The following is a 288,358-nucleotide window of genomic DNA, read 5'->3' on the forward strand; positions in this document are numbered from 1 at the left end:
GCAAAAGCCCTCAAGCATCACAATGGATGACTGGCATCATCATCGGGAAATGCTCCTCGCCAGGCTGGCACTGCAACGCCTGACGGGCTCCCCGAAAGGGGGTCTCTAAGCCGTACTGTTCTGATAGTGACTGGTGGGTTCAAACTATACAAACAGAGGATACCTGCATTCAGGCACCAGCACACATAGGAGAGAACAGAAAAATATACTTAAAATTGGTTATTCATCTCGCAATACACATCCTAATTTTAATCATTACAAAAGGATGAAGACCAAAATTAAAAACAGGAAGGAAAGTAACAAAATGAGTTATAATGCTCAATTACTCTCAAAGAGCAGCAAACCACAGAGGACTATAATTGTTATAGAGCCTCTAAACCAGGGTCACATTAACACATTATTGTCTACTGTGCAGTCGCCATTTTTCCTCACTTGGCTCAGCAAATAGTCCCTGTCCCTGTAATGCAGCAGACATGCTATAACCAGCCTTGGAGGGACCCTGGGGGTGGAGGGCGTGCCGGAACCCTATGCGCCCTCTCAAGTGCAAAGAAGGGTGAAATCCCGTCCCCGGCCACCTCCTCTTTAAGCCAGCGCACCAGGAACTCCACCATGTTATTCTTTTCTATGTTCTCAGGTAATCCAATCACGCAAATATTGTTTCTTCTTGATTGAGTTTCTGCATCCTCTGCTCGATATTCCAGGTCGCGAATTTGCCTCACCAGCTAGCTAATGGTCTTGGATGCATTGCTAACCATTGGTAGAATCTCTTTATTTGCTTCTCCGCCTTAGATTCTTTTTCCCCCCCAAGCGGCGGTGGTCATCCCTGAGTATGGTTAAGTCTGTTGCCAAAGTTTAGTTTAGTTTTATGCATTTATAGAGCGCGTAGCTGCCCTAGGGCATCCCAGCGATGAGGGTACAGGAAAGATTATAAGGAAGGCAAGAGGACAGGTTAACGACTGAAGAGAATGGTTTTCAGCTTCTTCCTAAAAAGAGATTCCAAAGATTCATGGCGGAGCTCAAGAGGTAGGGCATTCCAAAGACGAGCAGCCTTAATACGGAAAGAGTTTCCTCCCCATGATCTATTGACGCGAGGTATATGAATCTGTCGGGTGGAAGAAGATCTCAAGTGTCGCGAAGGGGCGTAGATAGAAATACATTTTCTGAGGAAATATGGACCTTTGTTGTGTAGGGCTCTATGGGTGATACACATGGATTTAAAATGTATACGCTGTTTAATCGGCAGCCAATGGAGTGCTGCAAGAGCCGGCTTGGCAGATAGATGTCTAGGACAGTTCATAAGGAGCCTAGCTGCCATATTCTGTACAATCTGCAGTTTCCTTTATAGATATTCCGGGGAACTAAGATAAAGAGAATTCCCACAATCCAGTCTGGAAAGAACCAATGCCTGGACAAGGATTCTTCTAGATGAGATGGGAAGAAGATTGAGAATCTTCCTGAGAGATCTAATGAAGCCAAAACAGACAGAGGAATTTTTCTTAGCTTGTGGTTCCATTGTAAGGCGGGAATCCAGTACAAAACCTAGGCTTTTTACCTGACCTTTAGGAGGAGGCAGACTGGTAAAGGCCTCTGAGTAACATGTTAAAGGGGAAGCAGGAGAGCCATTACCTAAAATGAGTAGCTCAGATTTGCCATCGTTAAATTTAAGTTTGGATTGAATCATCCAGTCGCCGATGTCCCTCATACAGCCAGCTAGGTTGACGGAGGGAGAATTCCCAGAGCTAGAAAGGGAAACCACTAGTTGAGTATCATCGGCGTAGGTGACCAATGAAAGGTTGTGGGGAGTGACTACTTTGGCCAAGGAGGATAAATAGACATTAAAAAGAGTAGGACTTAAAGAGGAACCCTGAGGGACTCCACAAGTTAGAGGGACGATATCCGAAAGGAAGGAACGATCCGGAACTTGGAAAGTTCTTCCTGTGAGAAAGGATGAAAGCCAGGAAAGCGCTATGCCTCCTACGCCTGCCTTGGAAAGTCTGTAGGAGAGAAGAAACTGGTCCACCGTATCAAAGGCTGCGCTAAGATCAAGGAGAATGATAGCGGCATGTCCACCCTGGTCTAATTATTGATGGGCAGACTCAGTCACTGTTCGGAGCGCAGCCTCAGTGCTGTGTTGTGCTCTAAAGCCCATTTGAGTGGGGTGGAGAAGCGTATTACTCTCGAGATAGCTCATCAGTTGCAGATTTACATGTTTCTCCAATATCTTAGCTAAGATGGGGAGAAGAGCAATGGGTCTGTAGTTGTCCAGGACATAGGGGTCGAGCTTGGGCTTTTTAAGAAGGGGCTTTACTATGGCGCGTTTAAGAGATTGAGGAAGCGAGCCCGAGATAAGGGAGTTATTAAGTATTCTAGTCAAAGGAGAAATAGTGATGTCTGCAGCTTTTGCCAGAATAGCCAGAGGGGCAGGATCCAAAGGGGAACCGGATTTAATAGAAGTAAGTAATTTAAGAGTCTGCACATCTGTGAGCGGTAAAAAGATAGTTAGTGAGGGCCCAGCCGGTGGGGGGTTCACTACTGGCTTATCAGATGGCTTCTGGGGGGGGAGAGGGGGCAACGAAAAGCCAGTAAAAATCTTTGTAACCTTGTCCTGGAAGTGAGCTGCTAGAGAGTTACTATGTATAACAGAAGCTTCTATAGGAGAAGCCGGCATAGGAATAATAGTGAGCTCTTTGAAAATCTGAAATATTTCCTTCTGGGAATTGGAGGGGTTCTCTATTTTCCTGCTATAATAGGTAGTTTGAGCTGCCTTGATATTCTGATGATAGGTTCTAATGGCTTGCTTGTAATTTTCTTTGGCTAACGAGCTGTAGTCTTTTCTCCAAGTCCTTTCTAGTTTTTTACAGTTAGTTCTAATAAAGAGGACGAGTACCAAGGCTTGGATTTGTGGTAGGGTTTTTTTGTTCTTAGTTTGGTGGGCAATACTAGATCCAAAGAGGTAGAGATCCAGCTATCGAACCGTTCCGGAGTGTTCAAGGAGGGATCGTCGTATAACACAGTAGAAGCGCAAAGTGCAGTGTGCCAAAGACTAGGTAACAGCTTTGACCATGCATACATTTTCCCTTTTAGAACTTCACGGGAAGCTGCTATAGCTTGTAAAATGTCTTGGAGGGTGGGGTCCCCCGCTTTTTCCATTGGGTGGGTGCTTTTGATTCCTTGTGATCTGGCTGAGGCGCTTACATTACTTTCGTGTTTTGCCTCTGCGTCTTTCTTGCGTACTGTTTTTCCCATATCTGGGTCTCCTCTGGCCTGTGCTGCTCTTTCCAATGATGACTTCTAGATCTGTCCAACCTCAGGGACAGAAGATTTGTTTCCTTTTGTCAATTCTCCAGGCTTCCGAAGTCTGTGAATTCTCCTCTATTGACAAGTCTGTTTGATCTCTTCTCTTAGGACTTCCTAGTACTTTAAGCAGTGGCTCCCAGACTATTGCCTCTGGTCTGTTCGTTTTGAAGGCCCCTTGCTTGCTGACTTTTCATCTCACTATGGTGTTCTCCCCAGACAGGGCACCCGGATCCTGGTCATGCTCACTCCTCACCTGGTCAAGGTGTTCCTTGGCTACCGCTGACCGCCTCTCCTCTTGCCCTGGAACACTATGATGTCCTCCTTTCAAGGCAAAGTGTGGGGCCCGCCTTGCCCCTCTGGGTCCGCATCGGGCGCCTGCTTGTCTGTGCAATACTCTCTTCCCCCCGGATTTAGTGCAGAAGTGGTCTCAGGGCTCAGCAGCTCACACCCTCTCTGCTGTTTTGGGGTTCCCGCTGTTGTTGGGCATCCAAAATGCAGTAATCTGCCTTACCTCACTTGGGAAGACGTGGCGCTGCTCACTAGCTTGGGCAAGGAAGGGGGTCCACCTCGCCTCCCTGCTCTCTGCGCTGCCCCTCTGCTTTGTTTGGTTCCCTTCCTTTGCGGGCAGTTGAATCACCCAAGGATCATCTTTAGTGGGCTCACCTCTGTTGGGGTGGTGCTGAATTCTCTGGTAGTAGCCAGGTGCAGGGCTCTCCCCAGCTCCTCGCACTCCACACCGACTGCTGGAGACAGCGCCTCTGAGAGCCGCTCTGCTCTCACCTCCTCGCTCGGTACGCCCTCAACGGTTCTTCTTTGTAGGCTTGTAGCCTCAGGCTGCAGCGTTCACAGCGAGGACAGGTGCCTTCGTTCCAACGGTCCCAGTCGCCATCTTGGGTTCCTTGCGGCCTCTTCGCTGGTGATTTCTGGCAAAACTGTTATTGTTGCGCTCCCGTCTTGGCTCCCGGCTGCCTCAGGATCCCTTCCCGCATTCTCGGCTCTATTCTTAGGGGGGAGAGACCTCTCTGGGTAACAGAATTTTGTGGGGTGGGGGATTACTGCCGGGAGCCTCACAGAGAGACTTCTTCTGCAATCGGTGTTCGGCTATGCCCCCCAGCGTTCTTGTTGAGCCTCCTCCCTGGAAGGGGCCATCAGTCTGCAGGTGGAGGCTCTGTGCCATCACTTGGGTCCGTGTAGTGAGCTTCTGTGGGAGCTTTCTATTGATTCAGGTGGGTGGTGAAGGTCAATCCAGTTCCAGACTTCTTTGGAAGTCTGGAAGAATTGAGTTCCTTCCATCGTCACCACTTGAAGCACGGCCGGGAACATCTTGCCATATTGGAGACCCATCTGTTTGAGTTTTGCCTTAGCCTCCCGAAATGTAGATCTCTGCTTCTGTACTTGGTGCGAGAAGTCTGTAAAGAGGCAGACAGTGCAATTTTCAATAGTGATGTTCCCTTTCTTCTTTGCTTGGCTGAGGATGCAATCTCTGTAATGTAACAACCTTGCTATCACTGGCTGTGGGGGAGCCCCTGGAGGAGAAGCATGGGCTAGCACGCTGTGCACCTGCTCTACAGCAAAGAATGGGGAGAGATCCTCAGCCACCACCTCCTCCCAAATCCATTGTTCCAAGTATCCCACAATGTCTCCACCTTATATGCGTTCCGGAAGGCAGTTATACAGACATTAGTTAATCTCAACCTATTCTCCCCGTCCTCTGCTTTCTCCTCTAAATCATGAACTTTCGTTTCTAGGACGCGCAGCTTGTCTGTTACTGCGGTCAATGATGGTGAGACTTCCTTCAGTTTTATTCTCCGTTGGTGTGACCCATTCTGCCAGGTGTTGATGGTCGTCAAGGAGTAATCCCATGTCTGTAGCTAAGGAGTCAATTTTACCCTCCAGGAAATCCCAGGAGGCAGCTATGGCCTGTACAATGTCTTGCAAGTTGGGGGCCTTCACGCGGTCTTGTCCATCATCCTTTGGTGGTAGTGCAGGGAATTCCTTCATGTGGCCCCTGTCTTGATCTGTCTTGCAGCCAATTTTCTCCATGATTATGCGGGTGAGTCCAAAATATCTATTCTGTTCCAAATTAGCCTTGTGCTGTTGGCTTGGATATTGTCACAAGGCGCCTCAAGTAGCAAGCAGTACAGGGGGATGGGTCGGCTAATCTCTGGTCCAGTGTATGGCAGCTGCCTCCCTTCTGGCCAATCCCTCACTTGTCAAAGGTCTCACTTAGCGCCGTGTGGTCATGCTCATTTGTTTACCGTGACCGGGATAGGGCATCAGCCTTGTCATAGGCGAGGCCAGCTAAAGGAGAGGCTAGTGCCCTTTGATCCTTACTTGTGTCTGAAGGGCAAGAAGAAAGTTTAAGGAGTCAATGGTGCCTTTTCTTCTTTCTTTAACAGGACTCTCAGTCAATTTAATAGTAGGCACTTTAGGATTGGGCATTAGTCATTGTGACAATCTGGCCTGTGGTCCAAGCATTCATGGGTCAATCGCATTTACCACCAAATCTCTGCTCCCCAGACTCAATCTCTGTATGCTTATGCTTTTTGAGGAGGCCTCCACTCGCTGTTGGGCCCTGCTCCAGACTACCTCATAACAGTTTTATTGTGGGGGGCCTTTCTAAACCGCTGTCTGAAGGCCCTGCAGACGCCCACGTTCGCAGGGGACTGTGTGGCCTTCTCAGCGCTCAGACAGATCTAGTGTCCGGCGACGTGTGGTCCGTGGCTGCAGGTTAAGCCCGGTTCCCGCTGAGCCGCTTCAGTCACTTCTGGGGGGTTGGAACACATCTGCTGACGTGGTTAGCTGGTCCCGGTCTCTGTCTCAGTTCTCTATGCTTCTGCCTCCGGCACAGCCTTCTCCCGTCACCCGGAGGGAGAGTTCACTCTGTTCACTGCAACACGGTCACCATCTTGAGACTGGCTTTCAACGGCCTCACAGTGTCAGAATAACAGTGCCTCTTTGTCGGCGATCCGGTTTTAGGACGCTTATTATGACTTGGGGTGTTAGGGATCCCTCAGCGATATTGTGGGGGTCCTGGTGGCCGTTAGTGGGGCAGGGTGGTACCGGGTGAGGGCCGCGGGCAGGAGCTCTGGGAATAAGCCACCTACTCCATTGGCTGTAGGCCACGCCCTGACCAGTGTTGTCCTTCAAGTACATGCCTGTATGAGTTCCACTGGATTCTTCAGGGGTGTACAAGCTTACCTAGTGGATAGGTCCATTGAAGGGTCTCGCTTCTTGGGAGAGAAGGTGGGCTTCAGTTTGGAGTTCCATAAAGACAGTCAGGCTACAGCCCATTCCTTGAAGCTGTTGACCCCTGCCAGTTCTGTAAATTTAAGGTCTATGCCCTAGGGCTAGCATACAGGTAGAGATAGCCCAGTCCTTCTGGGGCTGTGGATAGAGAACCAGCAGACAGCGAGCAAGCCAGCCTGCCATCAGTCTTCCAACTACTCTTCTGCTTCAACAGGCAACCAACTGCTCTTGTTTGCCAGCTGCAGTGAATGCCCAACAAGTTGGAGGTAGGATCCAGCATTTCCTCCAGGGTTGGTGAGCCATCACATCTGACAGCTGGGTTTTGCAAATTGTTCAAAAAGGCTATGCGCTACCTTCTTTATCCTCCCAACCCACCACCTTCCTCTGCCACACCAGAATGAATTTCAGAAGAGCCTCGGTCTACTCTTCTTCATTAAATAATTTTATTACTCTACAAAAATGACATAGAGAGAATAGCACACTCTGAGAAGGGTGTGGTTGTTATGGTGCGTTACAGCAAATGATGGGGGGCGGGGAGGGGGCTAAGGTCTGTCTTGAATCGCTGGCCCCTGAATGCCTATTTTCAGAAGGACAAATTTGAAATGCTCATATTGGCTCAGATTTTATTTCTGCTCTGGACCCAGGAGATTGGATGGTATCCTTGAACTTGCAGGACATGTATATTCATGTACCCATCATGCAGACCCACAGGCATTAAACTCTGAATCAGGGTGCGACAGGTTCAGTTTCAGTTTGCTGTGTTTTCCAGCCTCAGCAGCACCCTTCTGGTGTCCTTGAACCTGATGGTAGTTGCTGCCCTTCAAGGGTCCGATTTTCCTAAATTCCCACACCTTGACAACTGGCAGGTGAAGGTAGGCTCACCGTAGTTAGTCATGGAGCACCTCTGGACAAGAGCGGAACTCATAACATTGTTGCGCTTTACAATAAATAAGCCGAAGTACCACCTCATTTCATCATTGAGGCTTCTATTCATAGGGAAGATTCTGGAAATGGTGGAGTTTAAGGCTTTTCCAATGCTGCAATGAGTCTGGGACTTTTGTGCTATGATCCTGATGTTTCAGGCTCACTCCTGGAATCAGGTGATGGTGATTGTGTCTCTTCTTGGCCTCTTAAGCCTTTTGCATGCTCCTTATCAACCACGCCGAGTGGCACGTGCAAGCCCTGCAGTGGAACCTAAAGTCCTAGTGAGCTCACCATCAAGGCTGCCTTTAAGACACTATTCAGGTCTTGGAGGAGTCGGAGCAGCGACCTGTGATTTGCAGTCAGAGGTGATCGGACACAATTTGTCTTGTCCTCCCTTCCCCACCCAGAGCTGACAAAGGTGATTGACACACAACTGCTGGGTTGGAGGGGGGTATGGGGTTATTCAAAGAAAGTGGAGATTAGAGGCCTCTACCTTCCAAAAGCTGACGGTGGTGACTGACATATCTCTGCTACGTTGGGGCGGGTCATAAAGGGGAGGTGGAGATCAGAGCATTCTGGTCTCCAGTGGAGGGTCAGTTCAACATCAACCATCTTGACCTACGGGCCATTCGTCTGGCCCTGAATGCCTTACTGCCATCCGTCAAGGAGAGGCTGGTGTACGTTCTCATGGTCCACACTGCTGCTATGTGCTACTCAACTAGTACGGTGCTGTGGGATCCTCTGCCTGGGGGCTTTGGGTCTCTGGAAATGGCTGGAGCACTGCAACATCTTCCTGGTCGCTACCAGAGCAGACAAATTGAGCAGATGTTTGGTAATCATGAGTAACAACTGCATCCTGAGATGGCGCAGGGCATCTACCATCAGTGGGAAGAGCTCTGGCAAACAAGCTACTTATATTAGGTAACAGTCTTTCTGGTGGACATTCTAACTGCAGATTTGTCACTGAACTCTTCCAAGCTCCAGGCTGGATGTGAAAAACTCAAAAGTAGTGCAACTGCGCGCTGGTAGGAGACACTCTGCGAGGTGACTCCACATCAATGTTGCTCTAGTCCGGAAGTGACAAATGGAGCCGCATATATGCATCACCTCTGCTCTCTGACTTTTTATTTCATGAACTCGTACACATCCTCAGGTGCAGAGCCTATTGGCAATTTGTTCCCAAATTGGGATCTTTCTAGATGGAAGGTACCATACCACAGAATGTGGAGGCAGGAGGGCAGTGAGGAATTTTACAGTTATCCAGGGCGTGCCAATGCAGTGGTAGCAGCCATGGCCCTGATAGAGTGAGCCCTTAGACCTTGTTCACCAATACATAGCAGATTTTAATGCAGAGGACTATTCATCCTTGCCCTTCTTCACTCCAAAGATCCCCACAAAGAGCTGCTTGTCCACTTTGTTCCATGGTGTGATCAGTGTAGAGGCCCTTTTGAGGTCCCAACAATTGAGTCTTTCTTCCTCTTTTGAAGGATGAGGCAGAGCAATAAAGGTGAGAAAGGTGATGACTTGTCCAACATGAAAAGCCGTCACCACCATCGTAAAGAATGCACTAAAATTCTTAGCACCAGTTTATGCATAAAAAAGTCGGTATAGAGGCTGGACCGAAATATCCTGAAGTTCAGTCACACAGCATGCGTATGTTATCGCAACCAGGAAGACCACTTTTAAAGTGAGTAGATGGGGGCCTGTCTAACTTGGCACCTGTATAAAACATATTTTTATGGAGCCCCGCCACTCTGATTGTCGGTAGTGGAAGTAACGGCTCCTTTCCGAGCCCCTTGCATCATCAAAACAATCAAAGGAACACCCCTGTGATAGCTGCAACCATAGGGGGCAACTTTTGCGATGGGAAACTCCAACTACCACCAAGTTTCGAAGATGGAAGGGTGAGCCCTGCAGCGTAACATGGCGGCTGCATTACTTACTTGAATATATCGGCAGACACGGCCCACAAGGCTTCACTGCCCTGCGCGGTTCCTGTTCCCCCTACCTCAGGGTGCAGAAACTCATTCCAATGTAGGGCTGACAGGAAGAGGAGAGCCTGTAAGCCTCTGACGACTGCACAGCTGCATCGGGGGTGAGCAGAGGAGGCGCTGGAGTTGGCTGTGGAAGACAAGAAATGCCGCTAGGCCCGGTGGCCTACGGGACCAAAGGCATTCATCAGGGCAACCGCTGTCCACCTGCAGGGCCCGTGAGCCCTAATATCAGAGTGCAGTGAACCAAGCCTGCTGCCCTCTTCATACTGCTCTCCCTGGGCGGCCCTCTTCCTGGCCCCCTCCCTGGCAGATGCAGGACCCACCTATGTGAGGAGAGAGGACCTTGGATACGGCCATATCAGGTTACACGCCTTCCATCAATGTCGCCTTCACCTCAGGTCAGTAGTGCATGAGCGTCCCGTTGCCTATTGTGGATGCAGGGGGTTGCCGTGGTGGCCAGAGACTGGACAACTGGAGGGCGATAAAGGGTCTGTGGACGCCCATGGGAGGAGTAAGTGCGACACGCTGCAGATCAGCAGGCACTGCTGACGGCGAGCATCCCCTCTTCCTGGAGCATCTGGGGCCTCTCTGGATGTGCCTGAAGAGCCACGGGCCCTAACACATTGTCAGTGACTTCCCAGAGCCACTACACAAAGGTAAGATTCCCTGTGGACGTTTAGCTGCCTGGAGGCTTGTTTCCTGTGTGGAGGGGCACTGAATGCGGAGGTGAAGCGCCAGTACCATTGTATGCTACCTAGTGGCCGTTGACCTGCTACGGAGGCAGCGCTGACTGGTCCTGACCACGCCCTGTGTTCCTGCACTGCCGCCCCCGACACTCGAGGCTGCGTGGTGGCCCATTGCCCTGGACGCTGGCTTTTGCAGTTGTGGCAGCCCCTCATGTAACAGCCACTGAAGATATTGGCCTTTACTCTGGCCCCCCTAAAAGAGACTACTTCCCAGCTCAGGGCCTGAGGCACCTTGACCTGTGGGACTGTAACACACTGAGGTGCCCTTTTTTAGACTAATTGTCTCTGGTGCTTGTCTCTCTTCCTAGCGTGCTCCCTTTGCCGTAGTGGGGGTTGCAGTGGGGACAAACATTTGTCACAGGAAACCCGCCCCCCCCCCCACTACTAACTTGTGATATTGCCCTGTGTTGACCCTCACTTTGTTCTCACCCGGTTCTAGCACCGTTGCTGAGTCGTCATGTAAACGGCCCACCAAATTAAGAAGAATTCCTCGATTAACGACTTGCTCACGAGGTCCTCCGCAAAGACAAGTGACCAAACTGGAGAAAGATCAAAGCCGGCATCCGCCTCTGTTGCCACAGCTTCAGAGAGCTCCAGTGATGACGATGCACCAGTCACATGGCCATTTTTGCCCTTAGGGATGACATAGCCACACTTAAACAGTAAATAGCAACGAATGTCAAGGTAATCAGGAGGAGTGTGGGTGAACTGGAACAGAGCGTCAAATCCCTCGGGCAGTCCCATGATTCTCGTGAAGAGGAATTATAGGAACATCATAGGAACATTGTCGGGAGATCCCTACTCTCCGGGGAAAAAACTGTTGATCTCAACTACCAGCGGGAGGATCTCTTCACCTTTTTTCGTTGGGTGGCTCCAGCCCTGGCCGACCACGAGACTGTCCTAGACTGCACACACATAGCTGGTCGCCCAGCCCGCTCCCCTGAGCAACCACAGGACATACTCACCTGTTTCCATTATTATTGTCAGAAAGAGCCCATCATGCCTGTAGTGCGCAACAGGAATGCTATTGACTTTGAAGGCGCAAAGGTGTGGTTACATCAGGACTTATCTCATATTACATTGCACCATATTACATTGCAGCGCCCTTCGACCCCTTACCAGTTTTCTTTACAACAAAGGGATCAGATACAAGTGGGGACATCCATTCTGCATGAAGGGAATAATTAAACCAACAGTCTGCGCACTCTGGAGGAAGCCTGATCGTTGTTGGACATGGTTGACCTGCAGAATGACGATACCCCCAGTATCAAGACAGATGCATGGCGTTCCCTTCAACTGCGTCACTCTGCTCCCCCCGCTCAAAGAGCAAACTCTTTTGCAAACCTCCTGTTCAGGAGGGCTGCCAGGAGAGAACTGCACTGCTACATCAACCTCAAAGGAAAGACCGCATGCCAGAATCAGACAATGACTAGAGGAGGCCCGTTCCCCTTGCTGACTCCTGCTGCCTTCAGAGGAGTGACTTACGGTGACATGGTGCAGTGACCAGTAGTGAGAGGGTGCATGCACCTTTTTACGCAGGCTGCAATGGCAAGCCTCCAGACACAGGCCCTCATTCTAACCCTTGAGGTGACCACCAGGGCCGCCGTGGTGGCTAACCGCCGCAGGACTGGTGGTGAAGACCCCGCCATATTACGCCTGCAGCGGTATGGTCACTGCCAAACCGACGCTTCTCCACCCAACCTGCCACTTTACTGCGGCCTTCCGGGCTGGGGGTTTCCACTTCCAGCCCAGAGGGAATAGAATAACCGCAAGGTTATTTCGACTCTGGACACTGCCAGCATTTTCGTGACGGTCTCACTGCCACGAAAATGCTGGTGGAAAGGTATCCTAATGACAGGAACTTGCGTTCCTGTCTCCAGGATACCCCCCGAACACCTCTGCACACACACACGCATGCACCCACCCACACACAATCACACACACACATCCCCCACTCACTCACACACGCACTCACATTCACCCCATAGAAACGCATACATACCCATACACATCACACATGCATGCATACACTCACCATCCCCCACCCTCTTCCTTCAACTACATACATTAACAATCCCCACCCCCTCACTCATCTTCACACAGCCACACCCGACCCCCCAATCGTACCACACTGCACGCACACACACACACACACACACACACACACATACACACACCTGCATGCACAAACACTCCCTCTCCTGCCCCCCCACATTCATGACGCCCATACATACACACACACATACACACACATCCATTCACACCCCCCGCCCCCTTGCGGGCGAGGTGCTACTCCCTGAGGGGACGAGACCCGGCGCTCCCACTGCCCGCCGTGCCCCACCACCAGAAGACTGCCACACAGAATTACGGGTCGTAATTCTGTGGGCGATCTTTTTCTTGCATGGCGGTGCCGGCGGTGGTCATAATACGTCAGTCTGAAGACCGCTAGCACTGGTGGTCTTCCGACGGCCACAGTGGTCTTCGGAAAAGACCGCTGCAGTCGTAATAGGGCCACAGTTTGCATGGGCTCCAGGGTGTACCGTGCCCTGGGTACCCAAGTACCATATACCAGGGACTTACAACCCCAGTAGGCCAATTGTGGGGTGTAGAAGGTACCAAAGAAACCAAAGTTAGAGGAGACAATCACTGGGGTCCTGGTACTGCAAAGCATTTGTTGTACTCACAGTATCAATAAATGAAGACACCCTCAAAGAATAATTCAAGACCAATTTACAAAAATACTTCAGATTTGTATATACATTTTAAGACCAAGACCATCAAAATCAAGTAAGTAGTTTTCAAGTTATGAATTTTTGACATTTTAACAAAGTTAGTCTTTTTGTGTGTAATTGTCCAAGGGCGGATCACTTCATATATTGTTGAAGGAAGTACGAGAATGCTGTTACGTCAAAAAGGTCTGAGACTAAGAGGCAAATTTATGGCATAGTGCTCATTTTAAATATTTATATGGAATTGAAGAATTAGTGAAATATATGAAGTGATCCGCCCTTGGACAATAGAGAAGTAGTAGTAGTACAAACTTTATTCGACTTTCAAAAAGTCATAAAAGTATCAAATATAATACGATACAGTATGCAATAAATAAGGTAAAAATTTAGATAAAATAGATTAAGAAAATAAAAAGATACATACAGTCAGAGAAATTAAGATATCTTTTTAAAAATGTTTCATAGTTGCAGTCCATTAATAAACTAGGTATAAAATTACATCACTACCCCCATACGCTTTCTTGTATTTAATACGGAGCATAGAAAATTAGCCAAGGTTCCACACATCTCAATAGAGGATAGCACCTGAAGCCTGGCATACGCGGTACGACACTGGGGCAAGTTGATTGTCCTTAAGAGAGGGACTACTAGGCGTTTTCTCTGGTTGGCATAGAATTTACAAAATAGGACCACGTGAATTGTAGTTTGTGGTGACTTTGTATCACATGGACAGGGCTTCAGCGTGGTACTCCAATCGTTCATAGTGGGGAAGGTTACTAGACGATGATATATATCTAACCTCAATCTGGTTAGAACAAAACGGTGACGGGGGTTTACCAGATTCGACAAATAAGGCTGTATGCCCTCCGTTGACAAAATTATTTGATTGTGAATAACAGTGGGCTTTTTTGATTCAGCCTCCCATCGTAAATCTTCTAGATGTTTTAATACCAGAACACTCAGGTCCTTCCTAGAGATTTTCCCCAGAGAAACTGGGTTTGTGTAAAAAACTTTGTTTCCCATATTTTCGAAGAAGGTCATAATATATCTTAACCAAGGCACCCTTGCTGCGTATGTGGATTTCATGCAGTCAGTCAAGATGGCCTTTATTTAGTGCAGTATGTTCCGAGGACCAAACTTTATGCCATAGAAATAATGGTTGAATCTTTATCAAGTCTGTAATGAAGGGGAGCCCCAGTTCAGAGTGGACAATGTATGATGATGTACCGTTTGGTACCATCAATAACTGTCTTAAAAAATCATTTTCCACCGTCTGCACCAGGATACAATTAGTATATCCCCAAATTCCAGACCCGTACATAACAGCCGGGGTGCACTTGGCTTTGTAAATTTTTATCATGTCCGACGGGGTAACCCCCCCATCCTTTTAGAAAAAAGCCTTAAGGCCGCCGTTGTTTTAATAAGCTGGGCTTTTTTCATTTTCCTACAGTTTGCCCAGGAGCCCTGTTTATCAAACATTATGCCCAGATATGAGAAGGTTCACGCGGTTTCTACCCTCCCATCCGCGGTAGTAATATTATAAGTCTTACCGCGTTTCCCGCCACAGTTCATGATAAACGTTTTGGAGCGATTGATAGTGAGTCCCAGTTGTGACATAAATGTGGTACAAGTAGATACAAATTTTTGAAGAGCTAGTGGGGTTCTGGCCATTAAAACTGCGTCATCTGCGTAGAGTAGTACCGGGACAGGGCGATTGCCTATTTGGGGGAGATCTTTGCAGTTACTAACCAATACATTTTCCAAATTATTTATGTACATTGAGAACAAGAACGGGGCAAGAACACAACCTTGGCGCACGCCTCTATGTAGGCCAAAAGGGCGAGTACATTCCCCTTTTAGCCCATACCTCACTCTTGCTCTACACCCTGTGTACATTTCACGTATAAACTGAATTATAGCTGGTTCTACCCCCATGCTGTTTAAAATATCCCATAACTTATCATGTAGTACACAGTCAAATGCCGATGATAGGTCAATAAAAGCCAGATGCAGGTTGCCTTCTCTAATCCTTGTATACTTTCCAATAATAATACTTAAGTTCAGGCTTTGCTCCACTGTCCCAATTCCTTTCCGGAACCCGTACTGGACAGGAGATAAAGCACTCTTTTCTTCCGCCCATATTTGCAACCTGTTCAAGATAATTCTCCCTGCTAGTTTAGCCATTGTATCCAACAAGGAGATTGGCCTGTAACAGGCTGGGTTAAGGCGATCACCTTTTTTATATATTGGAATGATATTGGAGTCTCGCCAGGATGGTAAGGGACCTCGTATGCAGATAGCCCTCAATGTCTGCGTCAGTACGGGCCCCCATAGCTGAATATTTGCCTTGTATAAATCAATTGGAACGCCATCGGGACCCGGGGCTTTCCCTGGTTTGCTTAGGGTTATGGCTTCCTCTACCTCCTCAAGGCTAAATTGCGGGATTATGGTCTGACGTGTACCTTCCTGGGGACCTTGATCGTGTACGGGAACTGTAGGCCTCAAATCGCTACCCTGCGAATATATTTTAGTAAAATATGCAATCCAATCCTCTTCGGATATCGCTATTTCCATCCTGGGGGAATCTCTGTCCCCAAGCACGGGAGAATTGATTGTTTTCCAGAAGAGGATGTTATCTTTTGTACGGCTAGCTGTGTGTAGGGTCTCCCACAGAGATCTTTTTAGGGTCAGTTTCCTTTCCTTGATTGTAATTTTGTATTCTTGTCTGCACCGGTGTATGTCTGTTGTAGGTTTGTTTGGGGCTATTAAAGCATTTTTCAGTTTCCTATGTGCTTGGGAGCACCTATAGTCGAACCAACCAGAAGCCCCTTTTTTTCCCGGCTTACCACCTCTGATAGTAAGGGCTTCTTTTATGGTTTGCATGATCAGTGCAAAGGCACTTAAGCATCGCCCTGGATCTAGATTCTCACTTAAACAGTCTGCAAAAGCAGGCTTGCAGTCACATAATAACTGTTTCAACAGAAACTTGGGGTCTATCTTAGACCATTTCAGGGTAAATCCATTGCGCAGTGCTAGTTCGATGTCATCTACCAGAATGGCCCTGTCATTCCTGTCTGCTTTAAGGGGAGTTAATAAAAGGTTCAGACTCTGGGGCTATTGGTCGCTAATTGCGATGTCGTGCAAAGTATAATTCATGAGGTAGTATGCAAAGTGGGTTGACATTAAAACATAATCAATCACAGTATTCGCACCCCTTCCATTGTAAGTTGGTTTGAACTGTGTTTCACCTGAATATAATTCGTTTACAAAAGATAGGTTATGGGTTTGAGCCAATGTATTCATTGCATCTCCTTGGGTGTTATGAGCAAAGTGAAGTCTTAAACCCACACCTTCAGGATCCCAGCCACATACCTTATCTGAGATTTCTTTACAAGGGTGGACGTTAAAGTCGCCACCCCAGATCATGAAGGTCTCCCGATTATTATTTGCACTTATTTGTTTTAAATTATCTCTCATCTCCATTAGAATATTGGAGAACTCTCCAGGGGCTGCGTTATTATAAAAGTTAATAATGACTAGATGGGTCTTATGATCCAAGTTACCCTATAATATTTGATAGAACGAGCTCGTAAATTTCATCTCTAGGTTCTGTAATCGTAACTTGTTAGAAATATATATGCATAAACCCCCTTTTGGTCTACCGTATCTGGACTGAGCAGCTGGCAAGTGAAATGTTTTATAGCCATTAATATGAAGAGGGCTTAATAGCCACGTCTCTTGGAGACAGATGCATGAATATTCTTCTATAAAATTCACCCAGGTCTCATTTCCTATCTTGTTGGTTAGACCTGCAATGTTCCAAAACAGCAAAGCTAACTCCGCTTTCTGTTTAGGAATACCGTACTGGTTCTTTGATAAACAGGGAGATAGAACACCGTCGGTGGATGGATTATATTTCTTGGGGGGCTGCTCTGATTTAAGTAGGATTGAATCCTATTTCTTATAGGGTCCTTTGTGTGGGATGTGTGTTCTTTGTTTAAAATCTGCCCTGATTTATATGCTACCTGGGCTAACTCATCTGAGGAAACTGACTGGTTCTTGTCAAGTCAATCTATGTCTTCGTAAGAGGATGGAATCTGTTACGCCCTGTAAGGGGGTCTGGTGTATTTGGAAGTGCTCTTACTAGTTGTGGATTTATAGGGTTATACCCCCCTGGTCTTTGATAAAAGAAACCTAGGGGTAGTAGCGAAATTCCTTGGGGAGTGACTTGTCTGGCTCCTAGTTAATAAATAATTCTGTCCACTAAATTTGGTGTACTGAATGAGAGGACCACACAATCTCCTTCCAGCACTTTCTTACTGCTTCCTATCCACTTAATTCTTCTAACCATTTTTATGTCTTCAAAAAGGGACCTGACCATTCCTGCACCCAGGCGAACTCCTATCCAGTTTAGAGCCTTATTTCTCAGGGCCATCCATGATTCTTGCTGGTGATCGTTTAGGGGTGGGACATTAGCTAAGACCACTACGTAAGGTGTAGCCTCTGGGGGGAGATGTAATAGATCACTTGGCAGATGTATTAAATTCAAGGATTCGGTCTTACTGGAGATGTTCCTCCCAGAGTTTACGTGGGGCTGAGTGGTCGTTGCCCTAGATGGGCTGATGCCTACTCTCTTGAATGGTCCAGGGTTTGAGGCTGTTTGTTCGGGGAGAGAATTATGAGCTGTAGCAATAGATGGTGGAGGCCGGGAAGTTTGATTCAAGTTGGATACTGGTTGTTGTATTAATGTCTTTCTCAAGGGATTTACATCCGAGTATTTACCGATTCTCCTGTTTTGCGGGGGAAGTAGGATGTTATTCTCTAGCTCTGGGATCAGTGAGGATGTATTAGGATTCTTTACTATTGGGTGTGAATCTTCCCGATGTAGAGCCTTTATTAATCCTAGGCCTGCCTCAAGGTTACTCTCCACCCCCTTTAGACGCTCCAGCATAGAGTCAAGGGTGGCTCCAGTGGATGATTTCAGGGTGTTTACTAACTCGTGGAGATTTATAAGGAGTGATCTGGTCGTGTCTCCTACACTGTTTGACGATTTCTTCTGGAGTGTTTTTTTTGGATGTTTTGTAGTCGGGGAAGTTGTTATATCTATCACTGAGGGTTTCTTTGAATTCCTATCTTCCAGGCCCACCTCCGGTTTCCTTGGTCGTTTAGCAACAGGAGAGATTTCATCCAGGGAGTAAATTGTATTAGAGGTGTCTCTAATACATCCGTTAGTATGTTTTGCTTCTGTATACTCGTCCCCATGTTCACTAAGTGGGGGATTATTAAGTAGTTCTGCGCTTTCTGGTGGTACATGGGATTGATCTTTAGACCATGATAATTTCTCTTCGACAGTGGCAATTTGTTTATCTATCATGCCCATCGCCCCTGAGATATATTTTAATATAGAAGTACTATCTTTTAGTTTAGTCGAATTACTTGATTTAAAGTGATTCCTTTTACCCATATTATATCTGGTGTCAGGATTCCTGTCTAAGTAATAAAAAGAAGGGGGAAGTCAGATGTATTAACCAGCCTTAAATCACTGCGCTGCGCTGCCCTAATTCAGCAGGTATTCACAGGAGTCACAGCTTACTCAAAAGGTCTATTTGTCGTATATAATGGTAGTACCTCCCTTACTCAAATCGCTTAGAATAACCCAGGGCCTCGCGCACCCTGTCAAAATGGGCAGGGTAGGCAGGGGGGGAGGAGTGCTAAGCAGTCTTGAAAAAGTGAGACTTCTTTCAGTCCTTTTGCCCTTTGGCCTTAGCCCGCAGGGTTAAGAAGTATTAGTCCCTGGAAAGCAAATACCAAAGATTAAAGAGGGGTGGCCCAGTCCTGGCGAAGACGGGCGAAGGACGGCCCGCCCTTGGCCCGAGCTTTGCCCGGGTGCTGCGGGCGCGCAACGTAGTTCAATAGAGAAGTAAGAAACACTCAGAATGAGGATACGACTTAATGAATGAGTGAGCTTTAATATTTATATAATTCATTATGGATGCAGACATGAAATTAATGTGTTGGGAGAATATACAATCGTCCTGAGGAAGGTGTTGAATGGACTGTGAAAGACCACCGAAACGCGTCAAAGCTAACTGGATTGCTGGACCCATTGGAACTGGCCAATAATAGATGAAAAATTGGTGCACAAATTAATTGGCCATTGTATACCAAAACTGAGACAGCAGGAGATAACAGGCCAGGGCGTGTCTTGAGTTTTGTCTCCGTATTGATCTTTTTTAGACTAGAGACTGTATAGTGGTCCCTTGTGGGGCCCACTAAATCTTTTCAACTGTTTTATATTTTCATTGAATATGGGATTATTTATTAAATAATAATTTTAGATCTTCCTTTAGTAAGTTTGATCATTGTAGTGAATGAGTATATGAGAACTGAGTTAAGTGACGAACAGTATTATTTTTCCCCCTGGAAATCACTGTGATATGGTGCCCTGTGCCCTTGGGTTTAATAGGTTACGTGGGGCCCTCTCTCTCCTATTTTGGACTACCCAATCTAGACACATTTGTCACAACTGTCCACTCTGAGTGGAGTAAGGAGAGAGGTCTGCCGCTGGTCCATTTGCAGTCAAACAGTCACCACTGCAAATCCTTTACAGTCTCCACAGCAGCCTGCTGCTGCGAAAGAAGATCCTCTCAGAGGGGCACCTGATCAGAGGATTAATTGCCATGCTCAGTAGCTTGGGATACCAGACACTCTGTGCCAAGTCCAGTGCCACAAGGATGACTTGCGCCTGGTCATTCTTTATCTTCTTGACAACTCTGGGCAGGAGTGGTATGGTCGGAAAGGCGTACAGGAGGCCTGTGATCCACTCTAAACAAAAAGTGTCACTGAGCAAGAGCCGCCTTGGAAACTCCAGCATACAAAACTGCTGACATTGCGTGTTCTCGGCAGAGGCAAACAGATCTAACCAAAGCTCCCCACCGATGAAAGAGACCTTGTACCACCTCCGGATGGAGACACCATTCGTGATTGTTGCAGCTGATTTAGTCTGCCCTGGCATTCAGAGAACCTGCCAGGTGTTGAACTACCAGGGAAATGCCTTGATGTTTCAGCCACGTCCAGAGATGCAGGGGCTCTTGACATAGGGTCCACGACCCCACCCTGTTTGTTGCAGTACCACATGGTGATGGTGTTGTCTGTGAACACCTGTACCAGCCTCACCTTGATGGAAGGTAGGAAGGCCTTCAGTGCTAGTTGGATCGCCTGTAACTCCAGCAAATTGATGTGGAGTCCAGATTCGTACAGAGACCATAGCCTTCTGATCTCCACCTCTCCCAGATGGCTGCCCCATCCCAGGAGGGACAATTGTCACTACTGTGAGATCTGGTTGGGGAAGGGAGAGGGATCTGCTGCTTACCTAATAGCGGTTTGTGAACCACTACTGCAGATCTTTTGCAGTTCCCTCAGAGATCTGGAATGTGTCGGAGAGATTTCCCTGATGCTGAGCCCATTGGAACTTTAAGGTCCCACTGCAGAGTCCAGATATGCCAGTGGCCATGTGTCACAAGCAGGATGCATGATGCCATGAGTCTCAACAACCTCAAAGTCAGTCTTACCGAAATCCTGGATAGAGGCTAAAACATCGGTATCATAGCCTGGTATCCTGGATTTTCAGCTCAGGAGGATACGTCTCAAACTGCACCATAAACAGAACAGCTCTGATGAAAAGGGGCGCGTGTGAGAGAGTCAGGTGTGACTTTGGCACGTTTATAGTAAATCCCAGCAAGTGCTGCAGGTTCGCCGTAGCCTGAAGGTCGTAGATGACAGCCTGGGAGGAGCCCAGCTTCAGCAGCCAGTCATCGAGATAGGGGGAAGACTGACACCCCTGATACCTGTATATGAGCTGCAACCACCGCCTTTAACTTAGTGAACATCTGAGTAGCTCTGGTCAGGCCACAAGGGAGCACGGCAAACTGAAAATGCTAGTGGTTGACCGTGAAGCACAGGTAATGTCTGTGGGGAGGCATGACCGGAATCTGAAAATATCCGTCCTCCGAATCTAGCACTACCATCCAGTCTCCTGGGTCCTGTGCAGACAGAACCTGAGCCAAGGTGACTATCTTGAATTTCTCCTTCTTGAGGAAGTGGTTGAGGGGCCTATGGTCTAGGGTAGGATGAAGGTCTTTCTTCAGCACCAGAAAGTAGACAGAATAGCAACCACGACCTACTTCTCGCATCAGGCCCCTCTCTATGGCTCCCTTGGCCAAGACTGCCACAACATCCTTGCGGAGAAAAGAAAAATAATCCTCCGTCAGCCTGTCTTGCAGTCGTGGCATGGGGGTAGAAGTAGTCAGAGAGTAGCTTTTTCGGACCAATTGCAAAACCCACCTGTCTGATGTTATGGACTGCCAGTGGGGCAGGTGATGACGGATCCTGCCATCATCTGGGTGACCGTGATGGTAAAAGGGCAAAATAGGAAGGTTTGGAGCCTGCAGCTGCGGGAGGGGTGTTGCACTGTGCCTACCTCTGGCTGCTTGATCCACGTGGGTTGGATATCACACCCTCGGCCACGCAGGGTCCTGGGAAGAATGCGCTGCATACTGGCTAGGCAGGAACTGGTGCAGTTGGTAGCTCTTTCTGTAACCATGAAAGAGAAATGAACCGATTAGGGGTGGCACGGGGCAGAAGATAACCCCAAGGACCCGACCTTATCCCCAACTGTCCTTAAACTTCTTACGCGCCGAGTCCGCTTTGTCTCTGAAGAGACAGGATCCATCAAAGGGCATGTCCATCAAACAAGACGTGACATCCCCTGAAAACCCAGTAGTGCGTAGCCTGCTGTGCGGACTAAGGGCTACTGTTGATGAAACCACTCTGCCTACTGCATCAGAAGTGTCGAGTCTGCATCTCTCCCATATGCTACTGCTGGAGAGAGCACAGCCCTGGCTTCTTCCGGGACCGAAGGCAGTCCTTGTGCAACCGTATCCCACAGAGCGTGGGAATAGCAGGCCAAGGGGCATGCGGTGTTTACAGCCATCAGTGCTAGGCTGGTGGAAGAAAACATCTTCTTCCCAAGTGTCTCCAGTCTCTTTCATTCCCTATCCAGTGGAGCAGTAGGTAATGCACCAGGGTTGACATGAGGGGTAGAGGAAGAGGTAGAGGGAGAGGTTGGGTGAGGAAACTTGAATCCCCTGGGGCTGGGCCGTGGCAACAGGCGATTGTCCTGTTCACATGAAGCATGTGTTGGGTTTAGACCGAGTAGCCAAAAGGGCCTAATTAAATGAGAGGAGCGGGTCAGATGGGGAGACTCCCGGCTGAAGCACTTCTGTTAAGACATTAGTCTTGACAGCCACAGAGGGCAACTGAAGGTCGAACAGCCTTCCGCACCACCTTTGCAAAGGATGCTCCCTCCTCCATAGCCACAGCAGGTGAAGAAAGTATGTAAGCATCTGGGTAAAGTATCCAGGGCACTGGGTGAACCCAGTTCCTCACATCAGTCCATATCCCGATCATAGGGCTGGATTTCAGGGTCCAGTGACTCCTCCCAGAGACCAAGCCCATCAGAATAGTGCTCAGGATCTGATCAGGGCGTCAAGGCTCCCGTCGGCGCCAGCTATGATGTCGAGCGACGCCCCTCTGGCTATGTATCAGAGTTGGAGATTAAAATGGGCATGGCACCAGGATCATCTGCATTGGGACCAGCACCGGGTAAGGTCGAAGTGTCGAAGTAAGCCTCAGCAAGGGCTACTAGTGCAAGGGGTTCGCCCTTCTCTGCACAACGTCCTCAGACCATATAGGAAGAAGTTGGCACAGAAACTGAAATAAAAGACAAAGTTTATTAAACCTCATGAGGAGGTACTACAGTTCAAACAACACCCTTCGGTAATTTTTGAAGTAGCACACTGAACTAAGAGAGCATGGCCCTTTTATACCCACGCAGGGGCTAAAAGAAGGTGGTACAATTATAGAAGCAAGACTTACATACATATAAGGTCATATGGAAATGCACAGTCGACAGGTAGGAGGGGCTAACAGTTTTCAAGGACTAGTTGACACATTACTGTCTGTTACTGATTACTAACAGCTGCAGATCTTACTGGGCATGTGCGAAAGTGGGAGATGCTAAATATAACTTGTCACTAGACAGATTTTCAAGAGTAGTTAACAGGAAGGTAGGACAGAGCACATGGTGAGCACATGGCAGCATGTGGCAGAGAAAATGGCTGCCATGAATACAAAATGGATTCCGTGAAATGTTCACAATAGTTGCTAAATACAAGATGTCTTCTGCTAATGCTTAATCTAATCGCTACTAAATTACAACAGGACGGGCATGACCTGCATCAGTCCGGATCCAAAAGTGGATCCTTGGGACCCCACTGGCACCAGGGACAGAGGCATTGCCATGGAATCAGAAGGGGACCCCATGGTGTCTGAAGGTGTGTGTGCCTAAATATGGCACACATGTCGTCATAAAATTATTTTAATTAGGTTGGGGTCACTTCGGCTCTAGGAAAGTGCAGAGTTGGCGGCGGTACAGGCTCAACTGCTCAGCGAGGACAAGAATGTGGACGCTTCTGCATCTCAGACCAACGTCTGTGGAGAAGTCGAAGCATGCTCCGATGGGTTATGGTTCCTCTTCCGGCATCAGTGCCAGCATAGATGTTCGAGGGTCCAATGCTGATTTCAGTGATATTCCCAACTCTGGTACAGAACCTAAGCACGTTTCATGAGCCTAGATGATGCAGAGGGCAAACTTGCCAGCGGTGCCAGACTGGGGGTCCCTGCAGATCGTTGGGGCCGAAGGTGCACTACTGAGAGATGGAAGTGTTCCAAAGATGTGCAGAATAGTCTCTCAAAAGACTGCAACTTCCAGGGACCGCTGATGGACATGGAAACTCCGAGTGCAACGAGACAAAGAATGGAATCGGCTCCTCAGTGGAACAAGATCGAGACGTACAGGCACAGTGAAACACTCACAAATTATCTAGAGAATGACAGTGGCAGGAAGGGGCCATGTACCGTGTGGACTTTGTATGTTTTTTTCTTCGACTTACCTGAAGATTTCAACCATAAGGAAGATCGGACTCTGGAATGATTTCCAGAGCGAGTCCACCCTCATGACAGTGACTTGGGGCATGACTGCCGGTGAGCCTTTCAGTGTTTCACCATGTAGAGCCTTGCTTGGGGTCCTCGGCTGGCCTTTGGATTAATTTGGGCACCATCACCAAAGGCCTTGTAGTTGTTCATCGTAACCAAAGCACCAGAGACGCACCTCGTGGGGATCTATCACAGACATCTGCTTGTGACAGTCCCTAAAATGTTTAAGCCCTGTCATTTTAGGGTGTGACATGTCCCCTCCACACTGAAAAAATTGAAATAAATCTTTCAAACTCTTCCCAAAGTAAAGAAAGAATGAGTGGAGCTCCAGATGTGCATCTAGAGGCATGAAAATAACAGAATTGATGTCAGTATTCATGGATGGTGTGCAGTCTGTTTATCACTTCCAGACCAGAACAGCATTGACCCGTAGTTGCACGGTGCCCCCCTACTGGAAGACGGGAGCACTGCTTTTGAATTTGCCAGATCTAGTCTGACACCTGTTGTTTCCTGATCCAATCTGGCAGAAATTCACAAGCTGGGTAATATGACGTTAGAAGTATACATCAGAATACATCTTTTTTGCCACTCTCAAGCATGCGTAGTGGTAACAATTTTACACGTTGGCATTTCTGCAAGAACTCTCGTTATGAAACACACTCGTTTCTTCAGTGAGGTACCGTTGACTGGACATATAATCCCACGGACAACCCCAAGAATGTTATTTCCTGGGGTATCTGGCTTTCTGTTGCATTTTGTCTAACAATAGGGTGATTGTTTTGGTGGTTTTTCACACTTTGAGCTCGTCTAGTGTTATGCTTGCCTAAATAACCTCTCATGCATCTATGCCATGTCCAAATGATATTTGGTTTCACCCAATGGCTGCCAAGTCTCCTGGTGTGCTGGTTTAATATCTGAGATGTGCCGTAGTTCCACTCATTGCCAGATTGCTTTTAACAAATCTCCTCTTACATCTTAGAACTTCTGGTTTCAAACACTGCATGCAGTATTAGGTCAATTACTGCATGCACAGGCTGAGTCTTAGTATTGACTGAAACATGCTATCAGTCAAGTGCACACCTGGAATAATCTCTTCATATATTGTTTTACTTTTAGGTTTCCCTCTTTTGGATTATAGAGGATAATTTATTTAGGTGTGTGTTTTAAATCCACGTGCACAAATGTTAATGTTGTTAAAGTATTTGTTTCACTGCAATGTGATAATTCAACTTGCTTGAACACATTCATGTTTTCTCTTTTGCATGGCATCAATTGTTTTTCTAGTTATTGTTTTTAGATAATAAACAAGGTTTCAGAGAAATTATCTTAATTTTTCAGTTATAGTTTTAAACAAAAGCAATAGTTCACATACTATAAGTTAGGTTAAGGTCTAGAGGGGCTTCATTATCAATTGTTTATTCAAAGCGCAGGCCAAGTATATAAACTGGAATTAAGCATTATTAGATATAGAGGCACTCCGATCCAAGGATTGAAGGCTGAGAGGAATCCAGTAGCTGTAAACATCCTTCTTTGTTGAAGGCTACAGGGAAAGCCCCACTCGGCTTATCTGCCAGCTCGAGGACATAGCTGAAAAGATGGGAACAGCAGTTACTTCTATTGTTCAGAAAAGGTATGTGGCTGCGAACCCTGCATGAAACTCAAGTAGGCACCTTTTGGTGCTAAGTTTCGCTGGGTTAACTGAGGAAATGGAGGGGTTAGCAATATTGATGCAGAGAAACCCTAAAATACCATCATAATGTTACAATATTTTCTGCTGTTATGCCTGCTGAGAAATACCATTGCCAATATTCATACTGTGTGCACTAGCATAGAATTTAGGGGCATATTTATATTTTGTCTGCACTGAATGTGCGTCAAAAATTTTGACGCACATTCAGTGCAATCCTTGACCCATATTTAAACTTTGACGCCCGAGCCCGCGGACGTCAAAATCCCGCAGTGTGCATCATTTTGTGGATGCGGCAACCCACCTTGCGTTAATCATATACAAGGTAGGCGTTCCCGTCCAAAAAATAACTTAAACGCCCGTGCGTCATATTTATGCTTCTGGGCAAAAATGCCGCATGGCCGGGAGGCAGAGCCGAACAATGACGCACAGCCCGATTTGCATAAAGAATTAAAATGGCGTTAAAATTGGGCAAGCACACCTGTATTTAATCAGAACACACAGAAGCAACAGCAGAGCAGCAAAAGGGAGACATGGAGGTGCTTCTCATCCAGCATGCACGCAGACGCAGAGCCCAGCAACAACAACAGCAGCTACCACAACACCAGCAGGGACCCCAAAGGCAGTGCAGAAGGCAGGAGAGAATATACTGCACCAGAACAACCCTTCATGGCCTCAGGGAACATGACATCATCCAGAGGTACAGGTTGAACTGGCAGGCCATTCAGCAGCTACTGCGAAACATAGAGCCACAGTTGGCACCCACCTTGTTGACACCCCGCACCATCCCAACAGAAACCAAGCTGCTAGCTGTACTTCACATGCTGGCAAGTGGCTCTTTTCAAACAACTGGTGCCCTGGTTGCCGGAATATCACAGCCATCATTTTCTGCCTTTTTGCCCAAAGTACTGGATGCCATCATTGGACACACACCCGCCACATCTGCTTCCCTAACACACTGCAGAAGCAGCAGGAGACAAAACAGGGGTTTTACCTCATTAGTGGCTTCCCACACCACCTTGGTGCCATCGACTGCACACATGTACGCCTTGTGCCACCTGCTGCAACTGAACACCTCTACCGCAACAGGAAGCACACACATTCCATCAATGTGCAGGCCATTGTCGATCCCCAAGGATTGATCACCAACATCGTGGCAAAATATCCTGGGAGTGTACATGACTCATTCATCTTCCGTCACTCTACCATCAATCAGCACTTCCAGGATGGACGATATGGCAATGGACTACTTGTTGGCAAGTACAAAAACCTACTTATATACACACTGCACAGCAACCCTCTAGGACACACAACACATACATCACAACAGCAACATGTCGACAGGAACACACTGAGGTTGTGACATCGCTAGCCATGTTTCATAGGTCAGTATTGAACCTGTCACACATCTGAAATTAGTGTACAGTCTAATGTTAAGACGTCAATGATCACAACGTTTGGAGTGGTTTGCCTAATTGTCACCTTGCAAAATGTAAGCGTCTCAATGATGTTTAAATTTATCCATTGCATAAATCTAAAGGTATGGGATGTCCAGGGTACATAGATGTGAATGTGTTAACAACACTGTCAAAATGAATCTGTGTATGGAACTATCATCTCACCCCAAGTGAAGACACAGGGACACCTGTATCACAAGTCACAAGTGCACACTGTACTGCAAATCCCAAAACATACTGCTGACAACCGGTCAGCAGCCAAACACTCATTCAGCCAAGGATACAACACAATGCAGATGTTACATCCTACAAGCCTAAGAAGGAACACTATAATACAAAAGAGTCACAGACAACACAAGACAACTACTGCCATGAAAGGTGACATTCATGGGGCAAGCTACATCAACATGATCCCAATCATTTTCACTTTCAGCTGATCAGGGGTATGGGATCCAGCCATGGATCATGACACCATTTGGCGACCCAAGCACTGCAGCAGAGCGGGCCTACAATGACGCACATAGGAGGACACGCAGCATAGTCGAGAGGACCTTTGGCATCCTCAAGTCAAGATTCAGGTGCCTCAACATCACTGGTGGTAGCCTCCTATATTCCCCAGAACTGGTCTGTAAGATCATTCTAACATGTGCCGTCCTGCACAACATTTGCATAAGAAGGAACATTCCCCTCTTGGAACCAGAGCCACACATGCCTGAAGAGGAGGAAGAGGAGGATGGTGGCCTGCAACATGAGGGGGAACAACAAAACACGGCTGCTGGATTGCGTAGGCGCCAACATATCGTGAACAATTTCTTTTAAAACTAATCACCATCACTACTGTATTAACTAATGTAAATAAACACCGATAATAATCACCATATCATGGTCTGGCTAATCATTTTTGCTCACCTTTATCTCTAATTATCAGAATAAGAGTGTAGCCTCATGGAGCATAGCTGATATACCGATCAGGACACAGAAAATCCCAGAGCAATTGTGATGCGTATCATACAACAGTCACATACACACACACACTGTAAATGACATATATCCTGTACATTTCACCTTTGAAGGGCAATAGCAGAGGACCACACTTATTTAACACATACATGTTGGCAACATGGTTCATCGCAGCATATGGCACACAACTAAGACACCATCACTCAATAAGGGGAAAACAAGCCTCATACATGAGGCAGTTGATTTGCTATTGCATTGGTAACAGGAATGTATGACCAGACCCTTGACAGCAGTAAGTCCAACAGCATCCAATCTTTGCAAGGACTATCTGTGACTAGAGTTCCGTATAAGCAGCACAAGTGCCACACCTATGACAAGCATTGCGCACATGACATTTCATGTACATGTCAGCCCATTTCCTAACTCCTGACACACCCATGCACCTGGTCACAAGCCACCTGCCTGAAGAGGTCCCTGGAATAGTAATATGTGTACACCGATATTCCCTCCCCCACACACACAGACAAACAATAGTAATCCTGTGTGCCACACCCTTTCCTATGTTATGCCATTGTCATAGTACATCTGACTGCATGGACGCCAGGTCAATTAATACACTGGCTTGCAGTTTCTAAGCCCTGTTATCACCTGTAGATTGCTTCCCATGTGAAAGGTACTGTTGGCAATTTGAATTCAATTCTCACATACAGGACTTGTGAGAAACAGATGCAGCACACACCTGTGAGCACCTCCATGCACACCACCCATTTGAACATGCACTGCCCCTGCTGATGCCTGGAACAGCATAGAAGTTTCCATTTTGTCAAATACACCGTTATGCATTGCTAGTAATTCAGCCGTGTAACACAGCCCTTGGGTTCACGTGTCACCTTCAAAAACACAGGACATACACAGTTTACCATGTCAACTGTCTTGTTCTTCCTCTGACCAGTCTTAGTCAGACCACTGATTATGTAACTTGTGAAATTGCTGGATCCAGATATACCCTGCATCCTGTCAGCCTGACTGGCACCTGTCTGTGCGTTACCCTAAAGGTTCCTTGTGTCTACATATGTACCACACTTGCTTTACCAAACCTCACATTCCTCAGAGGGTATTTTGTCATGTGCTTCATCAATGCATACCCAAATACATTGTGTAGCATCATCTGCTTTTTAATTGTACCATATTAGTAAAATTGTCTTTTAATACCAAAATCATGGCCCATCCCTTGTCTGGGTCTCATGTATGCATGAACGACAAAGTGTGACAGTGTACCAGGGCCGTATGCAGGGATTGGGTATGGTGCCTCCAGCAGAATCAGCTACCTCTGATAATGTCCATGAAAAGTCCACACATGTTAGGACCCTGACAGTTCACACGCTGAATCACATTGCTCACAACATATTGATGGGCTGTGCATGCTGAATATCTGCTACATAATCAACACAGAGGCTATGATGTTCCCATATGCAGTGGGAACTTCACAGGCCAACCTGTGTACAAATGTTGTAATGACACCTGAGACATTATCTCACTCAGCACACCAAGGTTGCCCTGTTGACAGTCTCATTACACGTCTTCAGTGACAGGGTGGGACCATCCCCATGTAGGTTCTTATGTCCTCATCCACTTTACTCACATTGATCTCCGAAGGTTACTCAGTAGATACAGGAATAGCTGCCACTGACTCATGATAAGACCTGGACGTAACTGTGACAACATACACCCTAAAAATATACAGGATCAACATTGGACCACACACATGAACAAGACACCTCTGTGCAATTGATCACTGTAAATATGTTGACACGTGCTGCCTCGTCTGCTGGTCCACCATTGCCACTGGAGAGTTGTGGCTCTGTCATATGACCACAACTGTGGCGTCATATTACATTTGTGGTTCACCTTTGGCTGTCTGGGCCGATGACATGGTACCAACTTCGTCTATGCATGTGCCTGCCTCACTGTGGAACACCAACAAGTGCCTAGGAAGCAGTTACCAAAATTCTCGGACATGGGATGGGCAACTTGTGGACCATTGACATGAACAAGCGTCTGCCATCTATCTGGTGCATGCTTTGTCATTTGTGGTGTCTATGTTACCCAAAATCTTGGAAGTGCACACAATAGATGTTGCTACATGTATGATTAGCACATGTCCTCTCTCATTTCCACAATGACTTGCATCTAAGGTTTGGACACATTGACTTCACATTCGTACAAGCATATTTGCTATAATGCATCTTGTGATGCACACACACTGGGCCGACTAATACGTTAGTAGCCACTCCACACACATTGAGCCATAGGCATTGAGGTATTGTGCTCATGTGCGTCACCTTGCTATCCTCTCCTGATGCCAAACATGCCCAAATTGTGCAATACATATATGTAGGCCACACATATGGCCATCTAGTGCATCAGCCAAGCGTCAAAATCCTGTTAAGGAAGTAGAGGGTCATGGTCCGCTGCAGTATGATGTCTCACATGTGAACATACACCATCAACACCAAAGTGGAAGCAATCAGCCTATCTCAGTTGTTTCCCAAATGTAACATTACATTAAAATGGAAAACATACCCAAAACCAGTTCATGCCCTGAAATTTTGTCGCATACGCGTCAAAAAATGACGTACAAGCGTAAAAAAATGACACTTATGCCCGAAAAACGACGCATAATGCCCTGAAAATTAAGTGTTAAGACTATTTACAAATATTTGGATGCGGCCTAATTTTCACCCCTGTGCGTCGAAAAATATGACGCTTATACTGTATGCGTGAAAAAATGACGCATAACGATAAAAACGACGGCCATTTTATGCAGGAAGTGATGTAATAGGATATCCTGTTTACAGATTACGTACAGTGGGTGTACTTTCACTTTGCAGTCTATGATTCTTCTAGACTGTGTGGCTGTGTTCTGAGTGTTGTCCAGTGAAATTGTGCTTTTGTGTCCTGTGTGCTACATTACTTGTTACTTTGTGAAATAAATATTGTTGTATACTGTCTGAGTGTGTTTTGTGTACAATTGTCCAGTACTGTATTGTATTTGTTGTTTGTGGGAGTCTGTTGTGGGTAGTGCTAGTTTGGGGATAGTTGGGCTCTTTTAGTTGTTAAGTTTACTTTTTTTTGTACTTCTACTTTCCCCCTTTTCTCCTTTCTTCTTCTTTATCCCCTATACCCCTTTTCAGTGCTGAGATGTTGGGTAGGCCACGTCTTGGCAGGATGGGTGAGGAGGAGCTTGGGAGGTTTATATGGCTGGTGTGCCATTTCCTCCCACTGATGATCGAGGCAGGGAGCAGGGTGATACAGGGGTATCACACCGAGGCGCGACGAATCCGGTGGGGAAAGGTGCTGCATCACTTGCAGCGCATGTATGGGAGCCAGAGGAATGACCACCAGCTGAAGCACCGCTGGGCTGACCTCATTACCAGGGAGCAAGATCTGCTGGACCACCTGGGAATAGTGATTGGTGGCCCTGTTGGTGAGTACAAATCATGTAAATCTGCATAATTAAAAGCTGTGTAGTGACATCAGATGATTTGTACAATATCTGCCGGCTAAGTTGCTGACTGTGTGGAAAGCTGCGGAAACATACAGGGTAATTGATGGACTATGTGAAGGACCACAATTGCTAGCTGTCAGGAAGCACGTGCTCTGCAAACTTACAGAATACTTTTGCTTAATGTAATTTGGTGCGCCATTGTGTCAGACAGCAACACAAAATAGGACCCAATCATGTCTATATAGGTCACATTTGGCAGTGAAGTATAGATTTACTAGAATATTGGCAACCTTTGTTGACGCAATAGCTAGACTGACTTTAGAAACACTACATGATGCAGAAAATGAGTGCTCGCTTCACGTCAATTGATGATAGCAATGTGGCCCAGACATGTCTCATGTGTGTCTGGTGAGTGTGTAAGGAAAGCGTTTTTGGAAGTTCTATGAATGTTAGGGATTATTGTGGTCCTTCATCATTTTGGATACATGTCTGATCTGGATTTGAAAACATCTGGAAAAGGTGTAAGGTGCCCTCAGCTAACATCTTACACTGGTATTTGGAGTTTGTAGTGCCATATTTCGATTAGGGATGGCGGGCCAAAGGTATGCACATGGGTTCATATCTGTATGGTCGGTGCAAATCACCATAGCTGGGCCACATCAAATGAAGGAACTGTAACAACATGAGGGCTTACAAAAGTCCCTGCCCCTCTGTACATTGTACCGATGTGTCATAAATGTGTCATGGCCACATAGGCTGTTTGACTGGTAATGCAGTCCTCAAGTAACCAGGCTTTGTCTGTCTCTCTTGGATGCACATGAGACGAATACACTCCATTATTATTTCTGCTCACTAAAGAAGGAGCATGTTTGCCACCACATGATAGTTAGGGCCACTGCATGTGTGCAGATATGTGTGTAATTGTCACAGGAGACCCATGCTATCTACATGTTAGACGTGCTATATCGGATGCAGTATCATCATGTCTGAGTGGCTTTAATTACTTATGTCATCTTACACATAGTTCATGTCTTTGGAATTGTTGGTCAGTGCACAGATTTTGAGCACATTTCTTCCTTCCATGTCTGACAGGTGGACCTGCACTCTACACTGTGGGAGAGGTGGCTTCATTTGAGGACCCCGACAACTCCAGTAAGTGTTGATATGTCTGTTATATGTTGTGTTTGCTGGTGATGTGTGATGGACTCCTGTGTGTTGAACACATAGCAAGGTATGATGCGCTGGCCCATCATTTATCTTGTTCCATGAGTGGGATTTCATTTTCTCACCATTTTAGAGTTGGCCAATGCCTATCCTATTGTCTTATCTAGGGATTCTAGGTCATTCCTGTAGACCCCGCAATGTGAACTGGGGTGAGTCATGTGGATAACACTTGAATCAACAAGAGTCGCACTGGAACTAATCTCAGATTTAGTCTGCCTGTCAGACCCACATTCTCCCAGATTGGGGCTGCAAAATGCTTACCCACAGACTTCTGCTTCCCTATTCACCAAGGTACTTATTAAACTGTAGGTTGAACTTCATAGTAGCATGTAGCTCCACATGTAGTGCTACAAGTAAGTGGTACTTGAGTGCAATGGCCTAGGTGTGCATGCAAATCATAACCCTGGGGGTTCTTGCAACTCTGTGTCTGTTGTAAATCATGCCTTACTGGAAGTATATGATGTGGACAAAGGTCTGCGTTTCCAGACATTTGTGGCGCTGGGATTGGTCAAGGGTTTGCTGTCTCCTATTTGTTGATAGACCTTACCTGTGGTGTGTGTGTAGAGGCAAACACATGTCCAGCTTTCTATTGCTTCCTGGGTGTCCATGTTGTTTGAAATTGTTAGTTGTTTCTCCACCCCCCCACCCTCAAACACGGGCATGGGTTTGTGAATAGTGTACCTAGGACTGATGATACCGGTATGTTACACAGACATGTAAATCAGTGAATGTTTGGTCTGAACCTAGTATACACACTCAGGTATAGCACATGAGTACTATACTAGCAAGTCCATTTACAACTTGCAGATCATGTGGCTTTAGATTTCCATCCCGTACACTGACATTTGTAGCCCTGGCATTGGCGCAGGATGTGCTGCATGCTTGTTAGCTGACAAATGGCAGAACTCTGATGCCAAATTAATGCCAGTTGTTACCCATCTTGTAGGCTTTGGATGTGCTATGTGTGATACGACCTTTGTAGGCTGGCCTGCCATGTACTTCCTCAGGGACATTCAATGATCTGTGTGATGATATGAGCTGTTAGAAGTACAGTAGATGTACTGTCTGATTTACTCCTTGTGCTATTTCACACAATACAGTTCCTAATGTAAATTTTTTGCCTTTGTCTTCACAGCTGCGAACATGACACCCATCCAGGTCCGTGAGTTCCAGAGGTGGGCAATGCGCTACCAGCATATCCTGCTGGTAGAGTCGGGGTTCAGACGGATGGCCCGAAGATGCCGGAACGAACGGGCCTCTGGAGCATGGAGGGCTTTCCCACAGGGTGGCCCTACTTTGCCCACCACAGCCACCACCAGCACAACCACCACTTCCACCCAGGTGGCTTCACCCACAGCTGTGACGGTTGTCCCAACGTCTGCAGTTGCTCCAGGCCCTAGCAGTGGAACACCTTCAGGGCAGCCCATGGGCATAGACTCTACACGCCCACACTCATCCTCAGCTGGTACCCAGACCGCCCCAGCTGCTACAGTTGACCCTGCAGCTTTTCAGGAAATGCAACGAAAAATGGACTGTGTCCTACAGAAAATTACTCACCTGCAACGGTATGTGCGCCATATGAACAGGCGTGTGCGGTCCATAAAGCGGACCCTCCAGAGAGCCAACCTCTAGACTTTTAAAATGGACACGATTCCCTCCCCTCCCTCCTCTTTCCTTGTTCTTATACTTAGTGGGCTTAGTGTTAGGTTAGTATAGGCTGTTTGTTTAGTTAGTGTTAGTGAATGGGGGATGGGGGGGTCCTGATTATTTCAGTTTTTTTCTTTTTGAGTGGGTGGGCGGGGGGCTATGTTGGGGTTCTTGTGTGTTTACAAAAAAAAAGAAGAAAGAAATATCAAAAAATACAAAAAATATATATTTGTTTAGTATAGGATAGTATGTGTTTAGGTTAGTATCTGTTGTCCTCCATGTGTCCAGTCTCATAAGGGGGGTGAAAGTTTCGTTACATGTGATAAGTAAGTTTAGCTTAGGTTAGTTAGGGACAGTTGTGGGTAATGAGTAGTTAGGGTAGCTTAGGGTAGGTAAGACTTTTCCCTGAGTTTCCTCTTCTTTTCTTACCGTTTAATAAATATATAGTGAACCCTTTACAGTATGTGTTAAATGCTTGTTGATCAGGGCATTGACATACGTGTACATGAATTTGGTTCTATTACATTTGTGTCCTATGCTACGAACAAATCCCAACTGAGCTGTAAGATTGGTAGCTACCCCAGAGCTACCTTGCAAAGATTTCACCATTCATTGCAACCACCAATCACAGTTAATATGGATCCCAAGGTGTTTTTTTCAATAATTATGTTTTCAAAGTCACAAACAGTGCTTCCAGATTTGGTATTGGGGGAACTGTTTTAGGTCTGACTGCAGTGTGATGTTCAAGGAAACCCTTATAAGGTGGATGGTCGTAAGCACTCTTGTAGTATCGACTTCATGACTCACAGACATAATTTGTGACACTGTTCAGCATGATTTCTTATTTCGATGGAAACTCAGACACCTTCATTTATGCATTTTTTGGAGTGTTTGCTTAGATTTGTGGCCACTGTTATATGTGTTAGTATTGCATGGTGACAACATTTAGCTGCCACTATTTGATGACTTAGATATCCCTTGAGGAAGCATTATTCTGTCCAACACAGCATGATGGTGTATGTTTTCTCTCTTCCTCAGATATTACCCTCAGAGTATGATGTAATCCAGGCCACTGTGCAAAGTTATCTGACTACATATTTTCAGGACAGTTGTATTGACAAGCTACGTCATTTGACAGGAGGCACATTTCAGGTATCTACTGCACAGTTGATGTGTCACATTACACAGAGACAAATTTGTTGTGTAAGTGCTATTTATTGAAAAGTGCTGTAGTGCTATATGTACATTGTCCATGATTGTGAGTCCATTATAGTGACATCTTCTATTGTGATCCTACACAAGTGGTAAAGGAAAATGCTTTTGACATGCTGGGGTGATGTGTCAGACAGTGCAGAGGGACAGGATTTGCCAATGAGTAAGTGAGAGACAATCACTGGGCAGGATGACAAGATTAACAGTGGTTTGCAGAACAGTCATTGAGTACAGTTGTTGTAAGACTGGCATGTTACAAAGTGCTGGACCTTGATAATAGTTGGCCATGTGGCAGGGACTAGTGCTCCGGGTACTTTTACGTGTGAAGGTGATCTGTTCCATGTCGTCGTCTTCTGATGTGTGTGTTGCCTTCTCTGTTCTTGGTGGTGGTGGTTGTGAAGGGGCAACACACACCTCAGTGTTAGAAGACGTGGAGTCAGACATCCCGGTAGCTGCTACCTGTGAGGGTCTTAAGGGCAGTACCGCTGCAAGGAGGATCTGCTGATTCTTAAGAATAGCAGCCACATCACGATGGTAGGCAGCCAGGTCGGCCCTGAGGGGTTCAATATTGCACGCGTTGACAGGATTGCTGTTGTAGGTGTTGAGTAAACTGTATTACAGCTGCACTGATTTCCTTCAGCCTTTTTTCTACTTCCTGCAAAATAGTTGTTCGCCCTTGCATAGCTGCTGCCTGATCTGCAGATGACATCATGCACAAACGCACCCCCTCTAGGCTGGCTGCCATACTTTGCATCCCCACCGCACCTCCTTGGCCAGCTCCCGCTGTACTCCGTGCCTGTGTCGTCTGAGTCCTCAGCTGTATTGGAGCTGGCAGGTCTTACAATTGGGGTGGTGGGTGGGTCCTCTGTGATGGCTGCTTGTTCTGAGCTCCTCCTTGTGACTGAAGGTGGGATCTGGAGGGTTCCAAGGACATCTTGGATGGTCTGCTGGGTGATACTTGTCAGCTTGTCATCCATGTCATCAAGGTATTCCTGGACAGGCATATCTGCAGGAGATCCATCGTCCTCTGCAATGAAATAGGGTACAATTAGTGTGTCTGTGTTGTGGCATTGGTGATGTGACATGCCTGCCTTGTGATGAATTCACATTGTGATCTTGTTTCCTGTTCATTGCTCCAGTCTTTCAGATGGGCATTCTCCCAAGCCTATGGCCCACCTGCATGTCACATGTATTGTATTAAGTTATTAGACTTTTCGGCATCATCTCCTTTAGTGTTGTTTTAGGCCAAATAGTGAATTGCCACCTTCTTATCCTACTCAAGCCTCCATCTCCCTGCATTCTCATGGTGAGGCCTTTCACTGGCTGTGGGTGCTCTGATGGCACTAGCAGCACACTTAATAATCTGGACCTGCCCCAGTCTCTGATCTTTCACATCCACTTATATGTAGTTGACATGTAGGGTATCCTATGCATAGCATTGTTATGGCACGATATGGATGTTAGCATTGGTAATGTGTACAGCTGATGTTGGGGAATGTGTGGAGATTGGATTGCCCTGATAGTCGTAGCAGTGTCCTATTTCCTCCTCTGACTGTGCAGGTGTATGTCAGTGACCAGTTACATGTGTCATCCCCATCAATGCTGTTGTCTGAGCAGTATGACATTTGGGATGTTGCATTGTGACCCAGGCACAGGACCCTGGCATATGCAGCATGGGTGTGTCCTTAGTGCTGTGTAGCTCCTCATGTTGATGACATTGGCTGATGTTTGCGGCAACTATAGGCATTCACATTTGACAGGACTGGAGCCTTTGTCTTGTTTCAGGGGATTGTTGAAGTTGTCATCTTCAACCCACTAATTTAGGTGTGTATGATCCATGGGGACGTTAATGCCATTGGCTACTTGAGCTGCACACAGAGCGGAGGTGGTAGTGGCAACTGTTGTCACTGTTACATTCCAATTGTCTGTATGGCTAGAGGTTGTTAATTTGGCCCTAGTTAATGTAGGGGGTATAGTGGCTGACGGGTGCCGGGATGTCAGTTTGACGTTGTGCCCTTCCCTCCTGGCGTGGCTTTACCTTTGCTCCATCGTTGGCATGGCAGCATGCCCCCATGGGACTGTTGTTGGTGTAGTGTAATGGTGTGCCCCAGCTTCTCTCTGTGCATGCCATGCCCCCACGCCATACCCCTTTACCCACACCACTCCATATATATGATGGCTTCCATGAATTTTGTGGTCCGTATCCCCCCCCGTTTACAGTTGTCATTAGTGCATTTTAATTCCCCATGCGACTTACCCTGCATGTGCGTTGCCTCCTGGTAGTCTGCCCTGTCCTGTCCTTGAACCCCTGTGACGATCTCCTCAGGGATGACAGCTGCGACGATCTCCTCCATGTGGTCCAGGGTCTCCTGCGGTGCTGGACTCCCACCTCCAGTCTGCAGTGCTGCCTTCCTGTTCCTGGCCATCTTTTCCTTGGTCCTGCGCTTGCAGTCATGCCAGCGTTTCTTGCACTCGATGACTGTTCTGCGTACTTCTGCCACACTGCTAATCTTGTCAACAATTTGTTGCCATATTGCCTCTCTTCTACTGATTGGCAACTTTGAGGTGACAAACAGTTGGTGCTGGTGTTCCGTCACCTCTTTCACCAGATTTTCCTGCTCCTCTGCACTGAAGCGACACTTTCTTTTCTTCTTAAAAGTGTCTTGGTTCTTGTGTGGGTCCTCCTGACTGGTTCCTGGTCTGTTGTCATCTTCCTGGGGTCTGTACAGGCATCTGGGATCCATTTTGGCTCTCCTCTGCTGAAATGGCTGTGTTCGCAGGGAATTTTGATGCGATTGCGTCAGAAAACGCTGCATATCTGGTGTGCAGTGTCGTAAATCGACCTACAGTAATTTCCGCCGCGTTAACGTCATTTTGCTTTGCGACTTGACGCTGCGGTGTGCGTAAAAAAAAATGACTTACACCTGTGGTTTGCGCCGCCGTGGGTCAAAGTATAAATTTGACGCCCGCACGGCGCACAGAAATGGCGTTAGCCAGTGATAATATTTTTTACGCAAAACTGCGCCGGTGCAGTTTTGCATCAAAAAGTATAAATATGGGCCCTAGTTCCACTAACCATTCTTGTAAGTCACACAGGACTGACTGGTACCTAATAGGCATCTTACTCAAGTAATGCACATTAGGTTACAGGGGGAGGAGGCTACAGTCCAATGCTGTATCTTGTTGATACTCTAAGTGTAGGAAGCTGGCTCTGTATATGCTATATCAAAGTGAGAAATAGTGTGCACAGAGTCCAGGGGTTCCTCAGAGGCCTAACAGAGGCTAAAGTAGATAATAATAATGCTCGCTTTGTGGTAGAGGGGTCAAGCAGTTAGGCTTATCAGAGGGTATTGCAAAAGCATTCATTGCACACACACAGAAAATAGAAGAAGCGCACACTCAATGACTTAACTCCAGACGAATGGTTTTTAAATTGCAAAAATATATTTTCTTAGTTTTATTTTTAGAACCACAGATTCAAGTTGCAGGTAAGTACCTTAAAAGTTTTGTATTTCACACAGGCATCAACAGTACAATGTTTGAAAAATGGACACTGCATTTTTCAAACCGTCCCTGGGGAGAAGAAAAATTAGATTTGTTTACAGGTAAGTACAACACTTACAGTCTCAGTCTCCGGGTTTTAGGAAGTCCACCGGTTGGGGTTCAAGTTAACCCCAAACACCCACAACCAGCAACACGGAGCCAGCAGGGTGTAGAGGTCAAAGTTGAGCAAATTTAACGTGGGCTCCTATGGAGACGGGGGTACTCTGAATCCGGTCAGCCAGCAGGTAAGTACCCGAGACTCGGATGGCAGACCAGGGTGAATTAGAAGAGCACTAAAGGAGCCACAAGTGGGCACCAAACACACACCCTCGGCGGCACAGGAGCGGCCAGGTGCAGGGTGAAACAGGACATCGGGTTTTTAATGCTGGTCTATGAGGAGACCCTGGGGTCACTCAGAGGCTGCAGGCAGGGTCTGGGGGGGCATCTCGGGTACACCAACAGTCAGACAGGGAGGAGGGCCGCCTGCTGAATGTTGAGGCACCGAGGGTCGTTTTTTCCAAAGCCTGGGATAAGCGTGTGCAGTGTGTCATTAGGCGTCAGATATCTTCGTCCGGAGCTTCGCAGTCAGGGCGGTCCTCTGGACTTCCGCTACAGGTGTCATCGTGGAGGGGTAGAGAGGTCAATCCAGGGTGGGCACTTGCTCCCAATCGCCTAGGGACTCTCTCTTGCTGGGTGGATCACCTGGACACGGGCCGTGGGCGTCGGGTGCACAGGGGTCAAGACTCACGCATCTGGAGTGAGGCGAGAGTCCTTAGTTGCAGTTTTCTTCAGACAGAGCCGCTGTCCTCTGGAGTTCTTGGTCATTTTGGGTCCAGGGCAGTCCTCTGGAGTTGACAGAGGTCACTGGGCCCACTGGTCTTTTTGCTGGTTCTTTGAAGCAGGAGACAGGCCAGTAGGGCTGGGGCCTAAGCAGTTTTCGTCTTCCTTCTTTTCTGCTGGGGGGTTCAGCCTATCCTTCTTCTTCTTGTAGGTCGCCAGGAATGTGGTGAGTTGGGTTCAGGGAAGCCCTTAAATCCTAGATTTAGGGGCATGTAAGGGGTCAGAGGGCAGTTGCCAATGGCTATCGTCCCTGAGGGTTGCTACACCCTCCTTGTGCCCACTCCCTTTGGGGAGAAGGGCACATTCCTATCCCTATTGGTCCCTGTCCTCCAAACCAAGATGAAGGATTCTGCAGGGAGAGGGGGTCACCCAGCTCTGGAAACTTCAGGGGTGGTCCTGGCTAGGGTGGTCACTCCTCCCTGTGGGGAGGGCACTAGCTGGAGTGCCCTGGGGCACTGTAACCCGAGGCTTTGAGGCTCACTGCCAGGTGTTACAGTTCCTGTAGGGGGAGGTTTGAAGCACCTCCACGCAGGACAGGCTGTGTTTCTGACCACAGAGTGCACAAAGGCACTCACCCCATGTGGTCAGAAACTTGTCTGAAAGTGGCAGGCTGGCACAGACCAGTCAGTCCTACACTACCAGCAGGGCTAACATACGGGGGCATCAGTGTGCATTTATTGTGCTGAGAAGTTTGATACCAAACTTCCCAGTATTCAGTGAAGCCATAATGGTGCTGTGGAGTTCGTAATGACAAACTCCCAGACCATATACTCAATATGACTACACTGCACTTACAATGTCTAAGAATGGACTTATACACTGTAGGGGCATATTGCTCATGCAGCTATGCCCTCACCTATGGTATAGTGCACACTGCCTTAGGGATGTAAGGCCTGCTAGAGGGGTGACTTACCTATGCCACAGGCAATGGTTTGTGGGCATGGCACCCTGAGAGGGGTACCATGTCGACTTTTGTTTCTCCCCACCAGCACACACAAGCTGCAAGGCAGTGTGCATGTGCCGAGTGAGGGGTCCCCTAGGGTGGCATGATATATGCTGCATCCGTTAGAGACCGTCCTTGGCCACAGGGCCCTTGGTACTAAGGGTACCTTTTACAAGGGACTTAACTGTGTGCCGGGGCTGTGCCAATTGTGGAAACAAAGGTACCTGAGCAGCGTCAGGATTGGCCGCAGGGCAGGCTGGAAGCCTGTAGAGGAGCAGCGCAACTGAGTTGTTTTTTTTTATTTAATTTTTATACCTCCCCCCTCCTTGCCCCTTTCGCACGGTGCGAGCTGCGACTGCTTTTACAGTGCCCTCTCCAATGTTTTAGACTAAATGGTGACTGCAAAAGGATAAGAAACTTTATAAGTATATCAACTCCAGTTCTTGGAAGCCTAGCCACACCTCCCCTTCAGTCACTGATTGGTGGGCAGACATAGAAGATTTCCACTCTCCTGATTCATTTGTGAACATGATTAGGTAAATATCGTTCATGGAATTGTTTTTAAAGCAAATTTCGTGAACCTACCGCTGGAGACATAGATTTTCTTCAGAAAATATTATCAAGGGACAACCCAAATATTTCTATGAAGCGATGCTATGATCTCATTGTGGCACATCCCCACCTCCTACTTGGCTTCCTTTTAAGAATTCTGGGGCAAACCCCCACTCCCCTTGCTTCCAACATCGGTGGGGGACTTCTTTCACTTTTAACACAAAATCCTTCAGCGTTAATTACATTGGTGCCTGCTGGCAGCCACATAGGCTCATAAAAAGGTGACCATACCAATGCTTTATTCTGTTTTTATAGCATGTCGCAGTTCACTTTGCTGAATGAAAAACGGAGCAGTTGGTGTCAAAACGCATCACAGGAAATGTCAGAAGCTAAAGATCTTTAAATGTTCCCTTGTTTGCATTGTGTGAGGTCCTTTGGGGAGCACAGAGCATTGCCCTCTGTAAGCCACCTAGCTACAGGCAGTCTTCAACAGAACAAAGAAGCTGACCAGAAGAGCATCTTCCGTAATAAAGAAGGCACGTTTCTGTTCTCTCCCTTTGATGCAATGCAAGGCAGCAAGTTCCCTTATTGCATTGTGCTGTGTGTAAGTTTAGTAAATCTGGCACATCCCATATTACTTAAACTACCCACAAAAAATCTCGAAAGGTCACATTGCCACAAAGGTGTATAGGCCCTCATCCGCATGGGAAACCCACTCTAAAGAATCGGGAAAAGTGTTATTGCACCAAGCAGCTATTATATCCTAGGAAGCACTGAATAACATTTGGTGCTCATCTACAGCCATAAAGATCACCCCAGCTTTGTCTCAATGTAGGTTTTGGTCTATGCACAGAGCCTGCTGTAACCCTGACAGACCACAATAAATGAGTTTCCAGTCATGCTGGAATTGTTTAAAGGAGACTACTAATCTAAGATTCAATAAGACTAAGATGTCACTAGATTGATGCTATACTCGGCGTCTTTGGGAAGAAAAATGTCAATTTGGATTGGCTCCCTACCTATCCCATGATCTCGTTTGACATATTTGCTTCTAATCTTTTGCCCAAATACAACACACTGACTTACTCCGAATGGATCTCATTATAACTGAGTGTCAAATCAATCCTGTCTGAATGGAAAAGCCTTAACTGTCAATTCGTACATAGTGGGCATAGCTCTGCTTTACTAGAGGTGCTGATAACACCATGATTAATGCTTTAAATAGGAATCATTTATTGAGACAATTAAAAGATAGATTAGATAATTTCCGACATCAATCTAAATTAACTTGACCAGTAATAGGGGACACAACAACTCAATTGTCATGGCGCACTTCTTTGAGCTCTCGGAAACAAAATCTAGACTTACTAAGTAACAGATAACATGCATTGTAGGTGCATGTTTTGCTCCTTCTTCACTTTGTGAAGATTTGTTTTTTCAAAACGTTCCCAGTGTGTAAGGGAATATGTCACTTCCTGAACCGGACTAGGTGTTCCTCTGGTGCTTGGGTTCATCACACTGCTCCAAGCCCTGCAACGTCTGCACCTAGATGAATCCAAATACATCCAAGAATGTGAAGTGAAGGGAAGCTGTACGTGGTGAAGCACTGCAAGACTCCACGCAAGTCCTGTTCCAGGTCAAAAGTCGAGAGCGGAGACCCACTCCCAAATTGTTTCTGCAGCAGATCTTTCTTCTGGTCAAAAGCTTCCACTAAGTCCAAGAAGAAACATAAGAAGTCCATGCAGGAATGCCCCTTCCCACCACTATCATTCTCCAGAGATGGCGTCATTGTGCCTTATGGTCTGGCTCTCACTCCATCAAAGAGCCAATTCCATTCCTAGTCCCAATGCACTCAGAGTTCCCAGGTCCACTGGCGATGTTGCAGTAAGTTGGCGCCTTTCGAGAGGCCATCCTGCTCATTTTTGGCACGTTTCCATCTCCCTCTGGTGCACCTTCGAGCAACAATGATTTTCAGGGGCCTCCAGTGGGATTACCAATGGCTGATATGTCCTCAGCACAGTCTGTGACCCTTGAATCTACTTCGGGTTCTGCACTGAAATCTGCATTGGTCCCTCAAACTATAGGTCCAACGTCCATGGGCAAGCCACAACCTATTGTGGTATCCAACAGAAGCCACACCCAGATCTTGATGTGATGCAGCCAGTCGGTAAGACTCAGACACTTTTCCACAGATGCAACACCAACTTTATGGCTTAGACTTCGACCACAGCCAGCCATATGGAGATGTCAATGGGGGAAGAGTTTGTCCCACCTTATTATGAGGACAGTTGGTACATGGACCTGCAAGATTCCAGTGAATTGGAGATCTCGCCTGAAATTGGGTTGGTCTACCCTTTGGACCAGCAATGGCAGAAAGTACATCTTTCACAACTGATTAGATTAGAAGTGCTGCTGAAGTCCTTGACCTCCACCTTCCCACAAACGTACAAACTACCACACTTAGAAAGGTCCTTCAGCCTGGCCAAATCAGGCAGAATTGACCATTTAAATTGCGTTGTCAATGCTTGGTTTAAATAGTCATGCTTCCTTTATATCTTCTCAGGATTTCGAAAGCCACAGTATTCTTAAGTAAATTAGGATCTATTTCAGGGCTGTTTATGGAAGCCTATACCTGAACGACTACCACTGCCAGATCAAAGCTGCAAAAAAAGAGGCCCTGGCCCACTGGATTGAGAACAGCGTCAACCAAACCAAGGAACTCTTTACCATTGTCACAGAGTTTGCGTTGCCTTCGAAAACGCCATACCCCTCACAAGAACTGCGATATCCTCGCCGATCACTTCAACAGCAAGACAGTAGTATCTTCGATCCCCAGCCCTCCGAGCGCCCTAGCATCTCATCAACCTCCACCGCCAGCCACACGCTTACTGCATGGGGACAACTCGGCACACCAAACACAATCACACTCATGAGCTCCATCAACTCGGTAGCACCCACCGACCTCTGCCCCCACAGGATCTTCAACCTAAGAAAAAACAAGATCAGCAGCTAGCTCACAACCATCATCAGTGCCTCGTTTACCACGGCCACTTTTCCAGAAGCCTTGAAAAACGCAGAGATTAGAACACTCCTCAAGAAGCCCTCTGCAGACCCCAGTGAGCTTCAGAACTACTGCCCGATCTCTCTGCTCGCGTTCCCTGCCAAAGTCCTAGAGAAGGCCATCAACCTCCAACTCGCTGAACACTTGGAGAGAAACAACCTGCTAGACCCCCTCTGAATCAGGCTTCAGCGCTAATCACAACATACGGATCGCTGCAACAGATGACCTCTGTGCCCTGCTCAACAGAGGAGAGACAGCCACCCTGATCCTGCTCAACCTCTCTGCCACCTTTGACACAGTCTCTCACAACACACTGATCAACCGACTACGCGAGATTGGGAACACAGACGCAGCACTCAGATGGATGGCAGCCTTCCTCACTGGAAACACCCAGAGAGTCCGTCCCACCCCTTCACCTCACAAGTCAAGCACACCATCTGCTGCATCCCCAAGGCTCCTCCCTAAGTCCAACACTCTTCAAGGTCTACATGACACCACTTGCAGCCATTGTGAGATTGCACAACATCAACATAATCTCCTATGCTGACGGCACGCAGCTCGTACTCTCGCTCTCAACAGAACCTCGAAAATCGAGTTTCTGATGTTCGGCAGACACTCAACCCTCTGGAACGACTCCTGGTGTCCAGCAGAGGTTGGACCCACCCCCACACGAAAGATCACGTCTGTAACCTCAGCATCATTCTTGACAGCAAACTCTCCATGAAACACCAGGTCAACTCCGTTTCCTCAACCTGCTTCCACATGATCCACATGCTCTGCAAGATCTTTAAATGGCTCCCCATTGGCACGAGGAACACAGTGACGGAAGCCCTCATCACCAGCTGACTGGGCTGCAGCAATGCACTCTATGCAGGCACCACCAAAGTCATACAAAGACGCCATACGATCCTGAACGCAGCTGCCTGACTGATCCTCAACCTGCCATATCACCCAGCACCTGAAGGACCACCGCTGGCTCCCAATCCAGAAAAGATTCAACTTAAAGCTCCTGACCCATGCCTACAAAGCCCTCCATAACGAAGGACCTGCATACTTGAACCTCCGCCTTCATTTCCACCAAACAATTAGGACCCTTCGCTCTGCACACATCGCCCTTACAAAGATACCGCACGTGCGCTGCTGCTGCTGCACTTGAGGAAACTCATTCTCCCACCTCGTCGCCAAAGCCTGGAACGCCCTCTGCCTTTGCACCACACCACACCACAGCTGCCCCACTTCAGAATGGGACTGAGAACCTGGCATTTCAAATAAACACCTGCAATAAGTTCAGGTGACAAGCCGGGCTATACAAATAACACCCGCTTGATACCTTCCTATAATTACCTCTGCTTGGGAAATGGAAATCCACCAGCAGGATGATTTCATTAAGAAACAAATATAAAGTACAAGATGCAACACAGTGAATGACATGTAAACCAGCCACATAACTCAAGAGTGAAAACATTGTTTATTGTAGAAATTATATGGACATTAGATGCTTTCTGAAATGAATTAGATTGTCAGTGACATGGCAACTGTAAGCTTCTGTGCAAACTGTTTGAATAATTTTATTATGCTTTTCAAAATTCATATATACTTAATTGTCAGAGAGCTGCACATTCTGGGTTGTATTTTGATGAAGACATGTACATCATCTTTAGCACTACAAATATTAATAATGAAGGCACCAGCTCTCATAATTCTGTATTGTTGGCTCCTAAACAAATACAAGATAAAACAGTTTCCGTTATTGAACAAATATAGCCAGTTACCAACTTTTTCCCGACATGTTGGGAACACCCACATTCTAACAAATTGTGAACTGAAGAGCAGAGAAGGCTGGAACAAGTGCTGCCACTGGGTGTCAAAGTGCTGCAAACACCGCCAGGTTTACAGAGGGTGTAGGTGAAGGATTTTTCTGCATGCAAGAAATACATCATTGTAGAGAAGAAAGTGGGGGGAGACACAGATAGCAACATGAAGTGGGTAGGGAGAAGTAAACTGATGAGACAGCAACATGGAGTTGGCGGGAGAAGCACACAGGCGAGAAAGCTTCAGCTAGCCTTTGAAATGCTCTTGCGCCCTTACCGGTGCCCAGTCCTCCTATCGAACCCAAATCCAATGCTGTCACGAGGTTCCCGCCTCGACGCCTTCTCTTCTCAACCGTCCACTTCTCTCTTTATTCTCCTGCTCTCTCGCATTCTACCATTTTATCTGCCTCTTTGCCTACGGTCCCCTTTGGTGCTCTTTCGGCTTTTTCTCTTCCTAAACAGCAAGATATCCAGCATCTACAACAACTTAAATCCCCCATCCGGACCCCTCCTCCGTTGCAGCCGTCCTACCTGTCACATCCAACGCACAGAGGACCACCTGGCCGAGTACTTAGAAACACGCTAAAGTTCTCCCAAATAAAAGAAAGCCTCAGCAAAACCTAAAACACTAGCCAACTACTTGCCAAAGTCACAGAGAATACCATGAACAAGCATCTAGCCGCCCACATCAATGACAACAATCTCTGTGACACCACCCAATCCTGCTTCAGACCCAACCACAGCACTGAAGCTACACTCATCACCACCACAGACTACATCTGACTGATAAGGAATAAAGGAGACACTTCTGCTCTAATCCTTCGCGATTTGTATGCACCCTTCGATACCATTTCCTACCTCATCCTAATTCAAGGTGCACACAATGCTGGTCCAGGGACCGGGTGCTATGCTGGATCTGCTCTTTCCTCACAGGTCGCATCCAGTATGTCAGCCTGACTTGTTTCACCTTGGTTGCCGCCTAAACGATCTGCGGAGTTCCACAAGGTTCCTTGGTCAGTCCCACACTACTGAACTACCTACACAGCCCTACTCGCCATCATAATTTGCACTCACGGAATCAATGTAATATATAATGCAGATGACACATATCTCATCCTCTTCCTCTCTGACAAAACATTTGCCACCCAAACTAATATCTCTGCCTGTATGTTCAAAATCGTCAAATGGATGACAAAAAACTGCCTCAGGCTCAACACAGACAAGATGGAAGTAGTCAGCTTCAGTAAAGGAACCTTGCTGTGGGACTCCACCATGTGGCCTTCTGATCTCGAAACCCAAAACACAACACACCCAACCACACAACGAACCTTAGAATAATAGTCGATAACCAGCTCGCTGTGACAAGCCAAGTGAAAACAGTCTTCCCCTCCTGTTTCCACACACTCAAGAAAATTTTCAAGTGGCTTCCCTTCAACACCTGAATAACTGTCACCCAGCTCCTCATCACCAGCAAGTTGGACTACAGTAACACTCTACATAAGAATCAATGTGCAACTGACCAGAAGACTCCAGACCATATAGAATTCAGCTGCCAGGCTCCCAGTCAGACTTTCCCAAATCTCCTTCACCCCCTCGCACACACATCACCCCGCACTTGCAAAGACCTCCACTGCCACCACATCCATAAATGGGCACTCTTCAAACTATATATACACACACAAAAAATGCCTTGCACAAGATCAGTCTTACCTACCTCAAAAATTGCATTCACTTTCACATAACTACCCGACACATTCACTTGACCAAACTGCTATTTGTACACATAACCAGATCTAATGGCCAGGCCTTCTCCTACCTCACTCCCAAAGCCTGGAACGACCTATCCCTGCACATCAGTGTCGCCGCCTCAGTTCGTGTATTTCACCAGAAATTGAAGACAAGGCTCTTCACCTTGTCTCAGATCTGTCCCAGCACATGCTGCACCTACTTTTCAGCGCCACCATACTCTAAAGGGGGAGTCAGGCATTTTTGCAAATACCCATATTACAACATAACAGTGTGGGCGGTGGGAGAAGCTCATGAGGGCTCATGCATCAAGGGCGGGGAGGAGAAGCACACGGTCAGTTACGGCCAGAGAAATAGCAACACAAGCGCAGCGGAATGGGAGACGTACATATGAGAGATGCATAGGAAACACAGGCACTTTTGTGAAGTGCTTAAACAAAAAATAGCACCTGAAAAATAGATAGTGGAAGGAAACAAGCAATACATCCATGTTACAGATGATAGGAAGTAAAGCCCACACAAGCTTACTAACAAGAAGCAAGTAAATGAGAGTGACTGTTAACAGGTAGGCTTTAAGCCCATTGTAAGCATATAATACGTTTTGCAACAGATCACACGTGCTGTCTAGTAGGGGTGACACGTTAAGCAATCAATGCTGGGCTACAAGAGCACTTAAATGTGTTAATTCCCATCCCTTTGATTCTACAATTTGTATCTTTTTCATGTGTTAAAGCACATGATGTTGAGGACTCTTTCTCAGTTTTACCTAGATAATTCATAATAATTGTATTTCTGGATAACTGTAAATTATAGTGATAATGTATGTTATATGACTTCTGTAATTTCTAAGAGCTGACAATAACTGGTTACTGATTACTATTACACAATTTACTAGGACTCAATTTACCAACCAGAAACGTGGAGGGTGAGGTGGTCTTGCTTCACAAAAGATGAGCTCTCTGGCCCACGTCTTTGACCTTTCCGTATTATCAGTTATATAGCTTCCTTGAGAATGTAGGCACCCAATATAAGACACCTTTTTTCTGCTTTAGAATAATGAATCTTACTGCAGTTTGACAAAGTCTCTCCCTGTCCTTTAATAAAGCCTCTCCTCTCTATAAAGTAGTGTTTCCACTTTATATTCACTTGCTTTGACATGGTATTCGAAATTCTGGTTTCAGCTAGTGCCTCAAACGGATTTCCTTCATTCCAAGCAAAATAGAAATTCGCCTGCTGGAATGTTCTCTCTTTTCTAGTCTCTCACAGTAATTTGGCACCGTCAGCACCTTAAGGCTGCAGTGCTACCTAGCCTTGTGGAATGCTGGCACTGCAACTCCTGGGACAGCATCCATAAAAATACAGTTCACAAATAAAACCATTCACATTCCAGGTTCAGCTTACACTATAATACTGCCGGCCTTCTATGCTACCAATAAGCGTGTCACTCTTTGTTCTCGCTGTACATCATTCATCGAGTTTAAGGACATTCTTGCTTATGACACAGCTTCCTTTATAAAACTGTCAAGATGCCTCTAGTTTGAAACCATCATAATGCCTCAAGCATGCTGGACTTCTTAACTTGCAAACTGTAGCCATTTAAACACCCAAGCAGATCCAGCCCCACCAATCTACTAAAGACTAGCATATCAGGGGTGTGGAATTTGATAAAATAGCTGCTTTTCCATGGGTCAGGTTGATTCATAAATCTACTTGTCCTGCAAAAAACACAAAAAACGTGTCCCTTTGGTGCCACGTAGTGCACTGATAAGTTATGGCAGCCACCTCATTGTATACAAACTCCAATAATAGCCTCTCTGATTATGCCAGGGATCATACTACAGCAAGGTTTGAATTCTAGCAATTCCTGTATTTTGCCACAGATCTACATACTGGGGCTGGTGGTAGCATTAAGCAATAGTTCTGGGACAGGAATGCGCTTTGGAGTCTGTGCAAGCATACTAACTTGCATGTTTTAGGGGTTTTCACCAGCTTTTCTCTAATCTTTTCCCATACTGTGAAAGGTTGGAAAGCTACTCCTGACAAGGGCAGAAATAAATATCTTCCACAGTTGGGAACAAAGTGGTTGGAGGGAAAGTGAACTTGTAAATGCTCAACAGATTTTAATATGAGCAAATCTACACGATTATTTGCTCGTGCTAAAATGCAGTTCACAAATATTTTCCAGGAGTACGATTTCCTGATCTTCTACTGTGTATTATTGTGAATTAATGAAAGCTGTAAATCTCCACTAATACAAGGGTATATATCATAGGTGCACTTTTGTGATTTTATTTAAGGATTAAGCCTCTAATTAGGTCTTGAGTTAACCAAGACCTTTTGTTTTTTATTAAAAATCTCTCTCTCTGAAGACTGGCTTCACTGTCAGTGACAGCATTCTGCTCTTTCACAAGGATCATACTGGCACACAAAGTAGTTTTGTGAGACACTACTGTGGCAATGTGTGCCTTTTGAGACCAAAAAAATGACTGATTTTTGCCAATGTTTGTTATAAAGGTGAGGGCCTAGCAGCTCCCACAACAGTAAAGTTTTACAAATAACCATGTCAAAACACACCACACATTGACAAAACCAAAAGACTGACCACCAATGTCGTACATACCTATTGGCTTTGTTAATGATTGTTTATTTTCATGTTCATGTGTCATGCTGAAATTGGTTGCACTGCTTTTTCGGTTATGAATATTTTGGGGAATACTAGCATGCATCAACACATTTTAGTAGATGATGCTTCAAAGAAATGGTACCAAAACTTTCACAGTAAATTAGCAAAGTGTTTTTTTTTCCTAGTGACATTTTTTGTGAACATTTAAACTGAAGCAAAAACTCATCAACCTCGCTTTCAAGCTTCTGCAAATATTTGCATCTAATCAGACACCATTCTGGGAGCATTATACGTAGCCTGATATAGTAAAACGTTGCCAACGTGTGTACACATTTTTACACTAGCACCACTGTCAGCAGTGGAGTCTGAGCTTACAACATTTCTTGAAAGCGCTCAGCCTAGCAATAAAGGCTTTGCATTAATGAACCATAAATACCAGTTTGAACAGCATTAACATATGGACACAAATATTACCTTAACTGCAAACAATGACCTTCCCTGATCCATAATTCAGTACTGTAAACTGTCAGCCAAAGGGTTTTTGTTGCAGGAGGTTGGGCCTACTTGTCCCAAGGACAAAATAAACATGAAAACTTGTTGTCCTAGACCTCAAACAATATCCTGGGTGTCGGGCTATAGGAATTCCCCACCCCTGTATATTCATATTCAAATGTCATAAACCTTTCCCTCTCTCGTTTTTTTACACTGGATCCTACATCACCCACAAACGCCTTCTAGAAAATAGAAAAAATGCCAACTTAGTAACCGCATCCAATAAAAATTTCCTATTTTCCTGCTTCACCTTGACAGTGCTCATGTCTTAACTATTGTTTCCACATCTTCCCATTAGTTCCCTGCTTTGATATCGGTTACCGTTCCCTTTCTCCAACCTTCGCTCTGCAGGAAGCTAAACCTTCAGCAGGAAGGATCCACTAGCTTCTTTCGGCCGGCAAATGATGCATAGAAGCAGGTCTGCAAGTGTTGCAATGAAAGTGCATTTCCAGGGGTGGCTCCTTCATGAGGGTGAAGGAGCGTGTCCCCCTCCCCCCCGCCAGCAGCGACAGCTGCAAAACTTTTACCAAACAACAATAATAAACTGTGTTTATTATCGTTGTTTGGTAAAGGGGCAGGGCCACAGGGGTGATGAGCAGTGAGGGGAAGTGCACTGCACTGCACTCCCCCTCAGAGCGCTTGCATGTTTGGCTGGCCATCTTGGGCCGGCCAAAAGCACATGCGCAGTGTGCTCTCTCCAGACCAGCAACACAGTTGCCGGGCTGGAGAGAGCCTGCACAGACTCCCAGTCTGCCTGGGAGCACCCTGGCTGGGTGCTCCCAGCCAATCCTGTCGCTGCTCTGAGCAGTATAAGGACTGGCCACAGGGCAGGCTGGGAGCCTGTGCCTGCAGTGAGGAGAAGCAGGAGTGGCACGCGGTGTTGAGGTAAGTGTTTTTTTTAATATATATTTTTTTATTCTCCCCGCCCCCTCCCCCGCGTGCTGCCCCTTTGCAGTTCAATGTTCCTTTAAGTTACAGAAACTGTAAAAGTTTACTGGATGCCCAAGATATATGAACATGGGCTGAGGATGCGTAGGAGCATTATTCCTCCTGAACAATTTTGGTGGGATAACACTCCTACATCTCCTGAATCCATTTTATCATCTCCTTAAAAAACACTTGTAAATTATTACCTCTGGGAAGAGACCACAACATTTTTAGGCTGAAACCTTGTAACCTGCACCATCCCCACACAAAGTACTCCGTGCATTTAAGGAGCCCATTCTTCACCATAATCATTTCTGACAAATGAGGCAGCCCCATGGTGAAGTATGGTGTCTAGGGTGGGTGTGTGAGGCTTGCCTTATATATTTTGTTTTGTAATTCCTGGGTCCTCAGGCACACATACACAGGCTTCTAGGTCTTCTAATAAGCTAATTTGAGGCACCTACAGTTTTGTTGTGATTGCTCTGTTACTTATGGTTATGACTGGGATGGTGCATCCTGCGACACCCACTTCCCTCTTGTTCCCTTTTGCTTTGCTAAGGGGGATATTGGAAGGTTTCAGTGTTTTATAACAGAAGGCACAAACATAAGAGCCACTCTATAATATCTACCAGCAAATAAAGGAGAGGGGTTTTATAGTAACATACAGTTAGATTTGAGGATAAACTTAAGACACACAAGAGGTGGGGCTAAATGACTGGAAAATTGCATAGATTCACTTAAAGGAAACATGAAGCTTAACCCAACAAGACCCTTACTAAAGGATGTTTTCTGTAAAGAATACTAAGTAGATGGGAGTCTGAGGCATGATTCATAAACTGCATTTTGTGGTACCTTACGCAATGCTACTCACATACTACAAAATGCTATTCACAAACCTATGGCTGAAGACCTCCACTGCTATCTTTTCTCTGTGGAGATCTCCACACAGGTAGGGATACATTTTAGTAGTAAATGTTTGAGGACAAGAAGGAGTGTCTGGAAAATGGGAAATACATAACACTACATGGGAGGGCTGTAGGGAGTGACGTGGTAATATAAAACACACATCCACAAATGCACATGAGCATTATTATTCATAAACAACATTTCTAAAGTTACTACAACCCTCACAGTGTCAAAATAGGCTCAGATGTGCTCCAACCCAGCCTTGGAGGAAGTCAAGCACCCCATATGGTCACTCACAGGTATTGCAAGAGACTCCCATAGAAAACAACGGAGGTAGTGAATTAAAAAACAACACTTCAAAGGCACTAATGTTAAATAAATTCAACTATTTCGCCATTTAAATGATATATACACCAGCAAACTGCAAACCTGAAAATCTGCTGGTAAGCAACACAACAAATTAACACCTATCACTGGTCTAAACCTGTCTCTTGGAGACCTTGGCTCTTATACCTATGGAAGTCTTTTAATTTATGTTACAGTGACCTACCTACTTTACATACTGTAAAGAAAAAATAAAATGATTGTTATTCACTGAATATACTTAGTATGCACGCTGGATTCAAGTCTATAAAGTTGCCAGAAAAACTTACATCTTTTCCCAAGCAAGCAAGGGAACTATTTATTGCCACACTGTGAATGAAAATATCAGGGCAAGTGAAACGGTCTGGAATTAACCATGCTTTTTAAATACCGTGCATGCGGAGTATAAATCTAATTATAACTTGCTTTGTTGACCTGTTGTTAAATGCTGTAAACTGCCTAAGATATGGGCTTAATTTCCTGACTCTTATTTCTGGTTCTGTGCATTAGACACACTACGGTGCAAGAACTGTGTAGATGACATTCTGGAATTTGAGGAAAAACTGATGCAGCCATGTGGTTGCACTGGACATGCAAGGAAGCGTACTTTCAGTAAGTATGCCTGTGCCCTGTAATATGTGGGTAGTTCCCTCGCACTCTGGGTCGGTTCAGTTGTGACGGTTTCTTGAGCCTTCTGTAGCTGTCAGTCACAAAGCTGTGCTTGAGCGCAGGCTGCGCGCGACACGCCCTCAGGAGACGCTGCGGTGCACACAGAATGTGGCTGCGACATCATGCAGCACAACACACATGTAGGGGAAAGCGGAAATCAAGATTTTATGTTCTTCCAGAATATTCTTGAGTGCCGAGGAAAAACTCTGGGAGGCAGATCCTGACAGACGCGGTCGGTAACAGCTGCGCTGAAATGGGAATTTCTGTGAGTGTTTAAGACAAACTGAAAACACTGGGGGGTTGGAAGGGGCAGAAAGAAGACACAGAGGGCCATATTTATACTTTTTGACGCAAAACTGCGCTAACGCAGTTTTGTGTCCAAAAAATTAGCGCCGGCTAACGCCATTCTGAAGCACCATGCGGGCGCCGTATTTATTCAATGACGTTAGCCGGCGGCGCTGCCTGGTGTGCGTGAAAAAAAACGACGTACACCAGGCAGCGCCGGCGTAGGGGGATATGGAGCTTGGGCGTCAAAAAAAGGGGCAAGTCAGGCTGAGGCAAATTTTTCGCCTCAACCCGATTTGCGCCATTTTTTTCGACTCCCAATCCCCATAGAAATGACTCCTGTCTTAGCAAAGACAGGAGTCATGCCCCCTTGCCCAATGGCCATGCCCAGGGGACTTCTGTCCCCTGGGCATGGTCATTGGGAATAGTGGCATGTAGGGGGGCACAAATCAGGCCCCCCTATGCCACAAAAAAAAAAAAAAAAAAGTACTTACCTGAACTTACCTTAATGTCCCTGGGATGGGTCCCTCCAGCCTTGGGTGTCCTCCTGGGGTGGGCAAGGGTGACAGGGAGGGTCCCTGGGGGCATGGGAGGGCACCTCTGGGCTCCTTCCGAGCCCACAGGTCCCTTAACGCCTGCCTTGTCCAGGCGCTAAAAAACTGCGCAAAAGCGGCCGTACGTCATTTTTTTTGACCCGCCCACTCCCGGGCGTGAATTTTGCCCGGGAGTGTAAATACGGCGCACATGCCGCGGAGTCAATTTTTTAGATGGGAACGCCTACCTTGCATCTCATTAACGCAAAGTAGGTGTCCACGCTAAAAAATGACGCAAACTCCATGGACTTTGGCGCTAGACGCGTCTAACGCCAAAGTATAAATATGGAGTTCGTTTTGAGTCGGAATTGCGTCAAAAAAACGACGCAATTCTGGCGCAAACAGAGTATAAATATGTCCCAGAATGTGTCTAGTAAACTGAGCTAAAATCATGCATAAGGCCATGATCAGTACACACTGGTAATGAAGTTTGCATACATGGCCCCAGGAAGTTGTGAACACAGCGATTAAACAACCCGCTGGCAATTTTCTAACGATCTCTGAAGTTTCATTACTCCTCGATCAGAAATACAAGCACCCCTTAGTGCATGATATTGAAACGAGGAACTGTTGTCTTTCCTGCATTTTGAGTTATATTAGGTGCTTGTCTCTTTAAATTGGCACAGTCTTGAAGATGGCACATGAGGTGTTTACAGTAGATCCGAAATATTAACTTTCATTTGGACCTACCTAACATGAAAAAACATTTTTGTCAATCATTCAAAAAAACAAAAAAAAACTTTGCGCTTACAATAAACTATTTCATGGCTCTGTCCAAGAGAAGAAGACTATTAGGTCTGTGATTTGCACAAACTAGATATGAACAGGAATGCCTTTTTAGCCTACAATGTGTACCAATATATGACTACAAGATATAGACATATACTTTTACAAGATGTTTTTGTGCGAGTCTACGAATGAATGCTTTTATACATGAGATACAAATGTGTTAATTTTTGGCAAAACAATACATCAACATATGCTTGCGCCCACAAAATGTTATGCTCTCCTTCAACTGACAGGATCACCTAGGGTACTTCTGCTGAACAACTACTATAAAACTGAGATAGTTACGAATGAGATTCTGTTGGGACCTTTCTCTTTGGTATTATATGTGTACCCTGTTTCTCGTGGGGATGAGAGTTTTGTCTTATAGTTTGGTTCACTAGAAACTACATAACTCCCAGTAAAGCACTGAGATGTTCCTCTTGTGGGTATGATGACAACCCGCTTCATGTGCTTTGGATCTGCTCTCATATACACAACTTCTGGAGTGACATATCCAGCAATGTAAAGGTAAGGCCTTCATTCCCGGTCCACTGAAAATGTTGCTTACACATGAAGTGCTGTTGAAGTCACTCCAGAACAATGTGGTCACTTGGCATTGCTGTTGGCAAAAATGTAGGTGGGAGTGACATGGATGAGCCATAGACCCTAAGATTGGCAGGGTGTATGATGCGTCTGGTCTACAGAAACAAGTTGTTAGATGATTGCCGAAATCTGCCGCATCCAAAGCAAATAACAAAACAGTAGGAGTGATTTTCATGATCATCTAAGCATCCAGACTTATGATTAGGGAGGATGTTACTATACCCTCCTAGAGGAATAAGGGAATTACAACTGAAATAGGGCAGGAAGAATGGAAAAAAATGCAGGAGCAAGAGTCCTACACACAGCCACATCTTTCTGATCAGGATTGTATAGCAAGTTTACAAGTATTTTTCACATTCGGGGCCTGGATGAAACATACAACTATAGCTTGGAATTAAAAAAAAAAAAACATTTTTCATAAACAGAGCCCAAAATGGCAAAAAAAAGAAATGATAACATTCACCCAGGTAAATTTCACAGTAATTCAGATCAACAAGAAAAGATAAGGTCCTTTTACCTTCGAGATATAGGGCCTGATTTATGACCCTGGCGAGCGGATTACTCCTTCACAAATGTGACGGATCGGATATCCCACCCACTGTATTACAAGGTCCATTACATCCTATGAAACTTGTAGTTCGGCAGGTGGGATATCCTTCATGTTTGTGACAGAGTAATCCCCTCCACCAATGTCATAATCAGGCCCATAGTAAGAGTTTATTATAAACTGAGAGACTTTTTAATTTCACAGGTTCATGAGACTCGGTGGCGAATCCTAGATTTTTCTGGCCAATTGTCAGCTGTTTCAATATGTGATCTCATCAACACTTCCCCTGCGGCCCTTTCACAACGCTGTGATTGACTAATTTATTCACATGAACCATTCTAGGGTACTCTAAAGATGATTATTACATTTGTTTTGGCTACTGTTGGTCCATTAACATAGAGGCGAAATATAAATTTAAGAGCTGATACTCAGCTTTGAAGGCTACTGCACTCCTTCTGTAACTTCAGTAAGTTACTCTCCCCAGATTCTATTAAGGCACACACTGTACTTTTCCCCATTCTGGGATGCCTAACCTACTAGCAAATTTTAAGTCGTGAGACCACATAAGACACCAGCCCACTTTATGTCTGAACCAGAAAGGCATTTATTCAACAGGACATTCGCTGGTTCTCACTCCGTGGTTTTGGATACAATTAGGAGTGCTCATTTCTTTCCATGAACAACTATTGTGTGTACTTTAATGTCTGACTTCAAAGGCATAGTTGTCTTAAATTTCGTGATGCTGTCATCCAGTAGGTCCAAGATTAAATATTAAGCTGAATATGAATACTCTTCACCTTGTGGCCTTGGTATCACAACCTGGCTGGGAACAAGGCTCCCTTGTCTCCCGGTTACTTGGCTTGACTCTTACTGTATAACATCTCAGAGATCCCTATTAGTTGCCTTGTTGATTTTAGTTCTAACTGTAGTTCTTTACTAGGTTGGCTAGTGCTAATAACTATCGTAGGAAGCCTGGATGGGTATCTTTTACCAGAGGGTTTGTTTGGGTGGTGCAGCATCTGATTGCATGTCTATAGAGCTCTGCACCTCTACTTCCAGAATCCTTTTATCTTATGAAACTCTAAAAAAAGACACTAAAAAATGAGAGTGCAAATCCTACCTGTAGAACAAGAAGGTGCTCCACGTGAAACAATGGGATTTTCTAAAGACTGTTTCACCTGCTAATCACACAGCTTAAAAATCCCCCAAGAGCCATTTAGGACGTCGCCATGGAGTTTGTGTGGCCAGGTACGGTGACACCAACATAATGTTGACGGGTATTCTACTTAACTTTACGCTACTATGAAGCAGACTTCCAATGAGAATAATGCATTGCAACAGAAATTAATAACCTCACATAAAAAGGCAGTCACTATATTCCATCAAATAAATTTTAAATATTTAACAATGCTGGCTAATGGAAAAATATTTACGTAGTACGTCGCCAGTAACAAATTTAAAACAGAGCTAAGCTCCATGCATCTAGCACTTTTTTAATTTGAAGCACTGCAGCATGCTAGCAGTAAGGATGTGCATTGCACAGCATACATCAAATTACCACTGGCTAGCTCTGGAAGTGCCATAACTTTCGACTTTTAGACAGGATTGTACACACAGAAAGCTGATTTTAGTATAGCTCTTGCTTTATGTTACTCTGCTAGGCACACTGTCTGTTCATCGTTCTGTAACAGGTAGTCAGTAGATTTGACAGTTAACGTCTTCAGTTTATTTAAAGGTCTGTACAAGAAACTGAATGTAGCTGACTTCTAAAGCAAGGTACTCACTACCAACTAACATGGTTTCAGGGCAAAGCGAACTGTGCCTAATGCGGCGGGTTCCCCGAAACCAGATGGTTTACACGTCAGATGGGAGGATAAATGTCTTCTGTTGATTTTCACGCTTTCGTTCATATTCCAGGACTCCGAATACAGACTCATGCGTCAGATGTCGTCATAAGGATGTTGAAAGCGAACGAAGCATGGCAAGCCCTGCCATTCTCAACTCTACCCTGTATGGTTGAATTAAAATGAATCTTCTGCCAGAAGCAACCACGCGCTGTCCCTTTGACTGTCCATGTCAACCTGCCCCTGAAAGATAAATCAGAGAAACATTTTCCATCGTAAAATAAATTGTACACACGAGGGACGTTTGGTTTTGGTTACCTTCATATAACAATGCTCAGTAAAATATCAGAATTCCTCTGCGGGAAATGTTCTGCTGCACATGGGATCTACATCACTCAATAGAACACAAAGAAATAAAGATATCAGTGCTTATAAAGTGTTTTACTTGAAAGACGTGATAACCTTAAGGTTTAAATAGAAAGTATTTGTATACCTTAAATTAAAGCTGCAAAGAGAAAAGTGGTCTTAAGCTGACCAAATGGCTGGCACTGCTCTTGGATTTACAATGGTAAAGAGGGCTCCTAAGCTGATGGTTGGTTCCTCTGGATGGGGCAACCCTCCCCAATTTTGAATGTTGACGTGGACAGGTTGGCGCCCAAATGACGTGTTTTGAAGTACATTGTGAGTTGCTTCCAAGTTAATGACGTCATATTACAAACTGGCTAAAGTTTGTCTATTGTGTACTGAAAGAATGTTTTAATGTGAACAGTTACCCATTTTTAAATAAGTAAGGTCAGCTGGCCTGTTTCAATCTGGCTGGGTAAGTCTGTAAGCTTTCTCAAAGCAGTACGGGTTCTTTCAGGTATCAGTTTAATTTAAACATTAGAAGACTGATTCCTCCTTCCAGGTTATCATCAAGGTAACACTGCCCAAGTGGAAGTGCGCAGATATGAACTCTATTGTGTCAGACTCAGAAGATGTGGTGATGAACATCTGCACGTGCAGCCTTGCACAAATCTGCCAATAAATACAGTATACACATTGCAATGTTGTAGCATCAAAATGTCCCACTGTCAAACACGTGCCTGCTTCGCGTCAGGAGTGCTCTTCGGCGCTGCCGCTGAAAGATCGGCTTCGAACATGATTCCTCAACTGCTCCACTAGCTCCGGGTTCTGCTGCTGTATCTGCTGTGCAAACTGCTGTCCACTGCAAAGAAGATGTTTGCGAAAATCATCAACTACAACCAAAACCTAGCTGTGCGCAGTTCATGACCAATACAAGGAGACTCAATGGAAAACGTAGAACTCGTTAGATCTCAATACGATTGCAATGACCAACGCCATGTATACCAATCAGCACTTTCATATTTCGATCACTAGGAAGAGTGGAACAGTGCACCTTCCACTAACCTCCCTTACTAAGTACAGCCAAGAGATACATCCATAAAGAACTCTCACCATAAACTCTGTGCTACTTATAATCTGTCACCATGCATGCAAATCATCTAGTACTTTCCCACACACTCCACAAGTGTAAGGTTTCTCCGAAGGGTACGCTCGGGCTAGAATTTAGTTTTTCCTATCCTTGGTTTCAGAAAGGCTAGATTTTATTAAAGACATGGAGGCGAGTATTATGCCAAACATTTCTTACTTTATTAAATAGCAGCCAAGAACTACGTATCCCAGAAACCCTGGGAAAGAAACTACAGAACTACATCACAATGGGGCTAACCAATCACACAACGAGCCCCCTCATAACAATCTTGACTGAGAGCACCAGGTCCTCTTTTCTTGTGAAAGTCAGTCAAAAAAATAATATGAGAAGAACCACAAAATTACATAAAGAGTCATGATAGCAGAGAGGAAGTCCTTGCAGAAATCCATAAAGAACGGAGAGGAAACCACAGGAGAACAAGAAATTCCATGCGAAGATTCCAGACCAGGAGCAGCCGGAAGTTGATCAACCAGAAGCAGTGGTATTGGTTGAAGACGTGGCCACTGCAAAATAGAACAGGGAGGGTTACTCGCCTCTGTGTCTTTAATAAAATCCAGCCTTTCTGACACCAAGGCTAGGAAAATCTCAATCTTATTACAACACTGGAGGCTCATATTATGCTTGTTTAAAGCAATGAAATAACAGTGTCCAAAGGGTGATCAACAGGTTTACAATAGAAGGTTCTAAACATACTAAAGTTTGACCAATCTGCAGATCATGAGGATATCATGTAAACAAGCCCCTACCCAAAAGGCACGAGAAGCCGTAGCTCCTCTTACTGAATGGGCACCATAAGAGATGGTAGGAACATCAGCCAAGGACATAAGCCATTTCACCCAACGAGCCAAGGTGGGGGTTGAAACAGGTTTGTGAGGCTTCTGAAATGAAATAAGCAACTGAGAGGAGGAAGGAACCCTGAGATTTGCAGTTCGAGAAACATACGTTTTTAAACAATTACCTATGTAGAGAATTGAAAGGAGGAAACATCCAGAGCTTTGACATCTGAAACACGTTTAATAGAAACTAAACAGAGGAGCATGGTCAATTTAGCAGACAAATGTTTCAAGGATAAATCAGCATTGTCCGGCCATGAAAGAAGAAGACGAAGAACGGAGTCCACGTCCCACATGACATTGTATTTAGGAACAGGGGCTTTAGAAAAACGTACTCTCTTTAAAAGTCTGCAAACCAAAGGGTGTTCCCCAACCGGTCTTCCATCCACTCTGACATGTTCTGAGGAGATTGCAGATCTATAGGTATTCACAGTACGGTACGCTTTACCTTGGGAGACCAGGGAAGCCAGAAAATGTACCACTGAGGTAACATCTGCTGAAACGGGATTGGAATTCCTGTCCACACACCAGCTACACCACACTGACCAAGCGGAGCGGTAGACTCTTGAAGTACCCGGAGCCCAGGATTGCTGAATGAACTGGACAGCGTCCTCCGAAATTCCTGGGGTTCTCCAGGAAGCCCTGAAATTCTCCAAGCTATCGGATACAGAGAACCCTTTATTATGAGGTTGTGGGGTTGACCCTGAGGGTTCAAGAGAAGATCGGGAAACAGAGGTATCAAAACTGGAAGGTCCGAGGAAAGTTCCAAAAGGGTCAGATACCAAGGTTAAGACTGCCAGAATGGAGTGATAAGAACCAGGGAAGAATGTTGTCTGTGGGCGTGCGCCAGGACTCGAGCAATGAACAGGAAGGGGGGAAGGCGTACAGGAGGGAGGGAGGCCATATTTGTAGGAAAGCATCCGTGGCCAAGGCTAACGGAGCTGGTCTCCAACTGAATAAAGCAGGAAGTTGAGAATTGATCCTTGAACCGAAGAGGTCTATGGACATAGTTCCGAAGAGAGAAGAAAGGAGCTTGAATATGGAAGGGTGAAGATGCCAATCGCTTGAGTCTTGGGTATGTCTGGAGAACCAATCTGCCACTACGTTCAGTTTGCCAGGGAGGTATTCTGCTTTGACTGAAATGTTTTTGTCTCCCAGAGACTCTTGGCCAGGAGAGACAAGGGTTTGGATCTTGTTCCTCCTAGGCGGTTTATGTACGTTACTGCAGGTTGATTGTCCATTCTCAGAAGAATGGAGCACTTTACCCTGTCTTTTGTAAAGGACTGGATGGCAAAGGAGCCTGCAAGCATCTCTAAACAGTTGATGTGCAGTGAAGACTCCTGAACGGACCATGGACTCCCAGTCGAGAGTAGACCACATCTTGTGCGGATCCGAGTAGATGAGGCCTTTGCAAAGGTGATGGATTTTCAACCTCTGGAGGGCCCTGTAATGAAGGGGACCAGGAAATATGGCCTGAATGGAGGAAGAAAGAAGGCCTCCCAGATGAGCTAGGGATCTGAGGGAACAACAAGGGACGGACAAGGCGTGACAAATCTTTCTTTATCAAGGACACCTTGTGGTGAAGAAGCTGAAGAACTGACTCTGTTGTATTGACTTAAAACCCCAGAAACTCGAGACATTGGGAAGGGATTAGGACGGACCTTTGAAGATATGAGGGAGGACCTGTCCTGTGCCATGATAAGAAAGTAGTTGAGATAGACGATAAGTCTTATACCTTGAGCTCTGAGGAAGGCCACCACTGGCTTGAGGATCTTGGTGAAGCACCAAGGGGCCGATGAAAGACCGAAGGGGAGAGTTCTGAACTGAAAGAAAGAAGTCTCCCACTGCAACTGAAGAAACTTTCTGAAGGAGGGACGGACAGGTACCGAAAGATAGGCGTCCTGAAGATCTATACGAACCAACCAATTGTTGTGAAGGAGGAGATCTCTGAGATGGAGGATAGTTTCCATCTTGAAATGATGGTATATGAAAAAATTGTTGAATTCTTTTAGATTTATAACTGGTCGATGTTTCTTGTTCTTCTTTTGAACTAAAAAGATGGCACTGAGAAACCCGGAGGGGTCGTAAACAACGTGTTCGATAGCCTGCTTTGTCAATAAAGATTGTACTTCTTCGTGAACCAGACAAAATTGGTCTTGGGGGGAAAAAAGGAGAGGACGAGGCAGATAAGACTGACGAGGTACTTGGTACAACTCCATGCAGTAGCCTTGAACCTTTTGGATCACCCAAGGATCTGAAGTTATGGAAAGCCAAGCATTTTAACATAAGCCCAGTCTGCCTCCTACTGGAAGAACGCCAGAACTGGAAGTTCTTACCTGCGAGTTGGTCTCCTTTGGATCTGTATCCCCTGCCGCGGACTCCACGGAACCAGCAGGGATAGAACTGGGGTTTGTATCCCTGATAGACATCGAGTTTGTTGCCTTGGACGTAGGAGCCTCTGCCGAAGGATTGCCCTCTTTCTGAATAACGGCTGGCAAATCGACCCCTTCCTTTACCGGCCCTTCCAAAAACCCACTAGGAAAAAATTATTTTAATTGATGAATGGGCTTTGTCCAATGATTTGAAAGTAGAGACATACTGTATTTGCTCATTTCCTTGATAAAGGAATCACCAAAGAGAAGGCCCTCTGCATTGAGACCTTCCTCCTTGGAAGCTAAAGAGCTGAGTTTGGGGTCAATCCTGAGCAAAAGGCTTTTGCGTCGTTTCTGTGAAATATGTGCGTTGGCATTGCCTAACATACATACTGCTCATGGAGCCCAGTTTGAAAGCATCTCCGGGTCCACTTGAGTGCCCTCCATTTTTGCTTCCTAAGCCAGATCAAACATTCTAGTCAGAGGACCTGCAAGGTCCAGAAGTCTGTCGTGGCAGTTCGACCAGGCATGATCAACCCCTTTCTTGGGATCCTTCCCAAATTTTGTAAAAAACAAAAGCATATTGGGATCAATAGAGGCAGTATCAGCCACCTTAAAGGGAAGGAAAGGTCTAGGACATTTGGACTTCAATTTGTTCCTAGATGTCTTATCAAGTGCATGTCTGAGGTAAAAGGATACGTAGTCCGAAACATGGTCGGAAGGAAATCACTCCGACGAATTAGGATGGTGAATTGACGTAGTGTCAAACATGGGCTCACCATCGGGATCCACCAGATCTTCAGACACTAAATGAGGGGAACTCATAGAAGGAGAAATTTTATGCCTTTTCTCTGAAGGCCCATCATCATAAGTATCGTCAATCATAGCGTCTTGTAAGACGTCGTTCCTATCACTGTCTGTGTCCCTTAAATGTAAGATGTTGGGGGGAGGAAGGGAGCCCCAAAGAATTCTCCTCTCGCGTCAGAGGCCCAAATTTAACAAAAAACGCCTTTGGAAGGCATATGAGGGGTTGCCGCACGTTTCCATCCTCTCAAAGGAGGATTAACCTTGGAGTTCTGAAGCATTTTAGATAAAGAAGCTTCAAAGTTCTTAGAAATATCCCACATAGATACAGAGACCGCATGTTGAACCAAATCCTTGATAAAGGATTTTAAATTGTCCTTCATGGACTGAGCCTGATCATCCTCAGACATAATTGTAGTGTAAACATTTTTTTTTTTTACTTGAAATACTGAGAAAATATGTTGTACTAATATTAAGACAGGAATCCTGTCCAACGAGCAGAAAACCCAGAACCTGAGGGGTTAAAAGAATGACTGCACAATGAATAGGGCGTGTCTAACTGAGAGGCTGGCTGGGGGAGTGACATGGGCGGAACCCAGGAATGAAGGGCAGACAGGAAAGCCTGCATCGAAAGCAGCGTGGAGATACTGGAAACAGCCGCAAGGCAGGCAAAATCGTTCCGCTCCGTGGCACTGCTGACTGGAAGCAGCGGAGCGAGGAACGACGCGAGGTAAGAATGAATGTGAAACGAACTTTAACAAACTTTCGAAAATGCCGCACGAACGCAAGCAAGCGCATGAAAGGAGGGGCACGCGAAAATGCGTATAAAAAAAGAGCAAAGCGCAATAATAGAGCACAAATAAGGCACAGATAAAATATATATACACAATAAATACAACACATAAATCGTATAAAATGTAAAGAAGACGGCGAGCAGAGTACTTATCTTGACTGTGAGCAGCAAGAAAAGAGGACTTGGTGCTCTCAGTCAAGATTGTTATGAGGGGGCTCGTTGTGTGATTGGTTAGCCCCATTGTGATGTAGTTCTGTAGTTTCTTTCCCAGGGTTTCTGGGATACGTAGTTCTTGGCTGCTATTTAATAAAGTAAGAAAAGTTTGGCATAATATGAGCCCCCGGTCTTGTAATAAAATCACCCAATCAATGAATCAACCTTTGCGACTTGGAGTTTGGTCATGAATAACTGAAATTACTAATGTCTTGAGTATACTAAGGTTCTCCTTATTGCCACTTGTGAAACATCTGGGCTCATTTACTACGATTTCAAATACAAGAAACCTCAAACTAAATGCCCTTGGAGTGTTCATCCAGTACCTCTTAATTATGCAGAAGTCAACAGTTTGATGAACCATTTAGGCGGCATGAAAAAAAGTTGCACATTTCTTAGATTACCAGACTTAGGCCCATATTTATGAAAAGTTAGTACCGCCTTATGGTCATTTTTTTTTTTTAAAGCTAAAGTGGCTCTAATTTAACTCCATACTTATATTTTGATGCTAGAGCCGCCTAGGGTCAAAATATGAGTTTGCATCATTTTCTGGAAGCGCCAACCCACCTTGCGTCACACTGTGACAATGATATGCAAGGTAGACGTTCCCTTCCAAAAAATTTTGCTAGCCCCCTTGTGCTATATTTACCTCCCTACACTAAAATGACTCGCACATAGGAGGCGGAGCCACAAAATGACACTAAGCTTGATTATCGTCAAAATGTAACACCTGGTCAGACCAGGCATTAAAAGGATGGTAGGCACATTTACAAAGGTAAACACTTTTGAGTCCACCATGGTGTCACTATTTTGGGCACACAGATGCCCACCCCAACTGCCAGCATCATCACCACCCACACCACAGGGACACTACAGGTGGAGGGAGCCCATCCCTGGTAAGCTGACATGCAGAACTGTTGTGTGCCACTGGGGGCCCCTTAAAAGGGGACCCCCATGGTTGGCACTGGTTCTGTTGGGGTTGTCCTGGGGACACTGGTCCCTTGTGGTGGGCATTGGGGTTGTGATGATGACTTCTGTCTATACTTAGACAGGAGTAATTTTTTGGCTGCATGTGCGTCCAAAAATGATGCTTGGCTGACTAGCGGGAGATTTTTTGGCGCTAATCAGTGTAGCATAATTTTTGACCCACTAGCTCCATTTTTTCTAACGTCTTCCAGCCCCAGCTAGTGTAATTTGCTATGACGCTAACCATTCCTTAGTGCCATTGTGCGTCTTTTATTTAATATGATACATAGATGTAGCTAAGGAATGGCATTAGCTTGTGTTACATTTTTTGATGCACAACTGCTGTAGCGTAGTTGTGCATCCATTTTCATAAATATGGGCCTTATTTTTTCCTGGCAAAGATAGTTTGGGTGTTGATATATACCATACTTAAATCGAGACCAACTGTAGTAGGCATTTTTTTAAATTAAACCACTGCCCCTTCCTATTTTTTCTAGTATTTAGATACAGGCATGTGACCCTCCTACCCAGGACATTAATGGATACAGCATGCAGACTCCCTATCAATAACAATAACAGTAATACTGAACTCAAACATATCCTCTATTGCGCCTGTAGGGAAATATATATAAAATTGATGATATCACTTTAATTAAGAAATAGTGGATATAAATTGCCCCAATATCCAGCAGGGAGCTATTTGAAAAAAACTTTTTCTTTCTCCCAGATCCAAATGAAGCATAAGCTAGGCAACACTGAATTTCATAGCCAACTTACATTAAATCACTCAGGACCATATTTATGGCAAAGTGGCGCAGTACAGAAAGTTACCTTGCCGCACTGCATCACTGGAAAAAGGTAGGAATGTGCCATATTTAAGGCATTTCTGTCATTTCCCCCAGCGCTGATGCACAATGGGCTGCCTAGCACCAACACAGGCACTCTTACACCACAGTGAAAGGGTGCCTGCTTGCATGCAGGATTGTTTTTGTGCCAGAAGGAGACCTTTCTGCACAAAAACAATCCTTAAAGGCATATTCCTCTATTGTGTTGTGGAATGCAGCACATAGAAAGAGGAAGTAACAAAGAGAAATAAAGACTTTTCGCCACTTACACCTCTCCTGAGGAGGCGTATCTTTTCGTGCATTCCCAGGTTTACCAGGTTTGGAAAACCTGGAAGTGCGTCAAAAGACATGGGAGTTGCTTGGGAACACCCATGCAATGCCCGGGGAACGCCTCCCTTGTGCAGAGTAAAGCAATGCAGTGATTTGCGCTGCACTTTTTTACTCCAGATTTTTAAGCCATTCAAAGCCATGCAAAATGGCTTTGCGTCGCTTAAAAAAATCTGAGTTAGAGGTTTGCGTCACACAAGTACTACGTTGCGTGGTGCAAGCATGGCGCAAAGCTCTCATAAATGTGCCCCTCAATGTCCAGACTGAGGGCCTGATTTAGATGTTGGCAGACAGGTTACTCAGTCACAAAAGTGACAAATATCCCATCCACCGAAATATAAATCAAACTATATTCTATGAATTTATATTTTGACGGAATATCGGTAACCGTTGTGATGGAATAACTCATCCACCAACATGTAAATCAAATCCTGAATCTCTACAACATAGATCCTGATTGGTTAAAATAAAACATTTCTGTAACTTTAACCCCTTCCATGCCAAACAGTTATGTCCTGTGGCACAGCGCTGCTGTGCCAAAGATGTAACCGTTACGTCCTGGCTGTGACTTGCGGGGCAGTGGTAGCGCTCCCCCTGGGGGCCACCAAACACCCCCCCAGCATGGATTGCAGTGGCAGTGCTTCCTCTGTAACCCCGATCCCCCCCAAGTGACATCTGATGACATCAGCGCCCGATCACATGCTGACCTCATTAATGGTCGCTGACCCTGACACGCTGGAAGCTTGGCTGTTTCTCCTCAGGACGGGGGAATGGGCAGGTCGGAGAGGCATGAAAGGAAAGACTTTTCCTTTCAGGTCTCTCTGAGCATTCCTGCAGCTGCTGCAGGAATGCCAACTAGACACCAGGAAGTTGTTTTTTGTTTTGTTGATGTATAAGGGGAGTGGCCCCTTGGGCAAGTGTTGCTCCCCAAGGGAGCAATTATAATTTAGGCCATTTCTGCCCCCCTTGGGAGCAGATGGGATTATTTTAATTAGGCCCATCTGCCCCCAAAGGTGGCAGAAACCGCTAGCCACCAGGGATTTTTAACAACTTTTTTACATAAGGAGAGCGGCCCCTTAGGCAAGGGTCGCTCCCCATCGGGGCATAATATATTAGGCCATTTCTGCTCCTCTTTGGAGGCAGATCGCCCTACTTTAATTAGGCCCATCTGCCCCTTAGGGGGGCAGAAGCCACTAGATGCCAGGGATTTTTTGGTACATTTTATTTTACATTAGGAGAGCGGCCCCTTGGGCAAGGGCCATTCCCCATGGGGCATATTTTTATTAGGACCATCTGCCCCCAAGGGGGGCAGAAACCACTTAGGTACCAGAGATCAGTGCGTGTTTTTTGCTTGTGGGGGGGTGTCCCTTTGGGAAAGGGTCGCTCTCCCTGGGGCACATAAATAATGGCCATTTCTACCCTCTGGGGGCAGATCGGCATATTTTTTGTAAGGCTCATCTTCCCCCAAGAGAGGCAGAAAGCCCAGTAGACACTAGGGAAGATTTTTTTTAAAGAAAAAAAGAGGGTAGAAGTTTGGCCATATTCCTACCCCAAATAAATGGGGACAAAGTCCTTCTGCCCACCGGTTGGCAGATGGAGTAATTAGCCCCGATACACTCCCCGGAAGAACAGAAAGCCTACTAGATGACAGGGAATTTTTTTTTTAAAAAGAGGGGTGGGGGCTTCCAACCAGTATGGGCATAGTTATGCCCCTCACCCCAAGTGAAGGGGGTAACAGTCTTTCATCCCCCCCTGCAAACTAAAGCATCTCATCCAAATGGCAAGCAAGAGGACATTTGATTATTTTGGGTTTTGATTTTACTTTTGGGCCAAGAGAGCCTGGCTAACTCCCAATATTGTCACACTTGGAATGGTGAGCCACTGCACTTTTTGGACTTTGGCACGCTGCCACCTATACAAATCTACCAGACATAGACACATCTGAAAACTAAACATCTGGGTGAGTCCAGGGTGGTTGGCTTCACATGTACCCCACACCATTTTCTTACCCACAATGCCTTGCAAACCTCCAACGTTGCTTGAAATCATGCATTTTCCTAACATTTTTGTGATGGAACCTTCTGGAATCCACAAAATTCCTATCACCCAGCACTGTCGCAGCTATACTGATAAAAATTCTGCCCCACTTGTCAGCCTAAAATCCTTTTTTCCAAATTGCCCTTTTGGACCCACTTTGGTTCCCCCTCCGTTTTGACATGTTTTTGGCCCTTCACTGCCACAAGTACTTGGCCCACCTACACAAGTGAGGTATCATTTTTATTGGAAGACTGAGGGGAACGTTGAGTGATAGGAAATTTGTTGCCGGTGTGGTGATCCCAACCAGAAATGTGGAGAAAATGTGATTTTTTGTTTTAGCTAAATTTGAGGTTTGCATGGGAATCTAGGTAGGAAATCACTGGGGGATCCACGCAAGTCACAGTTCCCTGGGCTCCCTCAGGTGTCTAGTTTTCAGAAATGTCTGGGTAGGTTTCCCTAGATGGCCCCCTTGCAAAAACAGGTACTTTTGTAATAGATAATTTTGATGTGTCCATGTTGAGTTTTGGACTGTTCCCTGTAGCTGGCACTAGGCCCACCCACACAAGTGAGGTGCCATTTTTATAGGGAGATGTGGGGGAATACTGGTTAGAAGGAAGTTTGTGGCTCCTCTCAGATTCCAGATCTTTGCAGCACCGAAATGTGAGGAAAAAGTGTTTTTTTAGCCACATTTTGAGATTTGCAAAGGATTCTGGGTAACAGAACCCAGTGAGAGCCCCACAAGTCACCCCATCCTGGATTCCCCTAGGTGTCCAGCTTTAAAAAATGCATAGGTTTGCTAGATTTCCTTAGTTGCCAGCTGAGCTAGAGGACAAAATCCACAGCTAGGCATGTTGCAAAAAACAGGTCAGTTTTTATTTAAAAAAAATATGATGTGTTCATGTTGTGTTTTGGGGCATTTCCTGTCGCGGCCACTATGCCTACCCACACAAGTGAGATACCATTTTTATTGCGGGACTCAGAGGAATGCTGGGTGGAAGGTAGTTTGTGGCTCCTGTCAGATTCCAGAACTTTGCAGCACCGAAATGTGAGGGAAAAATATTTTTAGACACATTTTGAGGTTTGTAAAGGAATCTGGGTAACAGAACCTGGTGAGATTCCCACAAGTTACCTCATCCTGAGTTCCCCTAAATGCACAGGTTTGGTAGGTTTCCCTAGGTGCCGACTGAGCTATAGAGGCCAAAATCCACAGCTACGAACTTTCCAAAAAACACATCAAATTTCAATGTAAAAATGTGATGTTTCCATGTTGTGTTTTGGGGCATTTCCTGTTGCGGGCACTAGGCCTACCAACACAAGTGAGGTGCCATTTTTATCGGGAGACTTGGGGGAACACAGAATAGAAGAACACGTATTATTGCCCATTGTCTCTATTTACATTTTTCCTTTCCAAATGTAAGACAGTGTGTAAAAAAGAAGTCTATTTGAGAAATGCCCTGTAAGTCATATGCTATTATGGGGACCCCGAGTTCAGAGATGTGCAAATAACCACTGCTTCTCAACACCTTATCTTTTGCCCATTTTGGAAATACAAAGGTTTCCTTGATACCTATTTTTCACTCTTAAACTTTTACCAAATGAATTGCTATATACCTGTCTACACTGAAAATCCACTGCAAGGTGCAGCTTATTTATTGGCTCTGGGTACCTAGGGTTCTTGATGAACCTACAAACCATGTATATCCCTGCAACCAGAAGAGTCCAGCAGACGTAACGGTATATTGCTTTCAAAAACCTCAATGCAAGGGGGTCCTGTATATATCTGAGCCATATTCCAAAGGCACATGTGCACCATGAAAATCCCAATAAAGTCATAACAACAGGGGAACACCACACAGCTTTAAGACTGGGGGCTGGAAATAGGCCTATTTCATCCTAAAGCTTTATGAAACATAACACATATTTGACCAATATAAGGCACTGCACTGAGCCACTACTATTATAGTGTACGGGGGCATATCCTAAAAACTGCTGTATAGATCTTGGTGTAATCGTTCCCAGTTTTTCCGTCAGATCTCCCTTCTGCCGCCCTGGACTTCCACCCGCTATACTTAAATGTTGGCAGACCCATAGATGACAGCCCATCAGAATCATCCCAACTCCACCAGAAATCTACACCAGCGCGGACGGCGCCATTGGAAATAGTGACTGGCAGCGATACTCCTGCCACTGTTCCTGCCAAGCAAATTACGATGGGCCTTCCCGCCAAGGCAACTGTGGCGGTGTATCCTACACATCTGAGATGGCGAATTGGAACAGAAATTAGGTAAAACCCTACCTTTTTTTCCGTTTTCACTTCCGTTTTCCACTAGAACCCAACCGGACAAGCCCTGCCATTGCTGCTGCCACCGGACCACAAGGAAACACGACCCCATCGTCGCCAGACTCAAAGGTCATCATACCATTTTACTTGTGAAAGTTGTGCGCTCACGTAACATTAATGTGCAATCAGTGCAGTAATATACATGTCACAGGAATAATTTTGAAAGCAGCTTGTGACAAGCATATGTCTGTAATCCACTGTGTCAGGCATTTATGTAGACCCACCTGTATATATATATATTGATGACATTCACCATTTTCTTTTTTGGTGTAAGTATTCAGTGTTCATTTCCAAATTAATGCTTGCACCTAAATAAAAACGTACATCATAATTGTAAACTATGTCCATGTGTGCACTTTGCAATGGGACCTGTAAGTGTAATATAGTACTTCTAGTTGGGAACGTGAGCCAGTACATGTATGTCATTGGAACACCAATTCTATTCCAATGACACAATGAACTGTAAAGCAGTACAAAATGTGGGACACACTGTGTGAAAGTTGGACTCAAGTCATCATACATGTACTCTTACTCTCAATTAATTTCTTTTGGCAATGTAACCCAAATGTGGCAGTGAAAAATGTTTGGATGGTACAATTTCCCCTAGGCTCTGTTGCCCTTCACTTATCTCCTGCCTATAGTCCAGGACGGTCCTCCTCATGAATTGGCATCTATTGGGCACATATCTGGCATCTCAAAGCTGTTATTTGGGAGGGGTGGGAGTGGATTGGTTGGTTGAGGGAGCTGGAGTGGGTGATGTGGTTGTGTCTATATGCATGCCACTTTTATGTGGATCTGATGTTTGTTGTGGATGGTTGGTTGTGTGTTGTGTTGCTGTGTGCAACATTCAGGTGAGTGTGATTGTTTGGTTGTGGTCTTTGTGGTATGTAGTTGTGCTTTTTTGTGCATGTGTTTGTGTAGATGAGTGTGTACTTGTTTGGTAGTTATAGTTGTGTTATATGTGGGAATAGTATCAATAGTGTGTGTATATGTTATGTTGTAGGATGTATGACATTGTGTGTTTTCTGATTGTATGTGTTGTGATGCGGAATGGCATGGGATCACAGTGTGTATGTAGTGTGTTATGCAGGAGAACATACATGTCTAATGTATATAGACTGTGTGTTACTTGCCTTTTTTCCATTTCCACTGTACATTGGCTCTTGCGACGGGCTCCCTCTGTCAGAAATCCACACCAGAACAATGCCTTCAGAACTGTTACATCTAAATATGTCTGGCAGGAGCCCGCCTGCCTGACATTTAGAACAGCGCTCAGTCAAGGCGGTCGGCAGCTCAGCCACAATGCATCTAGATATGGTGGTCAGAACTCCGTCGACAGAGTAATTTGGCCCACCGCCAAGGTGGGACTTCAGTAATACTGTCAAGATCTAAATCAGGCCCTAAGTGTCCCAAGTAAAATCGAATCACAAACTCAGGGGCCATACCTAACTAAACTTATTATCACCAATGTCAATAACTATCAACAAAAGTAATCAGTGGATCTTGCTCCCACTACACGCACACTACAGTGGCATGTTATATTGTGCAAATTAGAGAGAGTCAGCTCGATTTCACCACAATGAAGCAAACTAAAATAGGGGAGGAGGACAATCAGAGTACAGTGTCTGCTATTGTGGAGTCCTCTCCCAGGATTTCTAAATATCACAGTAAATCGTCTAAAATTCATGAAGAGAGTATATACCAACCACATTCAGCAGTTAACACAATGTTTTTCAGACACATAACAGTAGGCAATATCTACATCATTATAATACTATCAGTTTCAAGGTTTGCTCTTTATAGTACTATGGCAACATGTGGTCCAAGGTGTTGTAATGATGAGGAGACGGAAAGTGAGGTAAACATCTCCTTCTTTATTGATTTCCTCACATGAATGCCCCCAACCGTCGTTCTCCCCCTCTCCCTCCCCCCAACATTCCAAAACCCCAGCGCTCAGCGTCAGCCGCGCGCACAGACACATGAGGGAAGGCTGAGGGAAGAAATAAAAGACACGACACACAGGGGAAAATGACAACACCACTGTACTTCTATGGAACATTACAGTGTCCTACAGTGGCATCTAAATTAATGACATATAGTTACATAACTACAGATATTTATATTACTAAAGCTCAGAAGACAAAGGTAGGAATATGAGAATTACGCTGCAGGTTTTACATGGGATTCAGAAATATTATAGGTGTAGCTACATAACTCTCATAAATATGAACATTTCTGAATCTACTTGCGAACTTCATTATATATTATATTAAAAAGAAAATAATTGTACAAAATATACATTAAACAGTAACTAATATATAATACATACAGATTGTGAAGTGACTCCCACAAAGCCCAACCAATCTGCTGCAAAAAAGGTGAACTGCACTCTTGTAAGGATTCCTTGGCTCAATTTTGGCAATTTAGCACAAGCAGTGAGGTCGTCTTATTGGAAAATGTAATTGTTATATCTTCAAAAACAAGGGAAAACATGATCAGTCCAAGCACACAGAAAAGACATGCCCTCCTCTGACAGCTTGTGGCACCGAAACTATAGGACTTCAGGGGCATAATTTCCAGATTGAACTATATGGGTTCTTGATGTCCGAGCGGATCTTGATCCTGAGTGACAAAGTCTGCCTTTAGCTGCAGTTTCTTTTGTGGCCGACATTTCCAGGAGCAAGGAATACCAGGGATGACTGAGCCAGGCTGGAACCCCTACGGTCAATATCATGGATAATTGCCTCATTGTTCTCACCACATAAGGAATGCCCAAAACAGTTGTGGTGGAGGTGAATTTTCCCTCTCTGTGAGCGAGGCATCTGGGGTTATGGTCACCTACCAAAGGGAGAGTCGAGCAAAGACCTGCTGAGCAACAAGTTCCTGCTTTTCCACAATAGTGAAGCACACAGAGTTTTGGCCTATGCCAACACCAGATCCTTCAAATTGACCCTCTGGTTGTGATCACTACCTTACGAAGCACACTTCAAGTGTGAGACTACTTCAGCGTAAGAAGACATCACTCCCAAAAGAATATATTACATTATAACGCAGGGCTTTACAACGCATGCCTTTACCCCACAGTCAGTTGTATTGTCTGAAATTGTATATATGAGAGCCCCAAAAACCCATTTTTGAAAAAATTGAATGATCTTATTGGCCAAGAGGGCTTTTTTTTCCTTCCTTTTCAAAGGAACAGATCTGGGGAGAGCAGGCGCTACGATTGGCTGCCTGTAACATTAGGAAAGATGTTGCAGGCAACCATTACAGGACTCAGGTAATTAGTTCTCTGTTCTTAGTAAGCTAAAGCAAAAAATATAAGGGAGCAGGGTAGGGATACCCTGTCCTCAGCTCTTGTTAGAGGGTTTTAGAGGTGCCAAAATAAAAAATAAAAATGATACAGTTGCAAATCCCATGGGAGTCCCACGGGAAACCCTAGGATTGTGGCATATATAAATAAAAATGTGAAATGGCAGCCAGGAGAGGCTGTGAATAACAAAGGGGAGGGAGGCACAGGACCCCTCCCCGTGTGTCCCTCCAGCCTTGAGGAATCCCATTCCCTGGGGCCAATTTAAAATTAATGGGGAGGGCATATGCCCCACCCCGTTCCAAGCCTGTATATGACCTGGGGATCCCATCCCCCGGGGCTAATAGATATTTATGGGGGTAAGAGGCACATGGTCCCCTTCCTCTAGCCACTAATGGGACCTGGGTACCCAATCCCTTGGGTCAATTTGTAAATAAGAGGGGAGGGGTCAAAAAGCCCCCCATCCAAGCATGTAAAGGCCCCAGGGACCCCATCTCCCAGGACCGAATCAATCACTGTAGTTTCCCTGCTCGCAAAAGCGCAAGCAGAAAAACTTGTCTGCTCCCACCTGGTAGGGGCTTTCCAAATGCTCCCGCCAGGTGGGAGCAGTCTTTTCTTTCCAGGCAGGGAAACTCAGATTGCTCCAGCACCTGGTAGGTCAAGATGTGAGGCGTTCACTTTGCGGTGTTGCGATCACCCCATGGGGCCACATGTGCTGTGGCGGCATTGGGTGTCATGGACATCGGTGACACTGCACTGTGGTGGGAAATAGGAGTGCTGCGGAGGTGTCATTGCAGTTGTTGCACTCATCGTGGACCCCGGCTCCGGACCAAACAGTGGCGTGGAGTCGGATAGCAGCGCCGGTCCCTAAGTCGATCTGCAGTCAATGCGCTTGGTTTCTTCTTGCTTCCAGCAGAACTCATTCTCAAGGGCAGAGGAATTGGATTTGGCACCACTTGTCAAGTCAGGACTAAAAGCATGAGAGCCTAGGTGGTGGCAGATGAAGTCTTTGATGTCCCTGAGATGTCTTAACAGGAGGTAAGCTCAGTCCAAGCCTTTGGAGAACCTCTGGAAGCAGGATGTAGAAAGCAAAGTCCAGTCCTTTCACTCCCAGGACTGAAGCAGCAAGCAGCTGGTCAGCACAGCAAAGCATCAGGCAGAGTAGCATTCCCTCCTACAGCATCCAGCTCTTTTTCCTGGCAGAATGTCCTCAGTCCAGAAGGGTTCTAACTTTGGGGGGTCAGAGGTCCAATATTTATACCCATTTCTGTCTTTTTGAAGTAGGCAAACTTCAAAGAGATGTCTTTGTAGTGCAGAAGACCCTGCCTTTCTTACCATGGCTCTAGACACACTCCAGGGGGTTGGAGACTGCTTTGTATAAGGACAGGCACAGCCCTATTCAGGTGCAAGTGTCAGCTCTTCCCACCACTCTAGCTCCGGAAGGCCCATTAGGAAATACAGGGCACACCTCAGCTCCCTTTTTTGTGACCATCTAGAGTGACTTCACAAACAGCCCACTGTCATACTGACTCAGATGAGTATTCCACAGACAGCGAGTGGCACAGAACGGTTAAGCAAGAAAGTGTCCACTTTCTAAAAGTGGCATTTTTAAACTTAGAATTCAAAAATTCATCTTATGGCGAAGCTGGTTTTTAAATTGTGAGTTCAGAGACCCCAAACTCCATATCTCATCTGCTCCCAACGGAATTACACTTAAAAGATATTTCAAAGCAATCTCCATGTTACCCTATGGGAGAGATAGTCATTGCAATCGTGAAAAACTAATTTGGCAGCAGTTCACTATAAGGACATATGAAACACACCAGTACATGTCCTAACTTTTAAGTACAATGCATCCTGCCCATGGGGCTGCCTTGGGCCTACCTCAGGGGTGACTTACATGTAGTAAAGGGGAAGGCTTGGGCCTGGCAAGTGGGTCCACTTGCCAGGTCGAAATAGCAGTTTAAAACTGCCCACACAGTCACTGCAGTGGCACGTATGAGACACGTTTACAGGGCTACTCATGTGGGCGGCACACACAGTGCTGCAGTCTCATCAGTAGCATTTGATTTAGAGGCCCGGGGCACACACTGTGCACTTTACTAGGGACTTACTAGTAAATCAAATATGCCAGTCATGGAGAAACCAATCACCAATACATTTTAGACAGAGCGTACATGCACTTTAGCACTGGTAGCAGTGGTAAAGTGCTCAGAATCCTAAAGCCAACAAAAACAGGTCAGCCAAAATAGGTGGAAGAAGGGAAAAAGTTGATGATAACCCTGCAAAAAGGGCCAGGTCCAACAGTCCCCGTGGCCCTTACTACATGGGGAGGGGGACTGCATATCTCCTCCCCCTTAAAGAAGGAAGGCCCTAGGGGATGGAGCATCAAGGGCTGTAAAGGCTCAGGGAGTGGTGCTGCGCACTCCACCTTCTGGGGTCATTTAATCCATGATCCCTGGAGAACTTACCATATTTTTAAAGCACTCCAAGCTGGAGTTCTATGCCTTTCAGCTGGAGTGTAGGTCTTCTTGTGGTTGTTTTTATTTGCATTTTCTGTGCCAAATATTTTTAAAGAAACACTCAGAGACATGTTGGTTTTATTTTTTTTAAAAATCAATAAGTCTCTGACTTATGATTTTAACATTTTTCATCCACATTTTTTATACTAATCGATATTAATAAACACTGAATTGTGTGAATTACTTAAATACACATTGAATAAAAAAGTTTGGGTTTTTTGGAGAAAGAGGATCAATCGGTGTTATGTATAGTAATACGCTCATCCCTTCTATAAAGCAAATAGGTTCACATTTTTACATTTTGGTGTTGTAACTCTTAGACAGACTTACTGACTTCGTCAGAGTCCAGGCAGGTCCTGTGAGACTAACCGCACACTGCACATGCCAGAAGGTGGTTGTGAGAAAAGGCTTCTTTTGTCATGGGTAGCCCCCACTTTTTGCCTGGTATTTAATGTAGTCTCAAAGTGTTAGTGCCAGGGCCCCTACTATCCAGGTTCCCTGGGGCAGAACTCTTTCCCTAAGACTGTTGTGATGCATTGGCAACACCTTTAGCTGCCACTATAGGTCCCTGGAGTATTAAGGGTAGGCTCCTGAGGGCAGCAGCACCGATTGTGCCACCCTCTAGGGCAGAGGTCTTCAAATTGGGGGGCAGGCCCCTCTAGGGGGGCCTCAAGTGATCCCAGGGGGTGCACCAGGCTCTGGCCAAAAGAAGCATTATACAGATAACAGAGCTTTGTTTTACACAGAAGCATGTTATAGCATTTTTAAAAAGGGAACAGTACTTAACTGCAATGTTTAAATAGGTCTAGACATATTTAAACATTGCAATATTTATAAAATAATTGTGAAACTTTGGAGACCACTGCTCTAGGGCCATGCATCCAGAAGCACCCAACACTGCCATTGCAGGCTGTGTGTTCTTATGCAATCCTAAAAGACAAACTCGACATGGCACTCACCCTGTGTGCCCTGTCCACTACTCTGCATGCACTCTAGGTAATTCACCCCTATGGCTGGCCTTCCAGCCCTAAGGCAGGGTGCACTATACTGTATGGGAGGGCATAGATGCCTGAGCAATATGCCCCTACTGTGTCCCTGCCAAACCGGGGGCACAGTAAGTGAACAGAGCAGCCATTTTAATGCATCTGCTGGACACTGGTCAGTACGTGGTCAGTACGTGTTTCACAGCTACATGATGGCTACTCTGATCCCTGGGTTGTTTGGTATCAAACAACTCAGAATGATAAATCCAAACTGGTACCAGTATTGTATTTATTACAAAATTTACCAAGGGGTCAACTTAGAGGTGGCCCCTGCAAATGCTAACTACCCTGGCATGGTTGCTAGCCGGTTACAACCAGCCTGCCACCACCAGATAAGATTCTGAAACCCTGGAGTGAGAGATCCTGCTCTCTGGGTCCCGGAACAAAGCCCTTCCTGGGTGGAGGTATGAACACTCCTCCCTCAGGAATGTGCACTGCCCTGCTAGCGAACTTCAAAGGACTTACCACCCTTGAAACTCGACCCCCAAGCCTGCTTCTAGCAGCAGAGGGCCACCCCTGTTGCAATCCCCAACTCTTAGCTGGAGCAACGGTGGGAAAACCACACAAAGGACAGGCGGAGGGGTCAGCCTCAGCTTGCACCACACCTAAGGCGTTGCATGCGAGGTGACCCCTCCATTTTATTTTCCTCTATCTTGTATGGAAGGAAAATAGCCAATCAAGTGTAGGGAAGTGACCTCTGCCCACAGGAAGTAGTCACTTGGATGTAGCGACCCTAAGGTAATCAGATTGCAAGGACAAAAGAAGACCAGCAACAAAGAAGATCCAAGGCTCGAGAACTGAAGTCTTGCTCCACCAAGAAAAGATGCCAAACCCTGCCTGTTGCACCCAGGACTATGCAATTGCAGCTGAGGGGTTGCTTGGACTTTGGACGGACTGTACAAACCCCAGAGAACCTCCACACTTCGAAAATTGCCAAAGATCTCTCACTGACTGGCTGCTGACCAAGGAACCACACACCGCAGCCCTACCACCCTCCACTGACGGACCATGAGGACAAACCCTGCCAGTTTGCTAAGCTTGGTGGCACTGCACCCTTCAGTGGCCAATCCGTGCAATAACCCCAAGTAATGGTCACCTAACGTCAGACACCAAGAAGGACAGTCTACTCTAAACTGAAAAAGGACCAACAGCAAGCCCCAGTCGAGGGACTTCAGAAAACACCAGGATCTCCCACTAGAGTGCCCCTGCTGACCTGCAAGCGACCCTCAATGCAACCTACCTCCTGCCTCCAAGGGCACCTTTGTGCACAGCTCCTGGCTTACCGGTTCGCTCTGCACCTGGCTGCCCTGCCATAACAATTTGAGCATTAGGTGGTCTAGTTTTTACCTCTGTAAACCAACATGTGGTTGCCCGGACCCCATACACCGTATGCCTTGTTTTGCACACTACACAGAGGGCCAGCCTCATACAGCGGTGCACGGCGTAGGGTTGGCTGCTCGCAGGCAGATCCTGCGGCCAAGCTGGGCATGGGTTTTGGCTGTCTGCAAGGGGTTGATTGCAGGGCTTAGCCACAGGCCCTGCAGCCGACCCCACATTGTGCACGGCCTTTAGGGGCTGACTGCCCATGGGACATTGATGGTAATAAAATATTACTTTACCTTACAAAAACGCTAGAAATTCACTGAACAAAGAAAGATCAAAGTGCTGTTATAGTTACGTGAATATTTCAGTGACAATATATCATTATAACTAAAAAATAAACACTCATGTTAATTAGTTGTATTTATCTCAAGTAACTATTATAACTCGTGCCCTAAAGCAAGTATAACTCGCACAGCTGCCATCATTCAATGATGGCAATTCAGATGTGATTAAGGATGTTATGAATGTAGTCATTGAAAATATCATGAGTGACATAATATCTGAGGGTACAAGGAGTGTATGGTGAGGGCTCAAGTTATAGTTTCTTTAGGGCATACTTTATAGATAACTATAACTGGTGAGTTTCAGTAGTTATGTTAGGTTTTAAATTATATTTTACCTTACTATAACATCTTTGTAACCTTTGTTTTGTTTGTGTGGCATGGGTGGGGGATAGGGTGCAGGGTATGGTTGGTGGCCAGGCTCTGTGTCCAAACCCCTGCAGGTGCCCAACCCCAATTTTTAGATATATAAAATATGAAAAGGCATGCCTATTGATTTTATCAGGAGGTAAGCACATCAACATATATAAAGCAGACCTATTGGCTTTGTCTGAAAATCACCAATAATTATAATAAAACTATATTTTGTAAATACATACATAGCAATGTTTCATAATAATTATTGGCTCAAAATATTTTAAATAAAGCGTTTTTCCAAACAACCATAAACATATTTTTGCGTCTTTTCTTAAATATTTTTCAGGTCACAAAATGGACCAGTACAACCAATCACAAGAGGTCGCTGCACTCCCTGCAGCCCTCCACAGCATAAAAAAATCTTAGGAGTGACCCAACCCCTTAATTCTTTTTTTTTGGGTGTCCATGTCCCACCATTTATATTAACTTGGAGATCAGGGGCGTGACCAGGCAACATGGCCGCCAAGACATAGTTTTTTGTAGCACCTGTCATGGCCCGTACACATCCTTCTTAATCCTGCCTCATTGCCACACAGACATTGGATGCACAGCTTGCTGTGACTGCAGGGACCCCGGAGAGTCCTTTTGTGTCCGATGTGACAACCAAGGCCTCCATATGACCTAGGGGATTGCCCTGACCTCGTGAGGCCCAGAAGATGGCAGCCAGGCAGTGAGGAGAAGTCAAGCTCAGAAGGAAGGTGTAACCTCCTTTGAACCGGTGGTGAGGCCGATTGTTGAGGTCTGCCAAGGAGGGGTGGCCACATGACGAGCTACAGCGAGTGTCCCCCCGGCAACTGCGGTGGAGCAGAGCTGTGAGGCTTGTGCAGTGGTGAAGGTCTGTCCGCTGACCCCAATGTTACAAAGAGCGGAGTGCAGGAGCTGCTTCTGATCCCAGTCAGGGGCCAGTAACAATCAGCCGGTGCTTGCCTCTTCCTCCGGTCTGTGCTATGGAGGCCGCCTTCTGCCTAGATCCCTGCCCTATAGGTGCTGACCGGAGGTAACTGCTGAAGGCCTGGTAACTAGGGGTGCGGTGCCCCAGAGGGCAGAGAAAGCCTGCTGTGACAGGCGAGACCAGATCGAAGTAAGTGGGGCCGCAACAGATGAAGACTGCGGGGCATGCTTCAGAGTGGCAAATGGACCGCGGTCCCTCCCAAACCAGAGCGAGGGCACGGGGACCGCACTTGATCCTGGGCAAATGCAAGGGACAGCCATGCAGTGCTACTTTTTCTCCGGACTGTGTGACGGAGTGTGGGCCCCCCTGCCTTAACTGTCACATGAACTTTGTTGCCAGTGCTGCAGGAGAGACCGGGAACCAGAGGACTGTGGGAGTGATGCCCTGGGGTCAGCAGCAATCCTCTATTGATATATGAGCGATCCCCAGGGGAGCTGTGACACCAGCAGAGGTGGTGGTTTAGCATGTGCCTACCCCCCACCCAAGGGGGCCAGTTCCCTGTTTTGTCCCAGGTGGCAGCATTCTGGCCTCCCCACCCATCTTGTTGGGGTCACAGGACACTGCCTTTGCTGGTGTACATGGGTGGGATCATTCACAGAGTCCCCCTGGAACACGCTTGGAGACACGGTGCTAACCCCTTGAGACCTGCCGTTGGGCATTGGTGAGCTTTATAGCCGCTGCTGATCCAGGGGAGTGGTTTGGTGTCCTAGAGGCATTGTGGATGGACTGGAGGGGACTTGTCCTCTCACCCAGTGGCTGGAAGCACCACTAGAGGTACGATGAATGAATTGATGACCCCTGTCCCCCTCTGCCTGAGATCACTGCTGGACACTGGCCGTGGGTGTTGTGACCAGACCCAATCTGTGGCTGTTGCTTCTCCCCTCTTATGGTTAGGCTGTGTGCCTGCAGTGAAAGTTGCAGAGTGATGACTGAGAGGACCTACATTCGACGCAGTGAGTAGTACTGAGCCTTAACGGATTGAGTGCCCCCCCTCCAGGAGACCTACAACATGATTGAGAGGAGAGACTGCAGAGAGGGGCACAGCTGGCCAAGATTGACTGGTTAGCATCCCTTGGGGCAAGCGATCCTCCCCAGGAGAATTCTACTAAGAACAGGGGGAGATACAAGATCCCACGGGCTCTCAAATCCTGGCAACGATTAAGGCATCCAGTGCTGCCTTACAGGCCAAGATAGATACTGTCTCTTTGGACATTGGCCTGTTGGGCACAGACCTACGTAAAGTGGCTGAGAGGTCCTTGGCCACGGAGCGAGATGTGGCCCAAGCTTCAGGAGGAAGTTGCCACCCTGAAGACTACCCTGACAGACTTTTCAGCCAAGCAGCAGGGCCAAAGATACAGAGGGTCACTCTGGATGCTGTAATCTCAGATTTGTTGGCTTTCCGGAAGGCGTGGAGGGGCAGACCCTGGGATTTCTTCTTGAAAGCTGGACTGTGGAGACTTTCCTGTCTGCCAGGTTGTCCGTTATTGAACGAGCCCATCATGCCTGAGCCCCACAGCCATCATTGGGGGCACCATCAAGCACAATGATTGCAAAGATACTCAATTTCAGGGGCAAGGATGCCATCATATAGGCAGTCCGGTAAGCTGGAGACCCCTCCTTTGAAAACCAGGTCATCTGTATGTTTGCGGATTACATGGGACAGGTACAGCAGATGTGGATGTCATTTGGAAGAGTAACGCAAAAGGTAAGGGCCATGGAACTCCCTTACATGCTCCTCGATCTGGCAAAATTGAAGGTGTTACATGCCAACTGCAGACATTTTTTCAGCACACTGAGGCAATGTGGGACAGGCTGGAGATGAGAGGAGAAGGATGAATACTGGGCACGATATCCCAGGGCTTCGGAGCTTGGACTCTGGACGCCCGCGGCCAGTGGTGAAGCTCCAGGGCCGTGCGGGTACAGCCTCCCAGTCCTCCATGCAGGTAGTGCTCCTCCACCATGGTACTTCAGACTCGGAACATCAGAGGGCGGAGAGAGAGGAGGCAAGAGCACTTGTGGAGGCTGTGAATACCCCAAATTCTGATAATAGTGTAGCAGATGTGGTGGAGGAGACCCCGGGTACTGGGGAGTCCTGAGGCTGTGGCGTCCTGTGCCATTCCATAGAGACCTCTCTGTCTTGGGACACTTCTGGACCGACTTGTCCTGGGAGATATGGTGCTGGCTGGTCTGAAATGGGCCCCCACAGACACGGCCTGCTGTAGTCTGGAAGATATTGTGCCTGAATCCTGTGCTGATATTTCAGTGCGAGTATTAGGCAATGAGTAAATGGGCAAGGCTGCCATCTCCCCCCTGCATTTTTTGTCTGACGGGGATTGCTGAGTGTGTTTTTGAGAGGATGGTTGAGCTAGAACATGTGACTGGAGACAACAGGTGTCAGGCAAGTGTGTGGTGCATGAGTGACTGGGTATGCATGTGGAGGCGATGTGCTTGGAGGCTGCTATGATTGTAGCTTGCACCAGACGTTCACCCTGTATTACACATTGGGGCATATTTATACTCTGTTTGCGCCGGGATTGCGTCATTTTTTTTTACGCAAATCCGACGCAAAGCTAACTCCATATTTATACTTTGGCGTTAGACCCGTCTAGCGCCAAAGATCTTGGAGTTAGCGTAATTTTTTAGCGTGGACACCTACCTTGCGTTAATGATATGCAAGGTAGGCATTCCCGTCTAAAAAATGACTCCAAGGCATGTGCGCCTTATTTAAACTCCCGTGCAAAAATGGTGCACGGGAGTGGGCGGGTCAAAAAAAATGACGTCCAGCCGCTTTTGCGTCATTTTTTAGCGCCTGGTCAGGGAAGGAGCCCAGAGGTGCCCTCACCTGCCCCCAGGGACACCCCCTGCCACCCTTGCCCACCCCAGGAGGACACCCAAGGATGGAGGGACCCATACCAGGGAACTTAAGGTAAGTTCAGGTAAGTAATTATTATTATTATTTTTTGTGGCATAGGGGGGCCTGATTTGTGCCCCCCTACATGCCACTATGCCCAATGACCATGCCCAGGGGACATAAGTCCCCTGGGCATGGCCACTTGGCAAGGGGGCATGACTCCTGTCTTTGCTAAGACAGGAGTCATGTCAATGGAGGGTGGGAGTAAAAACAAATGGCGCTAATCGGGTTGAGGCACATTTTTTGCCTCAGACCGACTTGCCCCATTTTTTGACGCCCAAGCTCCATTTTCCCCTACGCCGGCGCTGCCTGGTGTGGGTCATTTTTTTTGACGCACACCAGTCAGCTCCGCCGGCTAACGTCATTCCATAAATAAGGCGCCCGCATGGCGCTTTGAAATGGTGTTAGCCGGCATTAACAATTTTGACGCACAACTGCGTTGGCGCAGTTGTGCATCAAAAAGTATAAATATGGCCCATTGTGTTTTGTCTGCTGCAAGTACATCTGTGTGCGTTTGTGGGTTGGTTTACTTTTCCTAGACGTGATGGGTCGATGAGTGAGGACTGCGTGACGGGGTGAGTTTCAAGTACCAGCCCTTTTCTATGATGGGAGTTGGCACTAAGCTCCTGGCCAAGGCCTTGGCGGTGAGGCCGGACAGGGTTGAGATCCACCTGCTGCATGAAGACCAATGTAGATTCATGCTGGGTAGAGGAAAGCAGATGTACCTGCGGAGACTGTCCCACGTGCTGCACTCAGTGTCTGACTCCGACGACTCAGCTGCTGTGACAGTGTTAGACATTGGAAAAACCTTCAATATGCTCAGCTGGGAGTATTAATGAGAAGTACTGAGGAGGATGGGACTAGGACTGGAGTCCTTAACGTGGACTATTATATAATCAGCCGGTGACACACGTTCAGAGTGGGACTGTAGTTTGAGAGCTTCCCCATCGAACGAGGCCCACTGTCACTGCTGCTCCACACCTTGCCGATGGAGCCGTTAGAGGTCCAATTGCGTTGCGATATGACCCAGTGGGCATAGAAGTGGGAGGCCACACGCACATAGTCTCCCTATACACAGATGATGAGATACTGTCTAACCCTCCAGAAGACATCAGTGAATGTGCAGTTTGACATCATGACTGAATTTGGGCTGACATCCGGCCTATGAGTTAACTGTTAGAAACTGGTGATCTTCCCTATGGGGGGGCTGGTGTGCGCAGACAAGACGCCCCTCCCTGTGACTGGGCTCTGATGGGAGCGTGATCAATTCCGTTACCTGGGTATTCAGGTGGCCCATACACTGGAGGCCAACTATTGCCTCAAAATGGGGAGGGTGCTCAGTAACTTGGAGTTTGTTTTTGGAACCACCTGCCTCTGATTGCAATGGGCACAGTCACTTGTTGGTTGGAACTATTACCATGTTGCTTCTATGTCCAACAGAATTCACTCTGTCATTTAACGGACTAAGTAAAACAGCCTTTTAGTTTCCCTAGTGCAGAGGAGCAGGGTGAGGCCGGAGATTCTGAAACTAGACACCGAACTTGGAGGATTGGGTCTTCAAGATCTCCGGATGTACTATTTTGCAAGATACTTGGGGCAGTAGTGTGTAGATAGCCAGAATGGGGAAAAGGCACTATTGGAGCAGTAGGGTGGGGGCGCAGACCCTCCTTGGTATCTGATGCAAGGAGCTAAAGTCCCACCAAGTAGAAGTAGTCTGGGAGCAGGTGGTCACTTACATGCTGCGCAGGACTGCGTATGCCAAGTTGCTGCCCATTAGATGGCTACCAGGCTCCACCAGATCCAATTTGTGATGGATGCAATAATATGAGGAGGGTTGTTTTACAGTTGGTGATCTGTATCTCCATGGCATCTTCCTCACATTTGAAGAGACACAGACTACCTGCAAGGGCTGCGCTAATTTGTACAATACGCCAAAATATCTCACACAGCGAGCAAAGGTTAGGTCGGATTCCCCGCAGAGGAATCACAGACACTGTGGCTGCTGCTAGACCTGGGTTTGTCAAAGGGCATGATATCCTGCTTGTATAAAGCCCTAAAGCCCGACCGCATGACAGACATGTCTAATGTCTATGACAGATGATCTAGTGATCTGCCCAAGCCTTTCATGAAGGGAGAGCGGTGATGAGTCTGTGCACCAATACGGGAGGTGGCCAGCAACACGTAATTCACACTCACCCAATTTCACAACCTACACTGCAGGTATTTAACACCCAAGCGACTACCAGATGCAGTGTGTGGAACCAGCTTCATTTTTACACATGATGTGGAGTACTGCAGATTGCACAGTTATTGGGAGGGGATGTTGAGAATACTGCAGGAAGTTACTCATGTCTCATTGGAAGCTTCTTTTAAACACTGTCTGCTGGGTGTACTCCCCACCCTTAAGCAGGAGGCTAAGATGAGTCATAGGTTCTCCCTGTTAGGTTTGGTGTTTGCCAAGCAGTGCGCTGCCATACACTGGAACAAAACTAGTCCACCCGAGGAATGTCAGTGGTTGGCAGACGTGCATGAATGGGGAGGAGTAGTGGTTGCGGATTGTGCGCACTTATGTGTATGGCGACAGAGATTTGGAAAAATAGGGTGCCATGATGGAGCGATTAGATACCAGGGTGTCCACATCCCCGACTGCCTCCCCTGGGGACACGCAAAGTTCAGAGTCAATGGCGCCCACTACAGTGACGGGACCGACCCCACCAGAGCCCTATTATGTGAGCCTGAACAGATGGTGGGATATCACTTGCTTGAGCTACAGACACTGCAGTCGGGGTCCGAACGTTTCTCTCTGTGTTTCTGCCAGGCACCTGTGGGTGCACTGCTCTCCCTCCCTAGCCCCTATATGGGAGTTGATAGAGAGTATGGGGGCGACTACCATTGTGGGTTTATGCTGCTGCCACCTCTGTTGATTCTTTTCCTCTTTTTCTACCTTTTATTGTTGCCATTTACTTTCATTATATTGTCTCAGTGGGATATTACCCTGGACTGGCTGACTGCCAGTTGGATGCTGCTAGATGTAACTATGTGTCAGACATGGGCGATTTGCTGTGCCATCCATTAACCCCCATTCGGTGAAGTTACCACATAGTTTTAAACATTATGGCCCTCATTACGACCTTGGCGGTCGGTGGTAAAGCCGCGCTAAGACCGCAAACAGGCCAGCGAAAAAATTAATGGAATTATGACGGTCATCGCCCACTTCACCATTCCAACCGCCATGGTGGTGAGAACCGCTGGGCTGGAGATTACGGTCTCCAGCCCGGCGGTCGTCACTAGACCGCCGACGGTATCAGGACCCTGCATACTGCCATGGATCTCGGGTGGTTGGGAACCGCCATGAGATCCATGGCGGTAGGCACTATCAGTGCCAGGGAATTCCTTCCCTGGCACTGATAGGGGTCTCCCCCACCCCCGCTACCCCCAAAAAATCCTCCCCCAACACCCCCACCCCCCTGCCACCCACCAAAGGTGGCACAACCCCCTCCCCACCCCGACCCCGAACATGCACATATACACACCCCTACACGCACACACCCCCAACATACACATATACACACCCCTACATGCCTGCAATCTTGGCATCATCATGACAGTGCGCTCACATTCAAACTTCAGATAAACACAGTGACCGCCTCCTGCTTCCTCCTCCTTTGCATACTACGAAAGATTTTCAGATGGATCCCCGTAGACGCCAGACGGATGGTGACACAGGCCCTAATCACCAGCAGAGTAGACTACGGTAACACACTACACCAGAGTCACAACCCCACTCCTCATCTGTCCCCAAACTATACAGAACTGCACAGCAAGACTCATCCTAAACCTTCCCAGGCGCACCAGCCTCACCCTGCACCTCAGGAGTCTACACTGGCTGCCCATGCAAAAGAAGTGCACATTCAAGATCCTGACCCTCGCCTTCAAAGCCCTCCACAGCAACGGACCCAAACACATCAACCGTCATCTGACTTCCCAGCAACCCACCAAAGAACTCCAGTCAGTCTCTCTCACACACATCCCACAAGTTAGCCTCCCTCGCTGTAGAGACTGCTCCTTCTCCTACCTCGCCACCAAGGTGTGGAACGACCTCCCCCTCCACCTGCAAACCATCCACGCTCTCCCCGATTTTAGGAAGAAGCCCAAAACCTAGCTTTTCGACGAGGGGCCGCCAGTTTGCAATGTCACCCACCCGTGCCTTGATATGCCTTAGGGTGGTAAGTCACGCTCTAGAAATAATGATAGATTGATTGATAACATCTTTAAAAAAAAAAAACTTTGGGGTCATGAGGGTGTGTGTGTGGGGGGGGGGTTAAATCACTCATACTGGGTGCAGGTGGGAGCTGGCCATAATTTTTTGATACCATGGGTGCCCCAATAACCACCTGAGTACCTACACCTTTTTCACATGTTAGAGGGTGGCAAGAGCAACCCCAAGGCCCCTGCAGCCCCTGCTAGCTCACCAGCCAACCTCCATCCTGGGTGTGGCAGAAGTAAGTTATGTTGCTTTGCTCCTGCTTTGTGAGCAGCTTTCTTCTCTGCTTCTGTCAGGTGGGGGCAAATCTGTGTTTCCTGTGTGGGACATTGTACACAGGAAATGCAATTTATATTTCCTATTTACATTCTCCAAAGCAGGGAACAAACCAATATCCTGGGGCATGGGTTCCCCAGAACACTGGTTCTTTGGGCCCCAGTGTATGGGGTACCTGGGACCATTTTATGGCTCTGGACAGAAGGCTGCACGCCTGTGCGATAACTAAACAAGTATGATATATACAAAAATTCCGAACCTTAATTTCTCGAAAACTACTGAAAGGTTTACACCAAATCACAAAAAGCATTCTTTCCAGGAAGAAGCTGAGTGGATGAGACCTATTTTTGGTAAAGTCAAACATGGTGCCAGTTATTAGCAAACCAGAAAAATCTGTGTATTCTCTCCCACAAAACCGTAAAAACCCTTTACCTCCCTATTCCTCTATTCATCTCTGAACCCTACAATTCCCATACCCGTCTTTACCTCTACCCGCCCCACAATAATAAAAAACCCTTACCTTCCTTTACATCTACCTGCCCCTCAAACCTAAACCACCCCTAATTCACTTTACAACTTCCCGCCCCTGAACTCCAAAACAAATTGCCATACTTTACATCTATCCTCACCGGAATCCTAAAAACCGCTCATCTTACTCTACCACTACCCACCCCTAAAACCCAGAACCCCACACCTTCCTTTACATCTAAGCCTCCCTCACACTTACTCATCCCTTAACTCTTACTGATCCCGTAATCCTTAAATCCTTCTTTTTTTAATGACATAATAATCATACCCCTTACAAAATAAAATACTTACCTGCATGATAAAGTACAGCAAGGTAAAATACCAAAAAGGGGCCTTCATTGTACTTACCTCCATGGTAACATCCTGCTGGGTAAAGACTGAATACCTCCCCAACAATTTCATTACTGGCCTTGCAGACATCCTATCTGAAAAAGTGGGAGCAAGTTTTGAAATGCCCCCACCCTCACCTGGTTGGGTGTTTGCTTTTCTGGTGACAGCCTTTCGCGTGGACCCTAGGAAGGGCTGGATCTGTTGGGGCTGGAGATGGGACATTTGGTATTGATGATGAATCTTAAGGGGGGGTAAGGGCACAGCTGTTTGAGCATGTGCTAGGCATTGTTGCTAGCTGCTGCTCTGGCAGCATAACCGTGTGAAAGTGCTCTGGCAGGATTTATCTGTTCAGCAGTCGAAGGTGCAGGATTTCCCAGTGGGAGCTGTCTTATTGAGTATTAGGAAGTAGAGGGAGTGAACTACTTCATACTGGTGTGGAAACACCAGCTTAATGGTGGTCTGGGTAGAAGTTGTGTTCAATTGTAATGTTTGGTGGCATAGCATGGAGCTCTAGGCAGGATGCCTGCCATACTACTGAAAGAGCCCCATTGGTCTAACGTAGTCACCTCCCATTGTGGGACTAAAAAACCTATTTTTTTTCCCCGGCAAGTGTTCTATAACCAGAGGGAGAGTGGAAAATGAAAGAAGAGCCGCAGGTTGAGGCAGAGGCGTCCAGTTGGAGCTGCCTCACTCCCCTGCCCCAGCTCCTATCTCTATATTCACCTTGTAAGAAGGCTTTGAAGAGCTGTGTATCCTGAGGAGATTGCTAGTAGCCCTGCCTTTGAGTCGACTCTGGAGCCATGCATCCACCTCTATCTTAGTGTGTGCTAAAGATGGAACTTGGGGTGGGTGTCTGAAGGACACACATGGACCTGGCTATGTCTGACTCCTTTTTGATTTCCTAATCAGCTCATCAACTTGAAGGCAGAAGAGATGCTCTCCATCAAAAGACATGTTCAGAAAGTATTGTTGGACCTCAGCCTGTAAACCTGAGATATGGAGTCAAGTGGGGCATCGAAGGATGATGCTGGTATTGATGCCTTCCGAGGTGGGCTGTGTGGCATCAAGGGTGCATGTAATATTTGCATTAGATACGATTATGCTCCCTGCCACAAGCTTCACTTGTTCTGTTGTGTGCCTTGAGGAGGTATATGGTACAAAAAATAGGTAAAGTCCCACTCAAAACGGTTCTTGACGTTATCAAATTTTTTCAAAGTTTTATTTCATTGTTGTACAGACTAAACGTGTTGATTCCATATTATTTAACAAATGTTTTTGTTCAAAGCAAAAGTATTGTCCAAAGCGATGACAGAAACAAAGGAAAGATCAGCCGACACGTGTTTCGCCCCCTCTGGCTATATGCGCCGGGGCTTTCTCAAGGCGTTAAAGATAAGGCAAACATTTATGATTTCAATAATGAATTAGACATGTTTGTGTCTCTCTTTTTTTTGAAACTGTGATGGAAGAAGGACATTGATTAAGAGAGACACGAACATGTCTAATTCTTTATTGAAATCATAAATGTTTGCCTTATCTTTAACGCCTTGAGAAAGCCCCGGCGCATATAGCCAGAGGGGGCGAAACACGTGTCGGCTGATCTTTCCTTTGTTTCTGTCATCGCTTTGGACAATACTTTTGCTTTGAACAAAAACATTTGTTAAATAATATGGAATCAACACGTTTAGTCTGTACAACAATGAAATACAAATTTGAAAAAATTTGATAATGTCAAGAACCGTTTTGAGTGGGACTTTACCTATTTTTTGTACCATATACTCTTTCTAGAGGATTTGGGTCCTTGTCCTCTGGTCAAGTCCCCCATTACCATGAACAAGGCATTTTTTACAGAAGAATAGTGACTTTGGACCCTCTCCAGTTTTTGGAGCTTTGGTTTTTCACTGCCTTGAGGTGTTTGATTAGATCTTCCATTTCCCCTCAATGGTGTCATGGAATTTGTCAGACGATTTCACCATGCCTTTAAGAATAGGGAGGTACTGTATTGATACCTGGCCTTTGAGACAGTTGGTAATAGGAAACCATCCTTGTCCTGGACTATGTATATTTTCCCCTTGTGATTGTGTACAATCCTCTGAATTACTCCATCATAAGAGGCAGTGTCATCAGGTGGGGAGTATTTAGTAAGGTAAGGGCCTAGGTAGGGTTCATCAGTGGGATGTACACTGTAGTCCTCCCACAGGTCATCCCTGCCCTGGACGTTAGGTGCTCAAGGATGGGTCCTAAGTGTGACAGGGGCTACTGGGGTCTGAATCTGTGTGAGGAAATGCAAAAGGGGATTGTGGAGAGTGCAACGGCATTGGGGAAGCAGTGGTGAAGACAAAAGCCTCAGAGCAATGTGGGGGTCGGCAGAGGTAGGTTCAAGACACTGTCCCTAACACTTTTGAGCCCGGGAGGGGTGGAAGGCTCAAAGGGTGCCTGCTCCTCAAAGGCTAGCTTCAGTTTTTAGGAATAGGGAAAGGAGTGTGAATGGTCTCAGGAGCAGGAGGTCTGGTGAAAATCTTCCTCAAAGCGGGTTGGATGATTATCTTACTCTGCCTCCTGTCAGAGACCTCTGGCAGCTGGCGCTGGATTGACCCTTTGGTGGTGTTGGATCTAGTTGTTGAGGGTTCACAAGGCACCTGTCTAGGTGCAACTTTCATTGTCAACTTTGGCTCTACACCAGTGTTGACAGGGTGTTGATGGGCAGCATGTCTCTGCATCTTTCGATAGACGTTCGTTCAGGATTGAGGAGGCTCTCGGGGTTGAGAGATATCCACAGGCGCTACTTGAACCAAAGGTTGTGCTTTTCCAGGCTGGTCTCTGGAACGGTGCCCAACCTTGATCTGGGGAAACTTTGTAGATTCTGATGATTCACATTGTTTCATATATACCAGGATTGGGGTCCAAGTGGTTGACCTTGTCTTCAGTCCCCTGTGATTAAGGGCTGGGTGCTTGACCTCCTCCTGCTTGATGACATTGTTTCCATTAGACACTATCTCTAGTCCTTCACACCCTGGGTGTATGGAAGGCTGGAGGGGACTGCTTCCTCTTTCTGGGTGCTGAACAGATGATATGGCATGAAGATTTCAGGCATTTTGTGGGAGTCTTGACATTGCATTTTGTGATGTGCCCAACACCTCTCTCATCAGCACCAGAGAGGTTTGTTGCAGCAGAAGGTTTGGCAGTCATCACAGTCTTGCCATGTTCCGGAGAGAGGCAGAGGTCACACACACTGTGATCAGACCAGGGGCACTTGGTGTTGCACATGGGCCAAAATTTTAAAAGTGTCTGTTCCATCGCAGTCAGCCTCTGGAGTATGACTTGAAAGTGTTGAAGTCCCATCAGTGCCCATTGTAAGTGGCGGTGTTGGTTTGCAAAGCGTTGCGAAGCTGTTAAACACGGTGTGTCAAAAGCAGATGCTCAAGCACTGGTTAAGAGTCTCTAACTAGGCACAGGATATACAGCAATTGTTTCCAACATTATGAAGCCTAGTCCCAAAGAATCAGGTGAAGAACACCTTGATTCTGGAACTGGCACTTGAACGTCCAACCTTGAAAGCGTGAGAAAAAATCTGAAGTGGAATCTTTGTTGTGGTACATTGTAGACTAAGGAAGGAGTCAGAACAGGTCTTGTGACTGAACACTTCAAAGCAAATCAATGCAAACATCCAGGCTCAAAACTAGGTGGCAGGAGTATGCAATGCATGTGTATCTTCAGCCACACATATTATGAACATGAAGTTACCAAAAATTCCAGCGTTGCCTCACTTTATTTGGGCCCATTTATATGGGCACATTTATCTTGCAAATCGATGCAGAAAGATGGTAATACTTTTAGTGTTGCAGTGCTCCGTGTTGTAGGCTATCTAAGTTTTATGTTGAAATGAGGCATTTGTGAACCACAACATTGTGTTTGTTATTCCGTCTTTTTGTTAAAGATCAAGATTTAACAGTCTGGAACTTCTGTATTACTAGCCACCATTCCAGAAACCCTTAAACAGTTTAAAGCTCTTGAATTATCTATTGCTGTTCATGTGGAATTCAAGATAGAAGTTACAAGGATACCAGTATTCTATACAGGCCAGAAAATTCTGAAGGGTTACATGTTTTAGCACAGCAGGACAAGGGGATGTTGTACAATGCTCACCTTTTTTTACCACCCTGGTAGAATAATATAGTAAAACAAAATTGATACCCTTCAGTTCGCTAATTCTGAATGAAAGCAAATCAGTTTCCCTTGATTACTCTAAAGCAGATTAAAGTTAAATTAAAGTTTTAAACCAGAACATACAGGTCAGTTACATTAGCTTCAAGCCTGAAAAAACGGAAAGCATCTAGGTTTAACTCTGGGCATCTGCATATTACTTCACTTATTATTTCACATAACACATGAGAAGCACAGAGTCACAAACACAAGGGTTTACACTGGACTTTCTTTTCTAATTGAATCAACCAAAACTGGCAAGTAGGAAAGACAAATGGTCTTCTAGTGACAACCCAAGAGAACTGTTCTTCAGTATCCAAGATCTCGGCAGATGATGGTTACAGCCTAACACTTCCACCAAAGAAGAAATAGTTGAAAAAGTGTTCTTATAACAATTTCTAAAGGCTCTCCCCTCTACTGCCAGAGCATGGATAAGGCAACACCCAAATGTCACGACTCCCATGGCTGTTGACTTAGCCTGTGCATATCATCGACCCCCAGACTTCAAGGGCGTTGGTACAAAACCCCTGACTCCTCTCCCCCTTGCCTGGAAAAATCAGTAAAAGCCTGTGTCCCTACACTTATCTGATGGAAAACCCCCTTTGAAAACTGCAGCGAAAGAGACAGGACAAGGACCTCAATGTTTTGAATGAGGGGAGTGGGGTCATATAGCGAGACTCTGCCCACAAAACCCCCCAGCAACCAAACCTATGGAAATTGCGTTTGCTAAGGGACGAGTACTCTACACAGAAGGGAAATCCCGTCAGACCTACCGGGCACAGGTTACCCTTAACGAGCATTCTGTTATTGCTTTGGTGGACTCTGGATGCCACTATTCTATAGTCCGTCAGGGTCTGGTCATACTGCCAGAGGGAAAAACCCAGAGACTAGTCTCTATCAGCTGCGTTCATGGAGACAGTAGGGCATACCTGATGGCCTGGGTATTGCTACAATGGAAGGATAGTGTGGGTAAAATGAAGGTTGGAATAGTGCCCCATTTAGGGTACGAGACGATCATTGGGACAGATCACGAACATTTCCATCAAATCGTGATGGAGGGTAGGAATGAAGCATTGGGCACTGATGTCTTACAGGAAACCCCATACCTTAGTGAGGAAGTAGTCGGGGGTAAGTAGAGAACGAAACAATCTAAATCTGAAAAGTGCATAAACAATTAAATCTATGTGCTAGTGAATTCTGCTCACTCTGATTCCATCACTCGCTCTGCAGATAAAACGTTGGGACCATCAACATAGCTTCTGTGTAACACAGAGGAAAGATCCCAATTTAGTGCAGGCTTGGGCTCAAGCAACAACAGGGAAAAGGCAGGACCACATTTTGTGCTGTTAAAAAAGGTTTGATCCACAGGGAGGTAGTTAAAGATGGAAAACAAAACACCTACAACTGTTTTTTTCTCACTTCCTTTTCGGAAACAAGTACTACATCTTGCTTATTGCCGGGTAGGGGGAGGTCACTATGCCAGAGAGAAGACTGAGGAGTATTTATTAGGGAGATTTTACTCGCCTGGGTTTTCTTCTGACATTCGAAAGCACTGTGCTTGTTGTGAAAGGTGCCAGGTAGTCAATACCCCAATAAGGGGCAAAGCACCCTTACGACCTCTACCTATAATAGATATACCCTTTTTCCCAAGTAGGGATGAACTTAGTAGGACATCTTTTGCCATCGTCAAGGGAATACCAATATATTCTAGCACTATTCTTTTCTATTCCAGTAGGTATTGGGAGGCAGTACCCTTAACTAGCAGGATTACACAGGTGGTGGCCCAGGCTATGATTGAATTTGTTTTCCAGAGTAGGATTTCCTAGAGAACTCCTAACAGATCAAGGTACCCCATTCATGTCACATTTGATATTCCAAATTTGTAAGGTGCTAGGCATACATCATCTACACACCTCGGTATATCACCCACAAACCAATGGATTGGTGGAGAGATATAACTGTACCATAAAGACTCTATTAAAAAAAACTTGTGTCAGATACAGGAAGAGACTGGGTTACAAAACTTCCCTTGATTCTTTTCGCTATACGCAGTCATGTACAGGGCTCCACTGGATTTTTGCCCTTTGAACTTGTCTTTGGCCGAGAGCACTGTACGCACCTTGATATGGCCGACAAATGATAGGAAGAAGAGGAGGATGAGGGGTGCAAACACTTGCAGCACGCGCTACTCTGAACGAGAATGTGCACAAGCTATGGGAAGAGGTACATGTAAACTTTGAACAAGCACAAGAAAGGCAAATGAAGGAGTTTTATAAAAACAGCAGATTACAACATCTTTCACTAGCATGGTGACAAGGACCCTATGAAGTCCTCCAACATTTAAGCCCTATCACCTATAAGCTCTCAGTTCCATACAATGGCCAACAGGGATAAGTATATCCTCTAAACCTCCTAAAGCAGTGGAGAGAACCAAATGATGATGACCCTCCTGAATATCCTGCCTTGTTAGTCACAACTACTCTACTCCTTCAAATTGCCCTTGCCCCTACAAGAGAGGCAGAAAATGTGGAGGAAATACCAATGGACCTTAAACTAACCCAAAAACAAAAGGTAGAGGTGGAAAAAGTGATACAGGAGTTCACTTCAGTTTTTACAGCAAAACCATGGAAGACCATGTTGATTTGTCACAATATTATTACCGAAGACAACAAAGTTGTCCACCTACAACCATATTGAATACCTGTGGCCAGACGTAAGGCAGTAGAGCATGAGGTGGATAAATGTTAATAGACGGTAGTAAAGAAACCTCCCACAGTGCCTAGTGCTTCCCTGTTGCCCTGGTACCAAAACCTGATGGAAGCCTTAGGTTCTGCATAGACTTCAGACAACTAAACGCTTTATCAATGTTCAACACATATCCCGTGCCCACAGTTGACAAACTAACAGAGAAGCTGGGAAAGGCAGTTTACATGACCATGCTCGACCTTACCAAAGGCCCTTAAACGAAAATGCTGGAGAAAATACAGCCTTCTCCACTTCCTCTGGGTTATATCATTTTAAGGTCCTACATTTCAGCCTACATGGGGCCCCAGCCACCTTCCAGCACCTTATGGACAAATCACCCACACCATCAGTATATGGAGGCACACCTGAATGACACTGTGGTGCTTAGTTCCTCCTGGCTTTTACACTTACAGCATTTATCAGCTGTTCTCTCCTCCCTAAAAGTCTCACAGTAAACCAAAAGAAATGCATTCTCGCTACTGACTACATTAAATACCTGGGTTACACCATTCAGAGGGGCAAAGTAGGCCATCTACTCGACAAAGTGCAGGCCATCAAGAATATTCACCAGCCACTTACTTTAAAAAAAGCTGTACGATCCTTCCTGGAGCTTATGGGCTATTACAGATGTTTTATTCACTACTTTTCACAACTCGCAGCCCTACTCATAGACTAACTTAAAATTACACAGCCTAACTCTATTAATACTGGAATACGGTGCACCAGACACGTTTTGACCACCTCAAAAACCTCTTTTGTGACAGACTCGTTTTGACATGTTACAACTTCTCATAACCCTTTGTATTACAAACAGACACCTCTGTTAGGAGTTTGGGAGCTGTTCTGTCTCAACTGGAAGAAAAGGACCGATTACATCCCGTTGTGTGTATCAGCTGAAAACTGTTCCCCAGAGAGCTTAGTTATGCGACAATTGAGATAGTGTCTGACCATAAAATAGGCCCTTGGGGCCTTGCAATACTATTTATTGGGTCTGCAATTTCTGCTGTATACTGATCATGCTCCCTTAGTATGGTTGGCCAGACATGAAGACACCAATACTTGTGTCCTAGGGTGGTTTTTAGCTCTCCAACCCTAATCCTTCAACGTACGTCATCAAATAGGGCTCTCCCTTCCCCATGTGGATTATTTGTCCCAGGATGCAGCTATTTCTTGGCCAATCCTGAGGGGGAGGATTCCAACATGGCAACCATGGGAAGTCTATCAGAACAGGCAGAGCACCAGGCAACATACCATTTGCCTACTCCACAAATCAGGAGTCAGAGAGAGGAGTGAGACACCTGAACTTCAGGCAGGACAGCTGTGTCGGTGCAAGCATTTGGAAATCGAAAATGAGGAAGCCAGAATAACGGAGCCAGAAAGGGAGGACAGGACGGACGGAACCACCCGAGGAGGGGAGTCACGGAAGGTGGAAAACAAGAAGCTGGAAGCCGGGACCGCTGATAGCTGGCTAAGCAGGGAAGAGCCAAGCCCAGCAGAAATCTGGATCTGTGAACGGGAGAGAGACCTGAACGCTGCAACTCGACCTCCGGGTCGTGGCTTAAGGCAAGTGTGGAGGTCACCTGTTTTTGCATGCTTACAAAGGTGGTAAAGTGAACAAAGTAAAAAGGGCTGGAGAGTTCTTTCCCTATCGTGGGTCTCAGTGTCTGTTAGAAGGAGGGAAGTAGGAGCGCACATGAGAGCACAGCCACTCAAACACCGAGTGAAACACAAGGGTGCGGATGATGTATCAAGATAGAGGGACGAGAATTGATCTCTCAGACTCCTTCATTATTCTCCCAAGAGTCACCCTAAGAGATGCAGGAGAGAAGACGATCTCCGAATCCTTAGACGAGTTATCTGAAGAAAGAAACAAAGAAGTTCTTCTTGGCGTGGACATTTGACAGAAAACATATTTGCATGATACTGAGAAAATAAAATAATTATATTTCCTTATACCCAGTGTGGTGTCAAATTAGCATCACTTCTTTCTTACAACTAACTTTGTGGAGAGCAGAATCCATCTACTTATTGTCCAGAGTTTTTGCAAACCATAGTTTTATTCGTTTGCCACCAAAGAAGGACTTGTCAATGTTTGTAGTTTAAGTTGTCAACAGTGCTATAGAGCGGCAGCTAGTTAGTTAGCTTTGTTGTTTGATGTCATGGAGAGCGAATAAACTCACTCACTGTAAGGGAAAGCAATGCTAATGGTATACTGTGGGAAGTCCTTATTGTGGAAAAGTGTTGAACGCAATCTGAACTATCATCTATGCATTCTGAAATTAGTGTTATCCTGTAATGAACTCTAGGGTCAAATAAGTAAGTACGAACTGTAATGCAAAAACTGTTTACAAAGTTAGATGCTAGCCATATCTTCTCTCCCCTTTGGTATTGGTCAACATTATATATGACAGGGTAGATCTACAGAGAACACACCATGTTATTCACATAAAGTTATTGGTAATAACTGTAGGTATTGTCCATTGATCAACACAATCCATCAATTTATCGCCACTGCACATTAATGAGGTAGGAAAAGCCTGAAACAAGTTGCGGTACTACAGTTCAAAAAAAGACATGGGTATACATATTATCTCTCTTTGGTTTTGCCTTCCTTTTCAAAGGATTCTGGCATCCTACAGGCAGAGAGCAGTAAATCCAACAGTGGAATTGCAGGAGAACCCCTGCAATTGAAATATTATAGCATAGTAATAAATGCTTTCTGATTGTAAAACGTACTAGGTCAGAAGATTAATGATTATTAACATGCTCTGCTAAACAACGCTAATAACTAACATAATTAACGTTGTGTTATTTCTGCTATTTGTGTCATATCACACCTTACTTTAAAGCACCAGTTTAAAAAAGCTGTCATACTTACGCTTGAATAAGGCTTGAAAGATCTGTTAGGCCACCTACACCAGCAGCAGGGCCCCCAACAGCATCGGACATCATCCCTGACATTCTGGAACAATCGAGGAGGGTGTGAGCATGTTAGGATCTAAAGATTCACTGGAATGCTTCAAACACCATCCTATTCCACCACTCTTTAATGTAAACACTTACAGTTGTTGCACTTGAGGATTCTGCATTAAACTTGCTGCCTACAAAACAAAAAATATGTCTTATTTACAGAAAGATTTTCTTTTGTTTGTTAACACATTCCTTCATGGGGTGATGCACTTTAATGACAGTAAAACAGTAGCTATAATAGTTTGGTACAAATCAGGTCACCTTCACGAGGTATCACACTTGTGAGCTTTAGTGTCGGGTTTAAGTACCTTAGTGTCACATAACAGAGGATAACAAAATAGGGAGAAAAGTAATTCAAATTAAATATTTTTTACCACTTAACTCTTCCCTCAATCATATGGTATGATGCTTTCTAGTAATTTAAAGCAGTGAAATGATCAAGTTGGCCTACACGACAGCTGCACTGCTTACCCAAGGGTTTAACTAATTTTTGATATACCCTTGGTTAACGCTTTGAAAATACACTGAAGCTCACAAATGACTGTCTTGGGCCAGTGTAACCGACTGTGCACCTCACCTTGCCCGCTATGTTTCTTGGAATTAATAAAGTTATTATTACTATCAGACAAATACTATAAAGAAAAGACAAAGTATATGCTATACAATGCAATGGAGATCTTGCTGAAATGGAAGTGTATGTTGTTACATGCAATCCTACCATGCATGTTGACATTTCCAAGCACTATGTTTTAAATGTTCCACAGAGCGAAGCAGCATCACATAGGTCTGTAAGAACGCTTTCCTTTCTCTTTGCAACGCACTAAACAATGAAGTTACTATTTCTTATCTCTAGTTCTCCCGAAGCTTTATTGCAAGAAGTAGTACTTTTTTTATGTTTGATCCCTCAACCCTTTAGTAATACCATTCTAACCCTGCATCTCTAGAATTTAACAAAATAATTCCTTTAGTATACATGAAATGGTATTTCCTTCATTTTAATCGCTTGGCCTGCCTTCCATAGTCCTGCTTCAGTAAAGCTTTTTCTGGTGGATACTCCTTCTAACTGCAGATTCCCGTCCTTTAAAATACTGCCAGATGGGAGAGTGGATCAGATTTTCAACAGGAATTTCTCCTGTGCACCGGTAGGTAGCGCTTCTAGGCTCTCCGATGGTGCTGACCTGTAGGTGACTGCATTAAGCTGCATACAGGTGCCACCCATGCGCCCTGACGTCCATTTTTTCTTGCACTTTTCTGTGCCCTCACACACAAATCAACCAGGAGAGATTTTGGGGGTGGGGGGGGGGGGCTGGGTGCCAAAATCATCTTGGGACCTTTTTATAGACACCCGAGTCCACTTCACAGAACAGGGAGAGGGGAAAGAGGGCAGTGAGGAATCTGTGGCTAAAGTATCCACAGTAAGTGCATCACTGAAGGTAAGTTATTTTCTCCTGATAAATACCTCTAACTGCATATTCCTCACCTTTCAAACAGATACACAAGCACTACTTTCCAAATGGTAGAAGGTCTAAGGAATGGATTCATGCCAAAACGTCTTGCAGAAACGAACACGTTTAATGGCCTTCTCTGACTGTTGAGGCAGTAGTGTTTGGTGAATGTATGCAGAAATGCCCAAGCATCAGCCTGGTAGACATCCAGCATGCTGTTGAAGCAGCTGTAGATCTGGTGGAATGAGCCCATAGTCCCACAGACAGCTCTTTCTTGGCCACGGCATAACATGTCTTAATGTCCGTGAGGATGATCCATCTAGACAGTCCGTTTCTGTACTGTCTTTCCTTCTTAGCACTGGCAATGCCCCCCTGACAAGTTAGTCATCGACATAGTATTTTGTTTCTGCACTCTATCTAAACACTTCCTAGATCAATTCAGTGAAGACTCATCCTCTTTCGAGGGATGTGGCCAAGAGAAGATAAAGGCGGAAGGGCGAAAGATATGGTGGAAAGGAAGCCTGGGTTCTCTGCATCAATTGTCAGAAAATAAGTTAGTGAGGTTGCACCGACACTGCCTACAGCTCATTGAGGTGGCGAGCAGATGTGACAGCGATAAGAAAAAATGTCTTGATGGTGACGAGCAGTAGAGAGCAGCAGTGCACTGGCTCGAATTGTATGCACATTAGAAAACATATGGACTAAATTAAGGTTTTATTTGAGGCATAAAGGAGGACATCAATGGAAACATGTGTCAATCATTCCAAGAACCGCATCCCAACGGATGGCTTACAATGAAGGTTGGTAAAGCAAATGTAAAAAGGCAGCAAGGGCTGACATGTAACCTATTGCTGTGTGTTGTGTTTTACCACTTTGCAGATGTTTACAGAGTCCTGGCTGATTCTTGGAGAACTCTGTCAACCACAGTGTTCTCCTGGAATGTGGTAAGGTTGACTGCAGTGGGGATTTTTTGTCAGTTGGGAGAGCTGGGAGAACCTGTGGGCTTCTTTAGTTGGTGGTACCGAGTGAAATGCTATAATTAATTAAACTACGTTTGACTGGGCTGAGTCTCTGAGCAGTTACCTTAACACTGGCGACGAGCTGCCTGGAGGAGACAGGCATCACCACCAACCTCTCCTGGACAGACAGATAGATGTTTCTGATGTGAGCCGGCTGCCAGGCGTCGCTTTCAGGAGACCAAGGTTTCCCAACCTTTGAGATGAAGATTACACCGCCGTGGCCCCATCCTTCGAGGTGCGAGAACTTATACTGGTGAGCGTCTCTCTCTGGGCTGTTTTCGAGGCACTGCGGTGTGGTGTGCAAGGATTTGGCAATCCGGGTGTTTATATTACGCGCGTTTCCACACCCGATTTTCAAGTGAAATCAGGCTGTTTGTTACTGGTGGATGTAAACGCGGATAAACGTGGATAAACGCAGATGTAAACGCGCATGGGCGAGAAGCAACTGACCGTCTTGTTAGTTCTATAACGTGCGCGTGAACACAGCGTGGAACTGTTGGCGGCCATATTGAGAGTACAACTTATGAAGACACTATTTGAAGCAACCAAGCTTGTTGCATCAGTGCTAAAACGCGCGGAACTGTTGGCGGCCATATTGGGAGTATAATTTATTGGTACAATATTTGAAGCATCCAGTTTGTACTCTCTGGTGGCCATTTTGAAAGTTTAATTTCTCTTCCACTATATGAGGAGTTATTGTTGTGCTTTACATATTTATTCCTTATATATTTTCTTTTATATTTTCTCTATGATGGCAAATACTACAATGTCACAACCTCCTGCATTCTTGTCAGACAAAGGTGAACCAATTTTACCATGGAAACGATGGAAGAATTTATTTGACTCCTATTTAATAGCCATTGGAGGAGAAAAAATTTCCCCTGTAAGGAAACAAGGTGTGCTTTTGCACAATTTAGGGGTGGAAGGCAGAAACATTTATGACAGCTTAGAGACATTAACAACTGGAGGAGGAAAAGGTGAACCCAGAGATGTTTATGAAATGTCAGTTAAAATGCTGGCAGAGCATTTTGAATCCAAGCTAAATGTCTTTCTGGAAAGACATACATTTTTTGCAAGAGTGGGGAATTTTGTTGCTTCCCTACGAACATTAGCACGCATGTGTGATTTTGGTGACCTTACTGACTCCCTCATGAGAGATCAACTTGTACGTTGCACCAACAGCAGACGTGTTCAAGAAAAACTATTAACAAAAAATCCTGACTTAAAGGAGGCTATTGCAATAGTGGAAGGAATGGAAAGTACTAGTAACTGGATCAAAGAGATGAATCTTCCTGAAACACATACTATTATTGAGACTGACACCATAAAAGTGACTCATGATCGTGATGAGGTGTTGAAAGTGAGCCTTGACAATAAATCCACTGTTTCTGTAAGGGAAAGAGGGGAAAAAATGAGGAAATGCGATGTTATTATTGTGGTAACCCGGGACATACTGCTAATAGCTCAACTTGCTATGCTAAGAATTCCACTTGTAGAAAGTGTGGGAAAAGGGGTCATTATGCAAGAGTTTGCAAAGGTGATAGACAACTGAGTGTGGACTCTATTGCGGACAGTATGAGGAAAATGGTGTTCTGTGTGAAGTCAGATGATAGTTGTGTTGTAAGTAATGTTGGAGCTGTGGATGAAGGTTGTCATGCCTGAATGTACTGTCACGATTGATGACAAGGTAGTTAAAGTGTTAGCAGATTCAGGATCTCCTTACACTATGATAGGTGACAAGAATTGGCATATGATCTTTGGTGATAAGTGTGGTTCCTTGGAAGAACCTGACATTAATCCAGTGAGTTATGGTGGCACCAAAATTGAGGTAATAGGTTACAGAGTGATGACAATTCAATTTCAAGACAGAATGACTGTAGGGAAGGTTTATGTGGCGAAGCGAGGTGATAATCTGTTGGGTTGGCGACATCAACGGGACATGGGCATCAAGCTGGATCCCAACTCTTCGTGTCAGGTCATGGTTGTGTGTGAACAGAGTGCAAATCTTGATATTCTTAAAGAATTTCCCACAGAGTTCAATGATGAACTGGGGTGTCTTAAGGGGTTTGAACACAAGATTATTCTTAAAAGTAGTGCAATTCCTACAGTACACAAAGTGAGGAAAGTCCCTAAATTGATGTTAGAACCCCTCAGAAGAGAGCTCAGAAGATTATTAGACTTGGGAGTAATTGAAGAAATTGAGTCTCCTGAGTGGTTGGCCCCAATAATTTTGGCACCTAAGGAGGGTGGGAAACAGATTTGTATGTGTGTGGACCTCAGAGATCTCAATAAACACATATGGGTGGATTGTCAACCTTTACCGAACATTTCGGAGAAACTATCTGGGCTGGGAGGTTCAACATTTTTCAGTGTTCTTAATCTATCATCAGCCTACCACCAAATTGTTCTTCATCCGGATTCTAGGCACTTATGTCTTTTGTGACACCGCTGAAAGCATATCAGTTCTTAAGAATGCCGTTTGGGCTAGCTTTGGCTGCAGCTTGTTTCCAATGTACAATGAAGAAAGTTCTGGAAGGTGTTTCTGGCATTTTATTCTTCCAAGATGATATCTTAGAGCATGGGAAGACATTAAGGGGGTCATTACAACATTGGCGGTAAAAGGCGCTTACCGCTGTGCAGAAGACCGCCAATACACCGCCGCCGCGGCGGCATTCCGCCACAGCTATTATGACACACATCTTGCAATCTGCCGAAATTCAGACACCCACACAACACCGCCACACCAAGGGTCAGTGTTAAACAGTCGAAAACAAATCCTCCACGCCAACAGAAACACGCCCATGCTATCACGACCCACGAATCCACGCGGCGGTCTTTCAACCGCGGTATTCCATTGGCGGTACACACTGCCGCGCTCAAAATACACACACATCTCCAAAACACCGCCACATTGGACAATTCAAAATACACACACCTGATACACTTACAAACAACACTCCCACACACCAAACACAATATAAAACACACACCCACATCACCCACAAACCCCTACAACCAAACATTAGACACGAAGGCGACAGAGAGAGAGCACAGAATAGACAACCCCACTACACAGAGGCACACAACACCATCACCCACACAACATCCACGCACAAAACACCACACACCACTACACTCACCACACTCATCACCACATACACCACCCCACACATCACCCACACCACCCCATGGCACGCCAAAGACACCCCTGCTTCTCCGAGGAGGAGCTCAGGGTCATGGTGGAGGAAATCCTCCGGGTAGAGCCACAGCTATTTGGAGCACAGGTACAGCACACATCAATAGCCAGGAAGATGGAGTTATGGCGCAGAATAGTGGACAGGGTCAACGCCGTGGGACAGTACCCAAGAAATAGGGAGGACATCAGGAAGAGGTGGAACGACCTACGGGGGAAGGTGCGTTCAACGGTCTCCAGACACAACATCGCGGTGCAGCGGACTGGCGGCGGACCACCACCTCCTCACCCACAACTAACAACATGGGAGGAGCAAGTCTTGACCATCTTGCATCCTGAGGGCCTCGCAGGAGTCGGTGGAGGATGGGACACTGGTAAGTAAATTCTTAACTATCATATCCCCCACCCTACCTGCATGCTATCACACACCCCCTCCCTCGCCCCCTCCCCTATCACTACAACTCCTCACTAATGTACCCATGACACAAACCACCCATCCCAACACCAAGCCCTGCATGCCAGAACTAAGCATGGACACCCCTCACTAAAGCATGCCCACTGCACATACCCAGTACACCCCCCCAACCATCACCACACAAACTCACACACAGGAATGCATGCACTGGGGTACACAAACACCCACCAATTGCACACCATTACACACACACACATGCAATTATCATGCTCTTATGCCCCTGCAGGAACCCGAAGGACCATGACCACACCAGAGGGTCCAGACAACACCACTCCACCCCCAGAAGAGGCCCACAGTGACGAGAGCAGCTCTGCCCTACTGGATCCTGATGACCAGCCCGGACCATCGTGGGCCTCGGGACAGTCGGTTCCCCTTGCACAGGCACAGCCCAACACCGACCTTCCACCCTCTGGTAACACCAGCACAGCACCCACCCAGCGGGCCCAAACCTCCCTACCCAGGACAGGTCAATCAGCGGTGTGTCCACCACTACAGGGCACCCAGGCTAACCCACCACCCCAACAACAACAGGGACCTGGGAGAAGTGGTACTGGGCAAACGGTCCAGGGGACGGAGGCACAGGAACACAGGGGAACTGGGAGGGCTGCTGTGCGACGGGGGGCGGACAGGCCAAGGGAACCCACTCTCCAAGAGGCCCTCTCCTCCATCATGGGAGCATACCACCACTCCCAGGAGACGATGGCGACGGTTCTGGACAAGTTGCAGGAGACCCTGCGCCTGCAGGACGAACTGTATTTGGGGTTCAGGGAGGAGCTCAGGACCATCAGCTCCGCCCTGGGCACCATCGTAGGGGTGCTGAAGGACATACAGCAGACCTTGAGGGACACCGTGGCACTCCAAGGGGCACCTGACACTAGCCAGGACGATGAAATGCCTCCACCTCCGCCGGCGCTAGTGGACAGGACGCCCCGCCACAGGACCAACACACCAGCACCCCACCCCCTGCAGACGGACAACCACCACGCAAGCGGTCCCTGAGATCCAGGAACAGGACAGAGCAAGATGGCAAGACCCCTGCCAGGAAATGACACCACCCTGATTGTCCTCCCACTGTCCCACTTTGTTACCCTGTCCATACTTTAACTGCCCCAGCTCCTCTTCCTATGCCCAGATGGGCAGTGCACCTGTGAGACTAATAGACTGGACTCTGCCATGGACATTCCTCCACCATCACCCATCCTCATTTTACAACCCCCTCCCATTTCTGAGCACTTCAATAAACACCCTTGAAACACAAAACAATCTGGAGTCAGTCTGTGATTTAGTAAAAATGTATTATCAATGACAGTGTCATAATGGGTGTACCATTCTAAAGCTAACATACCTATGTCACACATCACAAGCCCTTGAAGGATGCAAGCAGTTGACACATAGGTAACCACACCTGTGACACTGTAATGGAAGGGTACAACTCAGTTACCAAATGTTGACTTAAATCGAAAAACTGGATAGAGGTAGACGTGTGAAAGTTAATGTAATGCTAAAAATGAAAATGTTCTCACCTGTGTCTCACTGGAAATATTGCTGTATGACTGACTCCCTGTTGTCATTGTCTTCTTCATCAGCTTCATCCTCATCACTGTCCACAGGCTCCACAGCTGCTACAACACCGTCATCTGGATCATCCTCCTGCAGAAAAGGCACCTGGCGTCGCAAAGCCAAATTATGGAGCATGGAGCAGGCGATGATGATGTCGCACACCTTCTTCGGTGAGTAGACTAGGGATCCACCTGTCATATGGAGGCACCTGAACCTGGCCTTCAGGAGGCCAAAGGTGCGTTCGATCACCCTCCTAGTCTGCCCATAGGCCTCATTGTAGCGTTCCTCTGCCCTGGTCCTGGGATTCCTCACTGGGGTCAATAGCCACGAAAGGTTGGGGTAACCAGAGTCCCCCAAAAGCCATACACGGTGCCTCTGGAGTTGACCCATCATATCAGGGATGCTGCTATTTCGCAGGATGTAGACGTCATGCACTGAGCCAGGGAACATAGCATTTACCTGCAAGATGTACTGGTCTGCCAAACATACCATCTGTACATTCATGGAATGATAACTCTTCCTGTTCCTGTACACCTGTTCACTCCTGTGGGGGGGGACCAGAGCTACATAGGTACCATCAATAGCACCTATGACGTTGGGGATATGTCCAAGGGCATAGAAGTCACCTTTCACTGTAGGCAAATCCTCCACCTGAGGGAAAATTATGTATCTCCTTACGTGTTTCAGCAGGGCAGCCAACACTCTGGACAACACGTTGGAAAACATAGGCTGGGACATCCCTGATGCCATGGCCACTGTTGTCTGAAAAGACCCACTTGCAAGGAAATGGAGCACTGACAGCACCTGCACGTCAGGGGGGATTCCAGTCGGATGGCGGATTGGTGACATCAGGTCTGGCTCCAACTGGGTACATAGTTCCTGGATTGTGGCACGGTCAAACCGGTAGGTTACGATGACATGTCGCTCTTCCATTGTCAACAGGTCCACCAGCGGTCGGTACACCGGGGGATTCCGCCATCTTCTCATATGTCCCAGCAGACGGTGCCTACGAAGGACCAGTCATTATTCCTCCAGGTATGTACCCACAGTCACACACAAGACTACACCACTCACATAACCCTTCCTGTATGTGTGTTGAGTGTAGGCCTAGCTATGTGTGACGCAGTATGAAATGAAGCCATGTGGGCCCCTGAAATGGCGGCTGCCTGACCTCTAAACTGGGACAATGGGATTGTGGGGTAACAGCACTGGCATTACACACCGTCGCGGTAGGCGGTCGTAGACCGCGGCGCAATGCTGCATTGGTTAACATTGGACCCTATGGGTCCCAGGAGCCAATGAACAGGTGCGCTGGCGTTGATGATGCGCACCGCCGCGGACGTCACCGCCATTTTCTATCTGTTCAATCACTAGATACCTGACCTTCGACAGGAGAGGACCTACACTGCAAGTGCTGCTGTGACCTCGGTCTGGAGGCGACGATGGCTGCTGCGTCTGGGGAAAGGGCCCCTGCCTTCACTGCACAGGAGTTGGAGATACTGGTAGACGAGGTCCGCCCCCAGTACACGCTACTCTACGGTCCTCCAGACCAACAGGTTAGTACACAGGGAGCACGTTGTATAGGCTAGGCCTGGGTGGAGAGGGCTGGTTGGAAGAGGGAAGGGGGCAGAGTCCATAGAACATTAATGCATGGGAATGAATGGGCCACATGGCCAGAGTAGGGAGGGGGCCACTCACAACAACGGTGCAGTTGGTAATGACTGTTCCTCTTCCCTTATACATGTCATGTAGGTCAGCGCCCACCAGAAGAGGGACATTTGGTGTGCCATCGCTAAGGAGGTCCGGACCCTGGGGGCCCACCAGAGACGGGGCACCCACTGCCGTAAGAGATGGGAGGACATTCGCCGCTGCAGCAAGAAGACGACGGAAGCTCAGCTGGGGATGGCCTCCCAACGTGAGAGGGGTGCCCGTCGCACCATGACCCCCCTGATGTTCCGGATCCTGGCGGTGGCCTACCCGGAGTTGGATGGGCGCTTGAGGGCATCACAGCAGACACAAGGGGGTGAGTACAACCTCATTCTGCTGACTTTGCGTGCAGTGGAGGTGTCTGGGTGGTGGAGGTGGGCTGTGGGTGTCCCTAGGCCAGGGCGAGTTCGGTAGGCAAGGCCCCTCCGTAATGTAGCCCATGTGGCACTCTACCCCACCTCAGCAGAGTGCCAAGTCGGGGTATAGTTGCCACTGTGGCATCCATGTGCGCTGATGTCTACCATTGCCATATAGGCCTTATCCCAGAAATTGCATGTGCAGAGGGCAGGAGCACGGCGTAATGCAGGGGGCATCTGCGTTTGTCTTGTCCGCCAACGGTAGCGGTATGCCATGCACTAAAACCCTCTTTCTTCTGTCTCCCCCCCTTTGTCTGCTCTCCCTGTCCTTTTGTACATCAGCATCAACAGGCAGAGGTACAGTGGCACCGGAGCACGAGCTGCATCTCCCATGGCCATGGAGGGCCACACCATAGACTCTGAATGCACCAGTGGGACGGAGGGCGAGGGGAGCTTCACGTCGGCCAACGGATCACCAAGCAGCGACACAGACTCGTTCGACGATGGGAGCTCCCTTGTGGTGGCGGCACCATCTGTGCCCCCCACCTCTGCAGGTACAGCCGCCACCTCCCCTACCAGCACCGCCGTCCCAGCAGCCCCTCAGCGTTCGCCCCGTGCCCGCTCACCCAGGAAGGTGGGCATCACCTTCGCCCCAGGCACCTCAGGCCCTGCCCCAGTCACCCATGCTGCCCTCAGTGAGGAGGCCATTGACCTCCTCAGGTCACTCACTGTTGGGCAGTCTACCATTGTGAATGCCATCCAGGGTGTAGAACGAGAGTTGCAACACGGTAATGCATTCCTGGAGGGCATTCATTCTGGTCAGGCTGTCCTTCAGCGAACCCTGCAATCTTTGGCCTCAGCACTGATGGCAGCAATTGTCCCTGGGTCTAGCCTCCCCTCTCCAACTTCCTCCACCCAGACCCAATCTCCTGTACCCCAGCCTATCCCAAGCACACCTACAGACCAGCATGCACACAAGTCAACATACCCAAGTAGCTCAAGCAAACATAGGCACCACACACACCACAAGCACTCACGCAAACCTCACCCACATACAGACACAACAACATCCACTGCCTCCACTGTGTCCCCCTCCTCCTCTTCTCCCTCCTCCCTCCTCCCTCCCAGTGTCGTCTACACTCTCACCTGCATGCACTACATCTACAGCCACTAGGACTCGCACCAGAACACCCAGCACCACACCCCGCTCACCTGCACTCACCACCTCCACTGCCATTTACACGTCCCCTGTGTCCTCTCCCAGTGTGTCTGTGACGCCCCCTCCCAAAGTACACAAACGCCAGCAATCACTCACCCAACATCCATCCACCTCACGACAGCCTCCAGTACCTGCACCCAAAACACCTAAAGTGACACCTCCGACAACCACCTCCTCTTCCTCCACTCCCAGACCCCCTCCAGCTACCCAGCCCAGTGTTCGTCAGAAACTCTCCCTCTGTAAAGTTGACCTTTTTGCCCCCACCCCACCCCCTCCAATTCATCAGTCCCGTCGTAGCGCCTCAGCCAAAAAGCCTACAATACCAGTGGTGCCTGTTCAAGGTTTTTGGAGTGCACCGGCCACCAGGGCAGCCAGTAGGACCCGGAGCCAGGGCACTGGCAGCCCACCCCCGGTAAAGGCAATAAAATTGGAGAGTGGACGACGGGACCGTGTTAAGACTCCAGGTGGGAAAACAACTGACATGGGTTCCAAGGGGATTGGAGAGTCAGCTGTGACTCCACCAAAGGTGGGGAAGGGCCAGAGGAAGTCTGCCCAGCCTGTTGTGAGTGTCACGGCGGAGAAGTGCGCCATCATTTCCGGCGGTCGAGACACAACCGCCAGCACCGTCGTCACTGGTCCGGAGACCACCGCCAGAGTCACAGCCCAGGAGGGCCCAAGTATCGTCACTGGTCAGGAGACCACTGCCACCGCCGGAGTCAGTGCCCAGGAGGGCCCCACTATCGTCACTGGTCAGGAGACCACCGACAGAGTCACACCCCAGGAGGGCCCAAGTATCGTCACTGGTCAGGAGACCACTGCCACCGCCGGAGTCAGTGCCCAGTAGGGCCCCACTATCGTCACTGGTCAGGAGACCACCGCCAGAGTCACAGCCCAGGAGGGCCCAAGTATCGTCACTGGTCAGGAGACCACCGCCGGAGTCAGTGCCCAGGAGGGCCCCGGCTGCCACAGCCCCGCTGGGCAATGATGAAACGTCATGCCACACACCAATGTCCAGTGTATAGAACGTCATGCCACACACCAATGTCCTTATCAGAACCGCCATGGCAAAGCACCGCTGAACTGTCCTGAACTGCCATGGCAAAGCACCGCTGAACAGTCCTGAACCGCCATGGCAAAGCACCGCTGAACAGTCCTGAACCGCCATGGCAAAGCACCGCTGAACAGGGCAAAGACCGCCATGGCAAAGCACCGCTGAACAGGGCAAAGACCGCCATGGCAAAGCACCGATGAACAGTCCTGAACCGCCATGTCAAAGCACCGCTGAACAGTCCTGAACGCCATGGCAAAGCACCGCTGAACAGTCCTGAACCGCCATGGCAAAGCACCGCTGAACAGGGCAAAGACCGCCATGGCAAAGCACCGCTGAACAGGGCAAAGACCGCCATGGCAAAGCACCGATGAACAGTCCTGAACCGCCATGTCAAAGCATCGCTGAACAGTCCTGAACGGCCATGGCAAAGCACCGCTGAACATGGCAAAGACCCCCATGGCTAAGCACCGCTGAACAGGGCAATGCACCGGGTAGGAATGAATGGCCCGCCACATCAGGCATCCTTATCCCATGTGCAGCTGGGACAGTGACAGGACACGACCTTTCACGGGGACACTCATCCAGTCTGGGCACCAGTCCCCCCCAGTACCAGTAGAGACCTGCATCAACTTGAGAGACTGTGGCTTTGCACTCCCCAGGATGGCACAGTGGGCAACCCACCCACTGTAGAGACTTGAGAGACTGTGGCTTTGCACTCCCCAGGATGGCACAGTGGGCAACCCACCCACTGTAGAGACTTGAGAGACTGTGGCTTTGCACTCCTCAGGATGGCACAGTGGGCAACCCACCCACTGTAGAGACTTGAGAGACTGTGGCTTTGCACTCCCCAGGAGGGCATAAATGGGCATGGAGCCCCGTCGTGGATCTGGCTTTGCAGTCATCCGGCTGAGGTGCCCCCCTTCCCTTCCCCCTGAGGTGCCTGTAGTATTTCTATCTGATGCCCCAGCAGTGTTCTCTCCGATTGTGGTCAGGTATCGTTTGTGGGCCTCGCCCATGTATTTTTGGACTGATGGTGCACGGACATTGTTATGTACATATCTGCACTACTTCTCGTATTGTATATAATTATGACTGATTTTCAAATATATATCTGTATATTTTTGTATGACATGTATATTGGCACATTACATTGTTTGACCGATTTTCGCTTTGTGTATTCATTCTTCCGGGGGGATTGTGGGTTGGTACTGTGATTTTTGTGAATGCATTGGTGTGTATGTTGTAATATGCGAGGGTGGGGCTGTTCCCCTAACTTTTGCATCCCCCCCCCCCCCATGTCGTAGGTGCAGTACTCACCGTTGTCTGCGGCGCCTACGTAGCTGTTGGTCGTAGAAGAGCAGAAACACAAGGGCAGGGAGTATTTGGAGTTCCGGCTCCATGGATTCCTCGTTCCTTGTGGGATATGTTAAGGTGAGCGTTTTCCCATAGCAAAAGCTGTTTCCGCCGTGTTTTTATCCACAGTGAATCCGCCCCAGAAAAGGTGGCGGATTGGCGGGTTGTAATAGTATGGGCGGTACATTGTGTTCCGCCTGTCTGTTGGCGGTGACTGCCGCGCTGCTTGTCTGTACCGCCGTGGCGGGCGAAGTGTTAAAGTGGCTGTCTTTACTGGCGGTTTCCGCCAGGGTCATGATTCCCTTTTTTTGTCCGCCGGCCTGTTTGCGGTATTTCCGCTGCTTTAACACCGTCCGCCAGGGTTGTAATGACCCCCTAAGTGACCACAACAGGATATTGAGGGAAGTACTTAGGAAGCTGGCTTTATCTGGGTTGACTGTAAAGATGCAAATTGAGGGTTACGGCTGTAACTTATTTAGGTCACACCATTTCAGGTGAAGGCATTAAACCTAAAATGGAGTTGGTTGACTCCATTATTCAGGCACCTGAACCAAAAGATAAAGATAGTGTTAGATCATTTCCAGGTCTGGCGGAGTATTACTCCAAATTTATTGCCAATTTTTCAAGTATGGTTCAGCCTTTGAGGTCTCTTCTGAAAAGCAGTACAGAATTCAATTGGACTGGTGAATGTAAAATTGCTTTTGACTTTGTGAAAAACAGTACTGGTAAAATGCCCACTTTAGGACATTTTGATGTGTTTTCTAAAACCATATTGTACACAGATGTGAGTATTGATGATTTGGGGTCTGTTTTGACTCAGAAAGTGAAGGGGGAAGAGAAAGTAATTGGTTTTGCTTCCCGTTCTCTTAAAGGTGCGGAGCAGAATTATTCAGTCATTGAGAGGGAGGCACTTGCATGCTTTTGGGCAGTCAAGCATTTCAAGTTTTATCTATGGGGCTTGCCCTTTGTGATAAGGACGGACCACAGACCTCTTATTTAATCTTTTCTTCTAGGAAGAATGAAGATTTGACACCTAGAATAAAAAGGTGGGTTGAGAGTCTGATGGAGTACAATTTCCAAGTAGAATACATACCTGGTACAAGAAATAGTGTAGCAGATTTCTTGTCACATGCTCCTGTTGATGGTGAAGATGAAGGGGTGGATACTGTTGGAGTGATCAGTTGGGTGAGAGAAGTAGCCATATCTGAAGATGAATGGAGGTGTGCAAAAGAGGAAGATCTTCACAGGAAGGTACTTGCAGAGTTTATTGTAAAGGGGTGGCCAGATTTTAAGGAGATTCCTGATGCATTGAAGGGGTTCTGGAATGTGAGAGGTGAACTTTGTTGTGATAAAGGGGAGTTATTCAGAGGATATAAGACCATCCCACCTTTGGGTGCGAGGGATAAAATCATCAATTTAGCACATGAGGGCCACATGGGTAGGAATTTGACTAAATCAAGGTTGAGAGAAGTGTATTGGTGGCCAGGTTTAGATTGGGATGTCGAAGCTGTGGTGAAGGAGTGTGTATGTTGTGCACACAGCGATAAGTGCAAGTCTGTGCGTAAGGCTCCTCTTTCTCCTGTGGATGTACCAGAAAAACCATGGATGAAGCTGGGACTTGATTTCATGGGCTCGTTCCATTTATTACCTGCCAATGAACGTTATGCGATACTACTGGTGGATTATACCTCAAAGTGGGTAGTAACGAAATGTGTAGGTACGTTGGGCACTAAGGCTGTGATTGAGTTTTTAAAAGAGGAGTTCTCTCACTTGGGGTGCAATTGATTTCTCAGGAAATGCAAGATTTTCTGAAGTCATTGGCTGTGGTGCATCTAAGGACGGCTCTGTATTTACCTCAGGCTAATGGTCTTGCTGAGAGGATGAACAGGATGGTGAAATATTGTGTTCAAGAAGCTGTTCGAACTAGGACACCATTGTCTGACTTGCTGAGAGAGATGTGGTGGCCGCATTGTAATACTCCCAATGCTGTCACTTTTATTTCTCCTTTTGTGTGTTTGAGAGGCAGAATGGGTGGCACTAAAATGAATCCAGCATGGATGAGTGGAATGCTGTTGCAGTCAGAGCAACTAAGTGAGAAGTTGAACAAGGGGCGTGGACTTAGGAGATCTTATCAACAGAAATACAAAGTTAGATATGATTCCAAACATAATGCCTCTGAGGTTAAATGGACTGTGGGTGAAATTGTGTTGGTGAAAAAACCTGGGTTTGGAAGGAAAGGGAGATCCGGATTCATGGGTCCTTTCTGTATCAAAGATCTAAAGCGGAATGTTGTGATATTGGACAACAATGATGTGTGGAGCATGTCCAGGATTGTGAAATGGAGAAACTCATCTGGATCTCATCGTCTGGACTCATCTGGATTTTGTTTGCATGATGGATTCAATAGTTTATCAAATCCTAATGAATCTAATTCAGCTATGCATCGGTCCAACTTGTCTGGGGTTCCGACTGAGTTGGAAAGGAACCCCAGAGCTCATCGCAAGCCACAATGGTTAAAGGATTATGTGGCTTAAGATGTTCAAATCTTATTGTATTTTGTCATTGTTCTCATTCATAGTTATCTTTTACTTTATTCTAAGTTCTCATATTATTTGTGTGAGTAAGGGGGATGTGTTGTGTTTTACTACAGATGTTTACAGAGTCCTGGCTGATTCTTGGAGAACACTGTCAACCACAGTGTCCTCTTGGAATGTGGTAAGGTTGACTGCGGTGGGGATTCTTTGTCAGTTGGGAGAGCTGGGAGAACCTGTGGGCTGCTTTGGTTGGTGGTACCGAGTGAACTGCTATTCATTAAACTACGGTTGACTGGGCTGAGTCTCTGAGCAGTTACCTTAACACTGTGCCTACCACAAAGCCTTGTTGGGCCAAAGAAAACAAACCACAGAACATTAGATAACTTGGTCTGTAGAGGATCAAGCTGATGGTCCCAACGTTTGGTCATATTTTTCTCCCAATGCCTCAAATAGATGGATTTAGCTAAAGGGCGCCTATCTGCAAGAATCACATCCACTACTTCAGCGGGCAAGACCAAATAACTCATTTGTTACCGGTCAATCACTAACCATAAAGATGTACATTTTGGAGATTTGGCTGTAGGGCACTGCCCTGTTCCTGAGACCGAGGTCCTCCCAAAGAGATGGATGGAGTGAGGGCAAACACTTAGGTTCAACTATACTCTCTTGATCCAATCTAGGGTCATCAAAGTAACTTGAATTTATCTTCCTCAGACACAGAGGTAGAAGAGATAGTGGTGGAAATGTGTACAGGACCATTGCCCCCACAGCAGAGTGCAATACATCCGTCGGAGTCCTCTTGATGGGGACATGCAGGAGGGTGAAATGAAAGCCTATGGGATGTCCCATAAAGAAGCTATCTTCAAAACACTTTTTGCCACATCAAGCTTTTCTCCAAAGAGTGGATCCATCAAAGGGCCTGTCAGTCAAGGACAAGTGGGAAACTAATTGAGGGAGACAAGCATGGCTTGTTCCAGGAGGTCATCAAAGTGGCTGGAGGGTATTGCTAAATGGCAGAAAGAGCTCAGATGTGGCAGGCCAAGCTGTAAACTATGTGTCAGCAAGTTTGGTCTTGCTTCAACAGTAAATCACTGCAAGTCAAGTACTTCTGATGTCTTGCAGAAAACAAATGCAAAAGAGGCACTTTCATCCTTGATTAAGCCTGGTGGAGACTGGAATTCAGTCGCAGGAGAGGTGTTTAAACCACTAGCATTTTTTAAGTCAAGGTATAATCCAGGGTCAGTATAGGGGGAGGGGAGTTAAATTGTCAGCCTCATGTTCATCGAGTGACATATCCATGCAGCCCCTGAACTGCATCTAAATCCAAGCTGATCAGGGCTTCCAACCTCCAAGCCCCTGAGCTGCATCTAAATCCAGGCTGATCAGGGCCTCCAACCAGGGGAGATGCTGGACATCATCCAAAGTTGAAGGCTGCACGTTTGTGATTTCCTACCACAACATAGGTGCATTGTGGTCAACATTTGCTCCAGTTCAGAGATCAGTGTTTGGACTGGAACTGAAATGGGCACGCTGATGTCATAGTCATAAATAAAAGGGACACACTATATCCCAATCAACAACCAAGTTGTAAACAAAAGGGATACCCAATATCCCAATCAAGAACCATGGGTAAACAACAGAGGTACAAATAACACTGGTTCACTGTGGACTTGTTTTAGAGAAGCAATAGTAAATCTGGTGTATATCTGACTTATCTACGGATTTGTGGGCAAGACAGACATCCCCCAATATTATTATTGTTTCTCTAAAATAAGTCCTTCGTAAACCACTCTTGCTTGTACTACCAGGGATATGGTTGACACTGGTGCCCGTGTGGAAGTGTGGGGCGGTAGAGAACCAAAATGAGGCCCAACATAGTCAGTTGATAGAATTGCAACTAGTGGCCCCTGCAGTTCCATGGGGAGCAAAAGTGCTCCGGTTAGACCCACCATTGTCTTGGAAATCTGCAGCATGCTCTCCTTGAAAGCTTCTGATAGCTGTGGGGTCGACAACAACCTGGGAAAGTTGTGCATGCCAGAACCAGTCCTGGAATGGACTCAGAGAAAGAAGCCATCAGGCCAGTCGGGCCTTGGAGTTCCGACTGCAGGCTTCTCATCTCCAAGGGTGTGGCAAATAGAGGATAGATATCATTTGGCCTTCTAATGCTTAGGGCTGTCTTGGTATTAGACTAAGCAGAAGACTTAGAGGAAGATCAGCGTGGGAGTGGTCACTTAAACTGGAATGGCTGAGCAATTGTTTTTTTTAGGGCAATCACTTTCCCACTCTCTGATAGCCTTGGGGCACATCAGGGAGCATTTATCACAGAACTCTGAATCAAGGCACCACAGACCAATGTTGCATCTATCTGTCATGGACATTTGCTTCCTGCAGTCACGACTCAGTTTAAGACTTGTTGTCTTGAGCGGAGATATTTTCCCATGGTACACTGGCTTTTGGAATTTTGATGATGGTACAGCAAGTTTGGGAGCAGACCCCCAGATCGATGTCAAAGTGGACCAAAAGAAAGGAAAAGACAACAGCATGCAAGAATGGCGTCAATATATGCTACATGCTGTCCATTTCGAAGCAGTGAGGGGCCAGTTCAGGGCCTGATAGCACCATTATGGCACGCAGCTAGAATTGCAGTTGAAAATCTGGATCAAGTCTGGGCCTGGGATTTTTCTAAAGGTGAGGAATATATAGTTAGAAGCATCCCTCAAAAATCAGTATCCGGAAAAATTTCATTAGTAGCATGAAGATGAGCCTTCAGTTAGGCCACTGAAAATGACTGGCGCCAAAATCTTCAAAGTACAGCCAATCAGGGAAAGGATTCTTTCAAGTTATAAAAAAAAGATTTGCGTGAAAGAATCAGGCTTTATACATCAAGGGACAGATTCACTGAGAGTAAGTCTAGGACATAAGAGATGCATCCTTATCCTTTGCTAAAAGTGTAAATGTGGTCTTCTGAAATGATGAGTTTGTCCAAAGGCTAGTATGGTGGATAGAAAGAGGGATGAAAGACAAGGAGTTTAAACGAAAAGGGGGAAATAAGATGGAAGGCAAGCATCAACAAATGTAGAGGATACTGTCATTAATCTTATAACTTAATTTTTTGTGGTCAATAGAATGAAGACGGCCTTTATACCAGCAAGTAGTACTAAACAGAAGAAAAGAAGAAGCAAGAAGAACATCAGCATAACTGAATTTGTTAAAAACTAAGAATTACACTATTAAAAAAGATCAGGTATTTATAAATGTCTATTTTGTTAGCAATTGAAGATGGGGAGATTATGATTTGTTGTTTTCAGTGCAAACCTTTCAAACAAAGGGATGAGTAGACCACAAAGCCATGGTATTTGACTGAATAAGCTGAAAGTGAAGGGATGTTACTGGGACAGCTTCAAGGAGCAACATCCGGAGGAATTAAATGTTTGCTGTGCTGAGTTTTAGGAAGCTGGCAGCCACCAACACTGCAATAATTCAAGACACAGCTTCAGGTGTTGAATTTCACTTGCTGAAAACACTCTAAAACATAACTGTGTGCAAACAGCATAGCAAAGAATGGATACTCTTGAGCAGTCAGCATACTGCCCAATGTCTTTATGTATTAATGAAATAAATGTAAACAGAGTTGATAAATGAAGTACTCCATACCATGTGGAAGTTGAGAAACACCTCGATTTTATTTGAAGAACCTGCTCCTAGCCAATGGATTAGAAGCAGTCAAGGATGTAGTCCAAAATGTCAATGTAACTGAAGAGGATGGAGATCATCTCAAATGAGTGAAAAGTCACGTGAAGGTTTAGAAGTACAATCAATTAAGCAGAACTATCATCCAGGTTGTTTAGAGAGCTACTCACCACAAGAAGCGTGCCTAATTTAGTGATGTACAAGAGACGAAAAAAAACAGTAATGACATTAAAGGTTTTTAGGTGACACCTCAGCATGAGGTCAGGTAATCACACATTTTTAAACTTTCCATGGCCTTGAAGGCCTGAGACCAGGCGCAAGCTTGTTGGCCAACAATTTTAAGAGACCTTTATTCAGTAGAGGTAGATTGTGCCTATTGCCATGATGCAGAAAATGACTGATGAGGAGGAACCATGATTTGGATGTATGCCCTGGAATTTCTTTGGTGAGTCTATGTGACCAAAAGAGGGATGGATAACTATATCCAGAGGAGTTCAGAAACGTCTATACTGAGACATGTCAGTAAGCTGGCATGAACAGCTACATACCTCTTGCACCTATTAAATACAATCAAGAGCTCCATCCCACCAAGACTTCGGATCTCTGTTCAGCTTTGGTACTCTTCCATATAGGCAGAGGCAATGCAGTTTTAGCAGGGCTACCTGAATCAACAGTCTCACCCCTTAAAACCCTTCTATGTGCTGCAGCACAACTGGTAAAAACAATACAAGAAAGTCAGATCACATAACTAATCCTAGGAAAACTACACTGTCTACAGCTAGAAGCATGTATCAATTTCAAGATCACCCATACAACACAAAAGGTGGTACACTGTTGGCTTCAAGGCTACTGGCAAGAAAAAGTCCACGCCACAGTGAGATAGAAAGTAACAAGAGGAAAGCCATGGCTGACACAGAAGGTTGCAAAAGCAAAGAAAACCAAGACTACAATGCAGAACTTATACTATCTAGCCATCAGACTATAGAGCGGAGTCCTGGATATCCAGAATAATAATTTCAAACCTCCTTACCTTCTTAAAAAATCTTTAAAACTCTTATTTGGATTCTTTCTACACTAGTATTCTCCTCCCTTTTAGATAGTGCCAGGTATGCTGATTCAGCTGGAAACTGAATATATAAAGATGTTCTACTATACCTGAATTGTTATTAGTAAAGCACCAGCTGCACCATTGGTTAGGGTGTCGCTCTATATTTCACAAATAAATAAACCTAACCATTCTGGCATGTTTAAAAAATGGTGGAAGTTAAAAAGCCACCTAAGAGATAATTTATTTAATTGCTAAAGAAGCAGACACAATCAGATGCCTTGAACAGATAACAGAATAATGGTTTAAGACAGTAATAGGTAGAATGTACATTTGGTTCATAGAAGGTACTAAAAATGCCTTCACTATTATAAGAAAAGCTTTCTGAAGATTCACACAGGGATCAAAGACCAATGTCTGCTCACAGTGTTAACACCCCCTAGCCTAGTGTTCACTGCAAAGATGAGCCTTGTGTTGAATAGATGTCAGAATTTAGGTTTTAGCCTTCTGCTTTATTCATCTGCTGAAAAGCAGTGTGAAAAAACTGTGATGCCAACACTACTTCTAGCTCAAATGTTTCTGATTCTGCAACTAAAGATCTAATGGCACATTTTGGGTATGGGAACCAAGGAGGAACATAGACCTTCTGAATGGCGTTTCATTATTGGAGATTGCGAAGAACCCAGAGCTCTTTGGCACAGGAATTCATCATGTATATAATCTGGACATTCCTATCAGCAGGTGCAGTGTACTCCCTGAACATTAGTGTGGGAAGAGACTGGCAGCTCCCATTAAGGAACCAGAATAAATGTTGTTGTAGGCACTTGAGAACACATACTGTTTTTGCAGTCTGAAAACCCGATTATGCTGCATGTTCTGAGTGTTAGACCTGTATTCCTTTAACTGGCTGAACACCAGAAGAGCAAAGGTGTGAGTAAAAACAGAATGCACGTACCTGTGGTGACATGGCTAGATATGAATATAATACTTACAATAAAAATGCAAATCAACTGCACCTTGATTTCTTTGACATCATCTTGCAAACAGGAAATTCCAAGCAGACTGTTGAGTTTTGTAGACAAAAATAAAGCCATAAACATGGTGACTGTATACCTGGGGCTTTTTATTATTAGACATGGTTAATCCTCATCACCTCTGGGAAGAATAAAAAGTAATCTTATTTGATTGAATGTGGAAGAGGTTTCAGGTAGCCATCCAACTCATCCCATGTACAAACACTAAAAGAGCCAAAGCACTTTCCAAGAGTATTTCACTATAATTAAGTGTGATCTTTCCTTAAGCTTGAAATTTTTTGCATTTTTGTTCATTGAACAAGCAGAAGAAGGGATGGGATCTAAACTAAACTTATCTTGGAACAAAAAAGGAACAGTGTCCTGGCAAGTTTGTCCTGTTTAGGGTCCAGCGCGCAATCGCTCTAGCCTGCTGTAATCTCTCTGTGGGCTTTTAACCACGCCCATCACTTTTGCTGGTTCATGGGCTTGCCTTTTAAAAATCGCTTGATTTCATTTGTGAAAGGCATGCAAATGTCATGCCTTTTCCGGTGTTTAGCCCGCCACGAGAGCACAGTCCAACTACTGAAAACATACGAGGCTCCATGTTTTCTGCATGGCTTCTGGACTACTTTTTATTTTATTTTCTATGCAGTGCGATCTCGCTGGGCAGTAATTAAGTGCTTTGCATGCCATCGACCCTGTTACATGGATAACTGCATAACTGCCGATATGTTTGACTGCAAGCGAACTTCTGCTTCCTTTTGTGTACTTCTTCACGCTCATGGGATGGCGCTTTAAAATTGGCTCGCCTAAGTAAAATTGTATTACTTTTCATTTTCAATTCATGTGGCAATAAAAGTCTGGTTAGGACTTTACAACGCTAATAGCTTTAAGTCAAGCAAATGCGAGACCCATTGCATTACAAATGCTTGTATAGCTCTTGCTTTCAAGAAGTAGATCAAGTCATCGCCCTAGTTGGCAATCCCCAATTTCTGCCGTACTAACTGTATTCTTCACAGTAGGTGTGTTTAGTTTTTTACTTGGGTATAAATTAACCTGTAAGCCATATATATAGAAAGAAACCTCTGTTAATACGCCCACCATGTATAATCAATGATGTTTACGTCCTTAAATGTACTGACAGGCCAAACTCCATTCACAGTACAGCATCAAGAATTTTACCTTGATCAAGGAAAATAATACATAAAGCAGCTTTTTATTCTAAATACTTTGCAACTGCCAACTGAAAAATTAACTTGCTTGTATGCGTTCTTCAATTGGAGTACTTCCCCCACAGCATTTTCATAGCCCTCTGCTATCTCTAAGCAAGTCAAATTAGGCACAACAGTTGAATACAAAAAGGAGAAATATGCAAGGAAGTCTTCACAATTGAGTCAAAGTTAACATTCATGCAAAGTTCCTTTGGGACAGTAAAACAGAATGGCCTTCATTCCCAATGAGACCTTAATATCAAGGGGTTATACAAACAGAAGAAGTCAATATAATGCAGGCTTCAGTTTCCCACCAGTGATGTAAACATCTAAGCTTGGAATATTGGGCTGAAAACACCAGTTTGTGCCCGCATGAGGAAAATAGGGCTAGTGTTGTGAGAGGTGGGCCTGCCATCAGTTTTTTGTAAAAGAGTCAAAGAAGGCATTGGTAAAGAACTGAAATGTCTTTGTATCAGAGTGTGTGATGGAAATCAAGCAGCCTATTGAAGGCATCTGCAACATTTATAGATTGACTTCAAGGGCTGCACTAAATCTGAAATGAGTGGAATAGTCTGGGAACAATTTCTGATTAGTAGAAGAGTGTAAACAGCCTTTCCCCGTTGCCTGTAAACTGCTCTTCCACCCAATGTTTCTAACTATAGGGAAAATACCTGAAGGAGTTTGTGCTGCCAAAACAATGTCCAGAGTGGAATACTGTGAATAATGACGGTTGCTAAGACAGCTTCTGTGCGCTATTCCGAGTTCCTCAGAGAACCGTGGAATCAGGTGCACAAACTGCCCAAGATTATAGTGTTACAGTGCGCTAACAGGACCCTCAGACTCATTTTACCTCTTAACAGTCCTGGGTCACTCAAAATGAGGTGGTATATGTACACTCCTCCTGTAACTACCTAGGGATACAGCAAGGGATGTCTCACAATCGCAGATAAGCTACCAGAGCGTACAATGTGTCTACACCTCCAAAGGGTGACAAAGGGCTCAATGCACTTTTCTCTGTTAATGTCGGTGAAAGAGCAGGTAGTAAAAAATTTGTTCATGTTTAAGCTTCACAAAATTGATCAACTCAGTGATGGGTGGTGAGGGCACGTATTATGCAACCTATCTTCTGCTGTCCTGCTGGAAAACAACACAATCTGTGCATATTTCCCAGAGCACACCCCTTTTTAAAGGCAGAAGACTGAAGCCAGCACGACTCTTGGCACTGGGCTATGATGTTATATGATGAATGAATACTGGGTTCTTTGCATGTCATGAGAAGCTGCTAATGTGCGTGAACTTCTATATCACCACAGCTGGGATCAGTGCAATCAACGCTGGCTTCAAGGAAGATGAATGTTCCTATTTTGGGCAATTAATAAATGATCACCCTGATCATGTGTTCTGTTTACATTATGTTTAAAATAAACACAAATATGCTGTTAGAAATGATGGTCTGCCTCAGTATGGATGGTTTATAGTGGCCCACGTCAGGTTACTTGCACATTGAAACATTTGCCCCTTTCCTGCTGATTGGGTTTCAGAGGACATTCACTTAAAGTCCTCAGCTTTTGCATTCCTTTCTTTTTTACATTTCGGTGGATGCTTCTGCATAGGCTCTCCACTTTGTCCAGATACCTATTTCACAGTGAACCGGGCGCTCTCCCCACCACGTGACATACTCACCATGCTAACGAACGCTGGGTTGTTGATGAGGCTGGCCATGTCAAACCCATATGCAGACCCTGTCTGAAATAAAGAGTAATGTCAGGTTAAGAAAGTACCAATGTGTGCTTTAAAGTGAGAAAAGATGCAAAGACATGACTTACGGGGCTTGAAATCTCTCGCAATTTCTGCTGAGCAGTTTTTAAATTTGACTTGTAGGTGTCATTTTCCGGTTCTAGGTCCAGTGCTTTTCGGTAGCTGGTTATTGCTTGCTCATATTTATTCAGTGCAGACAGGGCAAGCCTACGAGTGAACACATTCTTTGAGAAGAAGGGATATGAATCAGCACAGTTTCACATGCACATGAGATCAGAGGGGATGTTTTAGTACACGGCAATTAGTGAAATTGACTAGTGTTTGTCTTACCAGGAAACACTGGCTATTTCTAACTTATGCCACCAAAGATTTTTAGATGCATTCAAATCTAGTATCATAGTTGAGCTGATGGTCAATCAACCACAGCTTACCATGTAAAGGTCCACGTGTGAAAAAGTGTTCTTGTCTCCTGTGTGCTGAACATGCTTGCACAATGTAAACACTCAGAGTACAACTGTTTTGCTTTCTCTTTGAAAGTCTGTCAAACACTAATGAAAGTGATCATTTACAACCCCAAATAGACCTCATCAAGATTTTTATCAGAGGATGAGTCTTTCATTCTAGTGCAACAGTTTACTGAAAGTTCTACGGTGTACTGTTTTCCCATGAGGGATGGTGATAGGACAAACAATAGATCATAGGGACAGTGTTTTTTTCTATAGAACATAGAGGTGGTTTTTTGTCCCTTGTTTACTTGCAGTAAAAATTAATCTGTTTGGGTTTTGGCGCCTGTAAACGGAGACTACCTAAAAATTAGAGATAATCTCGCTAGGAACACAGCTCTTTGCACTGAAGTGAATGTTCAATGCTTCTACTACAGGCAGGGGCACGTGCACGTACCCTAAACTTTTGCGAGAAACTTGCTCTTTGAATACCTCCCTCCGTAAAAACACGAACCATGTTCTGCCTTTATGAGTTTCGGCTATGTATGCAATGTGACTTTGTGAAATAAACATTTCGAGCTCAACACAATTCTCAACATCTCCCCATTGCGCACCTCCATACACAATGTATTAAACTCAGGAGTCACACTACATTAACTATAATTCATGTTTTCTCCATGTACTGCTTATACCCTTTTATAGTATATCAGTTGTATCATGTAAAATAATAGTGACAATAATTTTTTCTGACATCGCAAATCATACATTTTGTGAGAACACAGTGCATTCTAATGTTTGGGTATTTTAAGTTTGGTTTGTATAAAAGGATAAATACAGTTTTCCTAACTATAACTTGTTTTTTATTGAATTTCAATGTTTTTTTAATTTTTAATCAGAACATTTTTGAAATTGTAGAGGTTACTGTAGTTGAGTGGAGTGTCATTAAGTCGAGTTTGGTATAGTAGAATAGAGGACAATGTCAAAGTGTACTGGTGTAGAGGATAGTGTTATAGAGTGGAGTAGATTGGAGTGAAGTACAGTGAAGGTGGCACAGTTGAGTGGTATACAGTGGAACAGCGTACAGTAGAGTGGTGTATAGTGGAGTAGTGTGGAGTGTTTTGCAATGCAGTACAGTAGTGTGGAGTGCTGTATAGAAGAGCAGTGTACAGTGGAGTGGCGTAGAGTGTAATGTGGCAGAATGTAATTGTGTAGAGTGGAGTAGCTTCGAGTGCAGGGGTGTAGAGTGGAGCAGCATACAGTGGAGTGAGGTACAGTGTAGTGGCATACAGTACAAAGGTGAAGAGTGTAGTGGCGTAGAGTGGAATTTCATATAGTGGTGTGGCGTACTGTGAGGAGAGGTACAGCGGAGAAGCATAGAGTGGAATAGAGTAGAGAGTACTGGTGAGAGTGCAGCTGCATACAGTGGAATAGCATAGAGTGAAGTAGCATACAGGGGACTAGGATAGAGTGCAATGGCTTTGACTCGACTGGCATAGTGGTATAGAGTTGAATGGGGCACATCGGTGGCATAGAGTGGTGTAGAGGGGAGTGGTGTAGAGTGACAGAGAGCAGTGGTGTACAGTAGAGTGACATACAGTGGATTACTGTATATTAGAGTGGTGTACAGTGGAGTGCTGTACAGTGTATTGGCATAAAGTGGAATAGCAGAGAGTGGAGTGCAACACAGTGGAGTTGCGTTCAGTTGAATAATGTAGCGTGGATTGGTGCACATTGTAGTATTGTACAGTGCAGTGGTGTACAGCGGAGTGTGTTAGAGTGGATTTGGCATACAGTGGAAAAGCGTAGAGTGGAGAGGTGTACAGTGCCGTGAAATGGAGAGGAGTGGCATACAGTGGAGCGTTATAAATTTGGCTCACGTACAGGGGAGTTAAGTACAGTGTAATGGCATACAGTGGACCAGCATATACTGGAGTGGCATAGAGTGGAGTGGCATACAGTGTAGTGGCGTAGAGTGCAGTGTTGGAGAGTGGAATATGATAGAGTAGAATAAGTACAGTGTAGTGTGGTAGACTGTAGTGACATATAGTGGAGTAGCGTAAGGTGGAATGGTGTAGAGTGGAATAACGTTGACTGTTAATGGTGTACCAAGTAGTGACATGGAGTTGAGTGGCAAATAGTAGAATACCGTACAGTAAAGTAGAATGTTATGGAGTGTTGTACACTGGAATAGGGTAGAGTGCAGTGGGGTAGAGTGGATTGGTATAGAGTGGAGTGGCGTAGAATGGACTGATTTGCAGTGTAATAGTGTACATTGTAGTGGCTTACAGTGCAGTGGCGTAGGCTGGCGAGGCAGAGTGGGGAGGATAGTGTGCAGTAGCGTTCAGTGTAGAGTGTACCATACTAGCTTATAGCGTACATTGGAGTGGTGTAGACTGGGGAGTTATACAGTTGAGCTACATACAGTGGAATATCGTACAGTAGAGTGGCGTATAGTGCAGTGGCGTACACTGGAGTGTGTTAGTGTGGAGTGGCTTAGAGTGGATTAGCATCGAGTAGTGTGGCGTGTTGCAGAGTGAAGTGGCATAGAGAGGAGTGAGGTACAGGGTAGTGGTGTGCAGTGGAATAGTGCAGAGTAGAGTGGCGTATACTGGATTGGCATACAGTGGAATACAGTACACTGGAGTGGGCTACAGTGGAGTGGCGTAGAATGAGGTGGTGTATATTGGAGTAGTGCAAAACAGAGTGGTGAAAAGTCGACTGAAGTACAGTGTAGTGGTGTACAGTGGAAAAGCGTAGACCAGAGAGCGTATAGTGGAGTTCCTTACAGCCTATTTGCATAGACAGGAGTGTTGTTCAGTGGAATACTGTAGAGTGGAGTGTTGTAGAGTAGAGCTGGGTACATTGTTGTGGAATAAATTGTAATGGTGTACAGTCTAATAGCATACTATGGAGTGGCTTGGAGTGTTGTAGAGTGCAGTGGTGTATAATGGACTAGTATAGAGTGTAGTGAGGTAGAACAGAGTGGCATAGAGTGGAGTGACATACAGCTGAGTAGCATACAGTAGAGTGGTGTAGAGTGAAATAGTGTTGAATGTTACTGATGTACAGTGTAGTGACGCAGAGTAGAGTGGCATATATGGGGAATAGAATAGAGTAGCCTGGTGTAGTGTCATACAGAGCAATTGTGTACAGTGTAGTACAGCGGAGTTGATTGGCATACAGTAGAGTGGAGTACAGTGTAGTGCTGCAGAATGGAGTGATGTACAGTGTAATAGCGTACAGTGGATTTTCGTAAAAGTAGCATATGGTGGAGGTGCGTAGAGTGGACTAGTGTACACTGAGGTGGCGTACAGTGGAATGTCAGACTGGAATAGCGTAGAGTGTAGTGCCAGAGAGTGTAGTTGTATGCAGTGGAAATGCACACAGTAGATTAGAGTGGATTGCGGTAGGGAGGATTAGAGTCGAATGGAGTGGCATACAGCTGATTAGCTTAAGTGGAGTGACAAATAATGGAGTGACAGTGGAGTGGTGTACAGTATAATAGCACATAGTGGAGTGGCGCAGGGTGGAGTGACAGTGTAGAGGTGTACAGTGGATCGTGGTAACTGAAACAGATGCAGTGTGAAAGTGCAAAACTGGTAAACTGTATAGATGTAATGTGGCAGAAAAATATATTAGTTGCTGTAAATGTTAATTTTTGGCAGTTTGTGTGAATAGTGTAAGTAGTTTTAAAATTATAATTTTTAAATTACTTATTTATATAGTGTGCTGCAATATGCCATGGTCAGTTTGAGGTATAGATCAGCAAATGCGTTTAAGGCAGTATGTGACTGGCTAATGGCTGTGTTTATCAAAGGTAAAAGGCAGCCATGTAGTTTTCAGCACATTTTGACTGTGATCTGTGTTTCGCTGCATTCCAGGATTAGGATCTTAGATGCCCTAAGGTAGCTATAACTCTCACCCCCGCCATGCACAGTTTTCTCATCAATAATTTCACTGTAAACGTTTGCAGTGATTTTATCAATGATGTCATAGAAGCTGTCATGTGTGAAGTAATATGTGGGGTAATTAGCAGTGCACGGCGAGGATGTGCGTTACAGTTACCTTAGGGCATTTTATCAATGATGTCATAGAAGCTGTCATGTGTGAAGTAATATGTGGGGTAATCAGCAGTGCACAGCGTGGATGTGCGTTACAGTTACCCTAGGGCACAAGGTTTAGTAACTTGAGATAACTGTAACTATAACTACTGAATTTCTATGGTTATGTGTTTGTGAATCTAAACCTAACAATAACGTCCCTATAATCTTTGTATTTTTCAGTGACTTGCTAAGGTTTTTAAAATTTTATTTCCTAACTATAACATCCTCTGAGCTGGGTGTGTGAGTGCGTGCATCAGTATGTAAGTGAGTGTATGAGTGCGTGGTGGGTGTGTCAGTGGCTTTGTGGGTCTGAGAATGGGTGTGGGAGTAGGTGTGAGGGTCTGTGAGTAGGTGTGTGGGTCTGTGAGTGGGTGTGTGAAAGGTTTTGTGGGTCAGTTTGTAGGTGTGTGTGACTGGTTGTATGGGTGTGTGAGTGGCTGTGTGAGTGCCTGTGTAAGTGAGTAGGTGTGTGGGTGCATATTTTTTAATCTGTGAGGATCTGGGCGGGACCGCAGATCCTTGCATGCACAAAAGACAAGAACATTTTTGACTTTGTTGCCTATGAGAGGTACCTCAAAGACCCCTCCATCAGATCCACTAGGGTCAGATTACCTCTACCCTGACCACTTCTATCACTTTTACATTTTATTTCACCTGCTGGGAACTGAGTCCCAACTTTCCTTTCAGGTTGCTGCCAGACAATCAGGGCTTTGCTGTTGATATGTGGTTCCACTTATCCACCCAGATCTGCATCTCTATATATATATCAATCTTTTTACTTTAATAGCTCCAAAACAACTGAACAGATTTACACAAAATTACACAAAGCACTCTTTCTGGACCAAGATCTCGCTGTCTGCCCAATTTGGTGTAATTACACTCAGAGGTTTGGGCTTTAGTTGTGTTTAAAATTCCTAGGGTAATTTCCATGAGGAAAAGGTGTTTTGGGACCCATCCCCCTTTTTCTCTGTCCCGCTTTTGATGGATCACCCCAAAACGTTACAGATGGCAGTTGAAGTGACTTGTAAGCTAGTTTTGAAAATTTCATGAAGATTTGTCAAAAAATTATTAGCACAACAAAAAACGCTTTCCTATGGAAGCTAGGTCCTAACTATACCCACCTACTGGCAACCACCAGTAGGTAATATTTGGACTTAGAAAAACATTAAAAGAAAAATGTCTGAGAAAGTTATGTTCAGCTTGGCAAATCAACCGGGGGGGGTCCGAGGAGGTGTCATCAGGAAGCTGCTGGACTAAGTGGGGATGACGATTTCTTCATTCAGACTTAGGGCCTGATTAAAATCTTGGTGGAGGGGAATACTCCATCACAAACGTGACATATATCATGTCCACTGCATTATTATCCTATTATATTCTATGGCGATCGTAATAAGGCAGGCACAATATCCGTCACATTTGTGACTGAGAATTACATACGTCAAGATCTAAATCGGGCCATTATTCTCTATTTGGATGCTGAAGATCTCCAGCAGGATGTACCTGCAAGCTGTATCTGATGAGGGCTCCAACGAGGCCTCCAGGAGACCGGGTACCCTTCTAGAGAGGAGCCGCTGAACAGGATTTGCTGCTTTGAAGAATATGACATGAGCTATAGGGAAGTCAGGTCAATCGTCGAAGCACCTTGGGCGGATTGGCGACAAGGTAGGTCCTGGTCTCCTCTCGGTTCTCACAGCGCTTTTGGCAGAACATTTTCTTTCCAAAGTTTTTTATTTTGGATTGTTGGACACTTTTAACACCACTTCCAAGGGTCCAAGACTGGGGACACTGCTTGGAGTGTCAGTACTCCCTTCAAGTTGGTTCATGGTGCACTTTGAAAGTTGCTGGAGCTTTTTGTGCCCCTGTAGCTCTGAACAGGAAGCCAGTAAACTAGCCCTTCAAGTTACTCTGAAGGACCTGGGTTGAGGCAGGAAAACAGGTCTCATGCAGCAGGGCAGTCCTCCAAGAGCACAGGGCAGGCTTTCAGGCAGCACGGCAGTCCTTGTGGAGCAGCAGGACGGTCCCCTGAGAGTCCTATGCAGGTCCATAACTGAACTGAAGAGTAGATCTGTGGGTCCTATTTTTATAGCTTGTGCCAGCTTTGAAGTGAAGTGGAAGAAACTACTAGAGTCCCCCCGCAGATGCCAGGATTTCCTGCCTCCCTGTCCAAGCTCCAAAGAGTCTAGATTAAAAAAAGGCTAGTGTGAAGCACTGTGTGTATGCTGAGGCAGCACCTTTGAAATATAGGTGGAGTTGCACACAGTTCCGCCCCTCCCATCCTGTCAGGATGGCCTATCCTGCCAACACCCAGTCCTCCTTTGTGTCACTATCTGGGATAAATAAACAAAGCCCAACTGTCAACTATGCCAAGTCATGTGACCCAGGATACAGGCTGCAGAAACCAAATGGTTAGGACAAGAAAATGCAAACTTTCTAAAAGTGGCATTTTTAGAACTGTGACTTAAAATCCAACTTTACCACTAAAGAGAATTTTGAGTTACAATTCTTTAGACATCAAACATGACATTTCTACCGGCTACCAAAAAAACATTATCACTTATTACATGTAATAGGGTAATCCAATGTTATTCTATGGGAGAGACAGGCCTCCCAGTAGTGAAAATGAATGTTAAGTGAGCGTAAGTTTTTCACTAGCAGGACATATCAAACTTAAAGGCTGTTAGGGCCTACACTAGGAGTGGCATATTTATCTAAAAAGAGGGCGTTTTATTTTGTCCCATCCAAGTAGCAGTTTAAAACTGCACACAGGCTGCAATAGCAGACCTGAGACATGTTTTAAAATTGTGGTACAATAATTGCTGCAGGTCAGCTAGTGGAATAAGGGGCATTTAATTTACCGGCCCTGGGTATATGGTATACCACTTTACTCTAGATTTATATGCAATGCAGAATGTTTGGGGGAAGACCACCCTAAGGATAGGGATGTGTGTGTGTATATATGTATATATACACACACACATACACATAAACTCACTAAAAAAACAAAGATTACAGGGACGTTATAGTTAGGTTCTGATTTTACCGATACAGAAAAAAAGGATGACGAGAATTACAGCACAACTGGTAGAAAATTAATTCTTTACTTAGAAAGCACGCTTTTCATTAATTGATGTAAGTCTTTTTCCAAAATAACAGCATTTAAATTAGAGTCATATCTGGACAGTTTGTTCTCCAGCATCACAGCATTCTGATTGGCCATGAGAGCTTTTTTACATTTGGTCAGGACAGGACTATCAGATAGGCTGGCCACAACATGAAGAGAAATGGTTTGGTCACCATTTCAGGGCAATGGTTTGGTCACCATTTTGGTCACCATTTCATGCCTGTATTTACAAACAAATTTATGATACAAGGGGGACGGGTATGGGGTACCCTGACCCCTGAGTGGGAAGATCCCAGTGGATTTTTGTGCCGCGAGTTCTGTAGTACTTCTTCAAGATCCACTGCGGCACCTGTGTAGTACAGCGGGACTCCACTGGAAACCTGTTAACCGTGAGGCCACACATGCTTGAAAGCATGGGATAGCACTGTTAGCGCTTTAGCTGTATTACTGCAAGAGTACAGTGGTACTGCAATTAAAAAAAAAAAAAAACATCAAAAATGTGGGGCGGGGATCTGTGGTGGTTGGCCTCCAGTGGGGGTGGTTGCCCACAAGGCGCTGAGCGCAAGACCTGGGTGCAGGTGAGGACCTGACTCCAACACCATGCGGTACACAGCAAAGGCTATTGGGAGGTGGGTGCAGGGGCCTGGCCTATGCCCAACCCCTGCAGCCAACTCCATGTCACAAACGCCAAAGGCAGGGTGCAGCAGGGTGCTTGGCCGTCTGGGAGGGAGTCACGTCCAATCCCCCCCCCATGTACGGTCAAAAGCTATGCTAAGTGGGGGAGTTGGGTGAATATGATTAAAAAAAGAAATCAGAACCTGGTGGAAAAGGGCTAAAGTGACATTATAGTTAAGTATGGTAATAAGATTTTACTTTATGTTAAACAACTCAGGAAATTCACTGAAACAACCAAATGTTAAAGTGTCATTATATTTAGGTAAGATACTAAGATTTTAGCTTGTGTGGGCGTGGCCAAGATGGCGCCGTGATCAGATGCTTTATGCTGGAGCTCCGCTCCTAACTGGGCCCGGCATTTATTATCCTGTACCCGTCCTTCATTGAGGGACTCCTGTGGCTGCCCGACATACCAAGTGTGCAGGGGGCCCCTCCCTTGGTACCCCGCTGTGCCTGCAGTGACTAACTGGGACAGCCAGCGATCATTGGCAGAGACTGGGTGAATGGGGAACCTTGCAGCTACGGACCCCAAAACCAACTAGGGGGCAGGTTCTGGTGGTCCCGAGGCCCCACTGGTGACCAACAGCCAGGGGGGCTAATGCAGCGCCCTTAGAGGCTCGGTGTCTCTTCTCGGTGGTGGCATGGTCGAATGGGACAGCCACTGCAACCGGGAACACCTACTTGATATTCCCAGTGGGTGCAGCTTAAGTGGCGCATGCAGGCCATGATCACACTTGAGTTCCTGGCCCGGTGAGCAGTAGCCCTTTTGACTGCGCAGGAACCAACAGTGCACTCAAACTAGGCTCAGGACCTTTACTATGGAGGGGACGGCCTGAGGGGACTGAGACCCCTCTTGTATGGGACTACCTTTTTAATCCTGCAGTAATGGAGGATGTGGCCTACCTGCTACATTAGTGCCTAAAAATGGTGATATTGCTGCAGTTGGGAGCCGAGGGAAGCTCCCTTGTGGGCTGAAAAGAGACTGAGTGGGTGGCCTGTGGGATGTGAAGTTGGCGGGTATGCTGGTGTGCTGGTGGAAAGAAGAGCTCCTGCAGTAACTTTGAGTCCTTGGAAACTTGGCACTATAGGAGGTGCTCAGAGGCGAGTTGCGGCAACTGTGTGACATGCATTGAATGCCCACTGACTTTAGTCTTAGACACTACCTGGGGGTGATGCCAATGACCACTGGGGACGCAGCGAGTGGCTGGTGGGGTCCTTTTCTGGATGGGCCCCCTCCTTCCCTGGGGCGGTGTGGTCACGTTGAGCGCCTGAGCTATTGCTGCTGTTCATGCAGGGCCTATGATCTGCTGTGCTGCCTGGACTGTGGCCTGAGCGGACATCCCCTGGTGTGCTTCACCTTCGCTTTAGGGGCTGGAACGCTCCATGAGTCGTGCCCTCACCAATGGCCGCCCCGCAGGGCCACTAATGGACTGTTTTGACAATGGTGCTGTGTGTTCCTGTGGCTGGCACCGCCCCCCTGGGTACTGAGGTGTGGTTTCTACCGACTGTGGCGCTGGACAACTCCCTGGGCATGGTTCGCCTTAAGGCAGCCAAACCTCCTCCTCAAAAGTGCATTATGGCCATGCTAGGAGCAACACCATCCCACACAGATCCGATCAAACACTTGGAGAGTACACTGAAGAAACATACCAGTATGTTTGATAAAATCTTGCAGGCTATACAGGACTCCAAGACAGCAATGGAAGCCCAGCTGGGTGCCATACAAGTTGAAACTGGCCTGATGTGTGCGGACCAGGCCAACCTGGTGGAATGGGTTGATGAGGCAGAATCCTTGCTGGTCTTCCTCACACCTTTGATAAAGAACATACAGGAACAGCTGAAGGCTCTCCAGGTGGAGGTGCAGATGCTCCAGGTTCAAGCAGAAGAAGCAGAGGAATGTTCTAGCCGCAATAACATTTGCTTTATAAGCTTCCCGGAAAGATCTGAGGGCCTAAACGCTGAACTGTTCTTTAAAGACTGACTGATGGCCACCGTCCTAGTTACTAAGGTACCAAAATTATTTTCTGTCGAGAGGGAGCACAGGTACCGGGCCACCCCCTGTTGCTGGGTGCCCCACCGTGCCCGATAATAGCATGCTTACTTAATTTCTGGGACAGAGATCAGTTACTGCAGTTATTCAGAGCTAATGGCACTTTGACCTTTGATGGGAGCACCACCATTACAGCCTACATAGATTACACTGTAGAGGTCCAAAAATGATGTAGTTTCTTCACAGCAGTCAAGGCCCAACTTCGTACTTTGAATTTCCCTTATGCCTTATTGTTTCCGGCCCGCCTGGGCATGGTTGACGCAGACCCCATGCTTTTCTTCACGTCCCCAGAAGAGGCCAGGCAGTGTCTCTGCATTAAAGCGGTGCCTCAGTAACTGGAGTCTGAAGAGGATGACCAACTGGGCTAATCTGAGAGAAAGTCTAAACATCCTTGTCGCCACCCATGTGGCCCAAAACCTCACCCCTCAGTGGAACAGGCCACCCTGGAGAGGACATGGGTGGTGGCGGAGATTTCCACACAAAGCGCATACAGATACCAAGCGTTGACTCCAGATTCTGACCTAAACCTGGAGCTTGGAACTCTTGGCTCAGGTGCCTCCGAGCTGGGATCGCTACTCACACCTCCAGGTTCTCCTCGACGGGAGCCCCTGGACTCCTGAGGTGCCATAGGTGGTGAGTCACTGTCAATCTTGTTGGATATTGGGTGGTACTTAGCGGCCTACTTGTTATCACTGGAGCTCCATGAGTGACACCGATTGTGGACATAGGACATTATAATTGTAAGCTGCATAGCTGGGCCTTGGGTGGTGGCCGGGGCTGTGGCCGCCGAATGGTGGACTCCACTTGGTCAGCTCTAGACAGTATATTCAGCAAGGATATGTTTTTGTTGCAGACATATAGCTCATATCAGTTGTCCTGTTTGGGGTGTTGTGGCATGGGGCCAGAAGAAGTTTAGGACTGTGTTAAGGGAGTTGTTTATCACACTCGTTTTTAACCCTTTGGCAGCTGCCTAAGCAGTAAGGCAGGTGGGGTGGGTGCAGGGGGATGTGGTGGGGGGCGCTGAGGATCTTGAAGGTCCCAAATACATTATCTGCAACTATGGCTGTCAGATATAACACCTTGTCTTGGAATGGTGAATGACAACCCCTGCTAGGTGACATAGAATATATACCTATCTTTGACGCAAACATGTTGACTTTGCCTGCCTCCAGGAGAGGCACCTAACCATAGGGGAACTTTACAAAGTTAGTTAACGGTGGAGGGGACAGATATACCGTACAGAATACTCCACCTACACCCAAGGGATCCTTGTTGGATCGCTCCGGAGGAACCTTTTGTGAAACACAGGCTACTGGTTGATCAAGAGGGCCGCTACATGACTCTGGAGGGAACCGTAGATGGGTGCCTGTTTTTTATGGTATCTCTCTATGCACCCAACACTTCACAGGAAGAGCTTCTGGATACCATCTCACCAACTATGCTACTCAATCCTCAGGCTCTGGGGTTGTGGGATGGCGACTTCAGCTGCATACATGATACTGATCTAAACCATTCTGCCACCCCCTTCCCACCCCCCCACCCACTTCTGGACACACAGGGTTTACAGGCAGCAAAACACTGGTCCCAGTTCACTGCTTTGCATGATATCTGGCACCTGGGGCATCCTGAGGTGGCGGAGTACTCCTACTATGCACCAGGCCAAAAGGTTCACACTAGGCTGAATTATTTCTTTTGCAACACAGACTGCTGGCCCCTTATATGCAGTTCTGAATATTTAGGCAGAACTCTGACCACAATCCACTTAGGGTCACGTTCCGATGGGCGAGGATGAGGGCCACGATCCTGACTTGGCAGTTCTGCACTGAAGTGCTACAGAATACAGCATATAGGGACACTGTTTCTACACACCTCAACCAGTACTTGGCAGATAATGCATTATCAGTGACTCCCAAGGGCTTGAATGGGACACTTTAAAAATGGTCATGAGGGGACACTGCATTAGCACGTCATGGGGAACTAAGATGCCACTCACTTGCAGTGTGCTGGCCATAGAAGTGCATCTGCGGGCAACTGAGATGGAGGCAGTGTCGCTGTTTGATGCCAACCTCTGACTTACAGCCCTCCGTCATCAATACCAGGAAGAGGTAAAGTGACTGTGTGATCTTGATTACAATACTGCCTTGACCCGTCACCACACTGACGGTGATAAGCCTGGGCGCACACTGGTGTGGTTGCTCTGCTCAGAGGTCCCTGGGCCCTTGATTGGCACCATACGAGTCACAGAGGGGCGCGTGGTGAATACACAAACTGATGTCAATGAAGTGTTTACTATGAGTGGCTGTATTACCCTTGGCCGGAAGAGACTTTGGCACAGATCAGAGACCCCGTACCCACGGTACCGCTTTCCCGTTTGACCCTGATCCAGCTGTTGGCGCTGGAACAACCTCTAAAGATAGTGAAAATCCATCTGGCAATAGATCAAGTGGCCAATGGCAAGACCCCCGGCATGGGCAGGTTCCTTGTGGCATATTACTCCTCCTAGAGGGAGACCCCCAGCTCTTCGCCTGTTGGAGGTTTATAGAAAAACACACAACCAGTGTATTCCTTTGGGGTCTCTTCGTGAGGCTGTCATAGTGGTGCTCATGGGATCATTTTTGACCATCTAGACGCGAAACATGTTGACCACATTTTTCTAGGATTGGGTACACTACCTTTTTCCTCTGTGTGGAGTGCAGTGGGACATTATCCCTGTTTTCACTCCCCTTGTTTTCCTTTTAATCTTAGCCTGAACCTTTCCCTGTTTCATTAAAAGTGATGTTTAAGACTCTGAGCCAATTTTAATTCTTTCTGTCTCTCCTACATTTTTCCAGCAGTCAGTATTCGTTTCAGACCTAACCGAATTCAGTATACAATCTTCGGTACAGTACCACCACCATAACAGGGGTGGTCCGCCAGACATTGCAGCACCGGTCTGACGAGGAGATTGCCCAGTGATGAAGCCTGACATCCTATTGGGTGTTTGAGGGCTCTCCTGAAATTACTGACCATTCCCAACCCTGCATGTACTAATTTTTTGGAACAGTGTACTATTTCTATTTATATGCTTGAGTCTTGGGAGACTGTACACTGGACCAATATTCTCCCAGTCCCTCTCTTTTTTTGATTAATCCTCTGTAAGCACTTAATTGCTATGGCTTGGAAAGCCCCACAGCCAACCCACATTCAGATGATGACTTCAAGTGACTCACAAATGGGCTCCGGCGGATGCCATTGCACATGATTGCCGGCTACCGGGAGACTGGGCTGCAGCCGCTCTCTGGGACACTTATGTTCCCAAACTATTTGACAAATTACATGAGCCTCCCTCCTAGAGGGCGGATCCTCCTGCACCCTGCATATAGTTCAGTGGTAACGGTGACCACTCATTCTGTCAGGAGCGCATACACACTGAGTTACACTAGGGCCCATGCGACCCCTGGATGGAGTCCTTGTGGGGGGCGTCCCCCTACCTTCCCGCTCCTCACCCTGCCTCAACCGGCGGCAGCCACTGCCAGCATACTGGATTGGCACTGAGCTCCTGGTACACATACCGCCGCTCTCCCATGGGCTACCTAGAGTGACTTCAGCCCAAGGGTTTCATTAGTTGTTAGTTTGTCCTACTTTTGTTAAAGGCATATTGCCTACTCCTCTACGTGATTAGAAGCACTAAGTTGTCTGGGGTTATCACACTTGTTTCACATGCCACACTTCCCTGTTCCTTAATGTATAGTGCGCTTACAGGACACTGTCTTTAAATGTAAAGTGGGCCTGGCTTGATTGTCAAATCTATGACCATACTTATTGCTGCATTCTGTCTCATAAGTGATAATTCGTGTATAAATGGCAATAAAGAAATTAAAAAAATAAGATTTTAGCTTGTGTTAAAAAAACAAAAACAGAAATTCACTAAAAAAATCAAAGCTTTATAGTTAGGTTCTGTACTAAAATAAAAACTAATGTTTAAAGACCAAAACATTGAAATTCACTAGTTATCATTTACTGAGCTAACTATAACTTACGTTCCTCTCATGCACTGCTTTTGACCTCACATATCCCACATATTATATATCACTCCTCACATGTTAAATTACATAATTTAAAAAATATATATTTCTATTCGTTTTATATGCAAGGTCAACAAAACACACATAACATGTTACAAACCCCCCCACCATGGTACATTGCATCCTTTGTTCAAAAGACAAATCATGTCCATTTAGTTGCTTCACAGTGTCTTCTTTAAATGTCCATCGCACCACCAGTCCCGGCCAAGGACTCCCATTGACATCCATCCCATGCTTTTTACATAGAAAAATATCAGTACAAGCACTCCCAGCAGAATGCCCCATTCAATCAAAGACAGATCCAGCCACCCCAAATTTTCTAGTATTGCTTTTCACAAACCCAACCCCATATATATCCCTTTCCGTCAACCTACAGTGTTTCATACCTGTCACCTAATCGTGGTGTAGGGGACCATCCCTGAGCCCCGTTTTTGAGCTATATTTCACTTTGCCACTATGTATCTTAAATGTACTAAGAGTTTGCGATATCAGGTATGATCCGGCTGTCCCCATATTTCCAGCAGTGCAAGCTTTGGATGGAACTTCAAAGGAGTCTTCATTGCACCTTCCAGGGTTCCCCTCACTGCTTCCCAAAAGTTCCAAGCCTATAGCTACTCTAGAGTGTATAGTAAAAAGGGCCCTCCTGCCCAAACCCTCAAAGACAATCGGCATTCGCAGCCCTACCCAGTTGTTGTGTAGCCATTTTAGCTATAGCTCCATGCACAATATTTTAACACACTAGGCCAAGCCGCTGTGCACTCTAACCTAGATATATTTTATTCGGCTTTATTTTATTATTGTTACAATAGCCATTTTTACGGTCTTGTTTTATTTTCTGTTTATCTAACTGTTTTTGCCTAGGCCAGCACTCTGTTCTCAAACAAGACATTCTTGCTCACTCTGTGCTTCTTCCAAGGCTACAGCAAGGTATATTGCGGGTGAACGTGGTATAAGTTTAGTCTCCGACATTCGTAGAAAACACACATCCTTACGTAGGGACATTTTCTCAGAATATCAGCTGTGTTATTATAAAAACACTTCCCTGTCCCTTACACGTTTGAGGGAGATTCCAGCCAGAAAACCATGTCTCTATGCTGATTGTTGAATGCTTCGCTGCAGCTGTTTTGCAGACCGCAGGCCTTTGCTCAGGTATAGGGGATGATGTCTTCCCAGGGGAACCTGAAGGGCAGAATTAGAGCTTAACACGCTGTGCTCTATTATAGCTTAGGTAGGAGTTAGTCTACTGACTGTAGTGACAATATGGTAGCGTTATTCTTATGCTTCACTCTCCATGTCACAATTTTAATACTGTCATGTTGTGTCATCCTGGTTATTGTATTGTATGGTATTGAGTTATTTGTAGGACGCATTCCGACAAAAAGCATCGAAGCGCTATTCGGACCAGAGATACAGGAAAAAGAACACAAGCCACCCTGAATATCTAATTGGCGAAGAGACAGGTTTTAAGACTTTTCCTAAAGGAGAATTGAGTCGATATTTGACGCAGCGGGAGGGGCAGACCATTCCATAGCCTGGCCGCTTCCACCGTAAAAGCCCGATCTGCCCATCTAGCTTTTTTGCAACGCCTTGATCATAAATTTGGAAGACGATCTCAGGTGTCTCGGTGGTTGATAAAACAACAAGGTGGATTTCAAATAATCGCATCCCGCCGACTGTAGTGCATTGTGCGTAAGACAAAGGGGGTCATTACAACATTAGCTGCCCGCCAAGCTGTAACCGCCGTGTGGCCGCCAATGCGGCCGCACTCCCGCGGTCCCCATTACAACATCCCCGCTGGGCCGGCGGGCGCAAACCTCGTTTACGCCCGCCGGCCCAGCGGGGATGCGGCCGCAACATAGGAGCCGGCTCCTAATGGAGCCGGCGGTGTTGCGGCCGTGCGACGGGTATGCAGACAGTGAAAAGCTGCACGGGGCCCTGTTAGGGGGCCCCTGCACTGCACTGCCCCAGGACTCCCCTTACCGCCAGCCTCTTCCTGGCGGCGCAGTTCTCTAATGAGCATATTTTTCTTTTCCTTACTCCATGCAAGTAGCTTACTAGCCTTACTGCCGGCCACATACAATCTCTTGTTTCACAAGATACATTGTCATGACTTACGTTTTGGCCACTAATTAACAATCATTCCTCGTTTGGTCTAAATCTTTTTGTTCCTCAGGTGTTGGCAAAGTCGCATAGTCCCTCTCTAGGCAAGATAATTTGTCTTCTAGTGTAGTCAATCTCTGTTGGCGTTTCCTACGATCTCTGACCTCCCCAGCTACAATGACCCCCCTAATAGAGGCCTTATATGCCTCCCATAGGACACCATAACTTTGCAGAAATCCTCATTTTTCACAAAATAGAGTTTGGAAGCCGGTCCCAGGTTCCCTGACGACCTCCTCATTAGTCAGATGCCATGTCTCCATCCATCCAGCCCTGGATGAGTTCGCACACATATCTAACCACCGTACCCGCAACAGCGAGTGGTCACTAATACCTCGAGCTAAATACTCTGCCCCCCTGAATCTGGGCAATAGCACAGTAGCTGCAAAAAAAATAATCCAACATAGAGTGAACTCCATGTGAACCAGAGTAGAAGGAATAGCCTCTTTCCTCTCCGTGAATAGCCCTCCATATGTCGCAGTGCCTGTGCGAAACACTCCAGTCTGCCTCTCGTCATCCCTCCTTCTTACTAGTTCTATCTAGTTGTGTGTCTAGTACCAAGTTCCACTATCATTTGGGCGTGCAGTGACTTAGCCAGCAGGGCACCCAACTGTTGAAGTGTTACTCTCTGAAGCTCAGGAGGTGCATTAACATTTACCAGTAGCATTGGTACTCTGTCATACTCACCCAAAATATCCAAGTAGCTACCCTGTGTCAGCCAGGTGCGGAGCGTATGGAACGAGGTTGATTTGTTGAATTAATGCACACCTGGCCCTGGATGTGTACTGTGCAAGACCAATCAATTTGTATTTGCCCTCTGCCATGCTTCGATGTTGTGTGTCCACAAGATGGGTCTCCTGTAAATATATATTGTCCAGTTGATATCTAGAAATGGCTTTATGAACCAGCCTCCTTTTGAGCTTGCTGCCCAACCCGTTAACATTCCATGTCACTAATGACAACTGTATAGTCTGCACCATCTTAGGTGTGTGTCTACCATTCTCCTTTCCCTGCTGTGCTCAGTGAGCAACTGGTCAGAACGTATTCTTGTACCGTGGTGTGAAAACATGCAATAAAATAACATCCTATAACAAACCCCCGCCTATCCAACTTAACTGTGTCGTGACTGTAAAACTAACCACCCCCACACACAGTATGTATAATCCCCAAACCTGGTAAACAAACCAATTGTGTGTGATTCCATTTCCGGGGCATGACCAACAGCCACTGCCATTTAAATGTTCACCGAGCTACTCACGTTCCAAAGTCTGAAATATACAATGGAGCCACAAACTGCCAGGGCCTCCTATCCAGGGTCCAAATTCACCAGTGTTGGGCTTAATTATGTGTAGTTTATCCGCTGTCGTAAGTGTCACAACTGGCAACGTTTCTTCCTCTGAGACGTGTGCTCCAAACCGCTACCACACTCCTCCAGTACTAGTGGTCTCCAATTATTATTGCTCACAATGTCTATGTTAATGTAATTTCCGGAACTGCTTTGACCTGTGCAGCTTGCATTTGCTCCAGGGCCAGAGAAGCCTTGTTTTTCATCCTGTTGGTTCCTGCATTTATTCACCAATTTGTTTCAGCCATGTCCTACCTAATAATTCATCGACCGACCAGGTCGCAATCCTCATATCTCGAGCCAATCCCAGGCCTCTTGTGTTGTAGCCATAAATTGTGCCTTCCCTTCATGCTCTACCCTCAATTTTGCTGGATAGAGAAGTGCATATTTCAAATTCACTTGATGCATTACCTTCTTTACCGGTTCATACGTCCCTCTTTGCTTTTGAACCAGAGTAGGTTAGTCGCCATGGAGATTAACCTCCTGCCCATCATTTGTCTATGGTCCGTGCTTCCTCACAACTTGGAGAATCATGTCTCTGTCCTGGAAGTTCATCAAATGATCGATAACTAGGTGCAGGTTCCCCCTGGTGGAGAGAAGCTCATCGGGATCCTGCGTGCATGCTCCAAAAATAAAAACTTTGAGGGCACACCTCGTAAAACTGTGCCCACCAGCCATTCTTCCACAGACTTTCAGTTATGGACCCTCCACTCTTTCTGGCATCCCCACTAAATGCACATTATGGCGATGGAATCTACTCTAAGCATCTTCGAGTTTAGTAGCCAACTATCTCATTTTATTTCCATAGCTGAAACCCTCTGGTTATGGTCTTTCACTTGTGTTAGCGTTGTCTCCAAAGTGTCCGCAGACTCCTTGACTCGTTCAGCAAGCTTCCTTTGGTCCTCTCGCAAGAGCCCCTTCTCACCTGCAACTGCCGCAATCTGCTTTTCCAGGTTTTTTATTTAGTATCCTTTATAGCCTCCAGAATTGTGGCTGTATGCACGACTAAGAATGCTGATGCCTCCTCTTTGTCCTAAGGACTTTTTCGAGTTGCCACATCACTGGGTCTTCTCTTGACCGCTCGCGGCTTAACCATGGTTGTCTCCGGGGTTGCAGCACAGTGCACAAATTAAATCAACAAAAAAGGTAGGGGGAGGAATGAAGCAGAAAGAGCTTCTCAGAACTCACACTTTGGCCAGAAGACCAAGATTCTCCTATTTCCCCTCAGTGGATTGACCTGATAATACAGCTTGTGAACAAGAAGGGGGGGGACAAGAAGCAAAACGACTGCTGGGGTCTCCCACTGTCTCCCCAGTCATCTCTCCACAGGTCTAAGGAAGAAGAAAGGTTCTGGGAGACAAGAGCAGTCAGCTCTTGACCTCAAAATGTCAGAGACTCTGTCCCTCTTACTGTGTCAGAGCAATAAAGACCTTCCTTGTTAATGCCGACCTTTTGGTCCTGTACTGTTGATCCTCTTCAAAATATGGCACATTACCCTTCAAGTCTCCCACACCAACCATATTATATGTGGATGGAAGGCAGGCAGTGAGGAAGAGACAAAGAAAATGGGCCTTCATAGCCAGAGTGCAGGATAACTAGAAAAATGAACAGGGGGAGGGAGGTGTCCCTTGAGTACCTCGCGTGACCAGTCTGACGTTTAATCCTGCTCAGTCACACTGTTTCCAGGATCATGCCAGGACAAGGGGGCCTGAGCTCCTCAACACCTCGCCATTCCTTGTGGCATTCCTTGTGGCATCGCCCTAGCTTCATTACCCCTTCAATTCGCATCCGCACTGCCCTCGACAGGCAGCTGTTCCTGCCGTCTCCTCACTGAAATAGGGTCCAAGAAGTCATATTTGCTGCTGCTGGTGCTCTCTGCTCAGTCTGCTGCTGCTATTTCGAATGCAGATGCAACAATGCGATCCCCGGAGGGCGCCATTTTTAAAGGACTGGACCTCACCTCAGTTACGGACTGCATTGTTTGCCAAGGAACTCCAGGACCAAACTAGCTAAGGGGGCTGTCCCTACCACCAGTCAGTACTGTGGTGTGCCGAGCTCCTCGGTGCAATCCTTATGCTGCTTCACTCCTGGCTGTACTGTCCTTGCTGCCCTGTGTCTTCAGGACCCGCAGTGGGGGTCAGTATCGCCAGCAGACAGCCTCTCTCTCTACCACCCGCTCACTCCTCACTCCGAAGTGGCTCAGAACTGTGGTCATGGGCAGAGGTAGCTGCCGCTCAGATTGCCACCTCAGTGTCAGTTGTGGCAGCTGCAATAGAAGTTCTGAGCGGGTGCCATTTTGTTCGCTCGCATTTATTACTGCTGTGGGCCGATTTGCCTGCTGAAGACCCCTGGAACCAGCCAAACCAGGGGGGTTCCCAGCACCAATTAATACTCCGATGTACGCGCCGCCTGTGTGGAGGGCTCCATGTAGCCCCAACAAAGGATAATTTGCTGAGAGGCCCTGGCCAGGTGCTCTGGACCATGCATGTGTCTCCATTACGAGGTGGGCCTAGCAGCCGTTAAATGACATAATTGATGACATCGCTGACAACAGCTCAAATGACATCACTTATGACGTCATATATTACATCACTGATGACATCATCCAATTGATTTAATAGTTTGTTACAAACTTTTCATATTGGAAGGTACTCAGCACGGTAGACGTGGACCCAATTTTCTATAAAATCTATACTACTAAAAGGTGAATACCCTTAAAAACATTGTTTGGTTATTATTTACTTGAATGAGATGTGCCTGTTAAACAGCTCTTCTAACACAGAATTGTAAAGAGAACAGTTTCACTATGATATATTAGCCAGTTATAAGGCATTCACCATCAGGCTCTATGGACGACCCAGAACACCAATAAAATCCCACTAGGCAGAATAAATACTGACTTAAGTGCAAACTTTACAAAAAAACTTTGCTCAACAAACAACTATACAAAAATATATCATTGATGAAATATAATCACATATAGTTAATAAATTACATACACACCGGAATACAAAACATACACACACACAAAAAAGACACTGTTAAATACATCAAGGTAAAAATGATTAATGTATTTCCAAGTGACTGACTCTCTATATGAGTAAGGAACATAAATCTAGAGCAGGGGTGCCAGGCCAGATGATAATGTTATTTCCCCACTCTGTGCTAGAACAATTAAGAAAACTAAAAATAAATACCAATACAAGCACAGCACCATAAGTCAGCCAAACTTTGGGTGACATGCAACAAGAAAAAATATATCTTGTGAGACTCTGAGAAAGCAAAGTAGCATATGAAAGTTGTAACATCACTTGCGTAAAAAAAGAAGGTTCGTAATAGTGGTATTAGTGAGACACTATTACCTCTATATTCTTTCCCTCTCATTTAATGTAAGAGTGAACATGGAACCAGTCCATTGTGGACATCAGAGTAGAGCTGCTTGCTGCCAGAGATCAGAGTCTCTCATGTGCCCTGACACTACTCAAACTCTGCGGCCATTGATGCAGTTGATCACTGTGTGCTAGAACACTGTCTCAATGAAATTGGGATTCAAAAGCACTGTTATAAAATGGTGTAAAAAATGTCTCATGCCTTCCTCTACTACTGCGACCACTACTAGCTTTGAGGTATAGCCCCTTGTAACAAAGTGCCTTTTTTGCATGATGCTATTGGTTTTTGTGCTCTGTACACTGGGACCCTGCTAACCAGGCCCCATGTATGTGCTCTGATCCATGAAAGTGTGTTGAATTGATTACATTTCTGATTGGCACATTTAACTTACCAACAAGTTCCTAGTACATGGTACCGTGTGTGGCCCTGGACTGCCAGTTAAATAGGACTAGTGGACTAGAGCACTTATTGTGCCATCACTAAAGTGACCTGTAAAGCATGACTTTGCCACAGCAGCCCAGTTGAGCATTTTTAAACCTATCATGTTTACCAGTCAAAATCAATCTTTTGCCAGGCAAAAACCTTTATTTAAAATAGTGGTAAGTAACCCCTAAAGTAGGCCTTACCATGTATTAAATTACATGCAACAGTAAAAAAGGCTCCAACCCGTCTTACACTGAAGCGAGGCTGGCTGTGCCTCAGAAAACACTGGGTAACTTTGGTACACTAAAGAAAGGTAACTTCACTGGCAGAAGCTAAAAAAAAAACCTCAAACACTAATTTTCCTAGTTAAATGCAGTCCAACTTAATGCAAAAGCCTTTTTTCTATTTCAGAAATGGCTTTAGAAAGCCTCTTTTTCTGCCTAAAGTTTCTAATAGCCTTTTCAGAGTTAATCCCCAACTGTCGCTTGGCAGCCTGCTAGACCCTTGCAAGGAGATGTGAATGGTTCCCGTGAAAAGTAACAAAACGGACCTTGGGTGGGAGGAGGTGTGGCCTCCTCTTAACAGGATGTCCTGGGGAATGCGCACACTGCACAAGCTTCAAGGGCAGATGTAACTCACCTAGGGTGACCCTTCCATTGTCCAAATGACCAGGATGGCACCAATCCAGCCCAGAGGGTGCTGGGGGCTTGTTTTAGAAATGATTAAGAAGGGGAGATTCTCATTTCCCTAGACACACATCAAGGTGTGATTCTACTGGTCTCATCATTGGTTTAAAAGGCTCAGCCAACATCTCCCCAGCAATGAGGAACATGTAAGGGATACTGCCAATAAAGAAATGCTTGAAATCTAGACATTTTGACTGTCACTCAAAGCTCTTAATGTTGTACTTTAATACCTAGCCTGTACATACTGGTCCGCTGAATTACCAGACAACTTTATCAGCCAAACAAAAAATGCCTGTTTTGAGCCAGACAAAGGGAAATTGTTTTAAGGGGTACATCTCTACATTTTGAATGATCCACTCTCTGGAATAGTCTCTTGTGGCACCTCAAACTCTAATCAGGTTTTCTGCATTTCAGAAGCACTCTGAAGATCAACCTGTTCTAGTCTGCCTGTGGACTTTGAACATAATGAGCCCCATAATGAGCTGCCCAGTGTTCCATCCCTCCACCCCTCCTTGACCCCTTAGCCCTCTGAAGTATCCTCATCACAGTGTGAGGGCTCAACAATTGAACAAACATTAATACATTTGAAATATTCAAATTTGTAAGTCTCAGGAATTTCTCCACCAAAGTCAAGAAATGTGGCAATTCAAAGCTAGAGATTAGCACCACAAATGCAAAGCTGAAACTTTTCTCATGCTCTTTTCCAAAGAAGGCACAGTTGGCGCTATCTAGTTTCATCCTGGGGAAAAAGGTGCATCTTGTCTGCAAATATCTTGATCAGAGTTACTGTACTTCGTGGAAGACCTGAAAAAGAATATTGCAGTCTTGAGAGCCCAAAGGGGCGAGGAGAAGAAAGGTAGGGCAAGTAGAAGTGAAAGGAGAGAGTAAGTAAGAGAAAGCAAAGGAGAACAGAAAATGGGGAGAAAGTGTCTATGAGGGAGATGGACTACAAGAATCCATTTTCTCCATGGGGAAATTTAAAGATGACATTTTATTATTTTTACCTCTGCCACGATCCATGGACAGAATATCCTGGAGAGAAAAGCAGGAGACATGCCTGGCTAACAAGACCTACTTGAAATAGATGCTGTCAGACCCTTTCCGGGGAGGATTGGGAGGGGCTCACTGAGTAGATAGGGGTCATGAGGCCCCAACCCTGGTGGTTGAGTCCATTTGCCACTTGGGGCATCCTACTATGGCTTTGAAATCTGGACAAAGTACATTCTCTTTGCAGTTGGTTCTGGAGGTAGCAAAGGTGAGCAGTCAAAGGATTATCTTGGTGAGGTAGAATGGGAGGAAAAGCTCAGAGCGCAATAGTAAACCAACAAACACAATAACCTATAGTCCAGTCCAATGCTTATCTTACAAAAAATAAAGTTATTTTCAAAGTAAAACAAAATAAAACACAATTTTATTGGAATATTGTTACAAGGCTGACAACTCCTCTACTATTCTCAGTGAAGCTCTACCCCCTCCCTTGCGTCCTCTCCCCATTGTAGGAGTTCTCTTAATTTCTACAATGACTCATATGAAATGTTGGCATTTACACTGATTAGGCACAGATGCACTTTACTCTGGATTACCCCACAGGCTGCTGCATAAACCAGTTTAACAGCTGTAGCCACAAATATGCCACACAGGTACAACTCTATGTATTTCTGTGCATTCAGTCGTTCAGCCTTCTCATGGCTAAGACCCGCTTTGCTTGCTTGGAGGAGATGCAGCTCTTGCAACTCTGGCAGCTCTGGCATACACGTTCTGCAAGCCCATTTCTGTAGCAGTATATTCGATGAGGCAGGACCACAGCTGCAGTCTCTCTTGGGTCTCAGGCCGCAGGGAAGAGATCAGCTCTGCAAGCCTGCACAAGGAGTGCCTGTCTCCAGCAGTTACGGCCTTCCCAACCAGATGCAGGTGGGTGCTCAGGTTCAGCAGCTGCAGGCTGGCTTTAAAGTGGGTATTTGATCTCAGCCGTCTGTTGGCTGGATCAAGGCTTCCACATGGGCCTAACTATGGCTCTTTTACATGGCAGTTATCAAAGTTGGGCAGAGGCACCATCAGTGTTTCAGGTAAACAGTAGAGGTACCAGATGACATGTAGTTGCTTACTGATGAATGACTTGGCACAGTTTGCAATATGAACCAGGTCAGCTGTTGGCTTTGCTGCCACAGGCAGTTACCTTCTTTTGGCTGTTTTTCATGCTGGGAACATGCTGGGCTTCTCCTCTTGGACAGTATCTCCTCCTGTGGAGTCAGGCACTCTCCTTCACCCTTTGGGCAAGCAGGCTTCTTCATTCTAGGCAGACCATCAGCTTCTCCAGCAAGTTACAGACGTCTGGTAACTTCCCTTCACCTCTGGGATAATGGATGTTATGGAGACACCGGTCACGATCATACAGACAATACATGGAGCACTCGGCTGACTACTTACTGTCTTGATCAACAACTAGGACCTTGAAACAAGAAGAGGCTTTGATACCACTTTTATACACATTTTCGAGAGGGTTTGGATCCACTGCCTAAAGCTTTGTAACCGATTTGGGGGAGGTTCTCTTTCAAATGTCATTTTTCGGGCAGTACTCCAGACACAGCTTTTGTGCAAGGTGATGGCTGTCAAAGTAGGCTGCAATGATGATAGCTCAAAGCAGGTGTATCCAAAACAAAGGCACAATGAAGTGTGAGATCTCTGCACCTGGTTGTCATCAGCCTTCCTGAAGCAGTAAAGACATATGAAAGGTGCAGACAGAAACCAAACCTTTGAGAACAGAAACTGCTAACTGCCCCTCACCCCTGCCATCTACCAAACATCAGTGCTCAGTAAGAACTAATCAGCAGCCCTTTGTTAAAAAAAAAAAACTCATTGAATTTTTAAGGGTCGCCCTATCACCATCCTCTCTCACTTCATCATCTGGATCTTTACCCTTGAACCACTGGAATGCAATCAATAAACATTGTCTGGGGAACGTGTATCCTCTCTTCATCTGTGTCACACTAAACTAGGAGCAATCTAAAATAGATCCCACTGGTCTCAGTAGTCAGACTCCTACCAAACACAGTCTTTCTTCCACACATGCTACACATTCACCACACATATGCACACTCAACACACACATGGCACATCAGAGCAAGAGACTGGTGGTCCCACTAAAGAGGAACTTTACACGAGTGGGGTCAGTAAAAGCACTCTCCTCTGTCAAATGGTCCAGTTAAGACTAATGATTCACAAAACCTAGTATGCTACCACCACTGCTTTCTGAAACTAACCTCGTGTCAGCTGTGAGGGTATGTTTACTATGCCTTTCAAAGTCACAGAACAGATTCTTAAAATCATGTTACCATGGACAGGCATAGACCTCTACTCAGAAGCCACATTTGTGTAGTTGCAGGGCCAAATAAAAACTCAGGATAAAAGTGATACACGTAGTTGGGCATTCTGGGCAAGGGGTGCATGCATATATTCCATGCAGGGGACACTCTGGTCCAAACAGATGGATGTCAAAACTTCAGAATCCCCTCAGATATACATGGCTCTTGTCATAAACAATAAAACAATACCCATTCCCAGTGGTGCAAATCCTATTCCCTGTCACAGGAAGCCAACTGCAAAAAGTTAATTGTAAAGCATCAAATTAAAGCCAAGATAGGGTAATATATAAAAATAATCAACAAGGTATACGAAAAGCAAAAATAAAAATCTCATGTAGGGTGTCTCCATTCATATTACTAGCCAGTGGTGCTATTGCATTCAGGTTTTCAAGATCAAGTTTGAATAATGGCATCTCTGATCCACCCTACGTAAATAAAAGAAGGAAACCTTACATAATGGAAGGGTCATGCTTAGGAGCATTCATTTAGCTTACCCCATTCTTCCATGGGCTTTGCTGTAGCTAGGTTCAATTGATATTGCTGTCTCACAGTCTTTTATTGCTTCACTGAACTTGCCAAGTTTGCTATAAGCAGCGGCCCTGAAAAAACAATCAATACTTAAAATGCATTTTACTCTCCAGTATAAGTGTTTATACTGTTCTGCACAATAACTGTACGATATCCCCAAAGGATCACATCCTTAATGTTGATTAATGACATTAACTGCACAGCATGGTTTAGTGCAGGGGCGTTTTTGTTGAAGTTGCGTGCCTGCACCTGATACATTCCTTCTGTCTCCCATGGGCCTTTTGATATCTGTTGCTACCAATCACCACCCACATCTGTTATTTTAATGAAAAAGCAAAAGGTTTACAAAATGCATTACACCATTTGATAAATCTGTAAAATTAAAGGAACATTAGTTCATAATTATTTGCCTAACTGTTGATACAGTACATTATAAAGTTATTAATTCATAGACAGACATTTCTCTATTAGACCCCCATATTTGCTGACATTGTTTACTTTTTTCCTTTACATTGATTTTAGAAGGATTTGATACTATTCTCCAGTACATAAGTTTCTCTCATTAATAATGCATGTTTATTTTCTTATATCAGAAATTGTACAAATTCCTGTCCAAAACCTGCAAGATGAGGATATGTGGCAAACATGTTTATTAGGTCTGATGCACACACAATAGTGGCTATGCTGATGGTTCGCACCTCCTTAAGTATGCATATAAAAGTATTGTTAATGTAATATGCTTTATCCTGCCAAGGGTGCCAGCCGGTACTAAACCCAACCACTTCAGGTGCAATTGTGTTGGTTGAAACAACCAACCTCAATCATGAAGAAATTCTGTACCAGGGTACACCGAAAGTCCAAAAAGTCCAATCCTTAGTTTGCTTGCAAATCAGTGTGCAACATGGGTATATAATGCATCATGAGGATTTTATTTATCCGCTGTCATATGTTTCCAATCAAAGCAAACAGCTAGTCCAGTGACAATACAGCTGACGTGTTTCGTCAATATGACTTCCTCAAGGCTAAAGTAAAAAGGCTGAACCAAATTGCACGGATTCTGGCAGCTATTAAATAACAAGTGTTGGAAATGGTCCTTCAGGCAGGGTTACTCCAAACGTTTTGCCTTCTTCCTCTTTTTTATAATCTTGATTTCGTTGGCCTAAGGAGTCTGGGCATTTTACCACTGCTAACCAGTGCTAAAGTGCATGTTCTCACTCCCCTAAAACATGGTAGCATTGGTGTGTCCAAAATTAGCGTGTTTAATCTACTTATAAGTCCCAAGTAAAGTTCACTATATGTGCCCAGGGCCTGTAAATTAAATGCTACTAGTGGGCCTGCAGCACTGATTGTGCCACCCAATTAGATAGCCCTTTGAACATGTCTCAAACCTGCCACTGCAGAGCCAGCATGTGTAGTTTGACAAGAGATCCACAAAAGCAGGATCTTTAGACAGCTCTATATGCTTACGTGGAAGCACGCTGGCTAGAGGCTCTAATAGAGGACTCTGAGGAGGAGGAAGACCCGTTTGGGATTCTAAAGGATTTAAAGCCCTCTTACCTCCGGGGTGATCCCATATTAGAGTCCAAGAGAGCAGTGGCCCTGGAGGAGGAGAAGGAAAGAGACTTGGCAAAGGTTCCTGAGGAGAAAGGGAAGCCCACAGAGAAGGAGTTCCCTGCTGGATCCACTGCAGGAAGCAATGCCTCTTCACACACCCTGTCTCCTGAGGAGTTAAAGGACAGACAGGCTGAGAAGGAACTGAGGCTGCAGCTAGCCCAACTGGCTGCAGAAGAGAGAAGAGCTGAGGCTCATAGAGCACCTGCCAGGGAGAAACTTGTTTTGGCGGGAGCTGAGGCTGAAAGAGTATTAGCAGAGAAAAGGATTCTGCTGGCCCATGAACTGAGTATGAAGGAGCTGGACTTGAGTCCCAAACAACCAGTAGAGTCTGACAGGAATAGTGGCAATGAAAGTACCATGTCCAGTGCAAAAGGAAGGGTCCACACACCCAGAGACTTGGTGCCTGACTTCAAGGAGGGGATGACATAGACAGGTGGTTCGAGGCCTATGAGGTCACTCTAGAAGCCCACAGGATCCCAGGGGAGGATTGGGGAGATGTCCTAAGGTGGCATATGCCTAGTGATGGTAGGGAAGCTCTACCGGACCTAGAGACGGAGGGACAGGCTGAGGTATCCCACCATGAAGGATACCCTTTTTAAAAGATATGGTGTCACCCCAGAAGAGTGCATGTTTAGATTCAGGGGCAGTACGAAACTGTCTCACCAGTTCTAGGGGGATTTTGTGGGGTACTTTTGCAACGGTAGTATGGTAAACATGTTTGAGGGGCTCTACAATTTGGTTGCTAGAGAGCACATGTTCAGTCACTGTTTTCCAGAGCTAGGCCACACCTGGTGGACTGTAAGTTGTCTGACCTGAGGATGCTTGTAAAGGAGGCAGACCTATAGGTGAGTACCAGAGTGTCTGGGATGGCATTGGAGAGTGATCCTAAGGAGGGCGGTTCAGGTTCTCCCCAACAGAGTGTGGGGGTGGTACAGAGTGACCCAGACAGGTCCCAGTATAGTAAGGGGGGAAAAGGGTCCCGTGTCCCTTCCAAGTGTAGGAGAAGGGGCAGGGGTGGGAAGAGGCCCAGGGTGCTCTCTTCCAATCCCCAGAGCTTTGGTTGTTCTCAGAAGGGGTACAAGAAGAGGGGCCCAGTCAGCTCTGTTTTCTGGGGATACCACTGCCCAGCTGAGGGTATCGGACCCCAGAAGGATGAGCAGGGTGTGGGAGAGCCCACTTCTGTCTTCTGATCAGCCTCAGGGTACAGACCCCAGGCTGGGTGACCAGTCTCAGGATACCACCCCATAACTGGTGGGAGGTATAGTGGAAACAGTGTACAAGTCATCTAAGGCTACGGCCCCTCACTTTGAAAAACCACCAAGATCAGAGACTCATGGATAAGCTGGGGCCTGGCTGTTGACCCTGACAGGTGTCAGTGGAGTCTGTTGGTTATTGTCTATATGAACAGAGTTTTCCCTAGGTTGGGGACAGAAGCCATACCAAAGGGGTAAAATGGGCCACATCACTTTGTTAGCCATGGTGGTACTGTCTGCCTACTGGGATGCATCTGTGAAAAGATTAAGGTTAGGTGGTCCACAGATGAGGGGAAGGACTCCCCATGGGTCAGTTCAGTGGCTCAGGAGAGTATAGACAGAGAGATCCAACTGAGTTCAGAGAGGCATTCAACTGACGAGTACCCCTGCAGTAGTGGGCAATTGTCCAGGTTCTATTATCCTAAGCAAGGAAGTTGATCAGAAAATGATTAGTCTACCCTGGTCTTAGGCTGGGGGGGGGGGTTGTGTTGGAAATGGCTCTTTTGGCCGGGCTACGCCAAACCTTTTGCCTTCCTCCTCCTCTTTTTTTCTGACATTGTTTTAGCTGGCCTTAGGACTCTGGGCACTTTATCACTGCTAACCAATGATAAAGTGCATGTGCTCACTCTCCTAAAACATGGTAGCATTGGTGTGTCCACAATTAGTGCCTAGTAAAGTTCAGTATATGTGCCCAGGATCTGTAAATGAATTAATACTAATTGGCCTGCAGCACTGATTGTGCCACTCTCTTAAGTAGCCCTTTCAACATGTCTCAAGTGTGCCACTGCAGGGCGCGTATGTGTAGTTTCACTGTCATGTCGACTTGGCACCCTAAACCCCTTTCCAAGTATTGAACCCATAGGACAGGGTGGAGGGTAAGTAAAAGGAAGCACATATATTTTAAAATTTTACATGTCTTGATACTGAAAAACTCCCAAATTAGTTTTTCACTACTGGGAGGCCTACCTTAATACATTTATTAAGTGTAATTCCTGATTGAAAAGGAGTCGGACTGTCCTGTTTGGTACCTATGGACTTGTAATAATAAATCCTCTTCAACGGTAAAGTTGGACTTAAGATTAGAACTTTAAAAATGCTACTTTTAGAAAGTTGCCATGTTTCTGCTCTTAAGCCCTGTGTGCCTGCCCTCAATCGAGTCTGGGTCGGGTGACAGCTGGGCTTTGGCATTCTCTGGAGACAGTTACACACAAAGGGTGGTGAGATGTGCCACTTGCATCCTGATGGCCCATCACCAGGCTGATCGGCCTTCCTGAGCTAGATGGGAGGGAGGAGTTGACTCATGCACCTGAATAAGGGTGTGTTAGTCCCCACACAAAGAGCTGCATAACCCCCTGCAGTGTGTCTGAAGCCAGGACAGGAAAGGTTGGACCTGGGTGCACTTCAAAGCCCTTGTTTGAGGTCACCCCCACCTCAAAGGAACCACTGGGTATAAGAACTGGACTTATGACCCTACCAAATCAGTACACTTCTGGACCTGAGGATACTCTGCTAGCAAGAAGGACTGCTGTGCTGCTGAAAAGACTGCCACTCAGATGAAGCTCTGCTGGACTTTGCTGGTCTCCTGCTTTGCTGTGCTTCCCCTGCTGCCCTCCTTTCCTGGGAGTGAGAAGGACTAGACCTGCATCTCTTCATCCCCAAAACCAAGTGACTCCAAGGGCTTGCTAGCTTGTCTCCTGTTCTGAAGTCTCAGGGCCATCAAAGACTTCTACCCACTTTGCTTCAGCTGCTGGACTCTGCCATCTGTGAGCTCTGTCCTACCTAGAGGTGCCAATCCATTCCTGGGTCTTGAAAGGAGACTATGTAGCTGTTTTCCTGCAAAAACAGGCGCTTCAACGCTGTTGCAGCAATTGGAGCCGCAGCATCATCCCTCAATGCAGCGCCGCTACGATGGAGGATTTCACTGCACGCCTTGATGACGACACATTGACTTTAGCAAGGAGGGCTCAATGCCACACTTCAAGGAACCTGCTTCGATGACCGCGCGGCTTGACAACAACTCATTCTCTGGTCTGCGCAGATCAGAACCGACACATCTCCTCCGCATCAGCTTTTCGACGTCAATGCAGCACTCCATTCAAAGGACTTTCCAGCGGGCTCTGCCTGAGTCCTGTAGCTGGCCTGCTCTTCATCACAGTTTGCCTGAATTTTGGATTTACCCTAGTCTAGTGCCTCTTCAAGTAACCTTTTAGCGCTTTTGACTTCTAAGCACTATATTGCAGTTTATAAATTCATATCTTGAGCTCTACTTATAGGATGCTTGTCATTGTGCCTTGTTTTATTCAGATACATTTTCTCTATTTTTCTAAACTGGTGTGGAGTCTTTCTGTGGTGTTTTTTTACAGAATTACTGTAATTCAAGTGTTTCACAAATACTTTACACATTGCCTCCTAAGTTAAGCCTGACTGCTCTGTGCCAAGCTACCGGAGGGTGGGCACAGGGTAATTCAGGGTAGGTATCTGACTTACCCTGTCTAGGATTTTGGTCCCTACTTGGACAGAGTGTGTACGTCTGCCAACTAGAGACCCATCTCTAACAACGAGATAGAAACTAAGTATGACTGATTGCTCAAAAGAGTGTACTCTGTAATTTCTTATTCAGAAAGTATATATAACGATCATCCTAAATTCTCCATAGAGAACTTTAAACTGCAAAAAAAAGGTTTTGGTAAATATATCTCATGTATCCTTTCCATCTGATTCATCCCATTTTTAAATAAATTATAAATACATTTCATTCACCACACATCCGCACGTTCCTGTGGGTCAGAATAAAAGCACACATATTCTCCACAAGGGGTTCCTGTATTCAGTGCTCGCAAGTGAGCTGTTTTCAAATTCAAAGTAGTGAGCCTGGGCGTGAGTATGTCAGAACGAGGAATGGAGCTTAAGAAAAGTAGCTAACTAGCAGTCAAACAGACATGAAACTCTTTTTTAAATTCTATAAATGAGGGAGAAATCTAAATTGGTCTGCTTTTATGTTTAAGATTATTGATGGGAAAGTGCACACTTACCTACTTGAATATTGGCATTATTTAATCTGAATTATATTTGAATGCCATTGTGGTATTTTTATAGACGCACTTATGTTTAACTGTGATACATATACAGAAATACTTGAATATTGGCATTATTTAATCTGAATTATATTTGAATGGCATTGTGGTATATTTTTATAGGCACCCTTATGTTTAACTGTGATACATATACTAGCTTACAAAATGTTAACAAGTGATGGAATAATAAGTAGAAGTATAGCCAATGAAGGTCCAGTTGTTTTACATTTTGAATAAATAGGTCTAACATTTTGTTCATGAGGAAAATTAATTTGGTTTTGTATTGCCAATTGCTTTTTTTGTGAGGAAATAAATGCATTCTTTTCCATTTTCCTTCTGCGCTTGAGAGGAAATGATTGATGTGGGATGAAGATGTGAGAAGGTGGTTTGAATTTCATTGTGCTACATGATGTATCTCGTAGGTGTAATATGTCATATTTCAGATAAAAGGTGAAAGGAATGCAGACTGCATTGTAATGACAATGTCCACTGCAAAAAAACTAATTGTTGTGTTAACTTTGCTAACACCAGCTTATTCCTGGAGATTGGTTCATACTAGTGTCCTTGGTTACATGACTATGTGTGCCTCTGAAAACACTGCAGGTATTATGAACAGTGAAAATGTATTTTAAATATAATGTATAATGGCCTTGTCAAATCAAGCTTGTAGTGGAAGGAGACGATCCCTAAAGGAGTATGCGCAAGCATTCCAGAAGGACAAAGAAAAGTATGGCAATACATATTTCAATTTTCCAAACCTTTGCTTAGCTCAGCAGTTCCCCACATTTAATTTAAAACATTGTGAAGCATAAACTAAGTACCAAGTTCTGTTTTAATACATCTTTCTCAGAAGTGTCTGACATCCTGGTTTGAAGGGCAGGCAGTTTAAAAGAGTATGACAATTGGACGGAAGTTCCAGATCCATCTACAATGAGGATCACCAACGACTCAACTATTAGCATTGAACACCCATTTCCCAGCATATAATGAGTTACGTTTGTATAGCTATTTATTAATGAGGCACTTCAGAGGGCGGACGCAGCCTGCCCACGCTGTGCTCTCGTAGATGCTGACTTACTGCATCTGTTGTGGGCCTGGCCGAGGCTCAATACCTACTGGACAAGCATCACTTCCAGTTTATCTGCATTTACACAGTGCCCACATCTACGTAAGTGGTTAATATGTCTCCTGGGGTTGTACCATAGACAGAAGAAACACAGGGTGACCGCCCATGCTTTAGACGAGGGCTTTATGGTGTCCAAGTGTCTTATTAAACAAAAAATGAAAATCTCCTGAACCCCCACTGTTCACAGCCCGGGAATACTCAATGCTTAACTGTGCACAAGCTGAAAGTGTAGCCTTGCACAGAGAAGACACTCAAGGGCAGAGTAAATATCCCATCGCCATTTACTGGGATACTATTGTATCTGACCTGCAGTCTAATCGAATATACAACTCTGATGACAGGATTACCAATGAGGGTAGGACCCTGGATACGTAACTGGGACTGTTGGTTACTTTTAACTCTTATCCATTGTGATGCCCCTTGTGTGCACACCTTCCGAAGTCCTCAATACTGGATACGTCTCACTGCAACCTTCAGTGATGTGACTGTGAGGAAGGGTGGTCGATAGCCAAACCGAGTGGTCTATTAAGTTGTTTTGTTAAAAAATATTTGTTTCATTACTATCAAAATGTATTTTTGCTACAACATGTTTACCATAAAGTCTCATTTAGACTCTGTCATTGCACGTTATGAGATATTTTGCACGGACCGTCGAAGGCATTGTTGTTGTACTGCATGATGTAAAACTTCAAAACTTCAATAAACAGATCCAAACAAAAAAAATAATGAAGCACTTCACAAAGTTAACTATTGATCCATAATATTATGGAAATTTCATTTGGGGCATGCAGAGAAGATATGTTTAAATCTAAAACAAAACAGCAAGGCCATGTCAACTCACAAATTGTGTCTTTTCTGCACTCAGATGCTCGCCACCATTTGCACAGGCCAAATGGCCGTAGTTTTGTTATTTTACCTGTTACAATAGTACACTGCATTATTAGGGGCCAGTTGCACTGCCTGGTTGTAACATTCAACCGCTGCTCCGTAGTTCTCTTCTTTCATGTGATTATTACCTAAAAGTTTAAATGAAGGCAAAAAGGTTTGACGTGGTTTAATTCTGAATAAAACCAAAACTCAAATGTGAGATGCTCCCACCACCTATTTCCTCACAACAAATGGCCTGATTCACAAAGGTTAACTTACGCTTTTTCAGTATTCACAAAACTGCATTTTAATAGTACATAAGGCCCATTCTATATTTGTATGTCCAGATTCTCTGTACTCAAAAACTTACCATTAAAATGCAGTATTGTGAATACTATAAAAGCATAAACCTACACAAATGTGTAAATTTACTGATGAATCCAAGATAACCACAGACAAAAGTAAGTTTCTTTAAGGCAGAGTCCCCAACTTTGCTTGTTCCTTCACTTGACAAAATGCAACCCCTCATCAATGTTCTAAAACTAGCTTCATGACAACATTCAAATTAGAGGAAGGAACAACACATCTCAGGTGAAGAAGGTGAGGGTTTTCTAGGATGGATAAATGCAAGATTAGAACATACCATTTCGTATTGGATTACAAAATTTACCTTTGTGAATCGGACCTCAACAGTGGTAAAACATGAGTTGCATTTATATATTGCAAAGGGTATACCACAAATCAAAAATTTCTGCTGCTTATACAGCATTATACAATTTTGTAGCAGTAATTATCCAAACTAGAATGAAAGTCTACACGAATGAGTCATTGAAGGTATTTTACAGAAGAGTGGCTGGACAAGCAGGGTACACAATTGCCTAACCCTTTGTCTCACACTAACATCTTAAACATAATTCGGGGTTAGATTTGAAATTGTAAAGCCCAGCTTTACAATACCCCAGAGTAATGGTTTAAAGGGAGGTGCCAAATGCTCAAAATATGTATTTGGTTGCTGTATGAGGGACAGACGGATATATGGATAAGGGGGCTGGAATTTCTTCACAATTTTATTTTTTTCATTTTTACAGATTGTTAAAGAAAAATGATATGCGTGTATGTCCATGGTCTGGTGCAATATGCTGTAGATATCACATAAGAGTGGATGTTTCTTCGGTCTCCTTTCTATAGACGCCTTCTCCTAGATTATGCCATCTTGGAGTCCGCTACGACGCAACTCTCCTGAGTTGCATCGGCTCATCAGCTTCCTCCCGGGGCGTCCACCACTCCATGCTCCAGGTCTCGGGATCTCCCTCTGTGTCAGTAGCGTCCTTGGCAGTGTTGGGTGTTTCTCCCTCGGTTTGGAGACTTCCTCCCTCCAGACTCTCAGTCTCTCCCTCGCTTTACTTCCTTCTGGTGACAGCATCCTTTTCTCTGCCTCCGGGCTCCCATGATTGGCTCTTCTCTTGTGTAGTCCTGCCTCCCTGTTAAAAAATACAGTGGTCCCTTTTAGGCGTCAATATTCGGAGAAACTTTCCTGGTTTAACACCTTCTTCTCCTTTTTCACAAGTGTTCCGGATGGTATGGTGCTCGGCGCTGCATTTACGGGCACGTTTGTGAGGTAAGTAGGGGGCCTCTGGGCCTGATTTCTCACAGTTGCCCAGGTGGCTTGAAGGTCATTTTACAGAGATGCACCTGAAGGGTTCAAGGAGTTACGCGGAACAATGGGTTCCTCTGCAGCTCGACCTGCTGAAGGTGATCATGGATATTGGCAAACACTGTTATTGAGCCAAGACAAGAAATTTACAAATCCAGCTCTGTTGCTGTGGTGCAGCGGTATCATGGGGCTATGTTTAGAACCCTGCATGGAAAGGTGTCATGGGGCTAGGTTTAAAACTCTGCATGGAGGACTGGTGCCTTTCCTGCATACAGTGGGCCTCTCCATGGTTGATTGGCCACACTATTGACCTGTTCTTTAGTAATACAGCTGATTTAACTTCCATGCCACCTCTTCCTTTGGTTTGGTCTGATCATTCTCTAATAACACTTAACCTTACGACCTCCATCATTTGTACATCCCATCCAACCACAAAGCAATCTTACAGTCGCTGGCACAAACTTAGGGCAAGCGATTGGACCAAAGCCCTTGAAAAGCTGAAACCATCCTTCACTGACCAAACTACCGGGCTTGCAGAGACGTTTAATGGTTGGATCACTAAAACTTTAGATACAGTACTCCCTTCCTCGACAAAAGCAAGGTGCTGCCATAATAAATGTGCTCCTTGGTTTACCCCTCACCTCCACTTACTAAAGAAAGACTGTAAGCGGTTGGAAAGAAGATGGAGAAAATCTTAAAATGCCTTGTTAAAAAGGGGAATATAGGAACACAATTAGACATTTCCATTCAGAAATTAAGTTAGCTCAGGCTACTTATTACACGTCAAAAATTGAACAAGCTTCTAACTCCGCTAAGGAGATCTTTCAAATACTCACAGAGGTGTCACAGCCTAATACGCATAGTGAGCTCCTGGATGCCTCCCAAGAACACAGTAACAATCTAGCGCTTTTCTTCCAACAAAAGATAGCAGATATCTATTTGGCTCTCTCTGGAAATCCATACCACCTCTCCAATCCCACAGGTCAGCACATATCACAAAAGATTTCCCTTTCACATTTTTCTCTCCTTACTGAAGAACTGGTCTCTAATTAATTAGCCACACTGAAATCGGGCTCCCCCCTTGACCCAGCCCCTTCTTATGTACCTGCTCTGGGTGCCTCTGTTATCATTCCGGCACTCTCCAGCACTCTCTGAACTCCTCCCTTATTGGGAGTTTTGTTCCAGATCACTGGAAACATGCCATAATTAAGCCTCTACTGAAAAAGCCACATCTTGATGCAGCCCTCCTGAATAACTATAGGCCCATCTCCTTGTTGCCAGCAGTGTCTAAAATAATAGAAATGCATGTGAACACCCAGCTTTCAGGCTTCCTTGAAAATAACAGCCTTCTCCATGCCACACAAATGGGTTTCAGGTTGCTACATAGCACAGAATCAGCACTGTTAGCGATAACAGAAGAGGCCAGAAGGCTACTTGACCAAGGTGGTGTGACAGCCATCAGTTGATCATGGCATACTACTTTTGAGAATGGCAGAGCTCGGAATTACAGGCAGTGCCCTGGGATGCCTCTCCTCCTTTATTAAGGGGAGGACCTTTCAGGGACTGGACCAATCTTTTCTACCTAATTGCTTATCCTTCAACTGTGGGGCCCCCCAGGGTTCTTACCTCCGCCCCACGTTGTTCAATATATATATATATATATTTATATATGTCCCCATTGGTAAAGATTGTGAAACCTTACTGTCTCTTAATAGTATCGTATGCAGACGACACTCAGCTGGTATTCTCATTCTCCATTAATCCCAGAACCGAGTGCTCAACTCTTACACCATGCTTACAGGCAGTGACCAGATGGATGTCAGAATGCACACTTAAGTTAAATGAAGACAAAACCGAAATAATGGTATTGGGGCATCGTCCCAGTTTGACGATGCATTCCTCCATCTTCGACCCCATAAGGAATTTGCCTCCCCTAAAGAGAATACTAAGAGCCCAGAACTCTGGCTGGACTCGTGACTTACGATGGATCATCATGTAAAAAAGATCTCTGCAAGTTGTTTCAGTCTGCTGAGGCTTTTGAGGAAAGTCTTCAGAATCCTGTCATTTGCAGCTAAAAGACTTAGGCCCTCATTACAACCCTGGCGGTCGGTGTAGAAGTGGCTGTAATACCGGCAACAGGCCGGCGGAAAAAAAATTGAATTACAAGCATGGTGGTTACCGCCATGCAAAACCGCCACTTCTACACTGTGACCGCCGGGGTGGTAACGACCGCTGGGCTGGAGACTTCGGTCTCCAGCCTGGCAGCCGTCACTAGACCGCCGGTGGTATCAGGACCCCGCATACCAGCTCCCCATCACCAGAACACCGCCACGCCGAATCCTGGGACGTGATTCGGTGGGCAGTGTTCTGGTGATGTGGCGGTGGAGCAGCCTCCACTTCACTGCCGACCGCCAGTATGGCTGCTGGCGGCTCTCCATCCGAAAAAGGGCAGAGGGCTGCCAGCAGTCATATTACGCTGGGCAGGAGAACACCTGCACTGGCGGTCTTCGGCCCGGCGGAACCTCTGCAGTCTTGGTAAAAGACCGCTGAGGTCCAAATTTTGGCCTTATTGTTCAGGCCCTTATTATTTCCCGGCTTGACTACGGTAACACACTATACCCTGGCTCTCCAAAGGAAACTGCAGGTGGTTCAGAATGCCTCTGCAAGGCTTCTCCTAGACGTACCTAGATATATGTCTGTCAAAGAGACTATCTCCTCTCTTCACTGTCTTCCTGTGGCACAGTGTATCAAGTTCAAAGCTCTGTGTTATATTCACAGGTCCTTACACAACAGAGATCCCTCTTTGCTAAGACCATTAGCCTCTTTTTATATGCCTTATAGGCAGCTCAGATCTTCATCGGCTGCATTAGTTAGACTTCCAGTTGTAAAAAAAAAATAGATGGGGTGGAACGTCTATGGCCTATTTAGGAAGTTAATTATGGAATTCCCTACTCCTCATCCTTCGGCTGACCACCCATGAGCTTTCCTTTCAGCGACTGCTTAAAACTTGGCTATTTAGAGCATAACCTTCAGACTTTATCTTGAAGGTCCGCATTCAGCGCTGGGAGGCCCTCAGGTAGCCATGCACTTTATAAATCCCTATAACATAACATGTGTTAGCAGCCGTTTACACCACTATGGCTGGGACATAAGGAAGGCTCCTAAGGGGGTCCATATGTCTCGTGGCCGGGAGTTTACTGGCATCAATTCCCAGTAAGCTATTAATTGTTCCCAGCAGTGCACAACATCACTTAGCCACGCCCTGCATCAGGGTATCTCTTTCTTCCCCCACCACATTGCCACCCTGTGCTTGGCCAGCACCAATAGCAGCCCCACAAGTTTCCTTTGATCAGGGGGTGCCTCCTTGACATATCCCATGAGGGCAATCTTGGGGGAATGCGGCAGTTCGAGCCCGACCATCTCCCCAATCGCACTCAGCACCTCTGTCTAGTATCCATGCATCGTGCTGCAATTTAATGCCAGGTGCCAGAAATCTGCCTCCGGCGCTATGCATCTTTCACATCTAGCATCGGACCGGACGCCCATCCTCTTAAGGTGACTCGGCGTATAGTACAATCGGTGAAGGAATTTAAAATGTATTACGCGCAATCTGTAATTAGGGGAGAGTTCTTGCATATGCGCGCAGCAATATCGCCAAACATCGTCCAGAAGGGTCTCACCTATGTCTGCTTCCCAATGGGTTCTGGCCTTGTGTGTGGCAGAGGCTACAGTCGTCTGCACGCAAACATGCAGGCCTGTGATGAGTCTGTGCAGAGACGGTGATCTGAACACCAGCTCCAGCGCGCGGCACACCGGGGGCCTCTCAGGGAAGCAGGGGGATATTGCCCGCAAAAAAGCCTTGATTCTAAGGTAAGTTAAACAATATAGCGCAGTATTGTGTGTCTCGCAAAACGCGGCTTCTGGGGAGATGAACGAGTCTCCACAGATACCAAGGCCCCAAGGTAGCCATATTCAGATCACACAGACGTTTACAAAACTGGCCTTCCTCCGATATGTGTGGGTTTATGATGTCTTGCACCGGCATCGAGGGCGCAAAGGGCTCCCCAGTCTCCGCACACTTCAGGAGCGTCCTCCAAGCCGTGCCGTACATGTAACAGTGTCGACCTCTCTTGACCTAGGTCTGGGTGGTCCACAAATCACCCCAGAGAGCCTATTAGGCCAGACTGAATCGTGTTCCGGAGCCAGTTGTGGTAAATATTTTAAGGGGTGCGACCAAAAATGTGCGAAATGGGCCTGTGCACAGTTATAGTAAAGTTCTAGATCTGGGGCCGCTAGGCCACCTAACTCAAAAGGTAGCGCCAATATTTCCCATGATATTCTGGGCTTTCCACCAGCCCAGGCCATAGCTATGAGTGAATATCTAAGCCTTTTCAAGAAGCTGGACAAGAGGAATGCTAACGAACAGGTAGAGAAATTAGGGCAAAATTACCATCTTGGCTATGGCTATGCGGCCCGCCAGATTGCCACCTTCTCTTCCAGCCATAGTTGGCTGCCCACAACTCGCCCGCCTCCCTGCTAAGCCATATACCCAGATACCGTACTGGGCCATCAGCCCAGCTTAAGGGGTATCTGGAGCAGTACTGTACCATTGCAGTCGACAGGGGGACAACAACTGACTTAGACCAGTTGATCATAATTCCAGAGATCTGACCAAAGCGTACTATGTCGACTATCAGTGAGTGGAGATGCAGCTGTGGGTCTCAAACATATAGCGCAACATCATCCGCATACATAGAGACCAGGATTGGGCGTTGTCTAAACACCAATCCCCTATGGTTGTGGTGTTGCCTCAAGTGTACTTCCAGTGGTTCCATCGCCAATGCAAATAGCAGCGGCGAGAGAGGGCATCCTTGTCGAGTGCCTCTAGCGATCGGGAAGGGTTCTGAAACCATCCCATTGATTCTCAATCTAGCAGTTGGAGCCGAGTTCAACAAGCAGATTAATTGGATGAAACTAGGACTCAACCCCACCCTAGTCAACAGGCCGAACATATACAGCCATGCGAGGGAGTCAAATGCTTTGGTGGCGTCCAGGAACACCGCCGCCACGAGTTCTTCAGGATTGATCATTCGGGACACCGCAGAAAAGGTACAGAGGTTTTACAAGGTCGAGCGACCAGACACAAACCCAGATTGATCTGGAAGCACCAAAGACAGGAGTAGGGGCTGCAGTCTAGTCGCAATCAGCTTCGCTATTATCTTATGTCTATAATTATTAGCGATAATGGCCTATATGAATCGCAACTGCACGGATCCTTGCCTGGTTTCAATGTGGTGACGATGAGGGCCTCACGCAGCGAAGGTGGGAGAGTCCCGCCCTCGAGCACCTCAGCATAAACCTCTAGTAGTTGTGGCACCAATAGATCTGCGTACTCCTTATGGAAGGCCAACATTAGTCCATCCAGCCCCGGGGTCTTATCTCCTGGCAGACTACATATAACCTGGATGACATCTTCCACCGAGAACAGTGTCCAAGTACTGCCTGTGCGAGTTCTCGAGCCAGAGCAGGCTAATGTTCTCAAGGTATTCTTTATACACTGCCGATTGCAGCCCCGTTGTTTCGGTCTATAGGGCAGAGTAGACCTGCGTGACCCCCCTCAGTGCCTGTATCGCATACTCCAGCCGAGTTGAGCAGCTCAACAACATAGTTCCCCGCCCACGGCCGTCAAAGCATGGCAGCCAGCCCTCTCGCCCTCTCCGTATCTCCTTGCCTTGGCTTCCCTTCCCAGAAAACAAACCTCATGGAGTGCCACTTCCTCAGATTGTGACAGCTTCTCTCTTATTTCAGCCAAAGGGTTGCCGGACATATCTGTAAACATTTGTTTCTCCAGAATAGCGACCTCTAAGTCTGCTAATTTGCATTGGATCTCTCTCAGCACGCCATGATTCTTGGCAAGGCATATCCCACGGATTACTACCTTGAATGCCTCACACAAGGTGCCCACTGAGGATACCGACCCCTGGTTGACAGTGAAATATTCCGCAATAGAAGTTTGAATCTCCTACGTGAAGGCTTGATCTCTAAACACGCCATGGGGCAGTCTCCACGAGAATCCGCGGCAAGGGCCCCCCGGGATCAGCAGTTCCAATATAACTGGAGAATGGTCTGACAAAGTGCGGGGCATGTGTTCAATAGACTTCGTCCAAAGCTCTACGTCTTTGGTTCCGAGCCTTCTGTCAATGACGGAGCAGCTATTATGTATGGCATAAAGCCATGCTCCTTCTCTATCCGCATCATGTTTCACCCTCCATAGATCCATCAAGGCACCCTCAGCCATAATAAGGGACAAGCAGCCTTAGCAGCTGCCACATGTTGCGGCCGAGATTGACTCTCAGAGCCCGCCTCAAAGTCCAATACTACATTAAAATCTCTTCCCCACAGCAGGGACCTGGAGCCCAAGGAGTTAATCATTTGCCATACCTCCCCAAGGAACCCTTGGTCATCAACGTCGGGACCGTAAACTGATACCAGACGAAACGGCCTGTCCTATAATGTACCCTGCAGCATAAAATAGCAGCCATGTGAGTCTGTAAGCACTTTCTCAGTACGCCACTGCAGTCCTTTTCTAAGCAGGATGGCCACCCCACTAGCATAGCTTGAATACACTGCTACTTGCCTCTCACCAATCCAACCAGCCCTCACCCTACACCCTCACATTCGCTACACCACCACCCCCTTCCATACATAAAGTGAATCAGCTGTGGGGACGGGAAGGAACAGGGAAGAAAAAACAGGGTGCAAACATCAAACCTAGTGGCTAACAGTACATCTGCCGCTCCCGGACCACCCATCCCACCCAAAAACATAAAGCATCTCAAAACCACAACCAAATGATTTGAACTCATCCAACGGGGTGCTGGCATGACCATCAGACTTCCCAACCAGTATGGGTAGGTGAGCAGGAGAAACCGAGTAGTTCGAAGCTCAACGGGTCAGTCATCTCTGAGGTGCAATTCGCTAACGGTCCCGAAAAGGTCACAGGGCACCGTCCAAACACACAGACGCCCCTCATATGGGACTGACCTCTTCATTTGCCGGCGAACAGTCAGGGGCCATTTTTTTTCTGGAATGCTTTTTGCAAATTTTGCTGCCAGTTTCAGATCCAAGAAAAAAATTAATGTATCTTTATGTTGTACACATAGCTTAGCTAGGTAGATAAGGGAGTATTTAGCCTCAGTGTGGCTCAGGGTGAGCTTGACCGGGAGAAATGCCCAGCGGGCCACCTGCACACCAGGGGTGTAGTCTGGAAAGATGCTGAGTTCATTGTTGTTATTTATGACAGGGCGGCGATCACAGGCAAGGCGAAGGACCGTGTCTCTTTCTCTATAGTTGAGCAGGCGCAGGATGACGGTGGCAGCCGCAGACCCAGCGATCTGTGCATCCGCTCCACCACCATCACTGGAGAGAGCTCACCAGGGAAGAGCGCAAAAAGCATCGCCTCCACATAGTCTGCCAGGCACCCGGTTGATACAGGGGATCCGCGGCCTCAGCTCGCCAGCCCTCGCCATCGTTAGGGGGGGGCAGGCGGCAGCCCCAGCTCTGTTCTCTGCCACCACTGGCCCGCGCCGTGCCAAGCCTCGCCTACACATCCTCAGCGGACCACGAGCCGGCCCGCTGCTCCAGCCCACACCCCCGCAGGATTTCAGCTCAGAAAGTGCAGCAGGTTAAGCACCTCAGGAGACTGATCCGTTCAGATTAATTAAGGATTAATGCTCCTGCCCTGCAGAGCCTCACATGGTGGCGGCATATTGCAGCACAGCCAGGCCCGCCCCATCTGGGCTACCAGGCTTAAACATTTGGGCTCAGTGCATCAGAGAAAAGAAGAACATAAGAAGCAGTATATAAGAAGGCCTACAAGTCAAATGGTGAATGATGCAATTGAGAGCACAAGGCAGTTATTATGACTGCAACAGCAAGAGAAACAAAAATTTACTGAAGGGGTATTAAGTGAAAGTACTACTTTGGACTGACTGCAAGAAGAAAGAATCACAGAAGTGCTGGCCCCAAAAGTGTTCTGTCCAGGGTAATTACTTTACCATTAGAAATGATTATGCAAAGGTGTGCAATACGAAAGGCAAGGGCAGCCTAAGAGAGGAGTATGTGTTCATGCCACATTGGGAGGTTAAAGACCATTGTACCTTTGGTAACTGGTTAAAAATCAAACCAGGAAATGCCTTCATTTGTTTGGGGGGGGACTGGACTATGCACCAGTTGCTGTGTTTAGCTGCTGTCAAGACACGCTACTGGAGTGGCTCCATAGTAATTAGGTAGAAGCATATAGCTGGCAACAAGGAGCTGATGAAGTAAGGTACAACTATTAAAAAAGGAAGAAGGGCAATGCTGAGGACAAATATATGACACTGCTGACTAACAGCAGGATTCAGTATGGGAACCATGCTTATAGGGCCTTTTTGGAATGGGCTTTTAGAATGAGGTGTGTGTTAAACTAAGTGCTTCACTAAGTAGAAGATTTACTTTTTTGTCCGGAGTTTGCTGGGGTAGTGTGAAGCCTTAGTTTGTAGACATGGAAAATGGAGTATTAGTTGCAAATCTAAAGTATCTAGGTACAGAAAGGAACTGGATTGTAATGGTGTCCAGACTTATCCAGAAAAATTGCCAACCCTAGTAGATCCCTTGAGTAGTCTAAGGACATGAAGAATTCAGAAATGAGTAACATGTAGCAGTCATTGGGAACACTTTACCTTTGCATGCTAAGTGATATATTCATAAAGACCTTTGTTCATAAAATAATAACTTCATCACATGATGAGGATGAAAGAGGGCTGGTGGCCGAGACGGATAACATGGTGGACATGTCTTTCTAACGCTCAATCTTCCTACCTGCCAACTGCCACTTTACAAGACCTCCAGTGTTCCGGGACAATGGACTAACGCTCTCCATCCTCTGCCAAGATGCCCCCTTGATCCCGGTGAGCAACCTTCGTCATTTGGGGGCTGCCCATGGGCGTGCTACTGGATATCTTGCCTTTGGGCCTTTTGTCGCTGTCAGTGAGGTGCGAAGACTCACACTCACGCTTTCTTTGATTTATGCCGGCTCCCGCTCCCCTGAAGCTTCACAACTGCGCTCTTGCAGGGAGTTGATGGTGATGGTGTGCACCCAACTGAACGTCTGGCTGCTGTCCAACATCTATTGCCCACACTGTGCCCTCCCCACCCCAATCGGCACCCGTATCGGAGCATGTAGGGGATTCAGATAGCTGCCCCTGCGTCCTGACGGCTACTGGTGAAACACAGGCTGGGCAGAAATGCACAGACCCGACTTCCCCAAGGGACCCCGTCTTTACTGCTGGCGACCCGGGCCCATTACGCTCCTCCTGAACTACGCCTTACACGACCCTGAAGAACCTAGTGGAGATTTCCACGGTACCAGCGTCACAGGAGGTTTTATCTGCCTCTTCATCTAGGCAGCGACATCTGGGGCCTCCCCTTCATAACTGTTGTCCTCCCTGAGCCTCCCCCAGGTGGAGACTGACCACGTACTGCCTGCCTCGGTGATCGGACTGGGGCACACAGGTTGAGCACATGGAGCAACGGCAGTCCTAGCTGGGCATCTCAGGCGGCACTACAGGAGTAAGCAAACGGTGTCTAACAGAGCGCCAGGGTCTTATCCCTCAAGGTGATCGCCAGGTGAGTGCTGCTGTTTTAGGCGAGCGGGCCTATACCCCTCACTTTTGGACTCCTCTTTTCCCCAGAAAGCACTGGGCGAGGTACTAGAAGGTGCTGACTCGTGCTACCGTGGAAGGGAGGCCCCCACATCAGCACCATAACCGAAGCCCGTGGCGGTGCCTGACACAGCCACAGCTTGCACACCCAGTCCAGAATATCAGAGCGCAGAGCCCACCCTTCTCTGCTCAACGATCCCTCTGCTCTCCCCTATTTGCAGCTGCAATACACTGGCCAGTGGGAAATCCATAGAGAACTGTCCTGAACTGCACCACCTGAGTGCCCAATCCTGCGGAGCTCAAAACTTTGTCTGCTGGTTACTATCACCTAGGAACCCTCCCAGATACTCCGCTTATCTCCAGCTTGACTAGCACTCCCTACCCAGACAGTGTACGATTAGTCCACCATGTGATGACAGTGATCGTGCTCCACGTCCCGGCCCCTATCAATGCTGGGACAGGCGCCCAAGGGCCCCAGCAACCTTCCTCCCATCGACAACACCTCTCCATATCTGCTAAATTGGATAAGGTGCTAGAGGCCATAGAACAGTCTCGACCCTTTATGGAAGCCAGGTTCGACTCGCTAATGACAGAGCTGGGCTTTCTGGGCGATCACCAGCGCAAGCTAGTGGACAAAGTGGTGACTAGCAAAAAGACACTGACTGCTCTACAGCCCCTGACAGCTGACCACCAAGCAACAATCCACAATCTAAAAGACAGAGTGGCACAACCGGAGGATAAAGCTGATGAGTTAGAGGGCCGGTCCTGCAGGAGTAATATACGCATCCTAGCGCTCCTCGAGGGGATGGAGGGTAGAGTCGCACTCAAATATTTAGAAACCTGGCTCACATCCTTTACCCCAGCCACTGAATCCTGTCTTCTACTCCCTGGAGCGGGCTCACCGCCAGGGGCACCCCCCATGCAACCCAATGTTAGCCAAACTACTGCACTTCAAAGCCAGGAACGCCATCCTTCAGGTGACCAGATGGGTGGGGGGATCCTCTGCGAGTGGACGGCCCTACCATTATGCTTTTCCCAGAACATACACAGTGGTGCAGCACCAACGCTCCTCCCTCTTCAAAGTAAAAAAGCAATAGCGCCAATTAGGTATGCAGTACTCCCTATTATATTCGGCCCACCTCAAAATAATAAGAGATGGCGCAACTACCTTCTTCGCAAACCACCAGGAAGCATGAGACTGGATTGAGCGCCACCGAAGCACAATGCCACCTAAGCGCTTCCAGCCCTCTCCCGCCCCGTCTACCTCCAAGGGTCGTCGCCTGGGTAAACTGACCCCACAGTCTTCGGCTTGTTCATCAACATCCATGTTGCCAAACCTTGAACAGATCATTGCGGACCACAGGAGCGCCCTACAAGCGTCAGCAGAGCTGGAACCCATCCCCGATCCCACTAGCGATGGAATGGATCACGCATTTTCTCATCAGATGAAGACCCGCCACCCCCCAGTAACACGTAGATGGCAGACACCTTAATATAGGTCCACTCTCCTCAGGGCCAACCCCGCTCATTGAAGCCCAACATGTTGACTAACATTCCTTTCCCACACTCCTCCTTCCCTTTCCCTCCCCTTTCCCCTCCTCTCCCTTCATCCCCCCCCACTGTGCAGTTATGGCATCTGGCTGGTGTGGTTCTGGAGGGGGGGGATTGAGTCAGGGGGAGGGGGGCCACAGGGTTCCTACCATTTTCACGAGCACCGTGTCCACTCTTGGACACCCCCACTTGCCCCCCCCCCCAGAACACTGGTGTAGATCCATACCCCAGTTTAGACGTGTCACCTGCTGTGACAGGTCCCCCGAGTTGCGTTTAGTTCACCCCCACATTTGGCTGATACTCCTCCACATCTGCATATGCAGCCGCTACCCCACCTCAACACCCTTATAGGGTGCCTCCACTCCCTCAATATTAAGCCCCTCCGAATTCAACCCCACTCTGCCCAACTTAGCTTGTTGTTGCCCTATAAGGAACATGTTATCATTGTATACCTCAAGACATTACAGGCACCCTGTATACTCCCATCCAGTGTGCATGGAATCTGCCTCAAAGTCATCTGGACCCTCGTGCTATGGTAATAGCTTTCTGTGTGTTCTCATTCTCCTCGTTTGTAATTGCAAATAGAAAACTCAATAAAATATATTTAAAAAAATGATGAGGACCAAAGAGAGCACCTGAGTGCCTATTGATAGGGAGGGTCTCAGGGAGGGTCTCAATGTAATGTCTGTTTGATTGGTAGAGCAAAGGACATAGTGGCAAGATGACACTTATTCTGACCCAACAGATTTTGGACTTTTCTGGGCACAGAGGGCAAACAGTTCACAGAACAATGAACAGACCATTAGTTTGCCAATGGACAAGTGTGTTTCTGGCATGGTAGTCCTGCACAAAAAGGGTGTTGATTCACAAGGACAATAACAATGGTGGTTGTTCTTACTTTACAGATGGCCAGACATTACTGGGTGTTCTGGCCTTTGAACAAACCTGTCTTCTTATATCTGTGGTGGAATATACAACTTACAGATAAGCAGCTCCAGAGTTGGAGAACAAAGTTCAAGACAGACACTCTTGTCCACACAGGTCAGTTCACTCGGTAATCGTGTCATATTAGGAAAGGACCTTTCATTGCTATGCAAATTAATTCAATATTATCTACTTACTTACACTGAATGTTTTTCTTGGTAAACAATTTTGTCTTGGCAACGCTAGAGCATGGCAATGCCTTGAAGTAGTGCCCTCAGTATTCGTGCTAGGTATGTTTCAATTAATGGAAAATACTATTTTGCTAGTATTCAGCCCGAGGAAATATGATCATGTCACAGAAGCTTGACAGAGGCATCAGGGCTGCAGCCTTCCAAAGTATCTTTTGTAAAGTCCGATGTACTGCTCAAAGGAGAATGTATCTTGAGAGCTTTTTCCCTGTTGGGAAACGTAGACCTTATAGTCCATCCCCCTCTCTTCCTATGACATACAATCTTTTTATTTTAAGTTCCTATATTCAAAATCTATCCTGTGGGTGGACAAGCCTTTTCTGTGAACTATGAACTTTCTTCTGCTGTAAATATGACTGCTGTCTGACCTCTCCAAGGATTTAAAATATTGATTTTTCTTCGGATGCCTTCCTTGTTATTGCTTTACCTGTCACATCCATCTTTCTAGCCTCAGTTTCTTGAAGTCTGTTGATGAACATGTGCTTTATAAATATACAGCAAAAGAACGGATGATGGACGTAATGCTAAACAATGCAAACATTCACCCCCAGTCACAAAGATCTGGGTTTAATCTATCATTTTTTGGACCACCACACCACCCCAGTTTGGTTCCAGCCATATGCACATCAGCCTTGACCCTGGTCCCCATGGGAACTGTCCAGCCCAAACTGCCAAGCCAGGTCCTCCCTGGACTGGAAACAAGCATCCTGGGACCGGTTTCCGGGTATCACCATTCATCAGACAGGCTAGCTTGAATCCAGTGACGCTCTTTCTTGTGGATACTTTATCAATCTGCAGATTCCTCTCTTTGGAATATTTCTCAGGCCCCAGAATGGATCTGCAGAATTTTGTAGCAGTGATCCTGTGTGCTGCCAAGTAGTGTTGTGTGACTCCAAGTTGGCTCCCAACCACCCCAGAAATGACAGAGCAGAACCGTATAAAAGCACCATCCCTCATTGCTGATGACAGTCTCTTATCTTTCCATTCTGCAACCTCAGACGCAGAGCATGAACAATTTTTGGGTACAATGTGCACACTACTAACATGGAACCTTTTAAATGTTAAAAACAGAGAACGTCACAGAACAGGGAAGAGAAAGAGAAGTGAGAGGGATCTGCAGTTAGGCAGATGATCCGCCAAAAACAGCATTACAGAAGGTAAGTAACTTGTTCTGATTGACACGTCTAAACACAGATTTCTCATCATAGAATAAATAGCAACGCAGTACCCCCCGAAGGAGGGGAGTCTAGAGTGGGCTCAGACCAAAAAGCCTTGCAGAACTGAGTGAGCGAGGTGTTCTTCCTGCCAGAGCTGGCTTTCAAGGCAGTAATACTTTGTGAGCATATTCACTGATGCCCATGGCAGAGCCTGGCACTTATCAAGAACAGATATTCCTTGAGCCAACACAGTGGTAGCAGCCTTAACGCTGCAGGAATGGGCTCTCAGACCTTCTGGGGGCTACTTCTAGGCCAATACAAAGCAGATCTTAATGCAGAGTACTATTCATCTCAAAAAGGTCTTCTTCTACACAGTCTTACTTTTCTTTGCTTCGGACAAATCCACAAAAATCTGATCTTCCACTTGATTATTGTTGGTGTAATCAGTGTAAATGGTTAAAACCCTTTTGGGGGGTCCAGCCACTGGAGTCTCACCTCCTTTATAGAATGGTGAGGAGAAACAACGAATGCTGGTAGAGTGATAAAGAGTTTGTTCATGGAAGTTTTCACCCAAAGGTTTCTCGGGGCATTCATGATGGCTGAACTAGTTGGGAGGAAAAAAAGAGGGGACCTCTATACAAGAGGTTCTGGGTTGTATTGGTGCAAGCCAATGCATGCAGTTTGGTAAGCGATGCCAAAGCTCCCCAAAGAGGAGGAATACTTGGATTACCCTTGGGAGATGAGGGTTGTGCCAGAAGGTGATTATTTGGGTCTTTAGGCACAGACAGTGCAGACCAGAGGCTATGCATACACTAGAAATGAGCCTGAAAGAGGATTTATGTACAGGATTTGATAAAAAATTTAAGGAGTGAGAGGAATATAGGGAGCACATCCCTTTAGTATAGGCACAGTCACAAAGATAGCTATCATAACGATGCCTATCAGTCAAATCATGAGTGTGGGAAGGTGGAGATCAAAGGGTTCTAGGGCTGGGGCTGCCTGGTAAATGTGTGGAAGGGGGAAATAAATAATTGAGTGCATCCATAGACTAGATAGAAGAAGAAAAGTGTAGATTTACAGCGATTCCAAAGGGAAGTCGGCCAGTATGCATGCAGAGAGGAGGGTAATCAGGAAGCAGCACGGTTAGAGCTTTAGTGTTGCTGTAGTAATATTGTTTATGTAGGAATGAGCTAAGGGTAGTCACTGCCAATTCACAAACTACTAATTATTCACTCTCAGAAGAATAACATGGTTGAACACTGATGTGTTATGGATAAGAGGTGTTGGTAGAGGTCTGAGCGAGATTAGGAAATACTGGCCAAGCATACTCCTGGAATGGCCTTATGTATTGGAGAGACAAGCATAACTGTGGGGAGACAGGTTACAGTGAATGGTAAAAGGATGAAGGTGTCTAGGGAGATAGAAAGGTACTGAGGGAGTTGGGTATATCTTCATTTGGTTATAAGGATTTTGTGAGATGCGGCTCAGAGTTGTTTAAGTAGGTTGGTGATGCATCTATCATTCTTAGAAACATAAAGATATGTCACAACAATTCTTGAAGTGATAGCCATCCTAATGAGAGCTGAAAGTGTCAACAGAGGGAAGATGGGAAAATTACACCATTTGAGGTGAGATTTTTCTGCTGTTGAAATGATCACTACAAAAAAGGAATGTGTTGTTTGGAAGTTAAAGGAGAAAAGCCTAGGGAGAAAGGACCTTCTTGTTGACAGGCAGAGAAGCCAGTGCAACGAGGCATGACCATAAGGTTGAAAACTAAAAGCTGGTGGTGTGATTGAGTAGTCGTTAAAATAGTGGCTTTGGTGTTAGAGGGTTGTTCTTGGGTGGGGCTAAAGAGCAAGTTCGTTTGTAAAGCTAGGGACAGCAGTCAAAGGGTTTGAGGTGGTAGTTGTATTTATGTATTAGGCCAGTGCTTCCCAAACGTTTTAGAACCACAACACAATTTTTAGAATGACAAACTTTCACAACCCTCCTAGCTTTAATGAACATTAGGCGATCGATTTTCCAACGTAACTAAAGCGTTGAGATAGCCACTAAATTTGCACAGACATACTGTTTTACTGCTAAAACTATAAAGCACACAAATGATAATGTGTGGTAATCGGATTTCAGTGAATATTTTGCATTTGTGCATCACCGAGTAAAGTTTCTTGATTTATATATAAAATCTCTGTTTCATGACTCTTCAGAATTACAACAAAATATGGTTCATTTTTGCTTTCCTAACTGCTGACTGTGTACAGTTCATTTACAGGCCTTTACATTTTGTTTTAGGTTACAAAAAATTTATCCTACAGATTTTCCTTAGACATTCTCTGTACCACAGCAACACAGTCACATAATTCACCTTACTTTTCTTTCTATGACAACAAAGTGAGAGGAGTTTGTAAACGGAAATCCACATGATTCAAAATAAGCAGCAATTTGTCAGAACACATAATCTGACATTTGACCTCTGTCTTTGAATTGCAGCAACTGTGACAAGATAAATACAGAATTTAAAGGCATTTTTATTGCTTGGACTTTCGGGACCCACCAAAAATCAGCTTGCGACCCGACCCGCAGTTTAAATTACACTGCTCAGTGGGCATCTTAGTTTATCATTAGTACTTAGTTTGTTATTTTGAAGCATTGCATGTTTCTCCAATCGAGGCAATCTTTCACACAAAATGTGCATCTATGTTGAACACACCATTCAAGCAAGGGAAACAATGGTTTGGGAGTGTCGCAAGTTCCATTTGCAGATGCCTATGAAAATTCCCTGGAAGTACACCTCACCCCATTCTGATATATTTGTAAACCTGCTCAGGCTTAGTGCTGCTTCAGATATGAAGACTACCCTATTGAAATGTGCAGCTGAAATATAGTAACCTCTTTAGTAACCCTGACCAGAGATGCTGAGCACAGCACTGAGATGTGTAATAGGGAGAGGTTGCACTTGAGAAGAAGACTATTGGTTTATGAGGTTTATTGCCGATTATGAAAGACCAAATACATTACAAAGGGTCCAGGATTGGAATGGATGCTGCTAATACATACCATAGGGATCTAAGCACTCCTTAATTCTTCCACCACTGTTGTACATAGAAAGATAAAAACTAAAAAACATGCACACTAAGAAACATTGACACTTTAATGTTTGTGATTTGGTACTAATCAGTGAACAATACAAAAATTAAACAGGAAATCAAGCTATTCAAAGTGGTCACACAACTGTTACAATAAAACATATGGTTCTGTTCATTTCCCAAATACACATGAATAGTGTTGCACATATCCTTAGTCACCAGTGTTACCTTCATCCTTTAGTTGGACGGCTTTTTCTGGATCTTCACACAAAGAAGGCTTGTTGCTCTGTAAAATAAATATTTATAAACTGGACACAAATTTTACAAACAAATTTAAAAGTTGGCCAGATTTTCTAAAGACTTCCAAATATACAAGCATGACTTGTGCCAACACACTTGTGCATAGCACACAATCTAGTCATTTGTTTATGTATTTCTTCTGTGTTTGAAAGAGAAAATGCTTTAAAAAGCAGGCATATTGTGATACAAAACTCAGTCACGCAATTTAGGTGGCTAAAAAAACAAAAGAGATGAGGTCTGGAATTGACAGGTGACAAACAAGAGGTTAACAACAGAGTAGAATACAGCTATAAAAAAACTTTCAGGGATAGTAATTGAGTGATGACATAGAAAAAGTTGCCAACTGCGAACATAATGAGCCTTAGTGAGACTTCAGTTTAGAAAGGTTTGGATTTTAAATTGGTCTTGAAAACTGTATGGAAGGAAAGGCCCTTATATCAACTGGGAAGGGTGTACAGGTACCAGACACCTAATAAGCGAATGGCTGGATACAGGATGCCAGGTTATGCAGAGATAGTCAGTTAAGGTTAGCAGCACAATGCCAAAGCAGGAAATTAGATTGTCGGTGAGGTAGAGTGGGAATATGTTGTGGATCACCTCTATACCACAGTGAGCATCTGTAAATGTGCACAAATACATATATGAAAATTCACTAAATTAAGAGCTCCGATGTGATTTAATACTTTCCTGTAGGAACTGGAGGATTTTCCATTACCACCAATCTTTAAAAAGATGCTCATGGTCCTTAGCAAAAGCAGGTAATAACCTATTATTTGTTGGGAAACCTTCCAAAAGAGTTTATCACCTGACTACCAATTCACCGTGCCCAGAAAGATAACCTACCCATCTTGGGTTGATATTTCGCATTATTTAGTAAAGAACAAAACCTTGACACCCTCCTGGTTAGCATGCAGTTGCTAAAAAAGAACTCCAAATACCCCCTTCACACTTTGCACATAATTTAATAAAACATTATATTAGTACCAAGCATGCAAGGCTCTCTATGCAGACATTGAATTGGAATAGTCCTAGAAAGTAAACTGATTAGATCACAACAGAACCTCCGGCATCACCTCCCTGTGAAATTCATTTAGCATTTCAAGAGGAAATAAACATCTTCCTACTCCTAGAGGAAACTCTATATGTAAAGCACAATGCTCAGACAGAATGTCCTCCTCTGAAGGAATATAATTAACTAGTACAACAATCTTGTGTATCGTCTGAAGTGTTGTGGGAAATTCATTAAAAACCACAGAGTGCTTTCTGTATGTCATACCTCTCTCCTGCGCAGCTGCATCGAGCAGGACTCCGGTCCACCCTCTACTGCCCTAGGTGCTCTGAGGGACCTGCAGACGTCTTTCACATGGGGGATGTCCCCGAATTGTACAATACTGGAAGAAGTTATTTCTAGAGCTTCATGCAGTGCCAGGGTGGGGGCAAAAACTGTCTCTGGTGCTGGTCTTTCTGGGAGTAATGGAGGGAGCAGACGGTTTCATGGGAAGATAGGACCTTTACGGGAACTGCACTGATGATGGCAAAACGAGACATTGCAGTTAATTGGAATTCATCCAGTACACCGTCCCTTCTGAAGTGGAGGCAGAGGGTTGATTGATGTGCAAGACAGGAAAAAACAGTCTACGAGGTGAGGGGATGCCCTTTCAAATATGCAAAGGTGTGGGGGAAACAGTTGGTCTCCCACCATGAACATCCAGGAATACAGGGTACTTGGTGTCAGAGATAATGGGCTAACATTGTATCTAGGGGTTGCACCTAGAGATATATAGTTACCTGTATGTCATGAATTCCATTTTGCAGAAATTGTGTGTCTTTCCTTGTGTTTCCTTTCCCTTAAAAAAAAAAATATAAAAAGTGTTTATAAAAAAACACCCAAAAAATGCAGAGTGACTTCTCAGCAGATGTTATGTGGATTTGTAAAGCACACTATCACCAGCGAGAGCATCCTGGCACTGAGCAGATATGTGTACCTGGTCCTGCCTATGGTGGGGTGGATAAATGGAAATGCTTCAGCTTCCTGCTAAATTCAAGAAGAGAGGAGAAGGCCCCGATGTGCAGAGGGATACTGTCTTAGACTTTAACTGTGATGTAAGAGGATGACTGTCCTCCTGATATGGTTTTGTCTATGCGTGGTATGTGTGTGAATAGGAGTCCTGTGGAGCGAAAGTGTCTAGGTGGTTAATGGAAGGAGATGCAACTGTTCAGTTAGGTGGGGCCTAAGTTGTGTAGTGCCTTGAAGGTGTCTGTGAGGATAATGAAATGAGTGTGTTTGTGTGTCAAGAGCTAGTGGAGCTCCCAGAGATGTGGTGGGATGTGAGTTCTGTATGGGAGTTTGAGGATCAGTGTGGCTGACGAGTTCTGTATGGTTTGTAATCTTCTAGTGAGTTGCTTTGTGATACTGGCATACAGGGTGTTCCCACAGTCCAACTTGCTTGTGACTAGGGCATTAGTGAAAGTTTTTATAGTGTTGCTTGGCACCAGTTGAAGATCTTCTTCAACATCTTCAGGGTGTTGGAACAGGATGCAGTGATGCTGTTGACTCGAGCGATTAGGTCGGGTTTGCTGTTCCAGATTATTCCAAGGTTCCTAGCGTGGGTGATGGGTGTGGATCTCAGTTCGGCCAGCCACCAGTTTGAGACTCACGGTGCAGCGTTCTTGGCGAAGATCATGACTTCTGTATTGTTGGTGTTAAACTTGACACAGCTGGTTTTCATCCAGTTAACAACTTTGCACATACAGGAGGTGTACTTGTTTCTTATGTAGGAGGTCTTGTTCAAGAGGGAGACTATGAGTTGCCTGGCACCATGTTGGAAAGGATATTGATGTCATGTGCACGGATCATGTTGGGCAGAGGAATCATATATGCATTGAAGAGGGTGCGGCTGAGCGATGAACCTTAATACTCCACAATGGGTTGGGGCCTTCCTAGGAGTTAGGTGCCAGGCTGACACTTTCTGTTCTATCCGTTAACAAGGAGCATATTCAGCGTAGAACAGGTCCTTGGAAGCCAATCACATGCAAGCGCTTGATGACTATGAGGAGATCATGTCAAATGCTGCAAAGAGGTCCAGAAATATGAGGGGGGCTATGTCTCCTCTGTCAAGAACCATGAGGATGTAATCTGAGGTGACGATGAGTGCTGTTTATGCTTCCGTCTTTGCAATGTACATTTTTCCAATTCCAGTGAAACAGAGAAATCCATCATTTATTTATTTTGAGTTATTGAGTGCGGGCCAGATCCAATGAGTAGCAGAGCTCTTTAAATAGACCAAGTTTCATGATCAATAAATGTATAAAAGAAAGCACTAATACATTAGAAGACAAAGCTAGAAGACAATGTATAGCATACCCATGGTAAGTTAAAAGAAACAGAGATTGTACTGCCTATAATATATACACAAGTCAAGCACAGTAGTTATATCCATTGGTCAACAGAGCTGGTGACAATCAAATAGTCACTTTCTACATACACATCACAAAAGGATGTGGCTTTGGAACAAACGTTTTCTTGGATGGGTTTGAACTTATAGCAGGTGAGTACGGAGCTCCAGACCACAGGCGCACTCCTTCAGAAGGATTGCTACAATGTATTTTTTCTATCCGCAGGATGGAATTTCAAGACGAAGTATTGTGCTGACAGCCAAAGATGGCCAGGTCATGGCATACATCAGTGATGTCCAACCTTATTAACAGGGGGCCAGACTACATCATTTTTGGTTGCTCGTGGGCCACGATAGCGAGTGAGCCCAACTCTAGCTAGGAGGGCTTGGGAAAGACAGGTTTTTACCTAGACAAAAAAATGACATTAAAAGTGGCAAATGGTATGATTTCCAGTCACATGCACCAGTGAAAGATCAAAAATAAAAAGTTACTTACCTTCGGTAATGCTCTTTGTGGTGGAAACTATAGCTAAACACATATTCCTCACTTTAGAATATCCCCAGCCACTAGACAGGATCTGGAGATTCCTTCATAGTAGCGCTCCTGAATGCCACAGGGTGGTATCTCGCAGCTCCACGTTGGGTCCATACTGCCCCGGAATGGATGGAGCAAAGCCTCACATAAGCGCCGCTCCTGCAAGCTGACATCAGTTTCCTATCTTCATACTTTCCACGCACTCAAACGTGTAGCACCTATAATTGTTGGTTACAGTTTGCTTAATACTAACTTATGATCCTTTTCGATATTGAAATGAGACAATTCCACAGAGCGGGATGTGGGAGGACAGTGAGGAATCTCCGGTTAGGTAGAGTATCTACAAGAAAAGGTGTTACTGAAGGTAGGTAACTTGTTCTGCTAATGGATACTTCTAACCTGAGATTCCTCATCATAGAAATTATACCAAATCAGCATCTCCCCAGGTGAAGTACCCTTTGAGTGGCTAGGACCATCACATCTGGCTGGCGATGCAGTTCTACTTCTTGAACGTATGCACTGCCGGCAGAGGTTATGAACAAGAACTTTGTGTGCCAATGCACTGATAGCAACCTTAGCCCTGGTGGAACAGGCCCACAGACCTCCAGGAGGCTGCTTCTAGACCAGTGCTTAGCAGATCTTAATGTAGAGAACTATCCACCTTGACAAGATACTCTTATGCACCACCTTCCCTTTCTTCACTCCAAAGAACCCTACAAAAAGATGATCATCCACTTGAAGGTCCTATGTACGACCAATGTAAAAGCTTAAAGCCCTTTTAGAATTCATGTCTCTCTTACTCTTCCAAGATCTGAGAGGCAGCAAGAAAGCTGGTAGCGTTGTGAACTGCCAAATGTGGAAGGGAGTCACAATTTTCAGTATGAGGCCTTCTGAGTCGTCAACACCAACTGGTCCAGGAAAATGGTGGTGTAAGGTGGTTGAACTCAAAGTTCCTAAAGTTCACTCATGTGAAAGATGACAGAACCGCTGTGAGAAAGATAGACTTCAAGGTAAGGATATGTAGCAAGCAGCTATTCAGCAGCTCAAAAGGTTAGCACAAAAGAAATGTCAAGACCATGTTACAGTCCCAATGAACCTTATCAAAACAGGTAATTTGAATAAGGACAGTTGGTCTGGTAAATGTAGAAAGTCCTGACAAATAACCTTTTATAGTGCCCACTGTAAGGTCTTGGTGAGCTAAAGAGAAGACCACCAAAAGGACATATCAAAAGCTTCACCCAAAAGAGGTAGTGTTGAAAACACTACACCAGGTTACAAATTTATCCTAAAGCCTAGCATAAAAGGATTTTGTGGAAAGGCGCCTGGCAGCAAGGATGACATCTACCACCTCAGATGGCAAATCAAATGCAGTGTTTTGGTGCCACTAAATCTTTACACATGTAGGTGTAGATTGCACAAATGTGGTTGGAGAAACCTCCCCTGTTGCTTCGCTTTGTGGCAGTCAGATGCTGATGCCCAGAAGTTCCAAGTACTACACTTTTCTGGCCCAATCCACAGCCACTAGGATGACTAGGGTCTTGACGTTCTTGATCTTCTTTAGAACTGGGGGTAGGAGAGACAGTGGCAGGAAGGCGTACTGAAGTCCCTTGTTCCATTTTCAGCCAGCAAACAATCTCATAATGTTATATATATATAAACTCCAACGTGCACATTTTTTGACACTATGTTTTCAAAGGTGTTGTTGATTCTATGTTCTCAGTGGTGGCGAAAAGATCTCACCAAGGTTCTGCCCTGTGTTCGAAGATGACCTAGGCCACCTACGGATGTCAAGGCACTTGTGATCTGCCAGACCATACCCGCTCAGTTTGTGTGTTCCTACATATTAACAAGGTTTGCCCATCTACCCCTACATTACCTGGGCAGAAACAATACTGAGAAAAAAAGGAAGGTATTGAAGGAACAATAAGAATAAGGAAAATACCTCTACAGTGAAGACATTGAATTGGTCACCGATATCATTATGTATTAATCATCCACTATATTTTTTTGTCAGTTCTTTATATACAAGCTCAAACCACACTCCTTAAATTGCTTATCCCTGGTGATATACACATGAACATAAACGGGTACAAAAATAAACAAAAAGACACAATCCAAGAAACATAACATATTGAATAAAAGGCTTCTCTGGGGTCTTCCATCACTTCTATATGGCTTTTCACAATTTATATACAAAGTTCACAATCAAAGGTGGTCCGAATCAAAAAAGTACACAAATAGAAGACACCCTTGTCTTCTGTTTCGTTGATCTGTGTACTGGTCACTTTCCAAAAACATTCAACTTTATTATGGACTCCTCAAGATCAAAAAGCTGATGCGTACAGGCATCCCTGCAGGCCTGGCAACAAGTCCCAAAGGGACAGCCAGCATCAGGGAGGGACCCGTCAGTGGTAATCTGACTGGATGCAGTTTTGCAGAACTTGAAGATGCACCTAATGCAGCCAGACACGCACTGAGAATTTGCAACAGGGCCTCTTTGAAGGCCTCAATTACCTATGGGGTTAACAGTGGCCTAGAAAATAGTGAGCAAGCACATCAAGACCAACTCAGGAATTGGTTCCATGGCCAGACAGCTCAAAGCAGTGTGCCCTCGCACTTTCTCTTTGGAGTCAAGGTGGCAGTTCGTATGGTCACTCTTATCACACAACTTACATAGTTGTGTTATGAGCCCAGACATCAAAGACACACTTTATGCAGTCCATGACCAACATCTGCTTCCTGCATGGCTATAAATGTATCATTTCTGGTGGGGACATTGTTCTCTAACACACTGTGAAATCATTTACAAGTTGTTGGAAAACTGACAAGAAACAAGAACTCTGGATCCACATCGGAAGGCGCAGAAAGAAAGGAACTCACGTCAGTGTGCCAGTCTGGTGCTTATACGTGGCTCCACTTTGTCACTTTACTACTGTGGCAGTAGGGAGTCAACACAGGGCCATGCGGTGAAAGCTAGCTAGGAGTGGCAGCACTTCTATGAAAACATCTCCAAATCCAGACTGGCACGTGGGAGATAGTCTAAGGTGAGGAATCTGTAGCCATCAGTAGTCATAGATTTTATTTCGAAGCATTGTTTAAGGTAAACTCTTGTTTGTGTGGGATAAGTTTGAAACCTTGCAGGGCTTCATCCTTTTGGATGTTGATAAAATGAATGTCATTGTGTTGGGTTGTACTGTTATTGAGTGCCAAAAAAATGCAGCATGATAAATAAAATACATGATGCTGTCTGGCATACATTACAAATTCTCAAGTATTGAACAACAAAGTAAACTTTCCCAAGCATAACACAACTAACCTTCTTCCTAACTGCATGTAAGGATATACTACACAGGAAAGAATAACTTTAAAAAGTAGGTGCAGACTGGAGGGAGAAATATGTGGGGAGCTGGGTCAGCTCTTGGTCAAGGTATGAATTTGTGTTTCTCCTAGTTGCATGCTGAGTACATTCGACCAGCAGCATTCTAACAAAGAATCAGGCTACAGTTAATAAGTGGAAAAGGTTTTTACAATTTGCTTGCTGTGGTATCTTGAACACTGCAGGCATAGATAGTTTATGCGTACAGAATGGAATGTTTTATGGACAATGCAGGGCAGTTTAAATATACTCCAGACCTCAATAGGAATACCCTTAAATATGATTAAGATTGGAGTGGTGAGATCATACTTGCTGTTACCAATTACCAGCTTCCCTTCTGCCTGAAGATCTGCCTGCAGGGGTAAGGTTAATCTTGGGAATTCCTGTATGAGGAGAACTGTCACACTCTAATCTTGAGAAGACTATGGATTGTACTAGTAATTTGAAATCATCTTAAGGAAAGAGATGTTTATCCCATTTTATTTGATAGTACTCCCCTGTAGCTAAGAACTTTTTGTTCAATACCCTGCATAGCCATTTTGTTGGACATTCATTAATGGATGGGCTAGAATGTCAAATGCATTTAGCCAAGATTGCAAAGGGGTGAAGCTCTGGGGAGAGAAATCTGCAGGAAATGTGTTTTTAGCTTGACAGAATGGTATGTCATCCTAAATTGAATATCTTCAAGAATATGAGCAAGAATGTTTATGTCTTCTGGGGAAGAGATAAATACAATTAAGTCCAATCCGGGTAATACTGAAGCAAATGCATAGGAGGATAAGACATTTAGATACTCCTTGCTGGATAGGCATGGGAATTGAGAACAAATGCAGCTTTTAGAACAATAATATGGATTATCCAGATAGAAGGTGAACCAATTAAGCAATGCACTATTCAAACCCATACTATTCTGAAGGATTTGAAGCACTGGATTCTCCACATCACAACCCAATTTGGGAAATAGTCCAGTAGGTTGTTTTCAAACATGAACTATTTAAGCCGAGACCCCATGCAGCTTTCGGTGATGTTTGTGAGGTAGAGTCATTTTGACGCAGTGCAGAGGTTATTCAGATCCTCAGATTTGGCATCTAGGGCCTTATTCACAAATGTAAACTTACACTTTTAGAGTAAGTTTATTATTTTTAGGCTATTCATAAAATACGAGTGTAGCGTTACATGCAGTATCTTTGCAACTGCAGAGAACTCCGCAAATAAAAAGATAGGACAGTCTCTGCAGTTGTGAAGATACTATACCTAAAACTACACTATTCATATGTGAATAGCAAACAAAATAGTAAACTTACACCAAAATGTAACTTTACCTTTGTGAATAAGGCCCGTATTTATTCAGCAAAGGTGTGACCTAATCTGTCAATGGATAGTCATAGACAGTTCAGAGAGTTGTTTATTAAGTTACTCAAGTACGAAGCCAGGGAGGAGCTACTGTCTGTCTAGAGAATGGAAGTATAAGATCTGAGAACTGAGTGGATGATCATAGCTTTACAATATTGTTGCACATTTCAGTCTGAGAGGACAAGTGGACAAAGTTGAACATTAAAAGAAGCAGAAGACACGATAGCTAATTTTTGTCTATAGGGAATTTTTCAAGACCCAGTGCTAGAATTTGGTGTTTGGGAATTACTGAAGTAAACCACGTTTCTAATGTAGACTGTGTTCTTTGATAAGTTAGGGGTGCATTTGTAATAATTTTGCTTTTAAATCTCCTTAAAAGGGACTCCGCTTTACAATTACACAAACTTTGAAAGACCCCAATGGCTGCTAAACTGGAGTAACAAGTACATGGGGAAGACAAGAATTCACATTGGTAGCATATATACCTATAACACACTAATAAGATGCTCAGAGAAGTCAGATGCTATTGCAAATCTTGTATTCACTACAACTAGCAGACAAATTCAACAATGTAATGGACGTTGGCCGGGACAAAACAAAAAATACTCTTTAGTAGAGAAGGGGACAAGACAAAGTAAACACAATTCACAAGAGGACTGGGACTGGTGGACATCTAGAGAAAAGGTGCACACCAAAGAATTGGAATACTCTTAAATGTCCAGAGAGCATCGCTTGCATTTTTGAATGGACTATATATTCATTCCTGAGATGGATCTTCCAAGAATAATAGGAGCACACTATAAGGGGAGGGGAATCTCAGACCATTCAGCACTAAAAGGCACCATTAAGTCATGAATTGTTGATGTCCTGAGATATAATGAAGAAAGTGATATAGAGGGTCATTCTGACCCTGGCGGGCGGCGGGAGCCGCCAAATGGCCGCTGCCATTCTGGCTTTCCCGCTGGGCCGGCGGGCGACCGCCAAAAGAGCACCCGCCGGCCCAGCGGGAAAGGCCCTGCAACAAGGAAGCCGGCTCCGAATGGAGCCGGCGGAGTTGCAGGGCTGCGACGGGTGCAGTTGCACCCGTCGCGATTTTCACTGTCTGCTAAGCAGACAGTGAAAATCTTTATGGGGCCCTGTTGGGGGGCCCCTGCACTGCCCATGCCAGTGGCATGGGCAGTGCAGGGGCCCCCAGGGGCCCCACGACACCCGTTCCCACCATCCTGTTCCTGGCGGTAAAAACCGCCAGAAACAGGATGGCGGGAAGGGGGTCGGAATCTCCATGGCGGCGCTGCTTGTAGCGCCGCCATGGAGATTCAGCCCATGCAGGGGAAATCCGGCAGGAAACCGCTGGATCCCCTTTTCTGACCACGGCTTTACCGCTGCGGTCAGAATGGGCTGGGAAGCACCGCCAGCCTGTTGGCGGTGCTTCCGTGGTCCCCGGCCCTGGCGGTCTTAGACCGCCAGGGGCGGAATGACCCCCATAGTATCTTGTACAAACAAATAAGTGAGTCCGCTCAAAAATACAAATTTAAAGTGATTCTTTAATTTTTCCAGAAAGGTTTTATTGGGCATCAAGCAACTGATCCAATTGTTCCTTAATGCAAAGATTCCCTTAAAGGTACAGCAAACACATGTTTCACCCCTTACTTGGATGAATGCCTATGGCCTACTCAAGGCTTCAAAAGTAGATGACAAGTAATTTAGTGTTTAACATAGCTTAGATAAAGACAATAAAAATGACTGGGTCTATCATGAAATTTGAAAAATAGAGAAGAGTGGTGTCTGAAAAAACATCCTGTGGTTAAAATGACAGTCATATTGTGTGGTATATATCCGGTTGTATCACTAGATAGCATTCCCTACCCTCAGAGTGGATGTCTAAGATAATACTTAATCCGGCCAAGAGGTAATTTTAGACATGAAGGGAAAAAGAAATCAGTGCTGGCATGCTAGCAGTGAGAGGGTATCTAGTAGTATCCAATCCAAATACTCAAAATTCTGGGTTTTCAGATTGAAGGTTGAGAGGTTTAAAAGAATTAAAGAGAGGGACAAGAATAGCAAACCATCCGTCCCATGCAGGAACAGAAGTATGTATACTTAGTGTGAGTCCATAGGTGTACATAATAGCGATAAAGTAGAGGATACCTTTAGGTGTAGAATATAGTTTCATTCACAAAGTTAGAAACAGATTTGTTCTTTAAGTATGATGATCAAACAAATAATAGTCGATAACTAGGAAGAGCTTGAATCCATGGTAAATGCATTTAAGGAAGAAATATATATACACAATGTGTACAGAAAATATATTGACAAGGTTTTCTATCTTATAATGCAAGGTAATATATGGTGAATCAGTTTGATCTCTTCAAAATGTATAATGGACTAGAGTATCAGCATTTTCTTCACTAACAGTCACAGATTTTCTTTGATCCAGATTGTGGTATTGTTACAATGAAAACACAATGAATTTAAGCAAGGAATTTCTCTCCTAATAAGTGGAATTTATCACCTAACAATGGGGGCGAAACACATGTTGGCTGTACCTTTAAGCAAATCTTTGCACTAAGGAAAAATTTGATTAATTGCTTGATGCCCAATAAAAACTTTCTGGAAAAAAACAAGTGATTCACCCACTTTCATAAATATGGGTCTTATTACAACAGGAGATAGTGGTGGACCTAGGAAGAGTGAATAGTATGCCTAGTATTATTGCCTAGTGAAGTATTATTAGATCATTTGTGTAAATATATATGGAAACTGTACAGTATACTTCGTTACGCCCATGTCCTGCTGCAACATAGATATCCTTAGTGAAATAATGTACAGTGGTGTCTGTCAAAATGTATGTAAATACCATAATGTTTGTAGCTTGTATACAGTATTTAAAATATAAAATGGAAATAAACATATTTAAACAATGCCCCATATAGAGATAAACTATAAGAGAAAGCAGGGTATGGAGACTTGGGGCCTGATTTAGAGTTTGGTGGACAGGCTACTCAGTCACAATCATGACGGATATCCCGTCCGCCGTATCACGATTTCCATAGGCTATAATGGAATTGTAATATGGTGAACAGGATACCATCACGTTTGTGACAGAGTAACCCCCTCTTCCAAACTCTAAATCAGGCCCTTAGTGTCTGGGGTCATCCATACAAGAAAATGGCATGGAAGTTGTAGAAAGCTGTGAACAGGTATTTTCTAGAAAACAAGGGGACAATTGAGAAATCAAAGAAATTCTGGGAAGAGTACAAACAGTAATTAGAGGGCTGACAATAAAGCAAATGTCACAAACAGAAACTGAAGGGGGGAAGACGTAATACTCAATAAGAGAAACTAAAGACAACAGGGGAGCCTGAGCCCTAGTGAAGATCCAAATGTCCAGAGACATGGGCTGAATACAAAGTATTATTAATACAATGCCAAGGCTACTTAATGAAGAATCCATGAATAAGTCTGGAAAGCTACTGGGCCAAAAGGAGAGGGTCTGAGATGGGTAGAAGCAGTGAGGAAAGAAAGGGAAATTATGCACATGACGACGAGATAATTGCCCAGATGTTCGCCACGCATTATGCTGAAATGTATCACAACATAAAGGGGAGTTGAAGGACTCAATGCTGACCTTCTTCCAAAATATTATAATACCAAAACTGACAGACTACCGCTCGGCAGACGCAGACAGCCCTATCACCCTAGAAGAGGCAGAAGAAGTCATTAAGCAGTTGAGGGCAAGAAAAGCTGCAGGCCTGAAAGGGCTATCTGGAGAGATGTTTACTTTGTAACAAGTAGACATCTAGCTATGTTTAGAGAGGTGAAGGAAATGGGAAGGCCTCCACAGATCTTTGAAGAGCAGCAATCGTAGTGAGAGGGAAAATCTTGGAATGACTGTTCCTCCTATTGGTCAAACGCCTGCTTAATATGGACGCAAAAAACATTAACCAAAATCTTAACAAACAAGCTCCCTAGGGTAATATCAGAACTAATACACTCAGACCGACAAGCAGAAATGATCTCTTCCTTAACACCGATGCAACACGTAGAACTCTACTCTTCCCTCCACCCAGGCTGACTTTATTTCTCACTAGTCAGACACTCCTCATCTTAACATGAACTCTTAATTCGAGTCAGCCAAATGTATTGCTCCTTTCTGAAACTCTTCCTCTCACATTTAAAATACATATTTTGAAAATGTTTACATTTATTGTTTTGTATTTATCAGCAGATAATTACATTTCAGTTTCACATGGAATATGCAGTTTCCAAAAGAGTATTTTGTTTCAGGTCACAGGCCTAGGCTGTTCCTTAATGAATACAGAGGGCTTTGCTGACCATTACACTTTTCATTTTCTCTACATCGTCCAACTCCCTCCCTCTTCTCTACACCTTCCCTGCCAGTCCGGTATATGGTCTCCATGGATCCCATGTTTTAAGGACATCCTCTTCATCCATATATTACTTTGTTGACCTCTATATGATGAGGATGATGATGAGGAATAGATTAGGGACAGAATGAGACAACAGTGTCCAATGAGGTTCAGGATCAGTAAGGCAAAAATAGAGTTTAGGAAGAAATATATTCAACTAAGTCATCTGAAATGCCTCGAAATGTGTGAGGGGAACTACTACAAACACAATACTAATAAAAACAATAAAATAATACAACTTGTTCTTAAGATTTACAAATATGCCAAATGTCATCATAAGACAGGTAATAACTGTCTGAAATAAAGCTCCTCTACAATGGAAACGCATTGTAAATATGATGCTACTACATGCAAGTAATTAATTTTAAATGCAATATAAATAAAGAACATACAAGCATAGAGAATAATTGAGTCAAAGAGTACAAATCAGTAACTACAGGGCAGCCAATAGTGCAAATATGGCGCAAACACAAATTGAAGTGGGGAAGACTGAAAACTCAAGAAGAGAAACTAAAGATGACAGGAGAGCCATAAGAAAAGTCATGCTTGTGACAAAACACCTCCATCAAATGCAACGGAATATGAATTTATCAAATTACTTGAATGGATCTTCGTGATTGGTAGTAGGGCATAGAGTGATTACATGAGGTTAAGGAGAGTGCAATGTTAGACAAAGGACTGGGCAGGAAATAGAGTGAGAGATAGTGGGAGATAAACAGATTATGGGGGAGCGAGAGTTTGCATAATAGGATAGCATAGGAAGATACAAAAGACTATCAAACTGTGCACTATATTATGGAAGAGAAGTACCAAAATTGTTGGAAGCATGTCCGAGGAGTTAGAATAAATAGAGTATTCAATCAAAACTGCAACCATGGTTTAGAGAAAAAAAGACAGGAAGAGACAACCTTTACAGGAACATGCAGTTTGGGATTTAGAGGATTTTGAAGCTGTTGAGGTCACAGCACGCGATGCACTGATTCTTCTTCTAAGCTAATGGACATTCTGACACCACGGTTCTTTCCAAGGATATAGCGGTATGGAGTTGCTTCGTCTCAGCTAATCTGATGCATGCACTGGTTTAACATCAGACTGGGGTCAAGGAGGAAAGGATAAGTCGCACAGTCCCAGTGGAATGAAAATACAATTTTGCTCTAAACCCCAGAATAGATATTGAGAATGTGTCCATCTGCAAGATGTGAACCAGTAAGGCCTCACCAGAAACGTGATTCACCGAAGCAGATTGGTGAATCTCGCCCTTGAGCTTAGAGTGATGCCAGTTTCTCCTCAGTAGTCCTCCTCTCCTTTAGGTCAGGAGTCATGATGTGGAGAGTTTGCTGTCTATCTCTGAGGTAAGCAGTTCATCTACATATTGCAACAAATCGCATGTAGAGTGCAAGCCACCTCATACCTCTACCAAACGGACCTAGTTGCAGAGACAGTCCCCTTTTTTCCAGACTAGATAGACTGTTTACTACCAAACCCAGACAGAGTATGCTCCAGCAAGTTAATTATGCAAAATTATTTACAATCTGTAACCTAGATGGCTGAGCCCAATCCTGACACAGGCCCAACTCTCTTTCGTCTAGTTGACAGAGAGAAAGGCAGGAACAGCAGCACACTTGCTTTACCTGGTGGTCGTGGCCCCGTGAGACGCTGCTTACGCTGTATGGAGGCGCTGTGACTGGGCCCACATTTCCCACAGGACTGACTAGCTTCAGCTTGTCTCAGAGTCTGGGAGAAATCTCTCCCCTAGTGGAGGTTAAAAGAGTCAGGCAGTGTGATCTGGGAGTTAGACCTGACAACTATTTTGTGATTATTATTGTCTCAATTTCCTGGCCTTGCTGGACTATGTTTATGATCTTACTCTCTGCTGATAATGTAGGAAAAAGGCTTGAGTTGGGTGGTATTTATTGCTTGTGCACCTGAAATGAGTATATATTCTTTGTCTATCAGCTATCACTTTTTCTTGATGTTGAGTGCTTATCAATCCTATTGTGTTTGAGTACTTTGTTATTGCCTGCAGGGTCTCCTCAACCTTTTAGCTGAAATGCCTTTTTACCTTACATGTGCCCTCATCACGGGTCACGAGGAGTGGTGTGTCCTTGGAAGATACCATTGTAAACGATTCCAAGTTTTACCGGATGCACAGAAACAGACATGGAAGCTGGAACTGCAAACAATACTGGATTCAATAAATCCACGTCCTGTATATTGTTTTCCATTCTAGGGCTAACAACTTGTCATGGTTAATAACAGGTGGCGATACCATCCAGAATCAGTAACTCTGGCACTGCAATTCCTCCCAGCTACAGTCCTTCTTGGAATAGTGTCACACTTTCAAGGAATCTAGCTTGTACACCAGGGAGAACGTTGCTGATTTTTTCTAGGCCTCACATATTACAACTGTTCAATTATTCATCAGGCAAATTCCCTTATGTGCAACATGAACAAGTGTCTTGACCATATATATATGGATGCCAGTTTACCATTCCTGACTTCCAAAGTGTATTTTAAAAAGGGGTCCAACAAATACCACAACACCCTGTCATAGCTGCTGACAATCAGAAGAAAGTCTGACTCTCTTATTCTGAAAGAGTATGCTTAAGTTATTTTAAGCCGTCCACCCTCCTCTCTTTACTCAAGGGCCTTACTGTTTGGACTTCTCATCAGCTACAGACACACATGTCAAGACTTCCCTGCACCTTAGCGGGGGTAAGCTGGGATGTTGAAACTCTATATGCTCTTGGAGTCATCATTAGGGACTAACTCCCCCTGTTGAGGCATGCAGGATGAAAACAACAGAGAGAGAGAGAGAGAGAGAGAGAAAGAGAGAGAAAGATAGAGAGAAAGAGAGCGCGATAGAAAGAGAGAGAGAGAGAGAGAGAGAGAGAGAGAGAGAGAGAGAGAGAGAGAGAGAGAGAGAGAGAGAGAGAAGAGGTTAATGATGCCTGGGTCCATTTATACTCAAGTTCACAGACCCCTCAGCATTCAGAGACCAGGTGCATATTGGGAAGGAGAATGTTCTCACTCTGTCTCAAGTAGTTTCAATGACAGACTCCTTGTGGGCCTCCAACCCTCTTTTAGGCACTCTCAAAGGATTGCCATCAGGCCTTGGGTGTACCACGCAAAACTGCAAATGAAACATTTGTTGTCGGGTGCAAGAAAAGTAGTTCATGCATCCATTTTCCCAAGGTTCCCATGCAAGGGTTTCAATGCTGGGTGGCAGATCTATACTTAACAGTCTGTTGACTGCACCATCTTGCAGAAGTCTGTATATTCCACCATCTTGCAATGCTGTGGAAGTTATGTTTACTTCTGAAGTGTGGACATGTTTTGTAGAAATGGCTGTGGTGGAAGTAGTGAACAGGCAATCAGCAAGGGATACTTAGGTATTGCTATGAGTTTTTGTGCTGCAATGCATGAAGTATTACATGATGTTTAGAGCACAAAATGTATGGAGAATAGGGAGTTACAAAAGCAGGCTCCAAGATGGTTAAAGAGATTTTAATGCACAAGCATTATTTTATTAAGGGAAGATTAAGGAAGACAACTGATTAGTTTTAGGAACTGATGTGTGCAATGAATGAACAAACAAAATCAAACCAAGTATGCGTATACAACACTGGTTTGCTACAAGAGTAGAGTGAGAAATCTATAAAAGTCAAAGATTTTATGTAGCGGTCCATAGTAATTATCCACAGCATGGCCAGTCTGTAGGCATAAATGTGCTATATAGGAATATGATTTAACCTGGAGAGAAAATGTTTACTACTACACCCAATGAAAATATAAGAGTGGTTGTGAATTGTTTGATTTGTACACTTACACCAGCATGTCTTAGCACTAAAGTTTATTGTGCAAAACTGTGAACGATGATTAGACATGTCTGTGATTTATATCTTTGTGGGTGTTCAATAGGCTCTTAGTGGCCATACCCTGCAGCTCAAGGTGGCAGTGCACATGTTCTTATGGACCTCTGAGAAAAGAGGGGTGGATGATCGGATTTCAAGATTAAGGCGGTAAGAGAGAGGCTACTGTACCCCTATGTGTAGTGGCAATCAATTCCAACATCCATCTGATAGAACTGAAATACTGCCAAATGTATAACTCAGTCTCTAGGCAACACAAAACATTGGCAAGGGATTAGTCATGTTGCTATAGTTGGGGCTGAGAGTTGGAGGTTTAATTCAAGTGATGTGGTTCAACCTTTGGATAAGGCTCTTGCTCAGACGTGCCACATATCCCGACAAGGGCACAGGGATGGTTTAGGACTGTGAGCACTGTGCTTCACCTCCAGGGCTAATGTCTGACCTTACACATCAGAAGAATAGCAAAGTGTTTATCTCTCTAGCAATAATGACTGTGAAATGAAATACTGGGAACAGAAGTGAGACTCCGTCCCTACAACTACAGCCTGCTAAATTAGGAACATGGATAAATATATGACATTTGAAAACATAAACTATTGAAACAGAGAATATCTGAATATATAAGAGTAGATATTTGTATCATGTAATGCAACGTTTCACACTTTCACCGCCGATGCTAACTGGAGGTTGGCAGTCTAGGGTGTCAGTGGAAGGGAAGTAAAAAAGGTCTGAGCGTGCAATGTAAAAATGGAATGGAATAATATTGGCTATGAAAACGAAATACCAAAATGAGTGATAACATTTATTATATGTTGCTGGCGCAGAGCGAGGCCAGAGGCAGTAGGGGGGGAAATGTGACCCTGCAATGAAACACGTGCCACATGTATTGCGCTGGCTATGTGGATTAAAGTATTGTCTTGAATTCTCTCCATTTTAAGTGTTTTGTCCGTGTTGTCTGTCACTGAGAATAATAAAAAGTAGAAGGGTTCCAAGACTAAAACCTACCTCTCCACGCATCTAAAACCCTCCCTGCCATGATACACTTAAATTCTCAATGACATATTCACAAAGATGTAATTGTTGGAGAGAACTTACACTTAAAAGTGTATTTTTGGTGACTGCAGTACCAGACCTCAAGTTCTTCTATCAAACCTCTTTTTCGAATCCATTTGAGCTTTTCATCTCAATCGCTGTTACTTGGAGATATTTTGGGTGACCTGCTATTGTTGGGTCAATAAACATACCAAAGTAAAATACTGGCATGCACAAAAACACAATACAGAATGTTTAAAGATGAAGAAAACAATCAAAGACATACCTTGTAAATATTATTTTTGAACATTTCTTCCAGGGGTAGTGGTGTTGCAAGGTGAGTGTCCTCTGAACTAATCTGGAAAACTGTCTCCAGGCACTGAACTGCAACTACAAGAAAAAGACATTGACATGACTGCAATAGCAGCATGTTCCCTAATGGAAGTAACTAGCAATCTTAACTAAGAGACCTGTAACACAAGCATAGTTGATGAGAAGTTTCTGGGCACAGGCAGGTGTGTACCACTAACTCGCTGCTGAACAAAACATTAACAATGATGCAAAATTCAGATGCACCTACAATAATACTAAGAAGGCTCTTTGTTTTCAACATTGTTATGGAATACAAAATGATAACGCCACAGCCAACAGCAGGTTGCAATACTGATTTCATATTTCATTGGTATTTTAATTTAGAATGACCTCCATTGCAGAACTCGTCTGAGAACCCTTGCCTATGAAGTTTAACATGCTGGGATCAAAAGTGTTAAAGGCCTGTACCACCCCAAAGACTGACAGATCCATAGACTAACATCTATCTAGAGCCTGTAGCACAATTTTCGGAACACAAGAACAGAAAGATTAATTTATTTAACTAGGCCACCCATCGAGGATAACACAGTGCTTCAGAAGTTGAGCAGCCACTTACATCTGCCATAGCCATAGTGTAAAAGTAAAGCCGGATATTAGTACATATTAACTAGATGGAGGGGAGCATGAGGACCTGCTTAAAAAAATTGACGCAGTACCCTAGTTTACCAAAGAGGTAGCTGATTATTTCAATAACGACACTTATCACAGATATCAGCTTTCATTTATGCAGATAGGGAGCTTAGCTTTTAATATTTGAAGTTTATGAAAGCAGCTGGGAAACATCTACTGGAGAAGACAGTAATTTAAGGGAGTGTTCATCTTTATTAGGTCTGAGAAAGAGCACATACTACAAACAAAAGATCATATGGGCCATAACTAAGTGCAAGTGCTACAAAAAACAAAAACGAGTAACCTTGGCAAAGCTTATGTATGCAAGCTTAATTTGTGGCGATGTTCCATCATTAAACAGTGATATACATGCATTTGCCACCTTTATTGGCTTATTCCGTTACCTCTCTTAAAGAATCCATGAAATTTTAGGAGTTATGAATCTCTGTTGTGTGTACCAGATTTCTTTAAAGGAGAAAAGTGCCAACGTCAAATGTTGCTGCTGTGCACCCAGAGGCAGGATATCACTCATAAATAACTAGAAATGTACTGTGTATTGATTCACTATCTTCAATAATTCATCCATTAGATAAAACTGCTGTCTGATGCAAAGGACGCTTATCTGAGAAGAGAATAGTGATAAATTATAACAATGAACAAGAAAAAGAACTCTACACAAGCTAAAAAAATTCAGAAGTGCCAAAAAGGAATTTGCTCAAATGTCGCCAAATATTACAAGAGCATACTTGACACTTAATAATCTCTCTGGTGTTATGGTATTAGTTCTTCTTCAGTCTACTTTTTTTTTTTTGTAAACAAAAGTAGCTTCATATTGAGATGCCATAGGTGGTAAACACAATCGGCCCCATAAGATACATTTAACCCCAAAAGTTTACACTGGGGGCTTGGAGGGCAGCTGACCTCGGTGAGGTCTGACCCCGGGGTACGCTGGGGAATGGAGCAGTCCAATGACAGCTCCAGTTACTTTTGGGCTCTTTGGGCGGATGGCTATTTAAGCTACCCATTTTCTGCCCCAGCCACCACTGTGTTAACGTTAGCAAGGTGGGCTGGACATAAGTAGTCGATAGTTTTTCAGAAGTAGTTAGAACTGTTGGGTAAGGATCACTTACTGTGTGAGCGTTAAGGATGGCACAGGGAAAGGTGGCCATGGCCCTGCAGCTCCTACAGGAGGCGGGGCGCCTGGACATTTCTGGGGGGTGGTGGCAAAGTGGTGACAAGCTGCCTGATGAGGAGGGCTTCAGTGGGGGAGGGGCCATACAGGGGGCAAAAGAGCCTTCTGCAGAGGGCAGAATACAGAGGCTGCAGGACGGGGGGAGCAACGGCAATGAGCAGTAGATGATTAGGTGTGGCAAGGGCAGACTGCGGGGCAAGTCGGGCACATGAAAAGTAGGGGGGGTCAGCATAACACCAGGGGTACTACAGGAAAGGGGAGGGGGTTGGGGAGAAGCCACTCACAATAGAGAACAGGAATGGGGCAGTAAGCTGGTCTGTGAAGGGAGGGGGAATTTCTCAGGGAGCGAGGGGCAGTTGGAAAGAAAAGAGTAAGGCAGAGAGGGAGAGGGGTAACACACATCAAGCTGTGCCTAGTATTTTGCAGCAGCCAAGCTCGAGACAGCAGTGGCAGACGCAACGGGATAAGCTGAACAGGACAGAACGGTGGGCGACGCTGCAAGCTACAGCACAGGCACTGAACCTGGCACCAGGTAAAACTTGCACTGGTGGGTGCAAGACTGCAGCAATGGTGTCAGTTGGGGTGGATGCAATACCATCACAGGATAGCTCATTACGGCTCCAAAAAGGCGCTTACGTGGCTGACATGGGGGTAGGAATAGAGGAAGAGGCTTTGCGAGGAACAGACGCGGGCCGCAACAAGGTGAACCAAAACTGGGGGTAGACGCAGCTACAGGGAAGGTCCAGAGTGTTGATGGAGGTGACAGCGCAGGTACCAGTAGCAGGTAATAGCAGGGAGGAGAGTAGGAGGTAGAAAAAAGGAAAGGACGAACCGGAACCCCTGGAGAGTATGGAGCTGAAGATCTAAAAGATGCCCTATATGGGCGTATCAAAGCCTTTGGGGGGGGGGGGCACATGATGCCTGCAACTAAAGAAATGGAATGGGGAATACGTGGAACTACTGAAGTTCTTGCATAGGGAATTAATGGCAGAGGAGGGCTTTAAGTAGGAGGAATACAAATTAGCTAAGCGCCCTAAAGTTCTACTGACCATGGAGAATTGGATGGCAGCCTTCTTAATTTATGCCAGCATTTACTATGAGCGACACCCGTAAAGGTGTGTGCACTGTTTAAGTAATGGACACAGTTAGAAAGGCCAGATCAATTATGGGGGATATGCGTGGGCCCAATATGAAGAGTTTCAGGTACGCATGGCAGCAGATCCCGAGGTACAATGGAGGGAAGTGGACTCTGACCTGTGGCATCATACTATGGGTCCCTCCAAATTTGGCAAGACCATCTTTACGGCAATTCCTCTACTAATCGTGTATCGGCCATTTCAAGGACGCCCCACCTGGGGAGGGGTGGGGATGGGTATCAAGGTGCAAAATGGACAGATGTGAGCATGCTGGGATTTTAATAAAGGCCTGTGCACTAGAGAATACTGCAAGTTTCGGTACAAGTGTTCCAAACACACTGGCAGGCCTGCTCTCATTAACAGCTATGAGGCGGGGATACAGCCTGGGGCTCCCGGAGCACAGTGGACACAGGCACAGGGCAAAATGATAGTCAACAAGCTCCAATTTCAGGGGAGGAAGAGAAGGTCATTGGGCCGTTGGTAAGAGCTCGTACTCCCATTAAGTTGGATCGGTTACGATTTTGGCTGGCACAGTACGATAAGATGGTAGAGGGACAAATTTTGGAAGAAGGTTTCACGAAGGGGGTTTCGTTAAGGCTGCCACAGGCCTAGAGCGCATAATGGGCCACCAATCTTAAATTAGTCGGTCCTTTAAAACATGTGGTCAAAGAAAAATTACTGAGGGATATACGAGAAGGGAGGATAGCTGGACCGTCTGATGAGTGGCCCATGGAGATTTCCCCTATTGGGGTGGTGCCTAAGAAGGAAAAAGGGCAGTTCAGGCTCATCCAACACTTGTCATGGCCAGAGGGATCCTCCATTAGTGACTCAATTCCTGAGGATCAGTCATCAGTAAAATATTCATTGGTGGACATGGCTATGGCCATTGTAGAAGGTTTTGGGAGGGGCACCCTCATGACAAAGTGCAACATCAAATCAGCTTTCTGTTTGGTCCGGTTCACCCAGATGATTTTGAGCTATTGGGAATCCAATCTGAGGGACAATGGTACATGGATACGACACTGCCAATGGGGTGCTCCATTTCATGCAGAATGTTTGAGCGATTTAGCACATTCCTCCAGTGTGTCGTTTCACAGCAATCAGGGTACTCTCATGTGATACAGTATCTAGATGATTTTTTTTTGTGGGACAACCAAGGACAGGAGACTGTCACAACATATTGCGTAGTTTACAAGTCATTAAGAAGCCAGAGGGACTCAACAGGGTACTGACGTTCTGAGGCATTGAAACTGATTTGGAGGCAATGGATGATAGGCTACCAGTAGACAAGAAATTGACAATGCAGGTCGTGATGGACACAATGCTAGTAAAGGATAAGGTAATGGTCAGAAAGGTGCAAGTGCTGTTGGGACATCTTAATTTCATTTGTACAGTGTTTCGGGCGGGGAAGACATTCTGCAGAAGATTCGGGATGTCGCTAACGGGTTCCACACTGCCGCACCACCATATCAGCAGGAACAAAGGAGGACTTACACATGTGGACGTTCTTTTTATAATCTTTTAACAGAGTGCCATTGGTGGTGCTGTCTGAATTTGAGTGAGAGGCGCAAATGTATTGGATGCAGCAGGGGGCATGGGTTTTGGGCTATATTGGCAAGCTCACTGGTGTGCGGAGGAATGGCTGCTGGCATGGAAGCATGGAGGGAGGAGTATAGCCTTCTTGGAGTTTTTTGCTTTGGTTGCGGCTATAGCATTATGGGGAGAGCAAGTAGCTCACAAGAAAGTTCTATTCCACATCAATAACATGGCTGTGGTGGAAGTAGTGAACAGGCAATCGGCAAGGGATACTTAGGTATTGCTATGAGTTTTTGTGCTGCAATGCATGAAGTATTACATGATGTTTAGAGCACAAAATGTACTGGGGTGGACAATGACACTGTGGATGCTTTGTCTCCTCCACAGTGGAAAAGATTCCATGGACTGGTCAAGGAGGTGGACACGGTCCGGAGCAGAAAGCCTTGAGATTTATAGACAGTAGGCGAGCTAGGATGCTGCAGCTGGTGGTAGAGTGCCTTGCAGTGTTGACAAGACAGGCCTATAGGCAGGCTTGGAAGGAGTTCTTGAGCAGCAGTGCAGATGGAGGTGACAGGGAGAATTGAGTAGGTAGTGCGCTTTGTTTTGTCACTCATTGAGAAAGGGCGGTCCAGGGCAACAATCACTGGCAAGCTGACAGGAATAGCCTTCTGGGAGAAGCTGCTTTGCGGTGATACCCCCTCAGCTGAGGAATTGGGAAATCATATATTGGAGGGTTGGGCCAGGAAGGCTGGGTGAGCGGGGACAAAGAGACAACCACCGACATTGGAAATATTCTGTGAGGTAATTAGGAATGTGTGTCTTGATAAGGATGAACGGGTCTTATTTACAATGCTGATGTTTTTTGGATTATTTCAAGTATCTGAGCTATTGGGGGCACGGGGAAAAGAAGGGTTACATGGGAGGAGGTATGTCCTGATGAAGCGGGTCTGCAAGTCTGGTTGCTCAAGTCTAAGACTGATCAGAAGGGACAAGGCAGGTTAGTGTTACTTCGCAGTACCCAGTACCCCACTATTGCCCGTTTTTTGGGATGCAGTTATGTGAAACAGGGCTATGAAGGAAGAGGGCAGGATTTTTCTTCATACGACAGGCACGACAGTCATGGCGTTTCAACTTTTGGCAGTACTACATAAGGCACTGAGATATAAGCAAGAAGGTGAAGGAATATGGTACTCATGGAAGCAGGAAGAAATGGGTGGAGTAAGGAGTGCATGATGGGCCCTGATGGATGGGCTTTGGACTGCTTTCATCGCTATGTGCGAGGGGGTCGGTTAACTATGGTAGAATGTGTCCTTACACACAGTTTTGTGTATTTCAGGTTCAGTTCCAGGCCCGAGGCAGCTGGGCTATCACTCTGGATCATAGGACATTAATTTGTTAAATGGGCAGAGAGACAGGCGAAAAAGAGTACTGTAGTATAATTTAGGTTTCGACCTCTCCAAGCTGAAAGTTCATTGGCATGGAAAAGGGAGCATGACATGGTCAGGATTGTTGCATTATTTGAATAAACTGATGTTCAGGGGCCAGTGCCCAGATATCTTACTGCTGCATCTAGGGGAAAATAATCTGGTTTGGATAAAAGGAGTAGCATTATTGAGGGCCATGAGGGATGATCTGTCGGAGATAACGAGGTAGTGGGCGAGTACTTACATTATGTGGATTGAATTTATTCCAAGGCGCATTTGGCAAGGAGCATAGAAGCCGTTGGCAATTGAGAAAACAAGGAAGAAGGTGAAAAAGGAGACAAGGACATTCTGCAGACCGAGGGGGATAGGAAAAGTAGAGCATAGGGATTTGACGTACGAGGCAGTGGAATTCTTCCTGGGGGACGTGTTCACCTTTCATTTATGGGCATGGAGCTTTATTTGCTGCAGTTACGTGAGGTGGTATGTAAGGCTCTCAATCTTGACTAAGGGATTCCACACGAAGTGGGTGGTGTTAGAAACATTTGGAGCAGTACCTCTCCTTTTCCTGGGTGGCAGTTGGCTTGGGTTAGCCAAGTTTATTGTTGTTGACAGCAGCAATCCAGGCTGAAAGGGAACAGGTAGATAAGTGCACACCTGGACGAGGCAGAAAGTTTAAGGTTCATTAACAAGTTAACTCAGTTACAGGTTAATAGTTGCAGCAAAACTGATTGGGAGGTTAAAGGCCCCAAGTGGTGAAGTTTAGCACAGGATGGAAAAAACTTCCAGGTTTAAGCTTGGGGGAGGGGGGGGTGTTGAGGGACATTTTAGAGGTGGGGTAGTTTAACGTAGATAGCTTGCTTGTACAGTGAGGTGTAGTTTTGTAAGGAAGAAGGCTAGGGGGTTTCTTCACATGTGATGTGCACCTGTTTCAATAAAGCAGCCTTTTTCACACAAACTGCGTGCTGTGGTCTGTGCTGTTCTACTATTTCCCAACTGTGCTTCTGTGAAGATGTACACATTTTTTTAATTTTCAAAGAATACCAGGAGCTATCCTGGGAAGCTCCAAAAGCCACTGCTCTCCAGGACCACTGACATGAGTAAGCCTTTAGACATGGTCTCCCAAAGCACTAACCTGTTTTTCCTTTTTCTCACAGGGAGATATTTTTCTGGAGGTAAAACTGCCTCCACAAAAACCTCACCAATGTCGTGGCAGTTCCTTGTCTAGTTCCTATCTGGACAGGCAATTAATTATTCCTGCTCGTGACAGGAGTAAATATTATTGCATTCGCACGTGATATTACATGTAAGTGAATCGATTTACAAATGTAAGCTCACTGCTAAAGTGTACTGCACTCGTAAACCAAGTCATTTACGTAAATAAGCTGACCTTAATTGTGCGAATGGCTCTGCTAATAAAGGTTATCATCAAGTCATCAAGTGACAGTACATGCGTCTTCTCAGGCAAGACCTAAAAACACACCCAAAAACTTTAAAAATAGTTTCTTCCTCTGGCTTAAAACCATGGACCATTTACAAGCTACATCAAACATTACAACTAGGTAACAAAAACTTGCTTACTCACCCTTGTACTGTGCTCATTATGGACAGTGGTCTGGACTTAGTTGATTTAAGCCACATAGCATAACAAAGGTTTTACAAATATTAGTGTCCAGGTCTAAATCATCCATAAATTTCACAAAGGAATCAACTAGTTTTTAGGCTATTTGTTGTACATAGTAAAAGAACAGCATTGTCAGCACATTATAAAGCAGGATTTGGTTTACCATTAATGGAGGTGGTGAACTGTTAGGCTGTGAGCTGTTAGAAAAGATTTCAGTTCCATAATATACAAAATGAACAAAACAGGAGCTAAAATACAGCCTAGGCGCACTGCCCTGTCTTATCTAAAGTGCTCTGAGCATTCACCTTGCTACCATATCTAAGTCTAACAAAAAGCTACACATGCAAACATTAGAGAATATAGATAATTGCAAGGTTAACATCCAATATAGATGAAACTGACCACAGCCTGGACATATTATCTCTATCAAAGTCACTACTAAAGTCCATAAACTCCTGGTGTACCTTGTCGACTAGAGTGTATTTGCTGAAGAATAAGTGTAGATTAAAATACAGTTCAACAACACTTAAGGCAGCTCTAAATCTATATTTTACATTGGTTAGCAAGTTATTTTCACTGGCCCAATATGTGATCCTGTCTAGCAACAATCTACCGACAAATTTAACAATTGAGTCAATGAGAAAGATAGGCCGATAGCAAAGGGGATCACATCTATTACATTTTTTAAAGGCTTGTACAATGATTGAGTGAGACTATGATATAGGAATGAAAGGAATTGAAGGAACTGGCCACATTTAAACTGCTAGTGATTTTGGTGCCAATGGTGCTTTGCTGGATTGAAATAAGGCCATAGGGACCCCCTTGGGACCAGGAACCAGGAACTGTCCCCAACAAGCGATTATATAGGCAAGCTTAATATCTTTGAGCTCAAATAAGAAGTGTCTTGAAAGACTCAGATGGAAATGTGTCAGTAGAACTTAATTACTGTTATTAGCTTATATGTTTTTAAAAGTTAAGATCTAAATGTCAAGTAAAATATTAACATCAAGGATTTGCACTACAGAAGTTGCAAATTAAGAACTATAAATCATTTTCCAAAACGAAAAAGAAATCTTTTAATTCACTGATGTGCGCTAGATTATCCAAGCATTTTTTCCTATGTTGTCGGTTTCCTTTTGTTAATAGCCATTACAGAAGATCACCTCATTGCTGTCACAAGTGGATCCAGTCTAGTCTAACAATTATCAGTTTATGCAATAGATCACCAGTATCAACATTGTGCCATTTTAGACTTTGACCACAATCTTTTAATGCTTATAGCAGAGGAATTATAGCAGGGTTGTCTAGATGGCTAGTAGTAAGTTGAAAAGTGACAGACCAGGGCTTATAGTTACTTAAACTGGTTTCACGTCTAGAGCACTCAATTATATTTTTAACCAAATATCTTGTAGTGAAACATAATCAATGATAGAAAAGCAACTTCTGCTCTAGTATGTTGGTTTAATTTCCTCGTCCTGATGGGAAGGTCCATGGACTTTAATTATATTCCTCTCAATGAGAAGCTTGTACAAAATCAACCCACTCTGGTTCGTTTTCAAAGTTCAGATTGGTGCATTTACTGCTATTAGAAAGGGGGTTACACTGAGGAAAATTATGATCAGTTTTTGCACTAAAGTCACCCCCCAATATTAAAGTAAGTTTGTTGGGTGCGTCTGACTTAGCATTTCCAATGGGCCACATCTACCTTATTAAATACTAACATGAAAATCGTAAGATCACATGACAAGAAATCATTATAGTTATAGTAATTACTGATTATTATGAAAGAGGCCCTTGACCAAGTTAATTGAAACAATTACAGAAACTGGAAATTAGTAGTAATCGTCACAACATGACAATTTATTGACAGCTTCAACCAGCTATGTACACCACCTATAGACCTAGTTGAGGTTGAAGGCAAGGCATAGGTAGCAAACCAAGTACAACCATCATAAAACACATTTGCTGTTGCTTCTAAAAAAAAAAGAATAAAAATCTTGATTAGGGTGATTCAACTGATGTCTAACTTTTGAAGCTAAATCTGCTATAATGCAACTAAGAAGGCTGAGTGTAAATGTCTACTGAAAACAGACAGTAGTAGGGGTGGGGTTGTATGTCTTGTAAGGCTAAAAAGAAGCACCTCTGGAGAGACTCGCCTATCGAACGTGCTTGATGAGTGTGTGACGGAGGATCCTATATTTGACAGTATCAAATCAGAAACCTCAGCCAATTCTAGTGGTTTTCAGTTTCCTGGAAATGGCTGTGAATGGCTACACGGTTTTAACAGCTGAATGCTTGCTAACAATTGTTTTCTACTATTTAGCAACAGGAATCCATAAATTGTTTGTTCAAGAACACCCTTCTAATTGGTTTTCACTAAATAACTAGTGAACCTGCCCTATAACTGAACACACTGCACAAGAGGGGGGTCGCAACTGAAGGAGTTCACTCACGTTCTGAATGGACTTCATCCTCCCCTCCTACCAAAAAGCTATATTATCTTTTTGTAAAGTGCTCTAAGGTAACAAAAATGTGACACCTGTGTATTATCAAACGAAATAGATTAGTACATGTTCTGTTCTAAATGTTTCTTAGAGAAGAATAATTAAGAATTATTTAGAGTTAATTTTACAAGAAGTAACTATGGTAAGTAATAACGCTGATGTAGCTAAATGTTTTGGAGAACCTTACTGTAATGAGTAATAGACTAGAAGTATGGCCCTCTAAGATCATTTGTATTAGAAGAACTCCTATTAAACACATGCCTATATTAATGTGTTGCTTTTTCTCCTTCATTCCTCTTCTAACTTGAACACAAGGTAAACAATTAGGACCTCATAAATTTAACCAAACAAACCCTTAACACCTATTATCGAAATTTACGGTGAAACACTTGGCAGATTCACCCATGCCTACTTCTCAACCTTTTTTTTTAACCTGACAAAAGGTGCAGATTTACCATAATTGCTGACATTTGCGAGTAGTCACTGAAATCACTGAATATCAACAATTCTAAAACATAAACACAGTATTTCACAGTGGCGCCAAAACCCTGCAGACTTAAAGCTTGGCTCCACTTTCATAGAGCTAGGTACTCCGACGACCTAAACCTGGCTTTCACCACCAAGGGAGAACTGTCCAAAAAGCATATTTACGATTGTCAAAGTAATTAAAAGAACCAAGTATAGTTATACAGTATGCGCAAGCTTTCTGAAAATAACACTGCCTTTTTAAGACGTAAAATCAATAAACACACTTCAAAACTTTGATTTACACCACCATTTGATTCTTGTTTGAGCAGAGGAAGATCTGATTCAGCAGACTGTCATTTAGGAGGTATTGCACCAAATGTCTTGATTACCTTCTAGGCTTTCTTGTTCATCTGAAGTGTAGGTATCTACTCGACTCTGCTGTCTCAGAAATTGGATGACTGCATACACCAGATGCTTGACTGAAGACATTTTAGTAGTCTGCAGGCTTAACCTAAAAAGTAGATTAAAAAACAAGTTAGATATGTTCACTATTTTACAGCAACAGAGTTTCACAGATTAATCATTTGTTACACCATGTTAGAAAGCTTCTTATACAGTGTACCGACACATGTTAAGGTTTCATGGCACTTGAAAGAAGAGTAGCAGCCAGGCAATTAGCAACTACAGTTTCAGAACATCTAAAGCAGCAAGGCTTTTAAGCTCTTGAGACATTGCATAAAGGCAGTGAGAAACTGCAGAAGGATAAAAAGACATCTATACCCCTCATTTCTGTCACTTGTATTAGGGGCCCTGAGAAGCTAGTGATGAAGAGTTGAGGCATATGGAGAAACAGTTACGTAGCCGGTGTCAGGAAACACAATTCAAGGATCATTGTCTCTGTGGTGTACAGAGATGGTAAAATAGTTCCAGGATTGCTCCTTGACTTCACTTGCTCTGGATCAGCCTTTTTCGGCAAAAAATAGCCACTGGAAGTTAAGGTAATCATTTGGAATACCTCTGCACATTGTATATTATGTAAATGCAATATTTCCTTGACTGGAATGTGCCCATATTTGAATCCGGAATATGTATTCAAGACCTCTGTTTGTTGTACATCTTGTAGTAGTCAAATGGCAGAACGTCTGCTACACACACTTTAAAGACAACACAAGTCATGCATGATTTCAAGCTCTTGGGAGACCAGGAAGCCTCAGCAGCAATTTTGAATACTGAGACTATAAAAACCAGGCCCTTCAGGTTCTCAGTGCTTTGCATTGAGAATCTGAAGGGAACAGAACTGATCTGGACTAACAAGCTTAGTACTCTGTGTTTCTTTTTTAAGAGAGATTTGAGTCTTTTTGAAAAACACAAAAAACATTCAGCTGTGGTGAATCACCTTGGGAGGGAGGGGGGCGAGAGCCATGTTAAAATACGATTCTTTAACTATGATTGCTTTTGTGAAACGATCACTTTTTCATAGAGAGAAGCCCTAAGGGTGATTGATATCTGGCATGCTTTGGGCGCTAAGGTGGTAACCACTGGTGAACATTACAGAATGATTTATGCTTACTGCTCAAATTAGAGAAGGTTTGGGAATTCAAGACACTGGAAGCAAGAGTAATATGTTTTTTGTTTTTTTACACTTTATTTGAACATCGCTCATCATACAGTGAATACAGGAAGTGAACAGAGACGATCATCAGTTATACATGTCAGTTTTAAGCAGATGTAACAAAGGCAAACATGATCACCCATTTGGAATGACGCTTTTAAAGCCAGTAGTATTTTGTAGCATACTGCACAAATGACAAATCGACAGGAGTGCTCTCCCCTCCCTCCCCAGCACCACTCCTCACATTCAATACCCTCAAAAGTGCCAGTTACACCACACCTCCTCCCACTTCTTTGGGCAGCCCCTGTTCTTTGGTAGACTACCTCTTCCACTCTCTGGCACCACTCTAGGTCAGCCTCCTAATCTTCAATTTGTGGGTGAACTGTGGTGCCCCACGCCTGCACAATATTGCTTTTGTCCATCCCCGCTGCAAGTACCAACCAGATTTTCCAAGTTTTTTGGCAAGGGTGCTTACCCTCTTATAGTCCAAATTTTGCATCCAGGGGAACCTCCAGAAACAGGACCTGGGACATTCTCCTGGTTACCACTTGCCAATGACATTGTATGAGGCATCTCCAAAGTTTATGGAAGAAAGTACCATCCTGGTCACATCCTCAGAGGCATAGTGGCGAATCCCCCCTTTCAATCTGGTGTAATGGGACTGTAGAGTAATATGACCTGTATAAAATTCTCAGCTTCACCAGTCTGAACTGGGCAAGAATCACTATTTCTTGTAGATTTTGAAGGGCTTCTATCCAGTCGTCATCACCTATGTCGCCTTAGTTTCTGGCCCAGGTCTCTCTTTAAGTCACCATTTGGTCAGGGGAATTATTATTCAGCTTTCTGTAGATTATAGAAATGCTTGAGCTGTTTCCATTCCATAGTACAGGGGTGTGAAATTTAATAAAATCTACTTGCCCTGTAAAAAACATCCACTTGTCCCTTTTGGTGTCAAATAGCGACAAATTATGACAACAATTTCATTATATAGGAACTCTGATTATAGCCCCTCTGATTATGCCATGGCTCATACCATAGTATGGTTTGAATACTAACAATTCCCTTATATTGTCACCTTTCTGCAGATATACATACTGGGGCTGGAGGTAGCTTTAACTAATAGTTCCAAAGTTGGATTGCCTTTTTGAGTATGTGCATATTACAGCTCTTCTCTAATCTTTTGCAATACTGAGATAGGTTGTAAATTTACTCCTGACAAAGGCAGAAGTCAACTTTTTTCCAGGGTTGAGGAAAAAAGTGGTTGAAGGGAAAGTGAACTTGCAAATGCTCAATACATTTTCGCATGAGCAAATCTACAGATGCATATTTGCATGTGCTAAAATGCAGTTCCCAAATATTTTGTAGGAGTACGATTTCCTGACCTTCTTCTGTAAATTCTTGTGAATTCATGAAAATCGTAAATCTGCACTAATGCAAGGACATATACCATGGATGCACTTTTCTGACTTTCTTAAAGAATTGAACCCCAAATTAGGTCTGGGGTTAACCAAGACCTTTTGTTTTTATTAAAATTCTATCTGCTTCTGTATCAATTGACTGGATTCTCTGTGAGTGACAGCCTTATACTCTTTCACAAGGAGCATATTGGCACAAATAGTAGTTTTATTTAGTGCCAGGAATGTTGTGTCAACGTGTGCTTTTTGAGGACAAGCATATTTTCATTTTTGCAAATGTTTGTCATAATGGTGAGGGCTATGCAGCTCCCACAACTATGACGTTGTACAAAAAACATGTCAAAACATGATATGCATTGACAAAACCAAAGGTCTTATCACCAATGTAAGACCTTTTGGCTTTGCCAATGCTCGTTTATTTTCACATTTGTCATAATCCTGTTGAAACTTGTTATCCCAATACTTTTAGAAGTACTAGCATGCAACAACACATTTTACTAAATGATGTGTCAAAGAAATGGTACCTAAAATGTATCCAGTACTTTAGGAAAACAGTTTTTTTTTTACTTATTTGCATTTTTGGTGACTATTTTAAAATCAAAGAATCATCAGTCCTGCTTTTCAGATTCTGCAAATATTTGCATCTAGTCAGAGAGCATTATTGGGGCATTATGCATAGCCTCATATTGTTGAACTTTGCAAATGTGAGTATACATTTTTATACTGGAACCACTGTCAGTAGTGCAGCCCAAGTCTTACAACACGTCTTTGAGCGCTCACCATAATAATAATGGCTTTCCATTAATGAGACATAAATACAATTTCGAACAGCATTAATATATAAACACAAATATTACCTTAGGTGCAGACAGTGTCCTTCCCTGATCCATAATGCACAGTAAACTGGCAGCCAAAGGGTTTGTGTTGCAGAGGGGTGGGCCCAAGGACAAACCAGACATTAAAACCTATTGTCCTTGACCCAAAACAATATGTCCTGGGCATCGGGCTATAAGAATTCCACATCACTGACAGTAAGAGACGGGCTTTGTGGTCAATTTTGTGGAAGAACTCAGGTGGAATCTTGAAGAGTGTGCTTTGAAGCACACTGAGGAGGCATGGTAGGGTCATCATTTTATAGAGAGATGCTCTGCCCTATAAGGATAGCGGTAGATTCCTCCAGTGCACTACGTCTCCAAGGAGTCTGTCGAGTTGCAGGAATAGATTCCTACACAAATTATTTTGGGTTTCGGGTAATATTAATCTCAAGGTATTGAAAACCTTCTAGCACCAAGGGTGCCGTGCAGTAGGGAGGGAGTCTCGAGATACCACCCGACAAAGGAAAGATTAGGGATGTTGTCCAATTAATGCTATAGCCTGATTGACTCCCACAGGTATCAAAGACCTGCAAGATTCTGGCTATGGAAAGGGCTGGCTGAGTAACATAGAGCAATACATTGCTGGCGTATAGGACAATGCGTTCCTCATAATCTCCATCCCCACTCACTCCCTGTGTAAGTGGATCCACACGGACCCATGGCATGAGTGGCTTGAGCAATAGGATATCCCTGTCTTGTGCCCTTCTGCAGGGCACAGACGAGAGACACTACTCCATAGACTTTCACTTTTGCAAGCAGGACCCGATATAATAGTTTTATCCAACCACAAAATTTAGGCCCAAAACCCAACCTGGCCAGAGTAGCAGAGATTCAGTGCTATTGAATGCCATTTTAGCATCCAATGTCATTAGTGCCGCCTGGCCCATTTGAGCTAGTCTAGTCATATGCAACACTCTGTAGAGGCTTTGCGGACAGAGGTGGGTGCTCCTTTGTGGCATAAGGCCTGACTGGTCAGGGTGTATTACTGAGGTAATAACCTTGCATAGCCTGGTTGCTAGGGCCCTTGCCAGCACTTTGGTTTCTACATTAAATAAGGATATGGGCCTGCATTAGCCACAGACTGTCGGCGGCTTGTCTTTCTTGTGTATAACAACAATTGTGGCAATTAGTTGATCTTCCGGGAGGCTACCCTCTTCACGAGCCATATGGAACATGGCTAGCTTGCCCTCAGCGATTTTATTTGCCACACCCTTGTACTATTCTATTGGTAGGCCGTTGGGCCCTGCCACCTTCCCAGATTGGCGGCTACGTATTGCCGGCACAAGCTCTGCCACCGTCGAGTCTGTTTCTAGAGCCTCTTGTGCCCCACCTGTGAGGGTCTGGAGATCTATGTCTCCCAGAAAGTCAGCACAGTCTGCGTCAGTCATAGTCGTCACAGATGCATATATACCTTCATATTAGGTGGCAAACGTGTCAGCTATGGTGGCACTAGTCATTCGGAGTGTACCGTCACTGTCAACAATTTCCAGTCCCCAAGTGCATCTTTCTCCCTCTTATCTAGCCATGCTAACCACTTGTTGCCCTTCTCCCTTATGTCATACAGCCACAGCTGCGTTGCCTGTGCATGACTACAAGCCCTATCCTCTGTCAGCACACACAGGTCATGCTGTGGGAGGTGAAGCAGACAGCAGAGGTCTGCAGTCCCATCCGCCAAAGCCCTGGTCTCCAGTGACTTAATATTTAGCTGAATGGCTTCGCATTGGAATTTGTTTTCCTTCTTTTTCCCCCCTATCAGGGCCTGGGCCTAGCCGCACATGACTGCTTTAAACGCCTCCCACAGGACACATGGCAAGTCCACTGTCCCTTGATTTTCTTTAAAATAGGTATGTGCCCCTTCCCTGAGTTCATCTCTAATGTCCCTTTCACACAGGTCCCATGGAGGGCAGAGTGAAGTCTTGGGCCGATCTGTTCAGCAGGACCCCTACTGGCGAATAGTCACAGATTCCCGTGCCTGATGTGTTTGGCTCGAATTTTGCCTATGTGTATATGCTGAGCAAAGATATAGTAAATACGAGAGAAACTACTGAGCGCTGCTGAGAATTACGTGTATTCTTGTTGCTGTGGGTTGTACACGACCCATAGATCAGCCAGTTCCACCGCTTCTAGAAAGGGCTGCAGTGGTCCTGACTCACACTGTGGTGCAGCCCTGCTCACTCTATCAATCCCAGGCTCCTTTACAGCATTCATGTCACCTTCCCGAGTATAAAGATCCCAGGTGGCATCGCTAAGCTTTGGGCACTCATGTATGGAAGGGTCCATTCCATGGAGTCTCAATAGTATATATAAGGAACAAATGTTAAGAGGAAGGCCCCCCAGTATCCCGACAGAGCCACATAGCAACAGAGGGGGGCAAACCATGTCCGATGAAGGATAAACAGTACTTATTTCTTGATTAGGATGCCTGTTCCTCTTGAGTCTGCTGTGCAACCTGCATGTACCAGCAGAGTGTAGCCGAACCTGTCTAAGGCCTTATAGTGGTTACCATGGAGATGCGATTCCTGCATCAACACTAGGTCTAGGGCATGCCAGTGCATGCATTGGAGAACTACTGTGGCTTAATTTTGCTACATCGAACATTCACATTCTATGTTCGTATATGTTCAGATCTCGCTCTGTTTGCACTTCCATAGGTGTAACAGTAATGTACATGTAGGTCTCGGTACCCTAAGGAGATCCCATGTCTGAGCGATACCCCTCTATATTCTGCAATTTAGTCCCACTCTGCCCAGAATCCCTGTAAATGAGCAACTATTAAAGCAAATCAACATAGTACAAACCAAAAACAGTTGACGCAAACCTAAGAACTCCCCGCAGCCTGGTGCTCTCCTGCATCTATTGTGTCAGCATCAAGTATGGGCTTGATCGAGCCCCTTGGATCTTGAAAGGCAGCCATGATTTCACGTAGCAAGGGTTTGTTAGTGGGCTGAGCTTCCAATCCTTTGTCACCACCATCCGTTCTTCCTGTCGCAGTGCCAGAGATCACCATTATCACTACGTATTTGTCCAATTTATTGGCTTGCATGGGTTTAGGTTCTCAGTTCCTGACCATGACCCCAAACCCACCTAACTTTGGTTCTTACTTATGTTATTTAGTACACTTTTGTCACAGACCGCGAACAGTTTGGACAGGTCTTTCAAAGAGGAGCTATGCTGAGTCTGATGGAGTGCCTCCCATCACAACCACAGAGCTGGGCCACGCCGCACACTGAAGGCAGGCCACTGGGCAGTTTACCAGGTTCTGATTGGAACACAGGGATCCAGCAAGAGAGAGGTCTCAGTTTTGTCTCCCCCGACCTGCTTAGGCAGTGTACTCCATCTAAGGCCCCAAGGTTCCAGGATCCCACGCCTCCTGGGTTGTTGTCTGCCTTAGGGGGAAAGAGATGATTGCATGCCACTGAACGTCTTCAGGTAATCACCACTAGTCCACCGACGAGAGAAACATTCGCAGGCCACACCAGAGTGGTCACAGGGGCCAATCCTTCCCGGCGCCGTCTCTACATACCTCTCTACCTGTCCCCACCCCAGCCAGAGGCCGTGTTGTCAGGAGCGAGCCATCTGTCTTCTTGGGCCCTCTTCACTACAGGCGGGGTCCAGGTCGGGAGGAGGTAGGGTGAATAATGTGGCTGCGCGGGCCTGCCTCACCCCCAAGACTCTCCATGTGCCTTGTTTGTTTTCTGCCCCGGGGGATGGAAGGTTTGGGGGAGGTCGGCCAGGGCACACCGTCAAACTCACCTCTTATGGCCAAAGCAAGCCCACAGCCAGGGAGGGGGGCAGTCAGAACCTTCACCGCACCCTCCCAACCCCCCAAAAGCAATATGTTTGAGCGTATCAATGATCACAGTCAACTAGAACAACATGTATGAGTGAATACATGATCATAGCATGTTTATGAAACTCATGCACATAGGTGAACTGTTAACTGTGTGCATGCAAATCCTAAATATGAATTCACCAGGTGTGAACTAAACACCTGATAATGGGCCATAACAAAAATGAGCTGTGAATGAAAAGCAAACCTTCTGTTTTGCAGAATCCTAGAGAAAATGCAACCAGCACTTAATAAATAGCACGAATACACTTTCAAGGGCATTCTCAGGGTTAGTTCTTTCCTATAGTACTTTGTGGGATAGATTAATAAAGGAGGAATGACATTTTCTTGCAAGACTGGAGACAAATTGCTTATGTTACCTTCTTTTGATAAGGAGCCTAATACATGTTAGAACTAGAAAGCAATTCAAGATGTTACACAAAGAGCTGGTACCCAGTCCTTACTATTTTCCCCTTCACCCAGGAAAGATTACCCGAAAAGCATAACCAGAAAGGTCTAGAAGAAATAATCAAATATCCTAAAGACCAAACTCTTATTTTCCCACAGGGAAATGTGCAAACTGTCTCTTTATTTTACTTTTTTTTTTTGTTTGTTTTTGGTCATGAACCCTCACCCCTTTGAACTCATCCTCCCATCACTGTGTGACTTCACAGCCAGTTATGGCTGTATTGGAATGAGGGTCCATGCTGCCTCTGCCATACAGAAAGGAGCAACCTCGTGACACCTGGTTACCGATGAAATAGGGGCACTGACACAGGGCTTGGTGAAGCATGCATAATACCTTAAATGTTATTCTCACCTGACTCGGAGTCAGTGCAACCTTTCAAGAAGTTGGCCCCTGTGACTTGATTTGGGAGCTCCTAGTATCAGTCTAGCTGCATAGATTTGAAAAGCCTGAGTCTGATTAAGTGAATATTTAGGCAAACCCTAGTAACACACATTCCTCTAGTTGAGCAAGGAACTTATGTCAGCAGGGGACATTAAGGACTTCATTCAATAAGGGATACGTTTTTCAACACAGCACATTCCCCCCTCCACTCACATTGCAAGGTGGTGGTTCTGTCTGGCAGAAGAGGTCCCACCAGGTAAGCCAATCCTCTAAAGCTAGGTGTCAAAATAAGGTGGCTGCTTTGCATTCTGGCTTGGTGGTTGGCAGGCAGGAACCCTCATTTGGTGGTAGGAACCCTCACTTTGTGCTTAAGCACATATTCACATATTTTAATTGCTTTTCCATCCAAAAACAATTCAACTATCACATAAAATCATCTAACCCACTCGTTGACTCACATTTAGAATTTCAGCTTGGCTCTTCCTCAGGATATTTAATACATAAGTAATATTTTTCCACTGAGGTAAAATTATTTAAAAATATGAGAGAAGAACTAGATAAATGAATTGCTATTGCTGTGAGAGATCCTTTATTTAGCACTATCATTGCTCTGGTTTCCAGCTAATGAATATTCTTGAAGACATGTAAGCACAATGAATACACATTTATAAAGAGAAAAATGCAATTTTCTAAAGGAAATTATTGTTGCGAAAACTGTGACAGTTCCCATTGAGACTTTTCTATTTCCATCATTTTGTCATTTCAGACTATTCCCACTCCCTGCCTTTTTCAGATTCTTATTTCTTTCATAGAAAGTCTGAAGTTTTGAATGTGTATAAATGTTAGAAATGTTTGCACCTTATGCACTTGCTTTGGCAATATGATAATCAAGCAGATGCATTTTTCACCATTATTCTTTTGCTTATGGCTGGATTAGTGTCTACTAGTCCCATGATTGTTTAAAAAAAAAAAAAAGATCGTATTGGGCTATACATTAGAAAGGGACTTCACTCCAGTGCTATTGAGTCAGACATCATGCAGGTTTGCAGCACAAGCATCAATAAGAGGCGACAGCGGGAAGAAGTGGCCTTCAGCCGGACGCTGTTTATCGTACAGCCCTGAACAATCTGCGACAGGAAATAGCTGTTTTGCTATTTCATAAAGAAAACATGGGTATGCTATGCGATTGCCAACCATCTCTGAAACTCGGGAACAGGTTTGCTATTTAGCGCCTAGAAATAGCTTGAAGATGTTAGGACAAAATCAACTCAATAGCAATGTTAGAGTTTTTTTTACTGTTTTCTTTTTCCATTACATGGTTTGAAGCATTACTCTTCGTATTCTGTCTGGTTGCCATTCATATTTTATATACTAGGTTAGGATTTTAAAATACCAATTTTAAACTAAATGTCCCATTTCTTAGTGTCATCCTTGAATGTGAGGTTAATTAACCTATTAAGTGGCCAGAGGCCAACCCCCACACTACCTCCCAAGTGCATGTGTCAGCCATTGGCCAACACTGGGGTGGTATTTAAAGGTCCTTTATTTTGTTATAACCTCTGGCTGCTCTGGAAGAGCTTTGCAAGCTGCTTGAGTGTTTTTTTTCCACTGTAATGATGATCAGCAGACAGGGTGCTGTTAGACCTGTCAGCCTGATGCGTGGTCTTCTACCAAACTTTTGGGAGATTTTGTCAATTTTGTCTGGATTTATGCTCTGTTGGCCTTAAGTCTCTGTGCACTTTAGCACTGCCAATCAGTACTAAAGTGTATGTGCTGACTCCCCTATACATGGTTTGATTGGCATATTCAATTTACATTTAAGTGCCTTGTACAGTGGTATACCATAAGCCTGTCCCAGTCCTTCCATTGCAGCCTGGAGGCAGTGTCTCATGTCGACTTAGCATTTAAAACCTCTTGCCAAGCCTTAAACTCCCCTTTTATTACATAAAAGTCACCCCTAAGGTAGGCCTTACACTGTCCATAGTGCAGGGTGCTGTGTAATTAAAAGGTAGGTGTATTTTTTTGTTTTATATGACCTAGTAGTGAAAAACTCCTAAATTTGTTTTCTCACTACTGAGAGGGCTACCCCTACCCCTCCCAAAGGGTAACATTGGGGATTCCTTATTAAAATGAATAAATTGTAATTCCTAAACCGGAGGTGGTAGATATCTCATGTTTGGTACCTATGAACTTGTAATAATAAACCCTCTTCAATGGTAACCACAGATTTATTATTACACGTTTGAAAATGCCACAAAAGTTGGCATTTTCCTGCCCTTAGCCCTCTGTGCCTGTAACCTACATTAGGTCACATGACTGGGTGTTGCTGGCAGTTGTGACTTTGTGAATTCACCCCGGACAGTCAAACAATAGGTGGGATCAGTACCGCCTTAATGGGCCATTATCTGTCTTTGGGGTGTGGGGGAGCTAAGCACAGACCCACTTGCAACTGAATAGGCAGGGCTCTGCCACCACACAATAGGCTTAACAACCCTGTATACTCAGTGCAGCCAGCTAGGAGCCAGGGGAGGCATGAAATTCCTGGAACTTCAGCGAACCCTTATGGAAACTTCTTCCAACTTCCCCGAATTCCAGGAGCAGGGCACCAGAGTAAAACAAGAGGGCTCTCAGACCTGCTTCTCAGTTCACTACTCAACTTGTGGAAGGGCTCTCAGAGGACTGCCTGCTGTTGTGACGTGCTGTGTACTCTGCCAGGCTGCTGCTGTACCTGGAAGAACTGCTTTGCTGCCTGGAGCCTGCTTGGGACCTTCAGAGACCAGCCCTGCTGCAGAGCCCTGAATCACCACCTACCACCAGGACTCCAGAAGTTACTACAAGGGCTAGTTCAGCTGGTATCTTGTTTTGAGCCATAGGGACATAACAGGCTCCCCCCATCTTAAACCTGCACCTTGACAGAGACTGAGTGTGTCTTGCACCCCCAAGTGGTCTCCCTCATTCTCTATTTTTCTAAATTGGTTTGGGATTTTTATTGTGTTGTGTCTTCACTGTGTTGCTGTTTGTGTACTGCATAATTAGTTAAAACTTTGCCTTTAAGTTTAGCTTGACTGCATTTTGTGCCTAGCTACCCAGGGTTAAGCACAGGTTAATTTAGTGACTTTTTGTGGTTGACTCTGCAAGGGATGGCGGCTGTTGCTTGACCAGGGTTCACACCCCAGTCAACCAACAACACAATTTCTCACAGGTAGGCTGATGTCATTAAAGCAAAGTGAAAGTGAAACGAGCTGATGAGCCCATTTTAGTTTCACTGCATCTGTGATCGGGCCATATCTTAGGCCCCTGAGCACTTATTGGTTCGGCAGAGGTATTGTTGGAAAGGGGAGAAACTCCCCTTTCTGATTATATCCCTGCCCAGTGGACCTCTGCTTGGGGATTACCAGAGGACAGCAATCTCTAACCAGGGATCCACCCACTAGGCCCCAGGGACACTGGGAGTGGCCCCTCAGGCAAGGCTTGTGCGCCCACCCCCAATATTTCAGTCTTTCTGCCCCCTTTGGGGACCGATTGTTTTGATTTCTCCCAATGTGCTCGCCCCATGCCCAGGGGGATACAGAAAGCCCACTAGACACCAAAGAAAACAAAAAAAAGATAATGTAGGGATGGGGTCTGCCCAGAAGGAGCAAGGCCATGTCCCCACCCCAAGACCTGCAGCATCAGTATTTCTGATCCTCCTGGGGCAGTTATGGGTGATTGCTTGCATGCAGACCAGGGAGGTGGTCTTGGAGTGTCCAGTTGAGGAAAGGGATGCAACAGGACTGCCCAATGTCCCCTCTCCTATTTGCTTGCGTGAGCTGCTGAACCCCTGGAGCCTGCATTTTGGGGAGACTACACATGTGGTTTACCTATATGCAGATGTGCTAGTCTACGTGTGGCATCCAGAATCATCGATTCTTGTTCTTCTAAATGCACTGGGGGAATATCGGGGAGTTTTCTGGACTCCGCGTAAGTCTTCTAAGTCCTACCTGTTGCCGATGGGCGCTCTAGCCGGGGACCGAATCAATGCTCTTCCGACGGTTGGATTACCGTGGGGAGCTGTAGGCCTTCGGTACCTTGGGATACGATTGGCACATACGGCTGATGAATATTATGACCTCAACCGTGGCAGAGTGCTGGAGGGGTTGAGGACTTCAGTCAGATTCTAGAAGGAATTACCGCTTGCCCTGAAGGATAGGACGGCCATTACTAAGAAGGTTATTCTGCCACGCTGCCTATATGGCTTGCAGAATACCCTATAAAAAGTGCTGAAATCGCACTTTGCACAAATAGATAGACTAAATCTGGAATTGTTGTGGGCAAGAAGGAGGAAGACAGTGGGGATGTCTATGCTGCGACAAACATGGGAACGCGGGGCCATTGAGATTCCTCATATGGAACTTTATTATTTTGCCTCTCAGCTGCAGCATGCTGTACACTGGTTCGATCCTGAAAATAACTGGGAGAAGAGGCTATTGTAGGATGGGGGCAGAACACATACCTGGTCGGCCCTACTCCTGGGGAACCAGGTGGTGAGGGAAGGGGCCCCCTACATAGTGAAACAGGTCTGTAATGTGTGGACCCGAGTGGTGTCCTCTGTGTTGCGTTGCTACCCTTACTCTAGGGATGTACCCATCTGAGATATGCAGGCTTTTGATGGAGTCACTCTGGACATCTCTATGAAGTGATGGAAAGACGGGGTGTGAGGGAGTGGGAGATCTCTATTTTGGGGGAAATTCATTACACAACAGGATGCGGTGGATGCTTTTCAGTTAGGGAGAGGTCGGTTGCTACAATATGCAAAGATAGCGGCAACAGCACGTGGCCTGTGGCCTGGATTTCCTGATTAACTCCAACCTCTGCCACCGTAGACGCATTATTGTCCCTGGGAGGGGAGTGGAGACAGACTTCACACATTTATAAAGCTCTGAGGGAGGATGTCCTAAGTATTACTCCGGGGGAGCAGCGTAGATGGGGGCAGTGCTGGAGGAGGAGATTTCAGCTGCAGAATGGAAACACATGTATGAAGGGGCTAAGACCAGCAGTTCAAATGCCAGGTTCAAACTCATACAGTATAACTATAATCATCAAACATACCTGGCCCGAATATTCTTCAACGTATATACCCTGCACGATCCCCTTGCTGCCTGCTCTGCCCTGCGGCTTCTGAAGGCTTCTTCCACATGGTATGGCACTGTAGTGCTCTGAACTCATACTGGGAGTGTATAATAAAAGCCTTGGAGGGGGCTGCTGTGTGGATATTGGTGCGTACTTCCAGGGTGATACTGCTGGGACTGCTTACTACTCGTAGGGGAAACCACTTAAGCTGCAAATTTGTGGTGTTGGGACTCTTGTTGGCAAAGCGACGCATAGTGATTAGATGACTTAACCCCATCCCTCCAAAATATGGATACTGGTATCGAGACTTCACTGAATGGGCAGTAGCGGATGAAGTTCAGATGAAACATGTCCCCACAGATGCCAAATTAGCAGAAGATGCAATGGCTTGGGCACAGATGGAACAAGGCCTTAGGGTGACGAATATTCCACCAGACACAGACACAATGAGTGATGACTAAACAATATACATGTGCTGGGAGTTAATGAGGTTAACTGCAGCACATAGAGGTGAGGGGTGAGGGAAGACTATGGAGTGAGACGCCGACGCCTCACGTATGTGGGTAGGCCTAGTGCCTGCAACAGGAAATGTCCCAAAACACAACGTGGACACATCACATTTTCCAAAGAACATTGACCTGTTTTTTGCAAAGTGCCTAGCTGAGCATTTTGGCCTCTAGCTCAGCCGGCACCTAGGAAAACCTAGCAAACCTGGACAGTTCTGAAAACTAGACACCTAGGGGAACCCAGGATGGGGTAACTTGTGGTGCTCTCACCAGTTTCTGTTACCCAGAATCCTTAGCAAACCTCAAAATTTGGCAAAAAACACTTTTTCCTTTCCTCACTTTTCAGTGCTGCAAAATTCAGGAATCTGAGGGGAGCCACAAACGTCTGTCTACCCAGCATTCCCCCATGTCTCCTGATAAAAATGGTACCTCAGTTGTGTGGGTAGGCCTAGTGCCCGCAAGAGAAAAAGCCCCAAAACACTATGTGGACACATCAAAATGATCGAATACATCGCACCCGTTTTGGGGGGGGTGCGTCCCTGAGTTTTTGATCCTGGACTCAGCAGCCATCCAGGGAAACCTACCAAACCCAAACTTTCCTGAAAACTAGACACCTGAGGGAGTCGAGGGAGGTGTGACTTGCGTGGATCCCCCAGTGTTTTCTTACCCAGAATCCTCAGCAAACCTCAAATTTAGCTGAAAAATCACATTTTTCCCACATTTCTGTGTGGGATCACCGCACTGGGAAAAATTTCCCCTCAGTCTCCCGGTAAAAATTATACCTCACTTGGGTAGGTGGGCCAAGTGCCTGTGACAGGGAAGAGCCAAAAACATGTTGAAAATGAGGAGGAACAATAGCGGGTCCAAAAGGGCAGTTTGAAAAAAAATAACGTTTTTAGGCTAACAGGTTGGGCAGAGTTTTTATCGGTATAGATGCGACAATGCTGGGTGGCAGGAATTTTATAAATTTGTGCAGATTCTGGAAGGTTCCATCTCAAAAATGTGGGAAAAATGTGTGATTTCAAGCAAAGTTGGAGGTTTGCAGGGCATTGTGGGTAAGAAAATGGTCCAGTGCATTTGAAGCACACCACCCTGGACTCACCCACATGTTTAGCTTTCAGATGTGTCTAGGACTCGTAGATTTTTCTACATGGCAGTGTCCCAAAATCCAAAAAGTGCAGCCCTCACCATTCCAAGTAGGACAAGTTTGAGAGTTAGCCAAGCTGTCATGGCCCAAATGTAAAACCAAAACACAAAATAATCAAATGTTCTCTTGCTTGTTGTGGGACAAGATGTTTTAGTGTGTGGGGAGAGAGCTGAAAGATTGTTACCCCTTTCAGTTGGGTTGGGGACATAACCATGCCCATACTAGTTGGTACCCCACTTTTTTTATTACATTTTGTAAAAATTTCCTGGCATCTGGTAGGCTTTCCCCCTCGGGGAGTGGATCGGGGGTAATTGCCCCATCTTCCCCCCCATCAGAACAACTTTGTCCCCATTTATTTGGGGTCTTTTAAAAAAAATATATATATTCCCTGATCTTTCTGCCCCCCTTGGGAGGCAGATGGGCCTTACAAAAAAAAGCCGATCTGCCCACAAGGGAGGCAGAATTGGCCAACAGTAATGCAACCTTTGCCCAAGGGGCTGCCCCCCTCAAACAAAACACACCCCAATCCCTCATGCCTAAGTGGTTTCTGCCCCCCCCCAGGGCACATCATCCTCATAGAAATAGGCTGATCTGCCCCCGTAGGGGGGCAGAAATGGCCTAAAATATATTTGCCCCCCAAGGGAACGACCCTTGCCTAAGGGGTCGCCCCCCTTGTGTGAAATTGGTGCAAAAAGAAAATCCCTGGTGCCTAGTGATTTCTGCCTCCCTTGGGGGCAGAATGGCCTAATAAAAATAGGCCGATCTGCCCCCTGGGGGACAGAAATGGCCAAAATACAATTTGCCCCACCCCAGGTGAGGGACCCTTGCCTAAGGGGTCGCTCCCCACCTGTAAACAATAAAGTTTACAGGTGCTAATATAATGCCCTGTAATTCACATGCTAATATGGGGACCCCGGGATTCAGAGATGTGCAAATAACCACTGCTTCTCAACACCTTATCTTGTGCCCATTTTGGAAATACAAAGGTTTCCTTGATACCTATTTTTCACTCTTTATATTTCAGCAAATTAATTACCCAGTATACAATGAGAACCCATAGCAAGGTGCAGCTCGTTTATTGGCTCTGGGTACCTAGAGTTCTTGATGAACCTACAAGCTCTATATATCCCCGCAACCAGAAGAGTCCAGCAGACGTAACAGTATATTGCTTTTGAAAATCTGACTTTGAAGGAAAAAGTTAGAGTAAAACGTGGAGAAAAATGGCTGTTTATTTCACCTCAATTTTATTTTATTTTTATTTCAGCTGTTAATTTCTGTAGGAAAACCTTGTAGGATCTACACAAATGACCCCTTGCTGAATTCCGAATTTTGTTTACTTTTTAGAAATGATTAGCTGTCCAGGATCCAGCATTAGTTTCATTCCCATTTCTGTCACTACCTGGAAGGAGGCTAAAAGCACAAAAGATAGTAAAAATGGGATATGTACCAGAAAAATGCCAACATTTAGTTGAAAATGTAGTTTTCCGATTCAAGTCTGCCTGTTCCTGAAAGCTGGGAAGATGGTGATTTCAGCACCGCAAACTCTTTGTTGATGCCTTCTTCTGCAGCCCTTTTTCAAATCTTTTTTTTTTTAAACTAAATGTTTGCTGTATTTGGGCTAATTTCTTGGTCGCCTCCAGGGGAACCCACAAAACACTGGGTACATCAAGAAACCCTAGGATGTTGGATAAAAGGATGCAAATTTGGCGTGGGTAGCTTATGTGGACAAAAAGTTATGAGGGCCTAAGTGCGAACTGCCCTAAATAGCCAAAAAAAGGCCTGGCACCTGAGGGGGAAAAGGCCTGGCAGCGAAGGGGTTAAATGTTAAAGCATCCACTTTATAGAATGATCATGCGAGGCAGGACCCGCCGGGTCAATGTGAGGGAGTAGTATATGCAAGTCCTTGATTAAAATGACCGACTGATACTTCTGCACTAAACATGTATTAACCAAACATGGAAATTAGTCATTTCTTGCCAAGAACTGTGTTTGTTGATGAAAGTGATAAGATTTTGTTTTTAGGAATTCGTTTTCCAAAATGAAATTTAGCTTGCTTTTCATCACACAATGTGTGCACTGTCGCAGGCTGACCATCAGATATATCAGGGCATATGTATTGCATTTTCAAGTAAATATTTAAACCATATTTAAAGTTTTATTTATGTAATATCCATTAGTGCTGTTTGGCATTCTAGCTTTTAAGATTATGGTAACCTGCTCTGGAAACATATAAACTCTCTGTAAACTGAAGGATAACAAGTATGTCTGAACCGTTACATTGTATCTTGCTGTGGAGTATTCGAAAAAGTGAGATTTGCATTTTTTTATGTTTCCACCCTTAGCAGGGACTCACAGCATAAGACTGAGAATCGACTTGGAAGAGGAAAAAACGGAAACATGAATAGAAGCAGAAATACATGCGATGAAAAATGCCATGTAACATTTTCAAGCTGTCTGAGTTACCAATGAATCTTCAGATATTTTTCGGGAAGCTGTTCTGAAAAATGCACCACTGCACAATCATTTTCTCAAAACTATATAGTTGGGAGGGTCAGGTTAGCCTGGCACACCATGGAAGTAATTAAAGATGTTATGGGTTCCCCTTCAGGGCCTGTGGCTGTTGGCACATTTACGTAGCTAAAATGCAATACTGGGCAGCACTGGTTCACTTTTCATAGTAGGAGAACATCTCCTCACCCCCTACCACTACCTAGATGGAAGTCAGGCAAGCGGGCCAAATCATGGCGGTATTGAAGCCCAGCACTTTCAAAGATTGCTAGCTTCTTTAGTGTAGATACAGCCTAAGGGTAGATACTGTACTACAATGAAACTGCTGCTGCTGTCATGAGATCAATAGATACATACCACAATGTGTTGTATTTTCTTCCTAAGACATTATATTTATGGTTATGTGATATGAGTTAGTTCAGGATTACAGAATTAAGAGTCAGAAAAGAAAGGAATCCCCTATTAGGCTGCAAAAAGAGCATGCTCTCGGCAAAATGATACCTTATATAAGGCAGCATCAAGGTATCTCACCAGTAGCCTCTCATCAGCACCTTCCGCTCTCAAGACTGAGGATCTGTTAGGTCATCTTGGCCTGCAAGCAACCCATGACCCCAACCCTAATGGGCGTTTTACTAGCGTCTTATATGGGCAGGCCAGCCTTGCAAGTCTCTTATCAGCCCCTGCTTTGTCCAGGAGCTCAGCACAGCCCTTCCCATTCACAGCCTAACATAAGACCTTGCCTAACAGCCTCTAGTCACCCAGCTGGCTGATTCTAAATGCTACTTAACAGGACTTAATACTTAGGTTGAAAGTAGGAACTCAAATGTCTTGTTTCAAGAGTGTAAAGTCAACACTCATGAATTTAAACTCATGATGTAACTTACTCATACAAAAAAATTACACCAGTGTGTGTAATTTTATTTGTTTAGAACATCTACTCACAAGGCTGGGCAGTGGGCATTCCAGGATGGGGATATCTTGGAGAAAATATTTAAGGTCCCAAACTTACGTTTGTGGGTGTTCACGTGCAAGGCACATTCTCATCCTGGATACAGCTAAGGATTTACTTCCATATCTAGGGTAGGGATACGAGAGAACCCCTAGAATTGGTAAATGTCGGGCTGAAGGTGTTTCTTAACTTTTTTAACAGGTAAAATATTACCAACATAGAGACAAAAAAGGTTTCAAATGAAAATACACTTTTCAAAATAAATGCAACACATATGTGTTTGTGTTGTATTTACACCTGAGATTCTGAGGAACTTAGAATTGATGACTTCCTGAAATTCTCCTTGACATCTTATGCTGCAGTGGATTATCAGGAGTGCCACTGGGATTCTTATTTTATTCTGCAAAAGTTGCATTTTTTTCTAAACTTAAGTTAAGCATGCAGCAGTAAATTGCTCAATTTTCTTGAGCACATCCTCGCTAGTCTTTTATAAGCAGCACCCTCACAAGCCCTTCATGAAGCAGCCTCTAATCTGCTACTCATCAAGACCTAGCTTGCTGGCATCATCGGCACCACTTTCTCACTTTCTTCTATTTTCCATTTAAACCACTGACTAGAACAGGCTTTTCCAGCGAGTAGCTCATGAGCTACCAGTAGCTCTCCCGTGTGCAGCCCAGTTTACTAAATTAGTTTTTGTTGTTTTGAAATAATGTATGTATAAATGTGTTTATTTTCAATAAATAAGCAGAACGTTGGAGAAAAAGGCAGATTTTTCATCTAATATGGGGAAACTTAGTACAAATAATTATATTATTTTCTTACTGCTAGCATCTGTGCCTGATGCACTAAGGTGATCACTGCTGGTAATCTTGCATATGGTGGTCACTAATGTAATATTGTCTTATTTAGTCACTGTTACAATACTTAAACCATTAGTAGGTCAGGATGATTGGCACTTAAGAAAAGTAGCTCTTATTACCGAAATTGTTGGAGCCCCCCGGACTAGAATATAACCTACATCTTTCCCTGGGCTCTCATTAACCATCCCACTGCGTCTCTCCTCGACAGCCGCTCATCAAAATCATCCTGTCCCTCCGTCCCCGGTCTGCCTCACACCCGAGCCGCCTTCTTTCCGTCTTTTACTAAACCTCCCTGCAAAGGCTTTCATTAACACTGCCTCGTACAAGTGGCATAGTAGTCTGATGTCGTTCATATGTTTACTGGGGGGGGGGGGGGGGTGGAGGAGCGTTGTCGGACCTTCTGAATGTTAAAATATACGTGTAATATCAATGTGTGTAACAGAGGAGTCGCCTCTGCATGCAACAAGGTCGGGCAGCTTTCTTACCAGGTACAGAGAGAGGTTCGCGCAGGAAGACTGCTGCAGTCCACCAGCATCGCAGCATGTCCAGTGCTGGGACTGGGAGGCGCCCTCTGCAGCTGTCCGCTCCGCGTAGCTCTGCTCGAGATGGGCTGGCTTCACATCGCCAGTGACATAGAGAAAGGACAACGCGCCTTCCTAAGAAGCACCACAGGCGACCACCTTTGAATGGCGCCGCTTGCTATTCATCGTAAATCAACATTTTTTTCCTAACAGCTTTAAAAAATGCTTTCGTTGCTCAAGCAGAGGAAAGGATCATATTTACTCAAAACAACCGTTGCACAAGCAAAGGAAAGTATTTTATTTACTTTGATTTAGTTGAAATTCTAGTGCTGTCACAGAAGTCATCAGTACATGACACTACATGCATTATGTTAACCAAAGTATCAATAGCTTAACCCCTTCGCTGCCAGGCCTTTCCCCCCTCCTGTGCCAAGCCATTTTTTGACTATCTTGGGTATTTCGTGCTTAGGCCCTCATAAGTTTTTGTCCACTTAAGCTACCCACCCCAAATTTGCATTCTTTTTCCAACATCCTAGGGATTCTATATGTACCCAGACTTTGTGGGTTCTCCTGGAGGAGACCTAGAAATTAATTAGCCAAAATACAGCTAAAATGTAGTTTTTTTCCCAAAAAATTGGAAGAAGAGAGCATGTGTTTTTCCCCCTGAAAATGGCATCAACAAAGGGTATGTGGTGCTAAAATCACCATCTTCCTGGCTTTGAGGAACAGACAGACTTGGATCAGAAAACCACATTTTTCAATACAATTTTGGCATTTTACTGGGACATACATACCCCATTTTTACTATTTTTTTGTGCTTTCAGCGACCTTCCAGTTAGTGACAGAACTGGGTGTGAAACCAATGCTGGATCCCGGACAGTTAAACATTTCTGAAAAGTAGACAAAATTCTGAATTCAGCAAGGAGTCATTTGTGTAGATCCTTCAAGGTTTTCCTACAGAAAGTAAAACCTAAAATAAAAAGATATTGATATTGAGGTGAAACAAAGAGCCATTTCTGTCCACGTTTTCTTCTATAACTTTTTCCAGCTGTGGCAGATTTTTGAAAGCAATATACCATTACGTCTGTTGGACTCTTCTGGTTGCGGGGATATATAGCGCTTGTAGGTTCATCAAGAACCCTAGGTACCAAGAGCCAACAAATGAGCTGCACCTTCCAATGGGTTTTCATTGTATACCAGGTATATAGAAATTCATTTGCTGAAATATAAAGAGTGAAAAATAAGTATCAAGGAAACCTTTGTATTTCCAAAATGGGCACAAGATAAGGTGTTGAGAAGCAGTGGTCATTTGCACATCTCTAAATTCCAGGGCCCCCATACTAGCATGTGAATTACAGGGCCTTTCTCAAATAGACTTCTTTTTTACACACTGTCTTACATTTGGAAGGAAAAAATGTAGAGAAAAACAAGGAGCAATAACACTTATTCTTCTATTATGTGTTCCCCCAAACCTCCCAATAAAAACGGCACCTCACTTGTGTGGGTAGGCCTAGTGCCCACGACAGGAAACGCAACATGGACACATCACATTTTTACATTGAAATCTGACTTGGTTTTTGGAAAGTGCCTCGCTGTGGATGTTGGCCTCTAGCTCAGCCAGCACTTAGGGAAACCTACCAAACCTGTGTATTTTTGAAAACTAGACACCTAGGGGAATCCAGGATGGGGTGACTTGTGGGGCTCTCACCAGGTTCTCTTACCCAGAATCCTTTGCAAACCTCAAAATGTGGCAAAAAGAAAAACACTTTTCCCTCACATTTCGGAGCTGTAAAGTTCTGGAATCTGAGAGGAGCCACACACGTCCTTCCACCCAGCATTCCCCCAAGTCTCCCCATAAAAAATGGTACTTCACTTGTGTGGGTAGGCCTAGTGCCCACGACAGGAAATGACCCAAAACACAACATGGACACACCACATTTTACCAAAGAAAACTGACCTGTTTTTTGCAAAGTGCCTAGCTGTGGATTTTGGCCTCTAGCTCAGCCGGTACCTTAGGAAACCTAACAAACCTATACATTTTTGAAAAGTAGACACAGAGGAAAATTCAGAATGGGGTGATTTGTAGGGCTCTCACCAGGTTCTGTTACCCAGAATCCTTTGCAAACCTTAAAATTTGGCCAAAAAAACACATTTTCCGCACATTTCGGTGATAGAAAGTTCTGGAATCTGAGAGGAGCCACAAATTTCCTTCCACCCAGCAAACCTCCAGGTCTCCCGATAAAAATGGTACCTCACTTGTGTTGGTAGGCCTTTTGGCCACAACAGGAAACGCACAAAACACAACATGGACACATCAAATCTTTACATTGAAAACTGATGTGTTTTTTGGAAAGTGCCTAGCTTATGGATTTTGGTCTCTAGCTCAGCCGGCACCTAGGAAAACCCACTAAACCTGTGCATTTTTAAAAACTAGACACCAAGGGGAACCCAGGATGGGGTAACTTGTGGCGCTCTCCCCAGGTTCTGTTACCCAGCATCCTTTGCAAAACTCAAAATTTGGCAAATAAAAACAATTTTTCCTCAATTTTCGGTGATAGAAAGTTCTGGAATCTGAGAGGAGCCACGAACATCCTTCCACCCAGCATCCTCCCAAGTCTCCCAATAAAAATGGTACCGTACTTGTGTGGGTAGGCCTAGTACCCAAGACAGGAAATGCCCAAAAACACAACATGGACACATCAAATTTTGCAAAGTGCCTAGCTGTGGATTTTGGCTTCTAGCTCATTTGGCACCTAGGAAAACCTAGCAAACCTGGACATGTCTGGAAACTAGACACCCAGGGAAACCCAGGATTGGGTAACCTGTGGCGCTCTCACCAGGTTTTTTTACCTAGAATCCTTAGCAAACCTCAAAATTTGGCAAAAAAATACACTTTTTCCTCACATTTAAGTGCTGTAAAGTTCTAGAATCTGAGGGGAGCCACATACTTCCTTCTACACTGCTTTTCCCCAAGTCTCCCAATAAAAAAATGGAACCTCCCTTGTGTGGGTAGGCCTAGTGCCCATGACAGGAAATGCCCCAAAACACTACGTGGACAAATCAAAATTATCAATTACAAAACGACCTGTTTTTGCAGTGCAGGGGCACCTGCGTTTTTGGTCCAGGGCTCAGCAGCCATCTAGGGAAACCTACCAAACCCAGACATTTCTAAAAAACTAGACACCCAATAGAGTCCAGGGAGGGGTGACTGCATGGATCCCCCAGTGTTTTCTTACCCATCTCAGCAATCCTCAGAAAACCTCAAATTCAGCTAAAAAAACAAATCACATTTTCCCCACATTTTTGTATGAAATTACTGCACCGGCACAAATTTCCTACCACCCAACGTTCCCCTCAGTCTCCCAATAAAAATAATACCTCACTTGTGTAGGTGGGCCAAGTGCCTGTGACAGGGAAGAGGCAAAAACATATCAAAATTGAGGGGGAACCAAAGCTGGTCCAAAAGGACAGTTTGAAAAAAAGCATTTTTAGACTGACAAGTAGGGCTGAATATTTATCGTTATAGATACGACAATGCTGGGTGGTAGGAATTTTGTGGATTCCTGCAGATTCCGAAAGGTTCCATCACAAAAATATGGAGAAATTGGGTGATTTCAAGCAAAGTTGCTGGTTTGCAGAGCATTGTGGGTAAGAAAATGGTGCGGGTGCATGTGAAGCACACCACCCTGGACTCACCCAGATGTGTGGTTTTCAGATGTGTCTTGTAGATTTTTCTTGTTGTCAGCGTCCCAAAGTCCAAAAAGTGCAGCCCTCACCCTTCCAAGTGAGACGATTTTGAGAGTTAACCAAGCTCTCATGGCCCAAATGTAAAACCAAAACCCAAAATAATCAAATTTTCTCTTGCTTGCTGTTGGGATAAGATCTTTTAGTGTGCATAGGGGGGGAGAGATGAAAGACTGTTACCCCCTTCAGTTGGGTGGGGGCATAACCATGCCAATACTGGTTGGTAGCCACCACCACACTATTTTCTTTTTAATTCCCTGTCATCTAGTAGGCTCTCTGCCTCCGCCGGGGGAGTGGATCGGGGGTAATGGCCATACCTCTTTAAAAAAAAAAATCTTCCCTGATGTCTAGTGGGCTTTCTACCCCCGTGGGGGCAGATGGGTCTTACAAAAATAGGCCAGTCTGCCTCGAGGGGGGCAGCAATGACCATCAGTAATGTGCCCCCATGAGGAGTGACCCTTGCCCAAGGGGCTGCCCCCCAAACAAAACACACACACCAATCCAGGTGTCTAGTGATTTCTGCACCCTTGGGGGCAGATCGACCTAATAAAAGGAGGCCGATCTGTCCCCGAGGGGGGCAGAAATGGCCTAAAATAAAATTGCCCCCAGGGGAGCGACCCTTGCCTAAGGGGTCGCTCCCCATCGGTAAAAAATACAAAATAAAATAACCCTGGTGCCTACTGCTTTCTGCCCCAAAATAAATTTGGCTCCCAGGGAGCGACCCTTGCCTAAGGGGTTCCTCCCCTCCTGTAAAAAATAAATTATCCCTGGTGCCTAGAGGTTTCATGGGCCTAATTAAAAAATGCTCCCCTTGGAGAGCGGCCCTGGCCTTTACTTTGATGCCTCTCGATCTCCCCTACCCCCACAGATCGGAAGAGAAATGCTTGCTGGAAGAGAAATGCATTTCTCTTCCAGCGCGATGGGAGACACCTCTGATAAGGTTGGCGCGCATTTGCGTGCTGACGTCATCAGATGTCACAGGGGGCTGGAAGGGGAAGCCCAGCAAATGGGAGGGGGGTGGGAGCGATATCGCTCCCCGTGGGCCGGGTGCTGGATGTAACGGTAACGTCCTCAGCACCCGAGCGGTGCAGCCGAGGACGTAACCATTACGTCCGTGGCACCCAAGGGGTGAAATGTAGAAATTGCACTGCCACACCTTCGTTAATGTGCTTTCATTTACACTCTGGAGTTCGACAGAGAGGGAATTTGAATTAAATCAGGTGTTTGCAAGATTTAATTGACATGATGTTATAATTTAGGTCTTGGACTAACAGAATGTATTAAAATGATCTTGAATTTCTAATGATTAATGAATTAAAAATGTGTGAAAAAATGAAAGAAATGTACTTCCCCATTATATATTTAATGAAATGCATTAACAAAGTTCGTTTTTCGTTTAAAATGAATGTAACATGCATATCATTAAAGCATTAATAATGTTGAACTTATAAGTTTGCTTATTAAGGTGTTTTATTAAAACATATGAATTAAATGTATTATTGTAATTCTCTTGCATTAGCCTAAGTGTAGCCTGTTAGCTTTGTATTTCCTGACTGTGCAGGAAATGCTGATTCATTTTCTTTTATACTGTGGGCTTTCTTTCAGACTTTGTTCCCATGGGAAGATTAGCTTTGGTAATAGGCCCAATTGTTTAGACATAGAAGTTGTAACAGTGTCCTTGGAATCAGGACATCCTGAATAGATAGACTAATAAATTATACAAATGTTTCAGTCCTGTGTGGAGTTACATGAATGTATTAGGTTCCCATGACCAGACCCGGGAATGGAAGTAAATGTTTCAACCAGGAGTTGTGTGATCGATTATTTTTGGATGATGCCCCTTCAACATAAAATATGGACTGCTTTTTGGAGTGACTCAAATTGCTTTATGAGCTTTAGTACTTTGGACTTTGGTCAGAAGTCAGATCTCCTGCATTTCTGAGCCTTTGCTGATGAAGAACCCCACATGCTGAGCTTTTGGAGAAGTATATTCCTCTCTGCTTGCATCTTTGAGATGCCCGGCTGAGACTTAGAGAATCTTCTTTAACCCTTTTTAGACGACTCTTGACCAAACTTCTGACATGTTAACGCTTTCCCTTTTTTCCTTATTTTTGTTCACCCCGGATAGTAGCTTGCAGTCCAAGATAATTTTTTTCCCAAATTATTTTTGCACCTTTGTACTTTTTGTCTTTTCCCACATATGTTCTGCCCCACACATGTATTTCCCTGATTTGGCCAACAGTAGCTGCTGACAACAGTAGTTGCTGACATTAGCGCCTCTGCCTGCACCGTGGCCCGTGGACACCACTCATGAGGTACACGAAGCAGCGTCCCATCCCGCACTGCAGCCCCGGTCCACCGACGCCAGCACCATCGACTCCTGTGTCGTCACCAGGCATCCTACCTGTACCGTGGCCTGTGGACACCACTCGTGAGGGTCATAAAGCACTGCCCCATCCCGCACTGCTGGCTTGGGCCTACCGACGACAGCGCTTCAGCAACAATGATGCCGCTGCCTGCACCGTGACCTGTGGACACGCACGTCGCACCGCCCTGCTTCACACCGCAGCCCTGGTCTCACCGACGCTGCTGGACGCCATCACAGAGCCGCTGCCAGCACCGTGACCTGTGGGCACCGCACGTCGCATCGTCCCGCTTCGCACCGCAGCCCCAATGCCATCCACGCCAGCGCACCTGACTTCATCAGCCTGGAGTTCGATCTGCAACACGTGTGACTTCAAGAGCCCAACGACTCCTGCACTGACTCCAGAACCGACACCGCAACATCAGCAACGCCGCTCTCCGGAGCTCACCATGAGGATCACGATGCCCTGCAAATCCAATGTACTGTTTGCGGGTCTTCCCAACACCGTAGCTGGCCAGCAATGCCACAGCCAGCCTGAACTGTTGGTTTTGCTGATCATGACGCCGTGATAGCCCCAAGTGGCGCTATCGACTTCAAGGAAGTGCATTTTTTAGTGAATCTTGCAGAATTCATATTTTTATTACTGTATGTTGGATTTTTATCGTATTTGGTCTTGTTTTATATAAATAAATATCGCCTATTTTTCTAAAACTGGTGTGGTGTCCTTTTGTAGTGTTTTCACTTATTACTGTGTGTTATGTGCAAATGCTTTACACATTGCTTCTGAGATAAGCCTGACTGCTTGTGCCAAGCTACCAAGGGGGTGAGTAGGGGTTATCTAAGTGGGTATCTTCCTTATCCTGACTAGAGTGAGGGTCCCTACTTGGACAAGGTGCAAACCGACTGCCAACTAGAGACCCCATTTCTAACATGGAACATGCAGACTTTCTTCCTTTTGGTAGAGGCACAGCACTTTCTAGTGAGTAGCACCAGGTAAGAGCTAAATAGGTAGTAGTTTCCTGATATGTGCTTCCTGTTCCTAGTAGGGTTAGGTGCGTTATGGTTGTTAAATTTGAGCTCTTAAGATAGCATGCTTTTACTCTTGTGTTTTGAATAAGAATAGATTAACTGTTTTGCTGCTAAGCCTTTTCCCCCTATAATGCTAAGCCCTTTTTCTGCTATTTGGTGTACAGCGTGCTTATGCCTTAATAACCTTTTATCCACATAAGATATCCACACCAAATATGCGTCTTTTTTTTCCCCAACATTCTGGAGATTCTAAAGGTACCCAGGATTCGTGGATTCCCCTGGAGGAGACCGAGAAAATAGACAAAATATAGTTGCTTTTTTAAAATTTATTTACTTTTTTTGTGCAAAAAATTGAAACAAACAGCTGCACAGGAAAGCATATGTTTTTTATGTGGCATCAATAAAATATCTGCTGGGTTTGCCCCACCATTGTCCCAGCATCTCAAGAACAAGCACAGTTGTATACAAATACAATTTGTACCACAGTGTTTGCATTTTTGTAACTGGTAGTCTATTCTTCCTATTTTTAATGATCTAGTAAAGAATCTAACCACAGATTTCTCAGCTTGTGAATTTCCCCAGGTGTCAGACTGGATCTGGAAACTTTTCACCAATTCCCTAGTGCATCAACAGAGGATGTTGACTGACTTCATGTCGAATCCGTCCATTCCAGATATGGAAGAGCTCCCACCTTCACACTGACTTCAGTTGCTTCTTTGTGCGCTTACCGACGCAGATCTGGAGCTAGCAGTGCTGCCTATTTGCCAGACTTTTTCCCTCAGGAAAAATCTAAATCAGCTGTACGGTGTGCAGATGTGGGTCCCAAAAGAACAGTGTGTAAGCAGATTCATGACTGCCACCAACAGATCTCAGTGTTGAACACTCACAATGTCTGCCTCTGGGAATTACAGCACTTCGCACGACTCAGAGTCATGTTCTTGCTGTGTGAAAATGGACTGAAAAGCTATTGACAACTGCAAAGCCTAACTTGCCATCACCGAACTCTGCAAGAGGTCAAAGAAGAGGTCACGTTCTCGAAGCCGCTCACGCACATGTTTGAAATCAGGAATTTTGGGTAAGTGTCAAAAGTCACATAAGAAGCACAAAGTCCAAACATGGCTCATCGATGTCTGTCACCTCTAGCAGTTTCAATGCGCCAGGCACTTCAAGGCCTCGGAACTGCTCCAGACTCCTGAAGGGCTACCACTCAACTTCCTACCCCAGCAGACAGCCACAGATGATGTAATGTGTCAGCTTAGAGAGGCAATGACCAAGATTTTTTGAACCCTGCCTGTAACCTGTAAAACACCTTCAGGGCCCCAAGGATCCAACATGGCTGCCATTAGGAGTCACTTTGGTTCCATCCACCGCAACACTCAACTGTCATTCGTAGTCATGCCCATCTGCGAGCACAACATCACGGGCTCCAGCTTTGAAGCAACACCCATCGCCAATTGCTGTGCCACAACCAATGCCACCAGCCCCGATAGCGACACATGATCAGATTCAGAGGCTCAACCGCCACAAAGAATGCAACACTGTGTCCACTCCAACTCAGAGATTTGTCCCTAACATGATGATGATGACTATACTGATGATTTTTCTGATGATGGGAAAGTATTTGAAGACCTGCAGAATGCCAGTGGCTTGGACACTAGCCCTTTCCAATCCGGCTATGGCCATTGAAGAGTCTGCCTCCTTCGCCACATGGTAGTGGAAGTCCTGGACCTCAACCTGCCTTTGCAGGAAGTTAAAACAAATGTCGTGATGGAGGCCCTGAATCTAACACAGACAATTCAGAAACCTTTCTTGCCCTTCAATGAGGCCCTCACTGATGTACTGTTCAGCACCTAGGCTAAGCCAGAATCTTACCCTCCAGTGAACAGGCAAGTGGCAAGATGACACAGGCCTGCTCATGGGGATCATGATTTGCTCTTCCAACACCCCACCCTGGGAAACTTAGTGGTACAGACATCCTCCAGCTCCCAGAACCCAAACTCGTTCCTTACCATCCCACCCAACAGAGAATCTAAGTAGAAGGAGAAATTCGGGAAACAAGTATCAGTCCCACCCTACAACATCTAATCCTAATCTTGGACACTGAAGATACGGTGAAATATACAATACACTCAGGTCTGAGTATTACTGACTGTCTAGATAGGACAGTCAGGATCAGTGTGGTGCTTTTGCGCCGCATCTGGTTTTGCAACACAGGCTTCTCAATGCACCTGCAACAGTCCATTATGGACATGCCCTGGGATGGCCCAAAATTGTTTGGAGCAAAGGCTGACTCAGTCCTGCAGAAATCTGAAGAGCGCAAAGCCACTGTTCACTTTTTAGGCCTAGCTCAGCCTGTTTGGCGGTTCTGACAACAACAGGCTTTTGTAGGGGATAATCAGCAGAGGCAGCATCAATACAAGCCTCCCAGTCATGTCATGGGCAAGGCCATGGGCAAAAAGCCCAGCTCCTGCAGCACCCAAAAAACCACTATGAATTGCCCTTAGGGGCACACAATCAGAGGGTAGTAGGTCAAGTCACCTTTTACCCTCCTCCTTTCCCCCTTCCCCTCACACAGATGGCAAAGCATCCCGTCAGATCAATGGGAGCTCCAGATCGTGGAACTTGGATATTCCTTACCCTTCTTGTCCTATCCTCTCGACATGCCACCCACACCACAACACCTTCCAGAGGACCACTTGTCCATACTCAACAGAGAAGTTCTGGCTCTCTTGGCCAAGGGAACAATAGAGAGGGAGCTAGCATCATATCGGGACTGGTTGCTACTAATATTATTTTCTGTTGCTAATGAACGATGTGGCCTTCACCCTCTGACCTTCTTCCAGAAGGACAAGTCCAAGATGCCCTGGCTCATGTCCTGTCTACCCTGGATTCAGGAGACTGGATGGTAGTGCTGGACTTAGATGACATACATCACATCTTGTTCCTGCAGTCCCACGAGCAGTGCCTGTGATTTCAGGTAGGCTACAAACCCTTGCAGTTCTCTCTGCTTCCCTATGGGCTTACAAGTGTACCTCCAGTATTCACAAAGGTGATGGTGATAGGTCATCTGTGGAGATTAGGGATACCATGATGGCTAGCTACTGAAGGTGGGCGCACTTCAAACAATTGTAAGCCACCTCCAGACGGTAGATGACCTGTTGACATCATTGGGTTTTTCCGTCACTGTGAGAGCAACTCTGAGGCTGCTGGGGTGGAGCCAAGCCGGCAACCAGTATGGCCGTGTGGCGTTGAAGCTCCGTCAAAAGGACTCCCCAAGCCTGTCAGAAGAGTGCATCCTCTTCACCTCTTGAATACGGAGCGGCCATCCGAAGTAGGTGGGGGCAGTGGGAGGGCTGCTGCTGAGCCATTGTGGCTGGGATAACCGTACAGGCATTGCGTTGCCGCTCCCGGTCCAGGCGTAGGCCTCGGAGGCCCCACGGTGGTAGGGGCTGCAGGCGAGCCTGTGGCCTACGTTCTGAGGGCTGCACATCATGGGCTGCTACCCCCGCCTGCACAGCTCTGCTTTTGCGGGTGCTGGCCCTTACCTGGGGAGGGCGCCATGACATTTTGACTGGCCGCGGGCATGGCACTGCAATTCTTTGACTGCGCTGTGGTGGATCTGTGCCACACGCCCTGTGTTGCCTGCATCCTGGAGCACCTCACCCACCCTCACATATCTGGTGTGGGGGTCCTGCCATCAGGCCTGTTCATTGCTGTGTTCCTGCAGAGAGCCCCCCTCACTGTACCTCCCTGCCGTGGAGCCTCTCCTGCCTCATGATGACGGCAAATTGATGTGCCACAAATACCTGCTGTTTGCCGCCTACAGTGGCCTCCCTGTAGGGGGCCCCAGGCACGACCCTGCATAAGCATTGGGTGGCGACTGCCATGGGTCACAGGGATCCCAAATAACATACGTTGCCATTTGAAAAATTGATCGCCCTCCCACTGGCTGACACCAAAACAAATAGGGAGGAGGGCGCAACTGGAGGCCAGGCCCTGGAACACCAGGCAGACCTGCAGTCCATTTTGCTAGAATTGCGTGCAGGTTTCCAGGGCATTAATGCACAGTTCGATCCCCTCATGACTCGCCTGCACAAGATGGGGGATCGCCTGGATCGCCACGATACTCAACTCCAGGCGGTTGAGGAACGCGTCTTCTTGCCGGAGGACTCTTGTGCACAGTCGAATAAACGTCTGGACAGACTAGAGTCCAGACTGCGCACTGTTGCTGCAAAAAATGAGGATCTCGAAGCGCGTGGTCACCGTAACAACATTAGAGTTATGGGGATTGCGGAGACTGCCGCCACTGGGCGTGTGGATACATTTGTGGAGACATTACTATGCGAACTGTTAGGATGCCAAAACCTTACTATCACATTTGTTGTGGAACAAGCCCATTGCCCCCTTGATTCGCGGACAATCCCTTGTGCACCGCCGAGTCCCATTATCGACAGGCTTTTGAACTTCAGGGACCGTGACACTGCGCTGCATTTAGTGCGAGAAAAGGGCCCGTTGCAATATCAAGGGATGTCCTTAACAATTTTTCTGGATTTTACCATGGCGGTTCACGAGACCCGATGCAAGTTTGTGGACACCAAGGCGGTGCTTTGCAAGCCGCGGCTGCGCTTTGGCATGTTGTACCCGGCCAGGCTCAGGGTTGATGTCGATGGGAAACCCCACTTTTTTGATACCCTAACTGAGGCCTTGGCGTTCTGCAAAAATACACCAACAATCTCCAGAACACTCTCCGCTAGCCATGCAGCTGCCCTGCAGTTTGGACCTATTTCCGCCCGACTAATGTCCCCTTATTGTTATTGACTCATAGTGGTGTATACTTTATTGTCTACCCTCACTATCATTAACTTTGCTATCACCTTGGCTCTGTTTGCTCTTCCTCATCTCCTTTGCAGGACTTACTTTGTGCATGGAGAGTTCCCTGCCGTGGTGTTGCTCTTTCCCCATGGTTGACAACAAATTTGCATTTAGGTTTTTGTATGTCACTATGGTTTCTTTGGGATTTCTCTCAGCGCGTTTTTTACTGTGTGTGAGAGAGGGGGTAGGGGCTCAGAACTCTGTTAATGTGTTTGTTATTTGGTTTCTTGTTTTCTTGACACATGGTGACTGATCACGCCACTTCTTACTTACTTATCCACTAATATCCCAATAATGCACGCTAAACCTGAGGTCTTTGCCCCACAATCCACTGTATTCATAACCTGGAATATCAGGGGCATTAACAACCCCTGTAAGGCAAGCAGGCGTTGTACTACTTAAATAGGCATAGCACTGCGATTGCTTTCCTACAGGAGACTCACCTCGCTCATAGGTCTGCCTATGCATTGCCGCTCACTGGGTCCTCCTTGTTTTTTTCTGGTTATAGCTCCTACTCCTGCGGGGTCTGTATATTGATACACAAAAGGGTCCCTTTCCACCTCATCTCTACTATTGCTGACAAAGAAGGTGGATACATTTTTGTAAGGGTATACTAGCGGGCCACAGGATGTTGCTGGCCAACATTTATGCTCTAGATACAGATGACCCCAATTTGTTTCATGACTCCAACTGCATCATTTTAGGTGGGGATTTCAACATGATCTGGTACCGATTGTGTGACACCACAGATAAGTCCCCAACGTTAAAACCCAAATCACTCTGCATTCTGTGACATCTCTGTAGCACTTACCAACTGTTCTACCTGTGGTGTCTGCGACCGCAAAAGACATTAGCCTATACCCCGCATGACACCTGGGCACATATAGATTTTTGGCTGGTCGCTCCACCAGTGTCCACGTGTTTGACTACTACTATGCACCTACCACACACATTATCGTATCTCTCCCCAGTGACCATAACCTGTTCTATTACTCAAACGGGGGGTGCAGGAGCGCTTTGGCGGTTCCCCTCACTTGCAATCCAAGATACCATGTTTCGCTCTGACTTGCAGATAGCAATTACGGAGTACTTTGCTTTGAATGCAGGAACTTTTTCCACACATACTACACTCTGGGAAGCCTTTAAGGCGTACAAACAGGGTGTAAGCGTAGCTAAGCACAATGGCATACTGAGAGATATATGTAATAGCATAACACAAGTTGAGACCACTCTCCGGACTTTAGACAAGGCTGACCCGTGCAGTGGTGCCAGTGCGATATGGGAAGGCACTCCATTCTTTTGGAGGAGTACTGGGACCTCACTGACCGTGAAATACTTTATCTCGGAGGTATTCCAATCAATCAATCATTAAATTTATAAAGCGCGCTATGTACCCGTTAGGGTTTCAAGGTGCTGAGGGGGGGGGGGGGGGGCAGCTGCTATCGGTCAAAGAGCCAGGTCTTGAGGAGTCTCCTGAAGGTGAGGAGGTCCTGGGTCTGGCACAGGGAGGTCGGGAGGGAGTTCCAGGTCTTGGCAGCGAGGTAGGAGAAGGATCTGCCGCCGGAGGTCTTGCGTTGGATTCGGGGAACGATGGCGAGGGAGAGGTTGGCAGAGCGGAGTTGGGGGAGGGGACTTGGAAGTTGAGTCTGTTGTTCAGGTAGGCGGGTCCGGCGTTGTGTAGTGCTTTGTGCGCATGGGTGAGAAGTTTAAAGTTGATCTTCCTGTCCACGGGGAGCCAGTGTAGGTCCTTCAGGTGGTGGGAAATGTGGCATCGGCGGGGTATGTCGAGGATCAGGCGGGCGGATGCGTTCTGGATGTGTTGGAGTCGTTGGATGTCTTTTGCTGGGATGCCTGTGTAGACTGCGTTGCCATAGTCAAGTCTGCTACTGGGTCACCGTTTTTCTGGTTTCCGTCGGGATCCACTTGTAGATTCTACAGAGCATGCGGAGGGTGTTGAAGCAGGAGGAGGAGACTGTGTTGACCTGTTTGGACATGGTGAGGGCGGAGTCGAGGATGAAGCCGAGGTTGCGTGCGTGGTCGGCTGGAGTAGGTGGGGGTCCCAGCGCGGTGGGCCACCAGGAGTCGTCCCGGGCCAAGGGGGAGCATCCGAGGATGAGGACTTCCGTCTTATCGGAGTTTAATTTCAGGCGGCTGTTTCTCATCCACTCGGCGATGGATTTCAATCCCTCGTGGAGGTTGGCTTTGGCGGTGTGTGGATCTTTAATAAGGGAGAGGATGAGCTGGGTGTCGTCGGCGTAGGAGAGGATGCTGAGGTTGTGTTGACGGGCCAGTTGTGCGAGGGGTGCCATGTAGACGTTGAACAGAGTTGGACTTAGCGAGGAGCCTTGGGGGACGCCGCAGATGAGGTTGGTGGCTTCGGAGCGGAAGGGTGAGAGTCGGACTCTCTGGGTTCTGCCGGAGAGGAAAGAGGAGATCCAGTTGAGGGCTTTGTCTTGTATTCCGGCTTCGTGGAGACGAGTTAGTAGGGTGCGGTGGCAGACCGTATCGAAGGCAGCGGATAGGTCTAGGAGGATGAGGGCTGAAGTTTCGCCGTTGTCCATTTGCTGTCTGATGTCATCTGTGGCGGCGAGGAGTGCAGTCTCGGTGCTGTGGTTGCGTCTGAATCCGGATTGGGAGGGTTCTAGGATGGAGTTGTCTTCGAGGTAGTGGGTGAGCTGGGCGTTGACGATCTTCTCGATGACCTTCGCTGGGAAGGGGAGGAGGGAGATCGGGCGGAAGTTTTTGAGGTCGTTGAGGTCAGCCTTGGGTTTCTTGAGGAGGGCTTGGATATCGGCATGCTTCCAGCTGTCCGGAAAGGTCGCAGTATCGAAGGATAGGTTGATGATCTTACGAAGTTGGGGGGCGATGGTGGAGTCGGCTTTGTTGTAGACGTGGTGAGGGCAGGGGTCTGAGGGGGATCCTGAGTGGATGGAGTTCATGTTCTTTCGGGTTTCGGCGTCATCTACGTGGGTTCAGGTGGTGAGGCCGTCGGCTTAGGAGGAGTTGCTGGGGTGGGGTCTGGCAGAGGTGTGGTGTTGAGGCTGTCGTGGATGGCGGCGATTTTCTGGTAAAAGAAGGTGGAGAGTGCGTTGCAGAGTTTCTGGGATGGTGGGACGTCATTGACGTTGGCGCTGGGGTTGGAGAGCTCCTTCACGATGCAGAAGAGCTCCTTGCTGTCGTGTGCGTTGTTGTTTAGGCATTCTGTGAAGTGGGAGCGTTTGGCGAGTCGGATAAGTTGGTGGTGCTTGCGGGTGGCTTCCTTGTGGGTTGCCAGGCTGTCGGGTGTGCACTCGAGAAGCCATTTTTTCTTAAGTTTCTGGCAGGTGCGTTTGGAGGTGATCAGGCTGCTTTTTTCTTTTCTTGGTTGACGGTGGGCCTCTTGAGTGGTGCGAGGGTGTTGGCGCAGTTGAGGATCCACTGTTGGAGGTTGATGGCGGCGGAGTCCGGGTCGGTAGGGTCGGTCGGTGGGTTCTTGGCGAGGGTGCTGTTTAGTTGGTCCTCGGTGACTTTGCCCCAGCGGTGGTGTTGTGGTAGTGGGGTGTGGTGGTGTTTGGTGTTTTTCTTGAATGTGACGCAGTGGTGGTCGGTCCAGTGGAGTTCGGTGGTGTGGCTGAAGGAGATGTGGTTGCTTGCAGTGAAGAGTGGGACTGCCTGTCGTTATGGCGAAGGTGTCCGTCCTGGGCACACGCTGGCACACCTCCTCCGACCCTCTTGTTCAGTGACATATATACCTGAGCTGTGCAAGGCATGGGGAAGGATGCATAAGGTGGGCACCCGGGAAGTACAATAGGAGTTTCTAGTTTATTATTCAGCATTGTATAATAGTCGGCATTGCAGGGACGTACCATTCCTATCGCAATATTTAGAGGAGGTGGCCATGGTTTGGCTTACTTCGGCACAACAACAATTTCTCAGTGAACCATTTACTTGCGAGGAATTTATGCAGGCCATAGAGGACCTGAATTCCTCTAAAGCTCCCGGGCTAGATGGCTTCACAAGCAAATTTGATAAAACATTTAAACAGAGATTTTAGCCCTGCATCTCTTAGAAGTGTATAGTGAGGCTCTCACACTGGGCATAGTGCCCTGACACTGCGGGAGGCAGTTATTACACTCTTGCCTAAGCTGGATAAAGATCCCGATATTGTAGCTCCTACTGACCGATTTCACTTCTGAACTTTGATACCAAGATCCTGGCAAAGCTTCTGGCCACTCGCCTCTCACTAATGATGGACAGTATCATTTCCCTGGTACAGTCGGGGTTTGTTTCCCACCGCTCTACAAATATCAATCTACGTACACTGTTCGCAGTGCTCCATAGGATTTCCGCCTCCACCCCCGCAGTGGTCACCATATTGGATGCAGAAAAGGCGTTCGACTCTCTCAAATGGCCCTTTCTTTTTGCCACTTTGAGCAAACTGGGACTTACTCATCAAATTACTATATACTGCCCCTATTGCTAGAATATGGATAAACTGCACCATAACATCCCCATTCTGCATCTCCAGGAGGACTCAGCAGGGCTGTCCACTGCCCCCCCTGCTTTTTATAATAGCAATGGAACCTCTAGTTTGACAATTGCAGGAAAACCATATTCAAAGAGGACTTCAATTTTTCAAGCAGACCCCTACTTGTCTCATTATATGCAGATAACATCCTACTGTTCATCCGCCACTCTGAGATGAACCTGGGTCCTGTCTTGCAAGAGGTTATCCTTTGTGGTGCTTTCTCAGGGCTGCAGATATATTAGAACTTGTTCCACTCATGTATGTGATGGTTCCATTCCGTTCGCAACATCCGTTGAAATGGTGTGAAGACACGGTTAAGTATCTAGGCATATACGTCCACCGTGTTTAGGATCAGATTCTCCGCCTCAACTATGGGTTTGCAATGGAGAGACTTGCGGTGCAAATTGATTGTTGGATTAAGCTGATGATTTCCCTAGCGGGCAGCATTGCTATAATCAAAATGATTGTACTCCCTTGTTTTTTATATCTTTTTGTGAACATCCCTATCCATTTGACTAACTCCTTCTTTGCTACTCTTCAGCAACTACTGACTTGCCTTATCTGGGCAGATAAACGCATGAGAATTCACTGGGACACATTGGTGCTTCCCTCCGAGAGGGGTGGCTTTGGGCAGCCTCGTTTTAATTTGTATTACATTGTCGCACAGTGTAGTTTTTCCTTCCACTGGTACCATCCAGATGCGCGCCTTCAATATAATATCCTTGAAAGAGATCTTATATTCCCCTCGCTACTACACACATTGCTCCCACAGAGGTACCCCAGAGCACATGCTCCAGGGAGGATGCCTATATTCACCCGCACTGCCCTTCGCCAATAACCCAAGGTTTTCACTCACATGTGAGGCACTAGTTAAGCGTATTCCAACAGCCCTGTCACTGCACACCATGGGGGATCTATTCCCAGATGGGCACATCTTCTCTAGGACAGAGGATACACACTTTGCGGCAGCAACCCCTATGGACCACTTTGTCCTTAGTAGGTTACAGAGCATCCTGTGCTCCCTGCTTCCCACATTTCTGCTTGTGCCAGATGCCTTACCCCCCTCACGCTGCTTATTGATAATACAGATGGCACCAGACTGATCTCCAGGCTACAGCGTGCCTAGACCTTCTCCCAACACATAGGGGGTGATTCTAACTTTGGCGGGCGGCGGAGGCCGCCCGCCAAAGTTCCGCCGGCAGAATACCGCTACGCGGTCAGAAGACCGCTGCGGTAATTCTGAGTTTCCCGCTGGGCTGGCGGGCAACCGCCAGAAGGCCGCCCGCCAGCCCAGCGGGAAACCCCTTCCCACGAGGATGCCGGCTCCGAATGGAGCCGGCGGAGTGGGAAGGGTACGACGGGTGCAGTTGCACCTGTCGCGATTTTCAGTGTCTGACACTGAAAATCTTGGCGGGGCCCTGTGAGGGGGCCCCTGCAGTGCCCATGCCATTAGCATGGGCACTGCAGGGCCCCCCAGGGGCCCCACGACACCCGTTACCGCCAGCCAGGTTCTGGCGGTCAAAACCGCCAGAACCAGGCTGGCGGTAAGGGGTTCGGAATCCCCATGGCGGCGCTGCCTGCAGCGCCGCCATGGAGGATTCCTCAGGGCAGCGGGAAACCGGCGGGACACTGCCGGTTTTCCGTTTCTGACCGCGGCTGTACCGCCGCGGTCAGAATGCCCTGGGATGCACCGCCAGCCTGTTGGCGGTGCATCCGCGGTCGTTGGCCCTGGCGGTAGTCTACCGCCAGGGTCAGAATGACCCCCATAATCCCAAGCTCCACAGTCGTTGAGACGCGGATCTAGGATGGCCTCTCTCTGATTAAATGTGGAGGTCTTGCTGCACACAAACACACCATATACCCCTGAATAGCTGCCATTGACTAATTCATTATACATATCTCAGACGAGTGTATGTCACTCCTGTGGCGCTTTCTAAAATGGATAGCACCCGTTCACATTCATGGCCCAAATGTCAGGCGCCTGGGGCAGACTTTGCGCATATGACGTGGACTTGCCCCACCATCACACATTACTGGAGGGAAGTGTTTTCTTGTCTTACCAAACATATTTAGCAACCCTTGCAAGACTACCTGATGTTTCTTATGGTGTATGGGATTATTTATTAAATAAATATGAAATGTTGATATTCCTTTATTAAGATTGATAATTTGAGTGAATGAATGTATAAGAAGAGAATTGAGTGGTGGATAGCATGATAGTTCCCCCAGGTGTTTATTCCTTTAAATTACTGTGATACGGTGCCCTATCCCCTTGGGTGGATAGGTTATGGGGGGGCCTTCTCTCACCGCTTTTAAAGTGGTTCTACATTAGCCATCTTTTTTCCTGCACAAATTAATTCTGCGGACAAAATGCAGCATTCCTGCCAAAAGTAGTCACAGCCTTCAAAATAGTGCCTTCCACATAGGGCAATCCATCACCTTTCCAGTTTTCTATGCACCGCCCCATCCTTCCAAAAAGGAACAACAGCTCCTTTGCTTTGACCCACAGGTGCTTAGCTTTTATGTAGAACAAACAAGAGACTGCTGACATGATGACCAACTTTTCGTCTGTTATCTGGGGCTAAAAAAGGCAAAGCGGTGCAAAAGAGGACTATTTTGAGTTTTATCATATTTTGCATCAAAATCTGCTATGGATTGGCCTAGAAACAGCCCCTGGGACTTGTACTCTCACTCCAACAGAGCAAAGGCTGCTATCGTGGTGCTGGCGCATGGTGGGCCAGTTCTGGACATTTGCTAGGTTGTGACATGTGCAACCCTCCACACGTTCATGAAGCTCTACTGGATAGCCAGGCCCAGCAGGCAAGACATTATACCCGATCTCTCCTGCAGGATTTCCTAGTCTGAGTCAATCCCCAGACCCAATAGCAGAGGAGGTTTTTCTTTGGTTTCTATTCTGTTCACAAGGAATCTGCGGTTATGCATCTCTCTCAGAAGAACAAGTTACGTACCTTTGGTAATGCCTTTTCTGGTAGAGACTCGACCTGCAGATTTGTCACTAAACAATTGTTCTCCCCACTGTGGAATGGACTCATACTTTTCATTAATAAGATCCCAAATCGAAACTTCTGCACATTGCAGTACGTGATTCTCTGTCCACGCCATTGGACATAGAGCTATGGATCAGAAATGAAACTGACAGCAGGGCACAGAGTTGGTGCATATTGGGCTCCGACATAATATCCAGAGCAGACAGATCAAATGTTAAGCAGCACAGTGCCACCTGGCAATGCAAAAGGGAATTGCTGAAACGTTTCCAGATCCAGCCCGGTGCCTTGGGAAATTTACAAAGTGAAGAATCTGCAGTTACATAAAGTCTGTACAAGAAAAGGTGTTAGGGAAGGTAAATAACTTGTTTGTTTCACCCTGCTTGCAGTTTGTGGTGGAAACAGGAGAGAAATGCATGGGTGAACCCAGAAAGCTAAAAAATTGTGAAATGCAGACACAATTCTGAATTCAGCAAGAAGTAATTTGTGTAAGTACCTCAAGGTTTTACCAAAGAAACCAATTATTGAAATAAAAAACAAATAGGAAAAATATTGGGTGAAAATATCCTTTTGGGCAGCATTTTCATCTGTAACTACTAGTCATGATCGCTAATTTAAAGTGCAATATACCGTTATACCCTACAGACTCTACTGGTTGTGGCAATATACAGGGTTTGTAGGTTTCCAAAAACATGTGATACCCGAATCCAATAACAAAGCTGCACCTTATAATAGCTTTTCAGCAATTCAAATGATGAAATATAAAGAATAAAACATGATTATGAAGGAAACCTATGTATTCATGAAATGTACGCAAGATACTAAATTTAAAAACAGTGGTTAATTGTACACCTCTGAATTTGGGGTTAAACAGACTATCATAAGATTCAGAAAATGTCTTCTTCTAGCTTACACGCAGAAGCTACCAATGCAAAGAAATCCAATGGGTAATAACAAATCTTCTGCTATTCTATGTTCCTACATGTCTTCCAATAAAAACGATACCGCACTTGTGTGGCTGGGTCTAACCCCTGCTACACAAAACACCCCAAAACATCACCTGGAGACATCATATTTCATCCAGCAGAATCCACACGTTTTGTTTACAATGTGCATCCACAGAGGGTATATTACCATACCGAGATGGATCTAAAAAATAGATACCCAGGGGTGCCCAGGAAGGTATGACTTGTGTGGTTCTCGTGAGGTTTGTTACCAAGAGTCCCTTGAAACCCTTAAACGTTGCCTAACAACACATACTTTGCTACCAGTTATGTGAAGGAAAGTTCTGGAACCTTCTATGATTTTCAGATTTCCTACCACCCAGCATTCCCCAACGACTCCTGATAAAAATGGCACCTTACTTATGTGAGTGAGCCATGTGTCCGCAGTAGGAAAAGGTCCAAAAAACACAACATGGACAGATAAAAATGTTCCACTCAAAACCGACCCTTCAGTGGCTGCGAAATATAGGCCCTAATTCAAACGGCACCTATGGAAATCTAGAAACAGGCATTTCTGAAAACTATACACCCGGGGAAGTCCCGGGTGGCTTAACTTGCATAGATCGTGTAAGGTTTTCTATCCCAGAAGCCTTTACAAATCTCATACCTTGGCCAAAAGCACACATTTTTTACATATTTCTGTGAGAGAAACCTTTGGAATCTGCGCTGAGCCACAGATCTCCTACCACTCAGCGTTCCCCCATGTCTTTTGATAATAATGGTACCTCACTTGTGTAGGTGGGCCTAGAGTCCACAATAGGAAAAGGCCCAAAATGCAACATGGGCAGATCACATTTTTCCACTCACAACCAACCCTTTTCTGCAATTTACGTAGCTGTGGATTTTGGGTCCTAGCTCGGCCTGCACCTGGGAAAATCTGTACCTTTCTGAAAAGTAGACACCCGAGGGTGTCTAACGTGGCATGACTTTCGTGGATGTCACAAGAGTTTATCACCCAGAAGCCCTAGCAAACCTCATATTTTGAATATGAGTGCACATTTATATCACATTTTTGCGACTGAAACTTCTGGAATGTACAGGGAGCCACAAATTTACTACCACCCATATTTCTGTGATGGAAACTTATGAAATCTGTGGGGAGCCACATAGTTCATACCACCCAGAGTTCCCCCATGTCTTCCAATATACATGGTACCTCACTTGTGAGGGTGGGTGGTAGAGTCCGCATTAGGAGAGGGCCCAAAATGCAACATGGACAGATCACAATTCTCCACTCAAAACAAACTTTTTTTTGTTGCAATTTGAGTAGCTGTGGATTTTGGGTCCTAGCTCAGCCCACTACAGGAGAAACGTACCAAACCTGTACATTTCTGAGGTAGTCTTACGTGCTGTGGCGCATAAATGCCATAAGGTTTTCTTACCAGGAAGCCATAACAAACCTTAAAGTTTGGCTAAACATTTCCTCACATTTCTGTTACACAATCCTCCGGAATTGGTTGAGAGCCACAAATTTCCACAAAATTCTCCCATATCTCCTGATGAAAACATTGCCTCACTTGTGTGGATGGGCCTAGGAAAGGGCCCTAAGCCAACATGGACAGATCAAAGTTTTCCACTCAAAACCAACACTATTTTTACAATGTGGGTAGATGTGGATTTTGGGCGATAGCTCAGCTGGCACCTAGGGAAACCTACCAACCCCACACATTTCTGAAAACTAGACACCTGTGGAGTCCAGGGTGGTGCAACTTATGTAGCTCTCGTACTCATAGGTTTTCTTACCCAGAAGCCTTTGCAAATGTCAAACTTTGACTAAAAACACATACTTTTCTCACATTTCTGTAAGTGAAACCCACACACCACCAATCAAGCTCCACTACGTACACCATGAGGCAACCGCCTCTACACACACATTACACCAGTCAACCACCACTACACAGTCAGTCAACTGCCACTGCATCAACACCGTCATCCAATTACATCCACCCACACACACACTGCCAGTCAGCAGCTACTACATACACAGTGCGAGTCAACCGCCGCTATACACACACACACCAACAGTCAAGCACTGTTGCATACACTGTCAACCAGTATACACAACCTCACCAACTGCCATTCAGGCATCACCATGAAGCTGTATGCCACTTTCCTTTCTAAGACACTCCCAAAATTACCGGATTATACACAAAGCACATACAAAAAAATAACCATTCTACTAAAGACAGCACATTATTTTCAGTTGTTTTTTATTTAAAAAATATTATCTACTGATAGAAGATGAAAAACCCAACTGTGTTTGTATGCACAACAGGTGTTACTAATCACATCTGTTAGACATGTCTGCTTTAAGGTGGTCTTCTTCCAAATGTTTTGCATTTAGCCTCTAATTTTTGTAGAAATTAGTTTTTGCTGGCTCTAAGACTAGCACTTTACAAGTGCTAACCAGTGATAAAGTGCTTGAGCTTTGTGCTTTAAACATGGTAAAATTGGCTTACACCTGATTGGCATTTTTAATTTGCTTATAAGTCCCTCGTAGAGTGCTATACCATGTACCCAGGACCTGTAAATTAAACACCACTGGTGGGCCTGCAGCAATTATTGTGCCACCCACTTAAGTAGCCTCTTAAAACAGGTCCCTGGCCTGCCAATGCAGCCTGAATGCAGTTTCAAACTGCCAATTCAACTTGACAATATAACCCCCTTGCAAAGCCTTAAACTCTCCTTTCATTGCCTATAGGTTACCCTTGAGGTAGAGCCTAGGTAGCGGATAGGGCCTGGTGCATTGCAATTAAAAGGTTGGACATATACTTTTACATTTTGCATGTCCTGGTAGTGAAAAGTCCCTAAATGTGTTTTTCACTACTGTGAGGTCTACCTCTCTCCATAGGATAACATTGGATTGCCTTATTACATTCAATAAATGCTAACTTTTAATTGGGAACAGATCCCACTACATTCTTCTCCCCAGCAGCAAATCCTGTTCAGCGGTCCTTTGCCAAAGGGTATTCGAATTCATGGAACTCTCATCAACTACACTGGAGATTTTTGACTTCCAAATAAGAAGTTAAATCCGAACAAAGAAATCTTTACTGTGACTTTGTCCAGCGGCGCCCCGACAACGCCTCCTCCTTGGACACCACCTGCTGCCTTGCCCCACTGAACTTCTACCTTCTCAGAGAATTTTTGTTGAAAGATAAGCTCCAACCGGGACCAATCCACTTTTTGTATCCGACTTGTGCTCCATGGCGGTCGGCCATAATTTGCAGCTTTGACAGATGACTAAATGTTCACTGTTCACGCTGTGATCTTTAAGGTGCTAGTTTTTACCTTAAACTTTAACAATTGATAATTCTTGTTCTACTGATTGGATTTTTGCCATTTAGGTGTCAAATCATTTTTTTTTTCATGAATCTGTTTATTTACATTTTATTTCTACATGACAAGAAACATTAAACATTAGCGTGCAAGGAGATAGTGTTGCATGGTTACAATGCTTAGAAATGTCCATTCAGATTGAAACAATCAAGTAAAGAAAAACATAGGCAGCTTGACAAACTGCTGCTCAGTCTTCAGTCATTCCGCTGGTAGGTGTCAAATCATTTATTATAATCAACTTCAATTTTCTTAATTAGTTTGGGATTATTCTTGTGTTTTTGCTTTATTACTGTGAGTTGCATAAATAATGTACACATTTCCATTAAGATAAGCCTGACTGCATTTGTGCCAAGCCTTCGAAGGGTTAAATACTGGTTAATTTAGTGGCATTTGTGGTTCACTCTGAGAGGGACTATGGCTGTTGCTTGAGCAGGGGTAAAACCCCACTCAATCAGCATCCCAGTTTCTCATAACATCAAACAATAGGCTACCTGGTGTCAAAACAAATAAATTGCAATACAGATCATAGTGTCAGTTACCTTTCACTCTCATGGATTGCTCCCAGTACTTCAGGTGCATATGGTATAGTTTAAAATGTGCAAACTCAAAGGCTAGGATTAGAAGGACACTTGGGGAAGTACTTATGATGCTCCTTTTGTCATCCATGTTGGCCACAGACTCTACATTCCCAACAAAGAAAGTCATATTTAGTGTTGGAGGAATGTATTCAGGAAGGTAGCGAACTTTCAATCTCGCCACATCCTCAATCACTCTAGTTCTAGGAACACTTGCATTTTCTACCGGAACAAGGCTGCCTATTACAAACTGCTGAATTTTGTTCAAAAGTAATCTTGGAATATGGAAATGAATCTGTGAAAACAATGTAAGCATCAAAGGGGGTCAAATGAATCAAATGAAGAGCCAATTTCTTGTACCAGATAGATGACATTTGAGCATCATCACAAGGATGCTTACTGTAGTGTGGAATACACACTGGTTGGTGCACTTCTCCTACCTGACCCCACACAGTCACGGGTGAAGTGCTCTCATTGTAAAGAGTTGTGAGCATGCAGATGTCTCTTCCCCACACAGTCACAAGTGAAGTGCTCTCATTGTGAAATGTTGTGAGCATGTAGACATCTCTTTCAAGGAACTGTACTGTTCCCTTGAAATGGTTTACAGACAACCTCTTTAGGGTAACCTTTACAGTTAAAGCAGATTGTGCTGCCTGCCACAGTGCCGACTTTGAAAAGTTATTTAAATAATTGCAGTCCTGTGTAGAAATTATCAATATATAAATGTTGACCTTTGAGAAAGTCTGTTCTGGCAAATTTCTACACAAGGTTTTCTGCGACTCCAGCAGTGGAAGGACAACCACAGGGGTCAATTGAAGAATCCCTATCTGAATACACCATGAAACTATGCTCACATCCAGTACCACTTTCATACAACCTATACAGCTTAATACCATCATCATAAATACTTTATTTCGATCATTCCGATAGGCACATTTTAAAAACACATCATAAGTAAACATATACAAGTAAAAAGAAGACAGCTTGGACATAAATACATCAAAATTGGGCAAAGCAAACCCATATAAAACCATATTGATTACAATTACATTAAACAAGTTCCAATATATAACATCATATTGTGAATCAATTCAACACTATCTTAGATCACAATGAGGTGCATCATTCGAATGGTGATCCAATACCCACAACCCAAGAGATTTTCATAATTAAAAGGTCCATGGCACTATATCAATGACTGTAAATGTGGACATTGCCTTATTCTCCAGATCACCAGGAGAAACCAGGGAACGGCGAAGGTTAAGTAATGACTAACATTAGTTTTAACTATTCAAAGGGCAGTTTGACATTCTCTTAAACACAATGACCGGGACACGGGGAGAATCCAGATTTTCCTACACCTGAAAAAGAAATGTTCTTCTATCTTAGCTGCACCGCACAAGGCACAGGAGAATGAAATACACGCTCAATTGCCAGTAAAGACACCAATTGGAAGCGTGCTGTACCTGAACTGCATGTACACTTTCCTTGCCCGGGGGGGTCCATTTCATCCTAAAATCGATCCTGGTAAAATACATTCTTGATCTGAAAAAAGGAGTGTTACAGCACACCACTCGAAGAGTGTGCAGAGAGTTGGCCCATTATAAATTTCCAGTACCTTCTTTTTAATAGCACCTTCCCAATACGTGGAGGAGACTCAGAAATCAACCATAGGTCACTACAACCTATATTGAATAAAGAATCCCTAACATGTTTAAACCAGGGGGGAGAGTTAGAGCTGGGAAGACTTAAAACATCTCTAACAGCTATGAGACTAGCTCAGTTGTTGCCCAAAGTCTTTGCCAGTATAGTAAGGGCCTAATCCCCACTCACTCTTTAATAGGCTTTTTACCCAGATCAAGTTAGGGGTGCTAACAGGAAGACCCACTAGCTGGCGCAAAAAGCAATGCTCAGGAATAACAAGTTGATTCACATCCTGGTGCCCCCGTAGTTCAGCCCCATAAAGGGCAGTCCCCAAAGCCTGTGATCTATTGATTTGTATAGGGGTGTCTAGGAAAGAAGAGACTTGGTGAGCTCCAAGAATTGCCCCTTCACACTGTACCATTTTCAATACCATAACATGCTCTGCTCTCTTGATGGGTGTGTACTATCTGAAAACTAAACAGCCCCTGCACAGGACCAGAGACTCATTCACAGATATATCTTGACCTGAAACATAGATCTCTGAGAAACAATCAATTAAATGGCCACTGACAGCTCAAATTGTGAAGTGACAGTCATAATCAGGTTGATCTCATGGCAACATTGTAGCATTATCCACAAAATGCAGCATCCACTGCAGAACCAAATACTGATCTCTACTAATGGTTGCTGGAAAAATAGCAGTTGCCATCATGGTACCAATGTAAAGACAATAATGGCTTCCGTAGCATTCTAAGATAATGCCAGAGCTCCATCATGTCATGAAGATTTGAGGGAGTCCACCAGGTAGCTCTAGAGTGGGGGTTACATGTGGCACTGTTGTTCTTCAAACACTGTTCTGCTCAACAATATCATCCAAACACACGCCGTCAATAAAGAGCTGGAAGAAACTGATAGGCAAAAAGGTCTCTGTATTACCTTTAGCACCACTAAAAGCTGGCAAAACAAGCTGCATCGTGTTGGGGGCAACCCAAGATACAGTAATTTCATTAAGAAGCCTTCCAGCCCCTGTCTGCAATCCAGCTTGCTCATGATGCATGGCAAGCATTTCAATATCCTCCTCTAAATTAATTACTTCAATGGTTCCCAACCTTTTGACTTCTGTGGACCCCCACTTTATCATTACTGGAACCCAGGGACCCCCACTTAAGCATTACTGCAAGCTGGGGATCTAATCTGTTAATATTTTTTACTTTTCAAAGCAGTTGGGGAACCTCTGAGAAGGCTTCGCGGACCCCCAGGGGTCACCGGACCACAGGTTGGGAACCACTGAATTACTTCATTTGCCCTAATAGTAGAATCATCATCAGATGATTCTTATGGGACAGAAAATGCACTGCCAGAATCTTGCACTTGGTCCTCTGCCTCAGATGCCCAGTCAGTATCAAAACAATGCTTGGAAGCTGATTAAAATGTAAACCAACCACCTGCTGGGTGGTCACCCTCCATGTGGCCATGATGTTTACTAATAAAACTGTCACACAAAAAACTGACAATAGACAACACTGTTTAAACTTAGAATGCAACAAACTGTGGCCGTAGCAAATAGTAAATATTCCTACTTAAACACAAAGATCTGAAAATAAACTATCCAAACAAACCACACAATAATCTTTCTGTCTCGAAAAGATACCTAGATTCTTGCCACAGACATTTGGACTGAAGATAAAGTGCACCTACTCTGCACAGACACAGCAATCATCAAAGCTATCCCACTACAAAGGCAAAATAGACATGAGACAACACATTATAGATCATGCACAAATACAGATGTGAATTTTGAACACAATTAAACATAAGCTAATTATGCTGAAATTATTACAAAAGTTAAAAAACATTTAAGCAGGGTAATGGCACTTATTTTAACTAAACAGTACTAAAAGGTTTCCTTACCAAACACATGCAACTGCATAAACTGCAGATCTACCAATGTAGAAACTGCAAGTAGGATTGCCACCAACGAAATCCAAAGCTTTGAGCTACAATAAAAAGGGAAGAAAACATTAAGGCCCTCATTACAACCCTGGCGGTTGGTGATAAAGTGGTGGTAATACCGCCAACAGGCTGACGGTAAATATTACAAAATTATAACCATGGCGGAAACAGCTCAGACAGACAGCCACTTTAACACACCGACCGCCAGGGCGGAAGCAACAGGCACCACGGCGGTAACCGCCTACAGCCAGGTGGAAGACAATGTTCTGCCCACTGTATTAAGACAGTCTGATCCTCCTTTGGGCTGCCTGACCCTGGATGGCATTCACAATGGTTGACTGCCCAACAGAAATGGATCACAGGAGGTCAATAGCCTCCTTATTCAGGGCAGCAGGGCTAACTGGGGCAGGGCCTGAGGTACCTGGGGCAAAGGAGATGCCCACCCTCCTGGGTAGGGGGCACGGGCAACTCACTGAGGGGCTGCTGGGAGGGCAGTGCTGGTACGGGTGTGACGGCTGTACCTGTTGCTGGGGTGGGCACAGAGGTGTCCACCACCACCAGGGAGCTTCCATCGGAGGAGGTATCAGTGTCGAACTGTCCCCTCCAGTCTCTGCCGTGGTGCTCCCCTCGCCCTCCGTCCCACTGGTGCCCTCAGCGTCGGTGGACTCTGCCTCCTGGTTCCTGTGGGATGCAGCTCCCTCCATCACAGGTGCCACTACTCCTCCGCCAGATGATGCTAATGCACATAAGGACAGGGTGACAAAACAAAAAGGGGGGGAGAGACAAAGGATACACTTGGTCAATGGCGGCACCAACACCACCGTTGGCATACACAACACCCTCACACACAGGGAACAGCCCTATGCACTAGGCAATGCACTACCAGTTACAATGCTAGTCACCAGGCCATGGGTAGGGACACATACCGCCAACTGCAGCATACCTGAGACCCACACACCCCTGCCCAGTAGTGGATGCCTACTAGCTAGGTTGGAGGAATTGCACATCAGAACCCAGGCCAACATGGGACCTACTCTGCTATGTCAGGCCTGGCCTAGGGGCACCCACAGACACACATCCCCCACCTGGATACCACTCCACCAGGCGTAAGTAGAAATGAAGGGCACTGTACTCACCCCCTTGTTGCTGCCCATAAGCGCCCATCCAGCTCCGGATAGGCCACCGCCAGTATGCGGGCCATCGGGGGGTCAGGGTTCGACGGGCACCCCTTCCTCATTGGGAGGCCATCCCCAGTTGGCACTCCGCCGTCTTCCGTGCCTAGCGAGGCAGGTCCTCCCACTCTTTCCAACAGTGGGTGCTCTGCCTGTCGTAGAGCCCTAGGGTCCGTATGTCCTTGGCGATGGCACGCCATATACCCTTGTTTTGATGGCCGCTGACCTGCAGAGTAATACACACAGGGAAAGGTATTAATCAGACCGTCCTGCCTGTTACACTCATAGCCCACCATGTCCCTTCCCAACCCCATTAGCACAGACATGGCCCAGCATACATGCTACACGCTGCCCAGGGCCCATCCACCAACCCTCACCCTACACAAGGCCTTCCCACACAGCACTCCATGCATGCATGCCCCATGCATCGTGCTCACAGTGCACTCGCCTGTTGGTCTGGAGGCCCATACAGAAGTCGGTACTGGGGTAGGACCCCATCCACTAATCGCTCCAACTCCGCCGAGGTGAAGGCAGGGGCCCTTTCCCCAGTCACACGCGCCATGGTAGGTTCCAGACACAGGTCACAGCAGCACATGCAGTGTAGGTCCTCTCCTGTTGCAGGTCAGGTAGCAATTGAGTGAAGAGATAGAAAATGGCGGTCACGTCCGCGGCGGTGCGTACCGTCACCACCGGCGTAGATCACTACTGGCCACTGTACCCCATAGGGCCCAATGATAACCAATGAGGATTTGCATGGTGGTTCCCACCGCCTCCCACAACGGCACACAACGTCAGCAAAATTACCTCATTTCCACCTGTCCCTCCATACTGGACAGGCGGACTCCATTTTTAGGGGAGGGTAGGCCATGGATTCTAACTGCGTCACAGTTCACATTTTCACAATCTGGACATATTTCACCTAAATATTGTAACAATCACAATATGCATTGAACTGAAGTGGTTACAATGTACAGATAATGACCAGCTGCTCACTATTTTACCCCATAGATTGCAACTGCTGCGGATGAATAGGAGATGGAGACATCCCCCGTGTACAGACCCCTGGTGGACTTGGCAACAATGGAAGACAGTCACTTTATCCTCACCTATAGACTGGACAGGGCCACAATCACAGAGCTGTGTGCCTAATTGGAGCCTGACCTGATATCAGCTATCCTCCATCCCACTGGGATCCCCCCTCTTGTGCAAGTGCTATCTGTGCTCCATTTTCTGGCAACAGGTTCTTTCCAAGTGACAGTGGGCTTGGCAGAAGGAATGTCACAGCCAATGTTCTCAATAGTGCTGACCAGAGTGTTGTCTGCCCTGATTAAACACATGTGCAGCTGCATTGTTTTCCCCCAGGTGGAGGATTTGGCCACAGCGAAGGTTGACCTCTATGCAATGGGACATATCCCCATCATCATTGGTGTGATTGATGGGAAACATATATGATTTGTGCCCCCCCCCCGGCGAAATGAACAGGTCTTCAGAAATCGAAAAAGTTATCACTCTATGAATGTGCAGATGGTGTGTTTGGCGGACCAGTACATCTCCCATGTCAATGCCAAGTATCCAGGCTCAGTGCATGATGCTTTTATCCTCAGGAATAGCAGCATCCCAAATGTGATGGCCCAACTACAGAGGCACAGGGCGTGGCTAATAGGTGAGCCCTGGTTCCCACCCAGTGGATGTTGGTGTATGGGTATGGTGTGGGCCATAAGGGTTAGTAAGTGACTAACAGTTGTCCCTCGATAATTGCAGGTGACTCAGGTTACCCGAACCTATCATGGCTACTGACCCCTGTGAGGAATCCCAGGACAAGGGCAGAGGAATGTTACAATGAGGCACATGGGCGATCAAGAAGGATTATTGAACGTACATTTGGCCTCCTAAAGGCCAGGTTTTGATGCCTCCATCTAACAAGTGAAGCTCTGTGCTACTTACCCAAAAAGGTCTGCCAGATCATTGTGGCATGCTGTATGTTGCACAACCTTGCCTTGAGACGCCATGTGCCTTTTCTGCAGGAGGAGGAGGCTGGAGATGGCCGTGTGGCAGCAGTGGACCCTGTGGGCAGTGAGGATGAGGAGGCAGAGGATGAGGATGAGGACAACAGAAGTGCAGTCATTGGTCAATACTTCCAATGAAACACAGGTAAGACAGTGTTATTTCACAATTAATTGACAGTTTGATGTGTGACATTGTCACTGGCAGGCTGTGAATTCCTACTGCTATGGCCACTCACTGTACCCATTGGCATCTCTTTTTGCAGATATTGGTGCCCCACTATTGCTCCTGGTGTGTTCACTGCAGGCAACTACAGGACTTTCCAATGTAAACATTATTGTACAGTTGAATTGCAATTTAAGAACCTTGTTAAACGAATACATTTTGAAATCACTTGACATACTCCATACTTGTATTTTTTCAAAGTTTATTGCAGTGATCTGACTAAAAGGGGGAATTGCAATGGGCTGGGGTAATGATGGAGGAAAGCCCACGTTAGAGTCCAGTCTATTTGTAGCACAGGTGCATTGTCGAAGGGGACATAGGAAGGGGAGCAATGGCAGTTCAAGGTGGACAGGGTGACAGTGTGGGTACCACAAGGGTGACATTCAGGAGAGTCTTCTTTCCTGGTGAGGGTCTTGGCAATAGTCTCTGGCTTCTGCCTGGATAGCAGGGAACGTTTGCAGGGTGGTTCTCCTTCTGCAGGGGAGGGGTTCTGGTGGCCTGTTGGTCCTGTGGCAGGGCCTCCTGTCCACTAGCGGCAACGGAGGTGGAGGGCTGTTCAGTAGTCTGGCTAGTGTCAAGGGCCCACTGGTGTGCCACTGCCTCCCTCATACTGTTTTTTTTAAAACCATATTTTATTGTGATTTTAAATTTTCATTTGCATACAGACAATAGAAAATTGTTCAATACCTCTCACAAAATTACAAATAGCAGATACGTTGTGTTGCATCTGTAGATATCGGTTCTAAATGGTCATACACAATAAATTTCTAAATTAGTACTAAACATTAACCTCCCCCCCATGTCCCACCCGTGATCCCTTTCCTTAGTGAGTTCTGTGGCTTGCTATAAATCTTTTTGCATAGCTGCACGTATCATGACAGTCTAAGGAAAGGTATCTTAGGCTAAGAGTAGTGCGCTAGTTCTTATTCTACACTATCGATCCCATATATCAAGTCCTGGGTAGAAACACTCACAGCTATAAGTTCCTGTTTCGTATAGGCATCCTGGCCTGTGAGACCATTAGGGGGTGATCAAGTCTGGGTTTTGGGTTTTAGGGTTTCAAGGAGCATCTCCCAGCCCTCTGGAACTTCTCTGCCTCCCTCATACTGTTGGCCATGTCTGCCAGCACCCCTGCAATGGAGACCAGGGTGATGTTAATGGACTTCAAGTCCTCCCTGATCCCCAGGTACTGTCCCTCCTGTAGTCGCATGTTCTCCTGCATCTTGTCCAGGATCTGGCTCAGCATATCCTGGGAATGTTGGCATGCTCCCAGGAAAGCGGTGAGTGCCTCCTGGAGAGTCGGTTTCCTGGGCCTGTCCTCCCCCTGGCGCACAGCAGTCCTCCCAGCATCCCTGCTGTCCTGTGCCTCTGTCCCCTGAACCGTGTGCCCACTGCCACTGACCCCAGGTCCCTGATCGTCCTGAGTTTGTGGGGTGCCCTGGGGTCCCTGTAGTGGTGGACACACTGCTGATTGACGTGTCCTGGGGACAGAGGTATGGGCCTGCTGGGTGTGTGCTGTGGTGGTGTTTCCTGAGGGGGAGGCTCTGTGGTGGTGTGAGACTGTGCCTGGGTAACCGACTGTCCGGAGGTCCCTGATGGGCCAGGTTGGTCATCTAGATCCAGGCGAGTAGAGATGCTGTCATCACTGTGGGCCTCTTCTGTGGGGGGACTGGATGTTGCTGGCACCTCATCTCCGGTGGCTTGGATACCTGTGGGGATGTTAATGCAATGTTATTGTTTCTGTGTGTGGCATATTTTGCATGGGTAGGTTGCCTTCTATGGTAGTTATTGCCCTGTCAGCTGTGCCTTGTGTGTGTTGTTATTTGGTGGGCTAGCTGATTGTCTCTAGTGTGCATGCTGTAGTGATAGGTGTCCATGCAGGTCTGTGAGTGGTGTCCATGCATACGTATGGCATGCAGGGCTTGGCATTGGGATGAGTGGGATGTGATGGTGGGGTGTGTGGGAGGTGGTGGAGAGATGGGAGTGAGGGTAAGGGTGGGGGTATGTGATGGCATGCAGCTCGGGGTGATAGTAATAGAAATTTGACTTACCAGAGTCCAGTCCTCCTCCTACTCCTGCCAGGCCCTCAGGATGCAGTATTACCAAGACTTGCTCCTCCCATGTTGTTAGTTGTGGAGGCCGAGGTGGGGGTCCACTCTGTACTGCAAGCTCGTGTTTTGCTGCTATGGAACACACCTTCCACCATAGGTCGTTCCACCTCTTCCTGATGTCATCCCTTGTTTTGGGGTGCTCCCCCATGGCAGTGACCCTGTCCACGATTCTCCGCCATAGCTCCATCTTCCTAGCAATGGATATCTGCTGCACCTGTGATCCAAATAGCTGTGGCTCTACCAGGATGATTTCCTCCACCATGACCTGTAGCTCCTCCTCAGAGAATCTGGAGTGTCATTGTGGTGCCATGAGTGCTGTTTTGTTTGAGTGTGTGTATTTTGAGCGTGTTGTTCTGTTGGCGTAACAGTGCAGTGTGGGTCTTGATACTGCCAGTTTATCACTGGCCTTTGGTGTGGCGGAATTGTGTGTGTGGCTGAACAGTGACGGTTTGGTGTGTGTGTGGTATAATATGGTATAATATGGTGAATGGCTATCCGCCACAGCAGTGGTATGATGGCGGCAGTCAGCATGGCAGTAAGTGGGATTTACCGCCAATGTCATAATGAGGGCCTAAGGACACAAATGTAAATGATAAGAAACAAAACAGTTAACATTGTAAAACACAATGGTGGTTGCTGCATTGGGCAGACCAGCATAAAAAATGGCTGGTCTGCCTCCGCGGGGGTAGCGAGGAAGGCTCATTAGGGGGGAGGGGAATGGAAGTTGGCACAAGGTAAAGGCAAAAAATTGCACCTCAGAGGGGGCGGCCCTCTCCACTGGTGCAGCTCTTCCCACATACAGAAACATATTTCCTGGTGTCTATCAGTTTTCCGCTTGCCCTGGGGCCAGATCAGTTTACAAACTGGCTGATCTGCACTTTGGGGGTAAGAAAACAAAGGAAAGGAAATAATTGGGACGTCTTTGTGGAACAACCCTTGCCCAAGAGGCAGCTCCCCTCACATATATATAAAAATAAACCATTGATGTTTATTGGTTTTTCTCCTCCCACTCAGGAGCAGATTGGCCAAAAAAAAAGTCTGATCTACCCCCAGGGGTGGGCAGAAAACAAAGGAAAATCCTGGGCTATTTTTCGGGAAGGAAGGGTAGGAACTTCCTGGCCCCCAAGCACTTGTGGGTGGGACCTAGGGGGAATACTCCCTTCAAAAGCTAAGTTAAAAAAAACATTTTCCAGGCTGTGCTTACTGTGCTACTTCTGCAGGACCCAGTGCATTCCTCCCAAGAGGTACTGTGGTACTCCTGGAAGAAGCCGCTGTACAAGCTTCTACTCCCCATGGTGTTGTGAACCATGCATGCTTCCCAAAGGAAGCTTGCAAGGTACCATGGAGTAGAGGCTTGTGTGGCGAGAACTGCAGTACCAAAGAAAAATGTAAACAAAGGAGAACAAAAGGCAGGTTGGTGCCTGTGAGAGGCTGGTTGCTTGCTGGTTGCCTCTGGCCAGGCTCTGCGGCCAATCTCTAGCTACACATGGCCAGCAGAGTCGAAAGCAGGGCTTGATAGAAGGCCAGGCCGTGCAGTCAACCCACCATACAAAACACATACATAATGGCCAAGCAATGAAACTTGCATTTTATAATTGAAGGGTCCAGTTCCAATACAACAGCAATGCTACAGAAGACATGCACACCCTTACACTATGGTGCGAGAAAAACATGCCATTTCATACTAGATGTGGCCCACTTTTCCACACTGCGTTTGACACAATATATCACAACAAATATAGTTGCTGTGCTGCAATGCACTTACTATTAGTATAATGAACACTTAGTGACAGACATGATAAACAACTATAAATAAAGGTGATTCTAAAAGTAGCCTGTTTTTTTGTGTTTTTTATTTTAATTATATAGTTTTTTTTGGAGGGGGAGCAGGAACAGGGAAAAAACTGGAACTCTAAACAGGTATGAAAAAAATCCCTTTTGATATGTAACCTGATGGGCAAGCAACAAGTATAGATGTGCTGTGGCACTTTGTTCACTGAAAGAAGGATTTTTTCCACACATTGTACAGTATATTCCTATTGTGGCAAATATGCGATCAGTGTCACTTGAGTGGACCTACAACATGTCCTGTGGCATTGTATTTCCAGGTGTTAAAGTTAAAAGTTATTCTGGTACATCAACAACAGCAGCAGAGGTTGATGCACCTGCGTTCCTGTCAATGATGCTTGGTTGCAAGGAACTGTTTTTTGTGCCATGCATTTAGAGGCTTGGGCATTCAATGGGTCAAAAACCTATTTTTTTTTGCATGTGCCATTACTACATTCCCTATTACATATTTCGCAGTGAGAGGTATCTGGAAGAACCCCTAAACCAGGAGTTGTTCTAATGTTTTCCTTCTCCTCAGTATCCTGAGGTAGCTGAGGTGGTGGATTATCACCTCCAAATGTCAGAGATTTCATGATTTTCCCCAAAAAGAGGAAATACACCACATAAATGAGGCTCACAGTCAGACACATCTGAAATCAGTGAGAAAGAGATCTAAAATGGCTGTCAAGAGGGAGGAACTACTTCAAGGTTAAAGAATACAGTGTTATGAACCAATTATAAGCAACTTTACTAATTGACATAGTTACTGCAGTACCAACTCCAGTTACTGGGGTACCCACAGAATGGAGACATTTTCCTAAAACTACCAGATGTCTTGATTATTTATACCTAGGAAGAGACCCCTAGGCTCAAACTTAAACTATAATGACCCTACCTCAAAGAAATAAGATCTAGAGAAACTCAAAATAGAACATTTTTAAAGGCCACGGAAGACCATCTCTACACAGAACACAAAGAGTTATGGAAAAAACAAAAGAAATAAAACATGTTAACATGAGGTTTAAAAACAAAGTTAAAAACCAGTAGTTGAAAATTGTAAAAAAAACAACAAAACATATCAAACAAAAAATTATGAAAAACAACAAGAAAGATAAGAGTATGCATCCACTCTCTTCTACACACAATCAGAGGTTGTGTTTAGACTGGTTTAGGTTGGATAATTTCACATAGTCGGACACAATATATGCTTAGAGACCAGGCCTTTTGTCCAGTCCTGTACTACATATGGCCATGTTTCTCCCCACCTGAAGAATGAACTACCCATCCTGAATGTAGAATATAATTGCAAAAACAGAAACTCACTGAAAAAACTAAAGTTAAAGTGATGTTATAGTTAGGTATGGAAATAAGACTTTGTTATGTAAAGAAAATGTAATCAGTGCTGCAATTTAAATCAGTCATGTATGATGTAATATGCAAGGTTATAAGCAGTTCATGGCAGGGCAAGTTACAGTTAGCTCAGTAATTTATCACTGGTGAATTTCAGAGCTTTTTTCACTTTGTAAACATTAGGTTTTGTGTGACTTTTTCACCTAACTATAACATCAATGTAATCTTTTTTTGTTTTTCTTATAACCAAATTGTATCCATTTTATATTATTTCTCCCTCATATTATGCTTGTATGAAGGATCATTAATGCATAGAATGGAACGCCCAAGCTGACTTCTTATGGTTTGTAGTGTTCCTACCACTTCCCCCACACCTTCTTGTGCTCTGGGGACAACCTCTGGACAGGTATACTGTTTCTTTGAGTTTGGTGCACTGGTCCATCACAACTCTCAGCTCGTCAAGGGTAATGGGGAAGGGGAGCTCCAATGCCTGGTGGTATCTCTCTTTACGAGCACTGTCCCAATTCTCAACAGGATACAATCACCCAGTGTTCCTCAAAAGTTATCAACAATACCCAACAGGGCAATTTTTAGGGGTGGGCACTCAGGTTCCCAAATACATCGGCAAGTAGTGCCAATATTGTTTAATAGAGGGCATTCCCACACCACATAAAAGGAGTCCTCTGTACCTGACAGCGAGTGCAAGTGGGCGTTGCCAGTTTGTTGGCCCACCAAAGTCTGATAGGTGTAAAGTACGTCACATGGAGGTAATTTAGTTGTATGAGACTGATATAGATTCAATGATCAAATTTACAAGCACACCACTATTTCAAATGTACTAATTCACATATTTCAGTTAATGTGTATGATTTATGATGTGCACAAATATACTTGATAATTTTGATGGACTTCGCTATGTGTAAGTGTTGTCATTCATGTAAAACCCAATAAATATAATTTAAAATAAAAGTTGTATGTGTCTGAGTCTGGAAAGAATGACCAAAGTTCTAAGTAACATGTATGCATCCCTCCAATAGGAGTCGTCAAGTGGGCCCAGCCATCTCTCCCAGCAAGATTTAAGGGCATTGAGAGAAGACTGGTAGTGGAGGACAAGAGTTCGTAGATCTGCGAAACCCTTCCCTTTTCAGTAGGCCCATGAGAAGCTTTGTGGGATGAATTCAGGTATGTCAGGGAAGGAATCTCGATGAAATTGAAGAGCATGTCAAGTGAAGTCTGTCTGGATTACCTGAAAGGATTACATGTGGGAGCCTTGCCACATGTCTACCAGCACAGAGATGGTAATGAGATCCCACCTCTCCAACAAACCAAGTGGCGCCTAATATTGTAGCCACTTGCCCCTCCAAAGGGGAGTTTCAAGGGCGAGCTTCTGGTCCCATTCAGACTGTCTCAGTGCCGAGCCCCAGGACCAGAGGACTACCTTAGTGATGCTCAGAAGGTTCTGATAAATAGGGTCCCCATAGAAAAGACCTCGAATGTTGTGTGCCACTGGTACCAGATCCCGCTGGGTCATACTCACTCAACTTGCCATTCACCAACTGAAGGTGTGAGGACCAGCAGTAAAACTGGAAGTTTGCTGTACCCCTCCGCTGCCGACATAACAGATTTCATCACACCCCTCATCGTCGACATCATCAACGCCAGCACCTTCATCCTTCTCGGATACCTGAGCTTTCACCTAGAAGACTGCACCAACTCTACTGCCCTTCTAGAAAACCTTGGAAATCTTGTCCTCACCCAGCATGTTACTGAACGCACCCACAATGCAGGACACTTATTGTACACAATTTTCTCCTCAATCAGCAACATCACAGTTGACAGCCCAGCAAATATGACCAGGACAGGCTATGCACTTGTCAGTTTCAGCATTCCCATCCCATACCATCACATCCCTACCACCACCAGAACCGTCTCCAGCAACATCACCCCTTCTGTATCAAAATCACTTCCATCTATAGCAACTGCAACACTCAACTGTATCCTGTCACCATCACAACACGACTTCCAATCATGGCTGATGAACAAAACGAACCATGAGCTTGTAGCCTGCCATCATCTTTGTTGAAATTGATGCTACAATGAAGACCATCAACTTGGGGGCTCTACCTCCACTCGAGGGCTCCACCTCCACTCAGCTAGACTCATCCTCAACCTTCCACACAGTACTCACATCACACCACAGCTCAGTGAATTACACTGGCTACCAATACGCAAATGCACTCAATTCAAACTTCTCACACCATCACAAACTCATTCAAGGCACCGGAAGACTCAGGCCCCACCTCCCTGAACAGATGCATCTCCTTTCACCAACCAACGTGAATTCCGCAAGAATCTGAAGACCTGGCTTTTCAATTAACCAACCTACCTACCATAAGCAAGGCTAGACACACACACATCTAATCAGAGCAAGAATACCATCATGGGCGATGTTGTGCTTTACAAATACACATAACATACACACACACACACATATATATATATATATATATATATATATATATATATATATATATATATACTGGAAAAAACAAAGGTTAAAGTAACGTTATAGTTAGGTGAAATGTTCAGCAACAACAAAACATTTTAAACCAAAAACCACTGAAAATCACCAGTTATAGTTATAGGTATCTTAAGTAACTATAACTTGCACCCTCATCATGCACAGCTAATTACTCCACATATTACATCACTCATGACATCTTTTATGACATAATTGATAATATCACTGCAACATTTCCAGTGAAATTATTGATGAGAAAACGGTGCATCCCTGGGGCCATTAATAGCTCAGGGAGGGGGTCCGCACAGCCTTTTTAACAATTTTCAGCAATTCTACAAGCATGTAGAGGCTTGGGGAGGGGGGCACGTGGCCCCCCCTCTCCATTTTTAAAAGTTTTGGCCCCGGAGGTGGACTTCCCAAGGCCTCTGATGGCTTCGGTAGCAGCCATAATTGGTCACATGATTTACACATTTTGCAGATTTCACCAAAAAATTAGTTTCTAGCTCAAATGGATGAAAACAATACAACCAGAACATCTGCTACATAATTTGAATTTATTGCCACATCATTTATATAACCTTGCAGCATCATTTTGTCTTCTAAGCCCTGGTGTTGTGTAAGCTCTGCACAGTGGTTTACAGGCTGTCATGATGAGAAAATCTGCATTTTGCATACATCCATGAAATATTTTCCATCTTGCAGAAGAACCATAAGACATAACTGTTTTTCAAGATTAACTGCATTCACACCTTAAATGAGCATGCCTTAGCTGTTCCTCTCTACTGGAACAGAAAAGTCCTCTACATGATAAGAGTTGTACTGTACTGTTGTCTGTATCCCTAATGCTGTTCTGTTGGTCATAGGTGAACACATACCATGTGTGTGCATCATGACATAGGCCTACGTCACGGTTTGTGTTCTTGTTGGATCAGGAGGTGCAACCAAAGCACTAACTTCATAGTGGTGGAAGGCTACTGCCTTCACCAGGAGTTAAGCAGCAGAAGTGTGCTGGTGGCAGCATACTTTATAGTGATCAATAGTACTGAACGGGACCTTTTTAGCCTGTGCCACTTGGGTGAGGCCTAGAGACTCACTCACCTTTTTGCTGCTCTGCGCTTAACTTACCCTTGGCCTACATGAGGGCGATATGGAGTGTTTCACAGTGCAGGAGTTGTGACTCTGCATTAATTGTATGTGTGCCTGAGAAGGGTACTGCACATTGATGGAGCAGTACTATGCAGTGCATGTGTGGTAAGTACATGTACTGGTTGTATGTAAGCTTGAGAGGAATACCTTAAATGAGTAATGTAGTGCGATGCAGTGCATGTGTGGGTATAACATATGCTTAGTGTATGTGTGCTTGTGTGAAATACAATACAGGAAGGGTGAAGAGTTGTGTAGGGCGCACATAGTGAGTGTGTGTGCTACATGTGTTGAAGTAACTCACCCTGGTTAGAGAAAGGAAAATGTCAGTGCTGAACAGTGTGCACAGACAGTGTATGTGCTGGATGCATGAGTCCATGTAAGGGTACAATGCATAGAGGTATTTAGTGCTGAACATTAAGAGTGCTGAGCATGTACACTGAATAAGTGTGCCTGAAAGGATACATGGGTTCCATTTTAGGAAGCACAGGTCTGTCTGATGAAGACATGAGGAGAAGAGGTATCCCCCCAGGCAGATCTGTGGATTGCTGCATTCCTGTGAGCTGGGTGGGAACACACTGGAGGGAAAGAGGATAATCTCTTTCGATTCAGTGATAGATCACATGGAAGTGGCCTGGACATAGCTCAGGATGGGAGATGGGGCTGATGAGAGAATCATAAAGACTAGAACTGGTGGTCTGGGATTAACCATTTGATGCACATATAACTGTGGCTTACATACAGGTATGAAATCTGATCACTCCCATGAATCATGTCGTGGACAATCAGCTTTGTAGTCGTGCATGCTGTGACAGACCTCTTTCATGATGAAGATGAAAAGGACAAGTGCCCACTTCAAAAGAAGCAGAACCACAACATAAAACTTCAAAGACCCAGACTCTAAATTACATTTGGTGCCTAGAAAAGGACTATAAGCAGGGGAGGTTGAGGCCCTAAACATTTGTTATCTGCCATGCAGCCAGACAGGCTGTGTGAGAAGGTAAAGCTCTGCAAGATTCTTGCCTGTGATCAGGCACGGCGGAAAAGGCCTGCTAGTTTTCCTGCTGGGTTAGGTGACATCGCTCAGGACACCTAGACGTCCTGCCCTGGAGCATCATCACTTGCCTGCTTGTCAAGACCAGTGTACCCTGTGAGGGAGAGGGAGATGCCAGCGTTGGAGGGAGCGAGGTCCAGTAGGAGGCCCTGTATGAGGATTCCTTGAGTGAGGTGTGAGGCTGTGCACTGATTGTGCTGATGCCAGTGTGCAGTTTCAGCTCTGCTATCCACATATGTCAGGAAAGAGCTGCGGTGTTTTGAGACATATCTGACGTGCTGGGCAGGAATCAACAAGTCACACCACTGCACAGCTGTGACCCTGTGTGCCAGAGGAGCTCACCGGTAAACTGAGTTGGGCCAGGTGCGCAGGACGGGTGCTGCAGAGATCGGTAACTCCGTATGCTAGGAGGGGCCACCTTATGGAGGACGATTGCCTAAGGAGAGTCTGTCCTCGGATCGCGAGCACCATGGCAACTCCATATGCGAGGAGAGGCTGTTGGTACCACTTTGGAATAGAGTTAGGGCTGACTCCCGGCCTGAAGAAGAACTTTTGTAACCAGCCTGTCGAGCATGTACGCTGTGATCTGCTCCTGAGCAAGTCCCTAAGATTTGCTGAGATGCTGCCAGGTGCATTGTAGCGTCATTGTAGCTCCAGTCAGGAGACAGAGGATCACACTAGCACCGCCCCACCTCTTGCTAGGTGCAAGAGCAATTTACCTTTTTTGTCCACTGAGCAGCCCTCTGAAATGGGTTCTGGCACTGTGTTTGAGCAGGTTTGTGTGTTCTGGTATGAAGCTTATTATTCCTGAAACTAAATCATACAAGTGATAAGTTTGAGAAATTAGACCACAATCCTCATCAGGGTGAACCCTCCAAGTCACTACAGTAACCTGGGCTCAACCCTGTGGTATGCTATGGCTCCACTTACAGGCAATTTATGGGGATAAGCCTACCATCTTTGGGCCTTTTCAAGATGACCAAAATCTTCAGTCACTCTAAACTTGGGCTCTGAGGGCTGGGTGTTGGGGGGGGGGGGGGGGGGGGGGAATGGCAATGCTAGTGTTTCTCCCAGATCTAACAGTAAAATCCAGTTTTAGGTATCCCTTGTATTCGGACGTCTGGTAGAACAAAGCAGGGTTTTCATCAACCAAACAGTGGTTATACACAAATATTGTTTTGCCATTCTGTCCTGCATAGTGCTCCCCAAATGTTATATGTAAACCCAGCAGACTTGCCAAATAGGCAGCAACGCTTAAATGGCAAAAGAGCCATTATAAATATATATATTTATGTATATTTGTATCTATTTTAAATAATTTAACTATTTTCAGAATCAGGGCCACTGTATCTATTATATAAGTTAATTGACACTTATGACCTAAAGTTAAAAAACTACTCAAGCTTCATAACTGTGAACTCTCTCCTGAACATAAGCTCAGTGACTCTTTGTGCTACTTAAAAAGTAACTAGTAGTATGTATATATTGGTATTGTATAGTGTAAACATTTTGATAAATTTAAATTTGCACCCAGCCAGAAGTACTGTTACCATGAGCAAATGAGCAAAAATGCAGAATGTCACATCAATAATGCACTTGCTTTGTCATCAGAATTGTGACCCAACTGTGCACTTTGACAAATGTAAACCGAAAATGTACCTACTCGGTTGCCAAAGTCAAATTTAACAAAGGGCATAAGTCATACAAAGAATGTGCCAGGAACTGTCAGAGTACTGGCTAAACTGGTGACAGGGAAGACAAAGGAGGCAGAATACTGGTATAGAGCTGCCCAAGATCACGCAGGGTCAGAGCAGAGAGGGGATCCTAGAGGGAAACTCTACTCAAGGGATTAAGAGAGATGAGGCTCAGAAAGAACAGGCATTCAAGACGCAATGTGCCACCCAGACTCACACCCCAGGACGAACATGCAACACATATATATAACAGCATAAACAAAAAAGGGAATGTGGAGTAAAGCACTGAGGAGCTCCACACGGTAAGACTGAAGGTCAGTAAGTTCCTCACCCACAATTGCTGTTACGGATTCTGACTGCTAATACCCATATATTAAATATACATGCAAAGGCAGGGTCTGTGGACCTGACCCGTATGGTGATGTTATAAAAATAACTGAAAGATAATACTCACAGTGGACAAGAAAGACCACTTAGCTGAGCCTGTGGATACTGGCGATCAAACAGGAACACGTAAGGCAGTAACAGCAGGAGTGTAGAACTAAATACAACCATGATAGACAATGAGTTAGCAAGGAGGAGTGCTTAACAGGAAAGAAGGGAAATCTAAGGACACTCTTGGCAGAAAGTATGTAACAAACATGCAAAGAAACTAGAAGCAAGACAGCAGGAAAACATCAAACTAGGAACAAATAAATGGAAACAAAGGTGAAGACTGGGGAAAGGAAAATACAGAATGGAAGGCTTAAAAGGGAGCACAAGGAGTGCTGGTGCAGGAAGCAAGGAAACCAGGAAACACTGCAGGCAGAAAAAGTACAAGGAACAAAGGAATAGCTGAGGCTCAGAAGTCAAGTAGCACTGCAGTGAGAGATAGATCAGGAACAAGGAGTTGCTAAGGCTCAGGAGTCAAGGTAGCACTGCAGAGAGTGCTAGTTCAGGAATAAAGATTTGCTACAGCTCAGGAACAAGGAATAACTATGGCTCAGGAACTCAGAAAAAAAGAACAACCAAAGCTCAGGAAACAAAGGAGGAATAACAGAGGCTCTGGAACGGGAACAATGAAGAACTATGGCTCAGAAACTTCAGGAAACAAGGGTCAGTCTCACCGGAATGCAGCTACATTGACCAACACTGGGCTGAACTGGGACTTAAAAGGGCTCACAGTAATCACATGCATTAGGCGTGAGCAAGCTAGCAGCAGCCAGCCACAGGTGTGCTGACTTCCTCCACCCACCCTTGGCTGCAGGGGTGGAGACGAAGCAGTGAGCAGGGGATTATCGGTATTGGAGTTCCGAGAATGAGCAGACTGGCTTCCACAAAACCTGACATGGATTGGAAGTGGATGGTAATTTGCAAATAGTGTCCAAAGGGCTGGACGTCAGGGTATGCATGCAGGAGAAGGTCTGGAAACTTATTAGAAAATTGGAAAGTCCAACAATTTGGTGATGGGCGCAGGGAACGAATCATGACAGTATACTCCCTCCCCCAACTGGCTCGTGGGATCTGCAACTAGATTCAGTCTTTGCTCCTATGTAATAAGTACATTTCCATCAAAGTTGTAGTGCAAGATACAAGAACTTTGAAGAGGGAAGCACCCCAAGGCAGGAGGCAGAAATTAATTCAGACTTGAAGAGTCCAAATCCAGTAACAGGGGCTTAAGATCCTGGACCAAAGGTGCTTGAAACTCAGATGGCAAGCTGGAGTATCCCTCTGAAAATTAAGACAGATTGACTGTAGGGTCAGAAGCAGATAGCAGATTGGCAGGAGGCACAGAAGTCAAAGGCAAGCTGATGAAAGACAAATGAGATGACAGGAAGAAGACTTGCATCTTTTTCCCTGGAGAACAACATACAGAAGACTCAGATGAAGGAGACTCTGGAAGCATATATGCATTGAGAACCATGCCATGGAGGCTTACATGCTGAGAGTTGTGTCTATGAGGCTGGAAACTCAGTCTCTAAAAGTATACATACTGAAACCTCTGAAGGATGGCAGACTGGAAGCTCAGGATCAGAAAACAGGCAAGCTAGAGACTCGGGCTCTATAGGCAGACAGGCTAAAAGCTGGGGGTAAGAAGGCAGGAAGGAAGTTCAGGATCAGAAGACAAGCAAACTGGAGACTCAAGTTCTGAAGACAGACAGGTGGCTTTGAAAGCAGACAGATTGGAGGCTCTGTCTCTGTAAGCAGGCTCTTTGCATGCTATGGATCTGTAAGCAGGCCCTGGGTTAGAAATGGGGTTTCTAGTTGGCAGTGGTATGCACCCTGTCCAAGTAGGGACCCTCACTCTAGTCAGGGTAAGGGAGTAACACAGCTAAGATAACCCCTGCTCACCCCCATGGAAGCTCTGCACCAGCAGTCAGGCTTATCTCAGAGGCAATGTGTAAAGTATTTGTACACACACACACACACACAAACACACACACTAACAAAGTGTAAATGCCACTAAGTATTCCACACCAGTTTAGCAAAATAGCCTATATTTATCTGAGTAAAACAAGACCAAAACGACAAAAATCCAACATACTTAAGTAAATGTATGAATTTTCAAAGATTAAGGCCCTCATTATAACCCTGGCGGTCGGTGTTAAAGCGGTGGTAAGACTGCCAACAGGCTGGTGGTAAAAAAAAGGGAATTTCCATGGCGGAAACCCTCAACATAGACAGCCACTTTAACACTCCGACCGCCACGGCGGTACAAACAAACAGCATGGCGGTCACCGCCAACAGACAGGCGTAAGACAATGTACCGCCACCTTATTATGAGAGGCCAATCCGCCAGCTTCTCCGGGGCAGATTCAATGCGAACAAAAACACGGCGGAAACAGGACTTGGAAGGGGAAACACTCACCTCTACACAACCCACGAGGAACCAGGACGCCATGGAGCCAGAACTCCAAATCCTCCCTGCGACAGTTTTCCTGCTCCTCTACCAGGAGCACGAACGGCAGCGAAGACCACGGTGAATATTGCACCTACAACACAGGGGAGGGGGGAGAGAAAAGAGAGTGACACACACACGTAACACGCAACACCCCCACCCTCACCCAGAACAACACACACACCAATACATGCTGCAACAATAGATTTACAGCCCCCAACCCTCCCTGGAAGAACGAAATGACAAAAGGAAATGATTGTAACCCAATTATACAAGTCCGGATAGTGCACCATTCAAAGTCTGTGGACCACTGGGCCCAAAATGCATGGGCGAGGCCCACACTCGATACCAGATTGCAAACGGAGAGAACAATGCTGTGGGCAACTTTTTCTGTTTTGGAGGTGGGGGAATGTCCTTGCCCTCGCTCCATGGGACACTGGCAGCCCTCTTGCTTGGCGCACTCCAGAATCCAGCTATTGCTGGCACCACTGTGCCCAGTGATGTGGTGGCTGAGGTGCTGAGTTGGGACCTGAAAGGCGGGCCCTAGGGGACGGATGCTGGGGAGGTGTAGGGAAGAGGTCAACATTTCATAGGAAAAGCTTTTTAGACACACTGGGACGGGCAGATGGAGGGGGTTTGGGAGTGGAGGAAGAGGTAGTGGATGTAGGAGGTGTACGTTTGCTGACTTTGGGTAAAGGTGCATGGGCTGGAGGCTGTTGTGAGGTGGATGGCTGTTGGGTGGGTGTGTGACTGCGTTTGTGTAGTTTGGGAGGAGGGCTCACATACACAATGGGAGAGGACACAGGGGATGTGTGAATAGTAGTGCGGTGGTGAGTGCACGTGAGCGGTGTGTGGTGATGGGCGTGCTGGTGATGGAGGTAGTGGCTCGAAGATGTAGTGCATGCAGGTGTGAGTGGAGACGAGACAGGGAGGGAGGAGGGAGACGTGGAGGAGGTGGACACAGTGGAGGCAGTGGATGTTGGTATGTCTGCATGGGTATGGTGCTTGTGTGAGTGCCTCTGGGATGTGTGGTGCTTATGTTTGCCTGAGCCACCCTTGTGTGTTGAGGTGTGTACATGCTGGTCTGATGGTGTGCTTGGGATAGGCTGAGGTACAGGGGATTGGGTCTGGGTGGAGGAGGTTGGAGGGGGGAAGCTGGACACCAGGACAATGACTGCCTTCAGTGCTGAGGCCATAGCCTGAAATGCTCGCTGTTGGGCAGCCTGGCCAGAATGAATGCCCTCCAGGTTTGCATTTGTTTGTTGCAAATGCCTCTCTACACCCTGGATGGCATTCAGAATGGTAGACTGCCCAACAGTGAGGGATCTCAGGAGGTCAATAGCCTCCTCACTGAGGGCAGCAGGGCTGACTGGGGCAGGGGCTGAGGTGCCTGGGGCTACTCAAGGGATTAAGAGAGATGAGGCTCAGAAAGAACAGGCATTCAAGACGCAATGTGCCACCCAGACTAACACCCCAGGACGAACGTGCAACACATATATATAACAGCATAAACAAAAAAGGGAATGTGGAGTAAAGCACTGAGGAGCTCCACACGGTAAGACTGAAGGTCAGTAAGTTCCTCACCCACAATTGCTGTTACGGGTTCTGACTGCTAATACCCATATATTAAATATACATGCAAAGGCAGGGTCTGTGGACCTGACCCGTATGGTGATGTTATAAAAATAACTGAAAGATAATACTCACAGTGGACAAGAAAGACCACTTAGCTGAGCCTGTGGATACTGGTGATCAAACAGGAACACGTAAGGCAGTAACAGCAAGAGTGTAGAACTAAATACAACCATGATAGACAATGAGTTAGCAAGGAGGAGTGCTTAACAGGAAAGAAGGGAAATCTAAGGACACTCTTGGCAGAAAGCATGTAACAAGGTAAACAACCTTTATGCCGAATTTTTTATAACAAAGTCCTGGTTAACGAAAGCGGAACAACGCTTTCTTTAACCACGACTTCGTTATTTTGTGCCTTAACCACGCATGTCCTGAACAACGAACATGCATGGTTAAGGTACAAACAAGGGAGTCAGCTGAGGAGGACGAGGCAGATGACAAGGTGACGAATCAGGTAAGTGGGGGGTTTTAGGTTTTGGGGAGGGAGTGGGGGTCAGGGGGTTTTAGGTTTTGGGGTGGGGTTGGGGGGGTGGGGCGTTTTAGGTTTTGGGGTGGGGTTGGGGGGGTGGGGCGTTTTTGGTTTTGGGGAGGGGGTCGGGGCTCGGGGGTTCTAGGTTTTGGGGTGGGGTTGGGGGGTGGGGCGTTTTTGGTTTTGGGGAGGGGGTGGGGGGTCAGGGGTTTTAGGTTTTAGGGTGGGGTTGGGGAGTGGGGCGTTTTTGGTTTTGGGGAGTGGGTGGGGGGTCAGGGGGTTTTAGGTTTTAGGGTGGTGTTGGGGGGGTGGGGCGTTTTTGGGGAGTGGGTGGGGGGTCAGGGGGTTTTAGGTTTTGGGGTGGGGTTGGGGGTGGGGCGTTTTTGGTTTTGGGGAGTGGGTGGGGGTTAGGGGGTTTTAGGTTTTAGGGTGGGGTTGGGGGGGTGGGGCGTTTTTGGTTTTGGGGAGTGGGTGGGGGGTCAGGGGATTTTAGGTTTTGGGGTGGGGTTGGGGGGGTGGGGTGAGAGATGTAGGGTGAATGGTGCCTATTGCTAATGATTTGATCAGGAATGCCTTTACAATGAAATATCGTTGTTAAGGCATTCGTGGTAAAATCATTAGTAGTAAAGACGAGGTCGGTGTTCCGACCTCGTTGTTAAGGTTAGTAGTAGTTTAAGATTCGGTGTTCCGTCATATAACCATGTAACAAACATGCAAAGAAACTAGAAGCAAGACAGCAGGAAAACATCAAACTAGGAACAAATAAATAGAAACAAAGGTGAAGACTGGGGAAATGAAAATACAGAAGGGGAGGCTTAAAAGGGAGCACAAGGAGTGCTGGTGCAGGAAGCAAGGAAACCAGGAAACACTGCAGGCAGAAAAAGTACAAGGAACAAAGGAATAGCTGAGGCTCAGAAGTCAAGTAGCACTGCAGTGAGAGATAGATCAGGAACAAGGAGTTGCTAAGGCTCAGGAGTCAAGGTAGCACTGCAGAGAGTGCTAGTTCAGGAATAAAGATTTGCTACAGCTCAGGAACAAGGAATAACTATGGCTCAGGAACTCAGAAAAAAAGAACAACCAAAGCTCAGGAAACAAAGGAGGAATAACAGAGGCTCTGGAACGGGAACAATGAAGAACTATGGCTCAGAAACTTCAGGAAACAAGGGTCAGTCTCACCGGAATGCAGCTACATTGACCAACACTGGGCTGAACTGGGACTTAAAAGGGCTCACAGTAATCACATGCATTAGGCGTGAGCAAGCTAGCAGCAGCCAGCCACAGGTGTGCTGACTTCCTCCACCCACCCTTGGCTGCAGGGATGGGGATGAAGCAGTGAGCAGGGGATTATCGGTATTGGAGTTCCGAGAATGAGCAGACTGGCTTCCACAAAACCTGACATGGATTGGAAGTGGATGGTAATTTGCAAATAGTGTCCAAAGGGCTGGACGTCAGGGTATGCATGCAGGAGAAGGTCTGGAAACTTATTAGAAAATTGGAAAGTCCAACAATTTGGTGATGGGCGCAGGGAACGAATCATGACAGTATACTCCCTCCCCCAACTGGCACCTGGGATCTGCAACTAGATTCAGTCTTTGCTCCTATGTAATAAGTACATTTCCATCAAAGTTGTAGTGCAAGATACAAGAACTTTGAAGAGGGAAGCACCCCGAGGCAGGAGGCAGAAATTAATTCAGACTTGAAGAGTCCAAATCCAGTAACAGGGGCTTAAGATCCTGGACCAAAGGTGCTTGAAACTCAGATGGCAAGCTGGAGTATCCCTCTGAAAATTAAGACAGATTGACTGTAGGGTCAGAAGCAGATAGCAGATTGGCAGGAGGCACAGAAGTCAAAGGCAAGCTGATGAAAGACAAATGAGATGACAGGAAGAAGACTTGCATCTTTTTCCCTGGAGAACAACATACAGAAGACTCAGATGAAGGAGACTCTGGAAGCATATATGCATTGAGAACCATGCCCTGGAGGCTTACATGCTGAGAGTTGTGTCTCTGAGGCTGGAAACTCAGTCTCTAAAAGTATACATACTGAAACCTCTGAAGGATGGCAGACTGGAAGCTCAGGATCAGAAAACAGGCAAGCTAGAGACTCGGGCTCTATAGGCAGACAGGCTAAAAGCTGGGGGTAAGAAGGCAGGAAGGAAGTTCAGGATCAGAAGACAAGCAAACTGGAGACTCAAGTTCTGAAGACAGACAGGTGGCTTTGAAAGCAGACAGATTGGAGGCTCTGTCTCTGTAAGCAGGCTCTTTGCATGCTATGGATCTGTAAGCAGGCCCTGGGTTAGACATGGGGTTTCTAGTTGGCAGTGGTATGCACCCTGTCCAAGTAGGGACCCTCACTCTAGTCAGGGTAAGGGAGTAACACAGCTAAGATAACCCCTGCTCACCCCCATGGAAGCTTTGCACCAGCAGTCAGGCTTATCTCAGAGGCAATGTGTAAAGTATTTGTACACACACACACACACAAACACACACACACACACACACACTAACAAAGTGTAAATGCCACTAAGTACTCCACACCAGTTTAGCAAAATAGCATATATTTATCTGAGTAAAACAAGACCAAAACGACAAAAATCCAACATACTTAAGTAAATGTATGAATTTTCAAAGATTAAGGCCCTCATTATAACCCTGGCGGTCGGTGTTAAAGCGGTGGTAAAACTGCCAACAGGCTGGTGGTAAAAAAAAGGGAATTTCCATGGCGGAAACCCTCAACATAGACAGCCACTTTAACACTCCGACCGCCACGGCGGTACAAACAAACAGTATGGCGGTCACCGCCAACAGACAGGCGTAAGACAATGTACCGCCACCTTATTATGAGAGGCCAATCCGCCAGCTTCTCCGGGGCAGATTCAATGCGAACAAAAACACGGCAGAAACAGGACTTGGAAGGGGAAACACTCACCTCTACACAACCCACGAGGAACCAGGACGCCATGGATCCAGAACTCCAAATCTTCCCTGCGACAGTTTTCCTGCTCCTCTACCAGGAGCACGAACGGCAGCGAAGACCACAGTGAATACTGCACCTACAACACAGGGGAGGGGGGAGAAAAAAGAGAGTGACACACACACGTAACACGCAACACCCCCACCCTCACCCAGAACAACACACACACCAATACATGCTGCAACAATAGATTTACAGCCCCCAACCCTCCCTGGAAGAACGCAATGACAAAAGGAAATGATTGTAACCCAATTATACAAGTCCGGATAGTGCACCATTCAAAGTCTGTGGACCACTGGGCCCAAAATGCATGGGCGAGGCCCACACTCGATACCAGATTGCAAACGGAGAGAACAATGCTGTGGGCAACTTTTTCTGTTTTGGAGGTGTCCTTGCCCTCGCTCCTTAGGACACTGGCAGCCCTCTTGCTTGGCGCACTCTAGAATCCAGCTATTGCTGGCACCACTGTGCCCAGTGATGTGGTGGCTGAGGTGCTGAGTTGGGACCTGAAAGGCGGGCCCTAGGGGACGGATGCTGGGGAGGTGTAGGGAAGAGGTCAACATTTCATAGGAAAAGCTTTTTAGACACACTGGGACGGGCAGATGGAGGGGGGTTTGGGAGTGGAGGAAGAGGTAGTGGATGTAGGAGGTGTACGTTTGCTGACTTTGGGTAAAGGTGCATGGGCTGGAGGCTGTTGTGAGGTGGATGGCTGTTGGGTGGGTGTGTGACTGCGTTTGTGTAGTTTAGGAGGAGGGCTCACATACACAATGGGAGAGGACACAGGGGATGTGTGAATGGTAGTGGGGTGGTGAGTGCACGTGAGCGGTGTGTGGTGATGGGCGTGCTGGTGATGGAGGTAGTGGCTCGAAGATGTAGTGCATGCAGGTGTGAGTGGAGGCGAGACAGGGAGGGAGGAGGGAGACGTGGAGGAGGTGGACACAGTGGAGGCAGTGGATGTTGGTATGTCTGCATGGGTATGGTGCTTGTGTGAGTGCCTCTGGGATGTGTGGTGCTTATGTTTGACTGAGCCACCCTTGTGTGTTGAGGTGTGTACATGCTGGTCTGATGGTGTGCTTGGGATAGGCTGAGGTACAGGGGATTGGGTCTGGGTGGAGGAGGTTGGAGGGGGGAAGCTGGACACAAGGACAATGACTGCCTCCAGTGCTGAGGCCATAGCCTGAAATGCTCGCTGTTGGGCAGCCTGGCCAGAATGAATGCCCTCCAGGTTTGCATTTGTTTGTTGCAAATGCCTCTCTACACCCTGGATGGCATTCAGAATGGTAGACTGCCCAACAGTGAGGGATCTCAGGAGGTCAATAGCCTCCTCACTGAGGGCAGCAGGGCTGACTGGGGCAGGGGCTGAGGTGCCTGGGGCTAAGGAGATGCCCACCCTCCTGGGTGAGCGGCCACGGGACACACGCTGAGGGGCTGCTGAGAGGGCGGTGCTGGTAGGGGGGTGTGGCGGCTGTACCTGTACATGCGGTGGGCACAGAGGGGTCCGCCACCGCAAGGGAGCTCCCATCAGAGGAGGAGTCGGTGTCGCTGGTCTCTGCTCCTGTCCCCGCCATGGAGCTCCCCTCACCCTCCGTCCCACTGGTGACTTCAGACTCCGTTGTCTCGCCATCCTGGGCCATGTGGGATGCAGCTCCCTCCTGCTCAGATGGCACTGCTCCTCTGCCTGATGATGCTTATGCACCCAAGAACAGGGAGAACACAAAAGGGGGGTGGGAGAAAGAAGAAAGACATGTTCAGTGCATGCAATACCGCTACCGTTGGCGAACACTACAGACACAGCAGCCTTCTGCACTATGCCATGCACTTAGAGTTCCCTAATTAATCACAGGGACATGGGGTACAAGGCCTATGCCCGATTGCTGCACACATGGAAGTCACAGGAGCCTGACTAGGAGTAGATGGCTCTTCCACTGGTGGGGTTGGGGGTGACACATAGCCTGCCTCACAAAGGGTCTTTGCCTACAAAGCTCGCCCTGGCCTAGGGTAACCCACTGACCACCTCCCCCACCCAGACACCTCCTAATGCGCGCAGAGTCAGGTGGATGTGACGCCACTCACCCCCTTGTGGCTGCTGTGATGCCCTCAAGCACCCATCCAACTCCGGATACGCCACCGCCAGGATCCGGAACATCAGGGGGATCATGGTGCGACGGGCACCCCCCACGTTGGGAGGCCATCCCCAGCTGGGCCTCCGCCGTCTTCTTGCTCCAGCGGCGAATGTCCGAATGTCCTCCCATCTTTTCCGGCAGTGGGTGCTCCGTCTGTGGTGGACCCACAGGATCCGGACGTCCTTGGCGATGGCACGCCAAATATCCTTCTTCTGGTGGGCGCTGACCTAGAGGAATAGTACAGGGGAAAAGGGAAAACTTTAACCGTCCGGACCGCCACAGTCATTGGCCCATGTTCCCACCCTTGCCCTGATGCACATGCACTCACCGTTGTTTCATGCACGCCTCATTCCCCCCTCCTGTACCTTCCATCCACACCACTCCAAACAGGCATTGCCCATACAGCATGCTCACAGTGTACTCACCTGTTTGTCTGGAGGACCGTAGAGTAGCGTGTACTGGGGGAGGACCCTATCCACTAACTTCTCCAACTCCTCCGAAGTGAAGGCAGGGGCCCTTTCCCCAGACACATGAGCCATCGTCGCTTCCAGACACAGGTCACAGCAGCACTTGCAGTGTAGGTCCTCTCCTGTCGAAGGTCAGGTATCAACTGAATGAACAGAGAGAAAATGGTGGTCACGTCCGTGGCGGTGCGTACCGTCACTGCCGGCGTACATCGTCATTGGCTCCTCGGACCCATAGGGCCCAATGTAACCAATGCAGCATTGCGCCGCAGTCTTTGACCGCCTACTGCGACGGTGTACAACGCCAGCGCAGTTACCTCATATCCCCTTGTCCCACAATACAGGTCAGACAGCCGCCATTTCAGGTGGCCACATGGCATTATTTTTAAATGCGTCACACATATCTAGGCCTTGCATACACACAGTGACAGGCACATAGCGGATTGACAAATGTGTGCAATACATTCTTTTTTTACTACCTCAGTGTTGGCTGACTCTGTGCTCGCTGTTCTCGTCCATAGGGCACGTCCGCTGGGGCAGGTGAGGAGATGGCGGCATCCTCCGGTGTACAGACCGCTGGTGGACCTGTCGACAATGGAAGACAGACACATCATTATCACTTAAAGAGTTGATCGTGCCACAATTCAGGAACTGTGTGCCCAGTTGGAGCCAGACCTGATTTCAGCTATCCGCCATCCCACAGGAATCCCCCCTCTAGTGCAGGTCCTGTCAGTACTCCATTTCCTGGCAAGTGGGTATTTTCAAACAACAGTGGCCATTACATCAGGGATGTCCCAGCCTATGTTCTCAAACGTGTTGTCCAGAGTGTTGTCTGCCCTGCTGAAACACATGTGCAGCTACATCATTTTCCCTCAGGTGGAGGATTTGCCCACAGTGAAAGGTGACTTCTATGCCCTAGATCATATCCCCAACATCATAGGTGCCATTGATGGGACACATGTGGCCTTGGTAACCCCCGCAGGAGTGAACAGGTGTACAGAAACAGGAAGAGCTACCATTCAATGAATGTGCAGATGGTGTGTTTGGCCGACCAGTACATCTCCCATGTGAACACCAAGTTTCCAGGCTCAGTGCATGACGCTTACATTTTGAGGAATAGCAGCATCCCTTATGTGATGGGGCAACTCCAGAGGCACCGTGTGTGGCTAATAGGTGAGGACAAGGACCCTGTACCCTGTGAATAGTTGTCTGGGTCTGGGGTTGTCCCTAAGGGTTAGTGTGTGTCTGACAGTTGTCCCTTGACATTTGCAGGTGACTCTGGGTACCCCAACCTGTCATGGCTACTGACCCCAGTGTGAAATCCCAGGACAAGGGCAGAGGAACGCTACAATGAGGCACATGGGTGAACTAGGAGAGTGATCGAAAGGACCTTCGGCCTCCTGAAGGCCAGGTTCCGGTGCCTCCATGTGACAGGTGGTTCTCTCTACTACTCACCAAAGAAGATGTGCCAGATCATCGTGGCCTGCTGTATGCTGCACAACCTGGCTTTGTGATGACAGGTGCCTTTTCTGCAGGAGGATGGTCCAGAAGGAGGTTTTGTGGCAGCTGTGGAGCGTGTGAACAGTGAAGAAGAGGAGGCAGAAGAAGAGGATATCGACAACAGAAACAACGTGATCCAACAATACTTCCAGTGAGACACAGGTAAGAAGACATCACTTCCTCCTACATCCCATACAATTGTTAGACCTATCATTTGTCTGTCACTTTCACCCAGTGTATGGACCCTGACCTGTAACTTTGCCTTTCCAATTCACAGATGTGGGTCCCACTGTGTGACCTCTGCTGTGTTACCTCATGGACTAGAGCTGTGTGACATAGGTATGTTGACAATACAATGGACATTGCTATGTTCCTTAGTTATAGCTAATACACATTTGTGAAAGCACAGACTGACTCTAGATTGTTTTGTGATTAAAGGGTGTTTATTTAAGTCCAAATTAGTTGAGGGGGTTGTAAAATGGTCAGGGGTGATGGTGGAGGAATGTCCATGGCAGAGTCCAGTTATTTGTCTCACAGGTGCATTGTCCAAAGGGGCATAGGAAGTGGAGCTAGGGCAGTTTAAGGATGGACAGGGTGACGAAGTGGGACAGAAGGATGACATTCATGGTCTCATTTCTTGACATTGTTCTCTGTCTTTGTCCTGGATCTCAGGGACTGTTTGCGGGGTGGTTCTCCATCTGCAGAGGGTGGGGTGCTGGTGTCGTGGTCCTGTGGCGGTGCCTCCTGTCCACTAGCGCCGGCGGAGGTGGTGGGCAGTTCATCATCGAGGCTAGTGTCAGAGTCCCCTTGTTGTGCCACAGTGTCCATCTTGGTGTTCACAAGGTCCTTCAGCACCCCTACAATGGTGACCAGGGTGGTGTTGATGGACTTGAGTTCCTCCCTGATCCCCAAATACTGTTACTCCTGCAGCCGCTGGGTCTCCTGAAACTTGGCCAGTACTGCTGCCATCGTCTCTGGGAATGATGGTACACTCCCATGATGTTGGAGAGGGCCTCGTGGAGAGTGGGTTCACTGGGCCTGTCCTCCCCCTGTCGCACAGCAGTCCTCCCAGTTCCCCTGTTTTCCTGTTCCTCTGTCCCCTGAACTGTGTGCCCACTGCCACTGGCCCCAGGTCCCTGATGTTCTTGGGTTTGTGGGTTTGCCTGGGTTTCCTGTAGTGGTGGACACACTGCTGCTTGATGTGTCCTGGGGACAGAAGGATGGGCCCGCTGGGTGGGTGCTGTGCTGGTGTTTCCTGAGGGGGGGAGGCTCTGTGGTGGCATGTGCCGGTGTGTGGGGAACCGACTGTCCCGAGGTCCCAGATGGGCCGGGCTGGTCATCTAGATCCAGTTGGACAGAGCTGCTGTCATCACTGTGGGCCTCTTCTGTGGGGGGGGGGGTGGACATGTCTGGAACCTCCTGTCCGATGGCATTGGGTAGGGTCCTGCAGGGGTGTAAAGGCATGATTATTGCATCTGTGTGTGCCGTCGTATGCAATGGGTGGGTGACCCTGTTCCCCAGTGCTTACATTCTTGTCTAGGACCTTGTGTGATATCTGGTTTGGGGATCTGTGTGGGTATCTGTAGTGGAGATGCTTTGGTGATGGGTGTCCATGCTTTGGTGTTGCATACAGGGTTTGGTGTTGGGATGGGTGGTTTGTGTTAGTGGGACATATGTGAGGTGTTGGAGTGATGGGGGTGAGGGTGAGGATGGGGGTATTTGATAGCATGCAGGTAGGGTGGGGGATGTCATAGTTAAGATTTGACTTACCAGAGTCCATTCCTCCTGCTACTCCTGCGAGGCCCTCAGGCTGCACTATAGCCAAGACCTGCTCCTCCCATGTTGTTAGTTGTGGGGGAGGAGGTGGGGGTCTGCTGCCAGTCCTCTGAACTGCTATCAGGTGTCTGGAGACCACGGAACGCACCTTCCCCCGTAGGTCGTTCCACCTCTTCCTGATGTCATCCCGTGTTCTTGGGTGCTGTCCCACTGCGTTGACCCTGTCTACGATTCTGCGCCATAGCTCCATCTTCCTAGCAATGGAGGTGTGCTGCACCTGTGATCCGAATAGCTGTGGCTCTACCCGGACGATTTCCTCCACCATGACCCTGAGTTCCTCCTCAGAGAACCTGGGGTGTCTTTGCAGTGCCATGGTGTGGTGTGAGTGATGTGTGAGGTGGTGTGTGTTGTGATGTGTGAGGGGATGTGTTTTTGTGTGTTGTGTGAGGTGCGTGAATGTTGTGTGAGTGATGGTGTTGTGTGTCTGTGAATGCTAGTTTGTTGATGGTGGTGTCTCTCTGTGTGCTTCGTTCTAAATCTTTGTCATAGGGGTTTGTGGGTGATGTGGGTGTGTGTTTTATATTGTATTGTGTGTGTGGTGTGTGTATGTGTATCAGGTGTGTGTATTTCGATTTGTCCAATGTGGTTGTGTTTTGTAAATGTGTGTGTATTTTGAGCGCGGTGGTGTGTACTGCCAATAGAATACCGCGGTTGAAAGACCGCCGCGTGGATTCGTGGGTTGTGATAGTGTGGGCGTATTCCTGTTGGCGTGACGGTGGAGGTTTTGTTATCGCCAGTTTATCACTGACCTTTGGTGTGGTGGAGTCTAGATTTTGGCGGATTCCGGCCTGTGGGTCGTAATATCTGTAACGGATTTCCACAGCCGCAGCGGTGTATTGGCCGGTCTTCTGCATGGCGGTAAGCGGCATTTACCGCCAATGTTGTAATGAGGGCCTAAATCTTAGTATAGCTCTTAGGAACACAATAGGTCCAACTGGAGCTATCACAACGTCTTGATGGAGTCATTCACAAAAATCCGACACCACTTGCGACGGAGTGTGGGTTGGTCACGGAGTCACACAGACCCTAAATACAGTACCTTGGATGAGGAAACAAAGACGTTGCACAGAGCTGGGGAGGTAAGGCATCGCTGCTAGGCAGGGGTGGTGAGGGGACGGTTCCTTACGGTTGCAGGGGAGGTGATGATGTGTCTGCGTGAGATGTCGGCTCCTTACAACCCATCGGGATCGATGAATCCAGCATGTCAAGATGGGAGGGGTCGACTTTGCGGTGTCGTGATCACTCCATGGGGGAGCCACAGGTGCTACAGCAGAGTCAGGTGTCATGGATGCTGGTGACACAGCACTCTGGACTCACACAGTGGTGGGACTTCGGAGGCATCAGGACTGTGTTGCAAGTCGTGGTCATTGCACTCAGCAGGGACCATGGCTCCGGTGCAGGCATCAGTGCAGAGTCGGACAGCGGCACCGGTTTCGAAGTCACTCTGGAGTCAATGTGCTTGGTTTCTTCTTGGTTGCACCAAAACTCACTCTCAAAATCCCAGATACTGGATTTGGCACTACTTTGCAAGTCAGAACTCTTAGCAAGAGAGCCCAGGTGATGGCAGATTACGTCTTTGATGTCCATGAGACTTCTTAATAGGAGGCAGGCTCAGTCCAAGTCCTTGGAAAACCTTTGGAAGTAGGATGTAGAAAGCAAAGTGCAGTCCTTTCACTCCCAGGACAGAAGCAGCAAGCAGAAGGCCAACAAAGCAACAGGCAAAGTGGCAGTCCCTTCTACAGCATCCAACTCTTCTTGCTCGTAGAATGTCCTCAATCTAGAAGTGTTCTAACTATGTGGTGTCTGAGGTCCAGAACTTATACCCATTTCTGTCTTTGAAGTAGGCAAACTTCAAAGATAAATCTTTATAGAGCACAAGACCCTGCCTTTCCCTGCCCTGGCCCCAGACACACTCCAGGGGGTTGGAGACTGCTTTGTGTAAGGACAGGCACAGCCCTATTCAGGTGCAAGTGTTAGCACCTCCTACCACTCTAGCTCAGGAAGACCTATCAGGAAATGCAGAGCTTACCTCAGCTCCCTTTGTGTGACTGTCTAGAGTGAATTCACAAACAGCTACAAATTCCCCATACAGGCAGAGGCACAGAATGGTTAAGCAAAAAAATGCCCTCTTTCTAAAAGTGGCATTTTCAAACACACAGTTCAAAAGCCAACTTCACCAAAAGATGCATTTTTAAATTGTGATTTCAGAGACCCCCAAACTGCACATATCTATCTTCTCCCAAAGGGAAATTACACTTAAAAATGAATCCCTATGTTACCCTATGTGAGAGATAGTCCTTGCAATAGTGAAAAAACTAATTTAGCAGTATTTTACTATCAGGACATATAAACCACACCAGTACATGTCCTATCTTTTAAATACATTGCACCCTACCCATAGAGGATGACTTGGCCTACTTAGGGGTGACTTATATGTAGTAAAAGTAAAAGGGGAGGTTTGGGCCTGGCATGTGGGTGCCCTGGGCAGGTCAAAATGGCAGTTTCAAACTGCACACGCCTACGTCACCTAAGGGACTGCAGCTCTGGATGCCACGTGACTTGGGTATCCGCTGAGAAGGCCCGGGGAGTGACGGAGAGGAGAGTCCTCTGGGTGGAATTGTAGTCCCTACCTTCGCCTCTCTGGGAGCACACTAGCGTGGGCCTTTATGCAGTCTGGAGAAACTCTGGGTTGACTGCGGCCCCACAAATCCCTGGTGAAACAGCGGGCAGCAGGTGAGCTCACTGCTAGCAACAGTGAGGGCCAAGAAGGACCACTCCCTCAAAGAGATGCTCACTAGACCTGCTGGACAGGGGGCGGACGCTCGCCCTCACAGACCACCCAGGACTCACAGACAGGGAACGACGATAAGGAGGGTCTGGTAACCTGCTCTTTCCTCAAAGCACTTTTTGCATCCCTCAGAGAGGACCTTCAAATGGTCAAATGAGTCCTTTTTCAGGACCTGAAGTCAGTCCGTGCCGAACTAGCTGAGATGGGCGACAGGCTCCCTACACTGGAAGATAACGCAACTAACAGAGATGAAGAGAACAACCAACTCCAACAAGAGGTTTTCTGCCTAAGAGAACAGCATTTTCACCTCCAATCGCATTCGGAGGATCTTAAAAACAGATCGAGACGTAATAACATTCTTATGTCTATGGCTACCGAAGGGACTGATGTGAACTCCTATGTCAAAGTCCTTTTTGCCCAGATACTGAATGATCCTGACATGGCTGTTCAGCTCAACAGAGTCCCGAGAGTGGGCCTGCCTCACTCAGCAAACTCTCGCCCAGCTGATATCCTAGTGTGTGTCCATGACTTCCCATTAAAACATCAAACCATCTGCAAAGCGAGGGAATTCCACCTATTACAGTTCAGGGGCACCACATTACAGCTGCATCAGGACCTCTTGGCGCTAACCCTCCAGAAGAGATGTGCCTTCCATCCCATCACATACACCTCCTAGAACGGGGTGTCTATTCCTGGGGCCATTCAATCCAAATTATATTTTGCTGGGAGGGCAGACTTCATCAGATCCGCTCTGTGTATTCTACATGTGACCTTCTAGGGCTTGACCACACTAACAAAGCTACAGATCTCCCTAGGCCCATGCACTACTAAACTCCAGATGCTCCAGGCGGCAGAGGACCACGCAGCTGCTGAGGGATCACTGACCGGACCCTAAGACCATCGCACAGGAGCGCTGTGCGATGTTGGAGTCCCTGACCAGCAACACAAAGAAGATAGAGACAACCTATAGTGGTGGAGCTAGCTCATAGATGTCTTTGTGGTGGGGGGAGACTGCAGGGGGTGGGGGATTGGTGGACTGGTTCTCCACATGGACCCTGACATTGTTATTTCATTTGAGGGAAGATAGTTCATAATTGGGCTGCTACCCACCTAAGGACAATGTTGTTTATGTTTTCTGTGTTGGTTGGGGGGCATCATTTTGGGGGATACTCATGATGCTCAGATGGACACCACTCATAGTTTAAGATCTCACACAACAGGTTTGCACAGTCCAGCAGCATACATGGGTTATTGATGATGCCTACTAGGATAGCCTGCAATGCCACCAACCCTACCTCCTTTCGTTATGCATGATACACTGTGGATCATCACCCCTAATGTGAAAGGGCTCAATAACCCAGTCAAGAAGTGAGCAATTGTCTACTACCTTTAACACTCTGGAACAGATATTTTCCTATTACAGGAGACACACTTGGTTTCAGGGGACTGGCACCACCTTAAGGCCCGACGGTTTCCTCAGCAGTTCCATTCCTCGAGGGCAATTAAGACAGCCGTAGTATCTATCTTGCTTTCTAGGTCTTTCCGGGGGAGGATTGACCAAAAAATTTCAGAAATTAGGGGCAGGCTGTTTGTACACTGAGTGGTATTTGGGGTGTCCTCCTTTGCTCTGGGATCTATCTATGCCATAAATGACAGACAGGAGCCCTTCCTCAGTAAAGCTGAACCCATGACTCCTGAGGACAGACTTTGTGGAAGGGATTTAAACCTGCAGTTTCAAAATAATATAGATCGTTCTGCCCTTTGTCATGGTGGGATGGGTGAGATCTTTGGAGCGGGTGCTCAGTGGCTGCGAGACATGGCCATGCACGACCTCTAGAGAGCTGCTCACCCACAGACTTGGGACTATACATTTCATTCCCATGCGCACAAAACTTACACCTGCCTAGATAATTTCCTAGGGTCTGCTGACATATTAGGTACACAGAGCTCTGTGCCTTATCGGACCA

General features: G+C 45.8%; 1 protein-coding gene across 1 annotated transcript; it reads right to left on the bottom strand.

The window, feature by feature from the left end:
• Positions 1 to 57,601: 57,601 nt before the first annotated feature.
• On the bottom strand, positions 57,602 to 226,659 carry SGTB (small glutamine rich tetratricopeptide repeat co-chaperone beta). The gene is made up of 12 exons (XM_069222839.1): positions 226,555 to 226,659; positions 206,799 to 206,920; positions 195,834 to 195,937; positions 177,483 to 177,540; positions 158,980 to 159,079; positions 150,963 to 151,067; positions 124,718 to 124,856; positions 124,575 to 124,637; positions 100,114 to 100,151; positions 99,929 to 100,012; positions 59,951 to 60,072; positions 57,602 to 59,108 (listed from the first exon to the last, which is right to left on the bottom strand). The coding sequence occupies exons 1-11, from the start codon at positions 226,602 to 226,604 to the stop codon at positions 59,961 to 59,963; spliced, it is 975 nt and encodes a 324-aa protein (XP_069078940.1). The 5' UTR covers positions 226,605 to 226,659; the 3' UTR covers positions 57,602 to 59,108; positions 59,951 to 59,960.
• Between the last annotated feature and the right edge of the window lie 61,699 nt (positions 226,660 to 288,358).

The sequence above is a fragment of the Pleurodeles waltl genome, chromosome 1_1 (assembly GCF_031143425.1).
Source record: "Pleurodeles waltl isolate 20211129_DDA chromosome 1_1, aPleWal1.hap1.20221129, whole genome shotgun sequence".
NCBI classification, from domain to species: domain Eukaryota; kingdom Metazoa; phylum Chordata; class Amphibia; order Caudata; family Salamandridae; genus Pleurodeles; species Pleurodeles waltl.

Coding starts and splice junctions, on each gene's coding strand:
- SGTB (XM_069222839.1), bottom strand. CDS start 226,604: ATGCTGGTGGACTGCAGCAGTCTTCCTGCGCGAACCTCTCTCTGTACC. Junction 100,152..124,574: donor ACCCAGCGTTCGTTAGCATG/GTGAGTATGTCA, acceptor TTTGTTTTGTAG/GCAGCAAGTTTAATGCAGAA. Junction 100,013..100,113: donor AATCCTCAAGTGCAACAACT/GTAAGTGTTTAC, acceptor CGATTGTTCCAG/AATGTCAGGGATGATGTCCG.